Source organism: Natrix helvetica (genome assembly GCF_964273705.1).
Source record: "Natrix helvetica genome assembly, chromosome: 1".
NCBI lineage: Eukaryota > Metazoa > Chordata > Lepidosauria > Squamata > Natricidae > Natrix > Natrix helvetica.
This window is the reverse complement of record NC_138548.1, coordinates 47,374,380-47,662,737: the sequence shown is the minus strand read 5'-3', so window position 1 is coordinate 47,662,737 and position 288,358 is coordinate 47,374,380. Positions and strand designations below refer to the sequence as shown.

The window sequence follows — 288,358 nt, the reverse complement described above, 5'->3', positions numbered from 1 at the left end:
TTATTTCACATTATTATTTTTCTAAGCAAAGAATAGAATATGCAGTGTTCAGTAGATGGGATTAATTTCCTAGATGGCTGAGAGAGAACATGGAAGAAATAGCTTAGTGTTGACAGCAATTCAGCATCTGCTTCACAGGCCCTATATAATTGCAGAGTCTGTAGCTTGTAATTACTAGCAAAGGATATTTCTGTTGATTTATCATTTTTGCAGACATTTGGATCAGCAGAAATTTTGCATCACTAACTGATTTTAACTGAATATTATCTGTGAATTATAGATCCTGGAGAAAAACAGTGAAGTGTTCACACTTGGACCAACTGCTCATTTGCCAATCACTAAATTTTATCCAGCTGTTATTTCAAACCATCTGTTATTGTACTGTCTAGCAGACATTAACCTTCATAAATGATTGGGTCATTTTAACACTGCGTTCTCTTTAATAGTAATTTTATTAAAAACGAGGATTACAATGATAACAATACAAACTAAAAAATAAAAGACTTAGAAGAAAAATAGAAAAATATATTACTTCCCTCCTTTATCACAAGTATTAACAATTTAAATAACTTATCACCATTTCCTAAAATACAACAAATGATTTTTTCTTTCCATATCAGAAGTGGGTTGCTTCCGGTTTGGCCCGGTTTGGCCAAACCGGTAGTGGTGGTAGTGGGAGGCTCCGCCCACCAGCCCAGACACTTCTGTGCATGCGCAGAAGTGTTGCGGGCATACAGGAGTGTGTGTGCGAGCACAAGTGAACCAGTAGTAAACCGGCTAGCAACCCACCACTGTTCCATATCCTATCGCTTATCTATAAAGAAATAATATAAATAAATTCTTAAAAACTCATTTACTTAAGCGTTATCAGAGATAACAACATATCTATTTTAATCTTGATCAAATAAACTAACTTTATATTCCTCTTTAGCTTTTAACAATCTTGTTCTTCTTTACTCCCTTCAAATAATGTGTGAAAACTTGAATCAATAACCTTGAATTCACCTTCCACCACCAGCTTCAGACTTTACAGTATTCACAATGGGAAAGTAAACATATCTGAATCTGTCTTTTGGTATTCTTCCCTTCCTCAATCTTAACTCTGTGTTGCTTCTGAAGAGAAGAAAAGCAACGTAAAAGCAATCATAATTTCTGCATACTAGCTGGCTGGTGATCTGAGAAAAATGCCCTAAATTTTCCACAAAAGAGACCTAATGGCTAGGCCTCTCAGCAATAGAATTGTTTAATAGAGATGGTGCCTTCAAAGAGCACACAGTAAAAGCAGCCACAGTAATTGGGTCAGTGGATCCTGTCTATCAAGAGTGATCCTCCATACATCTTAAAGCAAAGCACAGATGGACCAGAAATAGTTGCAGCTTTATGAAGAAGCCCCTCGAATTCATTTACTTTCTTTGACATTGGCCTCCTAATGAAAAATATGTTGAAACATCATTTTTAAAATAAGTTGTTTTAGTTGGTGATGAGCAGCAGGAAAGGTGATGGGTGATGTATAAATCTTGGAATTTACCATTCTTTCAGGCTGTACAAAATTTATAAGAACATTTAGAAGTCATTCATCTGTTCTATTTTCCTATGATATTAAGACATTTACTTTCTCTCTCTTTCTACACACGCACACACACGTGTGTGTATCTATGTATCTATACACACACATACACACATACATACATGCACACATATACACACATACAGATAAACATATACACACACACCAGGGGTGGATTGCTACCAGCATTACTGCTGGTTTGCTGTGCGTGTGCTTTGTGCGTGTTGTGTGTGCATGCTCAGTTGCCTATACATTGTTCTGCGCATGCACAGAACATTAAAAAAGGAATGAAAACATGCCTGCAACGGCCTGGTCGACCGGAAAAACGGTTCGGGGGCATTGCCAGCCTGCTGTCCCTACCACTTTGGTGACCTAGTTGCTATTTCCACTACCGGGTTCACTACTGAACCCATCTCTGACACTGACACACGCACACACACACACACACACACACAAATATGATCTGATATAAATTATCTTTCATTGACCGAACACAAAACTAAAGCAGCTAATAATGAAAATGTACCTAGAACATGAACTCTGAAATTTTGAAATGTACTTGATATTAGGAATGCTTTTTGAAGTATATGATTACAGGTTCGCGTTTGATGCCAAATGGAAACAGGCAGGCCTGCTTTTTCCACAGTGGAAGGATGATCATTAAGGTGGCAAATGTAAGGGAAAGCAAGTGTAGAACACTGGGGCAAAAATGTCCTAATTTCACATACATGCTGAACATCCGCTGAGAGTGGTGACAGCAATGACTAGTCAGGAAAAGATCTTTGTGGGGTGGTGTAAAGCAAATGACAACATTGATTCAATGTGCAGTGTATCTGGAGAAAGTGCTTTCAAGGCTGGTAACGGTTTGTAAAAGAATTCAAAGTGCTGTTTGTGTTGCAATTCCTGATAGCCACAAAACCAATAATATAGCTACAAATTTACTAAAGAACTTCAGAATAAAAAAATACTAAAGGTACCCATTTTTGTTTACAATGTTCCTGTACATAAAGCTCTTGCAAAATCAAAAGTAGCATATAAGGAAGAAGTCCGCCATAGAATATTTCATCTTCAATTTCTGGTTGTGCTCTTTGGTTCTAAAAGATGGAGCCATTATTTATTATTTAGTTTATTTGAAGCCCATTTCTATATATAAAAGTGAAATGCCACTCATGCGGAATCATGAAATCTCCAGAGCCGTAAAGCCTACAAACTTGAAATTTGGCACGTATGTTCCTCTTGGCTTCTAGGTGCTTGCTAAGAAAGGATTTTTCAAAATGACCATAAGATCATTAGTATTTCTTATATTATTATTATTACCACACTCTGCTAAAGAGGTAGATGTTCTATTCCCTCTCCCAACCTGAAAAGAAATCTGTTCCAACTGCCACTTGGGCGTGGCCAGCGCATGACTCATCTCGCCTGTGGGCTGCGAGTTTGGAGAGGAGCCTGAGGGAGAGAAGGGGATAGGAGAGGATCAATGGGACCAGCCTGAGGGAGAGAAGGGGGATAGGAGAGGAGAGGGTTCTATGGGGCAAGCCTGAGGAGAGAAGGGGAGAGGAGAGGCCAATCTAACTACTCATTAATTTTCAAGCTGTAAGTGTTGATTTATCAAGCCCAATCACATAGTGGAGCATGTGTATTCAGGTAGTATTTTATATTACCAAGAGTTTTTTTAAAAAAAAATAACTTTCTGTATTTTATACCAAAATACTAAATTATAATAGGAGTTGGGGAAGCGTTGGTGAATAGAGAGTAGCATTTAACATTATTGATGAGGACAAGGCAATGCTGCAAAGAATGGGGCTAGTCCTGATTTGGAGGAAATTTGTTTTTGCTTTGAAATGAAGACAAAGTGTGGTGTGCAAGGTGAGAGCACAAGCCTGTGACCTGGAGGAGCTCTGTGGACCCCACAAACACGGGAAATTTCATTTTGTCCTTTTTCATTCCTTTCAGTTGAAGCCCCCTTAGCAGTCTATTAAACTGCCTATATTCATCAAAATCTGAATCCTCTACTCTAAATAGGATATAATAGCACTTAATTAAATTATATTAAAATTAAGTACATTTAATTGGACATCTTTCATTTAATGCTTTTCTCTTTATATCAAAAATTTGAATTTGGGAAAAACCTTTCGAGAACTTCTGATTTTTGTGAGCCACATGTGGCACTTGGGCCTCCCTTTGTTCAACTTTAATATAAGTAGTAGTTTCTTCTGCTGTTCAATGGACCATCATTTCATCTCCCTTATCCACAGCTGCTAATTATTTTAAGTAGCTCCTAGAGCAAGATGAAGGCCTTGCAGTTATATAGAAAGGAAGGTCTTTGAGACAAGGTTCAGACAGGTGGACAGTTTGTCTTTCATACAATCTTTAATTCTAGGAAACACACTGCAGAAATAGAAGAAAGAACAAGGAGTATGGGTTTTCACCACATTTTCATGCTTCTGTTTTTATACAAAGAATCAAATTTAGAAAGGATTACTACCATTTAAATAGCAATTGTAGAGAAGAGCATGACTTTGTCTGTTCTCCAAGTGTGAGTTGTGGATTGAAAACCTCAGGTCATAAATTGGAAAACTGTAATACCAATAGCCTCGGATTGAGAAACCTTTCATTGAGAGAACCAGTGGTGGGTTCTGCGTGGTACGGCCCGGTACGGCCATACCAGTAGTAGCCAGGAGCAGCAGCCACCGTACCAGTATGGTGGCTTCCTTGGCCCACCTGCCTGCAACCATTCCATGGCTGTTTATAACACTACCAGCCCATTGCACACGCATGCATAGCGTGCAACACCTGTGTAACCTTCGCCGAGCAGCTGGGTGTCACAGGGAGGTGGCGTGCGCATGCGCGTGCAGTGTGCATGCCCTTCTAGGACACCCAGCCCCGTGCGCAGCGTACCGGCTGCACGAGGGTCCGGAACCTACCACTGGAGAGAACTATCTTCCTCTCTTAAGAGTAAATCCCAGTCAAATGAAACCATCCTGTTTAAATTTGGCTCAGCTTTCAAAAACTTCCAAATCTTTCATTAGTTTCTTTACAGATGCCAATGGAGCTGACTAAAATGTAGAAAAAATGGAAAGTGGAGGAGGCACAATGAATTTCCACTGGCCTTGAACAGAAACATTCTCTTCCATTCCAAGCTCTTCAGCTAAACAGTTGTATCTCTCTAACAATGCCAGAAGCAACAGAGAGGGACTTGTTTTCTTGTGGCAGATTCAACTTGTCTCTCCCTTCAATCTTGTGTTGACCTTTCGTTCAGTCTTGTGCTGGTTTACCACAGAACACTGTCCTTTTCTCTCAGTTCATAAGAATTGTCTCAGCTCAAAGCAATTCCTCACACCCCCTCAAGTGCTAAAAATGAGCCCGTACCAGCCTGCATTTATGTAACAATTCTCAGCACCAATTTTTGCCCTTCTTAACTACAGCAGGCACTGAAAGGGGAAAATTTCCCTGACAAAATGTAATCTGTTTATTGGGCTTCCAATGAGCATCTCAGATATGCTTTTCCTGCCCTCCAGTGTGCCCAGGAATGCAGATGCTTACAGTTCATGCTTCTCATGGCTTCTGAGCCATATCTCTGCTGCATTCCTAATACGGTACAGAGCTCTTGTTTGGAAATCTGGAAAATGAAGTCGGTGATAATAAATAAAAACTTATGTCATAATATATTTGTTAGTCTTTAAGAAGCCACACGTTGTTTTTCAACACAACAGATTAAGACAGATCCTCTTTAGAAAGCACTCCTACATATTTGAACCTTCTCTCTTCAAATGCTGACAGTTCATAGCTCTGTGCAGGGTTCTTAACTCTGTGAGAGAGATAGGCAGTTTCTAAATTTCTAAACAAAAATTCCCAGTTCAAGGAAGAACAAGCAATTATATCGATAGCAATTTTCAGCCCCAGATAAGAGGTGAAAATGTCAGGAAATATCTGTCACCTGAATCCATTATAAAATGTAGCTTTCTTTATTCAGGCTGGTCTTAAAAGGTGTTATATGCAGCTAGTACTGTAATGAATTTAGGTAATTTTGTATCCTTTATGTAATTGTCTTATTAATAGTTCCCTTTCAATGGCATGTCTATTCCTCAAAATGTGAATAATCAAACTTGCCTTGTTCATCTTGCCCTGAAGGCCTCCTGAAAGCATCACCACCTTATACATCTTATTGGTAAACCTACAATTAATATCAAAATGGATTGAAGCTACTTTTACTCCTGGATTTAACACAATTAATCTGTTCTTTTCTTTTCTCCATTCCCATAAAGCAAACACCGAGGCCAAAGAACAGAGAATTTGGGGTTTTTTTCTTTTGCAGGAAGCTCTGCGGACTAAAATCCTCCCTGTCCAAAGCACTCCAAAGTTATGTTGGAGGAAATATCCATCTGGGTTCAGTTCCAAATGGGGGAAAAGACACGGGATTCATGGAAATTGCTTGGAAAGGAGACTTATTGATGAACAGGATCACATGGCTTGAGATCCTGGGCAAAAAAGGAAGAGATGCTGAGAGCGCCTGGGTTTTATGCTCTCTGTTGGGCTTTGAATTTCAGTTTGTGTTCTGATTGGTTGTCAGACTTCCATGGGGCCATGCAGGGGTGACTTTGTAGGTTGTCTTTTGAGCCCCAGGCTTGGTTGACTCTTGCTGTGTGATGATGTAATGAAACGGTTTGGGGCAATTCCTACTATGGCTCTGCCTGAAAGAGATAGATCTTTGTTAGGTAGAATAGACTGTGCCAGGCCTTAGTGGGTCCTTGACAAAGGTGTGTGTGTATGTGTGTGTGTGTGGGGGGGTGAGTTTCTGCCTCCTTTTAGGGGAAAATATTTCATTTTCCTAGGAGAGGGGTGGGTGCTAATTTCCTACAGTTATAATGAGCCAAGAGCATTTAAACAAGAGTGGAGGGGCTGTCACACATATGTGTGGGCTGATTTCAGTTGTAAAATTTGGCAACTCTGATAATCATGCGTTTTGAGGCTGTGAAAAATAGGCTCTTCTGTGGGAGCCGTTGATTACTGATTCTGAACTAGTAATCCACACTTCTGTGGTTCCCAGTCACCCACACTTTCTGTGCCATCATCTGGTCTGTAACTAAGGCCTCTCTCCTTCCCCAAGCCTTCTATTTCTCAGCCTTCTCCGCAAGTCCAACCCCCCAACTTTAATTTCACAGATTGTTCGCAGTCTTAAGGGAGAGTAAACCTAACCCTCTTCTTCCTTGTGCCAGCTCTTCTAGTCCTGGAAGACTGCCATCATATCTTCCCTTAACTTTCTCTTCATTAATTGAATATAACCTTTTCAATATCAATTTCAATATTAAGATGGTTCTTCTTGAAGAAGTAAAAAGCCAGAAGAACAACTCTTAATATGGGTCAAAGGTTATATTCAATTAATGAAGAGAAGGTTAAAGGAAGGCATAGTGGCAGTCTTCCTACACTAGAAGAACTATCACAGGGAAGAGGGCTTAGTTTTCTTCTCTGTAGGGTTTGAGGATCAGGCAAGAGCCAATGAATGGCAGCCATACAGGAAAGCCCTAAATTTGAAATAAGGAGTAATTCCCTAACCATGAAGATATTAAGGAACAGATCAGTCTGCCTGCCATAAATGCTTCATCACTGGAGTTTTTTTCTTTCTTTCTTTTTTTTAAAAAAATATTTCATTAAATTTCTGCAAAATATAAAAAAGAATGTGAAAAAGAGCTAAAAAGGAAAAAATAGGAAGGGGAATTTGAGAAGGAATAAGGAAAAAAGAAAAAGAGTAACTTCCAACTTTCTGTGATACAGTTCCAAATATAAAATATATTAACTTATTGATGTAAATTTCAATATTAGACAGCATTTTATCATCATAAACAATCCTGATAGTCAAAGCCCAAAATTATTGGAGCATTTCTTTTGGTTTCCAGCAAAAAGTCCAATGTGATTTTGATGTAGAAACAAAGCTAGAAAAGACTTTTCTCCAATCAAGGTAATTAATTTCACCATATCAGTCAATTCCATTAACTTCACCATTCATTCTGAGAATCTGTAAGTCTTTCCATTTCTGTACACATAAAAGTCTTGCTGTTGTTATCATATTGACAATGATCCTGAACTTTTATTTGGATACTCAAGCTGGATGTTGACACACATTTTTTTTTAAAGTCCATGTTTGTGTCCAACTGCTTATTCATAAACCTTAACAAAAAAAACCCTGCAGTTTTAATTTTAAGAATTAGATCCCAATAACTCTTAGCCTTTTTATATGTCCACCAAAGGTGATAAAAAGTGCCTTCAGAGTGATTACATTCAGCACGGGAGGTTTTCAAACAAAAGTTGATTTGTGAAAGAGGCAATAACTCTGTCCTCTTCTCCACACCCCACTGCCTACCTGCCATGATTCTCCTATTCTGTCAAATGGAAATGAGATATCATTGGCAATCATTTTATATGTAATCCAGAAAAGAAAGGAGACTGAAAAGCAGGATCCTGCTGGGAACTTGCTTGGCAAAACATCAAGGGTAGGACTTTTGCACAGATTTGCAAACTCTTACAATAATGAATTAATCTATGGCCCAATGTTACGTGAAAATCCTCATACAAAACTTTAGTTGCAACTTCCAAAAAGATCATCCAAAAGTTACAATAGAATGGTAATTTTTTTTTAATGTGGCAGAATAAAAAATGGTTAAGTACAATTCAGAAGCTATGCTAAATGCATTTAATTAATTTAATGTGATGTTAATTAAATCAATGTTATTGTTTACTTCACCCTATCTATTTCTGGAATGTAGTCCTAGCATACCAGTCAAATGTCAAGAATAGCCTTAGAGTCTGCAAAGTCTGCACATCCACATTGTTTGAGAAGCTGAGCTGATCTCGCTAGCAATAGCAATAGCACTTAGACTTGTATACCACTTCATAGTGCTTTATAACTAATAGTGTGAGGATGGAGATTAGTAAATTATTCAGAAGAAAAAAGCCCACTTCTCTCTATGGCAGATTCATGTCCATGGAAAATATACAGAAGGAGATAAACAGATTACAACTTTTTCAAATCTTGGTCTAACTTCTTTCCTCCACAGAATATAATATTTAATTAATTAATTAATTGATTTATTTATATGCCCATCGTCCTACAAATATAACTCTGTGGGACAGGATGGAGAAGTAGGGTAGCTGTATGCAATATCTTGCGGTAATATGAATTATGTTGCTACATTAATTATTAAGTCAAGCTATTGATATGTATTTATTTATGAGATTTTATACTACTATGAGTGGGACCCTCTGAGCAGTTAACAAAAGTTTTAAATCAATAAGATAGTCAAATGACATGAGGATATTAAAACAATATCAATATAATAGATGTAATAAAACCTTCAGAAAGCTAACCATAAACCATAATAAAACTGGTCTAAAATCAGGATGTATGAAAGTAAACAAAAACAATAATTTGATAAGATAAAAGTTTAAATAATTCATGAACTAGTCTGTGAGATGAAAAACAGCAACCCTGGAGTTGAGAAAACTTATATATATTTCCACATCCTGTTGTTCCATTAGGAGTGAAGAAGTATAAAAGGAAAAAGATATTTCTCTGACCTGTACTGCTACTCTCACATTTCTCCTTTGCAGGAAATGAAGTGCCTGGATACTAGCAGGAATAGATTTCGGAGTGAGCAAATCAAACTTTCCAATGACAGGTAGCCCTTGACTTACAACAGTTCATTTAGTGACCAGTTACCTCACTGAAAACAGTGACTTATGACCAGAAGGGGGGGATTCACTTACCGTCCCTAATGGTTTGCAAATGTAAGCATGTGTGCACCTCACACATTAGTCGTGGCGGGGCAGGGGGGCGGAGCCTCTCTTAGCCGCCACTACCGGTTCACCCAAACCGGAGAGAACTGACTGAATATCACCTCTGCTTATGACCATTTTTACATTTACAACCATGTGATCCCCTTCTGAGATTTTCTGACAAGCAAAGTCAACAGGGAAGACTGATGCACTTAAGAACGGAGTTACTAATTTAACAACGGCAGTGATTCACTTAACTGTGTCAAGAAAGGTTTTAAAACAGGGCAAAAGTCACTTAACAAATGTCTTGTTTAAACATAAATTTTGGGTCAATTGTGGTCGTAAGTTGAGGATTACCCCTAGTAGAATGTTTATCCCATTAGCCGCTTATAATTGATTGTTAATGGAAGCTACTTTAAAACAAGAGAGCTGCTGTTAAAATCAGGTCCATATGTCAGCATGCTCCTTGGACATTTTATAATAGCTCTGGACTTCTCTGAGGTCCCAACAAACAACCTGGCAAAAGAAGTAAAAATGTGCTCAACAACAATTTGTGTTGTTGATTCTCTAGATCACTGTCTTAACCTGGGGATGAGAAACCACCCCTGAAGACAGATCTACCAAGACGATATGGTCAACATCATACAATAGGGAATAGATCTGTGACCTATCACATTTTTTTATCCCATGGTCACCTGTGAGTCACAGTGGACACAGCAGAGATTCATGGTTGTGAATCTTCTGGAAAAAGAAGAAACTTGGATTGACTGACTGTTGTTTTTTGCCAAATCCAAACTAGACTGTAGTCCCATTCTGTTGTTTAGGTGTTAGCCAGATCTCCCAATATTATGTTACCTGCAGATTTGATGAAATAGTCAATCAATCTCATCATCCATTTCATTAACAAAGAGGATCAGCAACACCTCCCCCAAGACAAATTACTATGGAACCTAATTAGTTACTGCTCTCCAACTTGCAGTTGTTCTCCATTAACACTAATTCTTTGCCTATAAGAATCTATCCAGCTGGCTAATTCATGTATCACAATTTATGTATTTCATGCTTGGTCATAGTGCTAGCTAGCCTCATTTTAAGATATAAAGATAAATGCCGATGCCTTTCAAATTGCTACATTTTACTTGACTTGCATTTTTCCTGTTATCAAAATTTAATGAGGGTTTATATTATAATTCTAAAAAACCAAGCTATTATTTTATTCGAATTACAATCTGCCTCAGTAGGCAGCTAACACAGATTTAAAAACAAAGAACATAAAAAGTTAAAAACATTAATTAAAATTAAAATTTATATCTATTAAGATGAGAATAAGAGGGTTGGTGAAAGAGATACAGTACATATTTTTACATTTTCTGAATGCAACATTGGAAACGAATGCATTCTGGGGCAACCATATGTTTATTTTATAAATTACGGATTGCATTTATTCTTTTATATATAATGATAATTTTTGATAATGTGATTGATTACTGCTTTATACGCACACATATATGCACACACTGCTCAGATTCAGGCAATTCTTAATAGCCAGATTGGTTTGGAATGAGAAAATGGTCCTTTAGGTAATCAATCACTTCTCCATTTAGTGCTTCAAAGGTTAATATTAGCAATTGTATTTATTAAGCTATTGTAGTTGAAATAGACTGCTATTGAAATGACAGGTAGGTAGGTGGGTGGGTGGTTTGGTGAATGGATGCATGCATCGATGAATGGATGCATAGTTGCATGGATGATAGATTAGATAGATAGATAGATAGATAGATAGATAGATAGATAGATAGATAGATAGATAGATAGATAGATAGATAGATAGATAGATAGATAGAGATAAGAGATTAGAGAGCATAGATAGATGATAGATAGATGGAGAGAGAGAGAGAGAGAGAGAGAGAGAGGGAGAGGGAGAGGGAGAGGGAGAGGGAGATGGTGCAGGCACCAAAAATAACTCTAAGTACTGATTCATAGCACTAAAATATGATTCTGTTATGTACCGATTAGCAACAGTGGCTGCATTTTGCACTAACTGCAATTTTTGGACACATTTCAAGAAAAGCCTAACACGTGCATTTCAGAGGTCAAAGGGAATGTTATACCAAGAAATGAATCACTTTCACCAAAAACCATTAGTTCAGGAAGGTTGCATCTTACATAATTGTTCAAAAACAGCAGAGTCACAATCTGTGAACCTAGTGACTACTAGGGATCAAGGAGTAATCACACACTGCAAAATTATTTTTTTTCAGGAAATGAAATCTAATCTATAGGCTGGCTGACCTTCAATGCCCAAGCTAGATTTCTTGTTTCTCAACAGTGGCTTCATCTTGCCTGGATTTAATATCTGTTTGTTCTGCCTCATCTGGCTTACTATTAGACAATATTTCAGAGTACTGATTCAGCTTTGGAGTTGGACGTAAGGAGCCATGGCGCATACTATCATTAGTATGTTAAGTGAACATCACTTTATTTTCTTACCAAGATTCAGCATCTTTCTAAAGCACATTAAAAATAAAAGATAACATCTTTTCACTTTGATTACATATTCCTCCTCCCATTTCCCTTTTCCCTAGTTCTTCTCGTCCAATTCTAACTTGCCTGGGTAGATAAAAGTAGAAACCAGCTCATTTGGATTGTATGTGGCTGCATTTAAGAAGTTAAAAAGTCTTGGAACTGCTGTTTTTAAATTATTCATTTCCCTGGTCTGGAGGAGATTCTCCTTAGCCTCTCCCTCTGTTCAGATCAAACTCAGCATACAACCTTCCAGCTGTGCCCAAATCCCTCTCTAAATTTCATATGCAACCCTGGAACAGCTACTCTCTCAAAGAAAGAATTGTTACAACATACAGCAAGGATCAAGCCACTGTGATGGAGACAGTACAGCAAAAGGCCTTCAGTACTGTTCAGTTTTTTTATGACACTTAGAACTTACAATAATCCTAGATACAACAGGGTAAGAGAATAGAAATTCATTTGAAGTCAGTGGAGTAAAGCCACTGTACACACAACAGTGTGCGCTTAGATATAAGCATGTGAGCAGGGTCTACAGCTTGAGAGCAAAATGTAGAAGGGAGCGAATAAAATCATTCTGATAAAGCATCCCTGTATATTAACCAAGCTGACCTACTTCTGGATATTTGATATGTTCATTTGAAGCTGGGTTTTCTGCATGCTCTGAAAAAGGGGGAAAATAATTCTACCATATTCAACTGAGCTGTAAACACAGCCGATGTATGTTCTAACAGATGGTATGTTAGAATTCCCTACGTGATATCTTTTAACACAGTTACTGTAGCACTTGAAAAAATGAATGAATAGGTTTCCACTCAAAAATATGGGATGAATTTGTTTAAGATGCACTTAGTGGGCTTCTATTGTTTCTGTCCTACTACTCACTCTCTTCTCTTGAGGCCATGTAGTACTATATGGGGGAAGTACAGTATGAGTGAGCATGTCTCTCTTTTGTGACCTTATAAATTCAGGAAAGGAAGATAGTTGTCAAATAGGACTGAATCTAGGAAGGCTTCACGAGGAAGTCAGGAATTGACTGGTACACCAGTCAATCCCTAACTTCTCCCTATGAAGAGAGAAATATTCACATCCCACTATACTGAGAGTCCCTTGGTCACAAACAAGGTGCCTTGATAATCAACATTACCACACTACTCAACACTTTGAGATAAGCCAGATCAGAAAACAGACACCAGAATAACTACTTTATGTTTATAGGGGTATAATAATTTGAATATAACCATATAGGACAGTCATGGGGAACCTTTTCGGAACCGAGTGCCCAAACCAGAACGTGCGTGCAAGTGCATGCATGTGCATGCACTGGAGCACTGCAAACCCAAAGACCAGCTGGCCAATGCACACATGCCTTGTTTTTTGGCCATTTTTTTGGCTGTTCTTTTCCGGCCAAAAAGGGCCTGAAAAATGGCCTAAAACAGCCTGAAAAATGGTCTGTAAAAGGCCTGAAAAACGGCCCCCAAAAGGCCTGGAAATGGCTTAAAATGGCCTGGGTTTTGGCTGTTTTCAGGCCGTTTTCTGGCACTCCAGCGCCCGTGAAGACCAGTTGGCCATGCCAGAAACCAGAAGAGCAGCTGCGTGCCACTTCTGGATATAGAATATAATAACAGAATCTTGAAAGCCTGATAGTATCTCATTCTCTTCCTTCCTTTTGCAATAAAGAGAGTCAAGGTGGGAGTATTTTCAGTTTCTTCTGCACCCCACTTGTATTTTCAGACTAAGGTGGTATTTTCATTTGGCTGCTATGGAGCACAATGCTAGCTCCATACTTGTGTAAACTACCTCCGCAGCCTTGGTATGTACTGTAGGCTGATAAAGGACTCAAAACCAAGGAGTAAAGATCTCTGATAGGGCAACAGTCTTATTCTCATACAACTAGCTTTCAATTATATGCACCAGGACCATCTGCTCTTTTACCATTAAGTCATGGATGAGCAATTTTCCCCCAAAATGGATCTTCAGAAGCTTAAGGCCAAAGTCACAAGCAATTTAATCATAAAAATCCAGGATGAAAGTGTCAATCCTCTTCCCATGGAAAAAGTCAACCCAGTGCCCACAAGATATGCATTGAACTGAGCTGTTTCTTTATATCATTAGTCCTTGTTTGTTCTGCTTGTATGGTGTGCAGGTCTGTATGTACATTCTTATCTGGAAGATTAACTATGAGTTATAGTGGTGATAGGGATTGTAGGGAAAGGACGCAGGGACCTCTACTTGAGGGGGCCAGCCCATCCAATATCTGTGCATTAATGTGCAAGCATAAGTTCCATTTCAATTAAATTAATTTGGGTGTGTGTGTAAACAATAGCATGCAAAAAGGAGTAAGAAATAGTAATCCAAAGAAATTAAAGCAATGAGGTAAAATAAAGAAAGCAAAGCAAAGCTACAACAGGTTTATTTTATTATCTTCAAATATTTCTAATCTGTCTATCCTTCAATATCTTGCTTCCCTTATATCCATCTGTCAGTCCTTCAAGGTTCATCACTGGACTGCCATTTGTCAGAAATGGTTAGGGAAGCCTCTGGATGGTCCCTGAAGCCTTCAGAGCGCTCAAAACGATCCTCCGAGCAAACAGGAAGTGACTTCCGGTTTGCTCGGAGGGTCGTTTTGAGCGCTCCGAAGGCATCAGGGAAGCTGATGAAGCCTCCGGAGGTCCTCGGGGGGGGCAGGGGGGCTATTTTTGTCCTCCCCAGGCTCCTATAAAGCCTCTGGAGCCTGGGGAGGGCAAAAAACGGCTTTAAAAAAAGGGTGAACTCGCCTGCACTGACAAATGGCTCCGCGTGCTACCTGTGGCACACGTGCCATAGGTTCGCCATCACTGGGTTAGGGTTTCCTGCTTGGGCAGGGGGTTAGACTAGATGACCTACAAGGTATCTTCCAACTCTGTTGATCTGTCAATCTGTTAAAAGGTAGACCAGATCAGGAAAACAACTCCACAATTTTGAATGGAGCTAAACTTCACTGAAATAGGCTAGAGCAGGATTTACTGTACATCAACAGTTTTAAGATGGGTGGACCTCAATTCCCAGAATTCCCAAGCCTGCATATACATATTGTTAAAATAGTTTATCCAAGGACATCTCTATGGCTCTCTACACTACATGTAGGCCCATGGCAAGCACTATGCACAAACCAACTTCACTGATCTAAACTTCTCACCTCTCTTTTTGTGGATCTTTTCAATTTCATCCAACTATTACTTTCTTAGCCTTCCTGTGCCTCCTGACTGTCCATTCTTCTTTCCCATATCTTTTTGGTGGTTTGATCTTCCTTTATTCTCTCCCTATGACCAAATCACCCAAATATACTTTTGTATAAATCACCCTTCATTTTTGCATTCAACAGTATACATTGATTTAGGAATTATTTATTATCATTTCTTGATTTATCCCGAATACCTCCTATGTACCCCGTTCCTATTGCATTCAACTTATTTTTAGGTTTCTCTTGATATACCCAATGGTCACTTGCACATAACAAAGGGGACAGAAGCACATTCTTACATAAAACTGTATTGCTTTCACTTGACATTCATTCTTCAAAAGAGGCCACATGAAACGGATTATTAGTCTCAAAAGATGCTACCAGACTCTTTCTGAATTTTGACTAGCATAGACTAATCCAGGCCTACTCATACAATAGATCACACACCATCCACCACATTTCTACCTTACATTTCTTTATCTATTTCACAATATTGAGCTTTTCACCAATTGCACAGAAATTGCAATATTTCACTCATTTTCCCTGTCATACACAGCTACCTTGGTCTTTGGTACACTAGTTTTCAGATTCATCCCCATACAAACTGTCTAAACTTCACAGCAAATCATTCTGGTCCTTAGCCAATAACACAGCACAATCTGCATACAAAAGTACACATATACTGACATCACAAACCAATACATTTTAACATTATCACAAACACTCCTTTATGCATTTTCCAAAAATACATTATTTGAAACATTTGCTAAGTGTTCCCATTTATTCTTACACCTGCTTCTATCATATATTATTCTTGGTATTGTACAGTAGTCGAGCTCCACTTCTACATTCATGAAAAAATCCACAACTCTGTTCTATTCAATCTATTATATGTTTTCTTTAAAAAAAATACAATACATATTTTCCCTCATATTCACACATCCCTCAATGACTTGCTGAAGATTATTTCCGAGATTTGCTCACTGTCACCTCCTGTAGCCATCAATCAAAATTCTGCCAAACATTTTCCAGGAATACTTTAACTAATCCCTTCTAGTATTTATATTCTTTTTGCAGAAGAATAGAATAGAATTCTTTGTTGGGCAAGTGTGATTGGACACACAAGGAATTTGTCTTTGGTGCATGTGAATCATAAGGTACAACACTTAATGATAGTCATTGGGTACAAATAAGCAATCAGGAACAATCAGTTTCAATATAAATCGTAAGGATACAAGCACCAAGTTACAGTCCTGCAATGATAAGTGGGAGGAGATGGGTGATAGGTACGATGAGAAGACTAATAGTAATAGTAATGCAGCCTTAGTGAATAGTTTGACAGTGTTGAGGGAATTATTTGTTTAGCAGAGTGATGGCGTTTAGGAAAAAACTGTTCTTGTGTTTAGTTGTCTTGGTGTGCAGGGCTCTATAGCATCAGGAGTTGAAACAATTTATGTCCAGGATGCGAGGGGTCTGTAAATATTTTCACGGTCCTCTTTTTGATTCGTACAGTATACAGGTCCTCAAAGGGAGAATTAACAGTATTTTTCCGATGATTAGGCACAATACTCAGACTCTCACATGCTAAATTGCCATAGTTAACCCATGAGCAATTCCTTCCTTCCTTCCTTCCTTCCTTCCTTCCTTCCTTCCTTCCTTCCTTCCTTCATTCATTCATTCATTCATTCATTCATTCATTCATTCATTTATTTTATATGGCTGCCCATGTTAAACACATGGTGCTGGATGGCTAATAATGCTTAAAAACAATATAAAAACAATATATCAAAAGTATAAATAATGTATGCTTCAACCCCCCAAAAAAATTCTAATCAACTGCAATTAAGGTAGTCATGATACAGGCCCAACCACATATCCAGGGCCCCAGACTCAACAATAAAACCACAAGTCTGCAAAGCATTATGAAAGAACCAGGGCCAGTTTGCTCTCTGGGGTAAGAAAGCACCAGAAGGCAAAGTACCATGACAGTAAATACATTCTCCCTGGGTGCCCCCAGATGTGCACCTAGCAAGTAGAACCCAGAGCATGCCTCTCTTGTTGGATCTAAGAGGATGGGTAGAGGGAGAGACTGTTCTGCAAGAAAACCGTCCCTATGCCATGGAGGACTTTATAGGTCAAAGCAGCATTTTGAATTAACCAGGAAGCTTACTGGCAACAATGAAGTTTTAAGGATAGAGGTATTGCATACAGTATGATGAACAACAATCATGCATAACAGTGTGTTGTTGCATTTTGAATCAGCTAAAATTTCCAAATACTCTTCAAAAGCAGCACCATGGAGAGTGCTATGCAGTAATTCGAATGGGAAGTGACCAAAGCATGAGTGACTGTGAGCAGAACTTGCTAGTCCAGGAACAGGCACAATACATGCATAACACTGTGCAAAGGCCCTCCTAGCCATCATTATGCTTTTTTCTGAATTCTGTCTTCTCATTCCTACTTCTCCATTTATAACTCCTAGCTGAATAATTCCAACCCCATGTATACCACCACCACCCCACACCACAGATTTCAATCTTTCAAAATGTCCATTTTTTAAATCAAACGTATCTCTAATTCATCCATTATAATCATCAGTGGAGTCAAACATACAACTATGACCAACCTATGAATTCTAACTTTGATAACCACCCAAATAGTACTAATTCTTTCTGACATACAATTTATCCACTTCATTTAACCCTACATCTTCCCTTTCTGCATATATTAATAAGCTTCACTCCACCAAGATGAGGCTGCCTTTATTTGGATTAATTAATCCTGCCCCCTTCTTTGACTTTCACAGACACAAAAACTATAACATTAAAAAAATACATTGCGTTGTTTAAGTCAAGTCCTTTACTTTTTACTCAACTCATATTCCTATCTGTGATCTTCCATATGTTCCACAATGTGCCCACAACAGGCTTTAGGTCAGGGGTCTCCCAACCCCCAGGCCGCAGACCAGTATCGGGCTACGACTTGTTCAAAACCAGGCCATGGAAGTGAGGGGGTTAGTGCACATGTGTGCCTGCACAGTTGTTTATGCAAGGTGTGTGTGAAGCTCCATTTGTGCAAGCAGCAGGCGTGCGAGCCTGCTGCTCACACAAAACCATCCCCTCTCCCATTCCCCCTGCCAGTCTACCAAGCCAGAAGGGTTGGGGAACACTGCTTTAGTTAATGTAGGTTTTTGTAGTGATTTTTTTTACACTTCGCAATAATTCAAGACCCATTTATTATATGTGACATGACTCACTGAATAAATAGAACCAGAAATCTGGACAGTGATACCATTGTGCACATATGATGACTGATCATATCTGCCTTGAAAAATAAAGAAGGACTGGTTATTCAACCCTTCCTGGCTCAAACAAAAGAGATCTAGCAGAAGCTGCAAAACAAATATCCCACCCCACTGATTAGAGCTTTCCTGTTTCCATTTGATTTCTAAACTTTAACCTCATTCTCTTTATTCTTTTCTTCTCTATAATTGGCTCAAATATTCAGAAGTTAACGGAAACACGAGCAAAGAAGGAAACTAACCTGACATTATGCTGTGTTCTGAAATTCATTCTGCCAGCAGGATTCCTTATTAGCGGATAAAAAGTAGTTCTGACTTGCTGATCTGAACAAATAGTTCACATGATGTGCCATCCCAAATCCAGAGCCATGAAACAGAGCTCATCTTCCCTCTATTACTTGAAAAGCCCAGGTCTTTCTCTCTGGTCTGGAGCATAGAAATAGATAGCAGATTCCTAATGAAGATTCAGAGGAGTAAAATAAGAAATGTAGACAGATATCTTCCATCATACTGATGAGGTACCTGCTAAATTAATGACGATCTTATTGGTGAGCTTGAGCTTCTGTCTGACCATCCAACTGAAAGCATTTCCTCTGAATTTAATTATGTTTACTAGAAGAAGACAATATTTTTTAAACAAAAACAGTCACTTGTATTTCAAGAGTAAAATGTTGCTGTTTTCCTGAGGGTGCATTATTTCCCTTCCTTTCTGTTTCTCACTATTATTCTACAAAACCTTTCTTTCATTATATTTATTACTGAGTGATTAGAAATAGGCATGATTATGATCATTCCAGATTCTTCCTGCCTTACAATTCACTGGGGCTACCAGACAGCATAAGACTAAAAAGACCATCACTTTATCCAACTGCTTTCAAGTCACAGCATAGACTTCTCTAGAGTTATCTACTTGGTAGTTCCAACAGCTAGAGATAGGAAGTTAAAAGACAAAAGCTGGAAGTGGTATGAAGATGAGGCATCCCATCTCTATACTAGCTGAAGATGTCAACCATGCTTAATCTACACAATTTCTCCATTGAACTACAAAGCCTGCATGATTTCTACTGCTAGAGATATTTCCCAGCTGTACGAAGAAGGCATGTTCCTACAACTCTCGTTTGGAATTATTTGAGAATTATGGAAGACATTTAGGATGATCCTTCTGTAAATAGTCTGCTTTTTATCTGGTTTCTTTCCCCTGTTTCATATGCTTGTGATAATTAGTCAGAAACATCTTACTTACAAATAAGCAGCTTTATAATGGTTTCATAAGAGTAACTTGATTAAATTGGGCAGGTGTAGAAATTGAATTGCAATAGTAATTCAGTTTCCATAGGTTTCAGCGCTAATCTGATTTGAAATATTGACTTTGGTGTGATTCTTTGCAATGCAAAGCAATGTTTCTTTAGAAGAACATAGCAAATTTTACTTTCGCATGAGAACTAGCTGCATGTATGTGTGCATTCACACCTTTTAGTCAGTGTTGACGCTTGGTGATTGCCTGGACAAGTCCCTGCAATATTCTATCTTACATTTAAGCAACAATATTCAGGATTCCAAAAACTCTTTATGTGCCATTGGACTTCTTAAATAAATTCGGAAATAATTTTATCCAAAGAGATACAGGGAGCACCTCCCCGTCACATGATCCAGTAACAAGGTAGCTTGCTATGTTTCCATAACTCAGAGCATCAGAGTTCTTCAAAATGTGAGGAAGAGGGGATGGGGCCTAGTCGGGTGTTAAGTAGGCCCAAGGCCTGCAGGGATCAGGTGGGGGGATGGGGAGAAGATGGGGGGCTGCAATGTCCTTATGTCTTAAAGGCAAACAACTATGGGAGTTCTGCAGTGGCTGTAACTTCATGACCAGGTCATTAGTAGCTTTTGAGGGATCCACCATAGCTTTAAACAGCTGGTAAGTGACCAGTCATTAAGCAAGGACTAGCTGTACAAAGCTTGCTAAGTTTTGGATAAGCTACTAAATCCTTTCTATGTGTGTGTGTATATCTCACCCACAAGGTGATTTATATATGCAACATAGGGTCTATAAAACTATCTGTTTGCCAATCTTGCATGATACCACTTCAAAATAAGATCAAATGCAATATTCATTTAAGTAGCTACATTTTTCAATGTTTTTATATTCAGAAAAAGTTAAAGTAGAGGATGAGATTGTTCCATCCTATTTTATCTTCACCGAAAGGCAATGTTTAGCTCAATGACAATTCAGTGAACTTTGTGGCTGAGGAGAAATTTGATCTTCAGTCTCCAATTCTGATCTGATTCTTTAAAAGTGCTGGAGAGAAGCATTTTTCTGACCATATATTGAATTCTCACCTTATTCACCCATATTCATTCCATAACTCTCTCAAAATGTGAATACTTAATATCATTCCTTCATTCATATCTGGTTGGGAAGCAAGTCTTTGTACTGGCCTAATTGAGCCAACATTTCTTGGTAGTTTCCTATAGATGAAAAGAAAAGAAAAAGATTATCCCGAGTCAAGTTTATTTTCTGGAGACTCTATGGATATAACCACACAATTTTCTTGTGAATAGTGCAGAATAGGTTTATACTGACCTTCTTTCAATATATCAGGTCCTTATTCTTAAATTCTGAGTCCAGAGGAGCTTGACAAGGTTACTAGATTAGATATCATACAGATAAGATAGAGATAATAGATTGCTAAGCACTTCAAAGCCCAACTACCAAAACATTGCATATTGGGACCCAAACATTATCTCATTGATTTCAAAATGTGCTAAGTCCATTCATTTAAATTTGGAGGTCCTCCAACTCATTCTGTTTTATATTGTCTTAGACTCAAATTCTTGTTGGACCACACAATTACAGCATAGTATAATCTAGTCATGGCCAATGAAACTTATGCCTTATTAGTTGGGTGTGCTGCTCATTGCTATATTGGGCAAGTGTGCAAAAGCTAACATTGAAAGATAAACTCACTTTCGTATGATCTCAAGACACTTGAAGCTCCAATACAAGCCATCACATCATTCTAATGGCACAGTATTTCCAAGTTTTCTTCTCTGCTTTTTAGATTTCATCTTTAGAGAAGCTTTTCAGGAGTGAAATCAACTTACCTTCACTACTGGTTCACAAATGTGAGCGCGTGTGCATGCTCACACGCGCTACCTCCCTGCATGCGCACAACCTTCTGCGCATGCACAGAGCATCAAGAACAGGATGTGATGACATCTGACCAGATGGATGGAGCCTCCCGCCACCACCACTACTGGTTCACCCTGAACCAGATAGAACCAGCTGAATTGCACCACTGAGCTTTTCTGACAATTCTGATTCTGCATATAGTATTTAATTAGACTTAGTTATTTTGCTATGTAGTGTTGCAGAAAATCAAGAGATAGGACTGTAGCACTATTTAGGAGAGCCTATGCCAGTGATGGCGAACCTTTTCGGGACTGAGTGCCCAAACACATGTGCTCGTGCATGTGCGCTGGAGTGCTGGAAACCTAAAGACCAGGTGGCCAGCATGTGCACTGGCCAACTGGTCTTCAGGTTTCTGGCACTCCAGCATGCGCAAAGACCACTTGGCCAACGTGCATGTGCACTCCAGAAACCAGAAGAGTAGCTGGCAATGGCACACATACCCACAGAGAGGGCTCTGCGTGCCACTTCTGGCACATGTGCCAAAGGTTTCTCCATAACGGGCCTATGCCCTTTCTCACTTGCCTCTAACCATGGCACAAACTCATTCGTTTTTGTTGCTGTAACAAAACACTGTTTAATCTCATATCCCAGGATATAAAGCTACCCCCTCCGTTCCTAGGGTGAATGGATACGTGTTTTAAATAGGTATTAAGCTGATTTTATCTGGAGTCAGAAGTCAAGCAGAGTTGGGCTTAATTACTATTTGGATGGGAGCAAGAAAGCTTAAGGCTGTGTCTATCAGGAGTTGTGTTTGATTCAAAGAGACTTTATCTTGAGTAACATCTTAAGGATGGAAGCTCACATATCAGGATTAATTTGGATTGAGTTCCAGTACACTTAATTGGAACCTACTTATTTCTAGTTTAGGAAAGATTACAAAAACATATGGTTTAATGATAGGTGTTATTTGTGTTGAATTTTTTTGTTGGCACCACCTTAGGAAGGCTTCTAAGGAATGAAAACGTCAATCATGGCTGTTAGGAAATGAATTAACATCTAATTGATCCATATGCATCCTGTACTAAAACTTAATCAGAAGAGTTCCTGCCTGCTGTTCTTGGCGAAAATTGAAAGCTGTACTTATTTATATGTCGTAAACATTTGTGAATTGTCAAATGCATAAAGCATTATTCTGAAATAGAAGTAAAGAGCTTTGGTATCTTTCAATACCAATCTGCACACCAGATAAAGTGGATTGTATTCTAAAATCCCAGTGTCATCATAAACCGACTTCTTTAGGATGCTGCAAGAGTTTCAATTGATAAAATAGACTGTGCTTCTCTTCCATTCTGGAGAAGAGCACGGTCTTATTGTGTATCTAAAATGGGACTTTTCTGACAGTTGTGATTCATAGTTCCCTTAGATGAAATTCCAGACCTCCCCAACATTATCTGATATGTGAAAAACTTCTTCAACTGGCGTGCATGATTGATTACTCCATGGCACTGCTTCCCTCCCACCCATTGGTCTGTTGATCAACTGGATTAAAAAAAAAAGTTTGAAACAATGATTTACTGGTAATTCACTTATCTATTGATCACTAGATGGCAGCGAAGAGTAAGAGTTTGTACCTCCTGCCTGCCATCTAATGGTTGTCCAGGTTTGTGCAGGATCTCATTTACCAGATCTGAGGCAGGATAGTTTTAACACAAGGTGTTCTTTTAATTGTGGAGAGTCCACAACCCCGGGTTCTGCAAACACAATTTTAAGTATATTGATCAAATCAAACTAGTAATCTTTACAGAATGGGAAATTGTGAAAATGGCTGTCCCTGGTTTAATTCATGTCACTGGATGTGTAACTGAAATGTCTCTTGTGTGTCTGTAACCCAAATGGAAATTCTTTCCCCAGTGGCTATTGTTCCTAGAAGCCCTAGTTCTTCCTTTCCTTTCCTGACACAGAGTAGTTTACAGTTCTCACATCAGTCTACCTTTTGAACAGTATTTATCTAGAGGCTGCACAAACGTGGAGGATCATTAGATGGCAGTCAGGAGGCACAAACTCTTACTCTATGCTGCCATCTAGTAATCGATAGATAATGGAATTAAGTCATTGTTTCAAGGATATATATTTTTAAAAAGAATACCTACTGTAAAACTATCCCTACTCAGATCTGGTAAATGAGATGCAGCTGATGGCATGTTGACATGTCCTCTAGAAATGGTTGGTAGGCTGTCCTTACTTTGGGCCAAGAAAACTATGTTAGCTTGTTGTAAGATGGCTATATACACACAGAAGCTAGCAGTTAAATGTAAATACCTCTCTGACTAGCAGTTGCCATCATTGCGAAATGCCCATGAATATAACTGAAACTGCACAGAATTATGGGATCAATCATTCTGATATATTTAGGGGGTAACAGGTTGAGAAGAGTCAACCTACAGCTGTGGAAAATGGGCAAAACTTGGCACATCCTCAGCCTAAACTTTTCCTCCATTGAAACAGGTTTTTTTTCAATGCTTAACTAGGAAACTTAATTTTCATTCCTCTTTATTCCCCAGATTCAGACTATTGATTTGCTTGTTCTGCTCCTCCATCTGGAATCCAACTCAGAATCATTGATCTTTTTTGCATTCATTATTCTAAGTTCTGGTATTCAGTACATTCTTTCATCATGGGACGTGATGCTTCCCAAATTGCTTGGGGTTAATTGGCTCTTAGTTCACTCTTGCTGGATATTATGTTCTATTTATCTTGCTATGATTCAGTTTAAGCTTCTTCTCCCCTTCCAAATCCTCACAGTCTCTAGATACAGAAAGAGGATCTTAACAACCTCATCAATATTAGTCAGAATGGCGATATAAAGTTGGATGTTAACAGCATATTGACAGTTCCACACTCCAAACCAATTCTTGACCTCACTCAGCAATTTAGAGTAGATATGAAACAGAAGAAAGGAGAGGACTGATCTTTGAAGGAAGCAGCAACCCAGTAGATTTCTCCTCTCCAACAACCATTAATTGAAACCAGGTGCTGAGAAAAAGTAGAATCACTATAAAGAGCACTCAAAATCTACAGCCTCTGTTGCCAGTCCAGAACGCAATAAAAAGTTAAACTGAGATTAAACGTGGTAGAATTCATCAATTCAGTGGACAATTGAGACTTGGCAATTGAAACTTCTTTATCCTAGTCCAGTACTCTAACCAGTTACATTATAAGGTAAAGGTTCCCCTTGCACATATGTGCTAGCCGTTCCTGACTCTAGGGGGCAGTGCTCATCTCCATTTCAAAGCCGAAGAGCCAGTGCTGTCCAAAGACGTCTCCGTAGTCATGTGGCCGGCATGACTAAACCCCGAAGGTGCATGGAACGCTGTTACCTTCCCACCAAAGGTGGTCTCTATTTTTCTAGTTGCATATTTACATACTTTCGAACTGCTAGGTTGGCAGAAGCTGGGACAAGTAAAGGGAGCTCACTCCATTACACGGTGCTAGGGATTCAAGCAGTTGAACTGCTGATCTTCTGATTGACAAGCTCAGCATCTTAGAGGGAGCCACTGCATCCCTCTATTTACATTATACTGTCCCTCAAATGAGATTTTCTCCATTTTACCTGGAAAATTGAGAGAATCTCCTTTGAGGGACTGCATAATGTAAATGGTTAGAATTCTGGAGTAATGTAAATGGTTAGAATACTGACAAGGTCATGTGGCCTGAGAGTTTCTGCAGGAAACAAAAAGATGGTTACAATTAAAGCATCCACTTCAACTGGGCATGGGAGACAGATCTACTGTACATCACAGCTTCTACTTCTTAATATTTAAAGTCCAGTAACCCTCATATGGCTCTCTTGCCATCAGAAATTTTGAGTCAGACTTTCGTCTTTGCTAGTAGGTGCCACACACTTTCTTCGTGTAACTTGTCATTCATAAGTACTTAAATTACATCAGTGGAGCTTTCAAAGCTACGCAATTTTCTTTCCTCTCTTAGTGCTATCCAGCCTCACGCTTTCAATATAAACATCATTATAAATGAAAAGGATCAATAACATTCAGTTCTCTTTTGAAAGCATAAAGCCAACCTTCTTTCTTCTATGCCTACTTATTTCTCAGTTTTACTTTCTAAATACTGGGTTTGTTCCAACCAAAGGCATGCATCATTTTAAACCCACTGTCTTATCTTTGGGTATTTGAGAAAGAGTTAGATAAATGGATCCTTTATTTCTTTCCCCACGTTTGACGTACCACGGTTTGCTTTCAGTCTCTGTGTCCCATTTTTAAGTCAACATGCCTTGGATTAAGCTGAACCTGGAAAATAGTTTTTCCTCAATATTATACTAATAAAGCAGCCATAATGCAGTGTACAAATAAATAATCTGGAAAAGCATGACTACCTTTCCTTTGGCTTTATATATTAGCAAAATCCAAAGTGGAGGTAAGTGGGATATTCCTGTTCAGAAAAATGTTGCAAACCTGCTCCAATCTGCTGAAGCCACTTTAATCTTTAATGACAACCCAGGGTCCAATGAAGACCTTCAAGCTTTCATGGGCTCCTTTGGGGGGTGGGGGTGGAAGCAACCCTATCCCTTTTCACATACTGTACTTGGAAACTACTATCCTACAGGGCTTTTACCTTGTTAGGTTTCAGATGGAAGTGATTGGCCATCAAACCAATTTAGCTTCTTGATATCATTACTAGAGGAAAATAGAGCTGATTTCCTACATTTCACTCAAAATTCCCAGTTATCATTACTTGGTAATTTAATATACATATGCCAAATAAATAGGAATATTATTTGCATATTTGTCATATCACTAACAAAATATCCTGGAACACTCTTAGGCTTAAATGATCACTAAAGTGAAGGCGTATTTGTCCCTTCAGCATAAATATTTTTAAAGAAAGTTGTGCCAGAATACTTCATGCAGTTTGAGTCTGTCATCCGATCCAATGATATGAGCCAGTCAGCAAGGGAGTGGCACACATCTGATAGTACATATTGTAATAAATGCATTGGGGCAATTTACACCTGCAAATTCATCACTTGATATTTCTCAAGTAACCCTGATGACTGTTTCCTCTGACACTCTGTTTAATTTGGCACAGGCTGATATGGAAAATTATTTGCATGAAACCCAGACATGATTCACTCTGATGGTTGATTTACACATGTAAGTCATGTCAGATTAAGAGCTAATGTGCATTAAGGACACCAGATGAGTAGTATTTATTCATATCTTGCACTCCTTCCATTACGGAACCAGAGGCAGAGTGCATCCAGTTTGCAAATTGTCTCTCAAGTAGATCAGATAAGAAAAAATATGTGCTGACAATTGGTTTACAAGAGGCTTGAAGTGATGAGGAACAGGAAGTTTTTTTTCACCCACTTCCTTCCCTTCTGAATCCTCAGCCTTAGCAATAGAGACCTAGTTGGAGCTATTAAGTTTTTTCTGGAGGCCATGAGGTATTTATGGGTAGGGAAATCCTCTTTCATTTGCAACTTAGAAATGAAATATTCAGAACACAAGCTTTTATCCATTTACTTAAAAAAAACCCTTAGGCAAACGTCATTCAAATTAGAACTGTAGCGTCAAAAGAACTTCTAGTATGGTTGACAATTTAAGATTACATATAATAACAACAATCTACTAGAGCAGGGTTGTCAAACTCAAGGCCCGGGAGCCAGATCTGGCCCACCGGGTGCTTAGATCTGGCCCATGGAAGCAGCACACGGCCCTGCTGGCAGAGTGTTGCAAGAGGCCGTTGCAGCCAAAAACACGGGAGCCTGTTTTCACTGGCAGAGCACTTGGGCCACCACAGGCACCCCTGGCCCGAGTGACATCGAGCTGGCCACGCCCACCCTAGCCATGCCCATCCCAGCCTAGTGATGCGGCCCTCAATGAAATTGAGTTAGATACCCCTGTAATAGAGGGCCTCTCTGAGAGTCTTTTTACTGCTACAGCCACAGCAAGTACTAAGGAAGAACATATGAAATGGGAGCTTTAACAAATGGGGCTGTCCCGTAACTTACAGCCAAACACGTGGGAGAAAACTGTGTAGCCTTTGAAGATGGAAGGCATGGGATGTGTCACACCAAAAGAAGACAAGAAACTGCAACTGTCCTTTATCTGCTAAATTACTGAGTAGGTCAAATTGAGCCAGCTGTTCTCTTTTTGTTCCCCTGGTGCATTAGTTACAAATGTTACTTGCAAATTTTATACAACTAACTTCTAAAACCAATTAAAGGCCGAAAAGTTAGAACAACAGAGACAAATCCTACCTCACTGGTGGACTGGAGATCTGCAATTCCTACATGCTTCATAGTTGTTCCCGAAAAGGTCTTTAATTAGGGGGATCATAAAAGTGTTATAATTAATGCCTTCCTATTAATATTGGTTTGCATAGAGGGAAAAGGAGAAAAGACCAAATATTAAAACATGTAATCCATGACCCTGTCATCAGCTGGATTTTGGGTGTAGACTGAGGCAGCTTGTTCATGGATTCCCCTAGATCAGGGGTGTCCAAACTTGGGAACTTTAAGACTTGTGGACTTCAACTCCTAGAATTCCCCAGCCAGCATGGCTGGCTGGGGAATTCTGGGAGTTGAAGCCCACAAGTCTTAAAGCTCCCAAGTTTGGACACCCCTGACCTAGGTCCTCCTCCTCCTCCTCCAACCTCAAGTGAAGAGGAGAGGAAGAAGCATGAGTTTAGTTTTCAAGAGACGGGTTTCCTCTATTTGATTGGAAGAAGTTAGTGGTAGTATTCCCCGAATTCCCAATGCCATGTTGAGTGGGAATGTTAGTCAGTATAGTTCCAAGACGTCAGGGAGCCATCTGCGTGGGGAATACTCTTCTGCAAGGGAAAAAAAAATACAGCATAAGCATTATCATCAGGATAAAAAGAATGACAGTTTCTATAAATAATACCTTCCTACTTGAAAGCAAGAGTCTGTTGATGAGACACTCAGGCAGGCGCGGGAGCAAAACAGAAAGGTTGGGTTTCATGCCATCTCTAAAAATTATTTCTCCCTTTCTCTGCAAAGTCACGTCATCCCCCTTGCTTAGCGCTGCCTATTCCCAGCCCCTGCACTTTCTGCTTCTATGAGACTGTCATTTTCATTTTCTGACTCCTGTCTCTGGTTGTCTTTTTTTTCTTCTTCCTCTTCTGCCCTTTGTTATTCAGCTACTGTCACTTCCAATATGGATTCATATTAATGCTGGCAGAATTTGTGTGTAGTTTGGCAATCTCTTGCTAGTATCATAACATTTTAGGATGAAATGCCCAATTAACTGGGGAACTTCTAATTCATGACGACTTATTTCACTATTGTGAGAGGGGGGGGGATGCAGAAACAATGCAATGGGTCAGAATAATTTCATAGGCAAGTATTTATTGTAATTCACTTGTGCACATGTCATGCAGTGGTGGGCTCCTACCAGTTTGGACTGGTTCGGTCGAATCGGTAGTAGCTTGGCAGTCCTGCCACGTCCCCAAATTGGTTCTCCTGGTGGCATCTTGTCTTTTGCTTCCTTAACTTTAACTTTTAACTTTTATTTAATTTATAAACCGCGCCCTCTCCCAGAAGGGACTCGGGGCAGTGTACAGTCATATTAAAAACACAATATAAATACATACAGATATAGTTAAATATACATAAATATAAATATAGATGGAGGAGGTAGCATATAAACTGTACAATAGTAGTTAAAATTAAAATTGGAAATGCATTAAAAACTACCCCTAAAAACTACCCCAGAATAAAATGTTTGCCAGGAAGTTTAAAAATGGGACTATAAATGGGCCAGGCCAGCTAATTGGAACAGGTGGGTCTTGAGTTTTTGTCGGAAGGAGCGGAGGTCGGTAGTGGTTCTGATATTGGGGGGGAGGTCATTCCAGAGGATTGGGCCCATCACAGAGAAGGCTCTACTACTGGGCGCCGCCCGTTGGCATTGCTTAGTGGACGGCACCTGGAGGAGTCCCTCCCTGTGGGAGCGAATTGGTTGCAGGGATGTATAAGGTAGGATGCGATCCCGCAGGTAACTAGGTCCTGTCCCATGGAGCGCTTTAAAGATGGTAATCAACACCTTGAAACGCACCCGAAAAACCACAGGTAGCCAGTGCAGCTCGCACAGGAGAGGTGTTATGTGGGAGTACCTGGTACTCCCCATGATAGCCCGCGCGGCCGCATTCTGAACTAGCTGTAGTCTTCGGGTGCATCTCAAGGGGAGCCCCATGTAGAGAGCGTTGCAGTAGTCCAGACGAGACATCACCAGCGCATGAGTGACTGTGCGTAGGGCATCCCGGTCCAATAGGGGGCGCAACTGGCGCACCAGGCGAACCTGGTGGAACGCCCCCCTCGCCACGGCTGCCACATGGTCATCCATCGACAGCCGGGCATCTAGGAGGATGCCCAGATTGCGTGCCCGCTCCACGGGGGGCAGTTGCTCACCCCCTATGGCCAGCGATGGAGTCCACTGGTTGAACCGGGGCGCCGGTAGCCACAGCCACTCCATCTTGGAGGGATTGAGCCTGAGTCTGTTGTCTCCCATCCAGACCCGAACGGCTTCCAAGCACCGGGACATCATTTCGACGGCCTCGTTAGGGTGGTTTGGGGTGGAAATGTACAGCTGTGTATCATCAGCGTACAGGTGGTATCCGACCCCAAAACCACGGATGATCTCACCCAGCGGCTTCACATATGTGTTGAACAGGAGGGGCGAGAGGACCGACCCCTGCGGCACCCCACAAGTGAGCGACCTCAGGGTCGACCTCTGCTCCCCTGCCAACACACATTGCGTCCGGTCGGAGAGGTAGGAGCGGAACCACCGTAAAACGGTGCCCCCTACTCCCATCCCCTCCAGCCGGCGCAATAGGATACCATGGTCGATGGTATCAAAAGCCGCTGATAGGTCTAATAGGACCAGGATAGAGGAACAACCCCTATCTCTGGCCCTCCAGAGATCATCAACCAACGCAACCAAGGCCGTCTCCGTGCTGTGACCGGGTCGGAAACCGGACTGGTGCGGGTCTAGATAATCGGTTTCCTCCAGGTGCCGTGGGAACTGTTGTGCCACCACACTCTCTACAACCTTTGCTAAGAAGGGAAGGTTGGAGACGGGACGATAATTAGCTAGCTCCGTCGGGTCCAGGGAAGGCTTCTTGAGTAAGGGCCTCACCACCGCCTCTTTCAAGGCGGCCGGTAAGGACCCCTCACCCAATGAAGCGTTCACTAGACCCAGGAGCCAGCCTCGTGTAACCTCCCAGGATGCCAGTACAAGCCAGGAGGGACACGGGTCCAATAAACATGTAGTGGCTCGCAGCTGCCCACGTAACCTGTCTAAATCCTCGGGGGCAACAGAGTCAAACTCCTCCCAGCGTGGTCCCTCAAGACTCGCTTCTGACGTCTCCCCTGGTCCACTGAAGGGGGCCCATCCACTCCGGATTCTGCGCATGCGTGGAGCAATATTAGTTGTATTGCGCATGAGTGCACTGTGCGTACCAAGTGCACGCGCACACCATGCCCCTGAGCAAAGCAGTAGTAGTCTTTGCTGGAATCCACTCCTGATGAAATGTACAAGGAACACCCCCTTTAAATAAGCACCATGAAGTCCCAGCCTAGAAATAATAAAATGGCATATTCATTAGATCAGTTCTGACTATATAAAAGTAAAATAGCCCTATTATTTGTATCATAATCCTTAACACCAAGCAGCTGCTCTTGGGCTAGAGTGCTCTTCACACACCTAAAATCTATGGTTATCATTTGGCAGACCTCCCAGATCAACCAGACAGGAAACATGACTAAGCCTACTTTAATGTAAGGGTAAATTAACAGAACCTTGCAAGTCTTTAAAGGTACACATCTCCCATTGCCACTTTTAATCACCGGACTAATTAGGGTGGGGCCTTCCTAAATTTATTCCTCTGATTTAAGCCACTGGGAGCTCCCTCCACTCTTATATGATCGCTTCCTAGGCAGCATCTCTTCCCCCTATCGCTCAATGTTATTCTTGCATACCATCACATCACGGAACATTATGTATGGTTGAATATTTCAACTCTAAAGTTACAAGCGTAACTTTATACATACATACATACATACATACATACATACATACATACATACATATTTCCGTGCATATTCCGTGCATATTTCCATGCACCTTTGGCGTCTAGTCATGCTGGCCACATGACCACAGAGACGTCTTCGGACAGTGCTGGCTCTTCGGCTTTGAAATGGAGATGAGCACCCCCCCTAGAGTTGGGAATGACTAGCACATATATGCAAGGGGAACCTTTACCTTTACTAGTCAAGCAAGTCCTGATGCTGCTTGGAAAGATGGTTTAATGGTGAACAGGGTCACATGGCTTGAGCTCCTGAACAGAAAAGGGGAATCACATGCTTCCAGATGTTGAGTGAAGAAGAAAAGAGAAAAAAAGATGCTGAAAGACCCTGGTTTTATGCCCTCTTTGGCCTTTGATCTTGATATTGTATTCTGATTGGTTGTCAGACTCCCATGGAGCCATGCAGGGGCAACTCTCTAGGCTGTGTTTTGAGTCCAGGTTTGGTTGAGCATTGCTTCTTCCCAGGTGCCCTGTGGTGAGATGGGTGAAGGGCTAATACTATCATGCTTTAATCCCATCACCCTGGAGATGAAGGGGATCTTTGTTATGTAGAATAGAGTGGCTCAGGCATTTTAATGGCCCATTGATAAAGGTGGGGGCTATTAAGAGTGAGTCTGTTTCCTGCCTAAAGCACGTTTCTCCATTTCTGATCCAGGGACATATAGTATTCTGCCTTTTCAATATTTCCCAGGATATTTCATTTTTCTAAAAAAGGGGCGTTTTTTAACTTTCTATACTAAGCTGGGGCTTCATATGGTTCCTCTTGAGATAAAGTTGGGCTAATACAGAAGAAAGTACTGCCTTACCTATTGCTGATGTGGACTATTAGCATATTAAATTAGAATGCTGACATGGACATTTCCTGTATCTAAGGACATTTCTGGGATTGTCAGCTCTTTCATTTAAAGGCAACTTGAATGTGAAAAGAAAAGAAGTGGAATCATTAATGAACACAACTAGAAATTAGCAGAATTAGTCATCTTTAAGCCAAGGGTAAAATGGAAAATGATAAATAGATGCTCCAGGAGAAGGAATATCAAGCATACACAGTTGACAATGTAATTTTAGTGTGGCTATTACATACAGTACATGATAGCTCCAGTCATCCCTGGGTTACTATCACTAAACAAGGACTCTTAATACATTGAACAATGAGGAGAACAAAGCAAGAATATATTCATACAATATTTTGGCCTGTTCCCTAGAATATTCCATTCAGCATGATAGAAATAGAAAGCTAGTTGTCATGATCCAATTTACAAATGGGAAGTTTATTTGGGATTTCACTCTACACTCTACGTACCATAACCAAAATAGTTTTGGAACTACAGTCTGATTGAAATAAAAATAAAAATAAACAGATGGGGAGTTAAAGGGTGAGCAAATTCCATTTGTATTTAGAAACGAGAGTAATTTAGCAAGACTGTGGCTGAGTGATATGGCAGTTTCATCCCTTGCTTGATGTAAAGGGCAACGATAATAGATCCTTCAGTAGATGAAACCAATTAACAAAGTGGTAAATCCAACAGAGATTAACAAGGATATGGTGAGGTCACCTGCTCTTGCTCCATGAAACAGGACACCAGCTTGCAATGTGGCCTTTTATTAAAGCAATAAAAGAGTGTGACAGATCATTAAACCCATTACGTCTTTGGAAGGAAAATGGTGCAGAATAGTAATGAAAGAAGGGTACATCATTTTGCGTGCCAGATTCTCAAATAAGATGTAATCTATACTTTCAATTAATTCTCAAGGAAAAAATATATGCTTGACATAAGGCTGGCCAGCAATATCATAAATGAACATCTATGATCTTTTAGGTTATGAATGAATGAAACACTGTGATGTGTTTCAACAGCCTTGCATATGTCTGAAGCAACACTTGCAACTTCTGGGAAAACTATCTATTTTGATATACCAGGGATTGAATTCAAATGTAGATGAAGCAAGGATAGCAATTGAGCCTCTTTGTACACTAAATTAAAATTTAGGAGCTTTGATGTCCATATTGATTTGCAGGAGCTGAATTATCTCTGGGACTACAGAGTGGGTAAATAGACCATCATGAACCCTGCAAGCATGTAATAAACTTGACCAGAGTCACCCCAAATAATGACATGGGAGGTATATAAATGTAACAACAACAACAATCTGGTAGGCTGCTGCAAGAAGATTGCACAGACTGACTATAAACACTGGCATGACACAGTAATAACAATGGTACATTGGAAGATCTGCAGAAAATACCATTTGCCTGCAAGCAACAATTGTTGGGCCCATAAAATAAAGTAATACAAAATGAAGAAGCTAAAGTGCTCTGGGACTTTTCAATTAAAACAGACAAATATCTGGCACATAACACCCGTGTTAGATTGGGTAATGGATAGGCACAGACAGGCTTAACCGTAACAACAGCTCTTTATTAAGTACAACAAGTGAGAACAATCCAGCGAAGGTTGAGTCTGACAGCAGCCCTTTTATAGGGAGCTGTCAGACCCTTCGACCAATAGGAAAAAACCTCTGTTCCCATCGGAACAGAAGACTTTCATGTAAACCACTGTAGTTAGAACAAGTATTTAACAACCCGAGTCTTAACAATTGTCAATAAGACAAAAAGAGACTGGATAGGGGATTTGGTAATATCTGGAGACAGCAGACTAGAAGAGAAAAAACTGAGAAGATTATAAAGTCCAAAGACCTGCATATAAAAATAGATCTGAGAAAAGAAAGCAAAGGTAGTACCAATAGTAGTAGTGCAGCAATTACCTTGTTGTAATCCCAAAACAACTGGACAACCACTTGAACATCATCAGCATTGAAAACTCACCAGTCTATTGCAAAAGGCAGCTTACTCAGAACAGTTTACATTCTGAACAGTTTACATTCTGTCACAATACCTTTAACACAGGGGTGAAATTCAGCAGGTTCTGACAGGTTCTGGAGAACTATTTTGAATAGTTCAGAGAACCTGCATATACCACCTCTGACTGGCCCCAGAATGGGGTGGGAATGGAGATTTTGCAATATTCTTCCCCCAGGAGTGGGGAAGGAATAGGGATTTTGCAGTATCCTTCCCCTGGAGTGGGGTGGAATGGAGATTTTGCAGTATCCTTCCCCTGCCATGGCCACCAAGCCATGCCCACAGAACCGGTAGTAAAAAAAATTGAATTTCACCACTGCTTTAACACTATCAAATATCCACATCTGCCTATCCCTGGTCCTGGGGAAGGACTCAGTAGATGGATAAAAATGCCAAATCCAGTCGGAAAATCTGTCTGACTGTGCAACAAAGCATAATAATTAAAAAATATTAATAAAAATACCTGTACTGTGTACTTAGGGAGGTTTTCTGTACTTAAAACAACAATCACAGTACAGTGGAATCTCAGGTCATGAACGCTTCTGACTACGACCAAATCAGGTGTCAACCAAAAAATCCGCTAAACGTTTCACTCTGTTCACGAACACGTCCTAGGGTGGCGATCAATCACAGCCGCAGTGATTTTCCCTGCCGCAGTGATTTCCCCTCCCATGCTTGTGTGTGTGTCTGTGTGTGTGTGCATGCACAGTCAGTCTTGCTTCCAGTCACGACCAAATCAGGTGCCAACCGAAGTCCTGGAACGGATTATGGTTGTGACCCGAGATTCCACTGTAGTCATCTGACCCTGGGCTAACAAAAGTTTTCCAAAGTTAAATGAACAGTCTTGGGGCAAATTAACCCCAAGTAAGCAAGAAATATATATTTTCTGTGAGAAACAACAAAAATTAACCCCAAGTAACCAAGAAGTCTATATTTACTGTGGGAAACAACAGATTATCAGGAAAAATATGATAATAGCATTTTTTAAAAAGCTAGCATCATACAGGGTCATATCTCCTTTTAATCCAAATGGCAGTCTTGCTCCCAAGAATGGTTTGAACTGTATACAAGGGAATTAATTGAACTACTTGTCTTATTTTTTCTTACCTCTCAAAATCCTGTTCTGCAAATTAGACAAAGCCAGAGTCAAATGATTTTTGAGCAGAACTCTGGAGAGTAGATTGAATTGCTTGCTCAAAGAGCTGACCCGTCAGAGGTGAGCAAGGATCACCATTGTTGGTACAGCATGGCCAGTGCAGCATCACCTGTTGACCAAAAAATCAATTTATAAATCCAATAAACCATTTCAGTCAATAAATACGTTCCACAGATTTGTAGAGTTGGAACTGCTATGATCAAGGAGAAAATGACACAGAAACAAAAGGACAAGGTTAAGCTAGAGACTCCTTTGCCAACTAAGATATTCATTCTTCTCATGAATTCCAATTCTAGTACATGTCAGCACCACCAGCAACTTCTGGGCTTTGTGGATGACTGAGACTCTTGCTGATGGACAGCCTGGTCCATTCTGCCTGACAGTCTCTGACATGAATATAATTTCCCCCTCTATTTGCTTTGATATCTAGTTATAAATATTGTTTAGGTATCAGGGCTTAGCTATGAGCAAGCATGCTTTTTAAAGAACTTTTGGTTCTAGAATTAGCTCTAATCCATCTGTGATGTGTCTCTGAGATGTTGTGGTCTGTTCAAATAAGTTCACCTAGAAAGTAGTCATTAGTCTACTGCCACAAAACATCATCATGAAGTCAAAATCTGCATGCCAGCTGATACAAAATTTTCTCAATTGGGTCCATTTGCAGTTGATTTGGAGGGAATCTGAAGACCAGAGAGTGCCTGACTTTATTCAGTATGTGCGAACTATATATTTATTTATTTTATTTATTTATTAATATCCCATCTTTATTATTTTTTCAAATAACTCAAAGATGTGAACATATCCAAGACATTTTTCTCCTACTTCCCCTCAACAACAACAACTCTGTGAGGTGGGTTGAGCTGACAGAGAGACTGGACCAAAGCCTCAATGCTTTCTTCTTTCACTCTTTATTTATTTATTGAATTTATATACTTGCATGTGACTATGGGCAGCATGCACAATTCAAACAGAAACGATCAATAAAACCAATGAAAACCAGTTAAAATTATAATAACAAAAGGACAGAAATAGTATAGTCTACATCAGCGGTGGGTTCCTACTGGTTTGGGGGAACAGATAGTGGTTTGGCGGCCTGGGTCGCTGGAACCAGCAGTGACCCAGGCCTGCCACGCCCCCAAACTGGTTCTCCAAGTGGCACCATAGGTGGAGCCATCTTGTTTTTTGTTTCTGCGCGTGCACAGAACTATTTTTATTACACTGCGTATGTGCACGCAGCATGCATCAAGAGCACATGCGCAGCATGCCCACAAGCAAATTGGTAGTAGTGACTGCCGGAACCCACCCCTGGTCTACACTTATACCAGTCATTTATCAGGTTGCATTGCTTCCTTGGGTTTGCCAGGCTCAATGGCACATCCAGATTTTGGCACATCCAATGGCACATTCAGCTTTGAGGGCCTTTCAGAAAGCCAACAGGATTGGGGCCAGGAGAATAACGATATCAAATAGCTTCAAGTAGGGCACCCAATGTCTTTCCATTAATTATCATTGTACATTGCATGAATACGGAGCATACATTGCTTGAGATATTGTATGAATACACACACACCCAAATATCTCCCACCTCTCTCCCCCTCCCTTCCTCCCCCCCTCTCGCCCCCACCCTGTTTTCTGGGTTTTACCTTCCCTGAAATATGTTGTTACCTCCTTCTTGTTTCTAAGAAGCCTTATTTTTGATTTCTCAGATGCATCTACCATCTCAGGTAGATGGTGAGTTATAATTGTAGACTGATGTAAAATTATTCAGGACCACAACAAAATATATCCTATGATGTTGTGGACCTGTTTAGAAATTAATTACTCAGATAATCTTAAAATATGGTTATGCTGAAGGCTACTTAGTTATTTTCATTCTGTAATGTCATGCTGTAAATGTCTTTTGTCTTTTGCTATGTTCTAATGTGCTTTAAACATATTTTTAGATCTTCCAATGGGGAGAAGGCGGTAGAGAACGATAAAGAGAAAATGAATACAAAGAAATCAGAAGCAGATGTTCAGCAGGAAGAAGACAATCATTTATTCATATTTGGTGTATTAATATATGTAAATTATAGGATACTCAGCTCAGTTTCATTATATTAACCTAAATAAGATTAGCCATATACTGTATGGTGTTCACTAGAAACATTAATATTCCCTGAAGAACTTTTAAATCCTGATTCACACATATAATAGCACATCCCTTCCCCAGCCTGCAAGTCCCCAGTTGATCACCTGACTAGTAATGAAAGTTTAAATGTGTGGGGGGGCACCTCAGGTTTTTCCCTGAAGGCTTAAAATGGCATATGTAAGGCCTCCCCATATTTTATCATCACGACAACAAACCAATGGGGTATATTGGCCGGAAAAGGAATGCCTCATTCACAGTCATACAATGAGCTCCATTGACAACTGGAGACATGAACTGGGTCATCCTACTCTATAGCCAACTGCTTAATTGCTTTTTAGGAAATTTATGCCTAGTTTGGTCCATTGCTGCATGCCCTTATGGGCTACTGTGGATGATTAAGAAACTCTTTAGGATCAAGGAATGTCAATGTCCAGTTAGCAAATTTCTGTAGCTCAGTTCAGCAGGCTGTCAGGTTTAAAAAGTTGAAGTTGGTTACACACAGTCCATGTGCCACTTGATGTACAAGTCCTGATATCAGGGAGACATAATTCAAAGCACTGTGCTTGTCTGAGATAAGATGTTTCATGTAGCATGCATGCAAAGACTCCTTTTCTTGAACTCAACTATTGAAGACCCCATAGACTCTACCATGTTGTTTTCTGGGTGTGAATGCAGAAGTGATTTATCAGTCTGGGGGGGGGGGGAATCCAATTTCCCAGGCTTGGCTTCCTTGTTTGTTGTTCTTCCATTCAAAGTGCTAATTAAGTTGGACCCCATAGATTTTACAAGGTCAGCCAACTTTCAACAAGGTGCTGCCACTTGCTATGACACATTGTGTATACCAATAGTGGGTTCCTACCAGTTCGGACTGGTTCGGCCGAACTGGTAGTGGTTTGGTGGCCTGGTTCGCTAGAACCGGCAGTGACCCAGGCCTGCCACATGCCTGAACTGGTTCTCTGGGTGGCGCCATAAGCGCCACCATCTTATTTTTGGGTTCTGTGCATGCACAGAACAATTTTAATTGCACTGTGCATGTGCGTGCAGCGTGCATCAAGCGGCGTGTGCGAAGCACACATGAATGAACTGGCAGTAGTAGTATACACCCCTGATGTATACTATATACCCAATTTATAATTAGATGTTTATGGTTTATGGTTAGTAACAGTTCTTGTTACTAACAGCACTGATCTAATACATTTTGACAGAGGTAGTCTAAAAAATTCTGAAAGAGAGTTAGTGATAGAGCAATAGATGCAAATTAATTTTCCTTAGCCACAATTGTGGCTCTCTATGAAAGGTACTGTGTTTTTTGTGTTCTTCTATCCGAACCCTAAGGTGGGATTTACCAAAGTGGACAATATCAACCCCAAGGATCATTGGAACTATTTATCATTGTTTGCTGGAAATAGACATGAAATTTTTGACCAGCTTCTTTCTTCTTTTCCCCATTATCAGTGTGAATCTTGAGGAGTTGGATGACAGAGAGGGAGAAATATGAACCCATCCATGAAAAGGATATGGAAGTTTTTGTGCGCTGTACTGTGAGAATAAGCAAGTTTACTGTTAATGCTTGTATGATGCTGGTTTTGCTTTTTGAAAACAGAAAAAAAATATCATCAACGCATTTATCAACTCCACATTGGCAACAGAAATGTGCAGATTTTGATTTTTCACTAACAAACAAAGTAGTTCATGAGTTAAACTTATTTTTAGACATACTACACAGTATTTATTCCAGAAGACTGTTAACATATGTTGGAACAGAGCAAGCCCAGATACAGAGAGGACATCTGGGGATGGAATTAAAGGGAAAAGTTGGCATTCTAGTGAGTTAATATCTTATACTTGATTATGGCAGCCATTTAATTAGTGCTCAGTCCCTAGGCAACCATTTTATGAGTGCACTCACAACATTTATTTATTTATTTATTTATTTATTTATTACTTGAACTTATTAGTCGCCCCCTCTCCCCACAGGGACTCGGGGCGACGTACAAAAGTATTATATAGCGTACAGAGGAGGTAAGAATAAATAAATAAGTTACAATACCTAAAAAAGTTAAAACCCCAGTGAAATTAACCCTTAAAAACTAAAATTACCAATTAAAAATGCCCTGGGCTGGAGAGATTGTAGTATTATGCCAGGTCAGCTAGTTGAAACATAATCTCAACATTTCAATTCCTCCATCTTAAAACCTGGAAACTCCTCCAATAGAAACAATTTAATTTGGCACCAATAAACGAATGCATTCATATATGGATGTGTTCAGTGGTGGATTGCCAATTTTTTAACTACCAGTTTGGGCATGCGACACTTCTGCACATGTGCAGAAGCATCCGGGAAGGTGGCCGGAGCCTCCCACCACCACTATTACTGGTTTGGCTGATCTGAGCCAAACCAGGAGCAACCCACCTCTGGATGTATGCAGAGATATTTTTCTTTTATTATGATTATGCATACTAACAGTATCATTAGAAATTATTTTTAAAATCATTATTCTTTGCGCCAGTGTTTCTCAACCTTGGCACCTTTAAGCCATGTAGAATTCAACTTCCAGAATTTCCCAGTCAGTACTGAAATTGCCATGATTGAGAACTATCGCATAAAGTATAAAATATAGCTTAAGGCTGAGAAACACTGCTCTATATTATTGAGTGTACCTGAATTTAAAGTAATAAAGGTAAATCTAATAGCACACCCAAGCTATGAATCTGTTTCTATCTGGAAAAGTACAATCCCCAAACAACTATTAGAATTCTACGTGGGAATACCACCATTTGCCAATAATAGCTCAGCCATGTAAGGTTGAACTTTCAATTTATTAAATTTATTGCCTAGTCCATTATGCCATATTGAATGCTTTTCAGAGGAGAAAGCCAAGAAATAAATCAACTAAGTAAAAAGGTCTTTGTCACCACTTCTCTTTCTCCTCACATAAATGCAAACCTAAATATATGTGTGTCTGTGAATGCAACAGACAAGCATTCGGAGTAATCTGCATCATAGTTGTGAGGCCAGGACTGATTGCAGTTCCCCTGTTGCAACTCTTTTGGCTGGCAAACTACACGGTTTGTTGGCTCCTAGAAATGAATGGGGAGGGCAGCTAGTGAAGTGCAGAGACAGTGGAGATTTTGCAAACAATTGATGCATTCATTAATTTTGGGCAGGCAGCTACCCCACAGTGAGATACTTTCATTTGTATGCACCCTGAGTGACCATAGAAAACTCTGAACTGATTGTGAGTTTCTTAGGAAACTGCAAAGTGCTGGGTTTTTTCACCAGCTAAACATAATCTTCCATATCTCTTCTTTATTCTCCTTTGAGTAACATTTGTCTTATCCTAAACATCTCATAGTGGCTCCTTTGGGCCAGCTGGTACCACAGAGTTTTCCTCTTGAATGTCTCCTATCTTCAGATGCTGCAACAGCAGAGAAGCTTTGAGGAAATTTATTTCCCTCCTGTTTATGATTCTTCCAGTTCCTGTCACAGTCTGACATGTTTATCTCTACTATTCATTCTCCAAGAGCTTGCAGTGCATCCTGTTTTCACATCACTCCCTAAGTTCCACCCACACATACTTTTTAGTGGCCTCCTACATAGCTATTTCCAAACACACAAGGGCAGTATTTCCTGTCAAAGAAGGATGGGAGGAAAAACAGTCCACCTCAAAAAAATTCTAGCCCTCCTCCTGGCAAATTTCCTCGTGCATCTGAGATATGGGTTGTAACTATATCCCTCAGATATCGTAATTTCAAAGAGAAACACCGAGAGTCCTTCTGCCAACCCTAGGAAGGAGAGGCAGTTTTGTAATAGCTCTGAGACAGATGCAGGGTTAGTGGCTTGAATCCTTTAGTTACTTTACCAGGACTGATATTCAGCAGAACATATATGTGTGAATAAAGCTAAAAAATTTAATGATTCTTAGAATCAGATAGTTAAGGTTCAAAGGAAAAGAAGATGACTTGCTTCAATAAAATGTTTGTAATCCTCACCTTTTTATCCTCTGGGTTGTAGGGAGTGCGGAGGAGCAAAGAACAAAGTCTATTCTTTTTGTTGGAAACAAGGGGAGAGGCTAAAAGTATCAGAGAAGTGGGAAAAAATGAGAAGGATAAAAGAAAGTCCCTTGTTTGCTATAATTTATTCCACATGTCCATGTGGCTTAATAAAAAATGTAGAAGATATTGCTTCTGGAATTCTATCTCCCATATCTTCTCTCATAAGCTCTCCAAACACTAACTAACTGAAATACAACTCTCATAATTTCTTGAAGACGTGGGTAGTTAGCTTCTGGGTAAAGCCATAGGTCATTTTTTTCCCTTGAATAGGGAAGTATTTTCTTTGACAACCTCCCTTTTTCATATCTATCTTCTCTATTAGGGGGAGTTCACTGTATCCTTGGTTGTCTTCAAATTCTTGGTGGTACTAATAAAGGAGAATATTTGTAGCTCAGGATTGAAATGAGGGGCCTTTGGTGCTCTCTGAGCTTGCTTGTTTTCTTGCAGACGTTTCATTACGCTAACTAGGTAACATCATCTGTGCTAGTAACACTGGCTTACTAGTAACCCTTACTAGGATGATGTTACCTAGCTTTAATAATGAAACATCTGTAAGAAAACAAGTAAGCTCAGAGAGCACCAAGGACCAGAGATGGTATTCAGCCGGTTCGAACTGGTTCAGATGAACCAGTAGCGGAGATCATGCGTGGGCTCCCTCACCCGCCCCGGCTCTATGCTGTCCTATTTAGCCACGTTTTTTAGGCTGGGCGAATGCACGGAAGATATGCATTGTGAGAGCAAAGTGCATCCGCAGAAGGCTGGTGTGTGCATGGAAGGTGCGCATGCAAAGCGAAGGTAAAAATAATTGAAACCTACCGCTGCCAAGGACCCCTCAATTCTTGGTGGGCCTTGGCTCATTAATTCTAAAAGTTCTAGCCATTATACAGCCAAGGAGATTCCTGGCGTGTCTAGACACTGGTATGCCCTTCTAATGATAAAAGTTGAATGCTCCTTTTGGCCTCTGAACCAGAGCTTTTGTAGAAGAACAGTATCTACCATAGGTCAATGGTCTGCCCTATCTTTAGCCCAACCTCTACTCATATCTCTTCTCACACTGGTATTGCTATTTCTGGGGAGTCTGAATAATTTCCCACTCTTTTGATTATAGTTCACTTATTCATCTGCTTAAAATCTTTGTAGGTGTTGCAATACACCTTGACACTGTGCCAAATAACTTCCCTTTTCTTTTCTATGCTGATTATTATCTTATTGAAGCTTATCATTTTATCTTGCTTCAGATAGTGTGTCTCCTCTACTGAATTGAGATACTACAATTATTTGAAATCTGTTAATTCTCAACTTTCAAGAAACCATGTTTTCTTTTTGTCTGAAAAATAACCCCCAATCCTTTTTTTGTCTATTTGAAAGTCAAATTAGTAGGCGATACTTTCTAATAGGTTTGCCTCTTAGTTCACCACTGATGTTTTCTTTTTGGTGTATGTGTGTGTGTGTAAAACAGATCATCTACATATGTTAGAATGAATATCCATCTGTCATTCCTGAGATTTGAGGACTTGAGGATCATATTTTCCATGTGTCTGCTCCTTTTTATGTAGCATTTAGTTTGGTTCCTTGTTCAAACTTCTGCTTCTTGTTTCAGACTGTTTCCTAAGTGCTGTTTTGAGCATGCAGATAAGTCCTTCTTTGGGGGGGGGGGGTTCTTCAAAGCTTGGTGGTAGCTCCATGAAAATTATTTCCCATGTAAGATGTTTACCTTTGCATTGAAATTGCTTACCTGCCTTTTTGTTGCAAGAGAAAGACTAAAACCTCTAGGGAATACTAAGAACTCTAAGACCTTCTCTATGGAAATATATGTCACCAGTAGAGATATTGTCTCATCTCGGAAGATATAGTATAGAATAGAATAACAGAGTTGGAAGGGACCTTGGAGGTCTTATAGTCCAACCCCCTGCTTAGGCTGCAAACCCTACACCATTTCAGACAAATGGCTATCCAACATCTTCTTAAAGACTTCCAGTGTTGGAGCATTCATAACTTTTGGAGGCAAGTTGTTCCACTGATTGTTTTAACTGTCAGGAAAATTCTCCTCAGTTCTAAGTTGCTTCTCTCCTTGATTAGTTTCAATCCATTGCTTCTTGTCCTACCCATAGGTACTTAGGTACTGAAGAATAGCTTGACTCCCTCTTCTTTGTGGCAGCCCCTGAGATATTGGAACACTACTATCATGTCTCCCCTAGTCCTTCTTTTCATTAAACTAGACATACCCAGTTCCTGCAACCGTTCTTCATATGTTTTAGCCTCCAGTCCCCTAATCATCTTTGTTGCTCTTCTCTGCACTCTTTCTAGAGTCTCCACATCTTTTTTATATCATGGTGACCAAAACTGAATGTAGTAATTAACTTTGATATGAGAGTGAAAAGGCACAAATATTATTTGCTCATAGTCTATGACAATATTGTTTTATTGTATTATACTTGCATTGCATTGTAAATACTAAATTTATATATACTTTTAAGTATGGACCATCAGACCCACATTTAAGATTAGGCATACATTTGCAAAGCAGGATCTCACTCCCAGTTGTTGCCAGCTTTTAGCTTAAGGTGCTTACTACATTATCCTTATCACTCAAACAGCCTCAGTTTATTTGTCTCTCTTGGGCCAGAGGAGATGCACAACAATTCATCATGTCTCCTGTTTGGGAGAATGGTCCTATCAGATCTTTCCCTATAGCCTAAGATGACACAATCGTTTGCATATTCTCTTCCTTAAGAGACACTAAATCTCTTCCATTTATTATAAGCAGGCGTGATACTTTGTCATTGTATATAGGGTGTTTATTATTGCGCTTTGATAGGTAATCTGTTCTGCAAATATAAACCAATCATAAGTATTTCTCCTCAAAACTTGCTTGATGGTCCAGTATCAGAAGTTTACATTGTCTCATTTCTATCAAGGAATACTTCTTCCTCAGTGCCAGTTTGTTCAGCTGAAGAATATACAGCACCAGAAGCTGATACTCAGTGTCTCTTGATGGACGTATTCTGCCATATTGTTTTCTGTATACTTACCTTCTGTTTCTCAATGCAGAATCTGAGATTTCCCCCCAAATGCAGGCTTATTCTTGCATGCAGTCTTTAAACTTCACCAGCATTTAATTTTTCTCACTAATCAAGTAAGTAAATGTATTCCTGGAGAAGTCCTCAGTAAGAGTCAGCAGGCACTTCAGTAATCTTGGATTAGAGCTTCTGATTTGTTCACTTGATAACAGCCACCAGAAGGCAGCAAAGAGTTATTTTCTATATCTCTGCTGCCATCTAGTGGTTTTTTGAATTTTGCAATCCAGATCTATCAGTACTAGTAGAGCAGGGGTGTCAAGCTTGATTTCATTGAGGGCCGCATCAGGGTTGTGTTTGACCTCAGAGGGCCTGGTGGGCATGGCCAGGATAGGCATGGCCAACCTGATGTCACTCATGTCAGGGCGCCTGTGATGGCCTGAGACTGAGTGCTCTGTCAGTGAAAACATAGTTCAGGATGGCCGCACACGACCCTCCTGAGGTCCATTTTTGCTGGCAGAAGGTTGCAGGAGGCGTTGCAATCAAAAATGGAGCTCAGGAGGCTACGCACGGCTCTCCTGACCTCTGTTTTCTCTGGCAGAGGCATTGCAGGCCAGTCCTTCACTGTTTCCATGGTGGCTCCACAGGCCAGGTCTAAGCACTGCGTGGGCTAGATCCAGCCTGTGGGCCTTGAGTTTGACACCCCCTTAGTAGATATTTGTAGCTCAAGATTGGACTGTAGAGTTCTTGGTGCCTTCTGATCTTGATTTTTTTTCTTGTCTGCAAACTAAAGAAAACAATCATCAAGGACTCTACAGATCTACTAATCCTAATAATGATCCACAAATATTGTAATTAATCGTAAGGGAGTCAGTCTCTCTCTCTCTCTCTCTCTCTCTCTCTCTCTCTCTCTCTCTCTCTCTCTCTCCCTCCCTCCCTCCCTCCCTCCCTCCCTCCCTCCCTCCCTAACACAAACACACACACAAACCAGGTCTAATTCCCTTCTAAAAATATTAATTTAGATTTTAAACTTCAAATATTTTGCTAACCACTCTTCTCAAGCTGAAATACTGATTTCATCTTTTCTAACACAAGCGTTAATCCCTTTATCTGGGCACGGTTTTGCACTTTTGGCCTTTTCATTCACACAATTCTTTTTAAATAGGTTACCTGCCTTGTCTGTCCTTTTCATAACAGCAACAGAACGGTGCTGTCTTCTAAACTTAATCCTTCAGTGACAGACCACTCTGACATCAAACAAGCATTTAACATTGGAATATATTATGCATCTTCCACGACTTCCCAATTTCAGCTGTGCTGCAGCTCCTTTGCCTTTAGCAATGACTTGTTTTCCATCTGTTAGATAAATGGAGTCTGGCAACCCATGTCCAATTCAGTGAATCTCTCCCTTTCGTTAATCCAATTACTGATTGCATCAAAACAGTGCCGTCCCCCTTCATAAGGCTTTCCATAATCAGTTCCTAAACCTTTTCTTTATCAATTCCATACAGTTTCTGGGGACCAATTCTGTTTCTATTGTCCCTTGATGAGCTGCCCCTTTGGATTGAGGTAAGATTCCTTTTCCCCGGGGACACCTTATCTGCATCTGCTCAAATCTTGCATGCCTGTGCCTGGCTTTAAATGCACTTTTTCATCCTTTTCTGATTTCTTTTCAGCATCTTTGCATAGATTAGAATATTTTAAGCAATTTACCATAAAGTGCCAATTTATATCTTCCCTTGTGTAAAAAAAATTCTGATTACTTGTGGTTGGAAACATTTTTGGGAGACTGTTTATCATCCACCCACATCAAAATTTCTTTAGGTAAAGTAATTCAGTTCTAGTTGGTATGAAATCTCTAGCATCTCATTACTATGCATAGTGAAATCCTTCGCTTTCTTTTCTCAGAACCTCATAAAAAGATAATTTGAGCAAGAAGGGGTTTTTTCCTTACAGAGGGCCAGCAGTATTTCACACATCTCCTTTGCATTTCTCTTATTCCTTTAAAGAAATAGAGTTGCTTGTCCTCATCAAGAAATAACTCCAGTTGCTTTTTCATCTGTTCCAGCCCAATCCTTTTGCACGTCCTCATGCTAATCTCGTTATTTGTAAGATGTTGCCTACAAGGTATAGATGATACCTTGCTCAGTAGTAGTAACTGTGAAAGGGATCTTGGAGTCCTAGTGGACAACCATTTAAATATGAGCCAGCAGTGTGCAGCAGCTGCCAAAAAAGCCAACACAGTCCTAGGCTGCATCAACAGAGGGATAGAATCAAGATCACGTGAAGTGTTAATACCACTTTATAATGCCTTGGTAAGGCCACACTTGGAATACTGAATTCAGTTCTGGTTGCCACGATGTAGAAAAGATGTGGAGACTCTAGAAAGAGTGCAGAGAAGAGCAACAAAGATGATTAGGGGACTGGAGACTAAAACATATGAAGAACGGTTGCAGGAACTGGGTATGTTTAGCTTAAGAGAAAGAAGGACTAGGGGAGACATGATAGCAGGGTTCCAATATCTCAGGGGTTGCCACAAAGAAGAGGGAGTCAAACTATTCTCCAAGGCACCTGAGGGTAGAACAAGAAGCAATGGGTGGAAACTAATCAAGGAGAGAAGCAACTTAGAACTGAGGAGAAATTTCCTGACAGTTAGAACAATTAATCAGTGGAACAGCTTGCCTCCAGAAGTTGTGAATGCCCCAACACTGGAAGTCTTTAAGAAGATGTTGAATAGCCATCTGTCTGAAACGGTATAGGGTTTCCTGCCTAGGCAGGGGGTTGGACTAGAAGACCTCCAAGGTCCCTTCCAACTCTACTATTGTATTGTATTATTCCTTGACATCTAAAAAACATTTCCTTCATGAAGGAACGCGGCTCCAATTTGGGACCTTCAATTTTCCTAATGGCTGGACTTCTATACTGAACGCTCTATTTTTCTCTCAGACCTTATTATTCAGGCCATTTTTCATTCCCTAGCTCAGCGGTTCTCAAATAGTGGGGCGCGCCCCCCTGGGGGGGCGCGAGTCTCCGTAAAGGGGGGCGCGAAGGCTCCCTTTCCATCTGGGTGCAACGGCGGCGGCGTGGGCGAGGCATAATATATCCCGGCTTGAAGTGGCAGCGCTGGGGACTGCTCAGAGACTCATCAGAGCCGCGGGCTGGAGCTGTGCAAGAAGCCTGCTCGGGCGGGGGTGGGAGGGAGGGAAGCATGGCTGTCCCAGGCTTCCCTCCCTCCCCCCCCCCAGCCCAAGCAGACTTTTTGCACAGCTCCAGCCCGCAGCTCTGATGAGTCTCTGAGCAGTCCCCAGCGCTGCCACTTCAAGCCGGGATATATTCTGCCATGCCCTCGGCGGCGTCTTTATGCAGGTAGCTCGCCTCCCCGCCAGCAGCTCCACCGCCAGCATTCCGTCTGGAAGCGGAAGCGCAACAGCCGCTGTTGGGGAAGGGACAAAGGGGCGGCGGTCGCCTGATCTTGCCACCGCCACCCCTTCGCCCCTGGTAACGGTGACTGTTGTGCTGCTGCTTCCAGCTGGGATGCTGGAGGAGCTGCTGGCAGGGAGGGAGGGAAGAAAGGGAGGAGGGAGTAAGGATAGACAAGCAAGAGGGAAAGAGGAAAGAAGGCAAGCAGGCAGGAAGGAGGCAGAAGGAAGGAGGGAAGAATGGAACTGGAAGGGAGGCAGGGAAGGAGGGAGGGAGAAAGGAAGGATAGGAGGATAGGGAAAGAGGAAAGAAGGCAGGCAGGCAGGGGGAAAGAGGAAGGAGGGAACTGGAAGGGAGGCAGGAAGGAAGGGAAGGAGGAAGGGAGGGTGGAAGGAAGGATAGACAAGCAAGAGGGAAAGAGGAAAGAAGGCAAGCAGGCAGGAAGGAGGCAGAAGGAAGGAGGGAAGAATGGAACTGGAAGGGAGGCAGGGAAGGAGGGAGGGAGAAAGGAAGGATAGGAGGATAGGGAAAGAGGAAAGAAGGCAGGCAGGCAGGGGGAAAGAGGAAGGAGGGAACTGGAAGGGAGGCAGGAAGGAAGGGAAGGAGGAAGGGAGGGTGGAAGGAAGGATAGACAAGTAAGAGGGAAAGAGGAAAGAAAGCATGTGACTACGGTGGGAGTCGAGGAAAGACCGGTGTGCTATGTTATACAGAGGTGTACTTATAACAATTTTATAGACAAATTATACTATTTACAGTCGCGCGGGGGGGGGGGGGCGCACCATTCTTTTGAAAGGGAAATGCATTGGAGTAACCCTGTTTGGAGTCATCTATTTCATTCATAAAGATATCTATGTTTATACATGTCATTTACCTGTTTAAAAAGGGTGGGGTTTCAATTGCACAGTCGTGGTCGCCATCTTGATTTTTTTTGATACACCCATCTCCCATGATGCCTCTATTCTGAAGTTGTGTCTCCAACATGGCAATTAATTATGCTAATTAGAAATCCCAGCTGGTGATTTATATTTCCCTTTATTATTTTCTTCAGATGCATTTATCCAATTCTTGAAGGTATTTTCTTGAGCTGGGCAGAACATTTAAAAATCAACATTGGAAAAAATGCAAGCATTTGATGAAATTTAATTGAGAAGGGCATGCCAGAGGACATTAAGATGACAAAAAAAATCTTCAAGTACATTTGGGCCCCAAAATTTGAAAGAATGATTAAGCAAAGTTTGGAAGCCCAGGAAGGAAATTTTGCTATAACTTGACATTGATAGACCTCACAGTTCATAAGCTATCCAAGAGGCAATTGTTTAAATTTAAATTCACCATACAGTCTAGACTGGCACCATAAGGATTCCATCTTTCCTAAAATTGAAGGAATGCCTTGTGAAGGAATGCCTTTGATTCCAATGAAGAGGTGAAATGAAGCATCAGGTCCTGGTTGAAGAGACAAAGTGTGAAGTTCTTGGATGATTGTTTTATAAAGCTTGTACATCATCAACACATACATGTAGCAAACGGTGGTGATTATGTGGATAAGTAGATACAGGTAATAATTAATTTCAAGAATTATATTCCTGTTTTATTTAAATATCCCAATTTAAACTAAAGCTACAGAAGCAGAGGCATTGCTTTTTATTCAAACCAGCTGTATTGTTAGTCCTCCCTTCAGTCCTGAAAAGCACTATTTATATTTAGTTTCTTCATTCACTATTTTAAACTTCTCAAGGAAAGAAATTACACAAAGAAAGCCAAGAGATAGACCAGGGTCAGTTCACGGAATGGTGATTGTTAGAGGATTCATGGGTCGTGGTGCTTCAGTGATTAGAATGCAGTATTGCAGGCTGACTCTGCCCAGGAGTTCGAGGCCGAATAGATCAAGGTTGACTCAGCCTTCCATCCTTCCAAGGTCAGTAAAATGAGGGCCCAGATTGTTGGGGGCAACATGCTAACTCTGTAAACTGCTTAGAGAGGGCTGTAAAGCACTATGGAGCAGTATGTAAGGCTCAGTGCTATTGCTATTCTGTCATTAAAAGCTTTGGGAGACTGGCACAGATACATATCAATATCGGAGAGCTACTGTGGTGAATATACTGCGTATGAAGAGGAACACTGGGCTCTTCAAATACTGACACTGTTTTGAAATAAACCAAAGGCCTGTCTGGCAATAGCACCTACTCTGTTGTCCTTGTTTCCAGCCTTTCTTTCTGCTTTGGCTGCTCTGGGCTTCGATCTGGCAAGAGTCTCTTGCTGATCAGAGAATTTCTTTCTGTTGGTAGTTGGCATCTCTTGCTAATCAGATTTCAGCAGTATTCTACTGGGGTCTAGAAATTAAAGCAAGCCTCATGGCTTGAGATCAGTGAATGCCAAATGAAGGTATCCTTCTCTGCCTTCTCGAGATTTCTTTCTTGAAGGCAGTGCAATCTGGAAACCTAAAGCATTCCTAGTGCCTGATCAGGACACCAGATATGCATTAAGTTGGAAAGAGTTCTCTGGGGAAACCATGGTCACCATCTCACAATCTAAATTGTGATGGATTATTATGATGGGTACAGTATTGTTTGTCCTTATCACTCCCAGGTGGAAGGAAGGAAGGAAGGAAGGAAGGAAGGAAGGAAGGAAGGAAGGAAGGAAGGAAGGAAGGAAGGAAAGAAGGACAGGAGTCCTCAAGATAACATGGATTAATGTTTTTCATAAAATGTATCTGCAATCTATTAGTAAAAATGTACGCTGTTACTGTTGATTATTTTCTTAATGTATGGAGGTGGGGGAAAACCAAGATCATAAGCATGGAAAGATGATTGAAGGAGGACACTGATATGCATTTTTCTAAGTGGCACTCTTCTAATATAGTGTATAAATGTGTGTACTGTTCATATGCAGGTTAGAGAGGAAAAGAGAGAAATCTGTCTTCCAGACAGCACTTAGTGCTTCAAAACACTGAGGTGTGGTATATAAGTCTAACTGTTATTGCTATTGCTATTGCTATGGAAAGCATATATAACAATATATCCCTTTATTTATTTATCAGCACAAATACAACACAAAAACATAGCAAAGGCAACATTAAAAATAAAAATATGGTTTTCTGCCTGGATGGTCTTCTGTAATGAGCCGAAGGACAGAAAGGGGGAGTAGTGAGCTCCCTCCCATATTTGGGCATACCAGGGGTTGTAACACACACACACACACACACACACACAGATTTTCACGGGTGTAGGTATGCTGGTCTTGTTGTATTCGGGTCTTTTCCCATGTAAGATTGAGATTGTCTTGGCAACGTTTCGGCGAGGTCTCACTCGCCATCTTCAGGCTGGGTTTTGGGCTTAAAGCCTGGTCGGAGCTGCCGTCTTTCTATAAATCTTGGTGTGTGTGTGGAGTGCTGGCTTTGTTTCAGTAAGTGGAATGATTGGTCGTGTGGTTATATCATGATTGGTAGATTGGTGCTGATTGGTGCTGGCTGTGTGTCCATTGTTTTGTGTTGTAACGGCCTGGGTGGTGGGTGGGGCTCATTTGTTGACTAGGGCTGGTTTCCAGATGTCTGGTAGGCGGGAGGTATCATCACGTTTATTCATGTTGTGGGGGTGTTTCTCTATTTCGATAGCTTCCATAATTATTCTCTTGTTGAAGTGTTCAATTAATCTCCAAAACAACACCAGTGTGTGTGTGTGTGTGTGTGTGTATAAATAAATAAAACAATGGCATAGAAAAAAGAGGAAAGGGAAAAGGAAGCTGTATTGGCAAAAAAAAAAACCCACCCTTTTTTTCTTTGCTGATACAAGGTAACTTGTAGGACTTGCATTCTAATTCCTTCAAAATAGACTAGAAGATCAATCTGAGTTGTAGAACTCTAGAAGCTATACCAGTTCCTACAATATTAAAAACATATAAATTGATCACATATCTTATTTTAATGTGTAAAATTATCCCCACCTTCCAGTGAAATATAATTAGAGTAGATCAGTGTTTCTCAAACTTGGCGACTTTAAGTCCTGTGGACTTCAACTCCCAGAATCCCCCAGCCAGCATAGCTGGCTGGGGAATTCTGGGAGTTGAAGTCCACAGGACTTAAAGTCGCCAAGTTTGAGAAACACTGGAGTAGATGATCAAAAAAATGATATGGGCCTCCCCTTCGGAGTATATCAAGAATGTCCTTCATACTTACTCTTACCCATAATTCAAACATGCTCATTTAAAATGAGACCAACTGATTTCAATGCAAATTCCTCACAAGTTATTAAATTGTAGTCTTAATAGGAAGAGTCTGTAGATTTTGTACTGAAATCTTTACACCAGGGCACTGATGCTGTTTGATTTCTGAATGAAGTGCGTGAAGGTTACAGGCAGAGTGATCTTCATAGAAGGCCATCTTGAAAGGACAATTGAAGGAGACAGGAAAACTGCATAGTTACTTTGCCATGTTTATTCACTAGAGTGTTGCAGAAAATCAGGAGACTCGGACTGCGAGATCAAGAAATAGATCCTCTAGTCTGACCCCGTTTCATGTTATGTCCAAATCTCGCTTTATGTCCTGCCTTAAGAGAGTTAGGCTAATTTAAATTCGTCTTATGTAAGTTGATTGACATAATATACTCATACCCAAACCAGGACTGAATTATGGAAGAAATTCAGAACTCATCTTTTGTTACTAAGAGATCAATGGGTCTTCTAAGAATTTTTTGCTAATTTTTTGCTAAGATCATTGGATAGTAGTGTTTGATAGAGTTTCTCCAGTCCTAAGAAGGAAAGGAAAGAACTGAATTTGCAGATTTTGTATGCAAAGTGCACACACCCTTGTAAAAGGGCTGTTTTAACTACCGTATTTTTCAGAGTATAAGACGCACCAGAGTATAAGATGCACCAAGATTTTGAAGAGGCATGCATAGCCTTTAGGAGGCTTATAGAGTGTTCCTAGGGGCTGGGCTGGGCAAAACAAGCAAAAGATGGCCTGTTTTCCACTCATTTCTGCCCTCCCCCAACCCCCAGGAGCACTCTGGAAGCCTCCTAAAGGCTATGCATGGCCATTTTTGTGAAGGGGGCGGGGTTTTGGGAGGCCAAAAATGCTGTATTCAGTGTATAAGATGCACCCAGATTTTCACCCTCTTTTTGACGAAAAAGGTGCGTCTTATACTCCGAAAAATACGTCAACTTAAAAGTGAGGCTCAAATGAACAGAGATCATCTCTGGCCAGTGCCCTGCATTTCTACCAACATTTGTACTAGTGTCTCCAATACTAAATGGGTTGCTGTACATGTTTGGAGGGGACATATCTTTAACCCAGGAATATAAACTGCACAGTTCCAAGGCTGACATAATAAATCAATAGCACTGTCCGCTGTAACCCAGAACTAATTTACTAATGGCTCATTGCCTGTGTTCTACTTTTTAATCACATAAACAAATACTTCCCTGTGCTTGGGAGACCTGAAAGCAAAAAAGGCAATTAAAATTCTCCACATGTATCCCTGTTTTGCTTGCAGAAAAAGAGTGGTGGAAACTTGTTTGTGCTGAGTCACAAAAAGCTGACAATGGAGAATGCCGTTGTTGTGCTCCAGTGAATGAGGTTGGTGCCCTTGCAATAAACTGGGTGCCTTAGAGGGTTGTTGAAATATCCTTGACATGGTAAGCAAGCAACGGTTGAAAGACATTTTTGAAACCCAGGTCAAATGCTATGAAAAGGTGCCACAGAACAGACTCGGCAGAGTCATAGCACAGCCAAACAAGTGTTGTTGATTTTGTTCTCTAAGAGTTTCTGAGGTTGTCTATAACCTATTTGAGAAATTCAATAGTTTCCAAGCAAAAGAGCATTCAGAAATGTTATTTAGGCAAGTAGGAAGGCAGCTAAAATATTCGCCGGTTGTCTGCCTCTTTCATTTATCTTCTTACAGCTATGATCCTATCCTGAACCAAACCAAAGAACAATCCCCAGAAAGGACTACGTTTTCATTAAGCTTCTATCATACTCTTCAATATCCTTTTGTCTGGAATTTGTTCTCAAAATCCCCAAATGCCTTTACAACATCCCAATTTCTACTTCTGATGCAGATGCTCAGGGAGATGCTTCTGTTTAGTTTCAGCATGACAGAATAGTAGGATTGTTGCTTATGCCATACTGAAAGGGACAGAGGTGACAGATCGCAACAAATCTGATGGTCCATACTTACAAGTATATATATAAGTTTAGTATTTACAATGCAATGCAAGTATAATACAATGAAACAATATTGTCATAGACTACAACTAAATAATATTTGTGCCTTTTCACTCTCATATCAAAGTTAATTACTACATTCACTTTTGGTCACCATGATATAAAAAAGATGTGGAGACTCTAGAAAGAGTGCAGAGAAGAGCAACAAAGATGATTAGGGGACTGGAGGCCAGTGACGTGCAGTCAGGTGAGGCAGGTGAGGCACAGCCTCACCACTCTCATCATGAAAAAAAAAGTAAAAGGAAAAAGCTGAGCTAGTTGCTGCCTCACCATGGATGACTCTGCTTAACCTCACTGGTGCTCTCCCTCCCCAAGTGTAGTGACTTCCTCCCCAGGCTCCCATTCATTTCTCTCTCACACACACACAGCTGGATAAAACTATATAAAAATCTAGCCCAGCTTCACTGATTACAAGTTTGAAAAGGCAACGTGGCTCCACCTGCAATCAACTCTGCTTAACCTCACTGGTGTTCTCCCTCCCCAAGTGTAGTGACTTCCTCCCCAGGCCCCCATTCATTTCTCTCTCACACACACACAGCTGGATAAAACTATATAAAAATCTAGCCCAGCTTCACTGATTACAAGTTTGAAAAGGCAACGTGGCTCCACCTGCAATCAACTCTGCTTAACCTCACTAGTGCTCTCCCTCCCCAAGTGTAGGACTTCCTCCCCAGGCCCCCATTCATTTCTCTCTCACACACACACAGCTGGATAAAACTATATAAAAATCTAGCCCAGCTTCACTGATTACAAGTTTGAAAAGGCAACGTGGCTCCACCTGCAATCAAACTATACCTGGGGAGGGAGAGCACAAGCGAGCACTGAGGAGACCACAGGAGGAGGCAGGAAGCCAGGCAAAGAGCCATGCTGTAGTACACACACTTCCCCCCAGCCTCTTTCTTTTGGAAGGCTCGGCTCGGCTCCCCTCCGGCTTCTCTGCCTCTCCTCTCACCCCAGCCTGCCAGCAGGAGGTGGTGGGTGGGCTTTATTGTGTTCCAGGCATTTCCCACCCAGACAGCAGGCTGCATTTGCAATGGTGGAGGTGTTTGGGAAAGGCAGCAGGGGAATGGGGGGGGGATGGCAGAGGAGCTGCTTTCAAGCCACTGGAAAAGATATCCAATCCAACTTTTGTGTGTGGGGGGGTTTGTTTGAGAGTGAGTGAGAGAGGGAAGGGGTAGGAGAGATAGTCCAATCCAACTTCTGTGTGTGTGTGTGTGTGTGTGTTTGAGAGAGGGGGAGGAAGGGAGAGAGGGAGGAAGGAGGGGAAGGAGAAGAAAAAGAAAAAGAAAGAAGGAGCAAAGGAGAAAAACAAATGCTGTCGCTTTAAATTGGAACTGAGCATGCCTGGCTGTGGAATTCTGGGAGTTGAAGTCCACAAGTCTAAAAATATTTGAAACCCAGCACTGTGTCAGTGCCTCACCAGTCATAAACCTCACCGCACGTCACTGCTGGAGGCTAAAACATATGAAGAACGGTTGCAGGAACTGGGTATGTTTAGCTTAAGAGAAAGAAGGACCAGGGGTGACATGATAGCAGTGTTCCAATATCTCAGGAGTTGCCACAAAGAAGAGGGAGTCAAACTATTCTTCAGTACCTAAGTACCTGAGGGTAGGAAAGAAGCAATGGGTGGAAACTAATCAAGGAGAGAAGCAACTTAGAACTGAGGAGAAATTTCCTGACAGAACAATTAATCAGTGGAACAAATTGCCTCCAGAAGTTGTGAATGCTCCAATACTGGAAGTATTGTAAGAAGATGTTGGATAACCATTTGTCTGAAGTGGTGTAGGGTTTCCAGGCTAAGCAGGGGGTTGGACTATAAGACCTCCAAGGTCCCTTCCAACTCTGTTATTCTGTTCTATTCTAATTAGCAGTCTTGTTAGAGTTCTTTTTTTACGCAGATCTTCAAACAACTTTTTCTTACGGCTTTCTATTATAGGGCTCAATAAAATAAGGCATATGATCACCCTGCAGCAGGCCCTGATATCGGTTTTTCTAGCCCAGTTCTTTTTATCTTCACCATTTGCCACTTTGCAGGATACTGGGGTTTTTGTGTCATTGCTCTCTTTATGATTTCACTAATTCTTTTGCCTTAAACGTGTGTCCTCCTAAGTATCAATTGCATTTCTTCACATTTTGCAGTTTTTCGGGTTAAAAAAAAAATCCTAGCATGCAATCTATCCATTTTACCAATGTGTCATATGTACCATACACCTAAAAAGGGGGCAGGGTTTGATCATAAATTGCAGCTGCCATCCTGGCTGTCTCAGCTATTAATATTTCAAAATTGTAGGTTTTCGTTTCTTTTCCCTAGTCGCTGGAAGGTATTCCGCCGAGCCTGTCACTATTACTTATTTATTGCACAACCAGAATGGCCTGGAAAACTCAGGGTTACCCCCCTGAGCTCATGACACTAGCCTTGTCTCATCCACAGGCCACAGTTTCCTGCTTTTTTCTACACACGAAACACCAGCCAGCAGCAAAGAGAAACAGGGTAAGGCATCGTTATGCCAGTATCTCTTTCTATCATTATAACAAGGATTGGATCAGCTAGGGATAGACAGGAGGGAAGGTTATCTGAGAAGCAAGCGAATCTCTGGGATAAAGTATGTAAGCGCCCACATATGCAAGAGACTGTATTTCACAGTCAATTCAGTCAAAGAATAAGAATAAGTAATAGTAATAATAGTAGTAGTAGTTAAAAATTCAATTTTAGAGTAGAATAGAATAGAATAGTTGGAAGGGACTTTGGAGGTCTTCTAGTCCAACCTAAGGAAACCCTATAGCTGTGATGGTGACTCTATGGCATGTGTGCCAAAGGTGGCACACAGAGCCCACTCTGTGGGCACGTGTGCTGTTGCCAGCTGCTCTTCTGAGTTCTGTCATGTGCATGTGCACCGGCCAGATGCTCTCTTCCAGGTTCCGGTGCTCCATCACGTGTGGTGCTCCAGTTTCGGCACTCGGTGTTGAAAAGGTTAGCTGTCACTGCCCTGTACAATTTCAGACAAATGGTTGGTTATCCAATTTCTTCTTTAAAAACTTCCAGTGTTGGAGCAGCCACAACTTCTGGAGGCAAGTTGTTCCACTGATTAATTGTTCTAATTGTCAAGACGTTTCTCCTTAGTTCTGGGTTGCTTCTCTCCTTGATTGGTTTCCACTCACTGCTTCTTGCGGAAACCTGAACTCCTCCTGTCTCCAAATTGACTCTGGGTGGCTCTGAGTATACAATCTGATGAGAACCAAACCAACAGAGGGCAATTAGGGATGACACAAAGGAAAAGCAGAGATACAGGTGTGCCCCAGAGATTCTTATGTCATGGCTACTTCTCGATGCACTAGCTGTTGCTCTGTGGCATCCATCTGCTTAGTGGGATGGACTGTTGTCCTATGCCTGGCCCTTTAGACAAGAGCTGGAGGGAGGGGAGAATGGTCTGCCCTATAATATGAATGTGATTCAGGTGGATGGAAACATTATACCTGGAACTGATGGAAGTAGCTCCATATAGAATACTAATTTCCAGAGGGATTAGAATGTGTTGGGGGAAGTTGGAAATGCAGTTGTTTTGAATGTGGTGTGGATAGTGGTTTGCGAAAATGTTGATTCCATATATACTGTAGGTTGGTGTGCGGGATGAGTGCTTTAGTAAAAATATCAGAAAGCTATCATTACTCTAAACAATAAAGAGTATATAAATAAATAAAATAATAATTTAAAAAACCCCAGTGAGGCACAATATTGATGCGGTTGTGGGACTTGCACTCTCCATGGAGGATAAGAGACACACACTCAGCTAGAAAGAAGTTTGCTGAGGATAGGCTTCAGCACGAGCCTTAAAACTCGGAAGACAAAACCTCTGGTCCCAGTGACCCAGATTGGATCCTGCAACATTATCCTGGGACATATATATTTGCCTTCATTTGCGATGAGAGCTATGTTAGAAGTTCAACCATATTGGACAGGTCTTATCAGATGACCTGCTAATGCCTCCTTTTTTTTTTAAACAAAATTTTATTGGTTTTTAAAAAATAAAAAGGAAAGGGGTATTGGAATGGGTTACAAATTTTGGCAGTTACAATATGTAGAAGGTGTCCCCGCCCCCCGTACTCATAATATTCATTTAAACAAATAATTCAATACTAAATAATAATTTGTCAGCATATAAATTCAGATAATAATTTCAATCAATTTATATCAAACCGATTTCCTTATTCATTTTTGTGATCTGAATTTTCTTGGTATTGCCCCTTCTCCCCCCGGCAGCAGGGCTCCGGCCCCTCCCGTGTCTTGTATGTCTGGTGTAGGATCATCAGGTTTATCTAGGAGTGCTTTATTTTTTTCCATAAAGGCCTGGGCCTCTATGGTTGTGTTAATTCTAACTCTTGTGTCCTCCCAGAATATTAACATACCTTCAGGCATCAGGCATCTGAACCACACCCCCTTCTGGTATAACTTCTTCGCTAATTGCGAATACTTTTTTCTTTTCTCTCTCACTTTCTTGGGGATCTGTTTCAGAATGGTTATTTATCTATCTTGATATTTCAACACTTGCCCCCTTTGTGCACTCAGAATCTCATCTCTTGTGGTCTTTCTGAGAAATTTAATATGTACCTCCCTAGGTACATTATGTGTTCTAGCATATGCTGAATTTACTCTATAAACCAGATCCAGTTCCCATCCCATCTGTTGTTTTTCTTTTTGAATGTATTCAGCCAGGATGCTTGTCATGATGTCCCTTAAATCTTCATCATCTGCCTCAACTACATTTTGGAACCTAAGAAAAAAGGACATTCTTTCAAATTCTGTTTTCATTTGGTGGATCTCAATCTCTTGGTTCCCCTTCTGCACCCCTTTCACCTCCCCCCTCATCTCAGCCGTCCCTCCCTCCAAAAGATCCAGTCTCTGTGTATTTTTACTCATCTGGTCTTGGTTCTGTTTAAGCTGCTCTCTCATCTCCTTTAGTTCACTTTTTATGTCCTCCTGTCCCTTTAAGATTTGTTGGAACATCTGTTGAAAATCCGTCTCAGCAGGTTTGGGCTGCATCAAAGAGGTTAAAGTCTGTTGTCCGCTCAGACTGGATACTGTAGATGTCGGGGCGGAGACAGCGAAGCCCGGCTTCCCCAGGGGTGGTCTTTTAGGTGGCATTATGTTGAGCAGTAAAAGTTCAAAATCAATACAGAGAGGAAGTTAAGGAGGGAAACCGCCGAGAGATCAGGAGGCTAGGAGTCCAGGCAGAGAGGAAATTGTTCTAATTACTTCTGGCAGTAGAGTAATAAAGTCCTTTGTTCCAAGGGAATCCAGTTCAACAAGAGATTTATCTGAGTGTCACGGAGACAAAGACAGGAAGCCTGAACTTCTATAGGTGGAGTCAATTTTCATTGTTTATAAAGACAACGGAAGTGTGCCATCTTGCCCTGCCAGCTTCGGAGTTAAGAGGCATAACAGAAAGTTTACAAAGTTTCCAAAGTTTTCAGATCATTACCTCATTTATAAAGTTAAAGTCCAAAATCCACCTTCATTATGAGCGTGAAATCATTGGTTGGCTCTCTCCCTTCCTCCTCCTCTAGGGCCGAGAGCAAAAAAGTTTATAGCCGCCTGTCCGAGGGGGGGGAATCCCCCTCCCTCCAGTCACGCTTGTCTAGCCGAGTTGAAAGCGATTTTAAAAGCAGCTGGCAGTTTTTTTTCTTTCCTTTCCAACAAGCAAGGGAACGGGGGGGAAGTTTCCACCTCACCACACAGCAACTGCGTCCTTCAAATAGCACGTTCTTCCAGCTGCCTCCTCACGAAGACGCCGCAGCGCCTCCCCATCATGCCTCCCAGTGCCTAGGGCGATGCGGGCCCCCCCGGCTGCCGCCGACTCAGGAGATCCTCCGCCACGCCGCCCCTTCGGCAGGAGCCTCTACGGGGCATCCTGTGCCCCCCAAGCGGTGGGGGGCCCACCAGAAGAGCGCGGGGTGAGCAGAGCCTGCCCGTCGTGGTCAGCAGCCAGAACCAGAAGTGGCTAATGCCTCCTTGAGGTGTTAAATAACTACAACTCAATCTCCAATATTCCCTTTTTGGCGAGTGGTTATCAAGTTGTGGTGAAGAACCACAAAGTGTCTTTTATGAAAAAAAAGATTATCTAGACTCACGTCAAGGCTCACGCAGGATATGAGATTGATGATCTCTGTCAAGATCTGGATGCTGTAAATGAACCTGAACTGAAGTTTTGCAACTTTTAATATTGTATTCTTCTGGATGGATTTGGGGGTTGGGAGATTTGGTGTGCTGTTTTGCGGTAAGTCTACTTGTTCCTTGGTAGCAGCTTCCAGTCATAGTGGTAGGAATAGAGAAGTTGTCCCTGTGGCAGCTTCCTTATTGGGTGCTGCAAAAATTATATCTTTTCTCCTTTCTATTTAAAATCTATATGAAGCCAATAGTGGAGGTCTCTTCTCCAGGTCATTCTAGTGAGGCAATTGAGGTCCTGCCCTAAGATCTGGGGGTTGTAAGGGTCTAGATCAGTGTTTCCCAACCTTTTTTTGATGATGCCCCACCTAAGCATGTCTAAAATCCTGACCCCCCCCCCAATGACATATAATTCTTACTTTACTCAAAAGGTGAACTCTACTCACACAGAGGAAGCCTAAAAGGCCATTAACTTGGTTTAAACAAGGTTCAAATTGTCCCCATTAAAAAATTGCACCCCTGTGTGGTGTGGCCCCACGTTGGGAACTACTGGTCTAGACACTGTCTAGAGCCATGATGGTGAACCTATGGCACACGTGCCACAGGTGGCACGTGGAGCCATTTGTTAGGGCATGTGAGGCATTGCCCTGTCAGCTCCAGAGTGCATGCGCCCGCTGGCCAGCTAGCTTTGACCTTTTTTAAGGCCATTTTTCACCCTCCGGAGGGTTCCCTGAAGCCTCCGGAGGGCAAAAAACAACCCAGTGTGCAAACCGGAAGTTCAGGAACGGAGTTCCTGTTTGCGCATTGGGCTGTTTTTCGTACTCTGGAGGCTTCAGGAAGGCTTTGGGGGGCTTCCGGAGGCAGGGGAAGCTGTTTTCGCCCTCCTCAGGCTCATAGAAAGCCTCTGGAGCCTGGGGAGGGTGAAAAACGAGTCCATCACGCATCAAAAGCTGGGGTCGAATGTGTGCGGGGGGGAGCATGTGCATTCATACATTCATTCATTGAATCTTACTGAATCGCAAATTCTGCAGGATTGTGGTAGGATATAAATGTCATAAATAAATCTGATGGACATAAAAGGCTGTTTGTATTAGGAAGAAAAAGCTGCATTAAACGAATGTGCTTAAATTTGCCATCTTTCCAGATTTTAAAGGCAGCTGCACTGCTACCGTATTGAACTAGAACTGTTACACTTAATACAGATATATATTCCAATATGCTGTTTAACGTGTTCCTGGAATTGCTCTCAAGTAAGCATAAGAATATTTTGAGTAACGTCCCAATGAGACGTGTCTAAAATTTCGAGTACATTGTTTTCCTTGCCATGATAAATCTGTAAGGCACAATAGTATTCAAACTTCAGAAAAAGGAAAACAAACGGGATCAGCAAATGGAATTAGTTATGAAAGGCAACAACAAGAAGGATGTTATAAAATAGTCTTCTAAAAAATGAGGATAATAAAATGAATCCCCTTAGAGTGAGTATTGTAAAGGTTGAGAAACAGAGCAATACAATAGGTTTTCACTTACACACCCTCCCCTACCTTCCACCACCTTTTTGTTTCTCAGGACTATCAGGTGGCTGCTGTTTTAAACAAGCTGCAGAGTCTTTGGTCTGATCCAGCTAAGCAATGTTTTATTCAAGCCAAAACTCTCGTCACTATGTTCCATTGGCTTTCAAGCACAATTACATCACTTGACTCTCAACAATGAGCAAACTCCTCCAAGACATTCATATTTAAAAAACAAAGCAGCTTCAGAACACAGTGCCTCACTTCCCCAAACACTGTACATATTTCCTTTCCATGATTAATTGATAACCGATGAGCTTCTGTGTTAGACGACTGGGATACAAGTAGTAACCAGCTGCTTGGAAGAATATTATTCTTCCTGACAGGAAGAAGAAAAGGGAGCCTTCGTACTGTTCCTTGAGTGTTACCAAGGACAGCTTGGCTTGCAAACCCGTGGGAAAATAAAGTTTTCAAAGGAGCGTTGCAAAGGTCTCTCTGGGGCAATTAAGCCAGAAGCCTGAGATGCAGAACCTTTATTTGGGCAAACACCTCAGTGAATAAGTGAGATGGGGACTGTGCAAAAAGAAGATAAACATGTTGGTCTTTCTGAAATGTAATATTTTGTCTTATAGATGATTGACAATCTGGGGGGAAAAGTGGGCAACTTATGAACTCAAACTGCCTGAGGTTACACCTGAGCTCTGAAATCCTTCCAGTTCTTTAAGAGGAGATGGTCAGGTAATAAAATTCTTTGGGAGTTGTTGGTATAAAATGGGGGTGTTGAACTCAAGGCCCGCAGGCCGGATCTGACCCGCAGGGTGCTTATATCTGGCCTTCAGGGCCATCCTGGAAACAGTGAAGGACCTTCCCGGAGTGCCTCTGCCAGAGAAAATGGGCTCCTGAGCTCCGTTTTTGGCTGCGATGGCCTTCTGCAATCCTCCGCCAGTGAAAACACACACTGCCCTCCTGAGCTCCATTTTCACGGGCAGAGGGTTGCAGAAGGCCATCACAGCCAAAAATGTGCCCCTTTTTGCTGACAAAGTGCTTAAGCCGCCATAGGCACCGACATGAGTGATGTTGTGCTGGCCACCCCGGCGATGCCCACCCTGGCCCCTAAGGTCAAACACAACCGTGATGCGGCCCTCAATGAAATCGAGTTTGACACCCCCTGGTATAAAACAATGGACCATGTGAAGGAACATAGATTTCATAAACTTTAAATGAAAATATCTATTGTTGTTTCATCCTTTCAAGGTCATAAGGTGACTTATATTAAAAACAAACCAGTCAAATGCCATCTCATTGGAACTGCTTCTACCTCCCTTCTACCTCTCTCAACGCATGGCATTCAGCCATATCCTGAACTTTAGAATGTGAAGAACATAACATAATGGAATTAGTGGTGAATCAAGATGGGGTGAAGAACTGTTGTGACTGCCAACATCCTATTTGGTGCCACAATGGATTGGAGAAGATGTTCTTAATAACACCCTTGTTCATTGTGAAAGGTGAACTCATTGGAAGTCCACTGTGTGGGGCAGTTTCATTCTGTCACTGTTTTGATTAATATACTACCATACACCTCAAAATCAATTTTTATGAAGTTGATGCAGCTATCATTCCAAGCCCATTTCTTTGAGTGCTTGAAAATATTTGAATGGACGTACCCAAGGTCAGAGAGGAAGTGACTGGGGACAATTGTGATTCTGATAAGCTGCCTAAGAATAAAATCTCTCTTCAAGGTTTTACTCCAGCATCTTTCAAAGTGGGAAAGATGTGGAGCTCTTGGTATTGTCACTGCTTTTTCATTCATTGTTAGTCAAATATTTGGATTATCCAAGTCATTCATTCATGTATGTCTAGCTTCATATTGAGTGGGCTTGCACCATCTGCTATATACTGTTCTTTTCTTTAAAGTTACTGCTAAAATATTAAAGAAAGTGCTTGCCCTTAGCTTTTTACGCTTAACCGTAACAGGTAAATTGCACTCTTCAAAATCATCTCTTATTTGAATTTGAGCCATATCTTTCTAATATACTTCTTATCTAAGGAGCATCAACATGGACAGAGTTGTTCCATTGCTTTGTGTGATTAAAAAGCTACACAAAGCTGATGTTCTAGTATTTCATATACAAGGCATGGTGCAGAAATGACATACTGTAGGTGGCCCCTAGGTTAAGAATGTCTGACTTATGGGCAACTCACACTTATCAATTGACTGCTTATTACCAAAAATGGTGGAGGACATTCTCCTTCTTCAAGACAATGAACTGTTGAAGCTGCACAATGCTTTCATGAACCACCGAAATCACATGGTATTATTGTTTTCATGAGCACCACAAAATTACATGTGCATTTTTAATATATAGCCTGTTTTCAGTGGTTCGGTAAAAACATTATGTAGCTTCAGCCATTCATCAGATCAAGGAGGGAGAAACACATTTTTAGTTGTGTCCCTGTCAGGCCTGCAGTCATGAAAGCTGCAGTATGATAGTAAGAAGGGAGAAGTTGTTCACCCCATCATTTCTTCCTCCCACCAAAAGACAGCCCAAGTCACTAACCGAAACCAGGATAAGCTGATGACAGCTATGAAATTGGCGCTCCCAAAAGACCAGTGGCTTAACAATAACCAGGATATCCTAACAATGGAAGATGGATTAGCCTGGAAGGGGTCAAAACTGTACGTCCCTGCACGGTTGAGACTGGAAGTTCAACAGCAAAGCCATGAGGCAGAACTAGGCGGCCACTTTGGATTCCTAAAAATGCTCCACCTCGCCAGGCATCAATTTTGGGGGCCAAAGATGAAATTGGAGGTGGAAAATTACATAAAAAGCTGTACTACTTGTGCAACGATGAAACTACTGACGGAGAAGTCCCCTGGACTACTACAACGAGTGGTCAGCCCTAACCGACCATGGGAAGAGGTCGCAATGGACTTCATCGTCGAACTCCCAGACAGCAATGGGAACAGAGTAATCTGGACAGTTATTGATTTGGTTTCCAAGCAGGGGCACTTCTTCGCTTGCTCAGGGTTGCCCAAGAGGATCATTTCAGACCGCTAAGTCCAGTTCACAGCCAAGTTCTGGAGAGAGATTCTGAGGTCTATTGGGTCCAAACAAGAACTGAGCTCAGAGGTTCATCCCAGCATGAACTGCGCAGCAGAGAGGGCCAATTCGATGCTGGAACAATACATCTGGTGTTATGTGGACTATCAGCAAGACAACTGGTCGGACTTGCTACCCTTCACCGAAGTGGCGTGCAACGACGCGGTCCACAGCAGCACTGAATTAAAGCACTTTCCAAATTACCAGTGGCATGGAATTTGTCCCCATGCCTGAGCTGCCTAGAGAATCTCCCTCCTCCATGTCTCTGAATGAATGGATGAACACACTAAAGAAAGTATGGGAAAGTATGAAGAAAGCTCTAGCAAATGTGGCAGAAGCCTACAAGAAGCAAGCTGATAAACATTGCTCACTCCAATCCCCCTTCCGTGTGGGGGACAAAGTTTTTGTGTCTACCAAATACATAAGATTAAGAATGCCTAGCAAGAAATTTGGTCCAAAATTTCTAGATCCATTCCCAATAGTGAAGATAGTTAACCCAGTTACGGTTCAACTCAGTTTACCCAGAAGTCTGGGGGAAATTGACCCAGAATTTCATTGTAGTTTGTTGAAGCCAGTAATTGGGTCCAGCATAAGAGCATCCACCCAAGCTTTCTCTCCTCCTGTAGTGATAGAAGGGGAAACACAATCTGAGGTGGAAAAAATCGCAGACTCCAGGCTGAATAGGGGGTCGCTTACAGTATTTAGTGCATTGGAAGGGGTACCCTTTGTCTGAAGCTACTTGGCTGAAAAGCTGGAACCTAAAAGTGGAGAAGTTAGTAAAACAATTCCAAGAGAAGTTTCCTGATAAGCCAAAGGGTCCCCCTGAGGGGGGGAAAGAGGTGGTTAATTGTGTTATGTTAACTTTTATGTTATTCTCTTTTCAGGAAACGTTTTTCTTCTGAGGAGAGGCCGCCTGTCAGGCCTGCAGTCATATTCCTTTTAGAATCATTGGCCTGCCACATTTTCTCTGTCTTTCTTTACTATGCTGTTTCATTAGTGGGCAATTGGGAGGGGGGAATAGTACAGAGTAGAACGTGTTTGTTTTCAAAATAAAAAAATCCTTTCTAGAAGCCCAAGGTCATCTTTTGTGTCTGCACCTCTGCACCTGACCGGAACTAGATGGATGGAAATGCCAGCCTGGCAGAGGAAGAGTGGTGGACCAAGTGATGGACTTGTGGGTGTGGGCTAAGTTTTTTAACTTTAAATTGGGTGGTAAACCAGGAAGATTTCAGATTCGGGATTGCCACAGATGTGCCAACATGTCTCTCTTATTAAATTGGAAGTTTAAGGATAGTTCTGCCTTGGACTCTGATTTATTTCTGGATGATATTTGGAACGCTGACAGTCATATTACTGTTTCTTAAGTATTTTATATGGATAGAAAGGTAAAATAAATACTATATACTAAGACAAACATTTGGCCAACTGAAACTAAATAGACTGTTCTGACTTATATACAAATTTGACTTAAAGACAGATTTAGGAAGGATCATATTCTTAACCTGGGACTGCCTATATACAGCATGAATAATAATTAGGACTGAATCTTATTCTACTTTGATTTCATTTTAGTTTGTAATAACCTGATCTGGATGGAAGTTACCAGCTCAAATAAAAACTAAATCCAATTAATATTTAAATCTTACAAGCATCCAAAATGTGTGTTACTGTACTGCATGTGTCCTATAGTTGGTGTGATGCAGCAATGGTATATTATCTCTATAGAGACCTTGTGTGATTGTGCTCAGAATGAAACGATGCTTTGGTTGTGCACTGGACAAAAATATGCTAACTAGATTAGTGCTCTCTTAAATGCTGCAGGTAACATGGGTATGACAAAAGAGGTAAGCTAATCTAAACTTTATATTACTAAACAGTGTTAAATGACCCAATACATAATGAGAAGCAGAGGCCAATATCTATGGACCCTTCTGGCCATGAACATGGCATGTGGAAGTTCGCAGTTTAGACGGTAAGAACACTAAAGAGTGAAAGTGATGAACCGATTAAAGTAATGAATGAAAGAAAAATAGATAATGTATCTGAGAAAGCAAAATAAAGGGGAAACATAAAGATAGGAAAGAAAGTGGTCTAATCTTGTGGACATGATGAATACATAAAGGAAACAGAAAAGGCACGTTTATTATAAGAAAATGGTCTTTCATATCAGAAAGTATGAATTACTATCATGGGAATGCTGTGGGTTCTGTATGAAGAGAAAGGTTGGTGAAAATTACATGTTACGCTCTGGATAATAGAAGAACAGGAATGACTTTTTTAAAAAATGTGCAACATAGTGACAAATACTGGTTAAAATTATTCCATCTAATATCAAGAATGGATGGCTGGGGCCAAGATGAAAGAATACCTAAAATTTAATGAGTTATTCATAGGTCTAAGAATGAATTCAAAGTAGAAAACTATTGAGTGAGACAAGAGCAAATGTAAAGTTACAAATTATTCATAAATCATTAAAAAAAACTAGAGCAAACAGAATAATCCCTAAACTTGATAATTTTTTCAAAGATAGAAAAATTGATGGGGAGATTTTAAGACACCCAATTGCTGGTAAAAATGTAGTAGCTTGCATCACAATTAGACTTTTGTGAAGAATGTCATATGAAACAAATAATGCTGCACCTGCAAGAAGTTTATTGAGATGATTTGGTCACAAAGAAAGAATGAATGAGGATCAAACAGCAAAAATATTGTTACATGGGGAAAGAGTAGATGGACTGAGAGGAAAGCGAAGACCCAGAGAGATGTGATTGGATGAAGTTGATGATCTATTGAAAAATGTCCCTCACTGCCCATGTCACTATATTCTGGACCAGTTGCAGTTTCTATGTGATTTTCAAAAACTGACTCATGTAGAACACTTTGCAGTAGTCAAACTGCAGTACGGCGGTTGAGATCCCCAAGCTTTTGGTTATGGGGGACTTCAACCTGCCGTCGACGGGACCAGCATCTGAGGTGGCTCGGGAGTTCATGGCTTCCATGACAGCCATGGGCCTGACCCAATTAATTCAGGGCCCCACACACGAAGGTGGCCACACACTGGACCTTGTTTTTGTATCTGAGCAGTGGACGAGTGATCTGGGAATAGGGGATTTAGTTGTTACTCCCCTGTCATGGTCAGATCACTCATGTCTCCGGCTCGACTTCCCTGGCGCTACCCTCCACTGCGAGGAGGCGGAGCCAGACTGTCCAAGCTGGTACCGCCCCAAGCACCTGATGGAACCGGATAGGTTCCAGACGGAGCTTGGGCCACTACCTGTAGCCCTGACCCGCACTCGGTCGGAGGACCTAGTGGCCGCCTGGAATAGGGCGACGGCTGGGGCCTTGGACCGGGTTGCGCCTTTGCGACCTCTCCTACGGCAGCGACCCACCCGATCTCCTTGGTATACCGAGGAGTTGAGGGTGATGAAGCGCCATAGGAGACGTCTAGAGAGCAGGTGGAGGTCCTCACGCTCCGAGTCTGATCGAACACAGGTAAGAGCCTATTTACGGACCTACCTTGTGGCATTGAGAGCAGCCAAACGTAGACATTGTGCCGCTCTTATTGCGTCCGCGGATAACCGCCCTGCCGCCCTGTTTAGGGTGACCCGCTCCCTCTTGTCGCAGGGGACGCGGGGGGCACTCTTGCAGGGAAGAGCAGAGGAGTTTGGGGAATATCTGCAGGACAAAGTCGCTCAGATCCGGAGCGGATGGGCCCCCTCCAGTGGACCGGACGAGCCGTCAACAGTGAGTCTTGTGAGACCATTCTGGGAGGAGTTTGACTCTGTTGCCCCCGAGGATTTGGACAGGTTGCGTGGACGGCTGCGACCCACCACATGTTCAATGGACCCGTGTCCCTCCTGGCTGGTACTGGCATCCTGGGAGGTGACACGAGGCTGGCTTCTGGGCCTGGTGAATGCCTCATTGGGTGAGGGATCCTTACCAACTGCCTTGAAAGAGGCGGTGGTGAGGCCCTTACTCAAGAGGCCTTCACTTGACCCAACGGAGCTAGCTATTTATCGTCCAGTGTTTCAAGGTTTTGATCACCATCTTCAAAGCGCTCCATGGCACAGGACCTAGCTACCTGCGGGATCGCATCTCTCCACACACATCCCTGCGGCCAATTCGCTCTCACAGGGAGGGACTTCTCCTAGTGCCGTCCACTAGGCAATGCCAACGGGCGGCGCCAAGGAGTAGGGCCTTCTCTGTGATGGGCCCAACCCTCTGGAATGACCTCCCCCCTGACATTAGAACCACCACCGACTTCCGCTCCTTCCGACAAAAATTGAAGACACACCTGTTCCGATTGGCTGGCCTGGCATAATCATAACTGCTACCTCCTGGCAAACATATTTCTTAACTGGTTTTTTAGGGGAATTGTTTTTTAAATTTAATTTTATGGGATATTTGTTGGGGTTTTAAATTATTTACTCAGCAATACAGTTCTTTAAACCTTTTTTATCTTCCTTCGTATCTATCTATTTATTTAATAATTTTAATTGTTAAATTTTATAGTTATTTATATATGTATTTCCGATATGGACTGTACACCACCCCGAGTCCCTTGCGGGAGAGGGGGCGGTCTATAAGCGCTCAGTAAATAAATAAATAAATAAAACTGAAGGGTGAAAGGGTGTAGATGACTGGTGGGATGTACAATCCAGGAAAAGATGCAATTAGTACATTAGATTGAGTTGTATAAAGACTCTTGTAGAAATTGTGAGTTCAGGAATACCCTCAAATTATGCATCACTTCTGATTGGGGGATTACAACTCAATCCAGGAATAAAGATTCCCCAGATTTGGGTCATCTCAACAGACACAACCATAGCCACAGTTACTTGGTCTTGATAGGATTCAGCCAGAGTTCATTATTCCAGGCCTGCACTAACTCCAGACACTGGGACAGAACCATGATAGCTTCACTTAGTTGACTTAGGATCAAAAAATATAATTGGGTATCATCAGCAAATTGATGATACCGGACTCCAAACCCATAGATGACCTTACTCAATGGTTTCATGAAAATGTTGAAAAAGAAAGGAGATTGCTGATCCCTGAGGTACACCATAACTTTCCCTATTCACTGGAACTAGCCACAAAGAAAGATACAATATGGTGCCCCCAATTCTCAACCCGCAGAGCCAGTCCAGGATATTGTGGTTGACAGTATTGAATGCTGTTAAGAGATCAAGAAACACAAGAAACATCAACTGTCTCCACTATGAATCCTGGCCTGAATGCTGGCTGGGTCTAGATCAAAATTTCTCAACCTCAGCAATGTTAAAATGTGTGGATTTCAATTCCCAGAATTCCCCAGCTAGCATGGGTCTTAGTTTTACACCATACCATAGAGAAATCCATTAGTTTGGGACTCAGTATCATTAGCCCTCAGTTAGTGACTACTCATTTGGCAATTGGTGCAATAAACAATACTGTAGCAGGGTTTTCTTTCAAATTCCCCATTACCACCGATTAGAATTTTTAGCATAGGCAATCTAATACAGAGTATCATGGAAGGCGGGAGGGAAAATATACCTCTATGAAATGAAATTAGATTATTTTTCCACTGTTAAGCATGCTGTCTAATAGGCCCTGCTAATTGCTATCTCAGAGGAAATAGCATGGCCTACCTGAGAAGACGACTGGTGAATCACTACTGTGCTTTTGCAGACAGGCTGAGAATTTGAGCCATTTCTGCTAACCGAAGAAATAAGAAAAGAGCTACAAGCACATATACACAGCAGGCTATTTAGATAGTGATGCTCCTTTTGGCATTTCTTGAGAAAAGCAGCTGCTTTAAATTTGCCAAGATGCCACCAGACATCTGCTTCCCCCCCCCCCCCCCGTGCTTTCCTTCTCCAGGTTGGCATGAGTTTAATTGGACAACCAGCCAGCCTCTGCAAAGGCCTCCCAAACAACTGGAGATCAAATATTATTTGATGCAAATTATCTGAGCTTCAAATATGAGGTTTACCGTATATTGGTCTATACCTGTCATAATGAAGTGTATTTATACATTGATACTCTTTTAAAAGGACATAATTATAAATGCTAGTTTATCAAATAAAATTATATTCTGCAAAAAACATTGTGGCTCTCAGTCTCTGCTCATCTCCAATCTGTTTCTTCACCTATTTTTGTACATATTTCAATGTCAAAATGCTGCTGAAAGTTCATAATGACATCATTCATCACTCCAAAGAGAGGGACTAGAATTCCATTGAATTTCTGCTTTTATTGGTGGCTTACAAATACCTCTTTTCATTCTCTTTTTTCTTACGTATCACTTTATTTATTTTCTCCAATTCTAGAGACTTCTATAGGAAGCCTCTATTTAGCCCTTATGGATCTGGGCAGGCAGTTCTTCTTTCTCCCTAGACTCATGAATATAGATTGTTCTGCCTTTCTTAAAGCCCAGGAGACTCTTTATGGGTGATGACACCTTTATCCATAATGAAGCAATGACATGAAGCAGACAAACAGGGAAAGGAGCGATGACAGCTATGCCCAATGGATTTACATACCAATTCAAGGCTTAGAAATATTTGTCCTATGGGTGAAAGTAGCTCGGTTTTATTAAACTTGTAGCCTGCTGATCCTTTAGCTTGACTTTTGAGATTTTTACTGTGAGAGTGGGAAGAAACTTCTTTCTATTTGGCAAGGCAGCAAGAGCCCTCCTTCTCATTTCTCCAATGCGGTAATACTAGGAAAGGAACAACAATAAATAGCAGTATACTGTTTACTCAGTTAGCATAGAAGTTGTTAATCAAAGTGCATCATGCTTCAAAATATTTCCTGTGCTATTGAGTGATTGTCTTTTTAAATTTATTCTTTTAAAAGTTTTGTTTAAATAAACCTTTTGTTTAAAGCACTTTTGCAATCTGCTCAGAGAAATTTACATTTTGGAGAGATTAGAAGAATAAACATATTGAAAATCTGTGGAAAAAAAACATATCACAATACAATGCAGGTTAAAATATTTTTTTAAAAAAAATTGCTTGAGGGGAAAAAAAGGAGTTATAAAAGCCATTGTTAGTAAAAGAATAACAAAGATGTTTATTCTACGCAAAATAACTTTGGCAGAATTAAGAGAAAGTTCTGCTTTAGGGCTTCTTCTACCAGGAATAAATCTTTAAAGTAATGATTAGCAGCAAATCATTCTAACACTGCCTTGATAGTCGGAAGTGTCAAATGATTAAAATAAGATATAGTGCACTCTGTCAGGGGTCTTTTAAAATTAAAACTCTTTAGATGGGTCTATAAAATTTAAAGTACCTATGGAATGAAGATGTATTTGTTGTCTCTTATTAGGCAATGATAAGTTGTCAATATTGAATATACTTGCTGTGGATAAAGAGGGAAGTTCCTTCTTTTTTTGTTTTTAAAAACACCCCTATACTATTAAAACTCTTGTTCCAGTATCTTTTAACAGGGCGAAACGGTGCACCACACAGCAACAGTTGTTGAAACAAGTATCATAAATGGACTAACTTACAGAGTCCGTCTAAAATCTGGTGCCCATGACACAGGTGGAATTGAAATTTGGAAAATTTTATAAAACACTTTATAACATAAAAATTATCACAAAACAGTTGGGGAAGTAATAGAATGTGTGCCGTAACTGAGACCTGCTCAGGTGATTGCCAGTTGCCACCTTCAGAAACGCAATCAGTGGAGAATTCAGCAGTGCAATCGCAGTCATGGGATGCTTAACAAGCCACACTGACTCACTTAGCAACCAAATGGGAAGTGACATTGTATGCCATGATGTTTAATGTTTTGCTTAGCGATCACGTTCTTAGCAACAGTGTTACCGGTCCCAATGGAGGTTGCTAAGCGAAGACTACCTGTAGATTAATAGGAGTTGCTTCCCTCCCTTTCAAGCAGAATAGCCATTCTTTTGCTTGAAGGAGCACTAAATATCAACTTGAAAAGCTTTTGTAAAGTACTATGTTACCTGGATTTAACAGATTCACAGAGTTGGAAGGGCCCTTGTACGTCATCTAGTCCAACCCCCCGCCCAAGCAGGAGACCCTATACCATTTCTGACAAATGGCAGTCCAATCTCTTCTTGAAAGCCTCCAGTGATGAAGCTCCCACAACTTCTGAAGGCAAGCTGTTCCATTGGTTGATTGTTCTCTCTGTCAGAAAGTTCCTCCTTATTTCCAAGTTGAATCTCTCCTTGTTCAGTTTCCACCCATTATTCCTTATGTGGCCTTCGGGTGCTTTGAAAAATAGCTTGACCTCCTCCTCTCTGTGGCAGCCCCTCAAATATTGGAACACTGCTATCATGTCTCCCCTGGTCCTTCTCTTCACTAGACCAGCCATGCCCAGTTCCTGCAACTGTTCATCATATGTTTTAGCCTCCAGTCCCCTAATTAGCAATACGGTGCCTATCAGTGGCATGTTGTTCATCCCCTTCCCAAAGTGGGTCTCTGCAGATCTGCACACTTTTGAAAATGATTTTTAAAATGTCATTAATAATCGCCAAAAACTTGTTGCTGATTTCAAGCAAAAACAGGAAAACGCTGAACGTTTTTCAGTGAGAACACCTGTGATTCAACACAACTTGGATTCTGTTCAACTGTTGGCATCCTGTTTGTGTGAGACACCTGCAGTACTCTTGGGAACTGTTGCTGTAAGGGCAAAATTACAATGCTATGCATTTTTTTTTACTCTACATTAGTTGAATTAATGAAAGAATTGGCATTAATCAAAGAAAAGAGCCAAATGAATATGTGCACAGGGAAGCAGAAAGAAAGCATAATCAGGAACTGGGTGGTCGTTTAATGATGGACCTGGCCCAGTGGTGGGTTTCAATTTTGTTTACTACTGGTTTGCTCGTGCATGTGTGTGCGCTCGCACGCAATGCTTCTGCACATGTGCAGAACTGTCTGGGCAGGTGGGCGAAGCCTCCTACCGCTGCCACTACCAGTTCACCTGATCCAGGATGAACCGGGAGCAACCCACCACTGATCTGGCCTTTTACCTAAACCAAATATCTAACCTGTATTTTAGGATAAGAGTACATAGAAAGAAATCGTATTAAATCAGAGGTGAAAGACTACAATCTTTCAAATGGCTTTTTTGGTTGCAATTCTCTCTCTGGAAGTATTTGTCCCTGAACATAATGGCTTTTAAAAAAAAAAGATAAAAAAAAAGAATGCATAGGATTGTGCTAGGCAATACTAAAATATATATCTACATGCTTGTATTACTAATAATGGCACGGTACCTGACTCAAGGAATCCATTCAAATCTGTCAATGCGTTGTTATAGGACAGTGATGGCGAACCTTTTTTGCCTCGCATGCCATAAGTGGGGGGAGCGCAGGGGGGCGTGTGCGGGTGTGCCGCACCCATAATGCAATGCGCAAACCCCCCAGTGCGCATGCACACACTACAGGCGCCCCCCATTTTTTGCATGCTTTTTTCGCCCTCCCCAGGCTCCAGAGGCTTTATAGGAGTCTGGAGAGGGCGAAAACAGCCTCCCCCACGCCCCCGGAAGCCCTCCAGAGGCTTCAGGGACCTTCCGGATGCTTCCCTGAAGCCTCCGGAGCAGTCACAAAACGAACCTCTGAGCAAACCAGAAGTCCCTTCCGGTTTGCTTGGAGGGTCGTTTTGAGCGCTCCGAAGGCTTCAGGGACCTTCAGGACGCTTCCCTGAAGCCTCCGGAGCAGTCAAAACGAACCTCCGAGCAAACCGGAAGTGACTTCTGGTTTGCTCGGAGGGTTGTTTAGAGCGCTCCGAAGGCTTCAGGGACCTTCAGGATACTTCCCTGAAGCCTCCGAAGCAGTCAAAACGAACCTCTGAGAAAACCGGAAGTCCATTCCCGAACTTCCGGTTTGTCCGTAGGGCTGGTTTTTTGCGCTCCAGAGGCTTCAGGGAAGCTCATGAAGCCTCTGGAGGGCCTCTGGGGAGGGGCGGGGGGGCTCTTTCCACCCTCCCCAGCCTCCTATAAAGCCTGTGGAGCCTGTGGAGGGCGAAAAATGGCTTTAAAAAAGGGTGAATTCAGCTGGCCAGCACACGCTTGCGCGCTGGCCAGTTGACAGGGCAGCGCCTTGTGTGCCCTGACAAATGGCTCCACGTGCCACCTGTGGCAGGCGTGCCATAGGTTCGCCATCACTGCTATAGGAGTTGCCTAAAATTTTGAAAGCTGTGGTCCACCCCCCCCTTTTTTTGAAAGGGCTCATGTCTGGATATGAGGGGTCTTATATAACTATTAGCTGGCATCCAATCTTTCTTTTTGGGGGGGGGAACGTTTTTGATCTGGCAGTGGTCAACCTCCTACGCAACATTCTAGAAATGGATTATCTTGATCCCTTTTAATCAGGGAATCAGGGCCATTGTGGTGAGATAGCTTTAGTCATCTTAATGGCTGTGTCAGGACCTGGGGAGGCTATGCATACTCCTGAGTTTTTGGACCTCTTGACAGCTTTTGATGATTGGTCATGTATCTTACTTGGCTAGTTGCAGAGGTTGGGAATTGGGAACCCTATTTTACAGTTGCTCTGTTCTTCTTAAGGGGGGAAAATTCAGTCTACATTGAAGGAGGATGAAGTTTGGCCCAGTGACTTATGACTGTAGGGGTGCTATTATGCTCTGTCCTTTTCCCCCTGCTTCCACATTTGAGGTGCAGTATCATTAATATGCTGATGATACCCAGGTATATAGGTAGTCCTCTACTTAAAACAGTTCACTCAGTGACCATTAGAAGTTACAACAGCAATAAAAAAGTGACCTATGACCATTTTTCACACTTATAACCATTGCAGCATCCTCATGGTCACATGATTTACATTGGAACGCTTGACAAGTGACTCATATTTATGACAGTCGCAGTGTCCCGAGGTTTAAGAGTTTTATCAAAAGAATTTGGCTTTAATGATTTAATCAATTAATTAGCATTAATACATAATAAATATATAATGTACTATTGTTTAATAGACTTATGCACAATAGCAGTTCAACTGGGATGCACATAATTTGGCCATGTCATGAGTCAGTTCTAATTATTTTCATCCAGCTATCAAACAAAAATGACAAGCATTGTATGCATTCAAAAATTATTTTATTATTAACATAATCTTTCCATTGAGCCAAAGTAGTGTATACTTCATAAGGAATGTCGGTAAATATTCTATTTTTAGCATCTTTTTTACATATTTCCATTGATAAATAAACTCTGGATTCACATAAAAAAGTTAAACTTAAATAACTAATATTTTCATTTCTTTTTCATTTCAACAGGCATACGCTGGTAAAATATAAATATTCTTGTACCCAACCTTTCTTCTAAATACAAGAAATAACAATTAGCTACACATCACAGCTATTAACAACTCAAAACATAACCTTTCAGCTGATTTGCTGGGCTGGACTACCGTAGAAGATGGAACACAGCAAATTTCACATTTTGATTCTGAGCTCCAGAGAGGTTGAAAGCCACGAAGAGAACAGGTCTTTGACAGGCTTGGTTAAAAATAGGCTTTGCTCTGCCACTGAATTTTTAACCTGAATCTATTATCTATCACTGATTCTATTTAGAGTTTTTACATAACACTCTGATGTCACCTAACAAAATATGGCACAATATCCATTTGAACAATAAGCATCAGGTTTCGAAATGACTATGTGGCAAAAATGTAGAGAATACATACATGGTGGCTTAAAGTGTGCATGTGTGTTTATTTCCTTCTCTTTTCCAATTTTTCTTCACTGATTTAGATCCTATATTGCTTTCCCGCATTGGACACCCGACAGAAATGAGCAGATTGCCTGCAGTTGTATTTGTTACCTCTCAGGGTGAAGAGCTGCCCCTTGGAGTCAGAAGGAAAGATGAGCTCACATTCTCAAGTTCAGCTGAAGCAGGATAAGCAGCCTGCTTTTCAAAGGATTCGAGGGATGATGGTGAAAGGGACAATGGGGCTACTGGCTTCAAGCTCCAGTGCCGTCAGGAAACATTCCGTGGCTGCATCATCATTACCCTGAGCTTGCAGAACCACCCCAAGGCCATTCCAAACCTCATGGGCCGTTGAGTTCACCTGGACAGCATCCCGAAGGATCTTCTCAGCCAAGCTGTACCGGCCAAGCTGATGAAGAATTAGAGCCTAGAGGGAGAAAAAGGAAGTAGCATTAAAAACAACCGCAATCAAATCCTAATATGAAAAAGACAGAATAATTATACTGAATGCAATTGGTACCGTATTTTTCGGAGTATACGACGCACCAGAGTATAAGATGCACCAAGATTTTGAAGAGGCAAATTTAAAAAAATAAAGTTTTTGCACTCTGCAGACCTCCCAAAAACAGTCTGTTTTTTGTCAAAAAAAGGGCATGCATAGCCTTTAGGAGGCTTATAGAGTGCCCCTGGGGGCTGGGAGGGGCAAAAATGGCCATGTCCTCCTCAGCCCCCAAGAGCACTATGTAAGCCTCATAAAGGCTATGCATGACCATTTTTGCATGGGGAATGGGGTTTCAGGCCAAAAATGCTGTATTCAGTGTATAAGACGCACCCAGATTTTCAGCCTCTTTTTTTTGATGGAAAAAGATGCGTCTCATACTCCGAAAAATGCCACAAAGAGGGAGTCAAACTATTTTCCAAGGCACCTGAGGGTAGAACAAGAAGCAATGGGTGGAAACTAATCAAGGAGAGAAGCAACTTAGAACTGAGGAGAAACTTCCTGACAGTTAGAACAATTAATCAGTGGAACAGCTTGCCTCCAGAAGTTGTGAATGCCCCAACACTGGAAGTCTTTAAGAAAATGTTGGATAGCCATTTGTCTGAAACGGTATATAGGGTTTCTTGCCTAGGCAGGGGGTTGAACTAGACCACCTCCAAGGTCCCTTCCAACTCGTAAATATGGTAAATCCGTGGCAATAATGCTAGATAACAAGAGGGCAACCATTTCCAATCTGATCCCCTCCAGCATAGTAACTCATTTCAAATTCTTGAAATGTTAATTATTTCTTTATTTTACATTCCATGTTTATCATTATTTTTATAAATAACTCAAGGTGGCGAACATGTTTAATGAAACTTCCTTCTCCTATTTTTCCCACAAAAAGTTCTTGTGGAGTGACTTGGGCTATGAGAGAGTGATGGACCCAAGGTCACCCAGTTAGCTTTCATGGCTAAGGTGAGCTAGAACTTATGATCTCCCAGTTTCTAGCCTTGTGCCTTAACCACTAGCCCAAACTGGCTCTCTTATATTATTGCTTTTATTAGTTTTTTATTATTTATTTCATGATCTTCTGTATTTCATGTATTTCCTGTTTTTACTCTATATTTAAGCATACTGTTAATAGGACTATATAGTCCAAAAGGAATACTTCCAATGGTTTAATAGGCTGTCTGTTACATTTCAATTTCAAGAGCTCTTGAGTTGTCCTATTACAACGGTCGCGGGGAGGAGGGGATGCGAGGACAGGATAAGATCCCAAGGTCGGTTGGGAGACCGTGGCTGCTGGTTACGCCCGGTCGCTTGTACCAACCCCTGCAGCCTAGGTGGACAGGTGCTACAGAGCCAGGGCCTGCGGCTGATGCTTTGCAACGCAAGGTCTGTCATCAACAAGGCCCCCCTCATTAATGAGTTGATCTCAGAGGGGGAGCTAGACCTTGCAGGGATAACGGAGACCTGGTTGGGCCACGAAGGTGGTTTACCCCTCGTGGAAATGTGCCCACCGGGTTTTCGAGCATTCCATCAGCCTCGGGCCCTGGGTAAGGGTGGTGGGGTGGCGGTGGTTATGCGGGAATGTTTAGAGCCGAGGGAGTTCACTGTTCCTCAGATACCCGGGTGTGAGTCCCTTGGTGTGAGTTGGGGCCCAGGGAGGCAGTGGGGCTTGCTGATTGTATACTTGGCTCCTCGCTATGCATCAGCAGCCCTGCCCGAGCTCCTCGAGCTAATCTCAGCGACGGCAGTTGAGACTCCCAGACTTCTGGTCATGGGGGACTTCAACTTGCCGTCAACGGGAGCGGCTTCCGAGGTGGCTCGGGAGTTCATGGCTTCCATGACGGCCATGGACCTGACCCAATTAGTGCAGGGCCCCACTCACGAAGGGGGCCACACACTGGACCTCATTTTTGTATCTGAACAGTGGACGAGTGATCTGGGAATAGGGGATTTAGTTATCACGCCCCTGTCATGGTCAGACCACTCATCCCTCCGGCTGGACTTCCCTGGCGCTATCCCCCACCGCGAGGAGGCGGAACCAGACTCTATAAACTGGTACCGCCCCAGGCACCTGATGGAATCTGATAGATTCCTGACGGAGCTTGGGCCAATACCTGTAGCCTTGTCCCGCTCCCGTTCCGAGGACCTAGTGACTGCCTGGAATAGGGCGACGACTGGGGCCTTGGACCGGGTTGCGCCGTTGCGACCTCTCCTGCGGCATCGACCCACCCGGGCTCCCTGGTTCACTGAGGAGCTCAGGGTGATGAAGCGCCACAGGAGACGTCTAGAGAGCAGGTGGAGATCCTCGCGCTCCGAATCTGACCGAACACAGGTAAGAGCCTATTTGCGGACTTACCTTGTGGCAATAAGAGCGGCCAAACGTAGACATTGTGCTGCTCTTATTGCGTCCGCGGATAACCGCCCTGCCGCCCTGTTTAGGGTGACTCGCTCCCTCTTATCGCAGGGGGCGCGGGAGACACCCTTACAGGGTAGAGCAGAGGAGTTTGGGGAATATCTTCAGGACAAAATCGATCAGATCCGGAGCGGGTGGACCTCCGTCAGTGGACCAGACGAGCCGCCAACAGCGAGTCTTGAGGGACCATTCTGGGAGGAGTTTGACTCTGTTGCCCCCGAGGATTTGGACAGGCTGCGTGGACGGCTGCGACCCACCACTTGTTTAACGGACCCGTGCCCCTCCTGGCTGGTACTGGCAGCCTGGGAGGTGACACGAGGCTGGCTCCTGGGCCTGGTGAGCGCCTCACTGAGTGAGGGATACTTACCAACCGCCTTGAAAGAGGCGGTGGTGAGACCCTTGCTCAAGAGGCCTGCGCTCGACCCAATGGAGCTAGCTAACTATCGTCCAGTCTCCAACCTCCCCTTTCTGGCGAAGGTTGTCGAGAATGTGGTGGCGCAGCAGCTCCCGCGACACCTAGACAAATCCGACTATCTAGACCCACGCCAGTCCGGCTTCCGACCCGGGCACAGCACTGAGACAGCCTTGGTCGCGTTGGTCGATGATCTCTGGAGGGCCAGAGATAGGGGTTGCTCCTCTATCCTGGTCCTATTAGACCTCTCGGCGGCTTTTGATACCATCGACCATGGTATCCTATTGCGCCGGTTGGAGGGGATGGGAGTCGGAGGCACCGTTTTGCGGTGGTTCGGCTCCTACCTCTCCGACTGGAAGCAATGTGTGTTGACAGGGGGGCAGAGATCGTCCCTGAGGCCACTCACTTGTGGGGTGCCACAGGGGTCGGTCCTCTCGCCTCTCCTGTTCAACGCATATGTGAAGCCGCTGGGTGAGATCATCCGTGGTTTTGGGGTTGAGTACCATCTTTACGCTGATGATACTCAGCTGTATATTTCAACCCCAAACCACCCCAACGAGGCTGTCGAAGTGATGTCCCGGTGTTTGGAAGCCGTCGGGGTCTGGATGGGGGACAACAGACTTAAACTCAACCCCTCCAAGACCGAGTGGCTGTGGTTACCGGCGCCTCGGTTCAGCCAGCTGACTCCATCGCTGGCCATAGGGGGCGAACAATTGTCCCCTGTGGAGCGGGCGCGCAATTTGGGCGTCCTCCTTGATGCCCGGCTGTCAATGGAGGACCATGTGGCAGCCGTGGCAAGGGGGGCGTTCCACCAGGTTCGCCTGGTGCGCCAATTGCGCCCCCTACTGGACCGGAGTGCCCTGCGCACGGTCACTCATGCGCTGGTGACGTCTCGCCTGGACTACTGCAATGCTCTCTACATGGGGCTTCCCTTGGGACGCGTCCGGAGACTGCAGCTAGTTCAGAACGCAGCCGCGCGGGTTATTATGGGAAGTACACGTTACTCCCACGTAACACCTCTCCTGCGCGAGCTGCACTGGCTACCTGTGGCCTTTCGGGTGCGTTTCAAGGTATTGATCACCATCTTTAAAGCGCTCCATGGCAGTGGACCTAGTTACCTGCAGGATCGCATCCTACCACACACGTCCCTGCGACCTATCCGCTCACACAGAGAGGGGCTCCTCCTGGTGCCGTCTGCTAGTCAATGCCAGCGGGCGACACCTAGGAGTAGATCCTTCTCTGTGATGGGCCCAACCCTCTGGAATGACCTCCCCCCTGACATTCGAACTACCACCGACCTCCGTTCCTTCCGGCAAAAGTTAAAGACTCACCTATTTCAATCAGCTGGCCTGGCACTTTCTTAGTTCTACCTCCCGGGGATTTATTCATTTTAATTGGGTTTGGGGTTTTAAAAAGTTTTTAATACACTATATACTATATTTAATATTTATTATTCTATGTACAGTCTTGCAACCTCCTCCACCTACGTATTTAATTATTTAACTGTTTTGTATGTATTTTATAACGTATTTTAGTGACTGTACACCGCCCCGAGTCCCTTTCGGGAGAGGGGGCGGTCTATAAATATGAATAATAATAATAATAATAAAAGTTACAGGCAGCAAAGATAGGAGAAACAGCTTACTTTTGGAATGTCACAAATATTTCCCATCTACTTTGCAAATAAGCGAAGTTGGTAACTTACCGTATTTTTACCATACCAACTACCCAGATATATTGTAATAGGCCAGGGGTGTCCAAACTTGGGAACTTTAAGACTTGTGGACTTCAACTCCCAGAATTCCCCAGCCAGCTGGCTGGGGAATTCTGGGAGTTGAAGTCCACAAGTCTTAAAGTTCCCAAGTTTGGACACCCCTGTAATAGGCTATGAGAATCACCTTGACACACACAAACTGGAAGAGCTGCAGCCTAGATAATGGTCAGAAAAAAAATATCTCAGCCCGCAAGAATGAACGGGGGCAGGGAAAGCATCCCAGAGGAAACTCTTCCTAGTTGTCTAGAAAGTAAAGGGAAACTTGCAAGACTGATATCAGCCTTTCAGGAGTGGTCCAGACAAGAAACCAAAGCCAGTACTAACTATTGTAGTACTTAATAGTACTAACACTATTTTTATTGTAAATTTACAGTAACAAAATCCTCCGGTTGGGTGTTTCTGGTTTAAAGAAAAGTAAAGTCTCTGTAAAGATTTTTGGTTTGCTTATTTATTTACCATATTTATACATCCGCCCATCTCACAAATGTGTCTCTGGACAGTGTACAAATAAAACTAATAAAACAAATATAAAACAACAATTAAACACAATTTAAACACAAATGGTGTTAGTGGTACTTCAGTACTCAACCTTAATTTGTTCCAGGAGGGACGACGAGTATCAAAAACGATGAGTACCAAATTTTTCCAATAAGGAATAATGTAGCGAGTCACATTGACAAGTTCTAGCTTGTGTTGAGTACTAAACAAATAATGAGTAGTGGGACAAAATTTCCATGTCAAAATGCATTGAGTACCAAATTTGATGAGTTTCAAAGCAGTTGAGTACCAAGGTACCATTGTATAAGACTGCAGGAAATAGACCAACATGCTACACACAGTATAACCATCTTGCAGGGTCCCTATTTCCCTGGGACCCTCAAGCCTGTCAAAAGCCATGGTTTGAGGGATTTCCTAAATGCCAATAGGGTTGGGGCTAAACTCACCTTGGGGGGAAATGAAGCAGTAGGAAATCATTACAAACTGCAATAAATAATTTCTTAGAAAGCATGTATGAAACTAGACATTATGTATGTTACAGGGTGGCAGTTACAACAGTCACAGGGTCACAGTAGGAAAAGTACTCTTCACATACTCTTTTTCCATGACTGTCCCCATGTGCCTGCAAACTGTGAGAAAAGGGCAGTCATATGACCAAATTAGATCTTTGCATTTTCTTCATCCGATTGAAATCTTGTAGGAATTCTCCATTCACAATCATGCCTCATTTCTATATCAAGGGGGTGTAATGAATCTCTTGAACTTTGTGTGCAATGGAATGTATTGGGAAATAGGAGGCTCTGTTGCAGAAACAGAAATTAATTTGTTTTGGTTCAGCCTGAATACCAATTAGGGCATTTTGAGGCTCCAGTTTCCTTTTGAACAGCTCCCATTTTCTCCTCTGAACTAAGCACTAAACAATGACACAGCTTCTTGTTACTGTGCAGGAAATATGCACACTGTAACGTAAATCTAAAACAAATGTGGAATTGGTTTTTTTAATAGAACAAAATCTAAAAAGTATCCCCAAGTCTAGAGAAAACATGAAATTGATAACTATTTTGTATGTTTGTCTAATACAATATAGTCCTCACCCCTGCCAAAAGTTAAGGGCAGCTCTTGGTGGTCAAAAGTTTGCAATCAATGGCTACAGGCTATGATAGGGATGGAGAACCTAGAGGTCCTTGAGATATTTTGGACTTCAACCATGAAACAATCTGCTCTGTAAAGAATAAGGATGGGGCATGGTTCTAATTTAGATTGCTGTGGTCCTTGTGATTACACTTTCTGGTTGTCAAAGGTTTGAACGAGTCACAGAAGATCTTTCTAACAGTGAGAAAAGTTAATCAGTTGAACGGCTTGCCTCCTGAAGTTGTGGATGCTCCATTGCTGGAGATTTTCAAGAGATTAGATAATCATTTGGTATAAGGTCTCCTGCTCAAGCAGCGATTTGGGCTAACAGGCTTGCAAGGTCCCTTCCATGATTCTATAATTTTAAGGGTAACTCACATGGTGATTTAAAATAATTAAATGCTGCATTCTTTCAACTCACCATTCTTAATAATTCATTAGAGGTTAGGAATGGCTTTTTTGTAATCTTCAAGGGTCCATTTTAATCCCACATATCATTTATGTTAAAAGTCATGACCTTGAATTACCACTTCTAATGTTTTCAACTTTACATTTCACTTATGATAATAAATACAAAGCAGTACTAAAAAAAAAACCACTTTAAGGAGCTTTAGGTAGACACGTGGAGGAAAACAGGAAGATACATAACCACATAAAAATGTTTCAAATCATAACTTTAAAGGTTTTCCATTTATGTCTCCTAAAAACAAGGACCTAACCTTTTAAAGCAGGGTACTTTTGGCTCAATAATACTACACATCCCCTTCCTTCCAGATCTTGAACAGAAGAGTAATCCTTGTCCCTCCCAGCTATCCTTTCACAAACTAAGCCCCCTTGTTGCTTGCCAAACCAGCTCCTAGGTATTCCCTTTCACAGCAGCAAAATCTCCTGGGTAAACAGACAACCCATTCTTTGGTGGGCTGCTGGGAAAACATGTGGGGAAGCTTCTTCAACACAATAGCCTTCAACAAACCCTTCTAAATAGCTGTTTGCTGAGCTGCAGGTAAGTATAGCAACCTCAGCTTTGAATCACTGTAGCTAAGAGTCTGCCCAGTCAAACCAGAATTATATATGGCTTTATTGTTCATTGAATCCATTGAAGCAGACAGAATAATGTTTGCACACAACGTATGCGTTCACTATGCTCTTCTGTTTACCTAGCATGCCTATTCTTGCCTTTTTATCTACAATGCAGCCTCTAGTACGCTGCATACATCCAGCTGTGTAAACGCATGGGATGGTTAATTTTCCATTCCCCTCCTCGCACTTCCCCTCCAACAAATCTCCAAGGTAGTGAATTGCTTGTTCCCTTATTAGTAAGAAGCAACATTTGTTTCGGAGGGAAAATGTTCTTTAGCTTGGTAACACGAGTTTTAAAATGTCAACCTTAATGTTGCTGCTTATTGAACTTTCTCCTGCTCCAAAAGGGTAATGAATGTGGGAAATAAATCAAGACAATTTTGGCCATTCCTAGGAGAAAAGTGATTGCTAGAAGGAAAATGAAGATCTACTTCAGAAGCCTATCTACAACTTCAAATAAAATTAGTCTAACATGCTTCCAGAATGCTTCTCTCCCCCCCCCCCCACTCTTACGCACAGATGAAATGAATTCCTATTCAGCTAAAATTTCTACTCATGTCAAATCAAGTGTCATTTTAGAAAGACCTGAAAGACCTATTCAGGCAACAGCAAAGAGAATGTATGGAGACAAAATGTTGAGAGTATGTGTCATTCTAAGGTTTCTACCCCAATCCTGGGTTAAGTTAAATTTTGAGGCCAGGGGATAACTGCACACGTGGTTAAATGCAGTTCAAAGTTATGACAGCTCTAAATGAGTAGTGGTTAGGATCAGTCTGCATAATTTGGCCATCCCGGCAACCCTGTGATGACATGATCGTGATCTGGGTGCTTGGCAACCAGTTCCTGTTTATAATGGTTGCAGCATTTCACGGTCAAATGATTATGATTCACAACCTTTCCTGCTGGCTACCTGTAAGCAAATCAGGGAAGGTCACATGTTGTCCTTCTCTTCCCCCCCCCCCCGTCCTACAGGTTATGTGACTTAAAGAAATGTGGAACCATGAGAAGACATGTCTACTCTTCATTCTCAGCTTTTGCTTTCGTTGTGATGAGTTACGGGAGGAATAGACCTGTAATGTTCCTTAAAGTTAGAAGATGGTCTTTTTCACATCGCTTGTTTGTGCCGTCAAGTTGTTTTTGATTCCTAACAACCACATAGTTGGGTCTTCTCCATGAGGATGTATCCCTAACCTCTTCTTCCAGGTTTCCCAATAGTGCACTCATCACACTATAATGGAGTCTATCCACGTTGCGGGTTGTCGTCTTCTTCTCTTTCTTTCCACCTTTCCCATCATTAGATTCTTTTCGACAGAGCTGGAGTTTTGCTTGATGTGTCTGAAGTAGGATAATTTGACTCCAGTCATTTGTGCCTCAAGTGAGAACTGGATTGATTTATTTGATGATTCGGTGGTTTGTTTTCTAGGCTGCTATTGGATACTCAACAGCAAAGCTCAAAGGTGTCAATGCTCTTCCGATTTTGCTTTTTTATTTTCTTTGTAATAACTTTATTAAAAAATAATTAATTAATAATAAAAATAATAAAAATTTAAAAAGCAAACAAAAAACAAAAAAAACCTCACTGTAGAGAGAGAGAAAAAAAGGGTAAAAGAAATGACTCCCTCTGCTTTCCAGATATTATAAACAACAGTAACTTAGTATCTTCCCTAGTATCTCTTTTTCCTGGAACTTGTCTCTTATCAATAAACAAATTGTAAAAACTTGTCTTTCAGCCCTAACTGGCATTTTTAAATCTATATTTATTTACAGATGTTGTTGTAATACTGCTTCTTGTCTCTTCTAATAATTCTCTGAAACACTTTGTTAAGTTGCTTTCTGAGATATTTGTCTTTCTTGTGTTCAGCTTCTCTTGGCAATTTCCATGGTTTGTTCTGACATCTTGTTTGCTTTCTTTTTCTTCATTTTCATCAGTCTCTTTTCACGTTCATCCTTAATGTCGTCTTTAAATCCATTTATTAAGTCCTCTGGTTCTCTATTAATGCGGGTCAGGATTTGCTATACCCTTTCTAACTTTAAAAGCAATAATGTTTCTTCTGCTTTTCATGTCTTCAGTAATAAAACAATTTAATCTTCCAACTGAGAGTGTCTCATCGCAGTCCATCTCAATTTGCTGATGCCTAAGATTGCAAATTTGTAGTTGCTTCATTTAATCTTACTATGTTGAGCTTTTGTGTGTTCGTAATTAGGTTCACTTTCCTACTGTAATTCTATTTTTGCAGTTTTGGATTTTCTTCTCCTGTAAAGCAACTAGATGTCCCAAAGGCTTGAATCTAGTCACATCATAAACACCATTAGTACTTAGAAAGATCCTCAGTTCTTCCTCAGTAGTATGTTGTTACCAATTGCTACCTAGCCCAGACTACACTATTGTAAAGTGAAAATGCTTTCAGAATGATCTGTCTTTATAATTAATGACATCTCATTCATTCTATCCACTTTCTTCAGGCTACTCCTTCTTTCTCCACCATTTATCTGGGTTTTTTTTGGGGGGGGGGGAGAAGTTGTTGTTAAAACAGAATAGAAGCAGAAAATGTGAAGGGATTCACCCATCCTATTCATCTATCTTTCAGATGTACCTGTTTTTTTTAGCATGCCATTATATTACAACCCCGCAGGGAAAGTAAACCAACCTCTTGCACTATGTCTTCCCAATCTTTCCTTCTTAAGCCAAAATCAGTTGAACCTAAAAAGATTAGAGGAGAGGAAGTAAAGGAATCAAACAAATTAGTCGAGAATGTACTAGGTTTTCCAAATCCGGGCTACAGAAAGTTCTGTATCTCTCTGCTTCCATCTAATGGTCAGCTGGGTTTTGCTTGCTGACAACTGGTAGATGTCTTTCTATTATAACTGAGACAGGAGAAAAGAAAAGCAACTTCAATTACACTGTTCTCCAGAGGATCACCTGTAACGTGTCTCAGCAATGAAGTCAGACATAATTTAATGTGAGGTAGTCTCAAATCAGAACTTGGCAAATTATCTGCCATCCTTTCTCCTCCTACCAAATATCACAGGTCAGGGGCAAAACCAGCTACCAATAACTCTGCAAAATCAGCTACCAATCACTCTGCTGAATGGATGATGAGGTGGGATGAATTTGAGAGACAAATATTTGATGTTCATTATTCATTTAGCCTTAATTTTTATTATTTACCTTACACTTCTATTATGATACGATTTCTTAGATACTGCCATCTAAAAGTTGACCTGTTACTGCATATTGCAATCAGATTAGAATTTTGACCAGTAATAATCTAGAGGATTTCTACTTGGTAGCACTAATGAAACTGTTTCATAGGACTACCAATCTTCTGAGAAAGCACACTTTGACAGAGAAATGGGAGATTCATAAGCCAATGTCAAACAATGTTTGATAAGCCGCCTGGGAAAGCCAAGGGAAATCATCAAAACCATAAAAAAGCGAAAGTTAAAATATTTTGGACATGTGATGCGACACGCAGAAAAATACGCATACTTCACTTAATCCTCCAAGGAAAGATTGAAGGTAAACGAGGTCCAGGCAGAAGAACATCATCATGGCTTCAAAATCTAAGGGACTGGTTTGGAAGAAACTCAACAGCACTTTTTTGTGCATCTGTTGATAAAAATAGGATTGCTAACATGATCGCCAACATCCAATGATAGATATGGCACAAGAAGATGTCAAACAATCCTCCCTTAAAAGAAAGCTGCCTTGTAAGTACTGGTTGGAGATACAGAATCACAAAGCTCAAACCAGAGTTTTCAATGCTATTGTATATTTGGAATATTCTTTCTTTTTTCCCTTTATGAAACCAATTTTACTCATGGTGGGGGAAGGCAAAATGCCTCATAATAAATATGGGATGGAGCTGGGAAGATGGCAGTTCCTGAATGCGTTACCTTTATGTTCATCTTTTCCTTTTTGGAAAAAGGAAAGTGTAACTTGCAAATTGAAATAAATAAGTTGGCTTTAAACTGCCTTAGTAGCAAACAGATTAGATGGACATCATGGTGATATGTCCCTCAAAAATAATAAACTGATTTTCTTCCTCAGCAAACTGAACATGAGGATGAGCTCTTACTGTTACAAGCATCTGAAAATAAATTAGCATTTGAAAATTCACATGTGTTTTTCATAGCTACTCTGAGAATGGGTTGAGGGCAAGTGTGAAGGGAACTAGGAACCTTGAATGATTTAATTCCATGGAGGATGGAACTGAGATGACTGAGAGCAAACTAGGAAGAAACAGATTGCAGAAGATACTGATTAATTCTGACATTACAGAAGGACTGCCATCCAATAAGAAAGAAATATTTGCAAATAGTAGGATATTTGGTTTTACGAATGGGATTGATTGTAGGATTTTTTTCCCAAATTAAAAAAAATCCTAAGAAATGACTAAATTGCATGTTTAATAGTTGAGAACTATGCTGTACAGAATCATGTGACAATGAGATAAGCAGCATATAAATTTAATAAATAAATAAAACAATATAGTGTACAACTCTGAGGTTAAGAAAGCATTTTGTTGCCACTATAGTTCACTCATGTGGAAAGGATTTTTGAGGAAATGTCTCTGCTAGCTTTCCTTGGCCTAAATTCCTGCTAACAGATTTAGATAGAAATTAAGACCAATATATCCAATTATTCACACCATCCAGTAAAGGAAAGAGGATAGGGACAAATAATATCCACACATTTAAGGAATAGGTATCACTAGCTTACTCAATGCTTCTTTTTCTTCTGCTTTTCCTTTTTTCCAGCTGATAATAATTAACAAATACTGTTTCATATGACTGCTCGCCTGAATACTATGATTAAAATGCTCTATCTCATGAAGATCAGGATGTGCCTATATTACTGCATATTAATCACATTTATGGCTATTTATAGGGTCTGAAAATTGAAATCTTCAGGTTTAATCCTGAAAATAATCCCAGTTTTTGTTTAGTGACAAAATTTTATCAATTCAATGTCTATGATTACAAAGAATACGTTTCTGTCCCCAGCAGACTTATCTTGCTAAGCTGCAAACTGATTTTTATAGTTGGGGATGCTTATAAATCACAGTACAGAGAGGTTATGCTATAATAAAAATGATGTGTGCATGTAATTTGCTTTGCTGATATTTTATGTTCCTATTCTAAAAGACCTATTTGCTTATTGACCTAAGTTCTATTTCTGTTCAAATCATAACATTTCCCTCAATGTAGTTACTTCCACCTACACAACTCAGCTGCATGAGGACTGATTCATACATGCTTTAAAACGCATCTCTGCAATTATCAGAAATAGAAAACAGAATCTAGCTCCACCAAATGTTAAAGTTTAAAGTCCAGGTGTTCAATGAAGCTTACATAGACTGCAACCTATCATACTTCTAAGGGCTGCAAACTATCATACTTTCAAGGCTTTTGTCCCCTCTGTTCTGTACAAAACTAAAACTTGCAGCTGCATAGTTGGCATTAAGTCATAGTTTATTTCCCTGGTATAGCAGCAAGCTGAACTAGTCAGCTGCTGCCATTACTAAGAGTCCTAAAAATTGGCTGGATTGGTTTTCCTAGCTAGTAGGTCATAAAACGAAATTCTAGATTTATAAAAAGTTTTTGCATGTCTATTTCAAGAAGCTGACTGGTGCAATGATTCTGTGGGAAAAGTAAGCTGATGACAGCAATTGAGCTCTTATGAATACTAAGGGTAAGATTCCACGTGCATATACATATTTATGTATAACAGCATGTGGGAATGCATGTCCATCTGAGTATCTGGCAAATTTGTGTAGTGTATGTTAATGGAAAACACTGGCAGGGGGATGAGATTCAGAAAATAACAGAATAAGAGTTGGAAGGGATCTTGGAGTTCCAGACAAGTCACTCTCGTCTCTTCTTAAAAGCCTCCGGTGATGGACCATCTACAGTTTCTGAAGGCAAGCCTTCCCAGTAGTTAATTGTTCTCACGGTCAGGAAATTTCTCTTTAGTTCTAGGTTGCTTTTCTCCCTTATTAATTTTCATTCATTGTTTCTTGTCTTGCCTTCTGGTGCTTTGGAAAATAGGTTGACCCCTTCTTCTGTGTGGCAACCCCTAAAATATTGGAACATTGTTATCATGTCACTAGACTAGACAAAAGATATAAAGAGGGGTCCTTGGAGCTCTCTGAGCTTGATGGTTTTCTTGCAGACATGGCATTACCCAAACTAGGTAAGATCATCAGTGCTAGTAAGGAGTGCTGTTTGCTGTCAGTTTATATTCTGGTGGCTTGTCTGTCAATGTTGATGGGGTGATCTTAGAGTTTCATAGTCATCTGTAGTCCATAGATGTTGATAAAGATATAATAGACTATATATTTATATATAAATTCCTAAGATATAGAATATATGTAAGATATGGTATTTATAGCCATGTCATCTTGTCTCATTAGTGGACCAATTGTTTCCTTGATTTTCGTCTTATTTTTTATGTGTTGAAACTTATTATTTTTGACATTTGTTGTAAATCTTACTTCATTCTGAGCCTTAGCTTTCCTGACTTCATCTTTGCAACTTTGGGCTATTTATTGGTATTCTGCCTCAGTTATATGTCTCTCTTTCTATTTCCCCCCCAATTTATCAGAGAGTTCTTTGTATAAGTATCTGGTTTCTTCCTATATTTTTTTGTTTTTCTTTTTAAGTGGTATTGAGCTAACTTGGGCTTTTATAATCATATTTTTCAGTTTCCCAAGTTTATTGAATTATTTTCCCTTTAAGATTTTCATCCATTGAATCTTTCCCAAGTTCTCTCTAAGTTTGTTAAAATCAGCTTTTGTAAAAGTTTAAGATACTAGTCTGATTATGTTCTATTGTTTGTGTTTGCATTATGTTGAATTCCAATATGACATGGCCATTCTCCTCCAAAGTTCCAGCAACTTCAACTCCCACTATCACTTCTTCTCTATACTGAACCAGGTCCAGTATAGCTATCCCTCTAGTTCCCTCCTCTATCTTTTGGATGGCAAAGTTGTCAGTAGATTGGTGAGGCACCTGTTCGATCTCCCACTTGATGCAGAGTTTGCCTCCTAGTTGATGTCAGGGTAGAAACAAAAATATTATTTTGCTTATATTAATTTGTTTTACTTGATCCTATTTTGTTTGGGGGACAGTTGTGGTTATTCCAAGTTGGGATTCTCACAAATATATAGAACCCTAAAAATTTAGATAAACTTTTGAATTGCATATTGAACAAACCCCAAATTTTTAATAGTCATTTGTTGAGTAAATCTAGTGGTTTAAACAACATATAACATTAAGCCACAGTAGATGAGCTTACATACTACACAAATGCAAAACTAAGTAAACCACATATATATATATATATATATATATATACGAACAAGGCCATACATAATTTTGTTAGAGCTACAAGATAGACATACATACCATATTTTTTGGAGTATAAGATGCACCGGCGTATAAGGCACACCAAGATTTTGAAGAGGAAAATTTAAAAAAAAAAGTTTTTGCACTCTGCAGACTTCCCAAAAATGGCCCATTTTTAGCAAAAACAGTCCTTTTTTGTCAAAAAAAAGGGCATGCATAGCCTTTAGGAGACCTGTAGGGTGCTCTTGAGGGCTGGGGACAAAAATGAGCAAAGAACAGCCCATTTTTCATGAAAACAGGCCCTTTTTTCTCAAAAAAGGGCATGCATAGCCTTTAGGAGGCTTCCAGAGTGCTCCTGGGGAGCTGGGGGGGGGGCAAAAATGAGCAAAAACCACCCTGTTTTTCGCTCATTTTTGCCCTCCCCGCCCCCAGGAGCATTCTGGAAGCCTCCTAAAGGCTACGCACAGCCATTTTGGTGAAGGATGCGGGGATTCAGGCCAAAAATGCTGTATTCAGTGTATAAGATGCACCCAGATTTTCACCCTCTTTTTTGAGGAAAAAAGGTGTGTCTTATACTCCGAAAAACACGGTTTGTAGATTTGTTCAGTGTTGTATCTACTCTATTCAACAAGCATATTTTGGCCAATTCTTCCACTTTGATATAATTTTAAAATGTATTTTCTCAGATAAGCTCAAGTGTTTAAATCTCATAATTAACTGTAGATATATTGTATTCACTGTATTCACATAATTTATTATAGAAACATATACACTAACCCAGAGTCACTTGGGTAGTGAAAAGCATATACAGTAAATGTAATAAATAAATAAATATTAGTTGCAAAGATATACTATATACAGTAGCATCTCTGAAAATTATTTCTACAATTCATGCAAGTATGTATTCTGTAAAATACTGGCTGAAAAAAACCTCATTAACCAATGCAATAATTTTATGAAAGATATGAGTGACACAATTAAAAGAAATTCATATTAAAGGGAGGTTGTTTTCTTTCCTTTTTCTTTGTTTGTTATCAGTTTATAGAGAGTGACAAAGCTTTTCACACATTTCTAGTTTAATAATAATTATGAAAAAGAAATTAGGGGACAGTGAGTCATATCATTAAAATTGGCTAGGGGCTGGTTCCTCTTTCTCAAGCCAACCCACCTCACAGGATTGTTATTGTGGAGAAAACAGGAGGAGTGTGCATTATGTACTCAAACCTTAGAATGTGAAAAGTAAAGGTAGGATACAATCTAATCAATAAATGCTGTATTTGTCTTGAATACTGTGCCCAATTCTGAGCACCAAGACATATTAAAAAAAACCCTGGAATAAGTGTCAAAAAGAACTGGAGACCTGAAATTCCTATGAAGGAGATGAAGGGATCAGAAAGATTTAGCTTTGAGGAAATGACAATACTTCAAATATCTGAAAAGTTCACATGGAAAATCAAGACCTGCTTCTATTCAAGGTGTACAATAATGGATTTAAATGACAGGGAGACAGATTTCAACTGAAGCATTAGAAAAAGCTTCCTAACTGTAAAGAAGGGAGAGACCAATTAACTGTGGAGACTGTAAGCAGCTCTTTGCTGGATATATTCCAGCAGAGGCCAGAGAGCCATCTGTTTGGGTGACTTTAATTCATACATTTATAATGAGCTGGGGTAAACTTGATGGTTTAAATGGCCTGCCATTCTAAAAGATACTATGACTGGATTTGCACTTCAAATAATGGCAAATGACCTGGATTAGGAAAGCACTTTAATACAATCAAATGCAGTGAAGCAAGGTGAGTGGATGGCGAGGATTTTCCCTTTTCCACTTTTTTAATGTAAGAAAATGGATTATTTCAAGTTATATATGAATTATGACGACAAATAGATAAAATATATGGGTCTGATTACCAGGCCCGCTTAAGAATTACTGCATTGATTCCAAGCCTGTTCCTAATCTGTTCCATTAGGTGGACTACAATAATGTAACTGAAAATTATCTACCGCACAGATCATCACATTAGCTAAGGTCAGCAACATGAGGTCTAGGATGCCATAGCAAATGTGATTCTTATCATGATGACTGCAAAATCCCCATATTTAATTTAAAAAACAAGTTTTTAAATTAAAAAATGTCTCCAATATCTTAAGACTTTGAATGAAGAGGATTTTCTCAGTATTTTCTGAGATTTTCCATTGTATATTATTTGTAATAGCCTTCTGAAGTTTAAGTGATCTGCAAGTTGACAGCTACTGCTACAATTAACAGAATAACTCATTACATGACAATTTACATTTTAAGTAATAATGTTCATGCTTTGAGATTGGAAGAATGGAAGCAAAAATGTGACAGATGTAAAAAAATCTGATCTGCCTAGATCAAGTAGAGGAATGATGTCTCCATATAATTTTTCTGTCCCACAATATTATTCACTTTTTACTTCCCGCTTCCTTATTTATTTATTTATTTATTTATTTATTACTTGAACTTATTAGTCGCCCCCTCTCCCCACAGGGACTCGGGGCGACGTACAAAAGTATTATATAGCATACAGAGGAGGTAAGAATAAATAAATAAGTTACAATACCTAAAAAAGTTAAAACCTCAGTGAAATTAACCCTTAAAAACTAAAATTACCAATTAAAAATGCCCTGGGCTAGAGAGGTTGTAGAATTATGCCAGGTCAGCTAGTCGAAACAGGTAGGTTTTCAGCTTCATACGGAAGGAGCAAAGGTCGGTTGTAGTCCTGATGTCTGGGGGGAGGTCATTCCAAAGGGTGGGGCCCACTACAGAGAAGGCCCTACTTCTGGGCGCTGCCCTCTGGCACTCTCTGGAGGACGGCACCCGGAGTAGTCCCTCTCTGTGTGAGTGGACGGGTCGCAGGGATGTATGGGGTAGGACGCGATCCCGCAGGTAACTAGGCCCTGTGCCATGGAGCGCTTTGAAGGTGGTAACCAGCACCTTGAAGCGCACCCGGTAGGCCACAGGAAGCCAGTGCAGCTCGCGCAGGATAGGTGTTATATGGGAGAACCTCGATCTCCCCATAATTACCCGCGCGGCTGCATTCTGGACCAACTGCAGTCTCCGGGTGCACCTCAAGGGGAGCCCCATGTAGAGAGCATTACAGTAGTCCAGGCGAGACGTCACCAGCGCGTGAGTGACTGTACGCAAGGCCTCCCGGTCCAAAAGGGGCCGCAATTGGCGCACCAGGCGAACCTGGTGGAACGCCCCCCTCGCCACGGCTGCCACATGATCTTCCATAGACAGCCGGGCATCAAGGAGGACGCCCAAATTGCGTGCCCCTTCCACCGGGGCTAATTGATCATCTCCGATGGTCAGCGATGGCATATGCTGGTTGAACCGGGAAGCCGGAAGCCACAGCCACTCTGTCTTGGAGGGGTTGAGCCTGAGCCTGTTGTCATCCATCCAGACCCGTACGGCTTCCAGACACCGGGACATCACTTCAACAGCCTCGTTGGGGTGGTTTGGGGTGGAAATGTACAGCTGAGTGTCATCAGCGTACAGATGGTATCCCACCCCAAAACCACGGATGATCTCGCCCAGCGGCTTCATATATATGTTGAACAGGAGAGGCGAGAGGATCGACCCCTGTGGGACCCCACAGATAAGGGGCCTCGCGGTCGACCTCTCCTCTCCTGCCAACACACATTGCGTCCGGCCAGAGAGGTAGGAGCGGAACCATCGTAATACGGTGCCCCCGACCCCTAACCCCTCCAGACGGCGCAATAGGATACCATGGTCGATGGTATCGAAGGCCGCCGAGAGGTCTAATAGGACAAGGATGGAGGAACAACCCCCATCCTTTGCCCTCCAGAGATCATCCACCAACGCGACCAAGGCTGTCTCCGTGCTGTGACCGGGTCGGAAGCCGGACTGGCGCGGGTCTAGATAATCAGCTTCTTCCAGGTGGTGCGGAAACTGCTGAGCCACCACACTCTCAACAACCTTCGCTAAGAAAGGAAGGTTGGAGACAGGACGGTAATTTGCTAGCTCCGTTGGGTCCAGAGAAGGCTTCTTGAGCAGGGGCCTCACCACCGCCTCTTTCAAGGCGGCTGGTAAAAGGCCCTCACCCAGCGAAGCGTTCACCAGCCCCAGTAGCCAGCCTCGTGAGCCCTCCCAGGAGGCCAGTACCAACCAGGAGGGACACGGGTCCAATAAACATGTAGTGGCTCGCAGTCGCCCGCGCAACCTGTCCAAATCTTCGGTGACAACAGGGTCAAACTTCTCCCAGCATGGTCTCTCAAGACTAGCCTCAGACGTCCCCACTGGAGCACTGAGGTGGGTCCATCCCCTTCGGATCCGATCGATTTTATCCTGCAGGAACTCTCCAAATTCCTCTGCCCGGCCCAGCAATGGGGGGTCCCGTTGCCCCTGTGACAAAAGGGAGCGGGTCACCCGAAACAGGGCGGCAGGGCGGTTCTCTGCGGACGCTATAAGGGTGGCACAATACTGACGTTTGGCCACTCTTATTGCCACAAGGTAAGTCCTTACGTAGGCTCTTACTTGTGCTCGGTCGGATTCGGAGCGGGAGGACCTCCACTTGCTCTCTAGGCGTCTCCTAAGGCGTTTCATTGCCCTTAGCTCCCCGTTAAACCAGGGGGCCCGGGTAGATCGTGGCCGTCGGAGAGGCCGCAAAGGCGCCACCCGGTCTAAGGCACCGGCGGCCGCATTATTCCACGCGGCTACCAGGTCCTCTGCCCGGGGGCGGGGCAGGTCTGCAGGAGGTGGCCCAAGCTCTGCCTGGAACCTATCTGGCTCCATCAGATGCCTGGGGCGGAACCATCTGGGATAGTCTGGTTCCGCCTCCCCGCGGTGGGGAGCAGCGCCAGGGATGTCCAGCTGGAGAAGTGAGTGATCTGACCATGACAGGGGCGTGATGACTAAATTCCCTCTTCCCAGATCACTCGTCCACTGGTCGGAGACAAACACAAGATCCAGTATGTGGCCTCCCTCGTGTGTGGGGTCCTGAACTACTTGAGTCAGATCCATGGCTGTCATGGAGGCCATGAATTCCCGGGCTGCCCCGGATGCCTCTCCCGTCGATGGCAGGTTAAAATCCCCCATCACTAATAGCTTGGGGGTTTCAACCGCCATCTCCGTGATCCGCTCGAGGAGCCCGGGCAGGGCCGTTGATGTATGGCGGGGAGCCAGGTATACTATCAACAGGCCCAGCTGACTCCCTGGGCCCCATTTCACACCCAGAGACTCACAACCAGATATCTGCGACACAGTGAATTCTCTCGGTGCCAAATCTTCCCGGATGATTATCGCTACCCCACCACCCCTACCTTGGGCCCGTGGCTGGTGGAATACACGGTAACCTGGAGGGCACATTTCCCTGAGGGGCAACCCCCCCTCTGGGCCCAGCCAGGTTTCCGTTATTCCTGCGAGGTCCGGCTCCCCCTCTGTGATCAAGTCACTGATGAGGGGGGCCTTATTAATCACGGACCTCGCGTTACATAACATCAGCCTAAGGCCCAGGCTCTGCCGATCCTGTCCACCTAGCCTGCGGGGGTTGGTACAAGCGACCGGGCGTATCCAGCGGCCCCGGTCTCCCAACCGATTGTATGTTCTTCTAGTGTCCTCGCGCCCACCCCTCCCTACGACCGTCGCAATTGGAATTCCCCTTGTAGGAATGGTGTTTCCTCCCACCCCCCTCACTCCGCTCCCTTCCGTCCTGACCCCACCTGTTGACCTGGCTATGTCCATACCCCAAGGCAAAGTAGCCCTCCCCCCCTCCCTGGAACCCCTTAGAACCTTTAAAAAACATTTTACTAAAAAAACCCTAATCCCCCGCTTCCTCCACCTCTCTGGGTTAATAAACCCCTCATCGAGGTGGGCCCTCTTCAGGGCAAGGGGGCATGCCTGCGAGAGGGGGGACCCTCGCAGTCGAAGAATGTCAGACCTTGAATAGATAAAAATGTTAATCAATCCATGACTATGGCTGTGGCAGGGTTTTTCTTTGCAGCAGGTCCAAGATGTAACTTGATGTAAAATAGAGCAATGAGTATTTGACAGGCAGATAAGATGGAAGAGGAAGCAGACCTCGCAATCCATAGTAATCTACAGTCCACCAGCGAGGCCCAGAGGTAGTTCTTAAGGCCCAGAGGCCCAGAGGTAGTTCTTAGAGTATACAGGGATCGCACCTCAGCGGGGGTGGGGGATGGGCGGGGGGGTAGGCGGGGTGCCAAGGCCAGCTGCTCAGCCTATTGATCTTCTGGAGGTCGCCCAGAACCTCCGGCGACCCCCTGGCTTTCTTCTCCAGCCCCACCGGCCCCACTGGCCTCTTAGCCAGGCTGCGGTCAGAGAGATAGATGAGAAATAGATGAGAAATAGGGCGCCCGATATTCCAGAGCCATTTCTGCCGCCCCGTCGCCACCGTTGGTTGGATCCAAACGCCGCCCCCGCATAGCAGGATGTAGCTCGCCTCCCACACGTTCTCCTCACCGACTCGCTATCTTCCTGGAGTCGCTCCTCCGCTGTCCCGTTGTCCCGCCACCCTGGCAGCCACATAGACCTCCTCCTTTCTGCTCTTGTTGTTTTTTCGCTGCCGCGGCTCGGCCTCTGCGTTCTCTGCATTCTCGTCTCTTCGCCGTCCTCCTCCTCCTCTGCCTCCGTCCTCCTGGCTATCTGGACCCCGCCCAGGGTCCAAGCTGTTAACAACGAGAGCCAGGCTTGCCACTTAATGAATTCTAGGCCCCCAGAATGACCAACGGGGGCCGAAAACGCCTGCTCAAAAATACTTAAACAATAATTTATTTCACAGGTACTTACAGATCCAACTCATTTGCTGTATAAAAATGAAATTAGCTACTATATTTATCTTTTGTTGTTCAACTATGTTTATGTATATCATACTACACTAATTCTTAGAGTGAGCCATTCATGAATCAAAAAGTGCGTAACTCAGATGTGTTTGTCTAATTTGATTTAGTGCAATTTATAAATTGGTATCAGATAGTGTTTAAAGCGAGCCACAATTCACTTAGTGTAACATTGGGGTTTTAAGCACTAATTGTTGCTTGTGCAAAATGGAAGGTTTCATCTGAGAAAAGTTCAAAAAAGAAGAGGCTTATTCTGAAGAACTACGGCAGAATACAGGAGATTGCAGATATACTTTGGATATGGATTTGTCCTCTTGTTCTGTCATACAGCACTTCATTAATAAACATACAAAAACTTAATTGCCTACTTCCATTGAGCTGGAACCAATTACCCTATTTTCCATAAACATATCACTTTGAATAGTGCAAATTTGAACAATGCAACCATTTTGTGAGATTAACTGCAATAATCAAGACATGCACACACACACACACACACACACACTCACACAAGTGAGTGGTTAATATAAATTTGAAGAAACAGGGTTTTTTAAAAACTTACATTACTGAAGAATAAAAAGCTACAAAGACGTAACTTTTTCCTAACAGCCCACTCTGGGGTAACCTTTCCGGAAGTGGAAAGCTGATTAAAAGTGCAGAAATTCCTTTACATAAATAGAAGTTTGCTATCAAGAATACTGGATTGTGCTTTTAACTGTAAACATATAGTCAGAATATTTGCCAGTCTTCAGAAGGACACCAAGGAACTATTGCAGGTCCCATCTATTAGGGATGTACATTAATGGAACCATGAAAAAGGGCCTTCCCAGTAGTGGTCTCTTCCCTGGATGAATCTTGCTGCATTTCTGAAAGGCGCTAGAGATGTGGTTTTGTCAGTGGTCTGGGGACTCCAACTGGAGGTGGATCCAATCAAGGGGTTGATTTTACTGTGTTGCTGCTGCCATGGGAGTAGGGTTTTATGGTTTTTATGTTGTGAATTTTAAGTCAACTTTATGTGAGTTGGGAGGAGATATAAATTTGTTCAATGAATCAACTTGCATTACAGGGTCAATGTGTAGGTATCAGAAGAATTAAACAAAATAATTATTTCACCCAATTTTGGCTGACATATAATATTAAAGATAGTAGCCTGCTGTAGCATAGCACAATATGTAGGATAAAGATTTGACAAGGCTATCCAAATATTGCAATTGCATTCATAGCAAAAGTTCAGATTGCAGTATAAGAAAATTATAAACTTTTTGAAAAATACTGCTGCCTCTGTTTATGATAAAAATAGCATCACTATCTAGACTTATAAACTGTGATTACATAATTAATGCCAGATGACTAAAATTGCTTCATCAAATGATTGTACATATTTTTATAACATTAAAAAATGTTAAAAGGTAAATTAATTTGGAATGCAAAGACTGGTACTGATCTAATGAAGAAGTACATTGCATTAAGCCATCCAAAGTCACTGTACCAGTGAGACAAACAGCATAAAAATGTTATGTGTGTAAATAAATAAAATAAAAGTTAAGCATATTTTGTATTATGTGGAATTGGTTAGATTTCTTTTTTTAATATTTTTTTTATTTACAAACATACAAAATACACACAGAGAACTTAGATGTACACTGCATTTACACAATACATTTGAACTTCCTGTTCCTTCTAATAGCAGTTTCAAAACAGTACAATTCCCCTTATGTTATTTCCCTTCTAATATATTTCATTTGAGTTTCTCCATTTTTAACCCTCTTATTTTACTCATCTATCTGAGATATTGGGTGATTATCTCCAATAAATTTAAATTCTCTTGAATGCATATATATATGTTAATTCTCCTTAACTTCTATTTTTGGGCTTTATTGGCTTCTTTCATTGATCCTTATTTCTTTCCTCCATCCACCTATACCATTTTTCCCATATCTGATAATATTCTGTTTCTTCTTTTCCCTGGATTTCTTTTGTTAATTTGTCCATTTCGGCACAGTCCATGATCTTTCTTATTATTTCATCTTCGCTTGGTATCAATTTATTTTTCCATTTTTGAGCGAAGGCAATCCTCGCCACCGTAATTATGTGTAGAATTAAATACTGGATTTCTTTTTTATATTTCGTTGTCATTATTCCTAGTAAAAATACTTCTGGTTTCCAATCAATTTTGACTCCTGTTATTGATTCTAGCCAATTTTTAATCTTTTTCCAATACTTTTTAGCTTCCCCATATGTCCACTATATGTGATGATATGTTCCGTGTGTTAATTCACATTTCCAATATTTTGCTGAAATATTTGCTGAGGTTTTTGCTAACCTTGCTGGTACTAGGTGCCATCTGTAAAATATTTTGTACTGGTTTTCCTTGTATGCAACCGATAGTGTCATTTTTAAATCTATACCCCAAATTTTTTCCCATTTATCTAATTCAATATTGTAGCCAAAGTTCTGTGCCCATTTTACCATTTGTTCTTTTACAATTTCTTCTTCCATTTTATACTTCACAAGAAATTTATATATTCTCCCTATCATCTTTTTTTCTGTGCTTTGAATTATTTTGTCTAATTCGTGTGGTTCCATTTGGATATCGTATAATTTAGTATCGTTATTGTGTTTCGCTTTGATTTGCAAGTAGGTTAGCCAGACGACTTGCATGTTTTGTTCTGCCAATTCTTCGATTGTTTTTAAATTTCTCTGTCCATTAATTAAGTCTCTTTATCTTAGCACTTTATTCATATCTGTAAAATTTGAGTGCATCGTCCTTTCTGTCGGGGATAGCCAATTCGGGATTTTCACACAGTGGTTTTTAAACATAGCGTGTTTCTAATTAGATGTTTGTAAAGTTTTTATGCGTTGTTTTTATCATCCCATAAGAACATATGCCAACCTACTTGCAGATCATGGCCTTCTAAGGTCAAGATTCTTTTATTTTCTAACGCCATCCAATCCTTCAACCATGTTATTGTTACTGCTTGTGCGTATAACTCCCAGTCTGGTAATGCTAAGCCTCTTCTCTCCTTGCTATCTTGCATTGACTTTAGTTTGATCCTCGCTTTTTGTTCTTGCCAGATGAACCTAGATGTTAGTTTGTTTAATTCCTGGAAGAAAGTTTTACCAGGATTTATAGGTGCGGCTTGCAACCAAAATAAAATTCTTGGTAAAATATTCATTTTAACTGTGGCAATACGCCCATTAGTGATAGATGAATATTTTTCCAGCTTTCTAAATTTTTCTTTATCTGTGTCACTAATTAATTATAATTATCATCTTTAATTGTAGAACACTTTGCCGACACCCAAATCCCCAAGTATTTCACTTTCTTAGTTGTTTGCATTTTAGTCACTAATTTCAATTCCTCTTCTTGCTTTTTTGTCATATTCTTAGTTATCATTTTTGTTTTGTTTTATTAATTTTTAATCCTGCCACCTCCTCATATTCTTCTAATTTTAAAATTAATTTCAGACTTGATTCTAGTGGATCTTCTAAAACAAATACTAAATCATCGGCGTAAGCTTGGATCTTATATTCTTCATTTTTAAGTCTTAAACCTTTTATTCCCTGGTCTTTCCTAATTTCATTTAACAATATTGCCAGAGTTAGTATAAACAGCAAAGGAGAGAGGGGGCATCCCTGTCTAACTCCCCTTTTTATTTCGATCTTCTCTGTTAGTTCTCCATTCATCAGAACTTTGGCTGTCTGGGTGTTATATAGTTTTTCTATCATTTTTGTAAATTTTTCTGCGAATTTCATCCTAATTGTGTTGTTATAAATTTCCAAATTACATTGTCGAATGTTTTTTGTGCATCAAGGAAAAGCAGTACCAACTGCTTTTCTGGATGCGCCGTATAATATTCTCATATATCTAGGATGACTCTCGTATTATTATTTTTTAATTAAACAATTTTTATTTATTTTTGAACAAAGACAAACAAACATAAAAATAAAAAAAAATCTACCATTACAAATTGTAGAAAGTGTGTCAGTTGGTTACAGTGTGTCCATGCATCTCTTCCATAGTCATCACCTGCTTTTCATATCAAATCGCCTATTTTAAATTCACATATATTCATGTATATCATGATTATTATATCTCAACCTTAATTTTATAATTGTTTTTACATCCTTTTATATATAATATTCAAAATCTAGAATAGGATTATATAACATTCTATTAAATCATCCTAAAATCATCCAATCGCAATGCATCTTTATAACATTCTAGATAATGCTTTTAAACCTCCTCCCATATTTTCCATGTGTTGTTTATATAAAACTTCATATTATCAAACTAATATATCTATATGTATTGTTATCATTATTAATAATTATTTAACTACAGCTGTTGTCACTTCATTTATACATACTACTAGTAAACTAAATTTAGCTTAGTTTTTATTATACATTTTCATTGCATCAACCTGTATCTTTCCAGTAATAGTGCAGTCATCTCTTGCCACTTGTAGCATTAATATTCTAGTTACTTTCTTAATAAATCTTGTATGAACTTCTCTTCGCAACATGTTGTTCCTTTCGTATCTCATAAAAGCTCGAAACCCAGCATCTGCTCTTTCCATCAGCTTATCTTTGGTTATCACTGGTGCTTCTGTCAAGATTTCTCTCCTTATCTCCGTCAATTTTTCTCTCTTTTCTTCTGTGCTTTGAAGTCTGAGGTAGAGTTCCAATCAATCTTTCTCCCCTTTCCATATTCCGCTCTTGCCATTATCAACCACGCTCACTTTGTTGTCAGTATCCAGTTTTCTTATTTGCTCATTTTTTTTCTTCCATTTTTTGAACTCTGTCTTCCACATTCTTCATTTGATAAACATCCCCAGTTTTTCCATCAAATTTTTCTGTTTTGTATTCCATATTATCCGATCTCTTTTCAATTGTCTCTGTCACAACTAATAGATTTTGAATTTCAAACATAATCATTTGCAATGTTACAGTTTCTTTTTTCTGCTGCGCCATTCTTCCAATTTTGCCGGTACTGCCACCATAGGATTCAAGCCTATTTTAATAAACTTCAAACAGGTTCAATTATTATCTTTCAAGTCAAAATGTTGTGTTCCCTCCAATAGCTAGTGATAGAACTTTCAAAAGGCACCTGTATAAACAACTTGTGCTCTTCCTACTATCACTGTCAGTAAACAAACTGAAAGAACCTTGAATCTCAAGTGATCAAAGAGAAAGAAGAAAAAATAATGTATCCAGCCTTCAGCCTCTAAGTGGCAGAAAGAAGAAAAAATAATGTATCCAGCCTCCAGCCTCTAAGTGGCAGTGTAACTGCTTTTCCTCCTGTTGTTCAAACCCTCTTTATAATCCTTCTTATTATCTTCTTTATATTCCAATCTTAAGAATGAAAAAACCCTTAAATAGAGATCAAAAACAATCCAATCAATCCAATCAAGCATTTTAAAAAAAGGAAACTTTTAATCCATAGATGTAAGCAAAAGTGAAAAAAGAAGAAAAAAATAATCCATTCAGTATAAAAAATAGGGAACCTTTGCAAAAATTCCATCCATGAAAAAAAAATAGAAACAGGATAACACACTAAGTTTAATGTTAAGTTTAAGTTTCCCCATCTATCCCCTTGTCCATGAAATGAACCTTGTGTATGCGTCACCGCTGCTCTTCTTCCCATATAAACCAGTTAGTTAAAAAAGAGGGATTGGCAAAATGGGAAGGATAATGAAAATGTCCCACAGAAGTCATAAATACTAAAGGGAGTGAACTAAAAAAAATCTGGCAAAAACAGACTATGTCTGCTAAAAACTGACAAATTTTTGCACGCACCGAACCAGCAGTAATGCCGGCAGCAACCCACCCCTGTATTACATCCAGTTCTTCCTTTTATCCAAAGTTGCTCTAAAACTGTTTATTAAATCCTGTGCTACTGCCAAAACAAAATGATTTCTCAGTTGCTTATAATCTCCCATGCTCTGTCTGATCAGCATTTCCCAAGAGCACCACTGACTTAGCAAATTAACTCCTTATTTCTGTTGTTTTCCATCACCACCAGTAATCTGTCTGTCTAAGATTTGGAATCCTAACATAAAGAGTTTTATATTTATGATAAAATAAAACGATGTCGTGTATGCATTAGTGAACTGATTTCATTATTTTGTTGCGAACCTGAAAATTTAATTTCTGATCCATTAGTAAATGTGTGAATTTGGTAAATATGGCAATGTACTTCGAAGGCTTCTATTTGTTAAATCAAGCACATGAAATGAGGAGACCAACAAATTATTGAGCAAGCTCGTAGCTCACAGGTTTCAAAAAAAACATTGAAGCAACCAAATGAAAACAAGAACAAGGGCCTTCAACCTGTTTGAAGATACATTTTTGCCCAAGTGAGATTCATTGTATTTATTCAATTTATTATCAATTAAAAAGATTACTTTTAATTATTACTGCAAAAGCAGTATATCTTTTTCTACTCCCCCAGACTAACAGCAGCCCAGGAGCCCCAAGGCATGTTCTCAGTGAAAAGGATAAGTTTATTCAAATAAAAAGAGAAATATGATATTATTTACTACAGGCCACAATAAAATATTCTACTTAATGTTATATTAGAAACTACCTACAGGAGAGATAGTGATTACATAAACAAGAACGAAAGACACATTAGCATCCATTTTAATAAATTGGGAAAGCAACAACTTTGGAATAAAACACATTAAGTGAAAAATTTTGGGTTGTTTTTTTTGTGCATTTGCATCAGTGCTGATTCATGCTGACTGCCTAGACTAGTCCTTGCAGTTTTCTTGGCAAAGGTTTTGGTGATGGTTCGCCTTCTTCCTAGGGCTGAAAGTGAGGGGCTGGCTCATGATCACCCATCTGACTCCATGCCTAAGGCAGGATAAACTTATGGCCTTCCACTTTTTAGGCTGGAGCCTTAATCTCTACACCAAACTGCCTCTCAAGTGAAATATAAGAACTTCTTGTCCATTTCTTACTAAAGGCATTAAGCAGTTCCACAGAAAAGGTTAGATAGAAGTTGAAGAAAGGCTTCACGCCCCTTCTTCAGCCCTGATGATCATTCTGTAAATTAGCAAGCCTCATCACTCTGTCTATCCCAGATGTTTAATTACAGGAAGATGCACATAGTAGTACATAAAGATATATTTTACTCAGTGACTCGGTTCAGTCCTTAGGGCCCAGCAGTCTGCTTCATTGTCAAGAAACTATATAATGGATAGATTATGCAAAATCAGCTAATTTGAGAGAAATAATATTCTAGTTTCATAGTAAGAGAACTGCAGAAAGCCTCTTGATGTGTAGTATTGTTTTTACTATTGTTTGTGAGTCACCCAGATTATGGTGCTATACAAATCTTTTGAATGAATAAATAATTTTTTAAAAAATGTCTATGAGGCAACATGCCCTCCATAGCGATCCTGTCATGACTGGAGTCTCGCTACTCCTATAGCATATGTCTTTAACACACTAAAGCAAGAGATATTTATTTATTTATTTATTTATTTATTTATTTATTTATTTATTTATTTATTTATTTATTTATTATTTATTTATTTATTTATTTATTTATTTATTATGCAATTTGACATTCAATGTCTCAGTACATAATCTTAGTGCTTTTCTAAAGAACATGGATCCAAACAGGCATCTATCTGAAAGTCTTAAATGGCGATTCTGGTTTTATTCCTACTATCATCTTGCCAACTGCTCTACACACATTTCTAGGGACTCTTACACAATGGCTGCTCACAACCTTAAGCATTTAGGGAAAAACTACCATGGATTATATAAGCATGTTAAAATAATCGTTCTATTAAAATACAACCCACAACCCACTCCTTTACCGATCATTGCCCCAATCATTTTTCTAGACAGATTACAAACTAAGCACGGGGCTCCATCTTGAAATTAGAAGCATTTTGGAAAGTCAGATGATATTTAGCACTGGTATTTTGTTTTCATGCATGCCAGCCTTCTATTTCTTTTATTTTTACACTCTTAACAATATGGGTGATATAGAAAACATGGCCAGTACCTGGAAAAGTATCCTGGGACACTACAGTAAAGAAACTGGAGGCACCTTCAGCTTTAAGGGAATTTTTTTCCTTGTCTATTTCCTGTTGAACAAGAACTTCTACCATTTATAAACAAGCAGAGAGCCTCTGGGCGAATGCAGTGTGCATGTAGAGGCCCTTTATTTCAAGTGAATTCAAATGGAAAAGAAAGACATTGTAATATGCAGCCTTTATTTAATGAAAGTGTACTACTTCGGGTACAACGCCTACCTTCTTTACAAGGCACCCTTTGGCATTCATCAATGTGTTCAATTATCTTGAAAAGCCAGAAAGGTAACATAAAAATGCTTCCTTGTATTCTCTGTTCCTTTGTAATTTTTTGTCTTATTCGTTCCCTCAGGAATGTATGAGGAAAAACCTCTCTGAATAATTTACAGAAGCCTTTGAGGAAACAAGCTTTTTGAATAAAGAAGTCAGGTAAAGTGGAGGATTATAATTCTTCAATTGAGCTCTATGCACTACAGGTTTAATATGAATAAGCATTCTGAAATGAAGTTTTAACACAACGAAATTACATTGGACAGATCAACATATAATAAGTCTAATATTATTAACTTAACTAGCAAAGGATAATTTTGTGATGAAGTACTTTTGTCTCCCACAGTAGAGAATGTGAATTATAACACAGACATGATATCCAGGATACAATCCTTACTCTAATTCCCACACTGTTCATCTAATTCTATGCTGACAGAACCGTGTTTCATTAACTATAACACTGTTAAACAACTTGAAAGTGTTTGACAAATTGGGGAAAAACTATCAGAAGATTTTGGGATGGAAGTTCAAAAAGAACACAGGCTTTTCTGTGATAAAATTCTGAAGGTCCTGTTTTTTTCTTCAACATATCTTCGTAAAGTCCAGTTCTTTTCTCTTTATATCTTATATATTTTACACACAAACACACACACACACACACACACACACACAATCTTAAATAATATATATAAAGATATAGTCTTTATATATAAAGATATAGTCTTTATATATAAAGACTCGGGGGAAGGGGCTTCGCTACCAGTTGTAGGACCCTACACCCGAAGGATGCCTCAGCCGATGCAATTGTATCCAGCCAGTAGTGGTGGATAAACAGAATCGGGGAGGCCCAAGTGGCCACCCGGCAAATGTCTTCGAATGGAGCCCTCGTGGCCCACACTGCTGTAGTAGCAGCACTCGGTGTGGAGTGGGCTGTGATCCCCAAGGGGGGAGGCCGGCCCGAGGACTCGTAGGCCGTGGAGATGGCCTGTCGTAACCACCTGACAATGGTGGCCGAGGAAACCCTGGCACCCAAGGAGCCCGGTAGGAATGAAATGAAGAGGGTCTCAGATCTATGGAAGGAAGCCGTGCGTCAGAGATAAATGCGCACGGCGCCCCGCATGTCCAGCCTGTGCCCAAGTCGCTCCCTCTCATGGGAGGGAGTCAGGCAAAAATTGGGTAGGATGACCTCCTGCGCTTGACGGAAGGGCGAATTGACCTTAGGGAGAAAGGTAGGATCCAACCTCAGAACTACTCTATCCTGGTGGAACTGGCAGAGATCGTCCTTAGATGACAGGGTCCCTAACTTGGAGATGCGTCTGGCCGAGGTCACGGTGACCAGGAACACCACCTTGAGAGATAGAAACCTAAGGTGAACTGTGCGCAAGGGCTCAAAGGGAGTTCCCGTCAGGGCCCTAAGTACAAGAGGCAGGTCCCAGGTTGGGAACCTATGAACAGGGGGAGGCCGCAAATTAGTGGCCCCCTTAGGAACCTCTTGACAAGGGGTGTTGAGGCAAAGACGAGTGACCTTCCCCCTGCAGGATTGAGGCCAGGGCCGCTACCTGCGGCCATAGGGTGTTATGGGAGAGACCCCCATCCAGGCCTTTTTGTAGGAAATCCAGAATTTGAGCGACTGAGGCCTCCTTTGGACAAATACTGAATGGGCCGCACCACTTAACAAACGCAGCCCATGTGGAGTTGTATATTCGGGTGGTGGAGGGGTGTCTTGACGCCTCGATAGTTGCTATAACTCGGGAGGACAAGTTGACACTTTTCAACTTGACCGCCTGGCGCTTGAGTGGCTCAAGCACCAGGTGGTCAAGTGGAGCCACTGGGGCTCCGGATGGATTAAGACCCCCTGACGTAGGGAAAGCTCCTCCCGGGGAATCCTCCATGGGGGAGAGCTGGACGAGGTCCGCAAACTAAGGCCGTCTGGGCCCGTAAGGGGCGATGAGAATGATGTCTGCCCTCTCTACCACTACCTTCCTCAGGGTCCCCGGGATCAGAGGGAGAGGGGGGAAGGCATAAAACAGGCCCGGAGGCCATCTGCTCCGGAGAGCGTCCGTCCCTTCTGGGGCCCGGGCTGGAAAACAGATGAAGAATCTCGGGAGCTGGGTGTTCGAACAAGTCCACCAACGGATCGCCGAACCTCTGGCAAATCTTCTGGAAGAGGTCTGGTAGAAGCTGCCACTCCCCGTGGTCGACAGTCGCACGGCTGAACCAATTGGCCTGGTGGTTGGCCGTGCCCGAAATGTGCTCCGACACCACTGACGCCAGATGTCTCTCTGTCCAGGAGCCTAGTTTCAGTGCCTTCAGCCAAATGGCTCTGGAGTGAGTCCCACCGTGGCGGTTTATGTGGGCCTTTGTGGTCACATTGTCCGTCAACAGAAGAATATGACGGCCCTCTATCGTGTCTCTGAACTGGTGGAGAGCCAGTCTGGCGGCCTTCCGCTCCAGCCAGTTTATATTGTGGCGAAGGTCCGACCGGGTCCAACGGCCCTGTGCCAAGTCGGAGTCCATGAGTGCTCCCCAAATGAACAGGCTTGCGTCTGAAGTGATGGTCACTCAATCTGGCTCCCAGAACTCCGATCCGCGTTGAAGGGCTGGGGACATCCACCACCGCAGAGATAGCCGCACATCCGCTGGCAGGTGGATGAGGTGCGGGGAGTTGCTCAGGTGTTTTCGCTGGAATGGAATGAGGGCCCACTGCAGAGTCCGTGAATGAAGCCGTGCCCAGGGGACAATCCCTATGCACGACACCATCTTGCCCAAAAGGCAGGACAAGGTCAGGATGGAAACTGACCGCCTTGTGCGAACCTGTCTTGCCAGGGCCTGGAGGTTGACCAGCCGGTCTGAGGATAGACGAACTGTGCCCTCTATGGAATCTATCACCGCCCCCAGATGTAAGATCCTTATTGTGGGCGAGAGGTGGCTTTTGGGAAAGTTGACGGAAAATTCCAGGGTCTGCAGGGTATGGATGGTTAGCTTTAGGTCTCAAACAGCCTGAGCGTAAGAGGGGGCTTGCACGAGCACATCGTCGAGGTAACATTGAAGTCTCACCGGAACTGAACACAGGTGAGCCGTCAATGCCGCCAGGACCTTCATGAACGTGCGCGGGGCCGAGGACAACCCGAAGGGGAGGGCCCTGTATTGGAAGTGGAGCCCGTTGTGGGAGAAGCGAAGGAACCTGCGATGAGCAGGAAGGATAGGGATGTGGAGATAGGCTTCTGTCAGGTCCACTGACGCTAGGAAGTCCCCCCGCCTGATGCCATGCAGAATGGACCTGAGGGAGGACATCTTTAAGCGCCTGTACACCAGAAAGCGGTTGAGATGCTTGAGGTCCAGTATCGCTCTCCAGCCCCCCAAGCTCTTCAGAACAAGAAAGAGGTTGGAATAGTAACCCCACCCGTGTTCCCCTACTGGGACCGGTTCCACTGCCCGGATGTCCAGCAGATGTTGGATGGCTAGGGACATCTGACGACGTTCCGGATTCCGGGGTGGCTGAAGGTTCTGAAGAAGGCCGGGGCCATGGAAAGGAACTCCAGGCTGAGTCCGTTCTGGATAGTGGACCGAATCCAGGTATCTGAAGTCATGCGATCCCACAGATCCGCAAACAGTTCCAGGCAGCCTCCTATGGGAATGCTTGGATTGGAGTCATTTCCCTTTGCGGAAGGGGTGGCCGTCTCCCCACTCAAAAAGGCTGTCTGGAATGGCCCTGGAATCTGCCTCTGTTCTGGTAGTAGGGCCTCTGGAAAAACCTATCTGATCTGTAAGGGGCATATCTCTGTTGTTGTTTCTCTGGTTCAGGGGCTCTGAAGGACTGCCTGCAGTATGAGGACAGACGATTGTCCGTCTTCTTGGTGTTGGTTGGTAAGACCTTCTTTTTGTCCCTATTCTCTATGAGAAGGGGATCCAAACATTCACCAAAAAGATTGGGTTCAGAGTAGGGCGCAGCCGCCAAGCCCTACTTGGACTTATTGTCCACCTGCCAATTGCGCAACCATAACAGCCGCCTAGAAGTCACCAAGGTGGCCAGGGCTCGGGATGAGTATTTTACAGTGTCTGGGGTGGCATCCACAGAGAACTGCGTGGCAGCAATGATCTTTGTAATATCCTGGTGAAGTCTCTCATCCTGGATCGGAATGCGATCCTGCAACTGACGAAGCCACGTGATGGCTGACTGGTTGAAATAGGAGGCAGCTGCAGCGGACTTTATTGTCCATGCGGAGGAGTTGAAGTTTTTATGAAGAGTAAGTGCCGCCCGCTTGTCCTCCGGTTTCAACTTATCAGCCACATCCCCTGTCACTACTGAGGAAGCATTAGCGAGGGAGGCTATAGGAGGGTCGACGTTAGGCAACTGGAGAGTCTGAGAAAAGGCCTTCTCCATATTGTAGAAGCGGCAGTCGTTGCTCCCGGGATTGGGAAAGGTAGAGTGGCGAGCCCATTGATTCTTTACCACCTCTAGAAAAAGGGGAGGAGCAGGAACCTCCTCCTTATTGGCCGCTGTATTAGAGAACATGAACAAGTTAAGGTCTCTGGGAGGGGGAATGGCAGGATCCCCTGTACCGACCTTAGTGGCCTTCTTTGCCTTGTGCAATAAAGGTTTAAACATGAGGGGAGCAAAGAGACTGGGGAAGGCCGGAGGATCTGGGAGAACAGTGTTCCTCATCCTCTGAGAACCCCATGTCCTGGCGCGGATCCTCCCCTAGCACTGAACCCTCACTAACTACTGATGAAGAAGGAGGCCTCGCAGACTGGCATCTAAGATCAGAGGAGCTTCTGGTCTGAGGAGGCCCCTGGGGCCTAGGCTCCCTATAGGATTGCTGGTCCCTCAAAGAAACTGCAGAGGCAACCCCTTTTGAAATGGCAGAGAAAATAAGCTTCTTAATGCTCTCAGGGAACATTTCCAGATCCTCAAACTCATCCTCAGTGTGTCCCGGATCAGGGCCCTGTGGAGCTAGGGTGCAGGGAGGAAGGAATCCCCTAGATGAACGCTCCAATGGATCCTCAACCACCTTCTTCGAGCCATGGGGTGAGACAGGAGGGGAGGGGGAAATTTCCAGGCCTGATTGCCTGCGTGCCCCAACAGGAGAGATAGAAGGGGAAGAATTGAATCCCCTGGGGGGAGAAGCTGAATGAGCAGATACCGGCCTTAACGGAGACCTAGATCTGGAAGGAGAAGAGAGCTTGTTGGTTTGTTGTTCTGCCCTAGCAATTACTTTTTCCAGAGCCTTTTGGCGTCTGGTCTCATCCCTCTGGGTTGCTCTGGAGGGCCGCTGGGCCGCTGTAGGTTTGACCGCTGCTGCCCTGGTTCTGGGCCCTTGCCTCTCCTCGGGCACATTCTGGGTACCCCCCTGGGCCATCGAAGTGGTCTGCCTGCTCTCCGCCACTGGAGCCACTCACGTGTCCTGAGGGTGCTGCTGCCCAAAGTCACCAGCTGGTGCAAGGGCCTTGGGGGAGCTAGGATTGGGCTGCTGAGGGTAAACTTGCCGGCCTGACACTGGCCGCGATGCAAGTGGTAATTTTCGGGGCTTACAAATGGCCTCTTCCACGTGCTTGCCTCCAAAATGGCCGCCCCCACGTGCGCACAGCCAAAATGGCCGATGGAAGACTCCATGCGCTGCAAACGGCTTTTTTCCTTCAGCCGCAGCTTGAAAAGGCTTGCAGCAGCTCTTTGCGCTTATGTGCAGCTTGTAAAGCTAAAATTAATAGCCCGCAGCTTGATCATAGCCTCTGGCCAGCAGCCCTTCCCGCAGAGCTGCGAAAGGAGAGCCTGCAGTTCCAGGGATCGGTCAGAGCTCCTGAAGACCATAGGAGGAGAGCGGAGCCAATTTTGCTCTCCCCCCGGCTTGTTGCAAGACGGAGGACCCTGTCCCTGCAAGTGACAGCTCAGACAATTTGGAATTTAAAATAGCCAATATATATCTAATTAATATAATTTTTTACTCACTCTGGGAACTCATACAGTGCTTGGACCAAAGACTGAGAGGAACTGGGAACCACAGGGAAAGAAGGAAGTTAAAAGAGATTTCCCTCAGTCTTCTGGACCAATCAGGCTGTGAGAATATCCCATGAGTTGCCCCTCCCTTGAGTCTACCGAAAAATATCACAGCAATTTACAGGATCATGGAATTAAACCCATGGTTGGCATGCTAATATTTTATTCTGATTTCAGTTGATTGATTTCAATATGATAAAATAAATACCCAATGAATAGACTAGACTAGAATACGACACTACACTACACTATACTTCACTACACTAAATGAATACTAAGTGAATATATTAATGAACAATTTGCAATTGCTTCAGTTTTACAACACTGGGCCCATTGCCTACAGAATATTATTATTTTATTTGAAATATATAATGTATTTTCTATATTTTCATAGCTTTAATAAGATAGATCACCATATTTTAAAAATGTTTTCAGTTTCTCCTTTTCTAAATGTGGTTATTAGCACTACTGCAAATCAGATAAATACCAATGGCTCAAGAATTCATGTTAAGAGAATTTATCCCACATATATTTTACAGTTGTCGAATACATTCTAATTGTTGAATTGATAATGATATTCCTATAGTGTTTTAAGAAATAAATCTTATCTTTTTACACTTTATGCTGCATAAATTGAACTTACCAATCTTTGCATACTTTTGACATGCGTAGGGCTAATAGATAAGGCCTCTTCATACCAGCGCTTTGCTTCATCTGTATTTCCCCGAAGTTCTGCCACCTGACCTCTCATGTAGAGAACATTGTGAGACATAGGAAAGAGGTTAGCAGCTTCCTGAGTACAAGCAGTGGCTTCTGCAGGTTTTCTAATTCCTATGTATACTTCAGCTGGAAACAGGAAGCAGAGAAAGAAAAAAGAATGAACAATTTCCCACAAGTATAAATGCTTTTTTTCTTGCTTTCACTCGGCTTTCCAGAAAATTACTTCCAGTAAAAAAGCAGTCATAGGCAAGAAGCCATTCTATGATATGGGAAAACATGTTTGCCCACTCTTTTTATGATTGATCTACTATTACTCCTTTCCTCATCAGAATATGCCTGTATCTGTAAAGGAACTGTAATGTTACAATTACTATTAGTATCAAAAGTCCATTTTCTTGCAGCACTTTAAAATATGTGCTAAATAAATAAGAGTCAAATAACATGTTATGGGTCTCCAGCATTTTGACACAGATTGAAACTAGGAAATATTGCAAAAAGTGTTGTCTAGCATACACTGTTGTTATGTTGTCTATTATAAACTGTGGAAGTATGTTGTCTATCATACACTGTGGAAGGCTTTTTCCTCTAGAATATTTTACTCATTGTTCTTTTGCCACCTTCAAAGTCTTCTCTTCCTTTAATTTTAAAAAGCATGCACATTTTTTAATTTCTGTCCTAATATATAGTATCATTCATTCTTGCCTCCATGAAAATGAACTGGATAAAATAAATAACTGAATTGCAGATATTACTCTTAATTTAGTTAATGTTCTTTAAATAAAATAATTTTCATCAAGTAATCTAAAAATGTACTTAATCTGTCAGAGGCATGCTCCCTAGTAATGGTTTTATTAGTTTTTAAATTGTTTAGTGGAAGAAAGAAAACAATAAATAGGATAGAAGTTAAAAGAAAACTAACTCCCAGACCCATAGTTTATAACAGTCTTATAAACACTTAGAGGGGCCCAATCACTCCCGCTATCTAGTTATATATTTAGTCATGTTGAACCTATAAAAACAGAACTAAACGTTTTGGTCTCTAATTTTGATTGACGGTCAGTTCAATTCTGGCTCTGTTATCTTAAAAAAAAATCATCAAAAATATCCTAGGATAAACTGGACACATTATTGCAGAGGCCAGAAATTTAATTTGTTGAAATAGCAGGTTATATGTTGTCCCTCCAAGTAGTATCAAGCAGTCTTCTCACCCCAATCAAATAATGAAAGGAATAACTAAAAATAGGGAAAGGGTGATATTTTTATTTAAGATCTGATGTTAACATTTTAAAGCATTATATAACAACTGTACTTCTTTTATATCTGCAGCATTCATGTTCTGAAATCTTTAACTTTGTTTTAGGTAAAATTATTGTTTCAATGCTGTTCTTTTTTCAGGGTATAGAAATTTTTTAAAAAATGGTCTGTGCTATGAAGTGGGATATGCATGTTGATTGCTCAGAGGGAACATCACATTTTTTTAGAACTACATGTAATTCCTCCGATATTACAACGCTTGTTTTTTAAGATTCCAGCTTTTAAAAATAATTTTAACAAAATGTATGATGGGGTTTTTAAATGTGTATGTGGAAATGGATGAAGCCTAAAAGAAAAACATATATGCAGCTATTACAATAAATACATAAAATACAAATGTGCAATAAAAACAACCAAAAATTTTAAACCCAGTTTGAATTATTGTAGTGTTGTTAATTTTTAGGGCTATTAGAAACTGTTTTATTTCCTGTCAATGTTTTCCTTCCTCAATGTAAAAAATATGTACAACACACACGGATTTCAATAATTTATGACTGTACTTCAACAGATGATGCTTCTGTCCCAGCACTGCCGAAGGTTTGGACCCATCTTCCCTATGTTGTCTACCTAAGCAGGTGCTACTAGTACTACCAACAACAACACCACAGCAATTATTATTGTTATTATTTATCTCTTGCCTGACTCAGGAGTCAGACCTCCTCTGGTTGGTCTACAAATTGTTAAAAACATTTAAAAGCAAGAAAGCAAAGGAGCAAAGATGGCAGATGCAACAAACCTGTATAGGAACAAAGAAAAAGAAGAAAAGGGCTTCACTCTTTTTCACCCTCAGCCGGGCCCAAGAACCACGTTCTTCAAAGCCCTTCAAAACACCAGTAAGGTGAGGAATGTTTGAATCTCAGGGGGGGAACTCATTCCACAAGGCAAGTGGTGGTAGAGAGAAGACACACTTTCAGAAACCCAATAGATGACATCCAAAGAGCACCAGCCTGCCAGATTGGATCAGCCAGACAGATACTGTGAGAAATAGGCAATCCCTCAAGTAACTAGAGCATACACCATATAGGGCTTTACAGGTAGCAACCAACAATTTGAACTGCACCTGGTAATACACTGGCAACCAGTGCAGATCACAAAGCAAAATGTTAGCAAAAGGCATTCCCATTACTGCCTGCATTGCTGCATTTTGGATCAATTGAAACTTCTGGGTGGTCTTCAAGGTCAGCCTCATGTAGATTGCATTGTGGTAGTCAAGCCGTAAGGTGACAAGGGCACAAGTGACAGTCTGAACAGCTCTTGATGTAGGAAATGGCATACTTTTGGGACACCAAATAAAGCTGTGCAAAGGCCTTCCTGGCCCCCTGTTCTGCCCACCTACTCTAAATTGCACAGTATTCTGGATTGGGACTTCTGAATGATGACAAGCTAGTTTTTGTATTCTGTTTTGCCCACTTTTCTTGTGAATTAATCTGCCATGAATGGAATCACCTCACCTGTCACCTTTTGATTCCACTATGTAATAATAACAGCAACTGACGGCTAATTGTATCTAAATTATCACATGAACTCCTGCCTAGTATGATGCCAGTACTATCAAATTCTGCTTTAGGTAAATTTTACAATGTTTGGAAAACAAATGACAGATCTCATATTCTATGTAATTTGTCACTGAGGTATAACTGTGCTGTATCTTTAAATATGTGGAATAAACTTTCAAAGTCAAGATAAATGTGACAGGATACAGAAGAGCAACATACATTTGAGTGGGAGATGAGATGGAACAATTGTCATGGAGTGGATTTTTTCAAATGGAATCTAAAATATCAAAAGATCAGTGCAGGTAATCCTCAATTTACAACAGTTCATTTAATGACTGTTCAAAATTACACTGAAAAAAGTGACTTATGATCATTTTTCACAGTTACCACCTTTGTAGCATCCCCATGATCATGTGATCAAAATTCAGATGCTTGGAAACTGGTTCATACTGATGACCATTGCTGTGTCCCAGGAACATGTGATCACCATTTGCAACCTTTTGACAAAGTCAATGGGGAAGCCCAATTCACTTAACAAGCGGGTTACTAACTTATCAACTGCAGTGATTCACAACAACTGCAGCAAGAAAGGTAATAAAACTGGGCAAAATGTATTTAACAAATGTCTTAATAACAGAAATTTGTGCTCAATTGTGGTCGTAATTATATGGTAATTAATAATTTATTGTTGAATTCTCAGTAAATTGAGGACTACTTGTACTTAAAATATTTTTAAGGATCTTTTTAAAAGGATACTTGTCATTTTGCCTCTCTGCAAACAGATTTTCTGTTTCTCTCTCTCCTGGATTAAAAATTATGGACAAAGATATAATGCAATTTTACTTGCGGGTTGGTGATTGTCAGTGACCAGAAACTGACTGTCAGTAAAATAATTCCTGGTTCATTATAAGCATAGAATCGCCTGTCTACTTCTCTGAATCTTTTGGGAAATATTTATTTTATAAGGTGCTGGAACAAGTTGAATATTCCATGGGACTGATGATTTTTTCAGGAGCTCAGGAAAGCTAATGTTGGAGAAAATAAGCTTTCTTACTTTCTCCTAAAAGAATCTGATCTCCTGAAAGAACTGAATGCTCCCATTTCTTTTTAGCAAATTCTTCTTCTTTCAAACTAGTAACCAAGTGCAGAGAGCACCAAGGACTCCACAGTCTTCTTTTTCCTCCCAGGATTTCATAGAGTATAGCAATGACTTTATAACACTACATATATGTGAACTTTTAAAAAGTAAAGACACCCCTGTTTTACCTATTGGATATTGAATGCATTTGTTCCACTGCTCTTTTTAAACTACAAATTTAAGCCACTGTAGTTTGAGAGCTTACCACAGAATTTTGATGTCACAATAATGTACGTTTCGGAGGGTGAAACATATTTTTCCCACTCCTGTTAATTCTCTCTTTGACTAGTATATTTCTAGAATCTTAGCAACTACAATAGTGATCAGCTCAATGTGAACCTGTGAGCTTCATGGATGAGTAGTTTAACCTCTCCTCTCCTATCTGATTATTTCTACTATGCCACAATAGGCCTTCCAGCTTATTCAAAGTTGACGCAAGAAGAATTAGACAGGGAAAGGGAGGGGGCCAAGAAGAGCTATTTGCTGCTTTGAGTCACAAAGCCTTTTTGAATATATATTACCCATATATATGTATGTTTATGTATTTAGATACAGACTTCTTCAATATGCAGAATCATTTTTTAAAAAAAATGGAGGGCTACATTGGGAAAAGTTGACTTAGACCAGGGCTGTCAAATTCCCGGTCCATGGCCAGATGCGTCATGCGCTGGCCACATCCACACCCAGTTTAGCGAAGGGGGAAAAGTCCCGATATATCACGTGATGCTGCCTTGACAACGTGAGTTTGATACCCCTGACTTAGAGGAATCACATTGTCCATTACAAAGAGAGAACTGTCACTCATATCAGCTGCCCAGCATCAGTGAGAGTTGGGCGACCTACAAGTTTACTAGATGATGATGATGATGATAGTATCTGCCCTGGTTGTTTCTTTATTGAAACACAGCACAATGGAAGCAGAATTAAGAATTAAATAAAAAATATAATACATTTTCCTTGTTTGTTGTTATTGTTAATATTGTCTTCTAAATTGTGACAATAAAGTAATAGAACAATGATCGAATTTGATGCTATTTTCTTTATTAGTATCTATATCAAACTTGGGATCCAACTTGATCTTTTAATCTTGTATTTTTAAAGTCAGTTAGTTATATACTCTGTTTGTGTGTGTGTGTGTGTGTGTGTGTGTGTGTGTAATATGCTAATCCCCTTATGCTTCAACTAAGGAAACAAATCACAGAGTGTACATGTATTCTGAATTACATTCATGTTATAATATTGGTTTTTCAAATGAAAAATATACACGTTTTGATAACTCTGTTATATTTTCAATTATACTCATCCCATGATTAACAGAATTTGAATGCATGAATTCAGCATTAAATCCAGAATTTACTAAAATATTTTATAATACACAAAATAAATTTAAATTTATAACACCTAACAGATGAAAAAACGTTACCACTTGCAAATCTATTTCTGGGCATAAATCAAAGGCTAGTTTTCACTGACTAGACTGCAGTTTTCCATACAAACCACCCTGTTTTATGCTGTTTGGCAAAGGCCTTCTTTCTGATCTGCCAACCGAAATTAAGTTGTTGGACTGGGAACACAAAGATCCAGGTTCTAGTTTATTACTGGCCATGTTGGTTGATGATCTCTGGAGGGCCAGAGATAGGGGTTGTTCCTCTATCCTGGTCCTATTAGATCTCTCAGCGGCTTTTGATACCATCGACCATGGTATCCTTTTGCACCGGCTGGGGGTTAGGGGCACCATTCTACGGTGGTTCGGCTCCTACCTCTCCGGCCGGACGCAACGTGTGTTGGTAGGGGAGCAGAGGTCGACCCTGAGCCCCCTCACTTGTGGGGTGCCACAGGGGTCGGTCCTCTCGCCTCTCCTGTTCAACACATATATGAAGCCACTGGGCGAGATCATTCGTGGTTTTGGGGTGGGATATCATCTGTACGCTGATGATACGCAGCTGTACATTTCCACCCCGAACCACCCCAACGAGGCCGTCGAAATGATGTCCCGGTGTTTGGAAGCCGTACGGGTCTGGATGGGTGACAACAGACTCAAACTCAACCCCTCCAAGACGGAGTGGCTGTGGCTCCTGGCCCCCCGGTTCAACCAGTTGCTTCCATCTCTGGCCATCGGGGGCGAGCAACTGGCCCCCATGGAGCGGGTGCGCAATTTGGGCGTCCTCCTGGATGCCCGGCTGTCCATGGATGACCATGTAACAGCCGTGGCAAGGGGGGCGTTCCACCAGGTTCGCCTGGTGCGCCAAATGCACCCCCTATTGGACCGGGATGCCTTACGCACAGTCACCCATGCGCTGGTGACGTCTCGCCTAGACTACTGCAATGCTCTCTACAGGGGGCTTCCCTTGAGATGCACTCGAAGACTACAGTTGGTCCAGAATGCGGCCGCGCGGGTGATTATGGGGAGTACTAGATACTCCCATATAACACCTCTCCTGCGCAAGCTGCATTGGCTTCCTGTGGTCTATCGGGTGCGTTTCAAGGTTTTGATTACCATCTTCAAAGCGCTCCATGGCACAGGACCTAGCTACCTGCGGGATCGCATCCTGCCCCATACATCCTGCCCCATACTCTCTAAGCAGTTTACAGAGTCAGCATATTGGCCCAAACAATCTCATTTTACCAACCTTGGAAGGATGGAAGGCTGAGTTAACCTTGAGCTTGGTGAGATCTGCCAAATTGCAGTCAGCAGAAGTAGCCTGCATTCTAAACACTGAGCCACCATGGCTCAAAGTTATAATAGCACTGAAAAAAAGTGTCTGATGACTGTTTTTTACACTTACAACTGATGCCGCATATCCGTGGTCGCATGATCAATATTTGGACACTTGGCATGTATTTATGATGGTTGCAGTGTCCCAGAAGCATGTGGTCACTTTTTGTGACCTTCTGACAAGCCAAATCGGTGGGGAAGCCAGATTCACAACAACCATTTTATTAACTTAATAACTGCAGCGATTCATTTAGCAACAGTGGCAAGAAAGGTAAATTAGGACAAAACTCATTTAACAATGGAAATTTTGGGCTCAACTGAAGTCATAAACATCAGTCAAGGATTACCTCTATTTACAATCTCCAAGTCATAGTTCTCATTTGGGAGTTTAATCTTCCTCCAAATTCTAGTTCAGATTTAGGATTAAGCATCTACCTCTATACCAAGTACTTTAGAAAAAAATAGAATACTGCAGATTTGAATATTTAGTTGGAAACAAGAATTAATTTAAAAATTACATAATGCCCATATTTCTTCTTATGCATGGTACACAAGGAAATTTTGTAAAATCTATCATCTGTGTATGTATGTATGTATGTATGTATGTATGTATGTATGTATGTATGTATCTATCTATCTATCTATCTATCTATCTATCTATCTATCTATCTATCATCAATTAATCATTTACGTATCTATCTAACTATCATCTACCTAGCTAGCTATAGCATTTTTACTTCCTTCAAACAAGTATAAATGCTCCCCTCTTCCACTTTAACAATCCTTGAAATGACATTATCTGAAGTGGACTAATGGGGGCCCTTTCCTAGCTTCACAAAGTCCATTACTTCACATTAGCTCAATGTGAACTGCCTAATGTAAACATGCATAGACGGGCCTGCCTGAGACAGAGTATACCTGATTAATCATCTATTGCCTTACCAGTTCCAACTCTTAATCGGGGATTGCTTTTATTTTCCCACACACTGTTCATTTTAGAAAGCTAATAAGTATTAGCTTACTAGTATTACATAACATTTCTAGCATACTATATCAAAAATAGCATTTTTGAAATTAGACTATTGGAACGCCTGAATATACAGTATATAGCTATTTCTCATGGGAGAGAACATTTTTCTCCTGTCTGCAGTAATCAAATGTATATAAACCTAAATTAGCCAAGCATTAAGGTATGGCCAGAAACTCTTCCTAAAATTCTGAATTAAAACTACTAATTTATCCGCATAAAACAAACATATTCTTCCCACAAATTTTCCCAAAATTATTTTACTGGTTTTTATCATTTGATGCATTTTGAGAAAACACTTTAAAAGATACATTTTTCAGGTGGCATTTATCTTTTCTGCTAAAGCTGCTGCTTTCTGTCCCAACTACATATTTCTTGAGTAATGCCATTTTAAAGTTCATGAAAATAATGTCACACCTAATTTGCAGTGTGACATCTTACATTTCCATGCCTTAACATCTTCTGGCCAGCGGCTGGGGAAAAAAAGCAGGGAGAGTCAACCTTCTGACAAGCTTGTTAAATACTAAATGCGCCCTTCTTCTAAACCTGCAATTTTCATAAATTAGGCATTGCTGTGTTCTTGTCTTCAATCGAATCAAAATGCCACATTCTGAAAAAGCATCCTTCTAAGCAGCGTTTTTATGCTGACATCCAATAAAACATTCTGGCCTGCCGAATGCAGCAAAGAGTTTCCTGAGGCTAGTGGAGAAGAAGAAACAACCGCTCTGTCCCATTACCTGCATGAAGCCAGATCTGAGCCAAAGTCATCCAAGGATGCAGAGGACCCTGCTTTGGAGTACTACTCTGCAAAGATGAAGCCACCTCTGATAGTGCCTGCTCGACTCTAGAGGCTGCTATTGATGTCGCATGGATCGAACCTATGAAAGGAATGACGAATAATTGATTTCAGGAGAAAGGGACAAAGACGCAAGCTCTCACATGCAGGTTCTAAATTCTTCATTTTAGCTCTGTGTAAGATAAAACTGTTATAAATCCCCAAAACCTTTACTTCAGGGGATGTGTAAGACATTTTTTTAAAAAAACTTCATTAGGAGGTTAGTGTTGGTGAACCTGTGTTAAAAGGCTACTAGTGGAAATGACAAATGAGACTGGAGCAGCCATTGGGAAACACAAATTTTTTTAGCTCTCAAGTGGAAGTGAGTAAATTTGTGAGTACACAAATGCTAAGGCCCAAAGGGTGTGCAATAACACTGTATGATAATTTCGTTTACTTGCTTTTTAATGCACGTCTTTGATATATTTTTTTCAGCAAAAGGGATAGTTTGAAGGGTATATTAAGAATGAAAAAAAACACCCCAATGTATTACATGGGGAGTAGCCTCAACATTTCCCTTAAAAGGAATCAAACGGCATAAATCAGTCATTCTCAACCTGTGGTCCTCCAATGTTGTCACAGGGGCTCTGCGAAGGCTTGAAGAAATGCTATGATTTAAATCTTGGATTAAGTCTTTCTGGTCCGGGGCTATAGTCTGGGACCACAAAAGGTATTTAAAGGGGGTCCTTAGTGAAGAAAAAGTTGGGAACCTTTGGCATAAATTAAAACGTTCACCTATCAACAACACTAGCAGCAGTTAGAAAAGTAAACAAAATGGACAGTTCATCCAAAATGAGTTGGACTATATAAAAAAAGCTGATTCAGAGCTGTTAGATCTTAATATCGCCTCATTTATTACCATTTGTCATTTTTAAAAAAATGACTAATCATATTTCAGTGCACAAGATGGTGCCAAGTTATCATCAGCTCTCACTACGCATGTAGAATATAGCAGTTTTTGCTGCAGTTTCTAATTATGTAAGAGACTTAGTACATCTCTTTAAATGTTCATGGCACTTATTAAATAGATTGTACAAGTATAGCATATAGGCACATTCCCAAAAAGCTTAGATTGCCAAAGAATTTAAGTGCAAAGCGAAGTATTTGTAAGAAGAAAACAAAGATAAATTCCTTCTTTGTTGAGCTATGGCAAACTTATCAACTTCTCTGGTTTTCTTGATGGGAATTTTGAAACTAAATTTACCTTTTTTCTTCACAAAGTAATTGTGTACGTTTACAGATAGTTGTATTAGATACCAGAGACAAATATGTCTGGTTGGAGTTATTGGCTTTTTTTGTCTGAGTCATACAATCAGTCATAGCAAGTGCTTTTGATTTTTGTCTTTTTAACAACATGCAGCTGAAACTGTTCCTTACATTCATTAGGCTGCAGTGTTTCCCAACCTTGGCGACTTTTAAGTCCTGTGGACTTCAACTCCCAGAATCCCAGCTGGCTGGGGAATTCAGGGAGTTGAAGTCCACAGGACTTAAAGTCACCAAGGTTGAGAAACACTGCATTAGGGGAAAACATCCATTTAGTTTCTGTTTGCTAAACAGTTGGTTAAGGTAGAAGAGGTCTGACATGCAGGTTCCAAAGAGATACTGCAAGAATTTCATCCATACTTCATGTATTCCTTTCAGGTTTTTAAAAATATATTTCACACTCCTACATCCGAATCTTACACAAATATATCTGAAAGCCAGCAACATTTATTTCAACAGAACTGACTTTAATAAATGTGGTCAGGGTTAATCTTAGAGATCAGCACTGAGGGAGGACTTCTCACATATGTTTAATAGCTTTAATTCTTTAATTCAGGCTTTAATTCAAAACCTATTCTCACATGGTGTATTACTCAGGACTTGATCATCTTGTTTTACCCAAGTCCTTTCTAGCTAATAAGGGGGGTCTACACAAAGGGAGCTTTAAAAAAAAGTCAAGATGCTGGCTGCATTCCTTCCTTCACATGCCTTATATTACAGCACATATAAAAAGGGAGGTACGGTTTAAACTGTACAATTGCAGCCATATTCTTGATGCTTGGGACACCTCCCTGTGGTGAGTTGCAACAAACTGCCCTCTTAGTCCATGTATTTTGGAAGTTCTCTGAACCTTGGAAAGCTTCTTAGGCGGGCAGGGACATTTAAACACTATGGACCTTAGTTACCATGTACTTTAGTTGTTTCATATGTATTGAACAGAAATATTGAAAAAGGGACCGCTAGAAAAGGAGAATGAGAAATACTGACATATTCATCCTGCTCAACAGCATTTGAACCCTATACTATTACTAACATTAATTCAAGCAATCAGATTTCCCCATGACTAAACCCTAACCCTAGTTAGCCTTCTCCACATTGATATTTTATAATGCTTTACTACAGTTAAGGCAAAAAAGAGTAGAAAGATGGGGATATTTCTTCTAAAGGCTCTCAAATATATTATCCCAATTCATTACCAACCGTTTAAAAATCAGGTCTGTTATGTTTACAATTTACCCTGGTATACTGTATAATCTAAATTTCTGTAACATTGTAACCACACATTCTTGACACATAATTAGCAGACCTATACAAGTTTTTACAAATGAAAATGTGCATGTTTAAATATACAAGATCAATAGCTGGTAAGACACAGGTCCTATGAAGAACCTACAAGTTCACTCCCAAACAAACGAACAAACAAACATACATTTATTTTTGGCCTTTCTTACAGAGTTGCAGTAATGAAAGAAGAGAAATCAGAATGGAACCAATTGAGGACTGATTATATAATCCAGACAGTCGGGTGTACCTGGATGCATATATCTATATATAGTTTGGGGTTTTGCATCTTGGGTAGAAATTAAATAAACAGTTTTTACTAATATTGGCTTCATGCAAACAGTGGTTGGAGGAAAATTTACGGAAATCCAACATAGCTTGAAATATGTCAAATCCCTAAACTTCTATTCTACACCTTAACACGGATTTGAAGAAAAAGTTGGAGAAGATAGTATTTGAGCATTATTTAACATTTTATCTTATATCTATTTGAGGCATTATTACTGTTACTGAGCTACCATTGCATTATCTTGGATATGGCCTTGCATCAGAATGAATGGCTTATTTTAAATTCCTTTAATTAAACAAGAATATGCCATAATTTGAAGAAATAATATGGAAGCTTGTCACTGTGAAAAGGTGAAAAATACTGAAATTGTGAGAATTTGGGAAGACAGGTGGTTTTGTTTTCGAAAAGTTAGGTAGAAGGAAAAAAGAACAGTTTCAGTTCTACTGTGCCTCTATCCTTGATGGTTTATGGGAAATAACATTCTTTTAAAATGAATTTATCACTATTTCCAGAGGCTCTTTCCTTCCTTGCTACAAGATGAAAAGTTACTTTTCAATTAAACGTCATGATAATCTTTTAGTTAAAAAGATGAAAATTGGAATTAAGCAAAACCATGCAATGTAAAAACATATTAAAATCCACATGCACATAAATTAAAACAGAAAGAAAAAGCAGGCTTCAAAGCATGTAGAAACACCAAAATGTGGAGCATGCAGAGATCTGTATGCCATTGCAAGCAAATCACTGTCTAGACTAAGAGACAGTATCTTCTGCAGGACTAGATAAAATAGACATATGTACTTACGGACAAATGTGATATGACTTTATTTCAACTGCACAATTCATCTCTCACTCCCAATATATTAAAATACTTCTGGATTTTTGGGAAATATGTGTGACAGAAGTGAAACTTTGGCTTTCTGTTCAATCAATTATTAATATTATTTTGTTCCATGAATTTTTTGCATGAAACTCAATCATTAATTAGGCAAAAATAGAACTCAATATAATAAACTAATAGGGTCAGAAAAGGTCAAAGGTAGCTAAAAGTAACGATATATTAAAGTTTTCAGATCACTTGTAAGTATCAAACAAAAATAATTTTCTTAAAGAACTTTTTTTTACATTTTGAATTTGGATTTTTTTTTAATTGGCTTCATTTATTCCTATTAGCTAAGGAGCTAGAATGTAATTCAATTTCCAACTGAGCTGGAGAAATCACTGCAATGATACATAAATATGATTGCTTATAAAGTACATTAATGACTATCCAAGGATTAACTCCTTTTTAGAAAATGTGTTCATTTGGAGCCCTCCAAAAATTAATACTGCCTCTTTAATAACTGAAACCAAGTGACTAGATAAGTGCATTCAGATCTCATAGGATTACAGCCTGGGGGTAACTTGAATGGGTCTAGAACAACAGCCTTGCTTTGCACAATGTCAACTTCCATGGCGAATGGACAACATTTACATTCTGTGGTGAAGGGAGAGTGTTACTACTAAATCTTTAGAAATTTAAGAATAGACCTATATAGTAAATGCTACTTACAAACTGAAAAAAGGGAGAAAAAACCATGAAAGTAAGCATCTGGAGGGTTGCCTTTAAACAACAGATCAAACCACAAATTAAAATCACAAAAAAATAACAGCTATAAAATAGAATTACACAAATGCAATTACACTTCTGATAACCTTCAAACTGTAAGCCAGTTTTCTTGTTTTCCAAAGGATTCTGAACATTGCACATCTGGACTTCAAATCAGACAAAATTTTAATAGTGATATTGAAGTATTTAATTTATTAACCCTCTTTCAGGCCACATTAATATACTGTACAAGTGCAACATAGAGAAACAATAAATACATTTATTAAAAAGCCAGAGAGGACCATTTTTATTCATCGGAACTTAAAGGGAAAAAGACTGTTGTGCTACATAAACCACAGGATGGAGACTAATTAAGGAGAGAAACAACCTAGAACTAGGGAGAAATTTCCTGACAATTAGGACAATTACCGTATTTTTCAGAGTATAAGACGCACCTTAGTTTTTGGGACAGAAAATAGGGGGAAAAAAATTCTGACTACCAGGTATTCATCTGGCTAGCACCTGTAGTCTAGTCAGCTTCAGCACATAAGTTTATTGGTTTTGAGCGTGCATGCTTTTTATCCTCTGGACTATGTATTCCAAGTGAGGCCACACTGATTAACAATCACAATCATTACAAATAATCATTATTGAAGACAAGTGAGGACTATTTGGACCAAAAAAGAGTATACTTTCCTATCTAAACGCTATCTGAGGTCATCAACCAGCATGATCGATGCTATTTTTAATGTGGAAACTTGGAGCAGTAATACTAGCAAATTATCTGCTCCACAGAAAAGTTGAAGGGCATACTTAAATGAAAAAATTCAAAGAAGATAACCACAATTTGCAAAATAGTGTGTTGCATTGGAGACAAGTAGATTTTCCATTCTTGAGAAATTGTTTTTGAAGCAGAGACTTCATTTTGTTTCGTCTCTACTCTTCCAAGCCTCACTTAGATGTACCAATATCCAAATGGGGGAGTATGCTGCAGTAAAAATATGAGAAGCTTTTTTTCAGCCCTAATGAGGCACTAATGAATGAAGGATCTTCCCTGCTTTGCCTGCTTTTCTCATTGCTGCTCCCTCCAACGATCAGCTGCGCTTTAGAAGCTTTTTTTCCAGCCCTAATGAGGTGCTAACGTTGGAAGGAGCAGCAATGAGAAAATCAGGCAAAGCAGGCTTCACTCGTTAGCACCTCATTAGGGCTGAAAAAAAGATTAGAAAAAGCTACATTCTGAGTATAAGACACACCCAATTTTTCAGCCTTTTGGGGTCTGTGTGTGTGTGTGTCTTATACTCCGAAAAATACAGTAATCAGTGGAACAACCTGCCTCCAGAAGTTGTGGACGTCCCAAACACTGGAAGTTTTTAAGAAGTGATTGGACAACCATTTGTCTGAAATGAATGGTATAGGATTTCCTGCCTAAGCAGGGAATTGGACTAGAAGACATCCGAGGTCCCTTCCAACTCTTGTTCTGTTATTCTGTTACCTTCAGGACAAGGCAGAATAGAATCTAACAAGGAGAATACACATTTAACCCTAACAAGGCATTTTTTATGGAATTCAAATGATTACTGAGAATTTCATAGGAGCGGGATAATTCACAGCTCACTTCTATGTTAATGTTTCATTATTATGTGGTTAATCTTTGGTGGGATTCACAGCCTTTGGGGCTGGTTGGTAGATCTATTATTATTATTATTATTATTATTATTATTATTATTATTATTATTATTATTATTATTATTATTATTATTATTGCTGCAGAAGGACCTTGAGTTATTGGCTACCTTAAATTAAAATATTTCAACCTACCTGGAATGCAATTTATAATACTGTTTTGAGTGTTATGAATTCAAAACAATTATTTTGCATGTATGTATGTAAATTCACTTCTAAATGGGTCAAAACTGTTTAAAATTCAGAAAAATTCATTTTAAATTTAAAAGCCCTGTTTATAACTCAAAATGGCCCTTTTCTGAATTCAAAATAATTCAGATTTGAAGCATTTGCAGATTTTTTTTTTTTTTTAAATGAGACTATCTACTAAATTTCTTAGTCATTAGTAATTGTTGAAATAAAAGCAAATTTAATTTCTTTAGTTTTCAGGAGAAAAATAATCCCAGAAATGCTCAATTTACACTTTTAATTTAATTAATTCTTACATATAATTGCTTGTCCGATGAAGCTCGGTTCTGATGCTTATCCTTTACAAAAAATAGCTCTCTAATTACAGATTATAACAATATTCTGAACTATACCATTTTAGATTACAGAGGAAAATCTGAAATCCTCCTTTTTAACGTTTCCCCTTTTTAAAAACTAAACACAATAAACCACAATAACTCCTGCATGTGAGAAATCAGCATGATGAAAATTGACTGCATAATATTCTTACAAGTATGTTACTTTATTTTTGGACTTGCAGACTTAGAATTCTTTCATATCAGTTTATTATTTTCTTATATGTAATGCAGTATGTAATTCTTAAAACTGCAAAATATTTTAGTGAAGAAAATGTATGAACAAAATGTATGAATAGCACTAAACAGGCAAATGGGAATAGCAAAAGCATTGATATAAGTGTGCAAAAACTAATAATTCAAAGTTTATTGAAAAAGAATCCAACAACATGATTTATATACATCTGCTAGCCACTTACTAACTTCTGTCATTTATTTCTATCCTAGAGAAGATTTGTTCATGTATCTTTAGTCAAATGAACAGATTAAATCAATTTTAATAGCTCATCCTCAAATCATGCCAGGATAACATGAATGAAATGTCCAGGAATGAAAATTATTGTTACATTTAAAATGCTTCAGTTTTGTTGTTTCGAACAAGAAACTAAAAAAATAGTAAAGCTACTAAAAATGTAGCCTCTAAAAGCAATTTAATGGAAACCTCTGTGTTCGTAATCATGCAGGAGATACTCCATTTTATGAAAAGATGCAGCATAAACAACAACAACAAAACAATGCTGCCTCTCTGCCAATTACGTCAATCAAAACTGACACATTTGGAACAAGCAAATTTAAAACTTGCTTCCCATTGTAGCACACTGGGTTTTTGACATGGTGCTTCCCTTAAATCTTAATCCCTAATATAAGAGCTTTTCCATATTTATATTTTGCATATTTTGAATCACAGCAAAAATATTTTGTCTTTCTATCTAAGCTTTTATTAACAAAATGGCCCTCATATCTATCAGTTGGAATTAGATGCCATGTTTTCAATAATGGGCACAACAATTTCTCTTGTTGCATGCCATTAGATCTTAGAACCAACCCTAATAAAGCAGATGGCTGGAAATGCTGCCCTAGCAGGTGCCACTGGCCAGAGCAATAGCTTATGCCAACACTTGCTCTATCTTATCAAGAAGACAATGGAGCCCCCTCGTGGAATCTTTAAAGTAAAGCCTTCCTAACTGTTAGATAGGGAAGACAATTTGAGAAGCTATCTAGTTGAATCCACTCAATGCTCCCTATTTTTTTCTTTTTTTAAAAAAAAGTCAAATATGTAATCCATAGGTTGTATTTATGCCAAATTGCAAATTTCAGTGCAATTTGAGCTTAGCAGTTACAGAGATTATCAGAAGCACCAAAAGAGCAAGCTAACACCTATCATCAGAAAGAGGAAATCTGTTTACAGAATGGAGGTTCGCAGGGCCCAGGAACGTGGTCACAAGATGGATTGGCTGCATGGGGCCAGACAAAGGAATCAGTTTTGGGAGGTGAGTGAGGAGACTGAGACATAAACAGGTGGAGGAGAGATTCTGTCCTTGAGAGAGGTGAAGATGTAGAGGAATCAGAAGCTAAAAAGTGAAAGAGAAAAATTATAAAGAAAATGCCAAGAATAAAATATGATTGGATAAATTAATGGAGGCCAGGAAAGAAAGAAATGGATAGCCCACTTAGCTATTATTAAATGGAGATGGGAATATTTCCACACAGAAAACACTATTATTACAGAATTATGAAAAGTCAGAGATAAAATTTAAAATATGTGTTGATAGGAGCAAGCAAGGGAAAAAAACAAATCAATTTACTTTAGCAAGACAAATGCTAATGAAAATATTTCTTAGCTACGCTATTTAATGTGAGATAGAAGCACACATTCATTCCTGAAGTTATATCTTTCTCACTAAGTAACTGTCTGCAAGGGTTTTAAAATTACTATTATATTTGACTGACAGCAGACATAATAAGACTATTTCATAAATGTCCTAAAGAATAAGATAATATATCAGCCGAAAAGTGTTTTTGTTGATATACTTCAATTTATGTCACCTAGTTTTTCTCAGAAATCTGTCTGCGATTCTGCACAACAGCAATTTAAATTAGCCTTTCTGTTTTAATCCTTTGGTTCTCCCCAGCAACTTAAAAAAAAAGTAGTCAAGCAATTGCTTCATTTTGTCTAAATAAATCAGACAACACTATTGCCTTTGAGCCATTAACATTCGCTTATAATACAGATGTTATGATTGAATATGTCTTTCCCTAATTTATTTGTGACAGTATTTATTTATTAACAGAGGCTTATATGCCAGTCAATTCATTCAAACCTCTTATCGTTTTATATTTCCTTCTTCTTGTAAGAGTTAAAATAAAGAAATGGTGTACACATGCCAGGCTATAGGATAAAATAATAATAATATAAAAAGTTACTAAGAAAGAGTCTACTGAAGACAAAGCATCCAAACCTTATGTTGCAAAAGTATGTGGGAAACTTTTCATAGTTAATTTATCTGGATTCATTAACGTACATACCACCAAGACCCCACCCTATTCTGTCTAATGGTGATTTGCAGATGCTATAGACCAGGGGTGTCAAACTGGTGGCCTGCAGGCCAGATGTGTCCCGCATAGGCTAACCCACCCCAACTCCACAAGGGGAAAAATGTCATGAAACGTCATGTAAGGGCAATGTGATGTGGCAAGTTTGACACCTGTGCTATAGACTAACATCATCATTATTTGCAGCCACCATTTATTTCTTAATGCAACAACTGTCTATAAATAGTACATTCACGTAATTTTACTATATGTAATAAAATGTAAATTGCAATCAGTTTAATTATCTAGATAAACTAAACCAAGCTATGCCCTTCTGTAATCTATAGGGTTTATAAATATTCCAATTGGTGCCAATCCGGCTCCTTACTTCACATGGGATTTTACTTTTAAAAAAATAACAAATTTGCAGTAGACACGCTATAAAAGAAAGTAAGAGTGCCTTTATGTCCCCAATGTGTTGAAAAAGCTACATTCAAAAATAAATGAGAGAGACTGAAAACCAGCAAAGCAGTTTGGAAGTACACCATCTTTTCAGGAAAAAAATCCCCAATAAAAAAAATACAGTAAGAAGTAGCCTAAAGGAATGACAGCTAGAGATAATAAGAAACAGCAACAGCAACAGCAACATAGCAATCCTTTTGCAAAGAATATCCACGGTACATTGTCAACATTTGAAAATTTGTGCCATTCTACAAGGGATTAAGGATCCTTGTACTAATAAAATGAATCTCATCTATTATTAGATGAATTCTGGCTCCTTTTAGATCTGTAGGGGATTAAGAATTCACTGGAACAATTTTGAAGAAGTATAAATGCACACCGGGGCATATACATATATGAGCTCATACATAGAGCTCAATAAACATCTGAATGGCTGTTTGTATGATCCTGCATAAAGTCCCTTGGAAATTAACCTTTAAAAATAAAACTTACAGCCAAAATATGCAACTTTCTATATTTTACTCTAACAACTTAGAATTAACTTGTGAAATAAAAAATATTGTATTTTGTACCATCTTGTAACTAAATATTTAGACATAACCTAATACTTCAAATCTTTTTGATACAAAATTTAATATAAAAAGATAATGAAGTGTCTTACTTTCAGGCTTATCTTCTATAAATCTGTGTATATGCCACATCATTTACAAAGATTTGGGTAAATATCCCTGAGTTCCTAAGTTAAAACTTAGTTCCTAAGTTTTCTTGAGACATGCATGTTGAAGATCTAATACATGACAATATTCAAACAATCTCAATTAAATAAAGAGTATAACACATAGCTATCACATAGATAAAGAGCATTGGTAGTTATTTTATCAGTCTGTCTGTCTATTTGTCTTTCAAATTTATAGTTTCCCAACTTGTAAAAGTAATTCTGTGGCATGCAACAAAGAACTAAAAACAATAAATATATAAAAATAAGTCATTGTTAAAATATAAAACAGATATTAAAAATAACATTAACAAACAAACAGCACATCCCCAATGAAGAAGCCATTGTAAGTTTTTATCGATCTTCTGGGACTCCAGATCTGGTGACAAAGCCAGGTCTTGAAGGATCTCCTGAACATCAACGGGGATGAAACTAGCTCCACTTCAGGGAGGGCGGGAGAATGATCCATTAGGCAGGCACCATGAAGGTCTGAAACCAGGGACCCACCAAGCAAAGATCCCTGGCAAATAAAATCCACTACATCAAATCTGATGGCATGGGCAGATGTAATTGGGAAGAGGCCATCCTTAGATAACAAAGGTCACATATCAAGAAAGGCTTTAAAGGTGAGAACTAGCACCTTGAATTAGACCATTAGTAAACTGACAACTAATGCAGCCTGAGAGCAAAGGTATATGATGTGCTCTTTTGGAAGGACTTGGGCCGTTGCATTCTGCTTCTGTGTACTCCTCAAGGATAGCCCTACTTGGACAGCATTACGTAATCCAATCAGGACATGACTAAGGCATGAGTGACTCTGAGCAGAGCTTCCTGATCTGGGAATGAGTACAAGTGAAGAACAATACAAGTTATGCGAAAGTCCTCATAGCCATGACTATCAACTGATCTTCAAGGAGTCACGAATCTAGGAGGATCCCAGATTATGCAGTAGGTCTGCATGGGGCAGTACAACTCCATCCAGCCTAGTTCTCATACTGGCAGGCTCCAAATCCAAAACTACTCAGTCTTGCCAAGGTTCAGCTGAAGCCTGTTTTTCTCCATCCAGTTCTTTACAATTTCCAGGCATAGGGATAAGATGTTCACAGTAGCACTAGCAATAGCACTTAGACTTATATACCACTTCACAGTGCTTTACAGCCCTCTCTAAGCGGTTTAGAGTCAGCATACTGCCCCCAACAATCTCATTCTTCATTTTAAACCACCTGGAAGGATGGAAGGCTGAGTCAACCTTGAGCCTGGTGAGATTTGAACTGCTAAACTGCAGGCAGCAGAAGTAGCATTCTAACCACTGCGTCACCGTCTCTCATTATCAGTATTAGTTAATTTAGCAGGGGCAGATATATAAAATTACATACTGATGATACCTCACCCCATAGCAGTGGATGAGGATACCCATAGATTTTAAATAAGGGAGCAGCACCATATCCTCCAATACTCCACATAGTAGGGAGCGGAGTATCACTACTGTCTGGAATCGATCATGGACAAAGGAGGTGAACCAGCATAAAAATGTCATCTACTGCCAATCTTCTGTGTTTTACATTTTGGATGCTTAGTGTCTTGCTTTTACAAACAACTGCAGTCAGGTGATTATAATTTGTGATTTATGGTAAAATGGGTGGCCAATAAATGTGAGAGATTAGAGATAGAGAGATAGAGAGAGAGAGAGATGGAGATGCATGTATCTATATATGTGAACATATATATGTATTCAAAGAAATACAGAAAGTAATTTTATTTTTGAAATCTAAGGATTCATCTTCTATTCCATATAATATTACTATTTCAATCATTTATATTTATGTGGGTAGAAAGATTACTTCCTAAACCTATGGCAAATACATTATTACATTGAAAGAACAAATGCTTGGGGGTATTTTGCTAGCCAAACACAAACAACATAAAAAAATAAAATCTTCAAAGAATGGACAGCTGCTAGAGCATATAATGTAGGATAAAGAGGGTTAGGGTTGTAAAAAGAATGGAACTTGGAAGTGTGATACTGCCAAAATCCCTATCTGAAACACAGAAACAGTTACATTGGATTTGGCCAAGAGGCATTTAATAACAACAGTAATTCAGTTTTGCATCCTACCAAGCCTTTGCTTGGTAGATTCTGAAATTAAATGACTTTACGGCAACAACAATTTTGCTTCAAAATGAAATTTATCATCCAGATTACCTAGAGAGATTTAAGTGGAGATTTAAAAATGAAGAACAAGTAACCTGATACACTCAAATGGATTGTTTCTTCTAAGAATATATGGAAAAAACTGAAAATTTACTACGTAACTGTTTACATCCTACCTTGCAAAGATATATAACAGAAAACACAAAATTGTGTCTGACCTTTTGATGACAACAGAATGAATATTCACCTGTTTCAGGATCACTGAAATCTGGGAGAGTAATTGTATTGAGCTGTCGCCTGTCAGCAATGGCTCTATCCAATAAACTGCTCCCACGTCCAGAATCACTGTAAGAAATAATGTAATATATTAATACTTTAAATCACTGCAAGAGAATAGTGAGGTCTGTACGTCATGCCTTTGTGTATGTGTATTATATACTCTATGTATATGTGTGTATGTGTGTGTACGTGTGTAGCTATTCTCTTGGAAAGCATTTGAAACCAACATTGTCTTTTACATATTCACCTTTCCATTTCTGACTTCTGAAGTAGTTGAAATTCAGCCGTTATAAAATTTGTTGTTTTCATTTGACTGTTAACACACACACACACTCTCTCTAACACACATTTTTCTATAGGAAAGCAAGGCTACTTAGTGCTGCAAATGCAGCAACAATGCTATTGACAAATGATAAACTCTAAAAAAGTAGGACAAATGCTAGTTTCTTCATGCCTGCTTTAAACTGTAAAAGGACATCCTAATTTTTCATCCTGGCAATTTCCTCTTAGTGAAACTTCTGCATTCATTTTCAAGTAACGCCTTGTATGCAGAGAATGAAACTACTTCCTTTCTTTGTTCAGCTGCTATAAAAGAGGTATAAAACATTCTGCAAGACACTGAAGTAGGGTTGCTGGACACCTAATCCCATGTGCAATGAATGACACAATTGCAATATTCCACAGGAAACAGAAGGGAAACCTTTCTTGGTCCATTTCATTAAGCAATAAGTATTTTATTAATCAGCACAAATTTCCTAAAAATTGCTGTCAGCCCCTTGTTACATGTGCCCAATATTAAAAAATGAAAATAATGAAGCTAACAGTTATTCATCTCTTTCGAATACTTGGTTGCATGGTGTAGGGAGTTCTGCTTGCTTTATTTCTTCTAAATTGATACTCCTCACATGACTGACAGGAAGGAAGAGATATTATTAGCTAGAAACATATGCTAGACCTGTTTCAAACACAGTCCATTCTGAATATGTATACCTGGTATATAAAATTGTATAGCTGCTGCTATATAAATAATTTTTATTGTCCAATGGCATCCACAACTGACTTCCCTAAGGTATAAAAGAGAGTTTGTTCTGGGCAGATCTTCATTTTCATACCTACGGTATGTTCTTGTAAAAAGTGAAGCTCAATTATCCTTACTAGCAACTTAGCTGCTCTAGTGCACAAAGCATGAGGTAAATGACATTGACTTGGTTTTCTATTTTTAAAACATGAATGATGATCTGTGGCTACCGGCACCTCGGTTCAGCCAGCTGATCCCATCGCTGGCCATAGGGGGCGAACAATTGCCCCCTGTGGAACGGGCGCGCAATTTGGGCGTCCTCCTTGACGCCCGGCTGTCAATGGATGACCATGTGGCAGCCGTGGCAAGGGGGGCGTTCCACCAGGTTCGCCTGGTGCGCCAATTGCGCCCCCTACTGGACCGGGATGCCCTACGCACGGTCACTCATGCGCTGGTGACGTCCCGCCTGGATTACTGCAACGCTCTCTACATGGGGCTGCCCTTGGGACGCGCCCGGAGACTGGTTAGTTCAGAACGCAGCCGCGCGGGCTGTGATGGGGAGTACGAGGTACTCCCACGTAACACCTCTCCTGCGCGAGCTGCACTGGCTGCCTGTGGTTTTCCGGGTGCGTTTCAAGGTGCTGATTACCATCTTTAAAGTGCTCCATGGCACGGGACCTAGTTACTTGCGGGATCGCATCCTCCCACATACATCCCTGCGGCCAATACGCTCACACAGGGAGGGACTTCTCCTGGTGCCGTCCACTAGGCAATGCCAGCGGGCGACACCGAGGAGTAGGGCCTTCTCTGTGATGGGCCCAACCCTCTGGAATGACCTCCCCCCCGACATTAGAACCACTTCTGACCTCCGCTCCTTCCGGCAAAAACTGAAGACCCACCTGTTCCGATTAGCAGGCCTGGCATAATTCAACTGTCCCTCCTGGCAAATGTATTATATCTGGTTATTTTAGGGGCTTTTTAATTTACTGTATTTGTTTTTAGGGGTTTGAATTTATTTTATATCTGCTTTGTACAGTTCTTTTAACTACATTTTAACCTCCTCCATGTCAATTGTCAACTGTACATATTTAATTTAATTTTATTGTATCCTGTTATATTTTGTATGAACTGTACACCGCCCCGAGTCCCTTGCGGGAGAGGGGGCGGTCTAGAAGCATTAATATTATTATTATTATTATTATTATTATTATTATTATTATTATTATTATTATCCATTAATGAGGAAGCCTTTTATTATGTAATGCAAATTTTATGGGACTGTCATGTCGATCTATTTAGAAATTTCAATTCATAGGTTATCTGCGTATAGGTGGCGAGTATACCGTATTTTTCAGAGTATAAGGCGCACTGGAGTATAAGACGCACCAAGGTTTTGAAGAGGCAAATTTTTAAAAAAAGTAGATAGGGAGCTAGAGGGATAGAGAGGGAAAGAAAGAAAGAGAAATACAATAGGTAGGTAGGTAGGTAGAGAGAGTAGGTAGATAGGTAGGGAGATAAAGGGATAGAGAAAGAGAAAATAGAGAAATACAGTAGTTAGGTAGGGAGAGAGAATAGGTAGATAGGTAGGTAGAGGGATAGAGAGAGAGAGAGAAATACAGTAGGTAGGTAGGTAGATGTTTCCAGGTATATTTATCCGTGTGCTGGAGAAGGAAATCACTGACAAAACCTTAAGACATTTTTCTGCTGGCACAGCACTTGATCAATCTTAAAGAGCTTTCCAAAATGAAAAAAAAAGTTTTTGCACTCTGCAAACCTCCCCAAAACGGCCCATTTTTTTGCGAAAACGGGCCCCTTTTTTTTTCAAAAAAATTGCATGCATACCCTTATGGAAGCTTATAGTGTTGCTGGGGGTGGGGGCAAAAAACGGCCCATTTTTTGCTCATTTCTGCCCTCTCCAGCTCCCAGGAGCTCTCTGAAAGCCTTCATAAGGCTATGCATGGCCATTTTGATGGAGGGGCGGGGCTTCGGGAGGCAAAAAATGCTATATTCGTTGTATAAGACACACCCAGATTTTCAGCCTCTTTTTTGAGGGAAAAAGGTGCATCTTATACTCCAAAAATATGGTAATCCATATTTGTGGATTATTACAATATTGTCCTTCAAAAATTTTAATTTTTGTCACACAGTCATAATCCACTACTTTCTCCCAAATTAAGTATAGGACATTGTAAAAACATGTGTTTAAGAAAATTCATTATCCTTATTACAGCTGCAACAGAATGCTGTCTTTACATTCAAATCTAGAGGACTCCAATAAATTCTAAGTTATCTTTTGTTGTGCAAGTTGAAGTTTAAGGTCCATTGACTGTCTTGGTATAGAAATTAAGTCATTTTCCCATTGCTTAGATAAGATAGGAGCATCTAATTCTTTATTCCACTAATTTTTAGTATCTGTAAAATTCTATAGTCGCATATAAATTTCCCTCACTAATTATTTTTTTTCTCATGATAGTGTATTTACAAGTTCAGGATGCAGTATTTCATTGAAAACTATTAACCACCATTATCATAAATACTCCCATTCAAATATTTAAAACTTTCTCAAAACATAATAGGACAATTTAAGTTAGGTGCATAAGCATTAACCATCGCTACTGCAGTCCCTTCTATTAATACAAGTTACCTCTATTCTGCAAGAGTCACTGAATCTCTCTTTTCATTGCCAGAAGTTCCTCAGCAAAGCAAAAGCATATAGTAGGGCTCTAATCTATAGTCTGATTCATCTCTGAATCCCAGAGATTAATAAAAGCTTCAGACGAGCTGCCTATCAATTGCCAATAAAATCTGCAAAGCAACCAGGAATCCCCCTGAATCCATCAATCTTTACAAGGAGATCAACTTTAATGTACTGAGTAATCTCTGTAATTGCACTGAGCTTCCACTATTGTTACCTTGATGGGCAGTTATAGTGCATAGTAAATTTACTTATACCTGCAGATAAATTTGCTTTATCTTATTCCAATATTCCCCAATTGGGTGCCCTAAATGTGTTGGGATTATAATTCCCATAATTCTTAGTCAGTAAGATGGAGAAGGCAAGAGTCTCTCTTACTTTTTCCACAGATTTCTTTATAAATATTGCAATAACGCCTACCTTCATCACTTAAAACAAAACATTTTGTAAATTAAAACATTAATTTAAAAAAATACATTTATATTTTAAAATGCAAATTAGCTCAATGATCCAGATTTTTCCAATTAAAATGAAGAAAGCAATCCTAAACCACTCATATGTACCATGTGTCAAAATAAAATCAATATTGAGAAAGCTACTAGCAAAATAAGAATACAACATCTCAATAATAAACTATAGTTTATAATTTTTAAAATTATGTATTGTTTTGTTCATCAGATGATCCATAATTCACATTGCTGAATCCACAATTCTTACCTGGGATTAGTAAGATTGTAACAAGATTTCCAGATCTGCAACATATGTTTACAAGTAAGAAGTGCCTCATCAGGGCCCCTGCAGAGTGATTCCAATTTGACTTTGGAAAACAATAATCTAAGAGAAAACAAATGTTAAAGCTTCTTTATACTTTTATACAGTTCCATTATTTTGCACTTCCAATGGAAATAATACTATTTTAAAGTAAATTCATGAAAATGCAGAAGAAGGAGAAATAGAATTGCGTTTATTTTTATTATAAAACAATTGCATTTAGACAGTATGTCTAAATAATATATAATGTAATGTGTAGAAGGACAGCTGTGTGGTATCTACAGAACAAAGAAGAAGCAGAAAATCACATTCTTACTCATCGAGAGTGAAAATTATAGGATGCCATCTGAAAAAGTGAAAAACGAATTTACAACCTCTCCCAACATCACAGCTGGATTAGTTCAATGTCATGTTGAGCATGTATAGAAACAGCAATAATTATTACTCACATAAAATTTTCTGGGTATTCACTCAAGGCCATGTCAATGATATTCAGAGCATCATGGTAGTGTTTCTGAGCTGACAGCAAGAGGGCAAGGAGATGTAAAGAATTAGCATCATCACCTTGAAGCTGCAGAGCCTGACGAACGTAACCCAAAGCTTCTGGTATCTAGTTAAAATAAAAACTGAAAGGAATTATTACCACAACACTTATTTTTAGAATAATTCTATTACCCATATGGATAATAACAACAGCAAAAAGGAATGGAAAGTAGTCCTAAATACATGTTTACACTTGTAACTTTGGGAGGAAACATTTCACTAGAGAGCTTACTTACAGATGCTAATGGTTTTGTTATCCATTAAGTTATAAGAAGTATGTGCCCAGTCTTACTAAAATCAGTATTATTTTTAAAATAAACTTTCCCTTAGCATTGTAAATTCAAGGTAGATCAGTATTGCTAAAATACATGAAATGTACCTGTTTCACATTTCAAATTTATTTATTTTTTAAAAAAAACTTTCATTGTTTACTTTCTCAGAATGCATTTGGCACGGGCCCTTCTCATGTTTTAGTATTATTCAAAAAGAAAATAGTCTTTAACAAAGACAAAGCAACATCCAAATGTCATGATTTTGGAATAGGGGTGTTAAAGGCAGAAGAAAAAGATGCACGGCCTGAAGACTTTGTTCTTTTAAATTGCTAGTCCTTCTAAAAGGTTTACTAGAAAATGAATTATTTTATGTAATATATACAAATAAAATACAAATCTTGAAAATTGAATCCTATATGCAATATGTTATTTTTCTATCCTAACACTGAATCAGCAAGAAGTAATGTAGACATACAAAAGCGGTCAATAAACTATTCCTGATATTTTGTACAGCAATTTTGAAATGTATAAATAATTTCATTTGGAAATAGGAACACAGTGGATATTAAAAGCACTTCAATTAACAATTGTATTTATTGCCGATCAATGTTAACAATGATGCTGGTTTTTAAACCTACCTGTCGAGAAATAGCAAACTGTAAAGCTAAATAAAAGGCTGCCAGATGATCAGTTGGAGACAAAGTATGTGCCCTGAAAATAATTAAAATATATTAGTTTTATTGGTATTACATTTATCTAGACCATTTGTATTGCATCCTGGAAAACTGTCTTCAGTTGTAATGTGACATTGGATGGATTTTCAATGTTACTTCCTTTCTTAACTTTCTTCTTCTATCTTATTGATACTTAACACACTAGTAGTTTGTTGTTTCTGACACCCAGGCAGTTGTACTTCCTAATTAAATTAGCCCTCTCTTCCTTCCTGTCAGTTGTTATTTTTTTTAACCTATTTTCCCTGGTTGTTTCAAGATGTCAGGGCCTTAATTATGAAATCCAGTTGGGTGACAATGAGACAATCACTACCTATCAGCCTAATCTACCTCACAGGGTTGTTGTGGAGAAAAAAGGAGGAAGAAGGTATGTTGGATAAGTTTGTCGCCTTGAGTTATTTGTAAAAATAAAAGACAGGATACAAACAAACAATCTAACATTCTCTAGTGTCAGAGGGATTCTTATATTTCATAATTAAGTAATAAAGGGTATTTTAATATTTTATTCAGATTTTTAAAAGTGAATTTAAAATCTGATAAACAGACTGCTCACAGAATTAATAACATAATACAGAGATTTTCTTTTATAGATTACTGTTTCAGAAATCTAACTAAATCTAGCAATGAAAGAAGGGTGATTACCATCTGGCAGCTACCCAGTATTATGTCATCATCAGTTTAAAATCTCAGAAATAATCCAGATTAAATATTACTTGCATAAATGATTGCTGACATCTATGTCAGATGACTGCAGCGATATATTTATAGGAAGATGGGGATACATGACACAGCCTGTACTGATACAAATTCATGATTCAAGTTTCAAAGGATTTTCTCCTAACCCCTTTACTTTGGAAAATACAAAGTAAAAAATGTCCATAAGGAATTCTGTATATTAGAATTAATTATATAAAAACATGTTCTTATATAATTAATTCTATAATGCAATGAACTAATACTAGCTCTCTCAGAGCTCTTATAACAAAAATAATATGCACTGATATTCATCACCATTGTGTTTGTGTTTGTGTGTTACTTCCTATCAAGCAAAGCCAAAGATGCCTACAGTTAATAACCACTGCATTTGCTTAACAACTATGGTAACTTACTTAGCAATAGAAATTCTGTCCCAATTGTGATTTAAAGTTAAGGATTAGCTATATCTCAGTCCAAATTGCCGTTGTAATCTGAAGACTACCTATATGGATACTGAGTTTAAATGGGAAGAATAGTGGGACCAAGCCTACATCTTACAAGTAATTATCCCCTCTCCTATTCACTTCCAATAGACTGACATGTTACAGTCACCTTTTAAAACTTTATCTGAAATATCCAGGAAACATGAAAGAAAAACTTTCGCTGAATAAATCTCTTTTTAATATCATAAGACGTGTATTTAAGACTCTTAATGTTAATTAAAATGGGACATAGTGAATCTTGCAAATAACTGATATCCCCATTAGGAATACATTTTTAACTGTTTATAGTTTAAAACATTTACCTGATTCTAACCTTACCTTTAATAAGGGAAATATAACTTTTAACAGAATAAGCACATTTTTGTTCAATTGAAATATTACTATTCTCACTAATAATAGTAAGAATAAAAGCATATATTCTACTAATTCTCCACTGTGCTGCTCCAGAGCTGTTTTGTTTACAAAGAGAAAAAAATCTGATACAAGAATTGTTCTTTAAACAAAGGTAGAGCAAATGTTATTTTCTATTAGCTGATAACAAAAATATCTTTAATGAAATAAGAGGTAATCCGTTGGAATCAGATTGGATTTGCCCGCTCTACTTGATGAACCAAATGCTAATACAATATGCTCTCTACTCCCAGAGATTAATCCTTATTATATAATCATTTATAAACATATTATTTTCAAAAATACGGTTTTCATTATCTACAGCTTAGCAAAACGTTTACCATCCACTAACCTTTGAAATGCTAGAAGAGCCTTTCGCTGCAGGACCTCTTGCATTCCTCTCAAGGAAGCTAAAGACATAATTCATTAGTGATACTTAAATGGACATTTAATTAGTGAAATTTAAATATAAAACCAATTTTAATAATCTCATAAATAGATACGTGAAATTTACTTACCATCTGTAGCTTGTAGGCTGTAGGTCAATCCTAGGGCTAAAAAACCTTTGGCTTTGAATTCCGATGTTTTGTCCCCCACATCAACCACCATTCTGGCAAATCTTTCTGCCTCTTCTAACTAAAAAAAAGATTTTCATAGGAAAAATGGCAGGATTCACTGTATAAATCAGGTTGACCAATATCTACTAGAATTCAAATTACTTTAATTTAAAATCAAGATCCCCAAACCGTATCACAAGTGCTAAAGGTAGTATCGGAAATTTGAAAGAGTATAGAAATAAACGGTTATCAACTTTTCCTACCATGCAACATTTCACAAGTTGAACAACAGATCAAGATGATGCCAAGGAATGTGGGAACAATTTCAATATTCCTACACATTTCTGGATGGCATCATGAATGCCATCTGGATGGTATCCTATCATGAAGACTTATAGAGAGAAAAAGTACGCAGGTGGCTTAGAAGGTTCAAGTCAATCCCCACAAAATAGTGAACTAAATTAGTCCAAAAATCAAGAGCTCAAAAGACAATGCTTTTTTAAAGGAACTGGATAAAAATTTGCCTGAGGTACACATAGGAATCAGGTTATCAGAGTAAATGGTATGAATGAAATGTAAGGCTATTGGTTACAAATTTTGTATGTAAGAAATTGATTAATTGATTGATCAAGGTTTATAAGCTGATGCATGCAGTGACGGATTTCAATATCCGTAACAGATCAAATTAAAATCATTCCAGGATCTACAGGAGATCTTTAATCAGATTCTATAGTGGTATGGGTTCCAGAATTACAAACATTCTAAAATTTCCAGCCTTACATAGTTTGAAAATATAATGACCAGTAATACACTAAAACTAATGCATTTAGTAGAACAATGCAGAATTAAAAAATAATAATAATAAAGCAGGATATATACATATGTCCTTAAATACTTAACTCTTCATTTTTCAGATGACTAACAAAAAAACTTACCCAATGAAGGGTTCCCATACATAATTTAGCAGCAAGAAGTGGAATCGTAGGATCATCTGGCTTCAACCGAATACATTCTTTTAAGACTTTCACAGCTCGAGCAGACTATATAAAAAGGGTGTTAGAAAATAAGACAGTGAGGAAGTAGCAAAATGTGCTATTTCAAATTGCTACTTAGTTTAAACCATTCCAAGATATAATTAAAAAAAGATGCAATGCATTTTATTCAAGAAGGAATCGGGTTGATTTTGTAAAGTACAGATGTGATTAATGTGAGCATAAGCATGAGGCCTGTATTTGTGCCTGATAATTGGAAAAAAAGCAGTTCCCTTATACTAGGGAGTAAGAGTGGTAAAATTCTAGAGAGGAGGGGTAGTGTGATTGACAAAATTCTAAATGAAAGGGTTTGAGAGATAACGATATATAAAATTTGTGATGTGCAGGGAAGCTTTTGGATAGGCAGGGAGAATGAAGACTACATTTTTGCTCTTCAGTAGCCATCAAGATACATATGAATTATGAAAAGGTATATTACGTTCATTTAGAAAAAGCTTATGATAATTGAATTATGGACTACTTTTCGCACTATGGAGTTGAAGGTTGGCTGTTGAATGTGGTAAGAACAGCATATCATACAATAAAGCATGTATGAGAATAAATGCACAGTTTAACAACTATCCCAACATTGAATAAGGCATAAGATGATTGATGTGTGATATCATCTTGCATTTTAATGCTAGGTTAAGCTGACAACCCAAATGATCTGCAGGGAATGTTAGACTGTATGATGCAATGAGGAGTATAGATGTAAATATTATCTACAGATCAAGAAGTTTGTTTCTGAGAAGAGAAATGGAATGAATGATTGCAATTTATACATATGTGGCAAAAAATTGCAGTGAGTGGTATCTTGGTATATAGAATGTTTAAATGTTTATTAAACATGGAGAAATGAATGGATAATGTTTTACAATGGCCAGATGTGCTTCACAGATTAAATGTAAAGATGTAAAGCACCATTTCCCAGCCACTGGTGGTAATTTGAGGAGTACCTGTATTTAGGAGCAATGAAACACAGTATTTCAAAGAAAGAAAAAAAGACACCCAAAGAAATTTGTACTATATCTATTTTTCTACTCTCAGCCAACAAATTGTAGTCATCTAGTAGATATCTACAGTTTGTTGACTCAAATGATAAACAGAGCTGCAGCTGCATTCTGTACACAGTTATGAAAATGAAGGCTTACATAACACAGAGTGTAGGCAGAATTATAGCCTACTTTGTTGTCATTAGCAGCCAGTAATAAATAAAACAAAATTTGCAAAAAAACTTACTTTTCCTGCTGCCATTAATGAAAGTGCAAATTGATACCAAAGATGGAATTCTTCAAAGGCAAATTTCATAGCCCGTTCCAAACACTGCAATAAAATTGAGAATACAGATCATTAATAGGTATAAATTATTTAAACTAACACTACTCGTATTTCTATACTGACTATATTAGCTGGTAATTATACTTACTGGCAAACAAAACAATGCTTGCAAGGCATTGTACTTTTGTTGCAGAATAGACCATATTTTTCGGAGTATAAGAAACACTTTTCCCCCCTAAAAGAAAATTTGGGTGCGTCTTATATACTGAATGTAGCCCCGCCCACCTACCGGCCCACACCCTTTGGCCTCTGCCTCACAGCAATTTGCCTCCTTGCAGCAAATAGCAAACAACCAGTCTCAACTTCATAACAGTCTAATTAGCATAAGCAGCTGATGGATGAGCTCACCCAGTGGCCTTCTTTAGCTGTTAAACAGGAAAAGAGAAAGCACTGAATCTTGCAGCATCCCACATAGTAGGAGCCAAGGGCAAAACCTCTCTCCCCTATCACCACCAACTGTAATCAACCTTGGAGAAAGGAGGTGAAATTCCCCCAAAGGACACCATAACAGATGGTATTTAAAGCTGCCAAGAGATTAAGTAGGATAAGGTTGAATGCACACTCCTCATCATGCCCACTACCATGGTTTCCATAGTGGGCCTGACCAAGGGAAATACCAATTTATTAGAAGACAAAGTAAAACGGTTGTTCTCCATCATCCATTCCTGCTTTCCAAAATGTTTTCTACCAGCTGAATTTACTTTTGTTTTTTTTTCTGGATAGGGATAAATCCCTGGCTGGCATCTGTCCACCACATTATTTCTTAAGACTATCACTGCCGCCTATGAGAAGACCACAGGCGTTGCTATAGATTATGCTGGAGACTGATGGTTTGGTTCCTATACATACATGCTTTGAATTTTAAAAATCTTCCAAAAGAATAAAATAAAAACGGTGTGGTGGTGGGGGGGGGGGGGTAGGATGCCTGACAGACATGAAGGAAGAGGTTCCAGTTATATGTTACACAAGCCACACAGCATGCATCTAACAGCATGCATATCTTATTTTACAACTTACCTCTGAGAGCATTTCATATTGACCTCTTCTTCCCAAGGCAATGGTAAGCAAATCGTACACTACAGATGCACTTTGCAAACTGATAATACGGTCATTTTTGTGTTCGGGTATTCTGCTCAATACAGCATCACGATTAGCCTGAAAAACCATACCAAACGCAAGAAAAGTTTTGATGCGTATAGAGGTGGCCCTTATTTAACAATTTAAATTAATTAGGGCATCCTTTGGAAACTTCACACACTCATTCAGCAACTGTTCAAACTTACTATGGTGCTGACTGAGCAGTAATTACAACCCAACCTCATGCTTATAACATTGTAATATCCCACAGTCACATGATTCTGATTTGCAAGCTTTCCTGTCAAAAGTAAAAAAGGAAGTCAAAAGGGAAGCGGACAGGAAGTCAGATATCCAAATCACATGAGGATCTTACTTAATGACCTATGTGCTCTTGCTTAACTACAGCAACTGGAACTGTTGTTGAGTGGCGCAGTCATGTGATTTTTCAACCTGTGATTGTATCATTTAACAACATAATTGCCAATTAGTGTTATTAAATGAGGTAACAACCTGCAACAACCCGCAAAAGACCATAAAGGAAAAAGAAGTATTCTTCATATTGTCAGAAATGGGATACCTTATTCAGAAATGGAGAGTCATTAGTAATGAAATTGCATTTCTTAAGAACTGCTGCATCATGCTTATCAATTTAAATGAAAACTACCAAAAAATGGAAGGATGCTGAACAGTAACTTTTCACCATAAGAACCTTTAGTTATTTATTTTGCTATACTCTTATTCTGCACAATGATTCTGAATGAATTATAAATACCAAAAGAGAAACATGTAAGATAATAGAAGCATAACAGTAATTTGCATAGGGAAAAAAATATACAGTAAAAGCTGCTATCTCAAGCTACCACCAGCGTTTAACTACTCTTTAAACTAAGCTACAAAATATATCTGGGACCACTGAAGAGGATAATATCATGATAATAGCAGACAAGTATCTTTGAGGAGGGTATTCCATAAGAAAAGAATATTGCTAAACAGGTTCTTTCCTAGAGCCAAAATTTTCTTTTTCTTTCTTCTTTCTTTCTTTCTTTCTTTCTTTCTTTCTTTCTTTCTTTCTTTCTTTCTTTCTTTCTTTCTCTATCTATCATCTATCTATCTATCATCTATCTATCTATCTATCTATCTATCTATCTATCTATCTATCTATCATCATCTATCTATTTATCAGGAGGATACTGGTTCAGTAGGTAAACAAATGCTCCAAGCAGGTTCAAATAAGATGAAAATTTCCTTAGTTTTGCTTATGTTTCTACAAGGACAATACCAACATTTAATTGGGCCCAAAAATCTAGTGGAAACCAGCCCAATTATGATGACAATGTCACCACTTTGTGTATTAGTCAGTCCTCTGTCATTAATTTTATTTTATATTTGGGGCAAAGTTCAATTTCCACTGCCTCAAACCTTGATATCAAATCTGAGGTGTGGGGGGAGGGGTATTCTTGGGAAAAATTAATGAAGTGGCCAGCATTTTAATGTAAGTTTATTTTCTAACCACTGATGGAGAGAATAAGAAAAAATTGAGGAGTTTAATGGGCAAATTCAAACTTAAGTCAACACAACATGCAAACAAGATGTGCTGCTTGTTATTGCAGACAGGAATGCAAATTTTAGAAAAAATACAGAGGATAACGCTGTTGGTCTGTATAACCTAAGAAACAGAAATGAAACAGAAGAACATAGATTTCTGTCTATCTTCATAATTAACATTATCTTTGTAGAAATAAAATGACCCTTATATAAATGGGTATCACTAAATGGAGCCCCAGAGATCAAATTGATTATATTACATACAAGAAAGTGAATGAGTTCAGTTGTGACAGTAGAAATATGGCCATGGGGTGACTGTAGAACAAATCATAAACTGCTCACGTGCACATTCCAGATCAAGAAGCCAACAAATCAAAGATATAAAGGATTAATGTGAAACCAGATTGCCAAAGACTAAGAAACAGACTAAGAAACTGGGCATCAGAACAGAAGAAAGCAAATTGGGCATCAGAGCAAACAGTAGAAATTGCCGAGAAGACAACAAAGACAAGAAAGACAAAGTTCTTGGAAAGGGACTTAACAAAGAATTCCTGAGAACTGTTAAAAGAAAGAAGACACAGAGTTATGGTATCAGTAAAGACATTGAAGATGGAAAGAAACATAGAAAAACAAGGGAAGTCTTCCACAAGATCTCTAAACTCAGCAGAAAGTTCCAACATCAAGTTGCTATGCTAAAAATTGGCAACAGTCGAACAGCAAGAAGATCAAGGACAATTAAACAAAGAAGGAAGGAATATACTGAATTTTGTACAGTAAAGATGTCAACTGGCTTTTCAATGTTTTCTTCTTACCTGACACTATTTTCAAACAGCCAAAATGACAACTCTATACATATATGGACATTTTCAGATGAAGTATCTAGAAATCAAATTGACTATCTTATTGCTAAAGGATTGCTAAACAGCTCTGTTTTAATATCAAAAACATGGGCAGGTGATGTCTGTGGAGCAGAACACTGGAAGGCAAATTTCAGTCCCAATTGTTATTGAATATCTGGTATTTATAATTGCAGTCAATATGTCTTGGCAATTGTTATGTCACTGTTGGAAAATGTCTGAAAGTGAAGGTGGCAATGCCATTTTCAAATCTTCCTTGACAAAACAGATCCACTTTTCTGATTCAATTTGTGCTCTGGTCTATGTCTGCTTTGTATTCAATTCTGACTTTCTTGTGTTAACCCCCAAAGTCTGATCTTTTTCTTACCCAACCCCACTGTCTCCTTATAACAAGACCTCTGCAGCATAATGGAGAAACACACAGAGAGATTAAAAAAAGAAGATTCTCTCATCACTGGTTTTTCTCCCAGTCCAATTCCCAGTCTCCGCAAGCGCAGACCTATTTACAGTCAACTGCGCATGCACCGAACCGGCAGTAACGCCATCAACAACCCACCCCTGATCCGTATACTGCCTATCTATGAAGACACACACTTAACTTTTGCTCTTGTTACAGTAAGCTACAATTTGTGAACAGTAAAATGCAACAGAAATAATATAAAAGGTGCTCATTTATAAAAAAATATAACTCACCATGGATTCACTGATTAGTAGCAGCAACAAAGCTTCTTCAGTATTCTCTTGAGGACAAAAAATGCTGTTAAAAATTGAGCATTCATTATATTACAGTCAACAAAATTCATTTACATGTAACAGTTGTGTCACATCTGCATATTCATGATGATCCAACTTGATATTTTGTTTTTTGTAAAAGCAACTCAAATTATGGAAATGAAGCCATTTTTGAAACAGGTGTTTCAAAGTGTAACAATTTAGAATAGCTCAAACAAATATGCTACTTTGGCAACTAAAACTACAACTACTCCTATTTAAAATGCTAATGTCACTTCCTTCACATTTTTATAATATTTAAATATTTATATATAAAGCTGTTCAGTGGTCTGAAGAATACATATTTCTATAAATTTCTTTATTCTAATAGGAATATCTTGCATTTTTTTGTTTTAACCCTTTTAAATGACATTAAACCTGACCAAATTATAATTAACCATTCTACATTTTTTCATTATTTATACCCTGTTTCCCCAAAAATAAGACTTCCCCTGATAATAAGCCCAATTGGACGTTTGAGCACATGTGCTAAAATAAGCCCTCACCTGAAAATAAGCCCTCCCTGAAAATACTGCAATGCAGCAGCAGCTATGACGTGACCACGCTCGCTGCCTCCTGCACCTCAAAAATAATAAGACCTCCCTGAAAATAAGGCCAAGTGCTTATTTCGAGGGTCAAAGGAAAATAAGACCCTGTCTTATTTTCGGGGAAACACGGTAATATTCAAAACTTAAGACCATTTAATAGGGACCTTTAGCATGACTTGGAATGTAGGAGGCAGGCATCAGTCTGTGATGTTCTCTGAGAATGGATACATTTTCAAGAAATATCTATAAAGAAACCAAGGAGCCTTGAACTGATTATATAGTGTCCATTGTATTCATCGTAATAATCAGAGAAAAACCTTATAAATTGTCACTCTTTAATAGTGACCCATCAGCCCTTCAGGACAGACAAGATCAGGAAAGAGACTTCACAAGGCTATTGAAACTGAGGGCTGAGACAAAATGATGTTGGATTTGAACCTAGATATCTCCAGTCCTAGCTGAACATTTCAACTACTGGCTTTGGTATCATAGCCAGTTCTCCATACTGGCAACACATTCCACATTAATATTTTAGAGAATGCGTAATTCAGACTATTAAGAAATTTGAGAAAAAAATAGTTTATTTTTCTTATTGAGAACATAGGCAGTGAATAGCAAACATATTGAAATAAAATCTAATCACCTATAGGAAATGCTTAGAATTTTTCCTAATAAAATTTAAATCCTGCATTCAGCCTGATTTGCTTTATATTTAAGAGATATAAAAAGATTTAAGTTTTGAACTCTAATCCTATTTAGAATTCAAAACAATTGTTTTAAATTCATGACAAACAGTTCTGAACTTATAAGCTGGTTAATATTTGCTGCTGCATATAACTTACAAATAAAATATTCAGACATCCAGCCATGCACATTTTAGATAGATTTAGTTATTGCAACAGCTCTGTTAAAATTCTTTAATATTCAACATGGCTAGGATAAAGGCAGCCTGAAGTGATCTCACATATCATCAGTATGTTTTATTCTTCCAGGAAAAAGGAAAAGATCCATTGTTGAGAGACTTTGAAAACTGCACTGCTGACCCAAACAGAATGGCAACTGAAACCTATCGCTAATAAATCTGCTTTGATAAATAGCTGAATGAGTTTTAATGCCAATTTCCACCATAGGAAGCATACTTTAAAAACAGATGCATCTGTCCTTATCATTTCACATTCATGTTTTACCTAAAAAAGCTCTTAGTTCTGTTTTTCATTTCTACTTTTCTCCATAGTAACTTATCCTGCGCGCTCTTCTTTGATCTTTTGTACTTGCCCTGTGCACACACAGTAATACGGTTAAGGCACTGTGCCCACACACTGTGTTAATCTTATTTATATAACACAAATAATATGAACTTATTATATTCCTTTTAAAAACATTATATTCTAACATACTTTTCTCCTGAATACACACGAGGTCTTCTGCTAAGAGCATAACTTTTAGTGTTTGCAATTTTCCAGAGTGGATCGTTTAAGGGTGACTGTTGAGGAGGGTCATCGAGAGGGTGCCAGTAACTCTGTTCACACATGCCTCGGAGCAAAATTTCAGCTAACTGCCTTGCTATTGTCTGTTAGGAAGGAAAAATAAATCCCCATCACTACCACAATGTTTAGAATAAACAAAAGCAGGATTCAGAACTTGTGTATAACAGGAAACAACTTACTGCTTGAAGTCCTTGTGCACTGTACAACTTTATTCAATAAGCAATGGTATACAATAGGGTGCAGGTGGAATATAATGCCCAGAACAAAATAAAAGAACACACTCACCAATACAGCTATTAAAAGTTTCAAAGAGCAATCAATTATATCATATGTACAAATAACTCATTCTTCAAATTCTTATTTTCAAGGAGCCAAAAATTACCATCTCTATATTAGAGAATATCAATAAGTTTGGGAAAAACTATTAATTTGCAGATTTTTTTAAAAAAAAGAAGTTAGCCAAGTTAGTGAGAGACCAAAACAGTGCGGAGAAAGAGAAATGATTTGAAATCATATAATATTTTATATTAGAATGGTTCTAATCTATTCAATCAAAATTCTAACACCTTTTTTATATCAAGCCATATTATATTTACTACATAGGAGAAGGGCTTGGTTTGTCTTCTAAAAAACATAACTTCATATACCTGATTTGTTTAATGAATTAGAATTTGTTCTCAAAGTATCAGTACATAAATGGTATCACAGGGAAGGGGGCCAAGAACTATTTTCGCTTGGCACAAAAGCTAAAACCAGGACGAGGACAACTTTATATGTGGAGAGCTTATAAAAAATTAGGAGTCCAATAGATACTGATCCGACTTTTCCAAATATGTTTATTTTATTTTCCTGCACAAGTATTATATTAACCAATAATTATGCTATAATATTCGAATAGTCTAATGATATCAATATTCACTGCATTAAAATCATCACAGTTACACATAAACCTATGTATTTTTATTCTTAATTGAATTTCATTGTATTCAAGCATTAATTTACCAGAGCTATAAAAACTTACCATGCGTAGATTCTGTGCAGTCCTTGTTTCAACAGCTCTTAGGATCTCTCTAAATCTACCAACTCCTCTTGTCAAATTCCTATATATGTATATAGAATAATATAATAAAATAAATTATAATATAATAATAAATAAAAATTATTCCAAGCTGTTATTTAAATACTGCAGACTTTCTTATTAATTCTATTAGTACATTAGCATTGTTTTCCATTTATTGAACGTCATTTAAAATATTTCACACCTTATGCTCTTTTATAAGAATAAAATACTTTAAATCTGTAAAATGGATTGATTGATTGATTCCAGGATTGAATTCCATTCACACCATCATGCAAATGTAAGATGATTGAAAATTATTCCCTCTCCAAAATATAAAAAGGGGAGGAGGGAGAGACAGAGAGAGGAGATAAGGGATTTTTATAAACAAAAAACAATCATGAACTTAAATGTCATAAAATGCAGTAAAATGAAAAACTGGAAGATATAATCCATAAATTTATATTTGTAATGGGTTTTTTAATATAAATTCAACAGTAAAGGCAAAGGGGGTGAACAGAAAGACTCACATCATTTAATTAAGTTTCTTTTAGTGAGAAATAATTTTTTGCTATTCCTTCGTCCAAAGATAATAATATTCCCAGTATTAGTAGTAGCTGGATCAAATAAATGAGTCCAGGAAATGTATGTTCCAATTTGCATAGCAATAACCATTTTGTAAACTTGAATGAGCCTGAGAAACAGTACTATAACATATAATAACAATAAACATAATAATCACTTCACTTTAATTAGTGGAGTTTAGGAACGAGAAGATGTGATCACGCATGGAAGCTGCAATAAGAAAATTTCAAATGTTTTTCTTCCAACTTGACAGAATGTGATGTCTATTTTGCAGACATCCAAAAATTCCAAAATAATGCATAATAAAGGAAAAATGTTTGTATTTGTATATATTATTTCCCAAGTAATTATTTTTTTCATCATTTTTCTTAACACATAATTAATATTAATCCATTATTTTTGTAATGCAGTATTTTGTACTATATTACACTTATTATAATGCAGATAATTTCAAACTGAGGACTAGCATCTTACCAGTACTAGAACTATAAATAAAACTCAACTCAGTATCATCTGTGTTTTTATATCCTCTAATTACCCATGGGTTATGTTTTCTGCGGAAGTTTCTGTTTGAGATCTTGCAAATGAAACAGTATTAACAATTGTCCTTTTCAGTTAATTAGGAAACACATTTTACTAATTAGCATTGTTTTCAGACAGCTTTCAGCAGTTGCTACTTAAACCTACAAAGTTTATTTATTACATTTTTATCCCGCCATAACTACTTTACAAGTAACCCAAGGTAGCAAATATACATAATACTTCTTTCTCCTTTCCAACCCTGTGAGTCAGAGTTGAGCCGAGAGAGTGTGATTGGCTCAGTCTTGACCCAGCTGGCTTTTATGCCTAAAGCAGAAGCTAGGAAGTTGAAATCCATATATCTTAAAGTAATTAAGCTTGAGAAACACTGTATTAGATGATTGATTCTGGTTGAGAACAAGTGAAGCTCAGGAAGTGCTTCCTGAAATGCATTTCCCCAGAGAAAATGGAAAATTGACTCAGTCCTTTACAATTATTCAGTGGGAAAGATGACAAAAAGACAGTAAATATTTTTTTGGTTTTTTACTCCAGTGCTAAAGGACTAATGAAGAGAAAGAAAATACATTCAGTTGCTCCCTAATGCCCTCTCCCCAACAAAATGATTTCAAAGACTCTATAGTAATTCAGAAATGATTTTCCCATATTACATTATTCAGATTGCAGAAAAAACTTGGAATAATTAAATTCCCATTTTCCAACACAGCATGCAACAATTGAAAAAACTGAAAATATTATGCTCTGAATTGGTTAGACATTAGTGTTGAGAATGTTTTAAGACCTGCTTGTTTCTGATTATGCATGACAATATTGTTAAAGATCCCACTAAAACCTTGAAAATGCAGTATTTCCTAAATAAAAGGGGAAAATACCCTTAGAAGAAACATGGGTGGCAATTTCCCATTCCAAACCAGATGACTTTATGGGGCTTGCTTAAAAAATGACTATGAAATTCCTTTGGTAGAAGATGTAGCAAGAGACAGGCATTTCTGGAAAGTGACACCTGTTTTTCAACTGCATTAGTTGCTAACTCTATGCTGCCTGCTGATTGCTTGTGACATCTCTAGATGTTGCTGGATGCTGATATTCCCAGCAGATGGTCCATAGTTATCTCTCAGTCATTTCCCTGATTGTACCCCTCTAGTGCTGGCACATTTTTGGGACCTTTGTTTGTCTAATGAGAAGAGGGCACATGGGTCAGGATTGGGCATTGATTAAGCCATGTAGTTAGAGATTGGAAAGAGTAATCTTCCAGAATGCAATATATATAAAAATAACCTATTTTTATTTTATTTTAATTACTTTCTTAGTGCATTCAAACAGAAATATGATGTATACAGGATGTTCTTTTAAAGTATTAAATGGGTGGGTTTTCTTAGACCTGAAAAGTATCAGATTGTTCACATAATTATTTTTCTCAAAATTATTTGGTAAAAGCATAATAATTAGATTATTTAAGTATTGTCCTCTGTACCCGTTTTGGTAATTAACTGTTTGAAAAAGAGAGAGAGAAATAATAGGTTTAACACAGCTATATGTAAGTATACTGTTATGTACTGAGCAAACTCACTCTAACTTGGATCATGTTGTCCAGTTAATATAAACTATTATTCAGTATTTCTATTAGTGTTTCTTCAAACAAAAATGCTGCTAGTTAATTCATTGAAACTTTGTAGTACGATATGTTTAGCTAAATTGGAAAAAAGCCTATAAACAAAACAAAACAAAGAATGTCAATTAACTGTTACAGACCAGTCCAGAACTGTGAAGATTTTTTTCCTTCTAAATGGTAATTATTAAACACCTGTTGATGCTGTACAAAATAAAAGGGTAAAACGTAAGACTAATAAACCTTATGGGTTTTTTTAAAATGATGACTAAGAGTTACTGCTTTTCGAGGTTGTTTTTCAAGTTTTAAATTTTGGAAACGGGTTCTGTACTTTGGTTGCTTTGTTTTATTTTACAATGGTTTATTGTATTGTATTGTTTTGTAATTTTGCTAAAAAATTACCCGAAATCCTTTTACCACTTTTATGGTTTTCTGCAGCTTCTTTAAAAATATCAGTGCTTAAATGAGTTCTAAAAGTTGGCATGATTAAAATTTACAACCTTAATTCTTGCTTGTCATCTGTAGAGTTCTATTTTACTAGAATGCTAGCTTTAGATTAGTTGAAAATATAGACTTCAGTTTGTCGGGAATGTGGATGCTTTGTCAGCCAAAATAAAGGATAATTGAAAAAACACTTTCCTGTTACCTTAGGTAGAATAATTTCAGGCAAATGTATACTGCAAGGAGAGTTTGTGGCAATTAGGACTATAGAGATGATGGACTATAATCTCAGAAGAATTTATAGTAATATGATGTGCTTAATTACAACACTGTCCACTCCATTCAGTGTGATCAGTAGAGACAAATACTGAACATTTTGGAAAGCTGAATTGTATGCACTTGTGCAGGTAAAGTGCAAATTGCAGATAAGAAGCATCCTTAGAACATATTCCATCTTTCCTCTAAAGAATACTGTTTTTCTCTTCTCTTCTTGAAATTGTCATTTTTTTGTTGGGGGGGGGGGGTATTCCAAACTCTGTCCCCTTGAAAATATAGTTACAACTTAATTATGGATCTGTTTGCAAGTTTCTGGTTCTTAAGGAACTTAGTTTAAATTTAGTAGGCATTAATGTGTGCATGGAATGTTAAATCATGGTGTATGTGGTGTGAAAGAGAATACTCCAAAATAGAAAGAAACAAGAAAAGATGTTTTATGACTCCTGCTTATCTGGGTTAAACTTCTAGTTTACAAGGCAGATTATAAATACTGAAATGAATGAAATTATATTATATAATATATTAAGAATGTTTTACAAACATTTAAATTTGAGAAAATTTTAAAATAAAGCTGTGCAGAGCCCTATGGAAAAAATATTAATGTGGTCCCCTGATATCATGCCAAAATGTATGGCATTGCATTTTAAAACTCTTTTAAGAGTGCTGATTATCCAGTTTATAATTAATTTTAACCTCACATCACAGCTCAGCCTGGGTCACAGGTGTCCTAGAGTAATATAAATCATTCATTATGCAGAAATGCATTTGCTTCAGCCAAAAAGAAGAATGTTGCACTAGTAACGTACATACAACTATCCATCACCTTCCCTGAATTCCATTGTTTATAATTAAAGCTCTTGCTTGCATAATCAATATAGATCATTTTTTCGCTATGGATCTTTTTATTTAGCAACAACATATATTATAAATAGATTTATTTTTAACCATTCCAAGTAATGCTACTATGTTTAAATTGCAAATGTATGTACACTATATTTTGTTTTCTCATGCATTGTTTTCCAGAGTCAGATTTTCAAATTCAGAATTATCTGTCTTTGCTCGCTTTGGTACATATTTTGTTAGAGGTCAACTTAAATAGCCAACCTTTAAAAATATAACAATTTATCTTAAAATATTTCATTTTCATTTTATTACTTTATCATATTCATTCAGATAGTGTTGATATCCAAAGTAATGACTTCAAAGATTCTACACGTCCATCAGAAAGCATTGCCTGCTATTTTATTTAGTTTGGCCTTTTCAATTATCTGATGGTTGATTGTAACAATTAGTGGGGCAGGAGTATTCCTTCTTGCAGCTTGCTAGACTCCTGAGAGTTGCAAGATTTGTATGCATCCACTTGGAATTAGACTGATAGGTTAGGGCTGGTTGAGGTGATAGAGGCATGAATCTTCCTAGTAAAATGAGAAAAAAAATGATCTTGTAGCTTATAATGAAGGTTATCAGTTTAAGATAGATGCCAGTTTGGATGATTCTCAATCTTTGTCTGGACAAGCAATTAAAGGACAACTAAAAAGGTCTTCTCTCAGATCTTGGAGTCTGTTGAAGTCTGATTGAGATGCAACAAGCTTGGGCCCCAAACTAGGATGACTAAGGGGCTATAGGGACTTGGAATTCTCAATTATGAGAATTTTTCAACCTTGGTTAAGTGAGGTAGTATTCTTTATTCAGGACCAATTCATAATCTGGAGGATTTCCTCAACTTTCAGCTCCTACTTAAAGAGCAGGTGGTAAGTGTGCCCAGAAAGCTTTTGCACAAATCCAACTTGTGGGCCTGTTCCTCAATTGAGAGACCTTTCTTTCAATCTTCATGCCTTGGAGGCGACAGCAACATGATATCTTTTTTTTAAATAATTTTATTGGTTTTTAAACATTTTTGGGGAAAGGTAAGAGGGTACATAGAAAATTTTGGCAGCTTCCACGCTAGTGGTAGAAATCCCTCTAAATCTCACAATTTTTACAATATTAAAAACAACGTGTAAAAACCAGAATCTTATTCTACATTGTATCAAATCATGTGTTCAATCATCTTTTCCTTTGTCACTTTCTAGTATATCATTAATGACAAATATTTCAAATACATTTATTTTTGTGACCTGAGCCTTTTCGATATTGCTCCTTCCTCCCTGTCCCCCGGTGGAGCCACAGCCCCCCCTCCTTCATATCTTGCACCTTGCTACCCTTTTCACTACCTTCCCTATGTTCGTCCTCTAGAAGAGAAAAGTGTTTTTACTGAAGGCTTCAGCCTCCTGCACTGTATTAATTCTAATTCTATTTCCCTCCCAAAAAATCAACATTTCCTCTAGCAATAGCCATCTAAACCAAACTCCTTTATTGTATAGTTTCTTTGATAAAGAGGAATACTTCCTCCTTCTCTTATCTTTTTCGGAATTTGCTTAAGAATGGTGATTTCTTCATCTTTATATTTTAGTGGTCCCTCCCTTTGGGCCTCTAGCACCTCATCCCTTGTGGTCCTCCTGAGAAATTTAACATGTACCTCCCTTGGAACATTATGACTTCTAGCATATGCTGAATTAATCCTGTAAACCAGATCCATATCCCACCACAACTGCTCTTTATTTCTCTTAATGTATTCTGCTAAAATTGTACTCATGATATCCTTAATTTCTGTCTCTGGTAGGTTCTGGAATCTGAGAAAAAAGGACATTCTTTCAAATTCTATTTTTGCCATAAAGTTTTCCAGGTCTACATTTCCCTTCCGGACTGCCTTAACCTCCTCCTCCAGCCCAGCCGCTCCCTCCTCCAATACCACAATTCTCTGTTTGTTTTCTGAAATATGATGTTTAACATCTCTGAGTTCATCTTTGAGATCTGTCACCTCTTTTTTCAGCTCATTTTGACCCCTCATTATTTCTTGAAACATTTGGGTAACAGATAGTTCTTTTGAGCTCTCTCCAGACCCTTCTTGTTGTAGCAATGAAGTAATTTTCGTTTGCTGCATGCTTGGACTGGAGGTGGCAGACACAGGAGCCGAAAATGACTTGCCCGTTGGTGGTTTCTTAGGCCCCATTTGTCTGAGTTCAGAGATGGTATAAGTCTTTTACAAAGAAAATGGCGTCAGCGGAGTGCGCAGCTGCGCCGATCCAAGGGGGCAGGCAAATCCAAACGGGAAAGATTAATTCTCCTTCACAGTTCCAAGACACCGAGGTACAGCAGAAAGGGGAAAGTCAAATAATCAAAGTCCAGGAAGACCACGAAACAGGAGAGGTCCAGGTTTCCCTCAGAGAGGGTAATAAAACAATACCAGAGGGGTTTTTTTCCCCGAAGGTAGTTTCAAAAGGCAGACTTCATTTGTAAGTGCAAAAACAAAGATGGAAGGGAGCCATCTTGGCTCCTCCTTTCACAGGGGGAAGAACGGAGATCTCCATAAGGTTTTTTTTAAAAAGAACAGCTCAGCAATCATCTCTTGCAATTGTGATAGCAGTCTTTCTCACATAGTTAGTTCAAGTGATGAGTCAGCCTTTATTCTCTCTCCATTCCAATATTGAGAGAGCTAATTCAAATGTAGCTTAATCCGAGGGGGGGGTAAAGAGAAGAATCACCCCCTCTAATCTTCAGTTTCAAATAAATTGAACACGAATTTACAATAGTCTGCTGCTTATCCTTTAATGAGAGTTAAGGAGATCAGGATGGCTCCCCCATCACCAGCATTCAGCCGAACTTCCTTGGATTAATTCCTTCCTCCCGGGGCCCATTCGGCGAAAGGGCAGACAGCCCGAAGCTGTCCCATGCCCCCCCTCCGCTCCCCGGCTCCTGGGGCGAGGCTGAAAAACACCCCCACCGGCTGCGGCTGAGTCTGGGGGGTTCCAGCGAGTCGCCTGCAGGAACTGGAAGTGATCTCGGCAACATGATATCTTGAGGCTGACCTTGAAGACCACTAAAAAGGTCCAGCTAGACCTGAATGCAACAACACAGTGATAGTGAGGCCTCACTGTGCTCATGTAACACCTTGATTTGTGACTCAGTGATTGCCAATAAGCTTTTCAGTACAATTCAAGATGCTGGTTAATACCTATGCAATTTTACCTGATGTAGTTATCTAAGAGCTGTGGTGGCTCAGTAGTTAGAACACAGTACTGCAGGCTACTTCTGCTGCCTGCTGCCTACCTGCAATTTGACAGTTCGAATGTCACCAGGCTCATGGTTGACTCAGCATTCCATCTTTCCGAGGTAAGTAAAATGAGGACTGAGATTGTTGGGGGCAATATGCTGACTCTGTAAACCGCTTAGAGAGGGCTGTAAAGTACTATGAAGCAGTATATAAGTCATTGTGCTAGTACTAGTATCCCATTCTATATAATCAAGTCCTGTCATTTAAGCAATGTTTCTAATGGGGACCCAGGAAATGGATTTTTTCTATTGCAGCACCTGCTTTCTTGAACACCATCCTCCTGGAGATACCTTCATCCTTCCCTCTTGGCACCTTCAAATGAGCTTTAAGCACTTCCTCTTGCCTTTGGTGTCCTCAGCCCTTGGTTTCTACAGATTTGGTTGAGGGTAATGGGAGATATTGTTTTTTTTTTCATTGTTCCCCTCAAGGTGATTATACATTTTCATGCTTTTTTCTGTTTTTAATTTTGTGAAGCTACTCAAAGTCATTTTTGGAGTAAGGTATCTTTTTTTTTTGAAGTTTTACTAAGGTTTATTATAGCATAAAATATAATAAAAGTAAAAAATCAGGAGGAAGTGCAGGATTAAAAAAGAGGAGAGGAAAAAAAGATGTTGACTTCTGATTCTTTCCAACATAATGAAATAGTAATCTATTAACAACCTCAACTTTTTACATTACTTATAATTATTACAAACTAGTTCTATAACTGTACAATTATTAAATCTTCAAACTAAATTCTAAATTTCATTTTTTTCTCATTCAAGCATGAAAACCAGAAACAGTATCCCAATAGAACAAGGTCCAATAAAATCTCTGTCTAGAGCAGTTTATACCTTAGTGGAACTACAAGTTGCTATAAGCAGCATTGGCATCCAACAATCACGACACACAAACACACCCCTGCTGAGACTGTGACAAGCCAGGATAAGCCAAAAATGATTGGGAGCTGACCTACCTGAGTCAAGAGGAAAAGCAAATGTCGATATGTTAAACTCTATCTTTTAAAAATTATACCTTACGCACGAGGCCTGCCATGTTACAATTCTTAAAGTAATAAAAACCACACCAGAATTATATATAATGTGTGTATATTGCTAATTGCAGTACTTTTTAGCCTGTAAAATGCTTTACAGTTCTTTACAGCCCACTCTAAGCAGTTTTACCGAGTCAGCATATTGCCCCCAATATGGGTCATTATCATCAACATCGTAAGAGTCAACATTAAGACTCAAAACTGTTGAATTGCTGGCAACCAGCAGTCAGCAGAAGTAGCCCGCAATACTGCATGCTAACCACTGCGCCAAAACTGCTCAAATAGTTTTAGAGTATATTTATTTCATTTATTTAATTTTTATACCACCACCTCTCAGTGATTCTAGGCAATTTATAAACTGAATTTAAAAAACAACAACATAGAAACATTTAAAACAAGAAAACAACATAAAAAAGCAAACATGGCAAAGACAAGTAACCCAGATGGGAACAAGAAAAATAAGAAAAAGGGGATTTTGATTATGCTTGCCGAAGGCCTGGGTGAATACCTAGATCTTTAAGACTCTTTGAAACATCAGTACAAATGGGGACCATCAAATGTCAAGGATAACCTCATTCCAGAGGGCAGGTGCTACTACAGGTATCAAATAATTAATTAATGTATCAAAATTTGGTCTCTATTTATAAAATGTAAAACCACAAATTACAGCTAATGGGACCACAGAAAATGATGGACATCTGTAATATTTTTGTAAATGTTCACATGCTATTTAACCAAACTGTTGCAGCTACAGCATCCACGCAACCAATTGATTTATTACAAAAATTAACAGGATAATATTGTGGTAATATTAGCAATATCTGATTTTTTTCTTTTAAAAAGAACCACCTCAAAAATATTTTTATTATGATTAAAACAGTTTAAAAGTTAGGCTCATAAGATGTCTCTGCAAAGTTTCTAATGAATGTGTGCAAGGTTTCAAATGGTTGTATTTAAGTCAGCACATATAGAAGATAAAGAAAAAAATACAGTAAACCCTCGATTTTATAGGTTACCTGATAGGATGGATGTTGGCTAAAGCTGAATGTCCATTAAATTTGAATTTTTTTAATACCCCAAATGTGTGTACGTGAGAAAACTTACCTTACTGGTGGCTGTTTGCTGCAGATGTGCTGGGTTTCAGGGATGATATAGGATGCCTGATTGATTTCAAGAAAGTATCCAATTTTAACTGAGTCTTGGAAGTTGCTGCCTCTGTATGATTATCTTCCTAAAAGTATGGAAGTGGGGGTAATAAGGCTGGACTTCAAGATCAGATATGGTATCAACAAAAGTTATTACACTGGAGAGGTGGGACCTTTTTTTTCTCCTTGCCTCCCTTTGCAGCCATCATTGATTAAATAAAGCAATTACCAAATATTTACAAAAAACTTAAAGAATCTTATAAAAAGTAGTCTAATCCCAAACATTAGCACCTATGAAAGACATGAAGAATGTCGCTAATATCATGAAGTATAATGCTTGTTTGCACATGCACAGAAGCAGCAACCACTGACTTGATCAAAGAAGGGTTTGAATTCAGATTTTGTTCCCTTCATATGAAGTCTACTAAATAAAGACTTGTAAAATTGAGGGTTTACTGTACTTCTAAAAGTGCCGAAAATCAACTGAAAACACTTAGTAACATTAAACTGTAAATGGTGTTTAGTTAGTCCTAGTAATAAGTCACTGAAATAAAGCCCATTTATGTTTTTTTTAAGTTCATATCATTCTTGTATAGTAGTAGGTATCTATATTTTTGATTAGTATAAATCCTGTTTATTAACTTCCTTACACTCATAATGTTAGTTTTAAATAATGGAAGATTTTGGAAAGAAATATTTTGCTATTGTTTTGTATGTCCACTTACAGCTGCCTTGGGTCAAAGGTTTTTATTTGCCAGTGGAGGGGGAGGTGAGGTAATAGAGACATTGCTTTTTTATTTATTTATTCACAAACATTTCAATATGGCGCAATTCCCACAATTCTGACCAGCTTACGATAACAATTGTATTACTATTATATTACTACATTTAATTTTACACTAATTAAAATATGATAAACATATAAATCAACACAATATAGTGTATCAAAATAATAATGTATCACTACAGTGAACCTGGCATATCAGTAACAATCAACTTGATCAACAATCAAGTTCATTCTAATGAATGAACTCTGAAACACACACACACACACACACACAGAGAAAGAGAGAGAGAGAGGGATGGATGGATGGATGGATGGATGGATAAATGAACTATACAGGAAACATGATGGAAGCAACCCTTCTCTCAGAAATCTTAATTATTTATAAAAGCTTTTTTAGCCAAATCTAATTCAATTAGTATTCCTCTTAATTTTTCCCTGATCTCTATATGGTCTCTCTTTAAGCATAAGCATACGCCAAGTGAGGGATCTTACTTTACTTCCATATATCTAAATAATTTGGGGGCTTCTAGCTGGCTATCACCTGTGGAAACCTGCCCCTTTCTCCAGTATTCATACCGAAAAAGAATTGCAATGTTTTTCAGAGTATAAGACGCACCTTTCCCCCCCACAAAAGAGGGTGAAAATTTGGGTGGGTCTTATACACTGAATATAGCCACACCCACCGCCCCCCACCCTGTTTGCTGTTTGCTGCAAGGAGGTAAGTCAATAACTATAAATGCCTATAGAATGTTCAAATTATTAGACTTATTTTTTAAAGACTACTTTATTATTGTTTTAGACAGCTTAACAAGATGAAGAAGCTTTTTAAAATAAATGCTTGATCTGAAGAGGCCCAGTGCTATTGTATCTTCTTTTAAATAGCAGAGAATAACTATACTTCCAGAAAGCACATCAATTTTAACAGCATCGTACATCTGTACAAGTATAGTCTAAAATGTAACACTACAGTGTATATTGTCTGTACTGTTTGCTGGTTGTTGCAAGGAGGCAAATTCCTGGGATGCAGAAGCAGATTTCCCCCCCCCTTGTTTTCCTCCCCAAAAGCTAGGTGCGTCTTATACTTCGGAGTCTTATACTCCGAAAAATACATTACATATATGGAACTCACACTGAACTCAGCAGGGATCTAGTTCAGGACAGATATATGCAAGCTTGCAATATTAGCATTTTTTTAAAAAATCACTACAATTTGTCCTTTTACTCAGCGTCTGATTAAAAGTATAAGCATATATAAATTATATTCAATATTTTCCCCATTTATTCTTGGGAAACCTCAACTCAAGTTCTATTTCCCTATATGTATACATTAACATTTGATTTCTGAAAAACTAATATTTAATAATTCCTTAGCATGAGTAATCTATTACATTTGGTCAAACAATCCAATCCAATTCTTGCTTGAAACACTTGAACTATATTTTGAGTACTACTCCAGTTTTACCAGATCAGACTAAAAAGTGTATATTGTCTGAGAGATTAGAATCAGAGATATAGCAGGAAGAGAGTTCTCATAAAACACCCAAACTAAACATCCTATTCATTTTCCAGAAAAGCTTATTCAAGTGAAAATAGAGAAGCGGTCTGCAGATATATTTAGATACATGACATGATCCAAGTATAAGCAATGTCAACAAGGACTGTGACTTCATTCTCATGAAGTTAGCTCTTACCTTAATTTTTCAGGCATCACTAATGATGCCATGATGCCAAAAAAGATATAAATTAAATGTTATGCCCACAACAAAGCTAAACTTTGTTAAATTTAACCTTAACACACAATTCTAATATTACTGCATTAACACTTGTTCACTGTGACAAAGAGAGACCTTTTTTATGATGTCTCTGTGCACTTAAATCATTTTTTTTCCTTCAATTTTGGATTCCTCCACAGCCTTACCAAACTGTTTAACTGACCGAACCTAATCTTGTACTAGATTACACTATCATTTAAATAAGCTAATATTGTATGCAATCTGGATTTAAGTTTGATGAGTTAAACAATTACAATCATTTATGTTTACTATGCAAGAAAGTATTCTACTTATACTTTCCTTTAAAAACATAGAACATTGTATGAGCACATTCCTTCCTTTCCACCCCACTTTACCACTGTGATATTATTATTCTCTTTTTCATCTGATTAAATAATGACAGTAGAGTTAAAGACATTTTGTTAAAAGACTAATAAAGGAATCTATAAAATCAAATGAACAATTAACTATAAAAGATGACCAGGCTCAGCCTGGGGCAGGGGTCAAATAAATTATCGATCTATTGAAAATTTAACATAAAACACAATGTTAAAATAAGTGCCAAATGAAAAGTTTGGAAAAACTTAAAAATAACAGTGCTATGTGTCTAGAACTCTTTATTATTAAAGCTTCAACACAATGTTGAGAAAAGTTAAAATATAATTTATAATATATTCCCAGAAAATATATTGAATAATAAATTATTAAATGCAAGATAGTAATTACAAAAACATATGCATTTTGCAAAGGTACGCAGCATTCTGATTTAAAATGGAAACAGTAGTTTAAATTTGGGATAGGTTCATTCACTATACCTGTCAGCAACTTCTCTTAATAGTTGCACCTTTTCTTGGTCTTTCCTAAGTAGCCACACAGGCTCAGGAATACCTGTTTAGATTAAGGAATGGTTAAAGTGTCCCTGACTTTAAGGAGCTACTAATAGATTAAAAAGTACACCGACATCCGGAAGATGAAACTCAAATACTTTGGCCACCTATTGAGAAGGAAGGAGTCACTGAAGAAGAGCCTAATGCTGGGAAAGATTGAGGGCAAAAGAAGAAGGGGATGACAGAGAATGAGGTGGCTGGGTGGAGTCACTGAAGCAGTAGGCATGAACTTAAATGGACTCCATAGGATGGTGGAGGATAGGAAGGCCTGGAGGAACGTGTCCATGGGGTCGCGATGGGTCAGACACGACTTCGCAACTAAGAACAACACCAATATCAGATCTGAAACACATCTTTCTCTCTTTGGCTTAGAATATTGCACCACAACTAATTAATGTGTCAACTTACAACAAAACCCAAGGTTTTTCTAAATCATTCTGGTTAATTCTTTTAAAATTATATCAGAAGAATATACAATCAAACCTTACCCATTTTTGAAGTATAAGACATGGGCCCTCTGAAGTCCAGTTTCTAAAAAATATCCAAGTTCTTGTTCATGTGTTCCAGGTCCAGGCTTAGGACTTCTGTTTTGCATATTGGCAATTATTACCTAGGCAATCATAGAAATAAATTAATAAATTCCCCCAAATGATTTCTTCCTTCACCAGTAGGAGGCAGAGACAGAACATTCTCTACATTACCCCACTGGATAGGAGGGCTGTCATGTAAGCAAGCTTTCTTCAGCGACACAAGTGATCTTCATGCCCATCTTGTACATTAAGAAATACAGATGGGTATACAGTTTACAATAATGTTGGTTTGTTTATGGAGCATCAATATATTTCTCAGTAGTTGGCAATATGTAGCCTGTGGAAGACCTCCAATAACTATTTTGTAGCACCTAAAATTGACTCTTGATTTTCAGGCATGATTTTACTTTTATCTTGATTATAGCTTAATTTTTGGTTTTGCTAAAATAAAGGACAAAAATGCCATATTAAAAACTTTCAAGGACAACTGTACCAATTTCACCCTTTCAATCATCTCGAACCATCAAAAACTGGGTGAGTGTTTTGGCATCCATTCAATTATACAATCATACCACTGCCAATTTTATCCCAATTTTTAAATGAAAATTCATCCTACAAATGCTAACAAACCTTGATCACCCCAACATAAACAGGGTTTTTTGGATAAAGAGGCTCTGTCTCTTCAATTATCCGTGTTCAGTTTTACAAATAATTGCTGTGTTTTTGCAGAGAGATATGATATACAAATGCGGTAAATAAATAAACTTCAAACTCTTTAACTATTGTCCACTATTGCTTTTCACCTAGAATCATTTAAATATCAAATAGCCTTTAAAGGAGGATAGGTAAGAAGTGGCCAAAATGTATTAATTTTTAGCTCCGTCATGAAAATTGTAAAGTTTTCCTGAAATGAAACTCAAACTTTAATAAACACATTAGAATGGAAAACTATGATTAGAAATGCTAAGAAAATCTGGCTGGTTTTGTTGGTTTTGTTTATATCGCTCGTGATGTTATATGTTTTATTATAATCTATTATTTTATTATAATTTATTATTGTATTTCATTAGTTTGTAAAAAAAAAGTTGCCTTATTTGGATATAGACAAATATTATGAATGGAAATAACAATCCCCCCACCATTAAATGTGCATATTTAGCAAGTTCCAAATAATTGGTAAGTTCGAATCTCATCAGGCTCAAGGCTGACTCAGTCTTCCATCCTTCCGAAGTGGGCAAAATGATGACCCAGATTGTTGGGGGCAATAGGCTGAACTCTATAAACAGCTTAGAGGGCTGTAAAGCACTAAGAAGCGGTATATAAGTCTAAGTGCTATTAATATTTAAGTTGCAACTGCTATGGCAAAAGCTGAGGAAAAAATTGATCCAATGCTTCTTGTAGCAGCATTCTGAATTTTCAGTAAAAAGTTAGTATAATATATTTCTATGAGTTCATTTTATAGCTTGAGAAAATAAAGTAGGAATATAAAGAACAGCCAACTTTATGTCATTGTTTAAAAATTATACAACCAATAAGTGGAATGCCAGCTTTCATTACGAACAAAGTTTTAACACATTACCAAAGAAAACTTGAGAATATCATAGGGAAAACTCTTTTTATCATGTGAATTCTATTTAGAGATGTTTTTCTGCATTTTGTGCAGAAAAGTTATTTTCTTAAGACATGGATAAAGAGTCATACAATTCTCAAATAGAAAGTGGTGGACTATTTTCATCTAGAATGCCTGAAATCAGCAATTCATGGGGGCTATTCAGTTCGAAGAAATAACGGGTATCTTATTATGGCATGTAAAAAATTAGAATAGATTTTAAAAAGTAATGCTTCTGTTTTTTAGCTGGGATTAGTTTAAAAAATCTATATAGAGGTGAAGAAAGGATTATTTAAACCAAATAATAAATTGTTGAATCTTAGATTTTTTTAAAAGCCATATATAGTAGATGGGAGTAATCCCAGGAAAGAGAAAAAGTAAAATAAAAAATAAAAATTAGTTATTTTGTTGAGATTACCTATCCCATCTTACCCTTTCTATTTCCTGGAGATACAGAAGGGCTATATCCCCAGCCTTCTCATAGCACATTATAATTTCCTGTTCACGGTCTGCATGGAGGTTGCTTGTTGAAGAGGATATTGGTAATTTTTCTAGACAAAGACCTAAAGGAAAGACAATTTAATTTAAGAAAATAACTTGAAACTAAATCAATCTCTTTTCATTTATTAAATACTGAAAACAGTACAACAGCTAAATGTGCATTAGTACATCTGAAAATTCTGTTGTATGTAACTGAGAAGCCATAGTTGTCAATATGGTGAGAAAATATGTAGTGAGATTCATGAATACACAGATCACACCTAAAAATATAATTAAATAGGTCTATGATAAATTGTATCACACAATATTTATTGCCTTCAAAGGAGATTAAAAGAAAGAAAACAAAACAATGAAAGAAGTCCAGAATTGGCAACACAATCAGGATTTTATATGTAATTTTAATCATCTTATGCTAACAGGTTTGCAAAACATTCCTACAACCACTTAAAATATTTGGGATACTTTTTAAGAAGAATAAGAAAGTATTCATATCACCTCCTTCAGTTATTTCAAAGGATTTTTGTTTCCTCTTTTTTATTTATTTCAAATAAGTTTAACTTAATAAACTATTGTGGATCCCATACTAAAAAGGTTTCCTTTCATGGATCATTGCCTTGTTATGACAAAATGACTTTGGTAGCTCAAAGAAACTATGAGCCAAGATGTGCAGGGCCACCTAAGGCAGAGAAGGAAATGACAACCCCTTCTACTACCTTGCCAAGGAAACCACATGGACCGTTCTAAAAAGATAAAAGTTAGTAATGTAGGGCTGTGAGAGTTGGACCATAAGGAAGGTTGAGCATGGAAGAATTTATCCTTTCAAATTGTGCTGTGAAGAAGACTCTTGAGAGTCCCTTGGATTGCAAGGAGATCAAATCAATCAATCCTAAAGGAAATCACTCCTGTTTGTACTTTGGAAAAACAGATACTGAAGCTGAAGCTCCAATACTTTGGCTACCAAATGAGAAGAGAGGATTCAGTGGAAAAGACCCTGATGTTTGAAAAGATTAAAGGCTATAGAATGGGATGGTATAGGATGAGATGGTTAGATAGTGTCATTGACACAGTGGCCATGAGTTTGGGCAGACTCCAGTAGACAATGGAAGATGGGGGGGCTGGCATGCTGTGGCCCAATGGAGTCGCAAAGAATTGGGCATGACTTAGTGACTCAACAACAGTAATTAAAATGGATAAAAGATGAATCAAATGCTAAAGTTAATTAGGGGCTATTTTATGTTATCAATTCTCATAAATAGGTTAAGAATCAAACACCCACATATATAACAAATTATTTAAACAGATGCAGGGGCATATTTGTTCTGAGGAATTTAAGAGGGCCAGCTGGATTCCAACAACTCATTAAGATGCTACCAAGAATGGTATAAGATATTTTAGGAATATTTCTTTCTTTTTTTCTTCCTTTTCTCCCCTCCCCCCCCCCCCCTGTATGTCACATCTTTTTTTCTGAGCTCTTTTACCTTCCCTCAATTTCCTGTTTTTATTTTTTGTTTGTATTTTATATAATTAAACAAATAAACATTTTTTTAGAGTTAAGATGTTTTAGGAAGTACACGGGTATATAAATAAATGTTTGATAGAAAATAAGTTTTTTTAAAAAATATCACAGCAGCAACACTTTTAAATGAAATGAGAGAAATAACTGAAAAGAATTATTGTCAGTGTATTTAAATTATAAAATGCTATGCAACAAGACGCTGGTGGCATCTTAAATTTGGAAGAGCAATGGAGAAAAAAAGCTCAAGCAGAGTGACTTGGAGGTTATTCCAGTTATTAGTACCAGTAAGAAAATACACTAAAATACAATCTAATTAGCAGTAGCTAATAAAGTTGCTAAACTGCTAACAAACTCCTTAAAAAAAAATCAGAGTACCATTGTAAAAGCAAACCACAGAACCATATTGCTCCTGACATGTGGAATGGTGCAACAGATATCAACGTTTTTTGCATAGGTCTCTAGAGGAAGCACAGGCAGCTTCTAAACCAGTGGTAGTCGCCCTGGTCCCTACTGCCCACTAGTGGGCGTTCCAGCTTTCATGGTGGGCGGTAGGGGTTTGCTGTAACTCTGCTTTATAAATTTTATAAAGTAAAGTTACTTCCCTACTTTATAAATCACCATTACTGTGGAACCGGTGGGCGGTTAGAAAATTTTACTACTAACAGAGATACAAAAGTGGGCGGTCGGTATAAAAAGGTTGACTACCACTATTCTAAACCAACACAAACACAGCTACAGCAAAAACCTCTGAATAAACAAAAAGATGTTGAGAAAAGCACTTCCATCACATCTTCCTCTTGTCATGGATCCCCCACCACATTCATTGATTCTCATTCACTAGTTCTACATTCACCACATCCATTAGTCTAAATCCTAATTATATTAGAAGAATGGGTCCCAATTACTTTATAAAATCCTGAAAGATTTAGAATTTTTTTCTAAATTTGGCTGGAAGAATGGATCCATCCAGTCTTTATCTAACCTGAATAATTATTCCAAGAAAAAAATGTCTTACAAATTTAAAATCAGAGGTATATTTTTTGAAAAGAGAAATAATTTTATTTCCACCTGTCTACTTAAACTGTCACCACCACAATATGCATAACCATAATGCATGTTTTTCTGCAGCAAACATATTTTCTGGAAGTTTACAACTTCTATATATTGTAGAAAAAACAATGTAACATCTGCCATACAGTTATTCTTCTAGAATCATCTATGCCATTTGTCAGTAAAACTTCCAAGTGTATTCTATATTCTAGAATAGAATAGAATTCTTTATTGGCCAAGGGTGATTGTACACACAAGAAATTTGTCTTTGATGCATATGCTCTCAGTGTACGTAAAAAGACAAGATACATTTGTCAAGAATCATAAAGTACAACACCTAAATGATAGTCATAGAGTACAAATAAGCAATCCGGAAAAATCAATATCAATATAAATCGTTAGGATACAAGCAAGAAAGTTACAGTATGCAGTCATAAGTGGGAGGAGATGGGTGATAGTAATAGTAATGCAGCCTTTGTGAATAGTTTGACAGTGGTGAAGGAATTATTTGTTTAGCAGAGTGATGGTGTTCGGGGAAAAACTGTTCTTGTGTCTAGGGGTCTGTGAGGGGTCTGTAACTATTTTCATGGCCCTCTTCTAATGAGTATAAAGGGCTGCCTTTTCAGAATATTGCACATAAAGTACAAAGAATAGACTTGATCCTTAATCAACGCTGCCACCTATAGAAACTACACAAGCATTGCACATTTTATAAACAAAACTAACTAAACCTAGTATTTGACCTTGTTTAGCTTGTAAATATTGTTCATATTAATAAAATACATCCATAAGAAAGCATAAACTAATATTTGGAAAAAGCAGTATTGCACTATTTCCAAACATCATTATCTAATTTTTTGAAAATCCCTAAAGAAATATATTAAGTATAGAAGAGTATCTTCTCTTTGAATATTTTTCCTGGGATATGGCTATGAAAATTTGATCAGTTCTACTTCTGTGACCAATGCATGCATCTTTATTTCAAGAGCTAACTGAAATATAAATAACATGTAACTAAAAACTAATCACTATTCTACAATCTCCTTTGAGTCAGGCTCATTCAGGGAAGTTTTTTTTAAGTAACTCCATGTTCGTCAGTGTCTTCTTCCAAGACTTGTCTTCTTCCAAGATTTCCACAGCATTCAAATACTTATTTGTAGGAAAGCTTCAGGACATCATTAAAACTTTTTAAAATAAAAACTTATTCAAAAAAGTACTTCCATTTGAAGATTCTAAACACTATGAAAACAACTTCGGACCGCAGTTTCCACATCAATATGTGTTAGGTAATATGGAAACTTCTAACTTGGCTGCAGCACAAGAGGAATTATTTTAAAAAATCCATTCACACGTGTGAGACATCAGAATTCTGCAAGACTTTGGAGACAATTACAAACTTCCTGTCATTACAACAGTTCCCACTTTGAGGGAAAAGGCCAAGCACATAATGTGAAGAAGGCAAACTGTATAGTTTATGTGACAGGAATTATTTCATCATAATATGTAACTCTAACATGATACTTTTCACAATAACAAGCCCTCTGCATAGAAACAATTGTAGATGTATTTTGAATAAGTATGGACCATATAGGTCAAATTTTAAAAAAATGTTCTTGACTGTGCATTTTTAAACCAAATTTGCTAACCGTATCTTTACTAATAATGCATTCCTTTCTTTTCTGCATGCCTTTTGCTCTATGTCACAGAATTAACAACACACTTGCTATCAAGTTTCAGTAAAGTGAGAAATTTAAAAAAAATAAAGGGGGAGAGCAACTCACAATTACACTGAAAGCCACCTTACCTTTGGTTGAATATGCTTCAGCAATCATTCTTAAGCGATAAGGAGGTACAGCATCAAGCTGCAAGTCATCAATTCCCACTTTAGCGTATGTATTAAGAGCTTCTTTGTAATCACCTTCCATATAATTTAATTTGGCCATAACTAAATGGGCTTCTTGTAAGAACTCTGGCTAGAAAAAAAGAAGAGGACAAGCAGCAGGTATCAGATACAAGGCAGTATCATACATGGGATTTTTAAAGTAGGTATTTTAGGCCAAAGAACTTATTCGTTAAAAAGAAAAATCCCTAGAACTCCTAATCGACAGGCAAAATTCTAGTGTTAGAAAATTGATCGTATTCAAAACTCCATCTAGTTCTCATGGCAACCTAGGGTTCTAGAAAACAGTTTCTAAAACCCTGATATACTAATCTAACATTCTTTACTCCTTAAATTGATTTATATTATATTTATATCTCTTAAGACTAAAGATGGTCTAAACTGCACTCCCATTATCAGTTTTATTTCTATAAAAAGCCTATGACCAGGATGGCGGGGTGGCATGCGGAGCCATTTATCAGGCTAACTTCAGCCTTTTTAAAAGCCATTTTTCGCCCTCCACAGGCTCCAGAGGCTTTATAGGAGCCTGGGGAGGGCGGAAACAGCCTCCCCCATCCGTCCCCCCCGAAGCCCTCCGGAGGCTTCAGGAGCTTCCCTGAAGCCTCCAGAGCGCAAAATACTGGCCCTATGTGCAAACCAGAAGTTCGGGAATAGACTTCCAGTTTGCTCGTAGGGTCAGTTTAAGGCCTCCAGAGCCTTCAGGGAAGCCTCCTGAAGATCCTTGAAGGCTCCGGAGGACTAAATACGACCTATGAGCAAACTGGAAGTCTCCGGTTTGCTCACAGGGTCATTTTTAGTCCTCTGGAGCCTTCAGGGACCTTCAGGAGGCTTCCCTGAAGGCTCCGGAGGACTAAAAATGACCCTACAAGCAAATCGGAAGAAGGTCCCGAAGGCTCCGGAGGACTAAAAACGGCCCTACAAGCAAACTGGAAGTCACTTTTAGTGACTTCGTTTTTAGTCCTCCAGAGCCTTCAGGGAAGTCTCCTGAAGGTCCCTGAAGACTATGGAGGGCCTCCAGAGGGGGGAGACTGTTTTCGCCCTCCCCAGGCTCCTATAAAGCCTCTGGAGCCTGGGGAAGGTGACAAAAGCATGCAAAAAATGGGGAGGGGAGCACCTGTCATGAACGCATGCACACTGAGGGGTCACGCATTGCATTATGGATGTGGCACGCAAGCGCCCCCACTTATGGCACACGAGCCAAAAAAGGTTCACCATCGCTGGCCTATGAGAAAGAAAAGTGACCAGTATAATTTAAGATCGTAATTTCTAAAACATTTTTTAAAGTAGCACTTAAATACAACTAACATATAACTTCATAGTTTTAAAAATAGATGCCTTGCAACTAAAAAGAAGAGAAGAAACATCTTGGGAACATAAAAATTGCATTTTGCTTTTGTATTTTGAAATAAGAATATATGTAAAAAACTGGACCAATGTGAATCTTTCAACAAAGTCACAATCAAATATCCGTTAATGTAGGGAATTAAATTAACATTATTTTTCATGGACTTAAAATGTACATTAGCAAGACTAGTATGCAGTCTAATAAAGATAAGTAATGGGGCATGAAGGAAATGACTTTTTTATTTATTAAACCATTCATATACTGCTCAACCACCTAACCCTGGATAGTGTATAAAGAAAATAAATACCATACCACACCATAATCTTATCATGTGATGCAATGCTTAGAATGTAGTATTATAGGCGAAAGCTGTCCACAACCTGGAGTTCAACCCTGATGGGGCTCAAGGTTGACTCAGTCTTCCATCCTTTCAAAATTAGGGCCCAGATTGTTGGGGGAAATGTGCTGACATTGTAAACCACCAGAGAGTGCTGTAAAGAACTATGGGGCAGTATATAAGTCTAAATGCTATCAAAAAGATGAGACTTGGAGCTTAATTTTTGTTAAGTGAAATTAATTAAGTCCCATCAAAAACTGAGCTTCAGATTAATTTATTTCAGTTCCAAATAATATCTGAAGAAACTCAAACACCATTATGAATTCATTGCTGGTACTTAATTTACGTATCTTTGGAAATGACAGCCTTTAAAAAATGAAACCATTTCATTCTCATAGCTTTATCCTTGATTTTATTTCTTGAGCTTTTATCCCTCACTTGTCATAGCCACATGTTTTAGGTTGTTATCTCCAATGACAATTTATCTGCTAAGTAGAATCAAATTATAGGGTCTCCCAGAAGATGGAGATATATACTTAATGTGTTATAAAACTGGAAGAACAAAAACTGGGAATTCTTGATACACAAAATAGATCTACCGTATATACTTGAGTATAAGCCGACTCGAGTATAAGCCGAGACCCCTAATTTTACCCCAAAAAACTGGGAAAAGTTATTGACTCGACTATAAGCCGAGGCTGGGAAATGCAGCAGCTCACAGGAAATTTCAAAAATAAAAATACAGGTAGATAACAATAAAATTGCTTTAATTGAGGCATGTGGAAAAGAGGCTCACTCACTCTCTCTCACGGCAGTGCTGGCTGTGCGAATCCGATACAAGCCGCCGGGTCGCTGCCCACTGTGGAGGGGGGGGTGCTATTCATGCATCCTCTCGTAATGCAGATCATCAAATAAAAAGCTCTTCTCTCTTGAAGGGAGAAAGGCGGCGTGTTGAGGGATAACGAGAGGGAGACTACATTTCCCAGAACGCTTTGCCTAGGAGCTTGCTTTTGGATTGGCCGCCGCCCGGCCCAATTCGGGCCGGGAAAGTGGCGTGGATAACGGCCGCTAGCAGGTAGACGGGAGGTATTGAAGGGCGCTGTTGGGAAGCCATGGCATGGTAGATCCCTCTTCACCTGCCCCATCTTTCCTTCTTCCCCGGGAGCACCGATAAGACCGGGCAATTGTGTCCCCCAGCCTTCCCTCCACGCTGCTGGCGCTCTTGCTTTATTTGAGTGCATCGCTGCTGCTTTCCTTTCTCGTCCCCACTTATGCCATTCTGAGTCCTCGCTTTCCTTGCCCTGTGCGCGTTTTGTATTTTACGCCCGCCACTGCAACGCCACCGCGTCCTCTGCGCTCCTTCTGCCTGCCGCTGCAACGCCACCGCGTCCTCCCGCTCCGCCTGGAGCGCCCCGGGAAGCCGGCGCCTTCCCAAAGCCCCCGGTGCGCCTCCCACCCCCGCGGCACCTGCTTCCCTTCAGTCGAGCCTTTTCCCGCTGCCCTTCGAGCTCCTCCTCGGGAGGAAGGCAGGAGGCCAGCATGGAGAGGGAAAAGGTCCAGGCGGAGCGGGAGGACGCGGTGGCGTTGCAGCGGCGGGCAGACGGAGCGCAGCGCCGCCGGCTTCCCGGGGCGCTCCAGGCGGAGGGGGGGACGCGGTGGCGTTGCAGCGGCGGGCAGACGGAGCGCAGCGCCGCCGGCTTCCCGGGGCGCTCCAGGCGGAGCGGGAGGACGCGGTGGCATTGCAGCGGCAGGCAGACGGAGCGCAGCGCCGCCGGCTTCCCGGGGCGCTCCAGGCGGAGCAGGAATGATGCGGTGGCGTTGCAGCGGTGGGCGTAAAATACAAAACGCGCACAGGGCAAGAAAAGCGAGGACTCAGAATGGCATAAGTGGGGACGAGAAAGGAAAGCAGCAGCGATGCACTCAAATAAAGCAAGGGCGCCAGCAGCGTGGAGGGAAGGGTGTGTTACCCCTGCCCCCTCCTTCTTCGCCATGCTTTTGAGGAGCCATGAGGCCGTGGGAGCCAGTAGGAAGGTGGCGGAGGGGGTGGGAGCGATCCCGGAAGCACCGAAGCCTCGGTGTTCTTTTTTTTTTTGTTCACTGGAGTATAAGCCGAAGTGGATTTTTCAGCCCAAAAAGTGGGCTGAAAAATTCGGCTTATACTCAAGTATATACGGTATATTGCAATTATATAAATGATTTATCTAAATATTTTAAAAGCAACATTATTTATTCTTATATTGCTCAAACATCAAACTCTCAACAATTACTATGGAAGTACAAATACCTTTAAATTTCCACGATCAAGTGCTGCGGTGAGATGCTTCCTGACTTCAATTAATTTTGGTCGGGGTCCACAGGGACTTGCCCCCTGATTTAGAGGGTTCGCTTTCAAAAAAAGTTCTAATTTGGATTCTCCGAGGAGGAGTTCTGCCATATCATCTATAGGGAGAGACAAAATTATTATATAGTTAAATAGCTGTTATGTTCTATTAATACTACGTATTGCTATGAGATAACACAAAACCATTAATCATAAAAATGTACTAAGATGAATAACTTTTAAGCACTTCACAGCACAACTTCTGGAGTGGACACTCATCTTAACATGAAATAAATGTCACTTTCTAATAGAGCCTAAAAGGCTCTGTGTGTGTGTGTGTGTGTGTGTGTGTGTGTGTGTGTGTGACACTTATGGTCTAAGAACATTTATGTTCGGATGTTCACATGTGGTACTAACTGTATAATATGGTTTTACAGGCAGTCTTCACTTAATAATGCTAAGTGGGACTGGAAACTCCTTTACTAACCGACGAGGTTAAGTGAAACATCACATGACTACACTGCTTAGCAACAGCAGTTCCAACAATGCAATTGCTGACTCCCATGTGATCATTAGGTGAGGAGACTCCCCCTCTTGGATCCAAGCCATTCTTGGACAAAGACAAGGTATTGCTTCTACTTTAATTCCCTCCACTCATCTATCTCCCTCCCATGGTCAAGGTTCCAAGTAATACATCCCATTCAATAAGAACTCCGAAGCAGGCAAATTCCTCAAAGAACATTTTATTGGGACATATGGTCCAATCAGCATAAAGTCCAGTTGCTAAGTGACCTCAGTCTCTACCTTTTGAACACCTGTACCAACATCCTTGATTCCCAGGAGAAAGGATTTTATTTAGGCTACAACACCCCAGCTATCTCTACAGCCCGCTCTCTGGCACCTTCGCTCCAGGTTGTGTCAGCATTGAAGCTGTGAGAAGAGAAACCTCCCAAATGAAAACTACCAAAACAAAATGGCCACAGTTCGGCCAACTTTAGGGTTCAAACCTATCACTGCCCTTTTGACTGCCCCCCTGAAGCCAGCTGTCCCTGCCACAAAGTCCTATGCCATGCTAGCTGCTCTACACATCACTACTGCACTCTCCTTCTTCGGCGCTGTTGCGGCCAGAGCCTTCTCTCACACCAGCCAGGGTTTCTAAGCCATGTGCTGGCTTCCTTCTTTCAAGGAAGAATAACTCAACTGGTACATGGAAAAAAGGCCCTGGAGCACCAGCACAAAAGATGGAGTCTTGCAGCAGGGCCTTCTTTTTCAAAGAAGGCCCCGGCTGGCACACAGAGGATCTGTCCAGTGTGCAACCTGAGAGCCTGGCCAGTGTGAGAGAATGCCCTTGCTGCACCAGTGTGAAAGAAGGCAGAGTGAAAGAAGACTCCATCTGGTATTGTAGTGGTATATGGTGTGGCAGGCAGGACCAGGCGGCAGCAACAGCTGGCAGCAGCAGACAGGTAGGCAGCCAGCCAGCCAAAAGGTGGTCATAAATGTAGGCGGATCCTACATTGTTCACATAACCATGGGGCTGCTGTGATAACTTAACAATTGAGGACTGTGAGTCCCTTCATTCAGCACTGCTGTAATTTAGAACTGTCAGTGAACAATGATGTTAAGCAAGTACTACCTGTACTTAGCGAGTACTACCTATATTTAGCCATTCTAGTTTATGGCCTAGCATTGCGACTTAGTCAATAAACATAGTTACAGCATTCCATAGCCTAGCACTAGGATGCCAGTACTGCTTTTTGTCTATGTATTGTCTTTGTATTTGCCCCATTACCAGAATACTTTTTCATCATAATATATCAAAATTAGGTATTAGCAGTTTCCATAATATACACAGAATAACATATTATCTTTTTAATATATGCATAAATACCACACACATATTTTGATTCCTAAATCTGATAGTAGTAACAGAATAACCGAATTGGAAGGGACATTGGAGGTCTTCTAGTCTAACCCCGATCTTTCTCATTTTTATTGTTCCCATTACTGTAGTTTGCAATCTTATAGTAAAATCTTTTAATTTCTCTGTTCTTCATATATATTTGAGTATAGATGTGTATGGATGAATGAAATAATTAATAGTATTAGCAACCTTAGTAAAGTAAGCATAATTTAATAAGCAGTAAATAGGGGGGAGATGTTGCTTTCATGATAAAAATGTTTCCTACATTATTTAATGTGAAAGTGCTTGGTACATCTATTACACAGCACACAAATAAATGAAGCTATCTGTAATACTGTTTTGATGCCTTGAGCCACAATTGTCTACTTATTTGCCTAATGAAAAATGCAACAGAAGATTTATGCTTTTGCTGGCTTGCCAAGAATCTGGGACAGCCACATTCAAGAACCTCTTGTCTGATGTATGGGTAAACAAGACCTTAAATCCATCTCTTGTTACCAATTTGCATCATAACCTTGAGATGGTCTCCTGTACAATTGGTCAAGTAACATGTATGGTTGCTCATGTTACTCAAATGAAAGTGCAAGTAGTATTCAATGAATTTCTCGGCCCTATCTTTCTCATTCTTTGACACATAGGGAATATTAATATTCTGAATAATCACTTTGTTGAAGCTGGAATTAAGATAATTACACTCAGCAACTGGGACATTTGGCTCGAGGAGTGATTTGGAGAGCTAGCATTGAAGGTGAGGACAGACCTAACAATAAATCATTCTGATATGTAGGGACTCTTGAAACACAAACTAAGTGCTACAATGCAACTGACTGTAACATTAATCCAACAGCTGCTTCTCCTTTGCAAAACAACTTCAGAAAAGAACTATACAGTCCAGAGATCACTTCCTGTTCCTGCTGGCGACGGACGTGTTGTCTCCTCGGTTGGCTCCGTAAGGAGCACAGGGAGCCTTGGGTCCCCTGCTGAAGGGCGGCTCGTTGAAACCCCCCGGATTCAGCGGCAGCCAGCGGGGGTGTTTTCAGCCTTGCCTAGGAGCCGGGGAGCGGAGGGGGGGCTTGGGACAGCTTCGGGCTGTCTGCCCTTTCGCCAAATGGGCTCCGGGAGGAAGGAGGTTATCCAAGGAAGAGCAGCTGAATGCTGGTGGTGGGGGAGCCACTCTGATCTCCTTAATCGTCATTAAAGGATAAGCAGCAGACTACTGTAAATTCCTGTTCAACTTATTTGAAACTGAAGATTAGAGGGGGGTGTTTCTTCTCTTTAAACCCCCCCCCCTTGGATTAAGTGGCATTTGAACTATCTCTCTCTATACTGGAATGGAGAGAGAACAAAGGCTGACTCGTCACTTGAACTAACTATGTGAGAAAGATCGCTATCACAATTGCAAGAGATGATTGCTGAGCTGTCTTTTTTAAAAAAACCTTATGGAAACCTCCGTTCTTCCCCCTGTGAAAGGAGGAGCTAAGATGGCTCCCTTCCGTCTTTGTTTTTGCACTTACAAATGAAGTCTGCCTTTTGAAACTACCTTCGAAAAAAAACAAACCTCTGGTATTGTTTTATTACCATCTCTGAGGGAGATTGGGACCTCTCCTGTTATGTGGTCTACCTGGACTTTGATTATTTGACTTTCCCCTTTCTGCTGTGCCTCGGTGTCTTGGAACGGTGGAGGAGAATTAACTCTTCGCTTTTGGATTTGCCTGCTTCCTTGGACCAGCACAGCTGCGCAATCCGCTGATGCCATTTTCTTTGTAAAATACTTATATACATCTCTGAACTTAGACAAATGGGGCCTAAGAAAACACCAATGGGCAAGTCATTTTCAGCTCCCCCGTCTGCCACCTCAAGTCCAAGCATGCAGCAAATGAAAATTACCTCATTGTTACAGCAAGAAGTGTCTGGAGAGAGCCTGAAAGAGCTAAATGTTTCAAGAAATAATGAGGGGTCAAAATGAGTTGAAAAAAGAGGTGACAGATCTTAAAGATGAACTCAGAAGTGTTCAACATCATATTTCAGAAAACAAACAGAGAATTATGGTTTTGGAGGAGGGGGCGGCTGGGCTAGGGGAGGAGGTTAAAGCAGTCCGGAAGGGAAATGTAGAATTGGAAAACTTCATGGCAAAAATAGAATTTGAAAGAATGTCCTTTTTTCTCTGATTCCAGAAACTACCAGAGACAGAAAACGAAGATCTTAAGGATATTATGAGTACAATTTTAGCAGAATATATTAAGAGAGACAAAGAACAGTTGTAGTGGGATATGGACCTGGTTTATAGGATTAATTCAGCATATGCTAGAAGTCATAATGTTCCAAGGGAGGTACATGTTAAATTTCTCAGGACACAAGGGATGAGGTGCTTGGGGCCCAAAGGGAGGGACCACTAAAATATAAAGATGAAGAAATCACCATTCTTAAGCAGATTCCGAGAAAGATAAGAGAAAGAAGGAGGAAGTATTCCTCCTTATCAAAGAAATTATACAATAAAGGAGTTTGGTTTAGATGGTTATTGCCAGAGGGAATGTTGATTTTTTGGGAGGGAGATAGGATAAGAATTAATACAGTGCAGGAGGCTGAAGCCTTCATTAAAAAACATTTCTCTCTCCTAGAGGACGAACACAGGGAAGGTAGTGAAAAGGGTAGCAAGGTACAAGATATGAAGGGGGAGGCTGTGGCTCCACCTGGAGACAGGGAAGAAGGAGCAATATCGAAAAGGCTCAGGTCACAAAAATAAAAGTATTTGAAAAATTTGTAATTGTTGATATACTAGAAAATTATGAGATTTGGATTTCTACCACCAGCATGGGAGCTGCCAAAATTTTCTACCTTTACCTTTTCCCATAAATGTTTAAAAACCAATAAAATTCTTTTGAAAAAAAGAAGAAAAGAACTATACAGTTAATGGAGGCAGGAGCAAATGACACTTGATCCTTTTCCAGTATGCCTTTTTTCTCTCTTAAATAGTCCCTAAAATTTGTAGACCATTGCTTTTATTTATTATACAATACAATAGCAGAGTTGGAAGGGATCTTGAAGGTCTTCTAGTCCAACCCCCTGCCTAGGCAGGAAACCCTATACCATTTCAGACAAATGGCTATCCAACATCTTCTTAAAGACTTCCAGTATTGGAGCATTCACAACTTCTGGAGGCAAGCTGTTCCACTGATTAATTGTTCTAACTGTCAGGAGGTTTCTCCTCAGTTCTAAGTTGTTTCTCTCCTTGATTAGTTTCCACCCATTGCTTTTGTCCTACCCTCGGGTGCCTTGGATAATAGTTTGACTCCCTCTTTGTGGTGACCCCTGAGATATTGGAACACTGCTATCATGTCTCCCCTAGTCCTTCTTTTCATTAAACTAGACATACCCAGTTCCTGCAACCGTTCTTCATACGTTTTAGTCTCCAGTCCCCTAATCATCTTCGTTGCTCTTCTCTGCACTCTTTCTAGAGTCTCCACATCTTTTCTATATCGTGGCAACCAAAACTGAATGCAGTATTCCAAGTGTGGCTTTACCAAGGCTTTATAAATTGGTATTAACACTTCACGTGATCTTGATTCTATCCCTCTGCTTATGTAGCCTAGAACTGTGTTGGCTTTTTTGGCAGCTGCTGCACACTGCTGGCTCATATTTAAATAGTTGTCCACTAGGACTCCAAGATCCCTCTCAGTTACTACTATTGAGCAAGCTACCACCTATACTGTGCCTGTGCATTTCGTTTTTCTTGCCTAAATGTAGAACCTTATTCTTTTCACCATTGAATTTCATTTTATTAGATAGTGCCCAAAGTTCAAGTTTGTCAAGATCCTTCTGTATCTTAAGCCTGTCTTCTGGAGTGTTGGTTATTCCTGCCAGCTTGGTGTCATCTACAAATTTGATGAGTTTCCCATTTATTTCCTCATCCAAATCATTGATGAAGATGTTGAAAAGTACTGGGCCTACAATAGAGCCCTGGGGTACTCTACTGCATACTTCCCTCCATGTAGATGCAGTTCCATTGAGGACTACACATTGAGTTCTGTTGGTCACCCAGTTACGAATCCATCTGGTGGTGATGCTGTCCAACCCACATTCTTCTACTTTATCTAGTAGTAGGTTATGGTCTACCTTATCAAATGCCTTAATGAAGTCCAAGTAAACTATATCGACGGCATTCTTCTGGTCCACTAATTTTGTCACTTTGTCAAAGAATGCGATAAGATTAGTCTGCCATGATCTGTTTTTGACAAACCCATGTTGGCTTTTGGCTTACTTTGTTTACTTCTAGGTGTTCACTAATTCGTTGCTTGATTATCTTTTCCAGAATCTTTCCTGGTATTGAGGTCAGGCTGATAGGTCTGTAGTTTCCTGATCTATTTTTTTTCCTTTTTTTGAAGATGGGAACCACATCAGCTCTTTTCCAATCCTGGCAGTTCCCGGTGCTCCAGGATCTCTGAAAGATATAGTTCAATGTTTCTGAGATCTCATCTGCCAATTCCTTCAGAACCCTGGGGTACAATCCATCCAGTACTGGTGATTTGAACTCATCTAGGGTAGACAGGTGCCCACTTACCATTTTCTTCCCTATTTCAATTTGTGTTCCTAATCTGATTTTTGTGGTGCTGTTTTTGATAGGTTGGACTGTTTTATCTTTGTGTAAAGACAGATGCAAAAAATGAGTTAAATAATTCTGCTTTCTCCCTGTTGTTTGTCACCTTCTTGACACTTTCTCCCAGCAATGGACCAATTGTTTCCTTAACTTTTTTCTTGTTTTTAACATGTTGGAAGAAGCTTTTTTGTTATTTTTTACTTTTGTGGCAAGCCTTTCTTCATTGTGAGCCTTAGCTTTCCTCATTTCATCTTTACAGGCTCAGTCTATTTGCTGATATTCTGCCTTAGTTATGTCCCCCTCTTTCCACTTTTTATACTTTGTCTTTCAGTTTGTCAGATAGTTCTTTATGCAGCCATGCTGGTTTCTTTTGGGAACTGTTATTTTTCTTCTTCATTGGTATTGTGCTAGACTGGGCTTTTGTAATCTCATTTTTCAAAATTTCCCAAGCTTCTTGAGTTGTTTTCCCCTTGAGGATTCTCATCCATGGAATTCTTCCCAAGCTCTCTCTAATTGAATTTTATTGAAATTAGCTCTCTTAAAGTCCAAGACTCTAGTTTGACTTTGTTCTATTACTTGTGTTTGCATAATGTTGAGTTCCAATATTGCATGGTCACTTGCCTCCAGGGTTCCTATGGCTTCAACACCTTCTATCATTTCCTCTCTGTTAGTGAGAATTAAGTCCAATATGGCTGATCCCCTTGTTTCCTTCTCTACTTTTTGAGAAACAAAGTTGTCTGCTAGGTTCGTTAGGAACCTGTTGGATCTTCCACTTGGTGCAGAGTTTGTTTTCCAGTTGACGTCAGGGTAGTTAAAATCTCCCATTACTATTGTGGTGTGCTTTCTACATACCTTAGTTAGCTGACTAGCAAAAAGTTCATCTACTTCCTCTGCTTGGTTGGTTGGCCTGCAGTATAGACCTATGGCAATGTCATTTCCCCCCCAAACTTTAATATTGATCCAAATGCATTCAAGATAGTTCTCATCATTGTAGTGCTCTATTTCTGTAGAGATGTAGTTATTTCTTATATATAGTGCAACTCCACCTCCTCTTTTATTTGGTCTATTTCTTTTAAATAATTTAAATCCTTCTAGCTGTATGTTCCATTTGTGGGTTTCATCCCATCAAGTTTCTGTAATGGCAACAATATTGTATCTGCCCTCATTTACTTGAATTTCTAATTCGCCCTGTTTATTCCTCATACTCTGTGCATTGGTGTATAGACATTTGGGTCCATTTTGATTGACCCTGTGTTTACTGTCTACATAACCTGTGTTTACTGTCTGTAACCTATATTATAAAACAATAGAAGATTTCCTATGCAACTCACAAACATACAATACAGTATGATAAATAATTAATTTAAAATGCGATGTGTTTATTCATAAAATACATTCAAAGATAATTCACTTGTTATCTTGAATTCCAGGAGGGGCTAAAGTGACTTGGAGGAGTTTCAAATGAAAATGGGCTACCAAAAGAAGAGTTAGCATCCCAGCTTGCTCCCTTCTAAACTATGCATTGCAATCCTCCAAAAGCACTCTGCTAAAGGGAAATATCTCTTAAGCTATCATTACATGAGGTTGCATTATAAATATTTAATGTAAGCTTTACTTGAAGAGCAATTTCATTTTTTGACAGCTTTAACATTTTTTGTAAAAAGTGCTCATATCAAACATAAGCAGCTATTCACAGGTGAATTGCACAATGGTTGCTAAAAATCAATTTTACTTTACACTTCCATCTATGTCACAGAAATGCTAAAATACTTCTAAAAAGAGAGCGGAGTTCTATAATATATCATTAGCAATACACTGAAAAATGGTTATTTCCCCTTCTTTTCAAACCCTGGACTATTTTGGGTTTGTTCAAAGCTGAGATTTGACAGGAGGTATTTTAATTAATATTATCTTTGAAAGCATTCTTGTTTTTAACCAATTAGAAAGGCAGATTAAAAAATGTTCATGTTGTGACTCTTCCACAAAGTGCATTCAAAGTGAACGTAATTTTTCCTGCCTTGACTTTGAAGTGATTGATCTATGATGTCACGTGATCAGATATTTTGACCATGTAGCACAGTGGTTCTCAACCTTCCCAATGCCGTGACCCTTTAATACAGTTCCACATCATGTGGTGACCCGCAACCATAAAATTGGTGTCTCGGTTCCTAAGATCATCGAAAATATTTTCTGATGGTCTTAGGCGACCCCTGTGAAAGGGTCGTTCGACCCCCAAAGGGGTCCCGACCACAGGTTGAGAACCACTGATGTAGCACCAAGATATTTCTTCCCAATCTCTGACAGATTGGAATACTGACACCGTTTAAAAAAGGTCTGAATATAGTGAAAAAAATACAGTTATTAATGGCATTAAAATTAAGTAATTTTGACAATGTTTTGCTATTAATATTAAATATATATTAGATGGCAATAAATTTATTTTGAACAACTGTAGTTCAAAACCAATCTATTTTTTAAAGTCACAAATACCATTATTGAAAATATACCAGATAGGCTTTTATAGAACACAACTCAAGACTTGTAAGAGTTATTAATATTTCACTATTTATTTGTTTAAAAAGATTTTTCAGTCCATCACTCATAAACATACTCACACCACTTTGGAAAAATGTTATTCCTACATAACTACTGAATAGTTCTTTCACAAGCCTTTCTAAATCTATTGTTTGCAGCACAGGAAGCCAGTAAGTTAAGGAGGCTTCTAATAGTAACATCACCCCTTGTAAATTTCAAGAACCTGCCAACGTTCAAATTTTATCAGTTCCTAAAAAGTTCCAGTGGCAGTCTTAGTGACACACTTCCTGTTTACACTTCTATACATCTAACAATAAGGTCATATATGCAACATTTTATATTCAGGCACTGCATATTCCAAATATAAATAACAGATACTTCTACTTAAATATGTCTACTTTGTTTGCTTACAAAAAGAAAACAAAATAAGTGACAAGCAAAATGCATACAGTGACATATATGTAAATATAAAAAACACTGAAGGAAGGAAATGCAATTCTGTGCTAGAAAGAGTAATTGTTACAACTAGAAAGGAGTAATTTGCATCAGTGTGGTACCACATAGATATGACTAAATGAATTATCTAGATAAAATTTAATTATGGGAAACAGACTTATAGTAGTCCTCGTTTGCTCTGGAGCGTTTTTGCAAAAACTGGAAATAAAGGCATTTTAGGTGCTTGGCAGTTGGCTGCAATTGACAGCAAAAATGCTGTCAATTACAGCCAATTGCCAAGCACCCAAAATGCAGCTGTATGACTGTGGAGGAGGACAACCATCTCCATGACTTTAATATGCTAATAAATTGCTTGATTAGGGTTTCCAATAGTGCATTATTACTATAAAAACTGAGTCAACCTCATATCTTTTCCCAGCATTATAGATTTCTCCAGAGGTAGATATTTGCACAGTGGCCTTAAATTATAGCTTAAATCTGTTGATTTGTGCCTCCAAAGAGAATTCCAGGTTGATTTTTAAAAAATTTATTTAAAATTTTTTTACAAAGTTTTTAAAAATTAACAGAAACTTAGAAGAAGAAATAGAAAAGTGAAGAAAAAGCAAAAATAAAAGAAAGATATCTAAAGAAGTGGCTTTCAATCTTCTTTGAAGTAGATACAAACATAGCAATTACCATCTTCAGCCTTTTACATTGCATATCATAACTAAATCCTGAAATCAGCAGTTAGTTAATCTTTACCCATTTTCAGCAAAAAGTCTATAAAGGTTTCCAGTCTTTTACAGAATTCTAGTTCCCTTCTTAATCAAACAAGTTAATTTAGACATTTTTGCAAAATCAACCATCTTCACAATCCATTTCTCCATTATGGCGCTTCTGTTGTTTGCCATATATAAAACCAACTGTAAGTCTTTTCTACTTGAGTGTTTATGTCCTAATAACACAGTTTTGGTTTTACCGTGTGCTAATTTTTCAAACTCTCTGCATCACATATTTGTATCCAGTATCTTTTGTAAAGATTTGTATCTTTTCATTTTTTCATAAGTCCACTATGACTGATGAAATATCCCTTCATGTTTTTCCCCTTTTTAACAATGATTAGAAGTATCTTTATATATTTTAAACCATTTCTCTGGTGTCACATTTTTTTAAAAAAATATTTTAAATTGTAACACATGAGCTTGATTAGTTTAATGATCTTTTTATTTGTTTTTATGGCTATCCGTGCTATTTTCATGAATATTCCCCGACAGTAGAATTCAAAAGCTTCAATCGTTTTTCAAATGTGCTTCTTCAAAATTCAAGTTTTGTTTTAATAGTTTCACATGAAAAAACAATGTCTGTACAATTCTGATCTGTGTCACATCTATCTTTTCCAAGGCCTTCACTGCTACTTTACTAAGTGCTAAATAACAGCACATTTCTTGACTTCTAGATTTCTTTATTACTAATATAGGTAAGACCTTGACTTATAACCCGTCCCTCATTGACGGTTCAAAGTTACAATGGGATCTGAAAAAACTGTTAGAACCCAGATTTGAAATTCCAACATCTACCCCTCCCACAGTTACATGACCTCATTTTGGGCACTCAGCAACCAGCCCACATTTACAAACATTTACTATGGCAATGGTTTTGCCAGAAACCAACATTTACTTTTGGTTTTTGGCAAAAAACCGCCTTATAGCAAACAATGAGTTTGCTTAATGACCCTGGCATTTGTTTAACAACTTTGGCATTCGCTTTACAAATTCGGTGTTCACTTAATGATTGCCATAAAAATGGTCGTAAAAATGTGATGACCCTCTTTTCTACAATCAATGAAGCATATCTAACTTCTTTCTGGTATTCTTTGGCTTTCTCAATTATCCAGCAGGCATCCATAATAATGTATTCAGGCTTTTCTAAAGTCAGCTTCAAAGGATCTCCATTTCCACGTAGGGCTCTAATCTGTTGGATAATCCTAAATGTTCTTTTTCTAGAGTGTGAAAGGCTATGAGTCTCTTAAGTCTCTTTCTTTAGTATTGGTAAGTAGATTGACCTCTCCCAATCTGTTGGCTATTGTATTTTTTTCCAGATTTGCTGGAATAGCTTGGTTTGAACCTTTACAGATTTTTCTTCTGTTCCATAATTCCATAAATTCCTAAAGCCTTCTGACTTGATAATGATCTAATTTCATCTTCTAATGCCAGAGATTTTTGTAAGTAGGGAATATCTTCTCAGGTAATTTGGATTTTGACATCTATTCTGTACTGACAACAATCATATTTGTTTGAGCTTCTTTGTATTATTATTTATTCACTGGCACCCTTTAGCTTTCCCACTTCTTTTTCAAGAGCAACTGTATATTTCTCTACAGTTAGTTGTATCTGTATATTAGAAGGCGTTATGGATAGTGATGCTATTTAACTGAAGCATAACCTATTATCTTAATACTTCTAATTACTAAAGAATGAACATATGCCATTAAAGATTTATATAATCAGTTCCTCCCTGGGCTACACAAGACCTGATTTACATTAATTTAATATTACACAAATGTTTTCTTAAGACGTCTCCTCCTCTCCTTCATTTAGCAATGAATTCCTTTATCACCATCTGCCATCAAAAGCTGACTTCAGATAATGTTGATTTGAGAAATAGTTGGCCTAATACTACATTATATACCGTGTTTCCCCGAAAATACGACCTGTCCTGAAACTAAAGCCTTGCCACATTTTTCATGTGGGCAAAAATATAAGCCCACCCCCAAAAATAAACCCCCTGGACAAACCCCCTCTCCGGCCAGGCAGAGCACCGCTCACTGACATAGCGGTATCCTGAAGGCGCCAAGCCGGAGGAGCCGAGGAGGGGAGAAAGGCGCTCACATAGCTCGGTGCCTTCGGGATACTGCTAGTTGGGGAGTGGCGTTCTGCCTGGCCGGAGGGGGGAGTTGCCAGGCGGCTGCTCCCTTGCGAACTGGCTCCCGAAGAGCCAGGCACAGCCTCAGGGGCGAAGCAGCCATGAGGTGACCAAGTTCACGAATAACCACCTGGCAAACCCCCTCTCCAGCCAGGAGAGAGCACACTTGTTGATCAGAAAGGTTGGCAGTTTGGCGGTTCAAATCTTGTCCCAGCTTTTGCCAACTTAGCAGTTCGAAAGCACATAAAAATGAAAGTAGAAAAATAGGAACCATTTTTGGTGGGAAGATAACAACGTTCAATGTGCCTTTGGCGTTTAGTCATGCTGGCCACATGACCACGGAGACATCTTCAGACAGTCCTGGCTCTTCGACTTTGAAACAGCGATGAGCACCACCCCCTAGTCGTGAACGGCTAGCACATATGTCTCAGGAAAACCTTTACCTTTACCTTACCGATTTATACCAACATCTGAAAATTATGGGTAGCCTATATGGAAATAAACTTTAGTACATTTCACATATGCTTATTTCTTAATTTGGTGCATTTCTTACCATAGATAAATTTCTTGCACATCTTGACCAACTATTTAAAATGAAAGCAAGGTAAAAAGGTAAAACTTTCCCTGTCAGTCGTGTCTGACTCTACGGCATGGTGCTCATCTCTGTTTCTTGGCCGAGGGAGCCAGCATTGTCCAAAGACAATTTCTGTGGTCATGTGGCCAGCATGGAACGCTGTTACCTTCCCACTGAAGTGGTACCTATTAATCTACTTGAATCTGCATGCTTTTGAACTGTTAGGTGGGCAGAAGCTGGGGCAAGTAATGGGAGCTCACCCCATGGACCTCAGGTCTTGAACCCGGGCTGTCAGCTCTCCAGCTGAAAAGCTCAGCGTCTTTAACAGCTGAGACATTGCGCCACTCCAAAATGAAACTACTAACTAGGAGATTTTTCACTTCTTTCTCAACTTTTTCATAAATACAAAGACATAAAACGTCTTCATAAAAATGGGAAGTGCTCTGCAAATCCAGCTACTGTGCATTATAATCCATAGTAATGGCAAGTCCATAAATATTAGGGAAACGCAAAGCCTTCAAAAGAATTTTTACAACTAATGGAAGTTCCTCTTCACAAAACATACATCATTAACGCAACAGCGTGGTTTGCAAGGATTACAAGATGATTTTAGAAGCTGATATTGGCTGTCTCTGTATGTTTTGTGAAATGGTTATGTACAACTCTAAAACTTTTTCACTCTAGAAGTTGACCGCTTGCTGCTCAGTTGGGTGCTGTGTTTGCCTGCAGAGGCACACAGTTATACATGAAAACATTTGTATAGACATTCCCAACGACACCTCTCACAAACATGCATTCACTTCCAAAATCATGAGGGAAGTTAAAGTTAAAATCTCATCTTTCTGTACAGCTATTTTCTTCTATGCCACTATCCGTCTGCATATATTATTATCTCCTCTATTATCTTCCTATCTCACTCATAATTCTTGCACACTTATTTCCCTTAAATTCACTTAGGCTACATTCCTAAACAACTGGGAATCAGATTGCTAATTTTGTTATATCTTTAAAAAGGCACGGGTACCCCCTGATCTCCAGATGCTATTGAACCATAGTTTCCAATATCTATCATGCACCCATTTTCTGGCAATTTATTTGATCAATCAAATGGCGAGCTCTACTGTCCTGTGACTTAGTTCACAGAAACATATACCAAGATATACAGCTTAGCTCAATGTCCACAAAACTTGACAGAAGTACAGTACAAGCTGAGCATTCTGCTTTCAATCTCTGTAAGTCCAAAACTGCTTGATAATGAGATGGACAGCATATACCGTATTTTTCGGAGTATAAGGCGCACCTTTTTTCCTCAAAAAAGAGGCTGAAAATGTGGGTGCGCCTCTACACCGAATAGAGCATTTTTGTCTTCCGAAGCCCCGCACCCTTCACTAAAATGGCCGTGCATACCCTTATGGAGGCTTTCAGAGAGCTCCTGGGGGCTGGGGAGGGCAGAAATGAGCAAAGAACAGGCTGTTTTTTGCCCCCCCCCCAGCCGCACTCTATAAGCCTCCATAAGGCTATGCATGGTTTTTGTGACAAAAAACGGGGCCCCCAGGAGCACTCTGCAAGTGCCTTTTATTTGAAGAAAAAAAACGGTTCTGATTTTGCGAAAAAACGGCCCGGTTTTGGGACGTTTGCAGAGTGCAAAAACTTTTTTTTTCCTTTTGGAAAGCTCTTTAACTGATTGAAGAGAATTACATTGATCAAGTGCTGTGCCAGCAGAAACACCTACCTATCTACTGTATTCTTCTGTATCTCTCTATTTCTCTCTCTCTATCCAGCTACGTACCTACACACACTCTCTCCCTACCTACTGTATTTCTCTCTCTCTCTATCCCTCTACCTACACTCTCTCCCTACCTACCTACTGTATTTCTCTCTATTTCTCTCTCTCTCTCTATCCCTTTATCTACTTACCTACCTACTGTATTTCTCTCTATTTCTCTCTATCCCACTACCTACCTACCTACACACTCTCTTTCTCCCTACCTACTGTATTTCTCTATTTCTCTCTCTCTCTATCCCTTTATCTACCTACCTACTGTATTTCTCTATTTCTCTCTCTCTATCCCTTTATCCCCCTCCCTACCTACCTACCTATCTGCTCTCTCTCTCCCTACCTACCTACTGTATTTCTCTCTTTCTCTCCTTCTCTATCCATCTCCCTACCTACACACTCTCTCTCCCTACCTACCTACTGTATTTCTCTCTCTATTTCTCTCTCTCTATCCCTTTATCTACCTACCTACCTACTGTATTTCTCTATCTATTTCTCTCTCTCTATCCCTCTACCCACCTACCTACCTACCTACCTACAGTATTTTCTCTCTCTCTCCCTACCTAGAGTATTTTTCTCTTTCTCTCTATTTTTTTTTCTCTCTCTCTCTCCCTACCTACCTACTGTATTTCTCTCTCTTTCTCTCCCTCTCTGTCCCTCTATCCACCTACCTACTTTTTTTTTAAATTTGCCTCTTCAAAACCTTGGTGTGTCTTATACTCCAGTGCGACTTATACTCCAAAAAATACGGCAAATTTAATAAATAAATAATAATAAGTTGTAGTAAACATTCTTCAACAATGTAGTCATTTCTGTTTAGTTTTTACTTGATGTATGTCATCAACAGCTGCAATTATATGAACTAGGCAGCTCTATATATCTTTTAAATAAATGTTAAGCAGGAAGTGAATCTTGTCTTTTTCTTGCTAATAGAAGAGAACTGCAACATGGCAGTGACTAAGACAATTATCCTTACTTCTGACAGCATAATCTGATGTTTTAATTTAAAAATACATACATTTTTATAGCTTGGAATGTATTCTTATCTCAAATCTTAAATGTATGCATTCCTGTAATGTTAATACCTCCTCAAATATAAACATTTCTACATATTTTGAAAACAAGTTCTCAGATTTAAAAAACGAAAAGAAAATTGATTGAAGGTCCAAATTAACAGAAATCGTTTCACTCAGACCCATGTTTCTATCATATGAAAATTAATAAAAACAAACACATGAAAATATACTTGGACAATATACTTTAAACAATCCATTGTTTGAATAAAATTACTTGTACTGATCCTACCTGTTCCCTCCCCTCTTCCCTCTATTTTGCCATTTAGACTAGCAGTGCTCCTATATATGTTTAAAACAAATCTTCCATCTGGCAATGCCATAAAATGCAAATTTACCCTCAGCTTACATCACTAATTTGATCAGGAAAAATAGATACTGCATCTATTAAATACATATTTGCAGTATGCTCATAAATCTGTGGTTTCTAAATTACAGAGGAATACTGGAAGGGGTGACAAATTCACATGGTGGATGGCTAATACTTTAATATTAGATATAGTATTAGAGGTGATGGGTGGTTAATATGAAGTATAAATGGATAAAAAATAGGCTTCGATTGTTACACAATGATGCAGGGGACACTTTTTTCCTATTATGTTTTGTTACAGCCAGAGTGTTAGCATCAAACATAAAGGTCCACCGTAAATTCTATCTCATATTAAGTCCAACAAGCATGCACTCTTTTCAACTTTATCCCAAACCTTGGAAAGTGATTTCCATGTTGATCTCACAAATCAGAGATCGGAAAGTCCTGCCAGATATTGATTACAGCTTAATTTAGAAAAGATACATTAAACATTTGGGTTTTTTTTACTTTTGTGTAATGTCAGAGTATGCAAGTAATATTACAGTTAGTTAGTGAGGGCAGGAAACATTGGGGAAATTAAAATAAGCCCTTCAAAAAGTGCTCCTTGCACAATGTTTTCATTCTTCAGTGAGAGCTAAGACCTAATATATGAGAAGAGTTCCTACAATCTGATTAAGCTTCTAAAGCTACAAACAATGAAGCCATTTAAGCAACACATTTTGATGGGGATAAAGCTGCACCAGAAGGGGAAAACTGCACCACCCCCTTCCCCTAAGTTGCTATGCAATTCGAATTTCAGAGTTTATTACAGCTTACCACTGAATTCCTATGCCTTTTATTTTTTAATTTAATGGTCAGAATGAGTTTTGGACACATACAAGATATTCAATGGTCAATAGGCACATATGTAGACTGCTATACAATTCTGTTGGTACATAAAGTTCTCGTTGGTGTATATGTATGTACAATGATGTACAATGATAATAAAGGCTATCTTATAGGTTAATTCCTTTCCAGCCTCCCAGGAAAGGCCTGTTAAAATAGAGGGGAGCTTTAGCGTTACCGTATCGGGTAGCAAAGCTTTAGAATTAAGTGCTTTTGACGGGCAGAAACAGCATCAGCCCTTTGCCCAGGCCGTCTCCCTCCAAGGGGTCCTTAGCCTATTGCCCTCCAGATGTGATGGACTACAACTCCCAGCGTTCCCTGCCAAGCATGACCGAGAAAGAGCATCAGGTTGCCTGAACATGAGATCCAACGGGGCTGAGCGCCTGTTCCTTTGCACGTGCCCAGAGGGCTCGCTTGTTTGGCTTCGTCGCGCGCGTTGTAAACACACCCGGGCAGGGCTAATTACACGGCCAGCTCATCACCTCCGCTCAACGGGCGCGCTTAAAAGCAGCTGCCTCATCCCGCCCCCGCTGCACCTGCAGTCCTGGCGGACGGCGTTAAGATTGACGAACCGGTTTCCTCTTTACTCCACTCCCCCCCCCCGCCCGAGTCCCTTCCCACCCAGTGGGCCGCACCGTTAGCTATGAGCTTGGCGGAAAGCTGCTTGACGAGTTCGGGGATCCTTTCCCACTGGCACTCGGACCGGCACCTCTCGATCTCCGTCTCCAGCCGCGAGCCCCCTTTCTTGGTCGCCATGGCGGGAGCAGGCCCAGCGGGCAACCCCGCAAAGCGGGGACCGGCCGAAGGGAGGGGGCGCGGCAGCTGCGGCACCGTGCAGCGGGCGCCTTTTCGGCGGCGGAACGAGCCGGGCTGCGGCCCCGGAACGGGAACCGGAGGGGCGCCGAACGCGGTTCGCTGCAGCGCCACCTACCGGCAGTCAGAAAAATGAGGCGGGGGGAGGAGTGGGCGGAGCAAAAGAGAAAACACGGCTGCCGGCATTGTTTGGCGGGAAAGAAGAAAGGCTGGCCAACTTTCGGCGATTCCGCAGTCATTCAGCTCTTATTTTGCAGTTGCTTCCCCCGCACATTCATGGGGAAATGTGGATAAACGGGTTCCACAGAGAGTTCTCGCACGACTGTACTGCCAAACTTCAAGGATTCTTCCCAGAGTGGAAAAGCAACTGATTCTTATTCTTGCAGGGAGATGTAGAGTGTATCTGTAGGAAGTTATCACCCAGCCCTCTCCCAGAAAAATGAAATATCCTAGGAAATATTGAAAAGACAGAATATTACATTTCCCTGGATGTGAAAAGGAAGAAACATGTTTTAAAGAGAGAATAGCTTCCTGCAGCTTCTTGCCCCCCCCCCCTTTGTCATATGGGCCATTAAGAAGGCCAAGCCAGTTCCTTTACATAATAGAGTTCTCCCCCTTCAGCTCCAGGGGGATGGGATTAAGGCATGATAATATTAACCCTTTACCCAACTCACCACAGGCCATCTTGAGAACTCAACCAAACCTGGATTCAAAACGCAGCCTAGAAAGTTGCCCCTGTACGGCCCCATGGGAGTCTGCCAACCAATCAGAATACCAGATCAAGATCAAAGGCCAGAGAGGGCATAAAACCAGGGACTCAGCATCTCAGTCCTTCCAGTGTCTTTTTCCCCACTTGAAGCCGAACCCAGAAGGACATTTCTTTCAATATATCAAAAGACATTTAGGAAGATTCCCACTGAATACAGGAAGTCCTCAATTTACGATCACAAATTAGCCCAAAATTTATTTTGCAAAGTGAGAAAATTGTTAAATGAGTTTTGTCCCATTTTACAACTTTCATTGGCACATTTGTTAAGTGAATCACTGCAGTTGTTAAATTAGTAACAGTTGTTAAGTGAATCTGGTTTCCCCATTGACTCTGCTTGTCAGAAGGTTGCAAAAGAGGACCACATGACCCTGGGACACTGCAACCATCATAAATGTGAGTAGAAGGGAGTATCTGTAGCTCAGGGTTGAACTGTAGATTCCTTGGTGCTCTCTGAACTTGGTAGTTTGCAGATGCTTCATTATCCAACTAGGTAACATCACTGTAAGGAAATATAGATTTTGTTCTGTTTACAGTAACTTGCTCTGCCAATGTTCAAGAGAGCATGTTTTTCTCCTTGGTAGTTCCTTAATTAGTATTTTTTTTAAATGAAGGATCAATACAATAGCAGAGTTGGAAGGGACCTTGGAGGTCTTCTAGTCCAACCCCCTGCCTAGGCAGGAAACCCTATACTGTTTCAGACAAATGGCTATCCAACATCCTAAAGACTTCCAGTGTTGGGGCATTCACAACTTCTGGAGGCAAGCTGTTCCACTGATTAATTGTTCTAACTGTCAGGAAATTTCTCCTCAGTTCTAAATTGCTTCTCTTCTTGATTAGTTTCCACCCATTGCTTCTTGTTTCAATGTAATTCCTTGATCAATAAACTACCGAAGAGTGTTGAGAACAGAGGTTTGTAAAAAAAAAAAAAAAAAAGCCCTCATGGGTTTGCAAGTTTTCCAATAGCCCAGACTTCTCGGTTGGAAAGGGGATGATTGCTCATGGCATCTTTGTGGTGATGCCTTGCTCTGGAGGTGTCTCTGGGCAGCAGTCTTTTCTCCTTTCTGTTTATTTTTCTTTGAAGCTTCCCTTCCCTGCCAAAGAGAAGATGTGATGAATGTATCTCTTTCTGGGTGGCATATCAGTATTTCCTTTGCACCTTATAGGACTAAGCCACTGCTAGTTTTCCATCCCAATAATAACAGTAACAATGTAGCAAACACTAGTATTCAGGTGGTGTGCACTGGAAGACCAATATCCATCAATAAGTCAGTAAATTAAATTTGTAGCATTTTATACATACTCAAGTTTATTGTTTTGAAGGTAAAACAAATATATTTGAACATACATACAAAGTCAATCTATTTTAGCATAAAATACATACACAACATTTCAGCAAATTTACTGAAGGTAAAAATATTTTTTGACAATTACAAATTCCAACTTGATTTCTTTCTAAAGTTGATGCAACTCACTAAAGACTTGCCAAATGATAAACATTAAAATACAGGTAAAATGCATGCATATTTGTTTTATATAGCCATGTCTAATATTGACAATTCCGTAAATATGAAATAACTTAATTTGTTAATTGAGGAACTGATGAGCAGCAATGTTTATTGTGGCAAAGCATCACATAAAGTTTGTGTTTATGGATATTATGAGTAGATGCACATATCACATAAAGTAAGCCACAAGTAAAATAAAGAGAAATTCATGGATTTTTCTTTCATGAAAATAATTCTTTAAGAGCCCCTGTTCTAGTCTGCATAAGTTAAGACTAAGTTCTAGCCCAGCTAGAATGAAATAATGCCAATAGTTTAAATGATTATTAACTTTTTTGTATATAAACCATATAAATATTGCACTTCAGGAAAAATATTAATAAATGTATTTATAGTACATATATTAGATTTGCATTAGAAGAAAATTATATACTCAATAAGAACCCAATAAATGAATAAAATTAAAACATATAATAAGATGTAATGGTTAAAGATTTTGCATTTTTAAAAAAGATTATTTTATCTTATTTTCTGGATGAAAAATGGAAAATCTACTGGTTCCTATTTTGGAACTCATATAATGTCTTCATGTTAGTCAGTACCTGCAATAATACAGGGTTGTTGTTTTTTTAATAAAATGAGTAAAGATGACACTATCTTTAAATATTCATTCATATTTACCACAAAACACTAGAAAATATTTGGGAATTTTAGTTATAGTTATAAGTTAATAGTTATAACAATTTAATTAATTAACTCCAAAAGTTTTATACTGCTAGTAGAACACTCCCACTGACTGATTTGTTCTTCCTCTTATTTAACCCTTTAACATTTTATTTCATATTTTAATAAACTGCCTACCTTGCAATACTTCTTTTTGATTCTTGTTCTTTTGATTGACTAACTACATAACCTCTGCATCAATCACCAAACCAATCATAATATAAAATATTATCTTTAACTGATACACAATCCATACAAGTGAACCATAGCACATGCTTGGAGGACTAAAACTCTGGAAACTCCTTATACATATACCCTCAATTGGCAACCTAATTTTATGAAGAAAATAATTCACAAAAATATTTACATGAAAAAATTAAATTAAAATTAAATTAAGATTTAAACAATCTTTCAAGTTTAACGATAAATTCTTTCAAGAAACTAGTTATCCTAAAAACCCTTGAATCCTGGTAGGAGTAACCAGCCAAAACAGTCAGAGAAAGCTAAGTATCATTATCTATATATTGCAAAGTTACCATGAATGTACAATAATTTTCCTAGGCAATGATTATGTAAGTTAAATTCAATGTCATGTGAACAGCTTCAGTTTATGCACTCTGTCTTTTTCCCTTCCTGCAGCCTCTGAATGCCACTTCGGAACTACTATGAAAAGTCATCTATTTTTTTGCAGCAGACTTGGTGGCACAGGGATGGGGTATTTTTTTCTGCTAGTTGTGCTTATTCCAGAAATGGGTGGACACTATTACATAAAATTTTTGAAGGATGAGATAATATATAGACTACCCAGAAGTATTATTTACACGTACTTAATCACTAGGGCTATACAAACCATTTCGATGGATGGCAACAGAAGCGATTTCTGTGTGTAACACACACACACACACACACACACACACACGATTTCATAAAGTCCTAAAAGTGCAAGCCTTAAAAAGAACATAGGTATGCACTGTCACTGAAGATGTTTTAGGAATAGATTGTAAAAATGTAGCAAGCATCTAGGAGCTACTTGTAAGTCAGTGCCAATTTAACACCTTAAAATAATGATTCTACTTTAATTGCTAACTTTAAAAGACTTTATTTTAATTACTGGATGCGCATTCATCTATCATGGAAAACCAATGAAAACAGCACATAAATGTTGCAACAGAAGTATCTGTCTTTTCCAGCAATATTATTTTCCTTCTCCCAAAGTGCATAAAATGAACGATCACATTGTAATCATCTGAGTAAGAAGTATGTGGTGCTTTCTTTATTTGAAGTAATTTATTTAAACAAATACTTTTCAATGTAATTTTTTTTAAAGTAGTCTTTATTCAGAATTCTTCTATTAATTTTCAGATCAATTTCTTCCACTATGCTATATTAGTTTATAGTTTTATTATATATGAGGTTTTCTTTTACAAAAGAAAATTAAAATAAATCTGAATTAAATAAACCTTAAAATTAAAATAAATCTGAATGGTTAACATTTCTGAGCTTCCTTATTGAATTATGCACCACCTTTCTCTATTACTAATATTAAAAAGCACAACTTATTTGCTAGTTCTTAATAAACTTGAGATTCTACCAACCTTGCAAGTATATCATCTTGTTTATCAACTACAATTAACTCCAATTTGCCTGGTGCAAAATTTTAAAGTCAAAGAATAACAGTTTTATGGGTAATAAATTATTACCTGAGTTATCAACAGCATAACTATAGTGTAGTAGTAAACTTTTTGGGAAAGGGTATAATAAATATCTTTTTGCTAGAACTTGCTAAAGATTTATCCTTTTTAACAAAGAAAAAATAAAAATCACAAATATATCATTTGAGTCAACGCAAACTGTTTAATCCCCAACTATGATATAAAGCATAAAGAGGCTATACCCAGCATCTCCCACTGCCTTACTTTTCTACTAGCAGGATAAAACATTATATAAAAGAAGCAGGAATGTTGTTTAACACTTGCATTGATCATTTTATTAATAGCAAGAAATAATTTGGTTTATATATGTGGGTCTGATTGTGAAAAATATAAAATAACTTTGAAAACACAGCTGCACATTGACCATTTAATTTCTGTTATTGCTCCATCAATTCCTCTAGATAATTATACATATTGATAGACAAACGTATACGACTGTAAATAATTACCTTTTAAATATAGTACACATTTATGAAGGGACATAAGTTATCAATAATAATAATAATAATAATATGCAATTTGCACTGTTTGATGCTTGTATTCATGAAAATCCCCTCCCCAATAGTATAAAGTTATAGCTCATCAAGCTTTCACAATAGCTGCCTGTGGAAGAAACAATGGAAATATATACAAAACCCTTTTCCTGAGAAATGTAAAACCATTACTTTGCAATTTTCATGACATCCTAACAAATTTTTAAATTTTGATATTTTAAAAAATCCTTTTATTTTAATTTCTCAAAGATATTAGATATTAAAAATAAATTGTCTATACCACATATAAATTTAGTTGCAGCAGAATTAAACTACTAAACTGTTGACATTTTGTTTAAAAATGTTTTATTCCATCTTCATTTTGAAATGGAAAGTGGCACGCCATAAAAAGATATTTATGTAATTTACTGAACACACCATTTCCATCTCTTCAAGATGCTTATCTGTATTATCAGAGAAAAATGTTTGAAATGAACTATATATACATGTAAAGAAAGTAAATCCAATTTGCACCAAATTAGTAATGTAATGTATATACACACAAATTAAAATCTTGACGCTCTCAGCATATATAAAAGATCAGAATAATAAACAGTTCAGTTTTCAATATTGTACTGCAAAGTTTAACTGATGGGGGTCCTTGGTGCTCTCTGAACTTTGGTTGTTTTCTTGCAGACATTTCATTACCAAACTAGGTAACATAACTTGTATCAATGTATGCAATTAGCAACCCAATCTTACATCTATTTATTGAAATATCTCATGCAGTTCAGTGCTGCTTACTCATGAATAAGTGGGCAGGCAACTGCAAGATAAATACCACATTTTTCGGAGTATAAGATGCACCAGAGTATAAGACGCACCAAGATTTTAAAGAGACAAAGTTTTAAAAAAGGTTTTGCACTCTGCAGACCTCCCAAAAATGGCCCATTTTTTGTGAAAAGGGCCCTTTTTTTTCAAAAAAAGGGCACGAATAGCCTTTAGGAGGCTTGTAGAGAGCTCCTGGGGGTGGGAGAGGGGGAATTGAGCAAAAAATGGCCCATTTTTTTGCTCATTTCTGCCCTCCCCAGCCCCCAGGAGCACTCTGGAAGCCATTTTGGTGAAGGGGGTGGGGTTTCGAGAGGCAAAAAATGCTGTATTCAATGTATAAGACGCACTCAGATTTTCACCCTCTTTTTTGAGGGAAAAAGGTACGTCTTATACTTCGAAAAATACAGTAATTCATTTCTTTGAAATTCAAAGTTGTGCTACTTCACATTAAAAATGTAAGTGCTTTTAAATAGTTACCAATGCAAGATACTGTCCTGTCCAAGTTTGGATGCATAGTTTGCAGAAATAATTTGAATGTCTAACACAGTGTAGAAGTCAAAATATATCTGATAGAAAAACTGCTGATTCTATGTTTTACATATCTTGAAATTAAGATACCCACAAAATCCAGTAAATGACAAAGATTCACATTATGTTATTTCTCTAAAATTCTTCATCTAAATATTCTCAGGCTTTTCTGGGTTTTTTTTTTCAGTTTCCCTAAAGAAGTATGCAAGAGATTTCTGAAAACTATATTAGATATGATTATATAAAGAAATTATAGTTTTTATAGAAAAGGAGTATTTGCATAGGATTTGGATTGTTCATTCTACAATACAGCAAAGTATTTCTAAAATTCTCTAAGTGAGGTCTAATCATGCCAATATCTAGATATGCTCAACTTTATAGAAATTGCCTCACTAATTATCATTAAGACTACTTCCATTTTTTTTCAGAACTGCAGCATCTGAGCTATGGAAGAGCTGCATATATTTATAAATCATGCTTCATAGTTTAAAATATTACCATTTAAAAATGCATCAGAAAAATCCATATTCATGAATCCAAAATATAACTACAGTGAAAAATTTTACTATAGTAAAACACAGTGTAGAGATATGAAGCACAGTGCTTGACAGAATATTCCCTTAATTTTCTAATGCATAAATGCATTACAATATATCCCAGTGTGAAACGGGAAAACTCAGATACATTAAATGTATTGCAAGTTTAAATAATATAAGAAGCTCATAATTCTTATTGAAATTGCTAAAGCAAATTACAGCATCTCCAAATAGTACTCACAATATCAGTTACTTATCAAATACAATTATAATACCAACTACACAGATGCTTGATACAGAATAAAAATCTCTTGAATATTAAGCTACAACCCAACTGCCAATTTTAATCTATTACATATCAGCTTGGTTGTTTTGATCCACATGATAAAGGAATATAAAATTCTCACAGAATAATTTTTATATTTTAAAATTATCTTTCTCTCTTGCTCACTCTCTATCTCTCCAAGTCAAGTTTTAAAATCCCAAATATTTTTTCTTACTAGAAAAAAGTGGAAGAAATAAAGTTTTATATGATCTCCAAGCTATCACATAAATTAAGTTGCTGCTTATGTGTTATGCAGAAATGTCTTCATATGCTGAGGAAGTGGCTTGTGTGTATGTATAAGTATGTATTTCTTATGTATGTATATAAGAAAATACCTTCTGCATTCAAGCAAATAAGTTATTTTTGATCCTGGCAAATATATTGAAACACATCTTTGTTGAGGATTTTATACACATATGAATTTGTAAATTTGTACAATAAAATATAACTTAGATAAAAAAAACTCTCTCTCTCTCTGCATGTACATACGTATACTACAAAGAAAACCAAATGTAATGAAAAGACTTGCAGATTTATGAGAATTTGTGAGAGTCTAAACAGGAGAGGCTCTAGGGTACAGGATTATGGATTACAGACATATTTTAAAAACTGCTGGAGATGCATATATATTAAAATAACATTTTATATCACTTGTTTTAATTTTGATTCTGACTACAGTCACAGTGGTATTTCAACATGTCCTATTTTGGCCTCAGACTAAAAAAAAACCCAGTAGGGGCAATTTGTAAACATATCTCATTACTGTATTCAAAAGAGCACAGGCATCAACAAATTTCAATTCCTATTCAAGAGAACAGATCTTCAATCAGAGAACTGAAAGATATTATCTGAGTTATTGCTATCTATAGGATGTGTTGTCTGTAGTGTTTTTGTAGGGGTAGTTTTACCATAGGACTGAGAGGAAGAAGAATGAGAACTTTCACTGGAACTGCTGCGGGTCTCTGTGCTTGTGCTTGTCTTTTTCATCTTTCTTCTTTTTGCAAGAGGTGCCTTGTCAACGTTCTGGAGGCAAAATCCTTCCCTTTTATACTTGTTAAAAGCCTATTTAGAACAGCAAAAACAATTCTTAGTTCTCTCTGGTTCCATCTGGTCAACCTTCAGACTCCTCTTATATGTTTCCCCCTCCCCCCCCCCCCAAATCAGCACAACTTACCACGGAAGGATTTCTTACAGTTAATTTCAAAATCTTCATTTATTGTTTTATAAACACCCACAAAAAGTATTCTTTCAATTCCATCTAGCCCTTTAAGTTAGCTTTTAATTTTCCAATATCAACATTCTTATCTCTTTTCTGCTATTATTCCAAAATTATTTTTTTTCTGTTTAATTCTTAAATAGTCTTAAATTTATTTCATACTGTAGAAACTCTTGTTCTGATGCAAGTAGCCCTTCAGAAGGCTATTAACATCCAGAAAATCAATAGTAAGGAACTTCTTAAAGTAGGCAAACCTAGCATCTCTTTTGAAGGCACTGAATCATGGCTTAGGCAGTGTAATTTTCTTCTAACTCCTAGAGGTCTCAAACTGGTTGGAGATTGTTATTTTATTATTTCTCCCACTGATAGACTCTGTATGGAGCAAATTTATGGGTGATCCTACTTCTCTCCTTGATTTGGAAAGGAGTTCTGAGGAGCCAATCCAATCCCTGGCTCTTCCTACTGCTGTAGTTGTCAGCTCTGTTTTTGCTTCCCCGCAAGTGTGGCTTCACCTATCATGAGTGCTGCATATCAATGATAGATTTGACCATAGTCTTTGCCTGTTATCACTGCAAAATACACCTAGCCATTCCAGAGACATTTGAATTTTTGATCTACAATATAGCTAAATATGAATCCTAAACAGCGAATATCAGAGAGTAGGCTCTAAAAAGAGACATTTTTTAAAGGATATGTACATAGGATTGAATAGAAAACCAGTGGGGAACCATGGGTTCTAGTCTTATTCTAAGGAGGAGGAGGAGGAGGAGGAGGAGGAGGAGGAGGAGGAGGAGGAGGAGGAGGAGGAGGAGGAGGAGGAGGAGGAGAAGAAGAAGAAGAAGAAGAAGAAGAAGAAGAAGAAGAAGAGCAACAACAACAACAACAACAACAACAACAACAACAACACGGTTGCTTGGAAAATTACGGGAGCAATGGGTGCATTGTTGGAAATCTGAAGGATCAGATTGGGAATATATCCCACAGGAGAAAATCTATTTTTATAATGGCTCGACGTCAATACCATCAATGAGAGCACTGATTTCCTTGATAGACAGCCTGACTCAAGTGAAACTGAATTATCTTCAATTACCTTCTGCCAGAATCCTGAATATACAATTTTAGTATAATTAATACAATTGAAAATTATTAGTATAAGAAAGCTGACATATGCAGATTTCCATCCTCAATGAGAACTGTATATAGCACCTGTTCATTTTCCCCTCCCCTCCCTTCTAGTAATAGTAAGAATATTTCATTTCATGAAGATGGAGAAAAAATATGCCTTGCTAAAAGAATCAAAATAAATTAAAGAATTAAATAAAAATGTTTACCTTCTTAATGTATATGTACCCAAACTGCATCTTGCCTTAAAAGTAAATGATAGCTGACACAAGAAACATAGCTTAATTTAGAGAAGTAATATGAGCTTACATTAAATGTTGCTTTGACATGTATTGCAGCTCCTGAAGATCCTAAATTGTCTGGAGTCATTAATGGGTTGGATGACAATTGGCAGCCATCCTGAAGCCAATCATTATGTCTCAAACTAGTCATTTTAATCCTCTTATTTGGATCCACTGTAAGAAGTCCTAATGCATGAGATATTTTAAAGTAACACACATTATCTATTGAATGCTACTTATTTAACATTCATTTGCAAAAAATTACAACTTAAATACTGGCTATTGTGTTTTTTTTAATGGCTGAATTTATTAATCTTTATTTTAAATATATATACTTTGGTATTCCTCTTATTACCATGTTTGCCTGAAAACATGACCTACCCCAAAATAAGCCCTAGTGAAAGGGATGGGCGTGGCCAGCATAGGTGAGCATGCAAGGGCCAATAGTGTCTGGCGGCAGCAGCAGCTGGTACAATACAGGTGAGTTGAATACCTGTGCAAGCAGCAAGCGGAAGGAGGCACATGATCTGGACACGCTGCAGGAAAGCTGAGTATCAGTGGGTTGAAGCCGCAGGCAGCCACAGGAGGCTTGTCTTCATGCAATGACACCAGCAGCAGACAGAGGCAGAGGCACAGGGAAGAAGCAGGTGATCTGGACATGCCGCATGGGCCATGGGAAAGCCAATTTGCCACGGAAGGCTCATCTTCATGTTTCTCGGCTTGCCTGTGGCCCATGCGGCGAATCGGGATCGCCAGCCGCAGAGTGCACTGATCAAGAGACCATTGGTCCCCACGTGCTTCCCAGCTTGTCGGGCTCATCACCCTGAAATTGTGTTTCCTCCCAAAATAAGCCCTAGTGCTTATTTTGGGGCCCAAAAGAAAACAAGACTGGGTTTTATTTTCAGGGAAACATGGATATGTAAATTGATTACAATTGATTTACAGAAAGGTCACAAAACAGTATATTAAATAGGTTAAATCACCTTGCTAATTTTAATTTAGAAATGTCATGTACATTTGAAACTTTTTTAAATATACAAGTTTGAAAGCTGGAACATCTGAATTAGACTCTATAAAAGTACAAGCTTGAAAAAATAGGTATGAACTTGTGTTAAGGAAACAGAAATCTAATACAGTATAGTTTTAAAATATTAATTTATACAGATAGTGCTAGAATCCTCAGAAAATATTTTAGTAATTTCCAAGAATTAAATTATTAATGCCTCCATCTTCTTTTGCACTGCCGGTCTATGCAGACATTCACCACCAGCTGATTACCCTCTTATTATTTATACAGTATTTCTATGGCCCTTCCAATAATTTTTATTTGCATTATTTGTTAGATAACCAGAATCTTTCTCTCTCTAAAGTAGCAAAATTTTGCTACACTATGTATAAGTTCACTTACAAAGAAGACATTGATGTTAGGGGTTAACTTTGCTTTATTCATTTTAGTGAATGTATTTTTATTAGCCAATGAACAAATAATGTCTGTATGTCTATGTAATATTCTTAAGAATTACTAGATAAGTCAGTGATCCATATATACCTTGTATCAAATCTTTGGCTTCCTTAGAAACATTTTTCCAAGCATCTCCTTCAAATGAAAATTCCCCTCTTTTAATTTTCTTCATTGTTTCCAAAACATTTGTACATATTATACTGGTATCTTGAGACTGAAAGGGTATTTGTCCTGAAAGCATTGTATACTTTTTGGGGTGGGGGTGAGGGAAAGAAAATTTTTAAATCATTAATTACAGATAAATGCAATTCTTATTTATCATATACAGTATGTGTAGATATACTATAAATAGCATTAATAATAAAATATAGTTCTAATAATTTTAAGATTTATTTTTACATATAGTCCTCAACTTTGACTGTAATTAAGCCTAGAATTATAATAGTAAATTGTGGCAGTCATTAAGTGAGTCGCAACGTAACCACTATTATTTTACAACCTATTTTCCTGTGGGTGGTAAGCGAACAGTGCAGTCATTAAATGAAGGCTGGAGTGATTAAGCGAATATGGCAAGTGTTAAACGTATCAGTTATAGCCAACAGTTATTTTTTGCTGGAAACTGTAATCACTGGAAACTGTAAAATCATGGTTACATGGCCACAGGATGCTGCAAACAGCCATAAATGAGAGCTAGTTACCAAGCGCCCCAAATGTGATCACATTATCACGAAGGGGGTACAGTTGTCAGAATTTTGAAATTAGGTCATACGAACTTTTTTTGGGTGGGGAGTTGTCTGTTGTAACTTTAAACATCACAATTGACCATTAAGCAAGGATTATCTGCAGTATAAATGAAGTATCATTTTCAGAAGTTAAAGTATAATTGCTTCAGTCACATTTTTTCATAAGAAAGAGTACATTCTTATTAAACTCATATTTATAAACAATGGTTAAGTAAAATACCATTGGTTATTCACCTCTGCTATTATAACTGTAACAATCCAGACAAAATATGCTTCCTCTCAATTATTGCAAAGATATTTGTACCCAATCAAAGATAGTATACTGAAACATATTTAATTGTAAATAAGACTTTGTCACAGATTACAAATTTGACTGAATTAAAGGATTTACTATGATTAAAATACAGCATAAGGCTTATGATCTAATTCAAGTGAAAGCAGAATTGTTTCTGTCATTTTCCCTAGCAACCAAGGTAAAACCCAGTAAATTTATTATGATAAATATATTTAATTCTATTATTTTTAGATATTTTACTTAGTAGGAAATGTTTCTGAATATGATAGGTGGTTAACTTTTATAATACTTGACCTTGTTTTCAATTATAATTTTGCTGGATAAAGTTTTTGTTTCTATAAAGGCGGTAGATTTTAGTCAATTAAATTGCAATTTATTTTTTTTAGCCTTTTCTGCTAGATCTAATGACATACTTCATATTCTGCTCAATATTAATGTTGAACATTTATATACATCGAATACTTTTAACTCTTCCCATTATTATTGTTATCACTCATGCTTGGATACTTATTTAAAAATGTCAAGAATGCTTACCAAAATAACTCCCAAACTCCAGAGGTCACAGGATTCATCATAACCATTATGATTTAAGAGCTCTGGAGCAGCATAATGAAGGGTAAAACATGGAGTTCTAAGAGGCTGATTGTCTGAAGGTTTTAATCGGGCAAATCCAAAATCAATTATTTTTATTTCTGAATTATCATTTTCATCTGTGAATAATAAATTCTAAAGAAATAATTAGAAAAGTAGTTAATTGTCTCATTATAGCCTGTAATGCTGAAATGATGACAAAAGGTACCGTAATTCCATGTTATATCTTATATACTCAGGAAATCTTTTCCCTAAAAGCCAAGAATAAAAAACCAAACCTAAAGCAATATAGGTATCATTCTGAGACCACTCATTCAGCAACCAATTGAAGTTATGATCACACTGAAGAAGGAGATTTATGGCTGTTCCTCATAATTGTAATCTTTGCGGCATCATATGCTAATCATTTGGGTCCTGTGCTCTGCCATCATGCGTTTGCCATTTGCAATCTTCACTGCCAGCTTCCAAAAAGCAGGATGCCAGGGCCATGTGGGATTCACCTAACAACAGCAACTGAAACTGCTGCTAATGCCATCATATGTCATGTGGTCATGGGACATTGCACTTTCCAACTCTGTCGCTTAGTGATGGAGCTCCCAGTCCCAATTTCCATTGTCAAATGAAGACTACCAGTCTAGTGAAAAGTAGGTCTGGGCATGCTTAAAAAACGATTTAATAATGATTTAATAAATGATTTAATTTACTCATTATAACTAGTAATTTTCAAAGGAAATAAAGCTTTAAGAAATACTAAAAGTTAATGCAACTCTTAAAGCAGCATCATTTTTTTATGCTCACATGGAACACTAGAAAAAGCTGCTTTAATGAGTAGAAGAAATTCTGTGCAAATAAACACAGAAAAAAACCAGACAAAATTATTAGACTTATTTAAAGGTTTCTTAAGAACAACTGAGATCTATAAACTCAACTGTTTATTCAAAGTATCATCTATTTCAATTTAATTTGTTAGCCCTTCAGCATTATAGAGCAGATCAGGAAATTAAACTCACAGGAAGGCTAAAACTACTTTTATTGAGATTGGCTTTAATAATAAGCCTGTGCTATACCTGCTTCCCTTTCTTTCTAATGTTATCTCTTTTCTCTGGACTTAAAAATGGTTCAGCCTCTTTTGCTAGATAATGGGGCAGGTTAAAAATATAATAATAACAAGAATTCTTTTATATTGCCATCAAGGTCATCTTTCTTAGTCCTTGTCTAAGCATAGCTTTTCTTGTAGGATGATTTCAAATAATTTTCTTTTATGTACAGAAATATTCCATTAGCAGAATGGTATGTTTCGATTTCTCCTCTTCAGCCATACCTCACACAATTCCAGTGAAGTGGAATTTACTAACTTAGAACATAAGTTGCACAGTTCTAACATTAAGTTGGAAAACAGTGCATGTATAATGGACACTCCATTTAATAAATTAAAACTAATACAAATACACAGAAGGCTATACAGGTAGTCCTCAACTTATGACTACAATTTCTGTTGTTAAGTGAGACATTTGTTAAATGAATTTTGCTCCATTTTACAACCTTTCTTGTCCCAGTTGTTAAGTGAATCACTGCAATTGTTAAGTTAGTGACATGGTTGTAAAATGAATGTGGCTTCTTCATTGACTTTGCTTGTCAGAAGGTCATAATAAGTGATCACATGCAACCCATCATAAATATGAATCAGTTGCCAAGCATCTGGATGCTTGTGTGAAAAACAGTCATAAGTCACTTTTTTCAGTGCCATTGTAATTTTGAACGGTCACTAAATGAACTGTTGTAAGTTGAAGACTACCTGTATTAAAGGACAGGCAAGTAGGCAATTGACTAAAATGACACCTCTCATAACTCACAGATTATATTTCTCTTATAACAAAATATTACATTGCTATTGATAACTTTTTTTTATCTTAATGGTTTTATAAATATTTTATTATGCTTTTATTTATATCAATTACTAAAAATACAGCTATAACAAATTGACAAAGTAAAGGAGAATTAATTAATTAATAAGGAAGAGAGGAAAGGTGAAAATGGTCACCAGCTTCATACATTTCCTAAATTCGTACCTCGGGTTTTAAGTCTCTGTGCACTACTCCCACATCATGCATATGGCTCACTGCAGAAACTAATCTGCGCATGATATAACTAGCTTCAGTTTCACTGAAGTACTTCTTTTTCTGGATGCGTTCAAGTAACTCTCCCCCTTTCAGTAGTTCCATTACTAGAAACGTGTGGAGCTAAAAACAAATACAATTCTTAGAAAAATGTATTTCTAAATGTAGTGGAAAAATAATTAGTTGGACAGATTTACTATTCAATTAAAATATAATACCGTTTTTAAAATTCTTTCAACTGATACATTGTAATGCATTTCCAGTAATAAAATCAGCTTCCTCCATCAAAATGGAACAGATGGTTTTTCTATCACACTCTCCTGAGTTTCAGAAGAACCCACATAATTAAAATAGATATGTTGTTATCTCTGATAACGCTTAAGGAGATGAGTAAACCCTGTAGTTTAAAGAATACTAAGGTAGATCCTCCTATAATTATTTCATTGGGTATAGCCAAAGGCTAAAAGTTAGCTAAACGTTTAGCTAAAAGGCTAAAAGACCACAATACTGATATTTAATTTTTCTTTGTTTCCCTTCAAGATCATTTAATATGATTAGAACGCATAGTGTAATACCTGATCATGATAAATTTCATGCAATTTCACAACATTGGGATGTCCTTCACAGAGTTTTAAAGCTGTAATTTCTCTCTGAGTGTTGACTTCTAGCCTGAAAAATTAAATCAGTGAATATTATGATAAAACAAACTTGTGATTTTACAATGCTATCTTTATAAATTAGACTACACATTTTTATTAAAACATTCCCTAAGATATAAAGAATGTGCCTTTAAAACCCACATCTTAATATAATGGTCATCCAACAATTTTCAAGCTGTGACAAAGGAGAAGGCGAAGATCCTTGTAACATTAAGAACTTGTACCTTTGTATTCTTCACATTGTATGATTGAGAGTAGAAAACTGTTTCGGTTTCTTATCTTTATCAGAAATGTGCAGTTCTAGTCTATTCTTTGTTGCGAAGATCCTATACTGAGTACTAATTTCAGTTCTAAGGACAATATTTAAAAAGAATTTAATCCCCAAAATGTAAAAATAGAAATAGAAATAAGAAGACTGACTCTGTAGACACGAACTAGATGTGTTCAGAACTCAAAACAGAAGACTGATGGGTCAAAATACATCACTCTTGAACCATCTGAAGGGATGTCCCAAGAAACCTATTTTCTACTATCTTAGAATGCAATACATAGACTAATGAACAATCAGAATATCCCTCCCTGTAACTTATTAGGGAAAACTTCCTAAGAGTAAGATAGTGAAACCAATAAGATGATAGGCATCATTAAATGGATTAGTTTTCTTCACTCACTGAACAGTTGGATGGACTTGATGATTCAAATGCCCTATTAACTCAGGGTTGAAGTATGTGATATAAGTACTTAAAATGTTTCAATATTTTTATATAAGACGGTTGTTTAAGACAGTTGTTTCAACTAAGCATAATCTTTTAAAGCATTAAGAAACATTTACTTTGTTAACATAAGTAAATTAATTTGATATTCTCCTTCAGATATCACTAACCTCAGAATGGAGGTGAATGGCAGTTTGTATGAAGGTATATACATACATAATCATCATGCTGCTCCCTTTTAGAGTAAGCAAAGTTTAGAAAGGAAGTAAGAAATAGGAGATCGGAAGTTTAACATAATGAGATAAGAAAAGGAAAGAGAATGTAGCACTTTCCCAGGAGGGCTTATCTAGCTACTGTGTTTTTTTTAGCATGCTTCTTATTTTCCCAGACTTTTTACTGTAACATTATGATTACATTCCTTCAGGCTTTCATCTAAAGTTTTTCAATTTTAATTTTGCTACTGTCCTATCCTGTTTTCTTATTTAGTTTAGCTGTTCATAAAATATTTAAATTGCAAGGTTTCATAGAAATTAACATTATTTATTTTTTTAAAGAAATAATCTATTGGTTGTTTTTATACCTCTTACTGATTATTTTTACTGCATATTCACGTCTCGTTTTCTTGTGTAAGCATTTTCGACAGATGGAAAAACTTCCTTCTCCCAGTGGTTTTTCTTTTAAGTCTAGCTCATAGTGGAGATAAAATGGAGAGTCCTGAAATGAAATATTTCTTTTTATTTATTAACAGTTACTGAATAAAATAAAAATAGACAATAACAAGCATATACACTTAAATGGCATGTTTAAAAAGAACTTCATTGCCAAATAATTTGGGCTAAAAGAAAATATCTTTATTTAATAAGTTGCCTATTCATCAGTGCTTCAAGCAGCATTAGCAGAGGCCAGGCATATGTCCATATATGCCTATGACACTGTTTATATTACTGTGTATATATACTGTTTATATAATGTGTATTCATTATATATTCTGCATTCATTCAAGGATATACAGACAAGCTCTGCAGAGCTTTCTAGACTAAGCTTATTCTTAGTGGTATGAAAACATGCATGTAAGAACGTTCCTGGGAGACATGGATAAAGATTATTTCTATGCCTTACATCAGCTAACTACATGCACCCATGTCAAATGTCAGCTAAAAAGCAGGATATAAGAGTTCTACTGCTGTTTTTTTAAAATCTATTGCTATGTTATTAGCCAAAGAGGCCAAAATTATAAGATATTCTTATATAAGCAGCAAAGAAAACTATTTAGTTTATATTTCACATTAAAATACATTATGTGCTGGAGAATTTTTTAATATGTTTAAATGGTTAATGGTTATGACTACCTTCATCATAGCACTTCTCGCAATATTTGTAACTCCAGGTTGGTTATGTTTTGTCAGAAAATAAACAGGATCCATAATGGCTGCATTGTGTTTGAATAAGATAGAAGGAGCAACAAAAGAATATCCCTAAAGGATAAAGAAACCAAACATCAGTTATGTGCAAAATTTTAAATTATCTAATTTTAGCATTAATGTCAATATTAGGTTAATCATACTTGGAAAAAAATTACAATGATCACTCTGTTGAACACTGCACTCTGTTGAAGAAAATCATTTAACTTTATACAATCATAGTAGAGTAGTAAAAGCTTGCTTGAAAGACATTTTCTTCTTATGCACAAAATTTTAAAATATTAGTCTATGCATCCAAATGTATTTATATACGTGTCTTCAGAAAGCCTGTTAAAATGTAACTAATTACTTATTTTGGAAGTAAAGGAACTAAATACTACTAGCATCAATTTATTCTAAATTTTATTTTATGAGATGTGACTTTGCAAATGACTGCTACTAGATTAAACCTGTATAGTATAACTAAATAGAGGAAAATTGATCTAAATATTCAAATAGGTTTATAGCTGCTGGTTCAAAGAATGGCATTTGCAAAATAATGAATTTGGATAGAAGTGGTAAACTGTATGTTCGAAATGGCCAAGATTTGAAAGGAGGCAGTCAATCTTGATTGATCAGAGCAGGTATCATCAATTTTTCAGGAGATAGCAAGCTGAAATGCTTTTCAAAATAGATGTTGGCTTTGCTTTAACTGGCGACATCCAAATTAATATCAGGAAGAGCACTAGCCGCCTCCAGGGTCCTGCTCTTTCCACTTCCCTTCTCTGGTGCATAATATGAAAAGAAATGGAAGCAATCACTTCCATTTTAGATTATGTTTCCAGACTTCCAGGAGGCCCATTTTTCACTCTCCCAGAGCCTCCGTGCGGGTCCTGCATTACCTGGCATGATGAACGGGCCGCGTGGAGACTCCTGGGAGGGGTGGGGTGGACAAGGCCAGCCAGTCCTTGCAACTACCGCTTCGGTGAACCAGATGTAAAATTAACCAGTTGAATCTACCCCTGATGCCATCCCTATCCCATTTGTGTTATCCGCAATACAATCAATCCTGTCTCAGTATTATATGAGAGCTTGAAACACAACTAAAAAGAATCCATAAAGACTACGTCTCCCAGGGCTCCCTGGGTTCAAAGCCCCAACATCTTCCCCCAAAGTGATACAGTTAGAGACTGGCCAGAAATTATCTGACAATGTATTCTTTCCACCTTATACCTCCTGGTTTCGTATGTCTCATGTAGAGGACACTATTGTACTAATATTAGTGAATGAACAGTTTTGCATTTAGACATCTTTCATAACTATACCAGCACATTGCTAAAGGAGAGACCAGAAGCTGGGACCCAAGTGAAGTAAGAATTCTCTTCGGTGGGCACAAAGCAGCAATATATTTATTCCTTTGAAATGACTCTTCATCAGTTGCAATAGCCCTGTCACAAGGATAGGCTGTGATCGCAACCCCTAATTCTGTTATAGGAGTGGGAATCATATAATCATAGTACTGAGATTTCACTGTTGTCCAGAAGAGCCCTACAATACAATACAATACAATACAATACAATACAATACAATACAATACAATACAATAATAGAGTTGGAAGGGACCTTGAAGGTCTTCTAGTCCAACCCCCTGCCTAGGCAGGAAACTCTATACCATTTCAGACAAATGGCTATCCAACATCTTCTTAAAGACTTCCAGTGTTGGGGCATTCACAACTTCTGGAGGCAAGCTGTTCCACTGATTAATTGTTCTAACTGTCAGGAAATTTCCCCTCAGTTCTAAGTTGCTTCTCTCCTTGATTAGTTTCCACCCATTGCTTCTTGTTCTACCCTCAGGTGCCTTGGAGAATAGTTTGACTCCCTCTTCTTTGTGGCAACCCCTGAGATATTGGAACACTGCTATCATGTCTCCCCCAGTCCTCCTTTTCATTAAACTAGACATACCCAGTTCCTGCAACCGTTCTTCATATGTTTTAGTCTCCAGTCCCCTAATCATCTTTGTTGCTCTTCTCTGCACTCTTTCTAGAGTCTCCACATCTTTTCTACATCGTGGCAACCAGAACTGAATGCAGTATTCCACAATCAGTTGTCCAGTGTCCCATTCCCAAGTGTGGGCAATGGTGTCTCCTAATAATTTATTGTTTTGCCACTTGTGTTGTAGAGTACTAACCTTGGACAACAACTACTTTTAACAGAGTGAAACCAGAGAGGAAACCTATGGTTTGTCCAAGTGGTGGGATTCAAATAATTTAACAAATGGTTCTCTGCCCTAATGCTTTCTTCCAACAACCAGTTCCCCAAACTGCTCAGAAAGTTAACAACCAGTTCTCCCAAAGTGGTGTAAACTGGCTGAATCCCACCACTGGTTTCTTCTAAGTTTTTATTACAGGTAGTCTTTGACTCATGATCACAACTAACCCCAAAATTTCTGTTGATGAGAGACAGTGAATTTTGCCCCATTTTATGACCTTTCTTGCCACAGTGGTTAAATCAATCACTGCAGTTATGTTAGTAAATTGTTGAGTGAATCTGGCTTAACAAGTCAGTTGCCAAGTGTCTGAATTTTGATCACGTGATCATAGGATGCTACAATGGTTGTTAAGTGTGAAAAATGGTCATAGTTTTTTTCAATGCCATTGTAACTTTGAACAGTCACTAAATGAGCTGTTGTAAATCAAGGACTACCCGTATTGACTTAATCTTGATATACTCATTTCAGTTTATTAATTTTAAATAAACCAGATTGATTTGCCTATTTTGCAATAATCATTTCTAAAAAGAAATTTATAGTATGTTTAAATATACCATTATACAATAATGACATAAGATTATTTTATATTTATATATTTTATATTTTACCTTTTTTTTAACTTTGTGGATACAAAGTGTTTTAACTTTTTTCCAGTGCACTCCACAATTACATTCTTAGAGCTATCAAATATATAACTACAAGCAGTTATTTTAAAGAGTTGGTTGATGTTTCTAGAGCAACTCTATCCCTTACAAACAAGTCTGGCACTTATAAGCAATATGTTTTTCAAGTCAAACTAGCATTTCTGGATATTTTCTTTATCTTCCTGTTATCTTTTACTTTCTGTCTCTAAACAATTTGTATTACCTTTCCCCAAACCCTCATATGCCACTGACAGATGTTAATTTATACTTCCCCAGCCTGTTTCTACATTTATTCTTTATTCTTCAAGCATTCCTATGTCCAATCCACTACCTGTTCTTCTTTCCACAACCGTCTTATTGCAATTTTATATTCCTCAGTTCATCCTCTCTGCAGGCAAAACAACACCAACCACAGAGAAAGCAAAATAATTTTGCTTCCCCTGAGAGGCCATGGAATCTCCCTAGTGCATTAATCAGGCCATAAGCAAGTTTTCCCAATCTCTGTTACTATTTTAAACTTGTAAAGATTAGATGTACAAGCCATTTTTCTTATTTTATTTTAAAGCTTATAATACTACAGATGTAAATCATTTATCAATAATGGATTCTCAATTTCTGAAATAATATTTCCTTTAAGGGAAATCAAAATGTAATATTAAGTTTCTTTCTCAATTTTTTTCTTTGTATTTAATCACTCACTACCGTTTCCCGGAAATACGACATGTCCTGATAATAAGGCCATGCCACATTTTTCTGTTGGGCAAAAATATAAGCCCTCCCCTGCAAATAAGCCCCCTGGACAACCCCCCCACCTCCGGCCAGGCAGAGTGCCACTCACCAACCTAGCGGTATCCCGAAGGTGCCAAGCTGCGGGAACCAGGGGGGAGGCAAAAGTGATCATGTTGCTTGGCACCTTCGGGATACTGCTAGGTTGGTGAGCAGCGCTGTGCACAGCTGAAGATGGGGGTTGCCGAGCAGCTGCTCTCTTGCGAGCGGGCTCCCAAAGAGCCGGGCAGAGCCTCATGGTGAATGGCTGTGTTGTGCTGTCGCAGCAGTGCAACACAACAGCCATGAAGCAACTACACTCATGAGCAGCCACCTGGCAAACCCCCTTTCCAGCCGGGTACAGCGCCATTCACTTCACTGACCTAGGGGTATCACCAAGCCGCGTGAATGCCTGTTCGCCGCCGCTCGGCTCCCGCGGCTTGGCGCCTTCGAAATGCCAGTGAATGGTGCTCTGCAGGGCTGGAGAGGGAGGTTGGGCGAGCGGCTGTTCTGCTCTCGCTCACGCGCCTCCCAGCCTCACGATGCCCTGGCCCAGCTCACCCTGCAGAGGAAGAGCACCTCCGCTCCCGCCGCCATCCCAGCATGGCTTTTTCGGTGGCTTCCACACCAAGTCTTCCGGCAGTGGCCACTCTGGGCGTATGCTCTATGGTTGTGGGCCAGCTGCCAGCAGAGCATACAATCATAGAGCATACACCCAGAGTGGTCACTGCTGGAAGACTTGGTTTGGAAGCTGCCAAAAAAGCCATGCTGGGATGGTGGTGGCAGCGGAAGTGGAGGTGCCCTGGCTCTGCAGGGAGAGCTGAGCCGGGGCATTGTGAGGCTGGGAGGCGTGTGAGCGAGAACGGAATAGCCACTCGCACAACCCCCCTCTCCAGCCGTGCAGAGCACCATTCACTGGCATTTCGAAGGTGCCAAGCCGCAGGAGCTGGGCTGTGGCGAACAGGCGCTCACACGGCTTGGCGATACCCCTAGGTCAGTGAATGGTGGCTGCGTGGTCGCTTCATGGCTGTTGTGTTGCGCTGCTGCGACAGCGCAACACAGCCATTCGTCCATGAGGCTGTGCTCTGCTCTTTGGGAACCCGCTCACAAGAGAGCAGCCGCCCGGCAACCCCAAAACAATAAACCCTCCCTCATAGTAAGGCCCAAGCCATATTTTGTGGGTAAAAAGAAAATAAAACCCTGTCTTATTTTCAGGGAAACACGGTAGTTTTTTCATTCAAACTAATCAATCACTAATTTCCTCTGATGGGTCAGAGATGATGTCAGCTGGCATTTCATTCTTTTATATCTCTTTGTAATTTATTATATACCAGTTATATTTAATATGATCCAAAGAATGCTACATTAAAAAAAAACCTTTCTCTTAATACTGGAATAGAATTCTGCGCGGGAATGCAAGTGATAAGACATGCATATGATGCAAAACCCGCATATTTATGCAGACATCAGGATGCATGTCGGAGAGTGCACAGTTGGCAATGTTGATGTAACTTCACTTTGCTATTGACACATATGCATGTTAGACACACTCTTTTCTATTGCTCTTATTGAATTTGTAAATGATCTCTCCAAAAAGTTAGTATTATTATTATTATATGGCTGGAATTTTCCAGTTACCTGGAACAGCTTGTCCGCAGCCTTTGGAGTGGTTGCTGGAGAATATGTTGGATCCATTTCTGTAAACTCCTCTGCAAAATTACTAACATCCAATTCATCACGAATTATTGGTTTAAATGGAGCAGACACTTTTTTGGCAGCCAAGTCATTCCAATTTATTTTCTGCACCAATATATTAAATTAAACACAGAAAAGAGTAAACAGATCAAAAGGTAATTGTTCCAGCTGTCAATATAAATTGTTCAGAGAAAATAGATCATGATTTACCTTCCAATGTATATCTATTAAAATATAATTGGACTTATTCTATGCATTGGATTACAGGATTAATTAAGATATACAGGTTGTCCTTGATTTACAACAGTTCATTTGGTGACCGTTTGAAGTTACAACGGGACTGAAAAAAATGACTTATGACTTTGCACACTTACGACCATTGCAGCATCCCAATTGTCACATGACCAAAATTTGGATGCTTGGCAACTGACTCATATTTATGATGGTTGCAGTGTCATGTGATCACCTTTTGCGACCTTCTGACAAGCAAAGTCAATGAGGAAGCCAGATTCACTTAACAACCATGTTACTGTGTTACTAACTTAACAACTGCAGCGATTCACTTAATAATTGTGGCAAGAAAGGTCAAAAATTGGGACAAAATTCACTTGACAATTATCCCACTTAGCAACAGAAACTTTGGGCTCAGTTGCGGTCATAAGTTGAAGACTACCTACATTATTGGCAAATATAGTTAAGGATAAATTGCCAAATAGGTCATCATGATCACCATTCAAACAAATTGCTTAATGAATTACAAATAATGGCAATAATACTGAGGAAAACTATTCATATATTTTTGAAAAAGTAAGGAGACAGTATTGATTGAATGATTAGTCATACTCTGCATTCAATATGGCTCCTATAGCGATAGGGACAGTGCCCAAAAGTTCACCTTTTGAGATTACCAGGCTTGTGCCCCATCGAACAATGCAAAAGTTTCATTTATTAGCATAATTTGAAACAGAGGTTCCTAGAAAGTAAAAATGGTGGGCCTCTATTTTTCTCTAAAACCTAAATGGTAAAGGGGATGACAGAGGCATTTTACTACATGCCAAATTGTGAAATGATTTAACCATAATTAAAATGTCCTTAAAAAATAGAAAGGAAAAACATACAGCACTTTATACTAGAACAATCCTGAACAAATTCAGGTTGAAGATTCTGCTGAAATATGTGATTCTGCTTGGGGACACTTAAATACTGTACAGAAGGAATCTGATGTCTGTCTCCAGAAATTAATATCTAAACTATCTAAAAAATAAAATATTTTAAAAATAACCAATATAAAAATGAGCAGTTTATAACAAAGACAAAATTGATTTTACCTTAAAAAAGGAATGTTGTTTGATTTCATCAGCACTTCCTGAACCACAACCCAATCTTTTCTTGGGATCTTTCATTAGAAGACACTGAATTAAATCTTTAGCTAATGCAGTCATTTCTTGTGGGTATGGAGGTTCACTTTTTAATATTCTCCTGAAGTAAAATGATAGTTGATTAAATATAAAAGACAACAAACTGCAATTAAAAGATACTATTTTAAATATACTATATGGACATATTATTTTTTAAAAAAAATTAAAACAGTAAAACAGTAATTTAAAACAAAAGAGCAGTTACGTAAAAGCAGAGGTAATCTACCATGTTTCCCCAAAAATAAGACAGGTATAATGCACCTCTATTCACTTTACAATAGCCTGCATGAGATTTTATCATAATGTGGACTAGTGAAGTAAGGATATCTCTATCCAATATATAACCATAGTAACATGCCTGTTCATATCACAGAGGACATTTTTGCCCCTAATGCAATCAATGCATTCGTTCATATCTTATGGAACTAATTGAGATTAATTAGAAGGCCCTAAAGACAGGAGTTGTTCTGGAGGACCTTAAGGAATGAATACCATTATACTTTCTGCTTTAAATTTATGTTTTTATCATATTTATGTATTTTTACTGTTTCTAGGTTATAAACTGAGGGATGTCATCTTTGTTGAACCTAACAATACATAAACACAACAAGTAATGACCAGACATGGGTCTAACATCCTATCTGTATTTTAGGAAAACACAATTTTATCCTTTAAAAAAATTGAATCAAATTAACCTAATACACAAATATAATGACATCCTCTGATGTCTTTATTTGAATTGATAACTTACCTGGATATGTCAGTTTGTGAATTTCTCTCCCCATCAACTGTAAAAGGTGATGCTCCGGTCAACAATTCATACATAAGAACACCTAAACTCCACCAATCAACAGCCTATAAAATATATCAATAAAAATTATTAATGCAACTCCTCTAAGAAATAACAATAAACTATGCATTTATTTTTTTAAATATAAAGTATATAAAAAAATAATTTATAAAATAAAATGTAGCAAATGTGAGCTATAGCTTACATGTAAATAAATTGCATGTAAATTGAAATCTATTGCTATTAGTCCTTTAAACAGATAAGATATTAATATTTACTCAGAGTTTTCAGACACCAATATATAACAATATCACAATTTGAAAATGAGCTAAGGAAATTTTTATGTTTATGTGTTTCCCATTACACTCTCCTCTAGTACATATGTAAAAATAAAAATGCTTCTCTTTTTTGATCACAAAATTCTACTGCTGTCAACTAAATAAGAATGTCTTAAGGCTGAGAGAGCATGACTGGGCCAATGCCATCCAGCTGATTTGACCTAAATCAAACTAGAACTCACAGCTTTTTGGTCTTAACTATTATACTAAACTGGCTCCAATCAATACTCAAATTATATTCATTTTAATCAAAAACCTACTTTATCATGTCCTGTATTCCCTCCTCTGACGATATCTGGAGCCATATATTCTATAGTTCCACAGAAAGAATAAGCTCTTTCATTCTGAAAAAAAATGTATGAGATTATATAGTGATTTATACCACAAGGGGGAAAAACAACGAAAAAAACATATTACTAGGATTTACATCATTCTATTTAATCATATTCTTCAGACATGTTTGGCTCTCTTTGTATAATATCATTTGGACTACTTCTTTTAAAACATTTCTCTCTCACTCCACACATTATCCCAAAGGATAAATCTGATCCCTCCATCTCATTTCAATTGAAAAAGGAGAAAGGTTCAAGACCTGGATTTTCTGGCTTATTTAGGTAGTTACTTATTTATTTTATTTTATTTATTTATTAGCGTTTATATACCGCCCCCTCTCCTGAAAGGGACTCGGGGCGGTGTACAGTCCGTATCAAAATACAACAGATTAAAACATAGTAATAACTACATAAATACGTGTATGAGAGGAGGATAAAATATGCCAAACTGTACAGCTAAATAAATAAATCGATACAAAAATTTAAAATCCCAATGTCATCTCAGGTTAAATTTAAAACACTATCCCTCTAAAAACCAGTAAGAATGTGTATGCCAGGAGGTAAACGTTATAAATTATGCCAGACCAGCCAGTCGGAACAGGTGTGTCTTCAGTTTCTGTCGGAAGGAGCGGAGGTCAGTAGTGGTTCTAATGTCGGGGGGGGGAGGTCATTCCAGAGGGTTGGGCCCATCACAGAGAAGGCCCTACTCCTCGGTGTCGCCCGTTGGCATTGCCTCGTGGACGGCACCAGGAGAAGGCCCTCCCTGTGAGAGCGAATTGGCCGCAGGGATGTATGTGGGAGGATGCGATCCCGCAGGTAACTAGGCCCTATGCCATGGAGCGCTTTAAAGATGGTGATCAGAACCTTGAAACGCACCCGAATATGCACCTGAAACGCACTTAATATGCAGACACTTACTTCATCATTAACAAACTCCTTACTCAGTCCAAAGTCTGTCAGAACTACATGTCCATCTGAGTCAAGAAGAATATTTTCAAGTTTTATATCACGATAGATAATTCCCAACTGGAAAAAAATTAAAATTAATTATACATTGTTGAGCCGAGTTAATTAAGATATGTTCACATGTTGGCATGTAACCTTATCAGTGGTGGGTTGCAAATCCCGCTCCAACCGATATGGTTGGAACGGGGTCGGCGGCGTCCTCTTCGATGTGCGCAATGCATGTGTACACGTGCGCAGCATGAGCATGCGTTGAAGCCTCCGTGACGCTCCGTGATGCTCCAGCTGCCCCACGGAGTGTCGCGCAGGCGCTGTATGCACCATGCACCTGTGCGGAAGTGCAGAAACCTTTAAACTCTGGTAAGGAGCTCGGGCGGGCGGGCGGGCCCTCTGGAGCACCGTACTGGAACGGTATCCGGTACATCCGTACAGGGACATACTGCCTGCAACCCACCACTGAACCATATCTTTCAAATATATCTACTATGTTAAATTGGAAAAATGCTTATATAAACATTACAAAACTGTATTTGTTCTTAAAGTTACATATTTTAGATATAAAATGAAGATAATATTTTTAATTATTTTTATCCTGCTTCCTAGCATTAAAAAGGATGTGTTTTTCACAGAACAGTATTTACGGCTCTATGGTTCAAATCAGTGTAGAATTATATAAAATATGTCACTAATAATTCTAAGTGGAAGTAGGCACTGCACTGAGCTTGCACAAGCACTGTATCTGAAAATAAAGCATGGGTAGATGGATAACATCATATCACCTCTGGGGAAGTGTCAACTGAAAGGTTTGTGACTAAATCATAATTTATGGTAGCCATGTCGTATAAACATATTCCACAAACTATCATATACAGTAGTGAGCTGTTAAATACAGATTTTTGTGTCTCCTTCACTCAAAGTGAAAACACCATTGTACAATTAAATTAGATTAGAAAATCTAATTTCACTTACATTTTTCTTTTCAATAAATTTATTTCAATAAAGTTGAAAATATGGTCTCACCTTGTGAAGGTGTTCCAATGCCAAAACAATTTCCCCAATATATATTCGTACCTCATCTTCATTAAATCTCTCTCTTTGTGAAAGATGGGTAAAAAGTTCTCCTCCATTTATGTAATCTAACATACAGGAAATCAAGTTATTTACTAGGGATGAGCAAAATTTCTGAATTGATTCCAAAAATACATTTGTAGCAAAAACATATTGTAGCAAATGTTGCATACTGTTTTGTTTCTTTTGTGCTTTATCACTAGCTACAGTTGCTTCCTTTGGAAAAGTATTTGGACTCTCACATGAATACCATAAATATCTCAATTATAGTCTGGCTTTTTTACTTATTTATTTATTTCTAATTATTTCTATTTCCAAAATGCCCATCTCCCTCAGAGTTGTCCTGTTTTAAAATAATTGAAACGTTTTTAAAAAAACAATCTCAACATAGTTACAATTATCTATATAAAATATAATAATTAAAAGTTTTTTTTAAAAAAATACTGGGATTGTACTTTCTACCGGGCTAAAATTAAGTTCGGTAGTCTGTGCTTAGTTAGCAGTTTCTACCAGGATGAATATTTCATGATTCAATTTGTTATGCAAAGTCAAGAAATTACCAAGAAATAAAGGCAAGAACTTGGACTATACAAATTGTCCTTACTTATAACCATTTGTTTAGTGATTGTTGAGGTTACAGCAGCACTGAAAAATGTGACATGTTTTCTACATTTCATTGCAGCATCCCATGGTTATGGGATCAAAATTTGGACTCTTGGCAACTGGTTCATATTTATGACAGTTGCAATGTCCCAGGGTCACATGATCTCTTTTTGCGACTTTCTGATAAGCAAAGTCAATTGGGAACCCAGATTCACTTAACACCCATGCTACTAACTTAACAACTGCAATGATTCACTTAAATGGTAATAAAATGGGGCAAAACTAACTTAACAATTGTCTCACTATGGAACAGAATTTGGGCTCAACTTTGGTCCTAAGTCAAGGACTACCTGTAGTAACTAAACTGCAAAACTCCCACAAGACCACTAGATGGTAGCAAAGAGAGATAGATAAGTCTAATTAGAAAGCAGTAAAATATATATAAGGGATGTGGTGGCTCAGTGTCTAAGACGCTGAGCTTGTTGATCAGAAAAATTGGCAGTTCGGTGGTTTGAATCCCTAGCGCCGTGTAACGGAGTGAGCTCCCGTAACTTGTCCCAGCTCCTGCCAACCTAGCAGTTCAAAAGCATATAAAAATACAAGTAGAAAAATAGGAACCACCTTTGGTGAGAAAGTAACAGCGTTCCGTGCGCCTTTACGGCTTAGTCATGCTGGCTGCATGACCAGAGATGTCTTTGGACAGCACTGGCTCTTCGGCTTTGAAACGGAGATGAGTACCGCCCCCTAGAGTTGGGAACGACTAGCATATATGTGCGAGGCGAACCTTTTACCTTTTTAAAGTATTTCAGTTTGATTCTTTGTGGTAATTGTTCTGTTGTGTATATCCAAAACACATACCAATACAAGGGAGGGAGAGAGGGAGGAGCTCATTTCTTAACTGGAACAGGAAATGAAAACAGACCTTATTTTTTTCCTTCCTTCCGTTCTTTCCTTTTTGTACTTACCCAAGATGAGATGAAGTTTTGTATCTGTCTGGAAAGCGTAATGCAAAGTGACCAAAAATGGAGACTGTCGAATGTGCTCTAGTACTTGTCGTTCAGTCTTTGTATGTTCAGTTGTTTTGGCTTTTTGAATTATTGTTGCCTTTTTAAAAACCTTCATTGCATACAACTTCCCAGCATCATGACCACTGATTTTCCTCACCAGAAATACCTTTCCATAAGCTAAAACCAAAAAATATTACACAGGTAGAAAATAGTAGTAGCCAACCTACCATCGTAATTCCACCTCTACAGCAGAGTACTCTAATCAAGATATTTTCAAAATAACAAACTTAACAACATAAATCTTTAAGCCCAATGTCATTTGTTTATCTTCTTGAGTTGATTAATACATAAAATATTATTTTAATATTTTATTTAAATGCCCCAAAGAAATGTAAAATCCTAATCCTTAACAAGAGTCTAAGGAGAAGAAAGCTATCAGAGTTAAAATGGAGCACTTGAAAAACATGAAAATAGGCAAACTAATAGGCTTACAAAGGTAATAAAAATAAATCTCAAAACAGTATCAATTGTATAGAATAAAATCAACCTTCTTATTATTTTTATTTAATACAATCATTTCCACCTTTGTAAATAAAGATTACTAGATTAATCTCTTGCTTATATTTCAAGAAACAAGCATTTTATTTAAGGTACTTGGTTTTAATTTCAAAAAATGCTGGGAGACCAATGATTATTGTTTTTTTTTCTTTCATGAAGACTTTCACACTTTATCAAAGGTACACATTTGAACAATAGACACACTTATTCCTCTTCCTCCCTTTCTCGATCCACCAACTTGCTGATTGAACATGTCTTGACTATGCATAGGATGATTCAATAATCCTTTACTAGTTTGCATGTTGATTCAGATTTGAATAACTATACTAATTCAACTGCCACATGTCTACTTAGAAGGAAGTCCCCCTGTGTTTCCTGCTATTTACTTTTGAGTCCGGAATTATTTTATAAGCAGCAGTGTAGGAACGTTATACCAGAAGCTAGGTATAGCTTCTGGATGAATGGCACCAGATAGTAGCTGCTTCCTATTGATAGATTTAGTCATATAAAAAATTAGCTACCATTGAAAAGCCATTAAGATAAGCACCAAGAAAACAGGGAAGTCCTCACTAACTAATAACTCTCAGGAAGCAACAAGAAGCATATTGGCCAAAACCACAATTGTGTTTAGTTACTAACGATAAAAATATGACCAATTTGAAAGACCTACTTATTGCTGTGGACTAGGAAATAATCTGATGCTTCATTAATATTTATTTTCTAGATAGTTCTATCCTCCTGAATTGCAATTACATAAGATCCATTCAGGTTTTAGGCAAGTGGATTTCACTTTTTCATAGGCCCAATGCAAACATGTACAGAATCCATCAAGCAATATCCTTCACATCTTTATAGCACTCTGAAGTATTTAACATGTTTCACAATCTCTACAATATTAATTCTGTGTTACAAGGTGCTACACATTAGGCCTGCGGATGAAGGAAAATAATTTCCCTGTGGTTCCTTGCTAACATGACAGTGGCTATTTCTCAAAGCAAATCTGTAAGGGCAGACTTGTCCATACTATTTTTCCTTATTTGCTCTTTCAAAAATTACTGTTTAGAAAACAGCAAAGGATTTGCTTTGCTGTTTAAATTGTTATTAAAGAAAAGATTTGATTTTGCTTAATGATTGCTTATTTGTACCCTATGACTATCATTAAGTGGTGTACCTTGATTCTTGACGAATGTATCATCTTTTTATGTACACTGAGAGCATATGCACCAAAGACAAATTCCTTGTGTGTCCAATCACACTTGGCCAATAAAGAATTCTATTCTATTCTAATCACTTATCTTTTTAATAGGTAAAAGTCGTTGTCACAACATAAGTTTTGCATTTAAAAGGTTCCAGGTTAAATCTCTGATATAACTAATTATCTCTGAAATATATACTATACATCATATTAGAGATAATGCATTTGGGCAGACAACTACTTGGGGCATATATATAAACTTCAGGGCCTTTTGGACCTATATATAGTCTTACACTAGTGGAGTTAATGGTGAGAGAGGGAAGGCATGCAACTAACAAACACCCTATCCTTCCTACAGGCTTGAGTGTGTACATCCTTATAAATGTTTCCCGTCTTTACAGAAGCATTTTTATAAAGGGCCAAAGTGTGTGTTTGTGTGTGCGCACACGCTTTTATGAAGGGGGAAGCAGGTGTTTGTTTGCGTTCTTGTACACTTTTCCCCTCTCCACAAAAGTGTTTTTGTGCTTTTGTCTAGCATCTGGCAACAATGAAAGGAAAACAGCTTTGGCAATGTCCAAAAAAAGATGGCCGCTTTTCTGCCACGTGGCCCAGCCTGTTCTCCTTTCCTAGCTCCACTTCTTGAGCTCTGGAGATCTTAAAAGGTAAGTGAATGATCGATGATGGGATGGGGAGGAGCATATGGAATCCTGTGGGCTAGCAAAGCAGGCCCAGCGCCTGTGAGGACCTGGTAGGGCAGAGGGGAATAGGTAGGGGCACATTGCAATGTCTCTGCGATCGGTTATAAGGGTGAACCACCGCTGCAGTGCTGCAACATACATAACTTCAGGACCAGTTTGTAAGTACCCAGACGGGGTGCCATAACTTTGAGCTGTTGTTAGGTGAACTGTCATAACTTTAGGCCTACCAGTAATGTTTCCTTCCAGGGTTTGCAGTAATTAAATATAATTTAACATTTATACATATTACTTTTTAATATATTGTTTATCGATGTCAGTGCCATCACAGAATTCACTTCAGGAGAGATCAGGCATTGGGAACCAGAATCTTAGACTTAGCATTACAAGGAGGGAAGATTTAGAACTTCAACTGAAATACCACAGTGACAAATCCCAATCAGGATTTTTGACTATTTAAATCTGCAAGAGGAATGGCGACAGATCAAACCAGAAGGCTGAGAAGCAAAGAAGCACAAGACTATAGGAAGAAGCTTCTTGAGAATAATTCAGTCACTGCTGCTCCTAACTAGACCAATTCTGAATTGAATAACTGTACTCCAACAGCGCTTTGGCAGAGATTTGAAATATGGAATATAAAACTAAGTATATGGAAATGATCCAGTACTGAAAACAACAGCTATAGTCATTTGTTTCTATTACCAGTTGCCTAGAATGTTTTTCCCAACTCTTTGAATTGAGTCAGTCTGTACTTGACTTTGCAGCTATTTCAGCCTTTCCAAAATGGATTTGATTTCCCTGAAACTAAGTGGCCCTGGAAGGTAAGTGCTGGAATTGGAGTGGGTAGACCACCTCTAACCAACCTTCATTTATGGATCTCATTGGGTGATTACAAACTAGGAGGAGGGAGCAAAATTTACACTGCCATGAGCTCTTAACTGAAAAGAGGAATGCAATCTAATAAATAATTAAAAAATTATACTCCCTTGCCTGATTGTTTTATGTGGGAAGACTTTGCTCTATTGATACCTCTCATTGCCTACCCCCCCCCCCACTCAAAATATTTATCTGTAAAATAGAATTTTATTTGGTTAATATTTTAAGAAGTACATTCATGCTTTATTAGCAACATTAAATAATTCATACCTCCTGTCCCAAGAATTTTCAGGAGTTCAAAGTTCTCAATGCCCACCTTTTCTGTGTGGCCTGTCAAGTTTGCTAACAAAAGAAAAAAAACATGTCCGTGTCAATATTACACACACTAACAAGCAAACATGGAGCAATATAAATTATATGGTATCCATGATTAAGATTCCTTATTATTGATATCAGATTTATAACACAGCTGTCACTAAAGTCTCATTGTATTCAGATTTCCAGGTATATAACAATTAAAATGAATATAATTTTATTTAAAGTGAATAGATTTTTATAATGAGAAAATGAATTATTCCATCTCAACTAATCATTTCAAAGTGTTGTATGAATGTTATAATATACTAGTTAAGGTAGAATAAGGATAAGTCAGTGTTGCCAGGATTTGGTTCTTAAATTCTAAATTATTTACAATTCTATATCACAACATTCTTATTAATTGGATCAATAACTTTTCTGCATGTAGCAAAATTCTGGGCAGGTTTATTTACATACATCACTTGAAGTCAATACATTAAGCGTCTAAACTGAAACAACTAATAGTGGTCTATCTGATTAATATGCAAACTAGAGCATTATCTATTCAAAAAGATTCTCATATATGTTAAAATTAAATAAATATTTTTAAATCGACTCCCATTTAATTTTTAATGCAATGTATACAGTACAATTATAGTACAATATTATTCTTATTATTTTATGCAGACTAATGTGGTTTTAAAAGAAAACCCAAGCAATAAAAATATGGTTACATTTTGTTACACATTGACTAATGCATTCTAACTACACAAGTTGTTCATCAATAGGATATTATGAGCTACTTGGAAAAAACGCTATATTAGATCATAAAAACAAATACTGTGTTATATTTAACATTTCGTCTTCTTGTAGCATCACATAGAAATAGAAAAGTGAGAACAAAATATTTCAATATTGCATACAAAAATACTGAAGATACATTCTGTAATCCACAACATACTTTAGCTACTAAAATGAACATCATTTATAAAATAAAGGCATCTGCATCATATATTCATTTAATTGGAACTTAGATAATACGTTAACCATAATGAATAAAATCTGCATAAACTGAAGTGGTTACTCATGCAGACAGAAATAGCTTTGAAGAACTTCTAAAGAGAAAAATGGAATCTTACAAACAATACAATTGTTCTGTTTCAAAAGTGATACATCATATGTGCTGTGCGTATGTTGCTTTGAATATTCTTGACAGCCCTACAAGATGTGTTTTTAGATTTCAAATATCCTCTGGAAGCAAGATGATTTAATTGATTAACATACTTTTTTATTTCAACAGTTGCAAAAATCCTCTAATAAAACAGCTTTTTTAGAAAACTAATTTTTAAAAGGTTGTAATAGATTGCACATGAGTTTTCTTTGGTATGTCATACAATACTTCTACTTTGAGAAAGTATCAGATACCATTTAGCTTCCATGTGCAATTCAAATTGCTGCTTGTCACTTTTTAAGTAGTTGATGGTTCCAGGCTTGAACGTCTGCAAAACCACTTTCTCTCAATAACATCTGCTTGCCCAATAAGATCAAGAAGTGTAGGCTTACTCCAGGTCATATTCCAATAGAAGGAAGGGACCTTGTCACACCAACACTGTAGGGGTAATTAGTATGTTCTCAAATTTCCAATTTTCTCCTCAGAGTTTACTATTTATCATCTAAATCATTTTTCCTCATCCACCAACACCATAGTTTCCTTGGAAACACAATAATAATCTGCCAAAACCAGCACCTACCATAACTGAGCCCATGCTGATCTTTTGGCTCTTCTTACCAGTTCTTAGACACAAACCAGGAAATTTAGAGATCCTGTCAAATTCTCTATGGCCGTGATGGCGAACCTATGGCACGCGTGCCACAAGTGGCACGCGGAGCCATTTGTCAAGGCACGCAAGGCGCTGCCCTGTCAGCTGGCCAGCGTGCATGGGCGCGCTGGCCAGCTGAATTCACCTTTTTAAAAGCTATTTTTCGCCTTCCCCAGGCTCCAGAGGCTTTATAGGAGCCTGGGGAGGGCGAAAAGAGCCTCCCCCGCCACCCCGGAGGCTTCAGGGAACGTCCGGAGGCTTCCCTGAAGCCTTCGGAACACTTAAAACCACCCTCCGAGCAACCCGGAAGTGACTTCCGGGTTGCTCGGATGGTCGTTTTAAGCGCTCTGAAGGCTTCAGGGAAGCCTCGGGATGGTCCCTGAACAGGCACGAAACGTGCGTCTCCATCACCCGGGCCCGGATCGCCTCCACCACGCGGCGCCTCAGGCTTGGCGTCCTTGCGCCACTCCGCCCAGCCTCTGCGCGCTCACCAGGGCCCGGCCTTCACATCGCTGCCACCGCCGCCGCCACCACCACTAGGACGGGCTCGGCTGAAGGGAAGTCCGTCAGGCCTCGGCCACGCCACCCTCGCCTCCTCCTCCTCCTCCTCTAGCCGCGCCATCGCAAGGATTAAGGCAAAAGGGGGGGGGACGGGGAAAGCGAAGGGGGCTTTGTTGTCCTCCTTCTCCTTCTCCTCCTTTCGCCCTCCGGCTCGAACGCGGCGCCGGGGCCCGGCAGGCAGCGAACGAGTCGGAGCCTGCCGACTGGAGGAAGAGGGTGAGAGGCAGGTCCTGTGAACGGCGGCAGCAGCGGCGGCAATAGTCGCAACTCGGCGGCGGGCCGCCCTGGCTGGGAGACAAAGGAGGGGAAAGGCAGCAGGCAGCCGAGTTGCGACTATTGCCGCCGCCACTACCGCATATATTATTTAATATATTAAATAATGTTCTGTTTAAGAAATATAAGATTTCATTTTAAAGAACATAAAAATATTTCAGGACAATAACTCTTTGGATTTTATTTAGGATAGTTTATTAAGATTGTTGTGAAATTTTGTATCATTGCTGCAGGTTCACTTCAAACTTTTCTGACAACTAATTCTTAACTAGTTCAATCTTTCTGTATAGATGCAATATGATAACAAGTACTTCTGACCAGTTGCTGTCCTCATGGATTAACAAAATGTATTATTCTCAATTGTGGCTGAGAAGCAGAGAACATTTAGAAGATCCTGATTGGTTATTAAATATCTAGAGTGATAACTTTCCCATTTTTCATCAGGGCTATACAAATGACTACAAGAGCCACATAAACAGATCTCCCCAAAAGGGGAAAGAAGCATACTAAAATTTATATTACATCCCCTTTTCTTTTCGTAAGCAGAAGAAAGCTATTACAATTCAGTATAAAAAGGAAGAACACTGGGCTTGGTAGATAATTCTAGTATTAATTTAAATGACAAGTTAGAAAAAGTAGGTCTTTGATTGGGAAATTAATATTCTGCGAAGTTTTAAAAAATAGTGTATTATGCCATTGGCAACTAGCATGATTCTTGTCAATATATCTTGACAGTACAGATAAAGATTCTCTCAAGTTGATCCCAATTCCTGATGGCTTTATGAATATGTCCATGTTATTTTGTCAACAATATCCACTAGCTATATGTACTTGCTAAACTTTTGTTGTTTGGAAATATACCATTGTGAGCAATTGTCCAAAATATGGCCAATTTTGGGTAAAACAGAGTACATGTAGCACTTATAGAATAGAATAGAATTCTTTATTGGTTACATCGGTCTCCAGAAATTATAGAACTGACACTAACCAAAAATTTATTAAAAGATGAACTTTGGCCAAAATGCAGAACCATGATTGGTTCTTACAGAAGTTTTATGTTTTTTCAAACATCAACCCCCTCCAGACATGGGCAAGTGGAGAATCTGGTGGCTTCGGGTGTTTTTCTAAATACCGTAACTTTTGTTCAGAATGGTCAAGAGTAATATAATGGCGAGAGGCCATGAAAGTCTCCCCGCTCCCCTTATTTCGTCAGTCAAGCTGCCACCATCCGGCTATTAAAGTGTTCACGCTTTAAGTAAGTACAAGATTGAAACGGTTATCCACTCGCGTATTTCGCCACCGACTTAGTCTTTACCTAACCTTCTTCCTCCGAGTCCTTTGGGCCCAGTCGCCGCCCCTTCCCTGGGCTGCCAGCCCCAACACCGCCCTCCTGGCCGGCTGCCCCACGGCATCCCCGCTCCCTTTTACTCCCGAGGCGACACTCTCTTCTAAGCCTTTGTTTCTCCTACGCCGCCGCCTTCCGCGCCGCCTTTTGCAACGCTGTCCACACTTTTCTAGGCTGAAGCCATCCTTCTCTTTCGGGTCGTCCCCCTTTTTTATTATTATCGGGGGACTTCTCGGAGTGGGGGAGAAGACGACTCTTCTTCCCGCCTCCTCCCCACCGCTTTAGCTTAGGCGGGCAAGACTCACCGTTCTTTAGCTCGTGCCTGACAGTGAGCAGCGATGGTTCCCCTTCTTCCTCCGCGCCCACGGCGGGTCTCTCCATCTCCTCAAAAAATCCCTCCCTGGACTCGGTGTGTATGTGTGTGTGTGTGGGGGGGGGGGGATGACCCTGGGTCCGTGCCGCCCCACACGAAAGGAGGGAGAGGGTTGTTATTTCGTAGAAACCTATTCCATGACTTGGTGGTGGAGGGTTCCTGTCTGTTCAAGCAAGCAAACAAACAAATAAAGGGGGCGCCTACAGCTGACAAGCGCGAATTTAACTGCCGCTTAGCCCACTATCCAGGCCCTCCAGATCTCTTCCCCCCCACCTCCATTCCCAGAGGGAGAGGGAGGGACTAGCGCTCCAAAGAAAAAGGCGGGGGGGGTACAAGAACCTGGAACAGCCAAGAAATTCAATCTGCGCCCCCATCTACTAAAGCAATACAAAAGGAGTCGAGCTGAACGCTCATTGGCTTGAGAGATTATACTCCACGCCGGGGATTGGTCAAAGACCGTAACAAAATACACCCCCTTCATCAGAATTATCTGCTAAGAGACACGGATCCTCATTGGTTTAGCGGCCGCACCAATCGCGAACGCTGTCCCCCCCTTCTCTCTTTCTCTCTCTCTCTCTCCTTCCCCCCCCTCCCCAAACTTCAACCAATTTAGATCTTTCCTACCTGCGAGTAAGTATTTTATCTCCCTGGTGTAAAAAAAGGCAGGTAATCGGTTGCGTGGGCACGAAGATTAGCGCGGTGAGTGACTTTAAAGTCCTTGACATTCTGACGATTGCAAGATCTAGTGGAAATATTGCACATACTGTATTGTGATCCTGCGCTCTCCAAAAACCACCCATTATTTACGGGCTGGCAAAAACCCCCACCAAGTTCACGTTAAAAGTAAGGACATGGATGTTTAATGTATAGAAAATAGCTGGAGCTGAGATTGGTAGTTCAAGTGACAGGCTCCATTAAGGACAATGCAGGGTACTCATGAACCATTAATCAAATGCTGAATGAATTTTGAAAGGCAAAGAAACGAGCCAAATAGAAACGACATTGCTGATCTATTTTTCGTTGATTGAGAAGTTAATTCTTGTGTTCCAATGTCTCACTACAGAATAGATGTAGGAGCTGTCTTCCATCCTAAGCACACAAGGGAGGAGATGGAAACTCTGCTGTCCCAGGGTTAAGCAACCTGGTGGAGAGATTAAACCTTGGCAGTGGTTTGCTCTCCAACTTGTTTCAGACCTTGCTTTGGGGATAGAACAAGCGTCCAATTTCCGAGTTTCATTGAGACTGAGAACCCATTTCTGATAATGGATAATTAGGCCTATGATTTATTTCCCAAAGTTGCTCAGTTTGAGCAATAAACTAATAAAAGCAAGACAAAATCACTATCATTTACAATATTAGCTGATGTATAACTACCACTTTTATGTAATATGGAGAAATATTCCTGTTAATTTTTTTATAAGTTAATTGTTCACTATCCTATAAATAATATTCTCATAAAAGTAGAAAATAATTAATATTCATACAGAATGTGAAGTTGGGAATTGATCTCTGAAAAGCCAAAGTGAAGGTAAACATATGAAACAGTTCATAAGCAAACTGAGTAAATGCAATTAAATTCAATATATGACAGTATGTCTGCTCTGCTGTGTATCTTATAAGATGTGTGTGTGTGTGTGTGTGTGTGTATTGTATTTGAATAATAATTTCAAAACTACTTTGCATTTATCTCATCCTGAATCCCGTAGATAAAATCTGATAACGGATTTTTCTGAAAAAGCTAAGTGTTTTTTTCTTGCTTTTGATATCCTGTTGACAGACAAGCCTGATTGCTGATAACTGACAGTGTAATCATATCTGTACAGATGTTGATTTTATTACAAGTAGTCCTCAATTTACAACCACATAATTTTTGTTGCTAAGTGAATGTTAAGTGAGTCCTGTCTGATTTTTTGACCTTTTTTTGCTATGGTCGTTAAACAAATCATGGCAGTTGTTAAGTGAATCACATGGCCATTAAGCAAATCTGGCTTCCCTCATTGACTTTCCTTGCCAGAAACCAGTGGGAAGGTAACAAATTGGCCATCATGTGACCCCAAGATGCTGCAACCTTCATAAATACATTTTGTTGTCAAGTACCCAAATTTTGATCATGTGACCATAGGGATACTACAACAGTCATAATTACATGTACTTGTCATAAGTCACTTTTCACCGCCATTGTAACTTTGGTCACTAAATGAATGGTATGTAAGATGAGGACTATCTGTATATCATTGGCTTCTGACTCTAGAGGCTCTTCATTTTGTACTGTTACTCTACTATTGTTATTATATTATACAGGCTGTTCTCAACTTACAATCCTGGGAAGTCCTAGTTACTATCATAAACCCAAAATGCACAGGTTAGGTGAGGGGCACTATGATCCAACCATTCCTAGTTGGCCCCCTCCCAGCCCTGTGCCTCAGTAAGGTAAGAAAATGTTTGCTCTTCAACTCCCCCATCCACTTGTCACTTTGGGCCACCCTGCACAGGCGCATTTCTTGGTGGTAACTGCAGCCCAGAGCCTTAAGCAGTCTCAGCTGGTTGCCACTGCCTCCAGGCCTCTACCTGCAGCTGGCAGCCTTTGCTGAAGAGTGACATCACAGGCACTGCAACACAGCTAGCCACCAAGCTCAAAGCCCCAGCTAACCTACCACCTTGCAATCTACAGTTGCTGCTAAACCCAGTGACTTCACCATCTTCTCACACTGCTGACAAAGTATGCCCTTAGCAATGCAGCTGTTGCCCAGGTCAAGCCTTATTCCTGACACCACTTGCCCCATTCTCTAAGTCAAGCACTCCGTTCTCCATTCTCCAAATAGGCCACCTTGTTCTCACAATTCTTCAGAAAGCTTTTGGAAAAGTTCTTTTGAAACATTGTGAGAACAGGACAGTTGACCATATCCAGATAGCTTAATTTGTTCTCCTTAGCCTTAGAAGATCTCAGAAACTTTCCAAGAAGCATCATGAGAATGGGGTACACTATTTGGAGAACAGTGTCAGCAGACTTGGGAAGAAGGACTGGCATAGCCAGAAGCTGCCTTGCAAAAGGTCAGGTTGGGTACACCTCATCAGCAATGGAAGAAAGATGGCAAAGGTCAATAGGACATGGTAGGGCTGTGGAGCACAAGGGGCGGTAGCAACTGGGACTTGTGCTGGGGAGCTGGGGCAGCTGGTCACAATGTGGAGCTTGAGACAAGATTTCTCAGTGATGCTGGGGGCTGAGGCAACTGGCTGAAACGTTTGAAAACTCCAGAACTTTATTTCAGTCCCAGCCCCACTGTTGCCACCCAAGAGTGCCTCTGCACAGCCAAAAGATCATCAATGGCACCAAGCCACAGCATCTTGAGAAGCACCAACAACTTCATTGTTTTCATACATAACATGGTGCCCCACAAATAGAATAGAATAGAATAGAATTCTTTATTGGCCAAGTGTGATTGGACACACAAGGAATTCGTCTTTGGTGCATATGTTCTCAGTGTACATAAAAAAACAATTATTATTAGCCATTGATGCAAATATTGGTTCTATCTCAGCTTCTAAAATGACAGCTCTGTTTATATTTTAGTTTCCATCTAGTGATAGAGCATTAGAATAGAAATATCAAGTTAATTAATGAGCAGAGAATGTTTAGTATTACACAAAGGAGTTTGTGCTGTTGCTATTCTTATTATTGTCTCAGCAGGACATAAGGGTTTTAAACCTTTTAGGAATATATTTTCTCCCTTAGGTAAATTAGTAAAAATACAAAGTATACCTAAAATTATTATGTGCAAAAAAAAAAAAAAAAACCTTCCAAAACCAAAATCAAACTTTAATGAAATTCTCACATAGATTTCTCTCCATAGCAGTTAAGTACATTCAGATCCATTTTGGAGCATCTCATAAGACCTCCCAAAGAGAGGAGATAGAGATGGAAGTATTAAAAATATGTTTTTCTGCTACAGCATGACTACTGGATCTAACCTATATATTAACATATTTCAGAGTAAAAGCAGCCTAGGTACATAGACAAATAGGTTGAACATGCTTTAAAATTATTTGAAAGAAGTACTTTGGAGTTTGCGTGTAGACAGCAGATCTGCTGTTCATTAAACCAACCCATCCTTTTTTTTAAAATACACATGAACATGGAAAAAATGGCTACTGCAAAAAGTTATTTCAGCTCAGAACAGTCAACTGGAATTTGTAACTTAAAGTGATTATTTTGTGAACTATAGTCTGAAAACTCTGAATGTTTATGATATTATTTAAGGTATTGGACAAATCCCTTCTACGGTTAAAATCTAAACATATACTGCTCCTTCAAATCTTGCATCATTGGACTTATTTCTTAGTTAATATCCTGTTAACAGTCTAATTGCTCTTCTCTAAACTGGTCTAGTTTCTCTGGATCTTTTTAAAAATGTAATGTCCAGAATAGAACACAGAACTTAAAATAGGTCAAAGCAGAATAAATTACTATTTCCTGTGATTTGGAAATTTTATTTCTGTTGATACATATGATTCATTTATAGTACTATTTTGCAACAATGACAATTGCTGACATCGTAACTTTCCAATCTACTACCACTTTAAGATCTTTGCAGATAAAAAATACAGTTAGATAAAGTAATTTATGGAATACGTATAGCTATGTTTTGATTATTCAACCAAGTAACAGATATTCTAAAATTTCTGTTTTTTATTAAGTAGATTATATCTGCATAGGTTTGTGTCTATCGCAACAGAGCTATAAACATTGAACCAGCTTAGGGAGGAAACAAATAGAAGGAACAAGAGAAGCAATCTGTTCTTTAAACACCAATCATTTTAAAGGAATAAGTTCTATTTACAAGACCACTTTCAGGCGGAGATGCAAGTCAGATCATGAATTGAAAGGGGGAAGCAAAGCTTTCATAAGAGTTGCTTCTTCTGTAATATCCTGGCTTCTTCTCGCTGCTGTTTCAATATATTTTTTAAAAAGGAAGGTCTTTTAACAATAAATGTCACTGCAGAAATGTCTGCATTTTCATCCCGCTGAGTGATGGCTCGGATTGACTCAAGGGATCAAAACATGCAGATGGAAAGAACAAGATACTTTGCCACTAATACTAATACCAAGAATCCTGTGTTTACCCTCTGCACAAAGCATAGAGTTTTTTTCAGTGCAAAACTTCCCTCCGAAAAGAAAAATAAAACCACTCTTTGCTCCTCAGCAGATTGATCAGGCCGAGGTATCTCTGTGCTCATCTGTTTGCCAGGAAAGGCAAGATTGTTTATCAGTTCTACGGTATTGCAAACTCACTAACATGTCAACATGCCCATTTCTGTAGCATTCTGCTTGTTTGAAAATATAACTGTCTGAGTCAAATTATGAAATGAAAAGACTTGGATTATGGAAGGGCTGATCCACTGGAAATGCCCCAAATATCAAGATGATAATATTGGACTGTTGATTTCAGGAAACAACTGTAGGTATGGCTGAAAAAAAAGGAGTTCAATCAGCTGCTTCTCATGAGTATTTTGTATAGGAGAGGCCATTCTACATGATATAAGTCAAATTGAGTAATCCTAGAATCATTGATAATAATATCATTTCTTCTAAAAAGCTGAAAACAGCAGATCCAAAAACACTGAAATGGAATAGTTTACAAGCCAATTAAATATACTTATCTACTGTGGCAACAATATCCACAAATAACCATACCCATCTTAAGAAGAAGGCGTTTTATCTGTCTGTGGAAATATATAATTTGCTTCAGAAATTCAACAGATTATATACTTTCCCTTCTGGTAATGTTAATCAGGATAGAAAATTCAGTGAGAGACAATACATTGAAGCTGCATCTATTAAAAAGGATTATGAATTCATTGTATAAGGAAAAAAAGCTCAGTATTGTGAACAACAATTTTAAATATAGTAAATATCAGTCAGTACTAGAATCAAAATTTTGATACATGTGTTTTATGTGGAATATGCAAAAAACAACAAATGTTCGTGCATAGTTTTAAAATTCCACTTACAGTCCAGTTATGAAAATAGCTGTCCCTTAACTTCCCTTCGCAACATATTTTTTGTGGTTCTGAAATATTTGCATTGTTCTGTGGCTGGTTGGGCAACAATTCTGTTACCCTAATTAGTTCACTTGCTATCAGAGAAGAAGTACATGCAATTCACTGTGGAATTTGGCATCAGTAGAATTGGGCATCATTAAAGAGAGCTTTGCAAGGTAAGGTTATCATAGTTCACTTGATCACCTCCATTTTTCTCATAATAGTGTAATTGATGAAAAGGACTTCAGCTGCTTCTTTAAAAGATAGGAATTTATCCTTTTCTTGTTGAATTACACTTCCCATTCTGGCTAGAACTACTAATGATGTCATATATTTTTCATCTAAACATATAAAATATCTGGCAAAAAGTGTAAATTCTATATACGTAACAAAGATAGAAAACAAACAATACTCAGTTGAAGTCTGGCGTTGGACAAATACCATAAATTTTTATTCTTTTAAACATTCAAAATATGTAACCAATTATGGATTAAATATTAACTCCTTAATTTTAAAAGAACACTTGTGAATGTTCCATGCTTTAAATCAGCATTACTACTTCAGGAATTATTTTCCTTAGAACGAATGACTTCAATGGAATTAAAGGTAAACTTAGACATAAGATTACTGGAGGTTTTTTTTTTTTTAATGTTTTATCAATAGTAGATCCTGAAGCTAGTAATTATAGAATGCTGAAAAGGTTATTGAAATTAATCTTGAATTATTAAGAGGCAAGTGTGTGTGAGAGTTATATAGAATATTATATAGAATATAATTTAACACTAAAGGCAATAGCTTTTATGCCATGCTGCTATATGGCTGTGCCATGCTTCATATTTGATTTCCGAAATCTATTTCATTAGACAGTGAAGCCATATTTCTTTTAGAAACTAATCAGCTAGAATATCCATGAAGTGGAAGATTTAGCAATTCACCATTTCAAAGACGAAGTTCATCAACTAAAATTATAATAAGTTTAAAATAATGGTTGTTTAAATTTCTATCTGTAACGAATATCTAGGTACATTACCTATCTATAAAACTAAAATACAGTTTTATCTCCCTTTTAGGATGAAATGGTTTTCCTGGCAGGTTTGAAATCTCTTCTTCCTTGTGCTGTCAGAACTCTGATTCGATCAAATAAACTTAACATTAGCAATACATCTGGAATGGCAGAAGGTAAATATAAAGGTAGATCAATGAAATCCTTTTGGTGAAGCCTTGATATGCATTAAGAAATGATTTATAATATTTCAACTTATAAACCTGTGTTTCTTAATTTAATCAGTTTTAGTTCAAAAAAGAGATGGACTAGGAATAACATTCAATCTGTGTTATAGACACTTATGCATGAAATGGAAGATACATATGTGAACTGCCAGAGCTTTGAATAGTCTCCCTTTCCCCTGAAGCCAAGAGACAGGATGAATGGGCATTCTATTCCATTTTGTCCAATTAGTAAATCTAGTTAATTTTTAGACACGACAGTGTTTTAGCTGATCTGATCCCTTCAGGAAAATTCCTAATTGACTATGCTCAAAATCATTTCTTATGTATAAATTTAAGACTGTATTTTTTAAAATTATGTTTTATTCACATCCCAGCTTTCTGGCAGAAGGGCAATCAAGCTGTGTCTGTTGGGTAGTTATTTTTTTTATGTTATTTTCTTAACATCCTGTTAATTAGTTATTTTACAAACTTCAGACTAATATGAAATAGGAACATCATAGGCAGGTTTCTCCCCCAAAAGGACGTGTAAACTGATTGAACAGAAGTCTCATTAATTCATGAATTAATGTAAATGTTTTCCCCAAAAGTTTATTTAAATTACCAGCATCACATAGAAATTCCAGTTCAAGCTGTCTTAATTTTCTATTCTCTGAATTCATTTAATTAGCATAGTCAATCATTACATTTACGTAGCAAACTAAGCCATTCTACGGTTGTGCTTAGCATGACTTTTGAATGCAAACCAGAGTTTAAATATTGATTAAGGAATGGTAGCTTAATTACCATATGAAAGTATAAGTTGTCATTATTATTCAGTATAACATCCAATCTCTATGGGAATTTTTAAACTATTTTTACATAAAACTTAAAAGAAAAACAGGAAATATTAGGCAGTTTGTACTTTGCAACTGTTGTGTAATTTTGAACTTGTGCAATTCAATGGAATGAGAGGAAGGGGGAGGATCATCCAGGTGTAACACTAACAACTCATTTCTTGCACTTGCGGCAGTCTATCTTTGCAGTGGCAGATACAACAAAGCTACTCACAGTCTTCCTTCCTGTATCTCCAGATTTTAATGTTCAGTACAGAGTGAGGCTCCTTTTCTGATTAAGAGTTATTTATTTATTTATTTTCCTGCCTGTACAATTTTGTAAATAGCTCAAGGCGACAAACATACCTCATAGTCCTTCTTTCACCTGTTTTTCCTACAATAACAATTCTGTGAGATGGATTCGACTGAAATCGAATGACTGGTCCAAAGTCACCCAGCCAACCTTCATGCCTAAGGTGCAGGAGTGGGTTCCTGCTGGCTTTACTGCCGGGTTGCTTGTGCGCGCGCTTCACACATGCGCGCTGTGTGCGCATGCACACTTCAATTAAAATTGTTCTGTGCATGCGCAGAACTTAAAAACAAGGCGGCAGTGCCAACGGCGCCAACCGGGGAACCAAATTGGGCGTGTGGCAGGCCTGGGTCACTGCCGGTTCTAGGGACCCAGGCCACCATACCACTACCAGTTTGGCTGAACCGGTAGAACCCACCTCTGCTAAGGTGCAACTAGAACTCACCCTGTCCTATTTTTAGGCCAGCACCTTCATCAAGACACCAAACTGAATCTGTCTTATTGTTTTGTCAGCACAGAGTTTTTTTGTTTATCCAGCATTTCAACATTATGTTTTATCTATTTCTTACCACACTATTTCAACTTCCTATGATGGCATCAGGTTGAATGTCTGGAGTGCAGTCTTATGCACTGTTTTATGAAATCTGAAATGAATCTGTTATAGATTTGTAGTTTTGTTCCATATAGTATCAATCTTGTGAACTCTCAAGCTTCCTTTTTCCGATACGTATTTAAGATGGACAGTATGTATGTATGCATGCGTGCGTGCGTGCGTGCGTGCGTGCGTGTGTGTGTGTGTGTGTGTATAGGGTGAGCCGAAAGACAGAAAAGGGAAGCAGTATGCTCCCTCCCATATTTGGGCATACCAGTGATTGTGACACAATACATACCTATTTCCCTGGCTTAGCTGATAAAGGAGGAGACCCTGTGGCTTAGTAGCTAATACAACTGCCTAATATGTAATACAGTCCAGGTTCAATTCCCAGTAAGGGTATGGCTAGCTGATGAGAGCTAAATAGCTTGAAATAGATCTATACTAGTCTCCCTTTATTAATTTATCAGCACAAATGCAACATATATATGTATGTATGTATGTATGGGAGGAAGCATACTGCTTCCTTTCTCTGTCTATCAGCTCATCACAAGAAACCATCCAGACAGAAAGCTATTATTTTTAATGTTGCCTTTGTTATTTGTGTTAAATAAATAAAGTCTCCCTTTATTTATTTATCAGCACAAACGCAACACACACACACACATATATACACACATACATACATATATACATACACACATACTGTACATACATATATATACATACATATATGTATGTATATAGCATGTGTGTGTTATGTATGTGTGTGTTATGTATGTGTATGCTTTTGAGAGCAGGCAATAGAATTTCAATTTTAATTGAAAAAAGTACAAAAGATGATCTTGCAAGTAAATAAATCACTATATCAGAAATATATTTTTCACTTTTATAACTGATTACATCCCAAAAATTATAAATATTTTTATTTGAGTAAATAACATTAGTTTAAATTTCTGCCTTTCTATATTTACAGGATTTGTACAGGCAAATGTTATAATTCTGCATAAATCTTTTGCTGATGACTTTGAAAAATTTTGTCAAGCAAATGATGGACCACTTCCCTTGCTGTATAGAAGTAAGCCAGGGGAATGGAAGTGTCCTTTCTTGAGCAATAATTCTGATATAAGGTATGTATAGATTTGTCTGTATTGGTAGATATCAAGAAATATTTTAGCACTGTTTCTCATTTTTGTGCATTCTGCAATGAACACTGCAGAAATATCAGTAAAAGCAGTTGTTGTTACTGTAATTGTTATTATATACTTTATTCATTAAACATGAAACTCAGTCAACTGAACATTAAAAAATGCATCACAAATACCATTGACTGGTACTAATGGTTGATACAGATTGCTGCCAGCATCCTAGGTATCAACCAAGTACTTTCTTAAGATGTACGATGCTCTGAGTAGCGCAGTTTTTTGCAGTTCCGCTGGTGTTATTGCAGGAAGCTACAATTTCTTGATGTGTTTTATAAAATTCTTGGACATGGTACCAAGTGCCCCGATGACAATGGGTATCACTGTCTTTGTTGTTGTTGTTGTTGTTGTTATTTCTTCTTTTATTTATTAAACATGAAACTCAGTCAACTGAACATTTAAAAATGCGTCACAAATATTGACTTGCCTGATGGTTGATATGGGTTGCTGGCAACATCCTAAGGTCTCTTCTTAAAATGTACGATGTTCCGAGTAGCGTAGTTTTTTGTGCAGACAGTACGATTCTATTTCTCAACATCTACATACCTTTTAAATATAATAACTGATCCTTAAACTCTAGACGACAAGACAGTGCATCCATTTTACTTAAAAGTATGCCACATTGAGTTCAGTGACCATTTCTCTGAAAGTAAGTAGATATTTAGTTATAGTCAGAAATCAAGTAGCTAGTCCAATGATGATGCTAATTCATTTTGCAGAAGTGACTGCTTGCAATACAAGAAATATGAGCATGGACTATCCACAGGAATTGTGACAAATCTGAAAGAATATTCTGAACAGTTTAAAGACATGGTGACATTTTATCTAGGCTGTAGTTTTACATTTGAAAAGGCACTCCAGAAAACTGGCATTCCTGTAAGAAATGTGGAACAGAAATGTAATGTAAGCATGTACAAGGTAAGAACAGAAGAATTTTTTAAAAAAAAAATCTTAAGAAAGTCCAGTTCCCTTTTGGAAAAAACACATTTGGGACAGTATCTCCTGGAAATCTGCCATCCAAGTATTTATCTGGCTCAAACCTCCATTATCTTTAGAGTCAAACAACATCAGTCAAGTACTGCCACCTGCTGGGAATGTTTCTTAAAACACATAATACCACAGGTGTCAAACTCAATCCCATCATGTGATGCATTGTGATGTATCCTGACATTTTGGTCTTCGTGGAGCCGGGGTGGGGAATGGCTTGTACGTGACGCATTCGGGCTGCGGGCCGCCAGTTTGACACCCCTGCATAATACTATATAAATACTGGCAAATACAATCAAGCTAATAATTAGTATTAGCTCAGAAATAATGCTGGTAGGCATACTTAACTTGCACCTAAGTATACAAAATTCTAATGCTCTTTTCTAGCATCTGGTGAACACAGCAGCCAATTCTTTCACTTTTTCCATTTTTTTATTTCTTTTTTTTAGCTGATAACGTCAATATTGTTTTACTCAATTGCTCTCAAATACAGAATTATTTGATTTGTAATATGTTAGGCATCTTTTTTACTTCTCTTGTCTGGATGTGATCACTGCTTATTAAAAAAAATAGAAAGAGATGCCATTTTAGTTGTAATATGGCAGAAGTATTCACACCCATGAACATTTACTCCAACAATAAGATAAATAATAGTGGTTTTTTTTCTATGCCTTCTAAAGTCCTGGAACCATATGGAGTCTATAGAGTATTGAAATTATGTCCAAATATTTTGAAATATACAAAATGGTTAAAACCTTACTTTGGAAATTTCAGTTTTGTTTCAAAACGTTGTATTTGATTGATATAATTTCTTTAGCTGTTCACCAGACCTAGCAAATAACCACCAGAGGGCAGCAGATAGATATATAAAAAATAATTCTTGGCTGCCATCTGGGGGTCATTTGGATTTTTGTAGCCACAAGTAGAAAGTTTTCACTATTAGTGTTATAACCCATTCTTAATTGAAGAAAAATTGCTTTTTTCTTAAAACAAATACATTTTTTTCAAGATCAGCTATTAATTGCAGCAGGAAACATAAAGCATTCAATTTGCTCAGCTTCTCTTTTTATTTGATTGACAAGTATTATAGTCTGACAGAAACTTATTACTTTCTTAATGCAATCCTTCAAAATGAATAAGCTGATCCGCATGTGATTAACTACACTTGTTTTCATGTTGAGATTAGTTTAATTACAAGGAATATTTTTACCAATAAAATCTGCATTTTCACTTCCCGTTATTTTGGGGCGATGATCTTATATTTCATGCTGAACCTCAATTACTGTAATATCTGCCTATTTTTATTTAATTGCAAAATATGTTCTTGAAACAATAGTAACTTAATGCCATTAAAAAATAAAACAAATCTAATATGTCATTACTAATTTATCTAATGTTTCAATGTTTAGTTGCTGTGACTGTGTAATTAAATAGAAAGTTAGCAATAGCAATGACATGAACTTAAATAGAATGCCATATGAATCATAAAAGTGATGATAGATGATATGTGGGTGAAAGCAACTTAACATGCTAGTGATTAATCTTGTGGCCTTTTATCACTCAACTGCATTTATCTGAGAGGTAGGATGCCCTCTACTTGAAAGAAAAGACCTTTGAAAATGTCTTCATTGTTCTTAATGCTTGGATCATTGTTTTAAAACTTCACCAGACTGCTGTTCCTTGCTGTGATGTTGAATGTTTTCACTGTAATCTAATAGTAACTATGAGATATATACCTCAAGATAAACTGAAAGAGTGTGTGCAAATCACCCATCCAATGAAAAAAACACATGGAGCACCAGTTCACATTGGCTCTTCTGGTTAGTATATATTTTTTCTCTGTTTCGATGATCTATAATACAAAGCATGCATGAGAGAGAGAAGTAACAGGCCTTAGACTTGTCTGGCTTACTAATGTACAGTCTAGCTTTACACAAGTAAGAGGATTTAAAAGAATTCCACCCTAGATACTACTAGTAATCCCAGGAAGTGCCTCTAGGTAAACTAATATATTTTGCAATTGTAAACCGCCCAAAGTCATTGGGTCAGGTAGCATATAAAGTTAATGAATTTTGGTTATTCACACAGTCAACTAGATGTATGTATGTATTCAATATCTATAGCTTAGACTGGATTTATCATTTTTTTTCTTCTATTTTTATTTTATTCAAAAAAGTTTAAATACAAAACACCCCAAAACCAGATTTAAATTATTATTGTTGTTGATATCATTATTATTAATAATAATATTAATATTATTAAAGTGTCACAGGCTTTTCAGTGCAGTCTCTTTCTGCCCTGATACTCAGTTTCACTTATTTTTTCCAACAAAATAAAAAGTCATGCCAAAAGTTTATCACATGTCACATTTGTTACCTGAACCAGTAATTCCTTTACGCAGGTACAGGAATAAATAAACCATTAACTTTTATGTTATGTTCACCTCGTAATAAAATAAAGAAATGTCAGTATTGCATGCAACAGTATCCCACTAACATCACTTTACATGTCACATCCCATGCTCTTCTAGGGAGTTGTCAGATGTTTTACAACATTAAGTCTCAGCCTAATTGGGTTTTCTACATTTCTGCTTGAGTACTAATAAAATTTCAATTTTAGATTTGTTAGGAATTAAAGATCTCTCCAGTCCAGAATATGGTGATGCAGTACAAGCTAATCCTGGAGATGTACCAGTCTTTTGGGCCTGTGGAGTAACAGGAATAGAAGCCGTCATCAATTGCAGTATGTATTTAGTGGAATTACCAGAACTGCTGATTTATTATAGAAAACCGGTGATGCTTAAAAGTTGTTGTTCGGTCACTTTGAATCTTCATAACTCAATGGACATATATATTTGCAGTAATTGCTTCTTTGGATTTGTATAAGCTCATGCTCATATTGTCTGTGATAATATCAGCCACCTTGTCTTCTATTGGCTTGTTTTACAATTGCTTTTGTTTTTTTTTCCAAGCTCAAGGTCTTCTGCATTGTTTTCTCATGTGTCTGGATTTTAAAATATAACCTACATAAAAGAACCAACAGTTCTGATAATCCATCTTCTGTGGGGAGTTTTGCCCTGAACTTAACCTTGCAGAATTTTTTTCCACAAAGCTATAGTTTCCCCTTAATCATGCACAGAATAGTCCTGTAAAATAATCTTATGATTCAGATTCCTATTACACGCTAAGCATTTAAGAATTACATTTCTTTTTTCTGTGTATCCTGCCACGATGAGGGTAAGGCAGGTATTTACCCGAGACCCACTTAAGTTATGGTACATTTTAAAAAAAACTTTTATAAAACCAGAACAGAGTGCAACGGTTGTTTCCTATTATTTTGAAATTCTATTGATGCAGTCTAAAATTTCTTAATAAAAATTATGAACATTTTGTTTGAGATTTTGACTAAACATTATTACTGTGTTTCTATCTTTTAGAAAATAAGCTATTCCACCCAGCTGGTCATCATCTACAAATTTATGAGCATTCCTTGTAATTCATCATCCAAATCATTAATGAAATAGTGAAGCGTAGATGAGCCAGGACTTGATATCTCGCCAATGTGATAAGGAACCATTGATGAACACTCTTGGAATAGAATATTGAGCTAGCTGAATGTCTACTTGTTATGCCAACCAGCCCATACAAAGTTACTAATCACCACGTAGTGTATTAAATGCTTTGCTGAAGTACATTACTATTTTAACCTCTACATTCTACTGAGAAAGTTACATGATACACATGAATAGTGTAGCAAGGTATATTGTTGACAAATTCAGGTTGACATTTGATAATTAATTCTTTGTTTTCAAGGTTCTTGTAGATCAGGTCTATCTATCTGTACCTATCCATCCATCCATGTCTATGTATATATGTATGTATGTTTGTCTGTCCGTCCATCCATCCATCCATGCATCCATCTATTGCATTTAGTTCTGGAGATTTAAACTAAAGAATCAGGAGGAGTCTGGCAGCATTTTTTCAAATTAACAAAGTTTATTGGAAAATAAGCTGATTCGTGAGCTGCAGCACACTGCATTATATGCACAGAGTGGCTAGGATACGTTCAGTTACAGGCTCCTTTACCAGTCTTTCCTCCGCCTACCATCCTCTGCTGGCAATGTCCCTCCAGATTCCACATAGTACAAAGAGGGAAAACTTTGTGCAAGAGCATTAATGGGGACACGTTTGATATCAGGACTCAAAGCAAGGACAAAGTATTACCAGATCATTTTAGTCTCCCAGGACACACCATAGCAGACCTCAAAATGACTGTTTTGAAAAAGTGGGACTTTAATAGCCTGTTGAATGAGAAGTGGCTGAACTCACATATATCAAAAGGTTTCAGGCAATCTCAGAAGGTTTGAACAAAACAAAAGAGTTTGTAACATACTGTACAGGTAGTCCTCTACTTACGACCACAGTTGAGCCCAAAATTTATGCTGCTAAATGAAACATTTGTTAAATGAATTTTGCCCCATTTTACAACTTTTCTTGCCACAGTTGTTAAGGGAATCACTGCAGTTGTTAAGTTAGTAACACGGTTGTTAAGTGAATCTGGTTTTGCGTCATTGACTTTGCTTGTTAGAAAATTGCAAACGATAATCACATGTCCCCAGGATACTATAACCATCATAAATATGAGTCAGTTGCCAAACATCTGAATTTTGATCACGTGACCATGGGGGTGTTGCAATGGTGATAAGTGTGAAAAAGTCATAAATCAATTTTTCTCAGTGCCATTGTAACTTCGAATAGTCACTAAATGAACTGTTGTAAGTCAAGGGCTACCTGTAATTGTTCATTGACAAAGTACTTATCATTTTTCTCTCAAGCAACCTGCATCTGCATGACCAACCTATTTTCATCTGCCTTTTCCTCCCGCTTTCTATCCCCACCTCCTCCCACTTTAAAACTATATCAGTCTAGACACTCTATGTATCTGATGAAGTAAGTGGCAGCTCATGAAAATTTACACCTTTTTAATAAAATGTATTAGCTGGAAAAGGTGCTACCAGCTATAGAGTAGGCAGTAGTAAGATAATAATGTATTTGTTCTTTTTTTCTGGGCATCCACTTTTATATTCTGTTCATTTATTGTATTTTCCTTCATGACCACCTCTTCTTGCACTCCACTTTTTCCATATCCTTTCCCCCAAAGCAGAGGTTGATGACTAGACAAATGTCCAGTATTTGGGGGGCCAGCTATAGTTTCTTAAGAAGACAGTGCACCACTGTATTTTCAGAGCAAAAGGGATCATCCTTCATTCAAGAATAAATGGGCAGAAGGGACATGGAACTAATCTATAGGTGGTTGTACTAACAGCTCTGAGAACTCTGCCCATTTCCTCAAAATTCATGTGCCCAGACTCCTCCCAGATAGAAAGGCCTTCATGTTCCTGCTGTACACTGCTGATTGAGCTTCTCTTTATTTTTCCAGAAGCTCCACTGGCTTTTACCCATTCACCTGGTTGCATGTTTATCACTGATTTGGAAGTTGAAGATGATGCCCCTGGTAATGATAAAGATCTCCCTGAAGTCTACAGTATTTCTCAGGATCCTTTGCATTATAGCATTGCTTCAACAGCAGCTGTAAAGAAAATTAGAGGCTTAGAAAATATAATAGCGATAGATCCAGGTAAGAGAAAAAACCACAATCATGTTATGAGTCTAAAAGGTTTACCACGATAGAAAAAGCAATCTTTGTATAATTTTCCGTGCAACAATCTTGTCAAAAGGAAAAATTGAATAACAAATCCTATCTCTAATGCATGCATTTATTTTCAAAATACCCCTTTATGGTTAAATTAGCCATAGACCATCATTTAAGTTAATACTTCATCTGTAGCTCAACTTTGCAGAGACTTTCTACAGAATATGAATGAATGATGTATCAGATGTATTGAAGAGGTGAAAAAATCAGATGGAAGCTAAAACAAATAACTTTTTTGAGAATAATAGTTACTAAGTTATTAGCATGTTTAGGCAAGAAGAAAAATGTGGTATAGCAGCTCTGAGATCTTCTATCTCATTTCCTGACACTGAGCCATTGCATCTCTCAGCTTTAAGATTTTTTCATCTATCAGCAATCAAAACAAACTAGTTTTATTTTTAAATGAATGCCTATGGCAAACTACTATCCTCAGAATGTTCTTAGTTTAAAATATTTGTATTTTCCATGCTTAGGGAACAGAGGTGTGAAACATCTGTTTTCTTGTGATGAACTTCTGAAGGCATGCCTGTCGCTTTCCCATGCAAAATCAGTGTTGATTACTACAGGATTTCCCACCCATTTCAATTATGAACCACCTGAAGAAAATGATGGGCCGCCTGGAGCCATTGCAATGGCAGCAATCTTGAAGGCCATGGGAAAAAATGTAGTTATAGTGACTGATCAAAGAGCTCTCGATTTAAATAGAAAAATTATCAAGGAAGCTGTTGAGCAAGGTACGACATGGCTCATTATAACCTGATTATGCCAAAGGGTGTTTGAATTTCTTAAAAATTAAAACCGTCCACATTGTGCATTTTCACTTATTACTGTTGACTTATTTTTTATGTTCCTGTTTTAAAATCTAGAATAGTTACTTTCAAATGCATGTATTATAACAATACTGCTAGTGTGTGGTAAGAAATGACATTATTATGATAGTGTTTTGTAAAAAAAAAATTAAAACTTTTACCAGCATCACAACAGATACCTAGGTAAATCTACTAGGTTTGCTTCACTTATCACTCTAAACCAGGGGTGTCAAGCTCATGTCGTCACAGCGTCATCACATGATGTATCAGGACTTTTTTCCCCTTTGCTAAACCGGGCGTAGGCGTGGCCAGCACATGATGCATCCAGCTTGCGGACTGCAAGTTTGACAGCCTTGCTCTAAACTATAATGTGATTTATTTTCTTCATTTATTACATTTATAGCCTCCCCTTACCATCAAATGACTCTGAGTGCCTTATGGCAGCACAAAGGCAAACTAAACAATTAAAATCAAAACCTTAAAATATCAAATCTTAAAATTAAAATGGTTAACATTAGCAATAAATTTAATAAAGGATCAGTGTGTAAGTGGGGTACAGGTAGGATCTTTAGAATAGAATAGAATAGAAGAATAGAATAACAGAGTTATTGGGGATGGATTTAGGATACATAATTAAGCTTTCTAATAATGAGTATTCAGTTTACCCGAAGGAAAGGCAACAATTTTTTCCACCAAAATATTTCACTTCAAAATGGCAGCAGGTCTTGCATTGCAGTTAAACATTTCACCCAATATATTGTGGGATTTAATTATTCTGCGCAACTGAATTGGGAATAATCTAATCAAGGTATAAAGACAGAAATAATTTGGTTTTAAGAAAGATTCTTTAAAAATATTTTAATACTCTTCTATTAAAATCGTAGAATATCAACATGTTTAGGTCCGACTCAGTCATATCTTTCTTTGCACTCATCCTATTTTACAAAGGAGGAGAATGTCTTGAAAATTTCAGCCACAGAACTGATCTTATTTAACATTGGGAAGACAAAACAAATAATTGTGAAACAGTGATCAGGCATGTGCAGATTATTTGGTGCAGCACTTTACTCTTTAGCAACATCTCTCTATGAATCTGCAGACTGTAGGAGGGAAGTAAGTGCAGGTGCTTGAAAGCACAACAGCTCCTGCTTGCCTGGAAGAGCCCTATGCACAGGCCTAACAATGGCATGATTAATGATCCAAGTTAGCAATAGCACCTAGGCTTATACACCACTTTACAGTGCTTTATAGCCCTCTCTAAGTGGTTTACAGAGCCAGCATATTTCCCCCAACAATCTAAGTCCTCATTTTACTGACCTCATAAGGATGGAAGGCTGAGTGAGATTCGATCTGCCAAACTACTGGCAGCCAGTGATCAGCAGAAGTAGCCTGCAGTACTGCACTCTAACCACTGCGGCACTGCAGCTCAAAGTTACCTTTGACTTTCTCTATATTCTAGAAATACTGCAAACACCTGTCCCTGTAATCAGCTACCAAAGCAATTCTCAAGATTCAGCTCTGCAGTTTTTATGTGAAGATGGGAATCCAGAAAAACCAAGGTATATGTCCCAAAAAGCAAAGCAATGCCAAACTCTAGCATATCTCAGAAGGGTCTACGACAATTTGCCGCAGCCAACTCGCCACAGACAACTCATTGTGGGCCAACTCGCCATAGGGCAATTTAATGCTGTATTAAATTGTTTCATTCAATTAATTTTATTATTGGTGACCATGTTTTCTCAAAATTATTATAACTGTTATATTTCTGGACTGACTTTATTTTATTATTATTGTCCACAGTTGCGTCAAAATTTTACTTTTGTATTTGTTGAATTGGTCCTTGGTGCATTGTCCCACAGCGAGTTGGCCATGGCAAGTTGGCTGTGGTGTGTTGGCCATAGTGAGTTGCCCCATTCCAGAGTCTTTAGTGTAGAGTTCGGGAACGGACTCAGCTCCTGAGGTCCATGTAATATCACAGGTGCTAGCTAGATATCATCTGGTTGACTTCAAATACCAGAAGGGCTTTAAAGCAACTTTTCTCTAGGAGCCTGTCTAACATGTAGCTTTCTCTGGGAAAGATAAGAGACTAGTATATTTCCTCCAGGTACTCTCTTGAAACAGAAAGAAATAAACAGCGGGCATAAAAGACAATGCTAGAGCGGAGAACATAAAGGACATGTGAGCAGGGTGGAGAGAAAGATAAGGGAAAAATACTTATCTGCAGGGAAGAATTTTATTCAGGTTATAAACCAGATTTCTTCAACCTGCTTAACTCCCAGCTATAGTTGGGGATGAATGGTGCTGTAATCCATGTCAGCTGGGGAGCACCAGACTGTGAAAGGTTGGAGTTAGCCAAATAGATTATTACGAAGACTAAAGTGATAGATTGGGGAACTGGAGCAACATTGGATGAAGCAGAAACTCAAGGACACAGAGTTGAGGAAATTGAATAACAAAGAACTTTCCTCGTGATCCCTGATAGTTTTGTTTTTTACCTTATGGCACGTGTTAGCCAGGATCATCAAGGTGGCTGGCTGCCTCTATGAAAGGATTTTTTTGGGGTGATGTTATCTTTACCTATGGGAGGCCGGAATGTAGGCAATTGAGGGGGGGGCTCTTTTCTTGTCCCTACGCGGTTTATTCACTCACGGGAATCAAGCCGCCGCCCTCAGTAGTGCACAGGCCCAGCATCTTATCATGTGAGTCAGTGCGGCCCCCATCCCTGATAATGAATGGAGTATATGGGATTTTGATTTGAGAACCTTAATAAGTAGTGCTGAGTACATCAAGCTATCATTAACATTAGAACTAAATCTTAATTCTTTTTAAATTCCTTTTCTTTAGATTTAATCATTTGATAGCAATAGAACGTGCTGGGATGGCTGCTGATGGTAATTACTACAATGCAAGGAAAGTTAATATTAAATATTTAGTAGATCCCATTGATGAACTCTTTATAGCTGCACAAACTCTCCCAGGAATTACTACTACAGGTACAGTATATGTATTTTCCTTCAATGATCTAATACAAGTATTAGTGTTACTATGAACCACCTGGAGACATTAAGAACAGGGTCTATTATGCAACTGGAATAACTGAGGTGAGGCAAAAGAATTAGTGCTGAAAGTGATAAGCAATATTTAGCTCTCTTAAGGTTTCAAATGTTCACAGTCATGGAGATAGGAATTTCTACGAGGCAATTTCCAATTCATCATTATTTACTGATGCTCTTTAAAATTTTCTAAAATATGTGATGTTTTTTAATTATATTAATATGGCATTTATTCTCACTCTGCTCGTCGCCTGTATGAAGACAAACCCAAGGTAAAGAGAGAGCAGAAAAATGTACACAGAAGCAACACATACAGATGTATTCCTGAAATAAACTGTAATTGGGCCTGTCCATTACAATTGCCTGTCAAGATGGCCGTTAAGCGAAATGGCCTCGCTTAATGATCTCCACTCCTGCGGTCCCTGATGTGGCCATTAAACAACCACTAGGGTTCTTAAATGGAGCATGGGATCCTCAGGGTGGGGAGACCCATGGAGGCCTAGCGCAGGCCTAAGCCAGCCATTCCCAGAGCTTCCATGGCCTCCTCTACACACACACATACCTTGAAAAACCCCATGCTCTACTTTCCACCTCTTGGGTCCCCACAGGCCTTTACCCACTCCTACCAGGTGCCCCCAATTCATACACCACCAGGCCAAGCACTTTTCCTCTCAGTTACCTTTTAAAGAACCCCAAGGCCTTCCAGAGCACTGGAACAGATCACTTCATCACACAGACATGTGATGCAATTCTGGAAGCTGCAATGATGTCCACTAAGCAGTGCCAAAGGGCGGCGCCCAGGAGTAGGGCCTTCTCTGTGATGGGCCCAGCCCTCTGGAATGACCTACCCCCCGGATATTAGGATTACCACCGACCTCCGCTCCTTCCGTTCAAAACTCAAGACCCACCTTTTTCAACTAGCAGGCCTGACTCAACCATAGTTCCATTTTATTCCCCCTGGCAATTTTTAAACTTATAATCTCTATTGGGGTTTTAATTTAACTTATTTTAATATTTATATGTTATTATAATATTGTATTGTGTTTTATACCTCCTCTGTACAATGTGTACAATGTGTAATTTTTATAATATGTGTTTTATTTATTGTACGCCGCCCCAAGTCCCTTTGTGGAGAGGGAGCGGCTAATAAATTTAATAAAATAAATAAATAAATAAATAAATATACAGTATCTATCTATCAGAATGCAATTTTAGTCAGTCATAAGGGCGAATGACTGCAGGGGTGTTGCAGGAGCCGTAACTTTCAAAACGACGTTGTATGGAGCTTTTGGGAGGTTTGTTGTAACTTCAAGTGGCTGTTAAGTGACCAGTCATATCTTGAAGGCTACCTGCATGCATCAGATTGCTTAGATTCTGGGAAGAGAGTGGACACATAAATTAAACATGTCAGTGATACTCCTCAAAATAAAGAGAGATCAGGAACACACACCCAGTTTGGGCTTTGAGGAGAAAATGTGCATATAAATGTACAGCAAATGTGACATTTCAGCATGTTGATGCACTAGAAGGCAAGTAAAGAAAGGATAAGAAGTGAAAAAGTATGAGTGTTTTGTGATCAGTTTGGTCCTATACCAACTTCTTAGAAATAAGCCCCACTGATCTTTGCGAGGTTTTTCAGAATAGACACATATAAGTCTATTTTGCTAGATTTTGTGAATAGAAATTAACTATTATAATTGTTACTTTGTAATCCTTAAAGGTAATAGCTGTTAGGTTTTGGCAAGCCCTGGTACAAATCAACTGCTAATCTGCTCCAACTATACTGATATTGGAGAGTTATTTATCTAAACTTGCAGATGGGTAAACATACACAAATACTGATATTAATAAGTCAGCAGTTTAGACAACAGTACAAGTTTCCAATATTACTTATGATTTTCATTATTGTGTCATCCTGGCAAAATTCTTTGTAACTGTGAGAGCAGATACAAATGTTAAAATGCACGATAAATAAAGCTGGGGTATTTCAGTGGTTACCCAGAGTGCAGCAGTTTTCGTGGGAAGTATTTACAGTAGGCTTGTGGAAGTTCTATAAATAAAAGGTTATTAACAGTTCCACTGATTTTTTATTTTTCATCAGATTTTCTATAAAGGTCATTGGTATCAAAATCTATGTCTAGTATGGTAATATTCCAATGTAAATTTTTCCATTTTAATTTAGGTATTGGAGATGGAGGAAATGAATTGGGAATGGGAAAAGTAAAAGAAGCCACAAAGAAGCACATTAAAAATGGAGATGTCATAGCTTGTGATGTGGAAGCTGATTTTGCAGTTGTTGCAGGTAAGATTTGAACAAGCCAAAATATGTACATGTACAAAATCATAAGAAGAAACTAAAACAAAAACTGTGTTACTTTTTCTGATTATTGTATTCAGTCATCACCTAGATAACTAAATAAAAAATAAGCTGTTTGTCACCTGCTATGCTATCAGGGTGACTTTTAACAGCAGTTAAAAACAGAATAGCAAAATAGAATATATAACTGGCAGCCAAGGTAAGAAAAAAAAATCAAACTAGAATTATCCAAAAGGTGCTTTTTCAAGAGGCAACTGAACTTTCTTGTTTTTCTTTGAAGACATTTCACTTCAAAGCTGAAAAAGCTTCTTGGATGAGAAGTGAAACGTTTTCAAAGAAAAACCAGAAAGCCCAGTTGCCTCTTGAAAAAGCACCTTTGGGACAACCATGACCTGGATGACTGAGAATCTCCATAGACATCAAACTAGACTTAAAGTAGTATCTCATGGGGTCCTACTAACAACCTTACCTCCATGCCCAGGAACAGACCCACATTTTCAAGTCCTTGCAAAAGATTGGCAGGGTTGAGGCTAGTCTGTTTCCCCAATTCTCTATGAAATATTTCAAACCACAAGGGCTACAACCTAAAAGTGTCTCTTCCGCATACTTCTGTGCCACTATTTTATTAATTTATTAATTTGTATAGCTGCCTATCTCAAACCAGTGACTCAGAGCAGTGAGTATTCATACAAACAAAACAGTTAAAACATAGTGCAAAAGAGAATTAAATACAAATGGCAGCTAAGAGATATTATAAGCCGTTGTCAACATAACCAGGAAACACTTGGGACATAGCCAGGTCTTCAAGATTATCTGAAAGGCTAGCAGGGTCTGTCATCGTTCTTGCTGATGACCTCTGAGTGGCTTAAAATGCGAGTGGCACACACATACTGGCCTCCTATAATCTTCCAGCAGCCTTTAATACCAACTTTTGATTGTGATATTGTTCTGGATCAATTTAAGAGCTTGGAAGTGGGGAGACAGTCTTGCGGAGTTAATTATGATAAGTATGCTGAGGCTACTCAGACTCCTGGTCTACTTAGGTGATGCCATTAAAGTTCTTTCTCAGTTCCTGGAGGCTATGGAGGACTGGATGGTAAGGCATAGTCTTTAATTTATCTGTAACAAGATTAAGTGATTGTTGGTTTTAGGGACCCTAGAACCTGGAGATTGTCCATCTGTGACTAGAGTAGCACAATTTAAATTATTTAAATAAATTAAGTAATAAGATTCTATGCCCTGACTGTTGTTCATGCTGGTTAGAACTAGTACTAAGTGGAGTCCAGGCCATCTCTAATAGGTGCTAAATGATAATCTAAACCAAGTTTTAGAGAGCCAGGAACAAATTCCACTATTGCTATGCCTATAAAAGGTGTAGATCAACATATTACTCTCTGAACAAATAAGCCAAAGCACAACAGGATTCTGTTGATCCTAGAAACGACGGGGAAAACTGCACTTCCTACTGTTGTCCCAATATTACGGTGTTAAATTTCAATTACAGGCCTGTGCTTGCTATTATTAAATACCATTCAATTGTTTTAGCTAAAACATTTTATTTAATGGCACTTTTCTGTGGCAGGTGTTGCCAATTGGGGAGGCTATGCAGTTGCTTGCGGACTATATATCCTCAATACATGTGAAATACATGACCGGTATCTGAGAAAAGCTGTTGGATATCCCAGGTTTTCCAAATATAAGAACTGGGCATCAGCATTACCTTCTGTGGCTAAGGTATCATTTCGGAAGACGTTTTTCATGGAATAACAACTTTTTTTCTATAGGGGGTGATTGGAAGCAATTTGCAGAGCTTGCCAACATTGGGTGATTTCTGGGTAGCTATTGAAATTGAGTTGCCTTTGTTAAATGCCATATACTGATTATCAGTTCGGATTTTACCTATTAGTTTTCCAGAACAAAGAAAGTGAGACCATGGGTTAAATAAATGTGTCTACCTGAAGCCTTCGTAACTTAATTATCTAGCTTCCATAATGATTCCTTTTTAAAATTTTCCTGAACTAACATGTGCTTGGTCATATCTAGCCTATTAGCCATTTCTTTTATAACCCCTCAAACTTATAATTGTAAAATAAATGTAGGTGAAAGTCTTCACCCTCATCAGGATCATTAACGGTTTTATGTCATTGTTTATGCAGAACTAGAACTAGATTGGGGCAATGGAATGCAATTTTGAATTCATGCAAGTTTTTCAGAGCCTTTCATATTGCAAAATACAATAAGGTTAACAACAGGAGCCTGAATTTCCATTGCTAAGCAATGCGATCATAAAATGCAATATCAACTGAGACCATTGCTTAGTGATGGCAATCCTGACATGCCACATTGCTGTCATTAAGCAAGGATCATGGGTTGTTAAGCAAATCTCGGGTGCCTCTCAGGTAGGTAAGCATGGCAGGGCCTCTACAAGGTGAGAGCAATTTACTGAAGCAACTTGCAACTTTTCCTGCCAGCTTCCCCATTGAAGACAGCAACAAATGGTGATCATGTGATTTCAGGAGACATTGGAAGTGCAAGCCAGTTACCAAATGTCCAGATCATAATCACATGACCACAGGGATGCTGTGATGGCCAGAACTTTACAGATTGGTCATAAATCTCCCTTTTTCAGCGGCATCATAATTTTATAATTTTAATACTTTTTTCAAAAATATTTACAAATTTTATTTGTTCATAATGTTCCCTGAACAAACCGTCAGTAAGCAACAATTATCTCTAGTCTGTTGGCACAAATTCATTTATTCATCAAAACAAATGTGTGGGAAGCTGCTGAAATGTAATGTATTAAGATTAATATATGTTACAGAATACAGATCTGGAACTTAGAGTCTCAGTCACCAAGATGACTGTGAATCATAATATTAATGATGTTGCATTTCCAGATGATATTTCCCCATTTGCTTTCTTTATCTTTATTTTTCAAAGCCCCAAACAGCATCTGGAAATGCAACATCATTGATCCATCTTTTTGACCCTGTTGGTCTTACCTTCGCTGCTTCATCCTTTTTATCCTCCTGCTGCCATACCTTGGCTTCAGATAGATTTTGCAACTTATTCCTCAACTCATTACTTTTTTTTTAACCAATTTACTATGAAAGCAGGGCATTGGCAATTATATATTATTTTATAAACTGAAATTATGATGCCGGATGTCAACCAGGGGTCTCCAAACTTGGCAACTTTAAGCCTGGAGGACTTCAGCTCCCAGAATTCCCCAGCCAGAAAAGCTTGGAAGTGACTTGAAAGTACTTCTAGTATAATATTATTCTAATAAAGATGCTGGAAACAATCTAATACAAATGGATTCCAATCCTACATTTCCAGATTACTATAATTAGCAAAGAATGCATTTTAACATTTGAATGACAAGAGTGCTGTAAAGCACTCTGTGGCATTATGTAAGTCTAAGTCCTATTGTTATTTTATAGTTAATGTGGATATGTCTAGAAAGAAACAGGAAATAAAATCTTCCCTTCCAAGATACTCTTATTGTGAACTTAAGCAGTAAATACTAAACTAAATTCCTGACTTTGAGCACTTTCATCTGTTCAAGTAGAAACCTAAATTTTAAAGAGAATAAAAATTGTACTGTCTATTTTACTATTTAGGAAGAAAACATGCTGAAGATATTACAGCGACATCACGTTCGCAGTGGAATAACTGCAAGTTTGGCAATGGAAGTGGATGCTCTGCCATTTTTTGACATTCATTCAAGTTTAATAGAGAGGCTGCGGGAGGAAACTTTCAAATAATACTCCATGGCATATTAAACACATTTAGTCCAGAATATATATTACCACTCCATTCCCTAATCAGATATCCTGCCACAATTTATTATTCCAAATAGTATAAGGTAGAAGAACGTGTGATTGTACAGTAAATTTCAGGAATAATGTCAATGTAGAATTAATAGATTTTTCAGAATGATATATTTTTTCAATTATCTGACTAAAATATGAAGAACGGTTGCAGGAACTGAGTATGTCTAGTTTAATGAAAAGAAGGACTAGGGGAGACATGATAGCAGTGTTCCAATATCTCAGGGGTTGCCACAAAGAAGAGGGAGTCAAGCTATTCTCCAAGGCACCTGAGGACAGAACAAGAAGCAATGGGTGGAAACTAATCAAGGAGAGAAGCAACTTAGAACTGAGGAGAAACTTCCTGACAGTTAGAACAGTTAAACAGTGGAACAGCTTGCCTCCAGAAGTTGTGAATGCCCCAACACTGGAAGTCTTTAAGAAGATGTTGGATAGCCATTTGTCTGGAACGGTATAGGGTTTCCTGCCTAGGCAGGGGGTTGGACTAGAAGACCTCCAAGGTCCCTTCTAACTCTACTATTGTATTGTATTGTAAGATTCATCTGTGCCTCATTTTCCGGATGACCTGTTAAAATGGCAATTTAGGCTGTAGCCATTTAATTTGATTGCAAAAGGGAGTCAACTTGATTTTTCTCTGAATTTCACCTCAGAGAATCCAAGGACGCCTCCAAAGGAAAGTTGCAGACAGTGTTCTGAAATACTTTCTTCTCTCCCACAAAATAATAGGAATAGAAGGGGCCCTTAGGCTATTGAGTTCAACTCTTTGCTCCGGGCAAGCATCCAAATTAAAATCCACAAAAGTCTACTTAGCTTTGCTTGAATACTTTAGTAGGCGATTGGTTGCACTGTCAAACTGCTCTTCTTAGGAGATTCCCAAGTTTGAACCAGAGTCTGCCTTCCACTAACTGAGTTATTACATGTCTTGTCCTCTAAAATGATAAAGAATGAGTTGTGGCCTTCTCTATGATATTACTCTGTGATTTCCTTACAGTATGAAGAGAGAGGTAACATATTCCCACTCAATTACCTTTTTTTTCTGAATAAATGTATTCAGTTCTTTCTATCGATTCTCATTGAATGTAATTTCTAGTTCCACAGTCAAACTTGCTGTCCTTTTCTTGGTGTTTGAATCCTTGCTAAGGCCATGTCCATGATAGAAATATTAAACTCTTTACAGCAAGAATCTGCCAGCACTGCCAGCAAAAATACTGCCACCATTAAATGTGGTTGTTTAATCTTTTCTGCCCTTGACTTATGACCACAATTGGGACTAGAAGTTCCATAGCTAAGCAAGGTAGCTGTTGTGAGTTTTGCCTGGTTTTATGACTTTTTGCCACAGTTAAGCCAATCACTGTAGTTGTTAAGTGAATCACATGATTAGTAAGTGAATCCAGCTTCCATTTATTTTGCTTGTCGCAAGCCAGTTGGGTAGCTCTCACATGGTGGTCAGATGACCACAGGATGCTACAGCCATGGCAAATACATGCTGGTTGCCAAACATTGAAATTTCAATCACATGACTGTGGGGATTCTGCAGTGGTGGTAAATGCAAGGTCAAAAGGTCAAAAGTCGTCTTTTTCAGTGCACTTATATCTTTGAGCTATTGCTAAACAAATGGTTGTAAGTTGAGGACCACCTGGACTTGCCTGTTACTAAATGGTGCTGTCTTCCTTGGTCTGTGTGTGCTCTTCTCTCCTTTGTTATCGTAATCTTCCCGTTGTGAATACTACCAAACCATGGCAAACATATCCAGCACAGTGTGTTTTAACAAAGAAAAGCAGGTCTACTGTATTTATTGTGGCATTTCTAATTTCTTGCACCCATTCAACTTAGTTCCTATCTGCCCCTTTCTATCCTCACATAAATCAGAACATGTGAATCCTTGTTACTTTTTTGGCACTTGTGGTACTTTGCAAAAACTGAAAGGTAAAATTGACAAGATTTTTTTTAAAATCCTGTTGAAATAGTTGAATTCTTGGGCATTCAGAATACTTTTCTCTTTCATGCAGTACCCCTCTCTTCTTCATCTCATCCCTTTCTATTGACTGAGGGCCAGCTATCCAGGAAAAGAAGGAGACGTTTAACAAGCCCCTCCTGGGCTGGGATATAAGGAGGAGGGGTGTGGGAGGCGTGGTTGTCGGAGACAACCATTCATGTTCCTGAAGAGTTCCCTCTGGCTGATTCCTTGCCAGGATTTCCTTGCCACTATCCAGGTTGGTCAGGACTCTTTGTGTTGGAATTGAAGTGCTAATTGACTTTTGGGGATCTCAGAGACATCTTGTAGTATCACCTAAGGATGTGTAACCTGGAGCTTTGTCAGTGAATACATGTACTCCTGTCTTTCTAAATAAAAAGGGTTTTTTCCTCATGAGTAGGGTGTTAAGTGGGGCTCATGAAGGCTGGGTCAGATCACAGAGAGCAAAAAAAAAGTCTTGGGATTTGGAAGGTGAGGTGCTAGAAGAGAAATAGTCATGATGCTGGCAATGACCAGAAAGAAGGAAATATATTAATAACTCACCTCACTGCCTCCAAAACAGTCCATAAAAAATATTTTATATACATTTTTTATTATGTGATGACAGAAGTCCGCTTACATTCTGGACTGGGAATTGGACATTTTTGTTATAGCTCTTGAAGTTATTTTGATTTGTGAATGCAAATTTAGTAATAGAAAATTAGTTGTGATTCTGTAAACTTGTAACTGAGCATATTCCAATGAACTCAATTAGATGAATGAGGTTAAATTAAAGTACAAAAGGATGCAATTTACAACTACTTAAAATTGATGTTTTCTATAAGAATGCTTAGAATGGACTTCCCACAACTATATGACATATAGGTTAAGTTATGACGTCTTGCTTTAATCATTATTATACTTAATCATCTTCAATTATGTCTGTTTTAGAGTACCATCACCATTTCTTTTGCAATAACAAATGTCAAACATTTGTGTATTCATCCTGACTCAATACTATTGCATTCAGAGAATTTTGTCCCCTGACTTAAGAAGCACATTAGGGGCGAAATAAAGTGGAGAAAGAATTACTGTATAAAGATTCCAAATAAAGCAAAATATAACCAACAGATAAATGCAGGTTTAGATGTTTGGCTTAGTATAGAATTTTGTTGCATAAAACTACTAATAAACCATTGATCTAAACAAACTCAGTCTTTCTTGGAGAAGAATATATTTTAGCAATGTATGCAATTCATTTCAGGTTCAGTTTTTATTCTGTGAATATTTATATTGGACCACATGATTTAACAAGTTTGATTTAACATAGATTAACATAGAAGCATTAATACCTCCCCTTTTTTTAGTATTCTAAAATTCCTAATATTCATTACTTTTGTTTGAGAAATCCACAATAATTCTGATCTAAATATGACTGAAGTGTTTGAATTAACAACTGTAACATTTTAGTTCAAACATTTACAAACATAAGATTACTGCTAAAGCTTGTTTGGCAGTTCTCAAATTAATTCCTTACACATAATCCAAATAATATTTACAAATGTTACAAAACTAACTTTTGCTGTTTATTCTACACTAATAGTATAGAAATAGCACTAATTATAAATAAATACTATTTTTTCTTAAATGCCCCTAAAGAACAGGCATTTAATTTTTTCCCACATATCTTGCAATGACATTGATTGTTTAAGGCAGTTTTTAAATAACTTTCAGTTGACCGACTTCCAATATTGGCCAGGAATAAATCTATGTTCATACAATAGACTGAGTTGAAACCAAATAAACTATATTATGTTTACATTAGGTTACTAATAATTGATCTAGTTGTGGATTATTAAAAATTAACCTAGTTGTATGGGTTTGCATGAACTCCTAACTATAAACCAGTGTGAAATTCAATTTTTTTTTACTACTGGTTCTGTGGGTGTGGCTTGTTGGGCGTGGCATGTCATGGCTTGGTAAACATGGCTTGGTGGACGTGCCAGGGGAAGGATACTGCAAAATCTCCATTCCCTCTCCACTCCAGGGGGAAGGATATTGCAAAATCCCCATTTCTTCTCAATCAGCTGGGACTTGGGAGGCAGAGAATAGATGTGGGTGGGGCCAGCCAGAGGTGTCATTTACCGGTTCTCTGAACTACTCAAAATTCCCGCTACCAGTTCTCCAGAACCTGTGAAAACCTGCTGAATTTCACCCCTGTTAACAAAATAACCACATAAGCTGGGTTTTCACAAGATACTGCGATAAAAATTGGTGTGGCTAGTTTTTGAAAACACAACCAGTTGCTTAGCACAATGTGTGAACCATGTAACTGTAGAAGGGATCTGAAAAACTTTAGACACTGTGACACACGCACTAGTTGCTAGATTTAACACATGATTATAAAAGTATGTTTTGACGTCAACTTTCCAAGAATACATTATTAAAATCTAGAATATTATTTTTATTCAAAGTGTATGTTTCTGAATACCTTATAAATTTCAAAGTTAATATAGTTTGTCTATCTAACACATTGGGGTGAAGTTTGAATTGAATGAAACTGATTCTTTAAAAGGAAGAAGGGAATTCCCCACATGGAAAGAATGCCAGTATAGCAGATTTTATTGTATTTTTAAATTATGAACCATTTTGCAGGCTGTAATGATTCTCATATCTACATTTAGATGTAAAAAAGTGAAGTAAGCAAATCTATGCATGGAGAACTTACATCACTATTTTGGAGAGAAAGAGTTCATACTTCTATTTTATGAATAACATAGAGTTTATTTAACCAATCCTGTTTCCAGATCAGCTTGTTTGTTGTCTTTTTTCCTGGTTTCTGGAGTATTTAATGGATAGGATTCCTTGTTTTCTATTGGAATACATTTTAGGCATTTTAAACAAGATCCTCCTATTTTGGCAAAATCCTGGTAGGTATTTTCACTTGTAAAGCAATATAGTATGGGATCTGCAACGCAATTAAAAGTAGTCAACAAAAGAGAAATATGATAGATGTCAAAGATTCTGGCAGCAAATTCACAGTTCTTCTCAAGTAGGCTGCGTATTAACAAAAGAACATGATACGGTCCAAAGCAAATTAAGAAAATTAAGATTGTGCTTGAAACTAGCCGTTTAATTTGAATTTTCCTCTTTTTCTGAGTGCCATGACTCTTCTGGACAACACGTAGAATTCCATAGTAGGAAAAAATAAGGAGGCAAAATGGAAATAGGAAACCAGCTGTGAAACGGTAAAAGTTTATGTTATGTTCCCAGATTTTTATGGGATAATGCTCAAAGCACACTAAGTGGCTCTCCGAGTCTTTACTCACTTCTCCATGTTTAAAAACCAGCCAACAAGTCAGCATTTCTTTAGTCCAGATGACAATGCTCACCACCACAGCAGCCTTCATTGTACGACACTGTTGGAAACGAAAAGGATGCACCAATGCAAGGTAACGGTCAATGGAGATACAGCAGAGAAAACCCACACTGATATAAATGTTTTCATAAAGGAGGATGCCACAAATTTTGCACAAGAGTTCATTGTAAGTCCAGTTGTCATGCTGCAAAACATACTGGAGCCAAAAAGGTAGAGAGAAAATGTAAAGCAGATCAGCTATGGTTAGATTGCAAAGGTATATTCCTAATTCATTCTTGACCTTAACTTGCAAGTAAGCATAGTACAATGAGAGACAATTGGCTGGGAGTCCTACTACAAAGACAAGTATATATATCACAGGTGACAATTTCTGGTGTATGATATGATCAATGTTGCAGTCCTCGGTGCTATTGTCCATCATCTCTTCTGAAAGAATCCCCATGTTCTGCAGTCTGTTAGCTCAGCAGACATATTTTTTATTCCACCATTTCACTCTACATTTGCTTTAAACGATTATCAGTGCTTGTAATCTCCTGCAAGAAAAGTCACAAAACAATCCTTATTAAATTCAACAATAGATCAGTTTTTTTCATAATCCAGGAACACAAAGGCGATACTCCATTACCTAAAACTCTTGAACTTAGTGAGCGGTCCCATATCATAGCAAGCAATGGTTCAATGAACCATCAGTTCTTAAATAAATGACAGTTGACTGAGTTCAGAACTCACTACGTCATAATATACTCACCTGTAATTAGGTTTACTTAATTAAATCTGTTTTCTCACTTTGTGCTATGGGGAGAGACAGTGGTGGACTTTAGAGTAGAAAAACTGAGAGTTCACATTCACACTTAATGCCTATCAGAACAGGGCTCCCAAGATCTGGTGATCACTAAGTGGCAGCAAAAAATTCTCTGCTATCTTGTCATTAGTACTGTCTGGAGTTTGCAGCCCAAGTCTGATAGTCCTAGCGAAGGAATTCCCTGGGTGTCCCCAGATTAATTATTCTATCTCAACCGAGTTTAATTATAGGATAGTTGTGTGTATATGATGAAGGGAAATTTCCATACAGGTAGACTTTGAGTAACATAAATACTATAGTTCTATAATTTTAATTGTATGGTTACCCATCTCATCTACGCAAGTCTGGGTAACTGACAACAAATAAAAACAATACAATAAAGACAAGTTAAAAAGTAATATACAAATCTAGAAAAACTATCCATAATCAATTAAAAAAATAGAAAATAATGATCAGCAGCGGAATTAATTCTACATAAGATCAATTCAGCTGTTGACACTGAGCAATAAGTTATATTGACCAAATTTACGTATATGCCACATCAGGCAAAATTGTAATTCATTAGTTTGTTGATACCGTATTATAGAAAGCTAGTCTCTATTAGGTAGTACATAGATGAAGTCATTAGGAGCTGAGCGCAACCAAAGGTATCATTACCTTTTTAAATATAACACAAAAGTTCAGATACTTAGTGGAGATTATATTTAGTTCAAGATTTGAATGAAGTTCATACCCAAGAGTTCTGACTGCTTCTATTTTTGCAGTCCCATTTTTAACCTCCTGGCAAACATTTTATTCTGGGGTAGTTTTTTAGGGGTAGTTTTTAATGTATCTCTAATTTTAATTTTAATTATTATTGTACAGTTTATATGTTACCTCCTCCATCTATATTTATCTATATTTATTTATATCTGTATTTATATTGTGTTTTAATATGACTGTACACCACCCCGAGTCCCTTCTGGGAGAGGGCGCGGTTTATAAATTAAATAAAAGTTAAAGTTAAAGTTAAAGATGTTTCACTGCCTACCTTGGTAACATATTCAGTACTATGGTCTTGCTGTTGATTAGCGGACCTCAGTAAATCCAGTACTGGACTTGTATATGATTAGGTCAGTTCTACTGTTAGGTGTTTTTGTTTTCTATGTAACTTCTAGTTTTTGCTTCACTGATGGGTTGCCCCCTTTTGTTTTATCCGGGTGTTGATTAATTGCTGTATGATGAGGGATGTAGTGATTTTATGCTGTTTTTAACTTCTTACAAAGTTAACCTTTGACTATTTTATTGAACTAGTCAGTGGTTGAGTCTAGGTTTATGTGTCTGTTGGTTGATAATTTATCAGAATCTCAGTTTATTAGGGATTTTTGTGCATTCTTGGTCCAAATTAGAGTTTCAGTGGCTTCCGAGGCAAATTTATGGTTGAACGTATCTGTCCACAGTGAAACTAAGGAGGTTCTGTCATGTCTTCTAACTGCTTATGGTACTCCTGAATATGTTCTCTTAATGTTCTACCTATTTGTTATTCACAGTTTATGTATTTCATTTTCTAAATAACTCCTGCTCTATCTTCTTTGGTTCAAGGTCTGTGGTTTACTTAAAATGCTTCAGAGAGATTTTGTTGGTTTGTGTGTTATAGTTCTTCCAAGCAGCTGTAAAAACCTATTGGTGAGTTCTGAGATATGCTAAGATAATTATGCCATTTATTATTATGTATATTACTATTCATTAATTAAATGTATATATTGCCTATCTCACTATCAAGCAACTCTGGGCAGATTACAATGTTTTCTTAATAATATAAAAGATCAATGTTTTATAAATCAAAAGATTGAAACATTGGGCATCAAAATTAAAACATTAATAAAGCCAATAACCAATGCATACATGGGGGTGGGGGGTTTAAATGCATACTAATTTACTAACCACCTCCAAAATGAGTCCCTTACAGTATATAATGCAAAGCACAAGGATTTTGCCATTAGTTATCATTCTATGGGATTCAAAGTTTCTGCCTAAATTACTGGAGTCTCTAAAAATTATATGTAATTGTTTATTTGCTTATTTAATCTATTAACCAACTCATAAATGGATCTGAAATGGGTTGATAGCCACGAAATGCCTAAGACGAAACAATAAATAGATAATTCTTTCAAAGATTATAACAGCATTCACTGCAATATAAGGGTTAAATAAAATCAGATGTTCATAAGGAACACAGCCAATCTAATGGCTGTTAACTTTCAATACAGAAGTCAAAAATCCAAGTCCTTCACCTGGTGCACCAAAGCAAAGATTGTGTATAGCAGCCCAAATTCCAAGTGAATCATACACTAACAAAAATAACTTACTTCTTTCCTCCAAATTTCAAATATTTTACTATAGTGAGCTACAGATTTGTCAAAAATAAACAAACAAAAAACCTCCATAACTTCTGTGAGTTTACTCTGTTGGGGATGGTTGTGAGGAAAAAACTGAAAAAAGTAAAGAAGAGTCATTGAGTATAGGAACTGTAACCACATGGTCTGGTAATAAACCTAGGCAAATCAGATTGTTGTCAACTTGCTAGCAAGTTGATGTATGATATGGAGATGCCTTTCAGGGTGGCTGTAGGTCTTGGGGGCCCTGGGCTTAAACCTCCATTACAGAAGGTCTTTGGGATCATATGGAAGGAAACAGTGAAGAAAGGAGAAAATGTAAACAGTCCAAATACAAATATCAGGATGTAGCTGCTCCAGGATTGTCAAGGAAGAAGTTAAGTTCCTGAGGAAGGAAGAATGCAATGTTTGATGTTCTAACGCAGATGCTGTTGTTCTAGTTTTAGGTATATTTCAATTGCTAAAACTGAACACTGTGCAAGGGCAGAGAAGGCATAAGAAAGAATTCCTCCCATGGGGAAAAGTGTTTCTTTCTCCCTCATTCACACTTGGTTGAGGTTCCCAGTGAAAGAACATCCCATATTTGAAAGTGGCAAAAATGCTTTTCTGGAGATAAGAGGTATGCTGAAGGACAGTTGATGGAACATTGGCCCTGTTCCCAAAACCCACTTATCCCAGGCAGACACTATCGAATGCCTTTATTGATGGTTCTGCCAGCACACAATTCATTCAATGACTCATTTTCCTTTTGTTAAAATACGGGATTCCTATTGACTTAGATAAAACAGCCAGTCTGGTGTGGTGGTTGACCCACTAGACTAGAAAGCAAAAGACTCTGAATACTAATCTTGCTTTCAACATGAAGCCAGCTGAGTGATTTTGAGCTAGACTCTCAGCCTTAGCAAGAGGCAATACCAAACCACTTCCAAAAATCTTGCCAAGAAAGCTGCAAGGACTAGTCCAAACAGTCATCAATTGTTATAACTAACATGAACACTCACACACAGAGAGACAGAGAAATCACTTAATGCAGGACATTCCTCCTCCTCCTCCATTGATTTTTTGCATCAAAAAGTACTGGCAATGCTACATTGCATCACTAGTCTTTTCCCCATTGGCCAAACAGGCAGCACTAGGCTGAGTTAGTGCAATTAATCAGGAATTGGGAAGTGATTTTGTACTACAAGTGAGTTCCATAATGGAGTTATTTTTTAAGCTCTTCTTCACTTCCAACTCTCTTTTTTTTTCTTGGATGATTAGATTGACTGAGTTTTGATGTTTCCATGGCATGGCAAAATGAATGGAATTTGCTTAACTCTACAAAGGACTTTTAGATTTAGTTCACCAGGTCAATTGTCCCTTTTTGATGTTCCCATAACACATTAATTCTACTGCAGATACATTAACCCAGTTGGTAAGTGTGCTGTGAAAGAGGGCCACTTTGATGTCTTCAGATTGGTCAGTAGAAGTAACATCTTTCAAATGAACTTTAAAAAACCCTCTAAAGAATCTCCAAGGAGGGAAAAGGAAACTTTTTTTAAATAAGCAAAGCATTGGTTCAAAGGAACATACCAAGGTTGGGCAATGTTTCTATTATTAACAGACTGGACTGTGAGGAAATGTGTGTAGTATTTTTTCAAATCTCAATGTCAGGAAACAACCATGCCAACCTAGCAGTTTGAAAGCATGTGAAAATGCAAGTAGAAAAATAGGAACCCACCTTTGGTGGGAAGGTAACAACACTCCATGAGCAATCGGCATTTAGTCATGCCGGCCACATGACCACAAAGAACGTCTTCGGACAGCGCTAGCTCTTCAGCTTAGAAATGGAGATGAGCACTGCCCCCTAGAATCAGGAACAACTAACACATATGTGCGAGGGGAACCTTTACCTTTTACTAAAGACTTACTTTACAGTAACTCCCATTGCAATTGAATGTTTTTACAGGTTTGGTTTGGTTTGGTTTTATTGGACTTATATGCCGCCCTTTTCCCAAAGGACTCAGGGCAGCGTACAACATGAAAACACATATGACAAAAGTTAAAAAAAGATTAAATAGGAAATCCAATAACCTCCAATTGACAATTTACATCAAATTTGGGATTAAATTAAAATTGACAATTTAAAATTAATAATTTATTTTATTCTATTCAGGCCAGGCCTGCTTGCTGAAAAAGCCAATTTTTTAGGGCCCACCGGAAGGACCGGAGGTCGGGAATTATGCAAAGCTCCCAGGGCAGCTCATTCCAGAGGGAAGGCGCTCCCACAGAGAAGGCTCTTCCCTTGGGGGTCACCAGCCGACATTGCCTGGCCGATGGCACCCTGAGGAGGCCAACTCTGTGGGATCGTACTGGACGGTGGGAGGCTACCGGTGGCAGTAGGCGGTCTCACAAGTGTCCTGGGCCTAAGCCACGGAGCGCTTTAAAGATCATAATTAACACCTTGAATCGCACCCGGAAAACAACCAGCAACCAGTGCAGGGTGCCTAAAAGGGGTGTAACATGGGAGCACCTAGGTACCCCCATGACAACCCGTGCAGCCGCATTCTGGACCAGCTGGAGCCTCCGGGTGCTCTTTAAGGGCAGCCCCATATAGAGAGCATTACAGTACTCCAGGCGAGAAAGGACGAGGGCATTTGTGACTGTGCACAAACGGTGAGCACAAACGCTCTATAAGCCTCATAACAATTCAGTAGTACAGCTTTCTTCAACTTGACTTAGATGGAGGATGATGGTTGTTGCAATCTAACATATCAAGGAAACATCAAATTGGGTAAGGCTACCATGACATGCTATTGAATGTCATTTCTAACATTAATACATCAAAAATATGTTTTACATACTTTTTGAAATGCCATTTGATAAAAATACACTATGTAAGGACTAAAAGCTGAGGAAGCTTCTTGGATGAGAAGCGAAATGTCTTCAAAGAAAGTCCAGTTGCCTCTTGAAAAAGCACCTTTGGAACAGTACCCTATGTGCTGTTAATGGAGAAAATGGACAAAACAGCCTCCCTGGGGGACTTTGCCCAATGTGGTATTCTTTTGATGTGTTAGAGGTCAGCTACAATAATTTCTAGTTAGCCTGACCAATGGTATGTGGAGGGCACCAGTTCAGAGAAAACATACATAATGTGGCTGAGCCAATGGGGTAAAAGTCTGGAGATCTCAAACCTCTCTCCAAAAGATCTATTCTAGATAAGCTGGTCTTGTTTCCTTGCCTTTGAGTAGCAACTTAATAGTTCCTGCTACTTCAACTTACAGTATCTTCCAAGAAGTCCCCATATGTCTGGTGTATAGGAGAAATAGGGTTCTTGTGACTTGTGTGACTCTACTTGCAGTAAAAAGATAAATGTCAGAGAAATAATAACTTCTCTAGTTGACCCTAGCCTGTAGCAATGTAGTATAAATAAAGGTAAAGGTTCCCCTCGCACATATGTGCTAGTCATTCCCGACTCTAGTGTGTGGTGCTCATCTGTGTTTGAAAGCCGAAGAGCTAGCGCTGTCCGAAGACATCTCCATGGTCATGTGGATGGCATGACAAAACGCTGAAGGCCCACAGAGTGCTGTTACCTTCCCACCAAAGGTGGTTCCTATTTTTCTACTTGCATTTTTACATGCTTTTGAACTGCTAGGTTGGCAGAAGCTGGGACAAGTAACGGGAGCTCATTCTGTTATGCGGTGCTAGGGATTCGAACCGCTGAACTGCCAACCTTTCTCATTGACAAGCTCAGTGTTTAGCCACTGAGCCATCACCTCCCAGCAATGTAGCATATACATGTCTAATTAGAATTTGAGATCTTCCTTCTCCCTTCTGGAAATCAATCTCAAAGAAGACAAACAAAATCAAACTTTTGTAAAATAAAAAAAAAAAGGATTAAATGTGAAACCGGATTTATAAAAAATGCATGCAATTTTTTTGTCAAATTTGAAAACAAAATTATCTGCTTCTTTTTCCCGGTCCTTCCTTGACTTCCTGGCAATTATTCTAACCAATTATCAGAGCTTTTGGGAAGACCATGTACTCCATTTGCTTTCCCAGCTCAAGTACAGTTTAAGAATACTTTTTGCTGTTTTCCCAGAGTTCTGCCTTTGTTGTCCTTTAAAAAAACAAAACGCGAACGTTTGCCTATCTAGGAAGGGAGGAGTTGAAGGAATCTTCAGCATATGTGCTAAAGCCCATGCCTCAGTGGAGATGTAGATCCAAATTTAGATCCTGGTTGCCCTCTACAGTATATTGACAGGGAGGTTTGAGTGCTGTACAGGATGTCCTCGACTTACGAGCACAATTGAGCCCAAAATTTATGTTGTTAAGTGAACCATTTATTAAGTGCGTTTTGCCCCATTTTACGAACTTTCTTGCCACAATTGTTCAATGAACCACTGCAGTTGTTAATTCAGTAACAGGGTTATTAAGTGAATCCAGTTTTCCCATTGACTTTGCTTATCAGAAGGTTGCAAAGGGGGGAATCACATGATCCTTATGCTGTAACCCTATTCATAAATATGAACCAATTGCCAAGTGTCTGAATTTTGATCACATGATTATAGGGATTAAGTCCTTTTTTTCAGCACTGTTGTAACTTTGAATGGTCACTAAATGAACTGTTGTAAGCCGAGGACTACCTGAATTTACAATTCACCTTTGCCTGGTTTAGCCTCTCACCAGATTTCAATTTGATTGTTGGGGCAAACATTTTGACTGAGACCACAACATGCCTTGGTTTGTCTGCCATGTTGTATCCTTGAAAAGAGAAAGGACCAAAGAATAGGAAGGAGATAATTTTTTGTTTGTTTCATTTCCAATTTTTCAAATGCTGTTTCTCTTAAACTTTCTACATTTTTTTTTTAAATGGAAACTTTTCAGACATAGGAAGAACTGTATATTGTACACTAGTTGGAATTTGAATACTGGCTTGCACAGCTATAACACATGAGTAAGTAACCACAGATATATTCTGGAAATTGCCATTTTAAACAGGACTGAAATATTTAAATGAGACATAAACAATAGGCTAATTACTCAGCAGTGCACAATTTCTCCCTTAAAGAGGACATATATTACTCATTATATCAAGTAGAGGTCTGACCTTATTTACACTTGGAATTTCTGTGTCTGCTTGGCTTCCTTTTAATCAAAGAGCATATCATTCACATGAAAGTTATGGCTATAATTTTTAAAACGGCTTTTTCACCTAAAAGTTGTAGGAGTATTACCGATATTGAGGGTACAGTGCAGCATGAATGATTCCATCAATAATTTATTTTCCTTTTTTAAAATCACAAAGGCTAAATCTTGAATGTAACCAAAACACATTTCTTATTCAATCTAAAATATGCAATTCATATCTATCAAAGCTTAAAGGCCCCTATCAATTGTAACTGACTGCCTGTCAATTAAAACCATGCTGAATATAATATTTGAAGAACAATGTGGCATGATGCCACATAAATAATATCAAACCAATAAAACGGAAGCAACATGACAGCATACATCTGTTTCAGCAGAATCTACCCAGTTTAATTTTTGAGAAGTCTACAAAAATATTTGAAATTCTAGAGTGGTGTTTCAGATATGTATTGATGATTCTGGGCAATATGGATCAATTGATTAGTGCAGATTTAAGAGATTATGTGTGATCTCAAAGACCAGATGCGGAAAACAAGAGTAAGTACAAAGATAAAGAAAGAGAGTATCTATTCCAGTGAATATTTTTTTCAATAAATTGATTATCACCAGCAGTTAATAATGGAAAACATTGTTAACCCTGACCTAGTTGCTGTGTAACTTCAATGGAGCGCTAGAGGTCTAGTTGACCTATCACTATATCCTATCCTCACAAGTTGTTGTAAAAAGGAGAGATAGAGAAATAAAATGATTCTCCTAGCTGTAAAATATTATGTTCAGTCATCCCCCAAGTCTGTTGTTGATTTTGCCAAGTAAGAGTTTTATTTGAAACAAAGTGAAGCTTATATTATATTTATACAAGTTATTTTAAACAAAACCAGAATGTTACCAGGCACAGGCTCAAACACTGACTGCTGCACTCCCAATATGCAATTAAATAACCAACGTTAAACAGGAAACCAACTAAAAAGAGAACTGGGCTACAGCCAACAACAGCTGAGCCACCTCAAGCAGAGAGAATAAGAACAACAAGTTACCTCACACTAAACCTATTTTAATATAAGCAGCTTGAAAATTGCACAAGCAAACAGAGAAAGCACAATACAGATATCTTAGATCAGTACAGCAAGATGCGTAAAACATCAGGACTGTAGGTTATACAAATATTTCAAGTGTCTAAACGTCACCTTTCATAATATCTCAGGCAGTAAAATCTCAAGCATTGATGAGCAGTATTGGAACAGATTATACATTCTTATACACTCCAGTTCAGGCCTCTCATTGTTTTATGGGTGCAGGAATGAATAAAATTGCCTTCCTCCCACTCCCAGCTCATGGCAAATATACCTGGGTTTCCCAGCTTCAATTAAAAGCTGGGTTGTTGTTGTTTTGTGCTCCAAATCATCTTAAGTCCTTCGGAGCAGATGGTCTCCAGCACTTTGTTCCATTCCAGCAGCCCCAGTGCCCAGCTTTTGTGGCTGGCACGTCTCCGTCTCCCCTTCCTGATAGTTACCTTGGGCAGCCATTTTGTCCTTTGATGACAGGCTGCTCTTTTCTGCTAGCTGGCAGTTGCTCTTTTTGTAATATGGTTGATCCAGGAATGGCCCGTTAAGTTAACAAACCATCCTCACTGGGAGAATGAGGGCTTCATTCAACTTTACATTAGCCAGTGGAAACCCTTCTCAGTTGCTGCCTACTGGATAAAGCGTGCTCCCCTTGCTTTCTCAGCCCTTGCTCACACAATACTGCAAAACTACGTTTTCATTTATTGTTTAAAACATTTTTAAGCTCAAAGGTAGGAATGCTGCTACCCTACTTTGTTTTTATGAAGCTGAATTACCAGTCCTTCCTTGTTCCCATGGTCCTTCAAAGCAAGGTAGGAAACAGAGAGCGGGGGGTTCCCCTTTCATCACTTTGATTATTGCCGCAAAAGAACAAAAAGAACAAGAAAGAAAAAAGAAAGGGTCTGCTTTAGTTTCAAAGGAGATAATATGAGAGGGTGATGGGTAGGTATCCATGTATGCAAACATCTGGAAAAGCAAAGGGAAGATCCAAGGACTAATGAAAAAGGAACAGCTCCAAAAGGAAAAGTCAGGCATTGGAGACCAGCCCACTCAGAAGGAATCAGAGTTGAACTTCCCTACATGGATGGGAAGGGCAAAAGCTAGGAAAAAACCAGCCAGATCTTCCAGTGGCCATAATCTAGACAATGCAATAACCTAACATTGTAGACAATTGACTCCAATCTGGACTGGAGTTTCAGGTATTGACTCATGAAACCATTGCAACTACAGCGCGGGAAACAAGCTGCTATGTGGAATTCCCCATAGAACCTATTCATATTTTCTCCAGAAATTAAAACGATATTGTTAGTCCTTCCCCAACTGAAGCTGGAATTTTCCTACACATATGGTCCATATTTTTGTGTGGTTTTCTGCAATACAATTACTTATTTTTGGCACAGTCAAGTGTACCCATAAATTACTTGATGTGAAGACTTCTTTCTAGCATTGGTTAACAATTAAATTGCCTCTGGGTCTTATTCCTTTTTTTAGATGTTAGCATATCTGACCAAATTATGTGTTTCAATTAATTCATAAGTGAACAGAAAATGATGCAACTGCCACATGGTACAAAGTGAAGCATATCTTTCTGCAAATTTGAATGCACACTGCACTCACGGGCTGTGCAATTGTTCCCAGCATCAGAATAAGAAAAAGGTGAATATCAGACACTCTTTCAGTCAGTACTCTGAAAGTCCCCATTCTGGTTGCTTTTGCCAGCCAGGTGGGACAATGCAAAAGTGACAGGACTAAAATCACAGAGAACTCTACTTCCATCTGGCTTTTAATTCAGAGTAAGTATGAATTTCTCTTTGGTATTATAATAATTCATTCATAAATTAAAGAGCACTGACAATCTTGGAAAATCTCATCATATTACAAACGTGAGCAAGATAATTTCACTTTTTCCCCAAAGCCTTAAAATTCTTTGATAGATGATAAGAAAATAAAACAGTCTCCTTGTCGATATGCTAGCCAAAGGGGCAAGAATAAAGTCTTTAATTAAATTGTTCTCCTTCCATATTCCGAAACAGAATTTTCTACCCTCTGTTTTAGTCCTAATACAAAAAGGAAAAAGAAAACTTGGTCTGCTTATACAATGCAGGTCACAAGCCATAAAAAGTGACATACCGGTACAATCATAGGGTTGGAAAGGACTCTGGAAGTCTTCTAATCCCCCTGTCATCCGGTCCAGAAATCATCCTTCTATCCTAGACAAATGGCTGTCCAATTTTGAATACTAATGAAACATCAACAGCTTCTGGAGGCAGGCTTTCCACTGGTTAATAATTCTCATAGTCAGAAAATTCTTCATTTTCAAATTGGATCGGTTATGGTTGTTCAGCCAAGTATGAATCCATCTGGTAGATGGATCACTCCAAATTTTGCAGTTTATCAAGAAGTTGGTATACTTCATCAAATAACTAAGAACAGTACAGACGGTCCTCAGTTATTGTCTATTTGGTGTCCATTCAAAATTTTGACAGTGCTGAATGAGCAGTACTTATGACCTTTCCTTAAAATCCCAGCTGTTGCACCTCAATTACAATTTGGGTGCTTGCCAACTAGCTCCCACTGGTTGCAGCTCTCTATGGTCATACAGTCACCATTAACAACTTTCCCTGCTGGCATCCCACAAATTCAGTGGGGAAGCTAAAGGTTGCAAGGTGCTCTGATAAATCTTCCTCCATCCTTCCTGCGTACTATGCTGCACCCTTCTTCTCTTGGAATCCCTGAACTCACCTGCACTATGCCTTCTTTCAGATTTCTCTGTTTGCACATAGCCATGCTCTCCTTCCCTTGCACTCATGCAGCAGTGCACCACCTCCTCCCCCAACTCATGTGCAGCTTGCACAGAGCCTCTCACAACTTACTCTACCCATGTGTGGCATCCCTGAACTGCTTAGTGGAGACCTCACCACTTCCTGCTTAGTGCCAAGCCCATCTTGGGGATACAATGCCAACCAGGACTGTCTGTATTGTCATTGCTAAGTGATTCAGACACATGTCATTGAGTTTTACAACCACATTGCTTAGCTATGGCAAAAATTCTGGTCCTAGTTGCCATCAGAACCCCAGGAGGATTGTCTGTACATCTACAGCATTACCTTGGTGCACTAATTTAGTCATATTGTCAAAGAAAGCAATAAGATTTATCTGGGTTGAACTTTTTATAACGAATCCATGTTGCCTTTTGGTACTCATTCTGTTTGTTTCTAAATGCTTGCAAATATAGTGGTTAATTATGTTTTTCCAAGATTTTCCCAGATCCTAAGCTGACAGTTGTCTGTAGTTTCCTGGATCTACAAATATTTCCCAAATATTGTGAAAACCTTGGCACTTCTTTAGTCCTTTGACACATGGCTTGAGCTCCAGAGCTTCTCAGGCACAGAGCCTGAATTTTGGGCTTCTCAAAAATTTCAATTTTTGGCTCTCATGTGACATGACCAGTTCCTTTAACACCCTGGGATGTAATCCATCTGGTCAAAGCTACCAAGTATTCTCTCACCAATTCGTCACTGTTTATGTCTGCCTTTCTCCCCCCCCCCCCAGTGTTGCTTCTGAAAGTCAAACTTTTTCCTTTTGTGAAAAGACAGGGGCAAGGTAGAAATTAAGCAATTCAACTTCCTCCCTATTGCCTGTAACCATTTGCCTTCTCCATCTAGTTGTCCAACTTTTTCCTCAACTTTCTTCTTGCCCTAGTCCAGGGGTGTCCAAACTTGGGAACTTTAAGACTTGTGGACTTCAACTCCCATTGGGAGTTGAAGTCCACAAGTCTTAAAGTTCCCAAGTTTGGACACCCCTGCCCTAGTCATACCCAAAGAATCCTTTTTTGTTATTTTTGGCATTCATCACAAGCTTCAATGCCTGGTGATCCTTAGCATTTCTGATCCCATCCATGCATATTCTGCCTCTTTCCTGATATTTTATTCTTGTTATATAAAAATGTCATATACTTTTTAAAAAATGTGTCCTTCTTGTTTCTCAGTTCATCAGAAGGCTCTCGGTACAACCACACTGTTTTGTCAAGCACCTTCCTTTTTTTTCTGACTCTCTTTGGTTTTCCTGTCTCCAATGTGGTGAAAGGTCCCTACCACTTAACTTCTTTAACTTATTCCCTGTTAGTAAGTATTAAATCTAATATAGGAGATCCTGTAACTCTTTTCTCCTCCTTTGAAAAACATGAAAAAACTTACTGATTACTGATCTATACAAAATATAATGATACAAATAAGACAGAATGTAATTGTGATGGGTTATTCCAGCAAAGACATATGGCACCATATGTTGCACATAAAATTTTGAGTAAATTATTAGCTATCAGCTTGTTCCCACAAATCCAATATTTAATTTGAACCAACTCTGTGCCTAAATCTTATATAGTGATGGGCAACTTAAGCACATATATTGACTGTACCTTTATGTTCAAAACAAGTCATTTTTAACCTATCATGTGACAATGCCTGAATCAATATAAGTTCCTTTCAGTCTGTTTACTCTGAACTCAAATGCTATTGTGTTGTTTAACTCAATAATTTCCTCTGTTGGTTCTATTCTTATAGATACAACCCTGCTGGCAAGTTGCAACATGAACCATGGATTATATCCAAATATAGCTAGTTAGTAAACACACAAAAAGAAAAGCTCTTTAAACACTCGTCGACGGCCAATTCTGCCTCAACAAATAGGACCGGGACTACAGTTAATCAAGAGGTACAGTATTGTAGCTCTCACTATAAGAAAGAATTGTTATTGTGTTTGTCCATGCAAAACTTCTGGAAGGCATTATTCGCAATTGAGGAACCGTGACTGAATTTTCTTGTCAATAGATGCAGTCGGTTCAGGAAAATTACATATCTACTTTTGATGGTCACGGGTTGCCTGCTGCTAGCAGTACATTAGGATTAAATATCAGGAATTATGGGCAATCAATTAGGCATCCTGGTTCAACTCAGACTTTGGCAGAGGAAACCTTTGATCAAGGGGAAAATGGTACTAGCATAACAGTATAAAAATAGCATAATAAAATGTAAGATGGGGCAAACTATAGGAGGCCAGACAGATACAATTAGGAAGTGGAGCAAAACTCTGGATTTCTAAGCTCGCTAGAAGCTTATTTTTATCATTTTCCAAATAAGTATTTTAAATTCAGCAAGTAAATGGATTAATGGTCAGTAAAATTCCTTAAGCACTGGAAAAAGTATTTAATTGTTTCCAGAGGCAGCTCTTAGAGTGTGTGGCATTAAATATAAGATTGGGTAATGTGTGCTATCATGTGCAGTATTTTAATTTTGCTACATTCAACACAGAAACGGGCAATATGAGTTTGGAAGCATCTTAGATATGCAAAAGCCAGCAGACAGAACCTCCTTCAAACCTTTTCCTTAATCACCTTGAGATTCCACTTGCCTTGAATACAGTCTTATCGAAAACATCATCAAGTTCTTTTCTTTTCTCTGATTTTCCTACGTGCCAGTACAATTTACAAATCACAGCATTATTTGCAAAACTTTGAATAACCAATGAAGAGTTTCTAATGTATGAGCTGTTTAGTGCCTTTGTCCCACAGGGTGCATTCCAGAACAAAAACTTTTTTGGTACTCATTCACAATGCTATAATAATGTTGGAGAAGGCAAATGGGTACAGGCAATAGGGAGAAAGTTGAATTACTTAATTCCTACCTTACCCCTGTCTTTTTACAAAAGGAAAAAGTTTAAATTCAATAAAACCCTGAAAGGCTTAGATATTTGGAAGTGGAAATTTATGTAATGGAATCTTCACTAATTTCTTTGTGTGCATATGTGTGCCTGTGTGCGCATGTGTGTGCGTGCATGTGTGAGAATGAGAGAGCATGACTGCAAATATGTGCATACTTTCTTATTGCTAAACTTTTACCGTCTCTGCCTTCTACTGCTTCAAATTCAGAAAAAAGAAGTGTGCAATTACATTGAATAATCCTGTAACTTACTCAAGAGTGTAAGAGCATTAGCAAGAATTCTACTAAATCACACCATAATGTTTCAACGGCAGCTTTCTGATCCTCCAGATCACCTAGGGGCGAAATTAGTGTTCAGCCAGATACCTGTCTCCAATTCTGGAAGTTTCCTGATACTATTAAAATACTGTCAATTACTCTCATTCTTTGCAAATGTTAGGGCAGTGCAGTATTTTAGCATGAAAAGTGCACATTCTTTTTCAGGTTTGTGATACAATGGCTTAAAGAAATGATCCATGTCATCTGAAGATTAGTTGCCCATAATTATTTTCTTATTTAAAAATCTTGCTTTTTTTCCTGGCACAGTGTGCCTTTTTTCTTTCCCGTTAAATCACTCACAGGAAACCCAAATATCCGGAGAAAACAGACTCTTCTCATAACAGTAATTATAATCCATCAGAGATACTGTAATAATTATTAGAAAAATTTTGCCAGATGCCTTTCTATGTGCTAGCTTTATATCTAGCCTTTTCTTTTGGAGTCCAATATATTCTACACTGGATTCTTTTTACAGTTTTCTTCATAACAACCCTATGCAGTGGGTTGAGCTGAAAGAATGTGATTGATCCAAAATCATACTGTGAGTTTTCCTGGCTAAGGCCAGGCTTGGGTCTGGATTTCCCAGGTCTTATTCCAGCTCATGTTTTCAGTGGGAGGAAACAGTTCATATTTAAGAAAAATAAATTCCAGGGGGGTTAAGTTCTATTTTCTGTTAATTTTTCTATAAGTTCATTTATTGGATTTTTGTGCCAATGCAACAAAAAAATTTTTTTTTAATTGAACAGTTTGGAAAAAGCATAAACAATTACAAGTGAGAACATGAAAGAAGAATGAAAAGATATAATACAAATGGATAAACCAGAAATGTTAAAACGTGAAGATTACAACTTTTAAAAATATTGCTAATGATGAACAATGGCATATATCAGGGAGATATATAGATATATAGAGAGACATAAATATAGATCAGGGGTGGGTTTGATTTTTTTTTACTACCAGTTCACTGGGCGTGGCTGGATGGGGGCATGTGACTGAGTGGGCATGGCCAACTTGACATCACTCACACACAGTCACATGACCCCCTCACCAAGCTATACCCACCGAAACAGTGGCGAAAAGTTTTGACCAGGGGTGTGTGTGTGCTTCAGCCTTGCTGGAGGTAAGGGAGCGCCTGTAAATTACCCAGTAAGAAAAACACTGCTGGGGGATGAGGAAGGCAAAAATGCCTCCGGCTTTGTGAAAAATGGCCCTTTTTCACCTATTTTTTGCAAAAATGGGGGCATTTTTGTCTTCCCCCAGCTCTGCTGAACCCTGCAAAGTGCCTCTGGAGGCTGGGGGAAGGCAAAAACGCCTCCGTTTTTGTGAAAAACGGATCTCTCTTGGACTCTTTCTGACTGCACTCTGGAGAACTGGCGACGTACTGCTCCTCTCTAGTCATTTGGGTTTTTTTCCCCCCTCCAGGCCGGTCACACACTGGTCCAAAAGCCTAAACCATCAGTCTTTGCCGAGTGAGTCCTCTTTGTTTGCAAGCAGCTCTCAAAGAGAATGAAGCCAGCATGGCACACCCAGAGTTGCCGCTTCTTCGCAACAGCTGAGGACCTCTTCTGCTTGCAAGCTGCAAGCTGCAGGGAGCGGGGGAAGCTGCAATGCCGGCAGCTTTGGGGGGGCTTCTTCCCTCAGTGGTTCGTTTTCTTACCTCTAGGCGGCCATAATATTTAGCTTTTTAAAGAATAAAAGGGCTTTAATATACTCAATCCCCTTGAAGCTATGTTCGATTTTAATGAAACAATCTTTGTTATCCTAAGCTTCTTGAAAACCAGCCTTGTGATACCCCTGAGAGTAGAAGGCGGCAGCTGCTAAATTTTGCCTTGCTGGACAGCTCCTTCATTTCTTAATGTTGTTTCATGTTTTCTCATGTAGCATTTCCAGGAAAATATTTCACCATACTGACGGTGGTTTTTAAAAAAATATCCACCAACGGATTGTTGGTTTTGTGTCATTAGAAGTTAGTTCTTTAGAGAATTAAAATAGGTGATTAATCAGAAATGACTAACCTTTAAAAGCTCTTTAATAGAGCTCAGGCAAAAGTAAACATAAAGTCCATTTGCATTTACTAGAAATGTGCAAACGTCAATGTGAAACCCAAAGGTGCACCCTCATATCTGCAGGGAGATACGGAGCTTTGAAATGTAACATTTTCTTCAGGAAAGCAAAACCAACAAATATTAAAAAGCTGCCAAAAAAGCTGTTCAAATTTTTAATTCATAGAGGCACAATTTGCTATTGAGTAGTAGCTTATGTTAAAGAAGACAAACTCATTAAAAATATTTTAAATGGAGAGGCAGGATTTTTTAAAGGTGCCGAAGGAAAGTAAATTCAATACATAAAAGAATTGATTTGTCTCCTTCATGAGAACAAACCTTCTGTCTACATTCTGAGGATCTCTCCGTTACAAAGATCCTGTACTTACACAGAGATTTTATAGTGAGCCTTCACTCACAGAGATCCCATCCAGAGGTTCAGCATTTTAAGTGATAAGAGAGATTGATACCTTTTTATTGAATGTTGCACTTCTGATTAATTAAAAAGTTCTTGTATTTTGGATTTCCAATATACTGCTGTTTGTAAGCTGCTGAGCTTGGCAGACCACAAATATTGGAGGGGATTACATTGTCAAAGAATGCTACATGAAAAAAAAAGAAGGAAGTCACGATGTTTGTGTATGTGTGTGTGAAATGAATTCAATAATTTTTGGAAGCATGTATAGGTAGTCTTCAGCTTACAACCACAGATTTTCACTGGCAGGGGGTTACGGGAGGCCGTCTCAGCTGAAAACGGAGCTCAGGAGTCCGTTTTCACTGGCAGAGCGGTTGGACCACCATAGGTGTCCCCCAACACAAGTGATGTCATGCTACCACACTCACCCTACTCATGCCCATCCCAGCTCCCCAAGGTCAAACACAAACCTGATGCAGCCCTCAATGAAATCGAGTTTGACACCTCTGATATAAGTGGTGACAAACAGTGCATGCATACTTTTAACTACCATGCCTGCTGTTCCATGACATGCACATTAATGTTACTAGCATAAGGAGTTATTAAGGAAACATTAAATGTTCACGTGCAGAAAATTGGCCTTATTTCCATGCTATTTCCTGCACGCAAGCATTTTGCTTATAGGAAATGTGTCACATCTGAAGCAGAAGAAAACAATGGGAAGTTTTAAGTTAAAAGAATAGGCATGGCTTAAAACTATATATAGCATATAATACTGAGTTGGCAAACATTTGTTCCAGTCCAATGGAACAAACTGAAAATAAATGACTGCTTCATTTGCCACGTGGGTGTTGTGGTGAAAAAAAAAGGTTTAGTAAATGGACTTTTGCCTGAGGAATTTGTCTGAGCAGGAGGACCAGATCTACAGTGATATATACAACTCAGGTTTAACAAACATTCATTACTGACACGCATTTTAGATCAGACATGTGAACAGTGATGGTGACAAACATGAGTCTCCATCAAGATCTAAAAATGTATATAAATGTTGAATTTGCAGGTACATTCTTGCACACAAAGATATTCCACTTCATTGTTTAAATGACATAGAAAAGTAGCAGAGTTTAAAGAACAGAAAGTATTTTTATTTCTTTGTATCCCACCTTTATTATTTTTACAAATACCTCAAGATGACAAATATAGCCAAAACATTTCCCTCCTCCTATTTTCCCCACAACCACAATCCTATGAGGTGAATTGGGCTGAGAAAGGGAGGGACTGGTCCCAAAGTCACCCAACTGACTTTCATGGCTAAGGCAGGTGAAATTCAGATAGATAGAAAACATTGGCTGGGAGCTAATTTCTTATACTTTGCTGCTACGAGCGAAAATATTTTTTCTGCCCTAAAGAGCTCTTGATCCAATGGTCTGTTTAATCCAGATTTAAGCATTGCAAATCTTATCCAATTTCTGCTTAAATAGTTTCAGGAAACAGAGTCATCTCTTATCTTTTCGGCTGTTGAACTGTCTCACTATTAATTCAGAATTGACTTCCTAAGAATACTTGACCTTTCATTGGAGAAAGATGTTTTGGCTTTCTTAAGCTCTTCCGACTATGTCTTCTTCTGTTGGTCTATCAGTGGCTCTGGCTGGCATTCTGGGGAATGTAGCCCAGTAGCTGAACAACTTTTTGATGTTTCTCGTAAGGTTTGCCAAATGTTGAAGCACATTTTCCCAAAGTAACTCAGCTTCTCTTGAATGCTGAATTTCTAACACCCCAGACATCTTATCTTGTTCACTTCCTCATTTAGCATCCTGTCAGTCTGTTCAACCTGATCGTTCAAAGCAGCATATTTTTTTTTAAAAAATCCAAATACATAAAATCAAATACAAAGCAATCAAAACACAAAAAGTAACACTTAAAAGGCCCACTTTCGTCTGAGCGCGAACCAAACTTGTAGCAATAGGAATGTCTGTGTTTGCCTCAGAATATAAAACGTAGTTTAGTAGCTACGTACTCTTTAGAAAAGGTAGCTTAGTAGCAAGTGCTCTCCGCTTATAAATAAGGATTTTATAACATACCCCCCATCAATGTCTATTCAAAACTTCATTCAGTTTAACAGGAATCTCTCCACTTGCAATATACATCCATTTCAATACTTTGGCTGCCCACTATTTCAGTTCAAATAAAGAACACAAACCCAGCTGAGTTATTTCAAAAGGAACTCTGTTGGCTCTTTCAGGGGTCAAAGGCATATTTATGGATCCTCTATTTAATCCCAGCCGTTTCCAACTTCTCTTAAAAGAAGTTCAGAAATAAAGATCTCACTATTTAGGGAAACTCACACCTACATAGCACTGAACTGTTGCTGCCACCAAGTTTTCACACCTATTTCTTAAAATGAGTTGATGCTCACCTAGAGAAAAGCGCCAAGTTCCTTGGAAGTGCTGAAAGTTCTCTTGCCTGTGAAATGGAGCTTCTGCATCGGAGTTTAAGCGAGGCTTCTCTGACTAACCTCCTCCCAAACGAGAACTGTCAGAGACTGATCAGGAGGAGGAGGAGCAGCAGCAGCAGATCAGCTGCTTTGTTTGTCAGTACCACAACCCTGCCCTGCCCAGATGAATTGGAGTAAACACCACCAGATTTTCTTTAAGCTATCATGTGAAGGCCTCTCATGGTCCAGAAAAGCCCAAAAGCAAAATGTTCATTTGGAACTCTTATTCCACAAAGACCCCATTCTCACAGAATCCTAAGCAATCTATTCTTCCCACCTCGGCCTTCTTCTCTACAGTCTCAGTGGCTACGACACTGAGCTTGTCGATCAGAAAGGTCACCAGTTCAGCTGTTCGAATCCCTAGGGCTGAGTAACTGAGTGAGCTCCCGTTACTTGTCCCAGCGTCTGCCAACCTAGCAGTTTGAAAGCATGTAAAAATGCAAGTAGAAAAATAGAGACCACCTTTGGTGGGAAGGTAACAGCGTCTCAAGCGCTTTCGGTGTTTAGTCATGCTGGCCACATGACCACAGGGACGTCTTCGGACAATACTGGCTCTTTGGCTTTGAAATGGCAATACGCACCGCCCCCTAGAGTCGGGACGATTAGCACACATGCGAGGGGAACTTTTACTTTTGCCTTTACTTACAAATTGCTCTGTTAAGCATGTATTTGCTTGTTTGTATTCCACCTTTATTATTTTTTACAAATTAACTCGAGGGGGCGAATATATTCAACACACCTTCCTCCTCCTATTTCCCCCACAATCAGTACTTTCTGAATCCCCTCTCCTTGAATTTATGGAAATGCCTCCAAAATGTTGCTCAGTTACTTGTTGAAAAGTCCTCTGGCTCCATTCTGCAGGTTGTACTGACTGAGCAAGGAATGCACATTTACACCCATTGTACTGAGACACATAACTTATATAAATAAAACAACATAACCTTTTGTGGATTTAATTTCATTTATGTATCTGACAAGATATTATCCTAAAGTTACAGGCATGTATGTATGCATGACTATGTTAGGAGACTGTATGTATTTTATGTACTTTATTTCTGAGGGATTTCACTATTTAATTTAAGAGTAGGCTTGCCTAATGCTGCAACAAGTGATAAGGATTTAATATAAATATAAGATTCAAAATTGTCAGGTGGCAGGAAAAATAACAATCATTACTTTGAAAAGATTTCAAAAGTCATGAGGAAAAGCATACTATGAATAGAACTTACACACCCAATTTGGAATCCCCCCCCCCGTCTTCCCCTTTAACTTTGGAAATGTCAGAATAAAACTACAGTATTGTATTTTTTATGTTTTCTTAAAATGCTAATGAAACATAGACTATTTTAAAGCAACCATTTTTTTCTCCAAGTCTTTATACCTGATATCCCAATGAAGTATTTTAAGTAATATTACAATCAATCTAATTTTAAACTTAGAAAGTATACCCATTGCCTCCTCAATTTCCCACCACTGTTCATCAACAATGCAGTCAGGACAGATGGATTCATAGGATAGATGACAAAGACAACTAGAAGCTTACAGCTGCCCTCATTCCATCTTACTCCTGCCTCTTTCCATATTCTTTTGTTGACCTCTCCCTTTTAATTGGTGGCTCTTTTGGGAGCAGACCTGCATTTGTGGGAGGGTACAATGTGGGTAGCGTATTTTGAAGAATCACAATATAGAAAGTCAACATTTAGGACTGAAGTGTAAGTCCTCAATCAGCTTACAAATCCAAGCTCAAGCAGCTCCAGTGAATGTGCAGTATCGCTTAGCCCTTAGGTTCACTGTCAAAGTTTTTTTCTACAATATGCCTTTCTGCAAATTAAGACTATTATTCCATGTCCTGCACTCTGGGATGACAGAGAAGAGGTACTGGTACATCTGTATGAAAGGGTTATTACACCTGATCTTAGTTGGGTCCCGTCCCCCCCTCAAAGCTAAACATGCATTCAGTTTGGTAATCTGTTTCAAAAAATTGTTTTAAAGTTATGTTGGTCAGAACTGGACACAAAAACTAAGATCAAGTTCAGTCTGGCAGAACAGAGTGGAACTACTATATTTCCTACGATAGGGAAATTATGCACTTATTGTTGAAGCCTAAAACAATATTTGTTTTTTGCAGTCCCATCACATTGTAAGTTTCATATAGAGTTTATCAAGTATATTTCTGCCTTCTCTTTCCAAAGCTAAACAAACATATTTCCTCTAGTTGGTATATTTATCCTTCCAGGTGCCTTATGATCTTGGTTGCCCCTTCTAGTCACATTCTAATTTAATAATGCCCTTCCTAAAATTTAGTGTCCATTGCTGGCTGTACATAGCCATTCAAGGCACATAACCAATGTAGTAAATGAACAGTTACTTCTCTTGAACTTGGCAATAGTCTTTGATTGATGCAATCTCGGAATGCATTGACTTTTTTCATCGTCTTCTGTATTAGAAACTCAATCTTTTCGCATATTCATTGTTCACCTCTTTTTCTTTGTTCCTTTTTAACTTTCCTATAAATCTTTAA

General features: G+C 38.7%; 4 protein-coding genes across 15 annotated transcripts; 1 reads left to right on the top strand and 3 right to left on the bottom strand.

Annotated features, from left to right (window-relative positions):
- Nucleotides 1–76,269: 76,269 nt before the first annotated feature.
- TTC7B (tetratricopeptide repeat domain 7B) lies at nt 76,270–195,456 on the bottom strand. Of its 3 annotated transcripts, none has more exons than XM_081937210.1 (20): nt 195,191–195,456; nt 177,494–177,648; nt 173,432–173,600; nt 168,993–169,123; nt 166,910–167,031; nt 153,161–153,239; nt 152,050–152,222; nt 150,027–150,090; nt 146,872–147,009; nt 145,756–145,839; nt 144,421–144,525; nt 143,447–143,564; nt 143,281–143,338; nt 141,247–141,319; nt 140,243–140,403; nt 139,740–139,856; nt 135,278–135,375; nt 122,405–122,545; nt 113,900–114,102; nt 76,270–77,374 (listed from the first exon to the last, which is right to left on the bottom strand). In XM_081937210.1, exons 1-20 carry the CDS (start codon nt 195,309–195,311, stop codon nt 77,153–77,155), a joined length of 2,532 nt encoding a protein of 843 aa, XP_081793336.1. In that variant the 5' UTR covers nt 195,312–195,456; the 3' UTR covers nt 76,270–77,152. The 3 variants fall into 3 exon arrangements, with proteins under 3 accessions (XP_081793336.1, XP_081793337.1, XP_081793338.1); XM_081937211.1 differs by lacking the exon at nt 195,191–195,456 and adding an exon at nt 195,004–195,029 and having other exon boundaries at nt 76,272–77,374; XM_081937212.1 differs by lacking the exon at nt 195,191–195,456 and adding an exon at nt 194,734–194,894 and having other exon boundaries at nt 76,272–77,374.
- A 921-nt stretch (nt 195,457–196,377) lies between these two features.
- On the bottom strand, nt 196,378–233,565 carry RPS6KA5 (ribosomal protein S6 kinase A5). Of its 4 annotated transcripts, XM_081937346.1 has the most exons (18): nt 233,184–233,565; nt 228,853–228,924; nt 225,217–225,435; nt 223,601–223,716; nt 222,536–222,643; nt 221,546–221,629; nt 220,909–221,012; nt 220,068–220,218; nt 218,683–218,844; nt 213,316–213,441; nt 212,547–212,680; nt 211,170–211,263; nt 210,547–210,717; nt 208,421–208,612; nt 206,936–207,095; nt 205,415–205,572; nt 203,676–203,829; nt 197,069–197,228 (listed from the first exon to the last, which is right to left on the bottom strand). In XM_081937346.1, exons 1-18 carry the CDS (start codon nt 233,257–233,259, stop codon nt 197,203–197,205), a joined length of 2,307 nt encoding a protein of 768 aa, XP_081793472.1. In that variant the 5' UTR covers nt 233,260–233,565; the 3' UTR covers nt 197,069–197,202. The 4 variants fall into 4 exon arrangements, with proteins under 4 accessions (XP_081793471.1, XP_081793472.1, XP_081793470.1 ...); XM_081937345.1 differs by lacking the exon at nt 203,676–203,829 and having other exon boundaries at nt 196,378–197,228; XM_081937344.1 differs by lacking the exon at nt 197,069–197,228 and having other exon boundaries at nt 197,431–203,829.
- On the top strand, nt 232,428–262,334 carry DGLUCY (D-glutamate cyclase). Of its 6 annotated transcripts, XM_081937348.1 has the most exons (14): nt 233,864–233,881; nt 235,553–235,681; nt 240,361–240,469; nt 243,211–243,364; nt 244,156–244,354; nt 246,093–246,243; nt 247,043–247,165; nt 249,863–250,060; nt 250,609–250,869; nt 252,404–252,503; nt 253,789–253,937; nt 256,180–256,299; nt 257,897–258,048; nt 259,941–262,334. In XM_081937348.1, the coding sequence occupies exons 2-14, from the start codon at nt 235,631–235,633 to the stop codon at nt 260,082–260,084; spliced, it is 1,911 nt and encodes a 636-aa protein (XP_081793474.1). In that variant the 5' UTR covers nt 233,864–233,881; nt 235,553–235,630; the 3' UTR covers nt 260,085–262,334. The 6 variants fall into 6 exon arrangements, with proteins under 6 accessions (XP_081793478.1, XP_081793477.1, XP_081793475.1 ...); XM_081937352.1 differs by lacking the exons at nt 233,864–233,881; nt 235,553–235,681 and adding an exon at nt 232,428–233,206; XM_081937351.1 differs by lacking the exons at nt 233,864–233,881; nt 235,553–235,681 and adding an exon at nt 233,190–233,287.
- A 2,394-nt stretch (nt 262,335–264,728) lies between these two features.
- GPR68 (G protein-coupled receptor 68) lies at nt 264,729–285,982 on the bottom strand. Of its 2 annotated transcripts, none has more exons than XM_081938266.1 (2): nt 285,760–285,982; nt 264,729–266,016 (listed from the first exon to the last, which is right to left on the bottom strand). In XM_081938266.1, exon 2 carries the CDS (start codon nt 265,923–265,925, stop codon nt 264,888–264,890), a length of 1,038 nt encoding a protein of 345 aa, XP_081794392.1. In that variant the 5' UTR covers nt 265,926–266,016; nt 285,760–285,982; the 3' UTR covers nt 264,729–264,887. The 2 variants fall into 2 exon arrangements, with proteins under 2 accessions (XP_081794392.1, XP_081794393.1); XM_081938267.1 differs by having other exon boundaries at nt 264,729–266,013.
- Nucleotides 285,983–288,358: the final 2,376 nt, after the last annotated feature.

What these genes read in the sequence shown, in the direction of transcription:
- TTC7B (XM_081937210.1), bottom strand. Translation starts at nt 195,311, where the DNA reads ATGGCGACCAAGAAAGGGGGCTCGCGGCTGGAGACGGAGATCGAGAGG. An exon ending in CTGCACAGAATCTACGCATG is followed by an intron (nt 152,223 to 153,160) that starts GTAAGTTTTTAT and finishes CCTTCCTAACAG; the next exon opens with ACAATAGCAAGGCAGTTAGC. An exon ending in TCAAAAGTATGCAAAGATTG is followed by an intron (nt 77,375 to 113,899) that starts GTAAGTTCAATT and finishes TTCTCCCTCTAG; the next exon opens with GCTCTAATTCTTCATCAGCT.
- DGLUCY (XM_081937348.1), top strand. Translation starts at nt 235,631, where the DNA reads ATGATCCAACCATTCCTAGTTGGCCCCCTCCCAGCCCTGTGCCTCAGT. An exon ending in CAGCCCTGTGCCTCAGTAAG is followed by an intron (nt 235,682 to 240,360) that starts GTAAGAAAATGT and finishes TCTCCCTTTTAG; the next exon opens with GATGAAATGGTTTTCCTGGC. An exon ending in AGCAATAATTCTGATATAAG is followed by an intron (nt 243,365 to 244,155) that starts GTATGTATAGAT and finishes TTCATTTTGCAG; the next exon opens with AAGTGACTGCTTGCAATACA.
- RPS6KA5 (XM_081937344.1), bottom strand. Translation starts at nt 233,259, where the DNA reads ATGGAGAGACCCGCCGTGGGCGCGGAGGAAGAAGGGGAACCATCGCTG. An exon ending in CGAGAAGTGCTATGATGAAG is followed by an intron (nt 212,681 to 213,315) that starts GTAGTCATAACC and finishes ATTTCATTTCAG; the next exon opens with GACTCTCCATTTTATCTCCA. An exon ending in GGAGTTTGGGAGTTATTTTG is followed by an intron (nt 207,096 to 208,420) that starts GTAAGCATTCTT and finishes CACCCCAAAAAG; the next exon opens with TATACAATGCTTTCAGGACA.
- GPR68 (XM_081938266.1), bottom strand. Translation starts at nt 265,925, where the DNA reads ATGGGGATTCTTTCAGAAGAGATGATGGACAATAGCACCGAGGACTGC.